The sequence below is a fragment of the Schistocerca cancellata genome, chromosome 2 (assembly GCF_023864275.1).
Source record: "Schistocerca cancellata isolate TAMUIC-IGC-003103 chromosome 2, iqSchCanc2.1, whole genome shotgun sequence".
Taxonomy (NCBI): Eukaryota; Metazoa; Arthropoda; class Insecta; order Orthoptera; family Acrididae; genus Schistocerca; species Schistocerca cancellata.
The window spans coordinates 558,775,803-559,063,677 of record NC_064627.1 but is presented as its reverse complement, the minus strand read 5'-3'; the positions used below and the strand labels follow the sequence as shown (position 1 = coordinate 559,063,677).

The window sequence follows — 287,875 nt, the reverse complement described above, 5'->3', positions numbered from 1 at the left end:
TATCATGTCTTTAAATACGTATGTCAGAGAAAAGGTGTTTGTGACTGAGACTATTTGATAAGTGGTGAGCACCCCACCTGCATGGGGGGGGGGGGGGGGGGTTTAAATCGTATGTGCTGATCCAGAGCTAACGATCCTCCAGTAACTGTACAGAAGTGGATAACAGCCCTCCGCATCGGACACAGACCCTTAACGCATGGTTTTTTACTCCGGCGGGAGGACCCCCCAATCTGCAGTGCTTGTGGCGTCCAGATTACTGTCCGCCACATTTTACTTGACTATCCTTTATTCTCTGACCAGAGGGCGGTGGTTTCCTTGCCACCGGATTTGCCCTCTATTTTGCAAGACGACGCAATGACTGTGGTTAAGGTCTTACGGTTTTGTGTCCTGTCCAATTTGTTGGCTCGGATTTTAGGGAGACGATTTTAATGTGCTGCTGGGTGACTGGCTCACCCAGGTTTTAGGTAAGAGGTCCGCCAGTCACGATTACCTACTTGTTTCACTTGTATTTCTGTTCTCTTTTCCTTGTGTTTTCTTCTCCTCTTGTTTTGCCTCTGTATGTGAGGATTTGGAACTGCGTCAGGTCTGTGTCTTTTAGCTGCTCTCCTTGTTCACTGTCCGTCTTCGTCCCTTTACCGCATGTGTTCCTGTTTCTATGCGTTTGGGTGCTGATGACCATGGTGTTTAGCGCCCGAAAACCTCAAACCACACACACACACACACACACACACACACACACACACACACACAAACAGCCAGATGACTTAACCAGCTGAGGTGGAGATAGGAGTTCCATAGAGCAGGCAGTGCAGAAGAAACAGATTCATGAAATCTAAGAATGCGAAATGTCAAAGATAATAAATAAATGTATTGTAATTGCTAATTTAATTATCAAGTTGAATGTCAGATCTGTTATGTAAGTACAGTGTAACCCCGCTTTTATGTTTCTGTAATCAATTTTTACCCCCCGTTTACGACATTTTTTATTGCTCCTGTAAAATTTCCTGTGTCCACGATATTAATTTGCATCTGGTTTTGCGACAACACATTTATAATTTTCCTGTGATAGCCAAGTTGGAGGAAGAGTGCATACAGATTCAGGGCATACGCTAGCTGGACCCTGATTAATAATTTGTAACAGCAACCAAATATTCAGTAAGCAATTTTCATTGTATATAAGAGTCAGTCTGCTTAGGTGAGTGGCAACGTGTTTGCCTGCCATGCAGTGGGCTTGGATTCGATTCCTGGTGGGGTCGGACATTTTCTCCACTCGTGGACTGGATGCTGTGTTGTCCTCAGCATCATTTCATCATCACTGACGTTCAAGTTGACCAATGTGGCAACATCTGAAATAAGACTTGCAACCTGGTGGCCAAACTTCCCTGGATGGGACCTCCTGGCTAGCAATGCCACATGATCATTTCGTTTCATTTTATATAAGTGGAGTATTAAGATGGCAAATTATTTAAGGATTTGGTGCATGAGGTGAAGTATAACAAACCACCACATAGCCCAAGCTGACCTGAAACACTTTGGTATAGAGGTCTCCTGCTAGGTGGAGTTACTAGAGGTCTTCACAAGACAACTGTGCAGACAGCGTCAGTATGTTTCTCTGACTGTTAGCGTGTTCTGCTTGCAATGTCATTAAGGCAACTTTAAAAGAACAAAGAGTGTGTGTGAAATTTTGTTTCCTGCTTTAAAAATCAGCAATGTAGACTTACCAAATGCTTCAAGGGCTTTCTGATATATTCTGTGAGCCACACACAAGTTTTCGACTAATTTGTGTGTAATAAGATGAGTGTTGAAGACCAATCTTGTCCTTGATGCCCTGCAACCTCACAAAACAAGGAAGGCATTGAAAAAAATCTGCCAAAAAACCAACAATTGTTGTTCGAAACTGACCAAATTTCAGCTGAGACATGCGTGAGTTGGAGCTCATCCCAGAAGATTTTGAGTGAGGGCCAGCACATGTGACATTTTGCCACTAAATTTCTTACACAGGAGCAAAAAACAATGTGTATCAATTTGTGCCAGGACTTGAAAATAGAGATTGAAAGTGATCCAAATCTTCTGAACAAAGTCATTACAGGTGGTGAGAGGTGGTGTTACAAATGTGACCCAGAAACCAAGCAAGCATCATAACTGTGAAGGACTCCCAGAAAAAAAAAAGGGAAGTGAGGTCAAAAGTTAAGATGATGGTCATTGTCTTTTTTTAATGTTCAAGGAACTGTGCATTGGGAATTTGTGCCCTCTGGATAGTCTGTTGACCAGCAGTTTTATGTGGAAGTTTTAAGATGTCTGCAAGAGGACATGTGGAGGAAATGCCTGGCACTTTGGCTATCAGGTGACCGGTACATTCATCATGACAATGTCCCTACACACATGGCCTCGTGAGTGACACAATATTTGCCATTTTATGGATGGTCTGTCAATCTCCAGCCATTGTATTTGCCACATCTTGGCTGCATGCAACTTTTTCCCGTTATCATGAATGAAAAAATGCTAAAACAGAAGAATTATGATGATGTGGAGGCAGTAAAAACAGCTTCGCAAAGGGACTGGATGATATCAAACTTGAAAAGTTCTAGGCATGCTTCAAAGAGTTGGAAAAAAGACTTGACAAGTGCATCGTATTTAATACAGAGTAATTTTAAGGTGACTGAAGGAATTTTGTAAAAAGGTTCACGAATAAATTTTTTTATAATAATAATCACTTTTTTTCTTTGACCCATTCCCCTCATACTATGGTTCTTACAGTCAAATATCTTAGATCGCAGAAAATACCAACCAGCAATATTTTATAATTTAATGCTTGTAAAATTTGATGAGTTAACATGTAAATGGCATTCACCAAATTTTACAAACATTAAATTATAAAATAAAATGAATCAAGTGAGGGAGTGCCATGGTAAGACACTATACTCACATTTGGGAGGAGCAGTGTTCAAACCGCCATCTTGTCATTGAATATATCTGACTCCTATGGGTTCCTTCCTGTTGAGGTGAGCAACAGGCCAGTATGTGCCTTTGATTAAGTTTCAATTGGTTGAATGATTGGTCTCCAGTAAATGGGTTTATCACACTATAAAATCTAGCTAATACACAGTATGCACTGTCTGTGTGGAATCAGTGTGTAGAAAAGATGGTTAATTTGAAGAAGCAACAAAATATTTTTATCCACAACAGCAACAAATGGAGCAAAAAATTGTCAAGGGCTGACAGAAGTTTTATTATGGCACATGAAATGAAAAGATGTTGAGAGCATTTGCAGACAGTGAAGTCGTTAAGAAATGCAGGCTTCTTGTGGCCAAGATCATCTGTCCAGACAACATGTCTACAAGTAGCTAGTAAAATGTTCACTTGCCGCCAAGCATGGAACATTGTACTCAGTTTATTTGAGTAAGAATGTGTAGCATGACTGGTATTCTTACTCACTGGATGAAAGTACAGACATAAATAACACTGATCGGCAGGATATTATTATCTGAAATACAAGCAGGGGTGTAGGACAGGAGATTCCAGCAGTTCCATTAGATGATGTGTGGCAGCACTATTGTGAGAAACTGCCCTTTAAAACAACCCAGGCAGCAGGTACTGGACATCTCCACCACCATTTTCCAGAAAATGCTGGCACAGAGTAACATGAGATGCCAGGCAACATTCCTTATCTTGTCACAAGCTGCTATCTGCAAATGCAGGGGTTGTGCCACTGAAACTCATAGCATCAGTAAGCCAGTCATTCTGTGAAGTTTAGATGCTGCTGACAGTTGGCTGTTGTCTCAGAATATTTTGTGGAAGTGTTTTTAAGAGTCTGAGGTGCATCATGTGAGGAACATGTGCATTTAATGGGTGCGGATCAACCCAGAAAAACACATTGGTGAAATTCTTTTCTTTCCCTGTGAAAGATGAGGAAAGGTTCATTGAAACAAATTCTATTACTTTAGTCCTTATTGCATTAATCATGACTATCTTTCCTGTACTACTTCAACAGGTATCTAACCTAAATTATCTTTATACTTTCTTTCTCACTTTTTTATTCAGTGATGTTCCTCGTATAATTCAAAGGGCAAGCCATGGTATGCATTCACATACTCTGTAGCCTTAGCCTGTTACTATGAGTTTAGGTTCTTATGTGCAAATAGTAGGTCTGTTACCAGTTTCTGTTATATTCATTTGTAATGTATTCACTACGGAGGCTTTGTCTTGTACAGTCACCAAATATATTAGTTCATTTGGTTCAGTCTGCCATGTTATAAAATCACCATTTCTAAATGGGATCAAAGAAGTTGTTTTAAAGGACAAAGACTTTTTCTTGCCAATAATTCAAGCACTAGAGTTGTCAACACCAAAAATTTACTTATAAAAATGGCCCTCTTCACTCAGTTGGTGGATTGATGCCTTCATATCATTGATGAAAGCAATTACACTGATAAGCCAAAACATTATGACTGCTGTCCACCGTGATGATGGATGTCACCTGGTGGTGTTGCCGGAACATGATGTGGTAACAAAAGTACGTAAATGAAGCAGACATGAATGGGGGATCACCCTAACGAAGATATGGGCTGCAAATAAGGGAATCCATTGAGAAAAGCATCTTTGACAGAGGGCAGATTATTATTATGTAGTGCCTGTGAACTAGGACCTCAAAAATGGCAGAGCTGGTAAAATGTTCATGTGCTACTGTCATGAGCATCTTTAGAAAGAGGTAGGGCGTGAAACTACCATTAGGCACTGAACAGTTGGACAGCTATGACTCTTCACAGAAGATGGGGTTTGGATGCTTGTCTGCTCTGTAAAGTGGATTTGTGGCATCTAAGGCAAAAGAGCACAATGCTGGTGCATGCATAAGTGTTTCGGGGCACACCATTCATTGTACACTGTTGAACAAGGGGTTCCGCAGCAGGCCTCGCCTATATGTTCACATGTTAACCAAAGACATCATCAATTACAGTTGGAGTGGGCATGGAACCATCAGGCTTTGCAGTCAATCAATGGAAATGTGTCAGCTCTTTGGGTGAATCACATTTTTGCTTTGCTAGGTCAATGGTCATCTCCACAAAAGCCATCACCGAGGTGACCAGTGGCTCGAAATGTGCAGCACGCCATGAACGCAGACTGGTGGGAACAATATTTTGCTATGGGAGACATTTTCCTGCACTAGCATGGGGCTTGTGGTAGTAACTGACGACACACCGACAACTGACGACTGTGAACAACCTGCATCCCTTCATTCTTGATGTCTGCTCTGACGGCGATGTCATCTTTCAGTGGTGTAATTGTCCGTGTCTCTGAGCTAGAACTGTGCTACAGTGGTTTGAGGAGCATTATAGTGAACTCATGTTGATGTCTTGGTGACCAAATTCATCTGTTGTAAATCATATGGAACCCATCTGGGTCGCTATTGGACACCATCATGTGTTCACAAATCAGTGGCCCATTATTTTTGCAAACTAAATGACCTGCGCATAGACATCTAATGCCACATACTTATACAAACCTACCAACAAACTGTTGGATCCCTGATACACAGAATCCATTATGTATTTCTTTCCAAAGATGAACAAACAAACTATTAAGCAGGTGGTCATAACATTTTGGCTCATGAGTGTATATCATTTTCAGCAGAAAATAATAACAGAGCTGCTGCTATGCACTTAAAATTATCATTATACTCTGTGTATGTCACACTAATGTGCATAACATAAGCTAGTAACATAAGCTAGTTTCCACGATTAAGTGCTCTTTCTATTCCATTTGTGGATAGAATGTGGAAAGAATGGCTGCTTATATGTTTTCTTTAATTAATCCACTTCCATTAGCAGAAAACCTACATGAGCATCAGGATATTTTAATATTGTTAGCTGAAAACCAACTCTTGATAATCTGAACTAAATTTTTGTTAGATAGATGCCCTCTTTCTCCCAGTATCAGCTAATTCTCCAGACATTCATAATTTCTGTAGAGCTCACATGAGAACTAAAAAACTCCATGACCAGCTGCACTGCTTTGTATCTTTTATTTGTTAATTTTGGTAGGAATTTCTTGATGATGTTCATGGAAGATTGCAATCATTGGATCAATATTCTTGTCTGTGAATAAAATTTTCTCAGTACTGTACATGTGTCAAAATTGTACAATTTCTTGAGCTTTAGAGGACAGTTGTCATCCTCATCAGTAGTTCACATTGTGGTTAGTGTGCCAAGGAAATTTTATTCATGGAGGCTGAAGTGAAGTGTAATAGGTCCCTGTTATTCATGCCTTATGTTAACAGCTTAGCAGATAACACCAGTTGCAACCATTGACTTTCCACAGAAAGTAACAGTTTGCCACCTGCCCACAAGCTGGTCCATAGTCGTTGGATATGTCAGTAACTGCAACAGCTTTAATACAAAGAAAGCAAAAGTTGATAAAAAGAATTAATGAGCAAAAGTTACTAATGGCAAAACAGGAGAAGAAACTGTGGATAATCCAAAATCTTGCCAAAAAGAAGTCTGATCTAAAAGCTGTGGTAGAAGATGCTGTGAAACATATGCCTCCAAAATGTGGAAAGTTATTTGGTATGCAGTTTCTACACAAGTAAATAATTGCTCACCAATGATATCAAATGCATTAATGGCTTAGTCTCTCTTACAACCTGAATTAAACTGTTTCCTTTATTGTTTTCAGATCTTACACTCCTTGGACAGAGGCACAGAGATAGCTATGGTAGAGTTAACTTTATAAAAGCCCTGCAGCATATGATCATTTAAGAAGAGAGGTTGGGATGAAGCTGCCTTCAGAAAAACCTATTCGGAAGTGGGTCACTGAAATGAACAGTATAGCTTGCACAGAAACTAATTTATTCAAATATCTTGGTGAAAAAATGAAGATAACGGATGAAAGTTGCAGAGATTGTGCATTGGTGTTCAACAAGATGGGTGTGAGTAAGTGTGCCAGGTACTGCACTAAATATGTCACTGAGGGCTATGAAGATTTCAGTAGCCTTGGATGTTTGTTTAGGGGAGGCAACACAGGCTCTCATGTTTCTTACTCAAAGGCTGTGACAAAAATAAAATATATCTGTTGCCTGTATTACATCTTGTCAACAGACTATGTCTCATGTGACAAAATAGTTGCTCCGTGTTGTATTAGAGAGACTTTATGCTGGTGGTTTAAAGGTTCATTGTATTATTTGTAATCAAAGGTCCAACAATGGCTCATTAGTACTTGATGTCAGTGTTACTGCAGAAAAACCTTTCTTCCGTTATTGTGACAATGTTCTCTACGTTATATATGATGTATGTCATCTTCTTAAAAGTATCCCTAACCATTTGCTGGAGAGAGATGTCCAGATTAATTTGGATGACATTATATCTTGGCAAGACATTGTCAAAGTGCATCAATTAAACAGGGAGGACACCAAAGCAAGAATGTGCTGCTTTCTCAATTATAGACATATAAATCTCAATAACTTTGAAAACATGAATGTTTGATTCACAGCAAAAGTTTTCAGTCAGCTGTTATTCTATCAGCATACTCTACATTGGAGCTGCAGAGCAAACAGTGCTGAACATTGCATCCTTTCTGGTAAGACTGAACAGCCTGTTCAATGCTATGAACAGCAAGACTGTGTATGATCCAAAACCATTCACTTGTGCTCTAAGCAGCCAAACAAGTTGGTTAGAGTATTACCTTCAGGACTCTCTGGTCTGGTTAAAAATGTCGAAGATCATTAACCCTCCACAAAAATCTGTGCACTCCCTCTGGGTTTTATTGGCCTTCAACAGACAGTTTATAATTTGTTAATGCTGTGGAAGGACATGAAAACTGAGGCTCTGAGTTCTTCTTAACATCACAGGTGAACCAGGATCATAAAGAAAACATTTTCAATGAGCCGCCAACAGTCAGGTTTTAACAAGAATCCCAGCTGCCAGGAATTTCGCAGGAATTTACAGCACATTGTGGTAGCATCACTAATGACACCTCTCAGTTTGGCGAACTGTGAGTTCAGTGAGGACTACAATTTTGTGCTGGAGGGCAACGACTTTGTGACATCAATGGCCCTTAGTCTTAGCATGAACATAGACAGTAAAGCACATTTTTCCATAGAATCTACACTTGAAGCACCTGGGCTTATGCACAGTGATGAAGAATTAGAGTTATGGGGAGGACTGTGCAGTGCACTGTTTAGCAGGCTATCTGCCACATAAATGTGTCAAAAAATTTAATTTTGACACGTGCATTTTTGCTCTGCTTAAAGAGAAGAAGACAATTGAGAATGTGGACATATTTGATAACCCAAATGACGTGCCCATGGAGGATGTGAGAGAACTAAGAGGCTCTTCGAAAATCTAACTGCCATAGTTACATCTAATTTAGGACTATTCAGCGACGTTTTCAAAAATTAACATTACAAGTCTGGTGTAAAATCCAGCCTTTTGAATTCAGTGATGAAGTATACTGAACATTGGTACCCTCACTGGCTTCGACATCAGACATGCTCATTGCAACAGAAATACATTTTAGAAATGCTGTGTAAGGTACGGCTGTAGAATGAGCTCCTTGGGATTTTAAATGAAATGTATCCAGCTAAAGACTCAAAAGCTACCAAACTACATGGAGCAAAGAATTGCAGACCCAACTTTGTTACTGCAAGGTCAAACTCTAATTTCACATTACTATGTTTGATATTTTACTTTGTGTATTTTTACTTACAATTTAGTCATTGATAAATCGCTGTGTTGGTTCAACACATCTGTCAAGTTTTTTAATTTACTTCTTTTCATGAGAGTGTTTGTATTCACTATACCTATCGCATGTTCCTGTTTAAGTCTGATGGGTTTCAGGGAAGCACTCCGATGTCTGAAACCAATATCAGTTTCTATGTGATATTATGAAATATATCTTCCTCTTAATTACAAGGTAATGTTTTCCTGATTTGTGCCCATCCTTCTACAAGTAACTTTTGATGGTGACATTTGAGAATGATGGAACTGAGGAATCAACAGTGAGCTGTGTGTCTTGTTTATTAAACCACATGTGGAATCACTGAAGCTAAGACATTGTGACATTTATCACATTATGCCAAATAGCCTCAGATACAATATTATATTAAGCACATCTCACAAAAAGAAACAACATTTGCATTTATTAAATAGACTGTTACCAAATTGGCTACTGTATTTCCAACTAGTTAACATATCTTCCTTATGAAAAGACAGTGAAAGGGTTTTTAGGACAAAGATTTTCATGGATAAAATGTTATTTCAATGATGTACAGGAGGCTCAACATGAAAATGTATTTTTTGAGAGAGGTATCTTAGTATCATTTTTAAAGTTTCATATGTGGTATTACAAGGATACCAGTTATTAAATGCAAATTTTCCTCTCCTTCAAACCACTTAAACATATTCACCATTGGCATAAAACAGAATGATGTTCCCTTATGACACTTGCTCCCTTTATGTCGCACATTACATGCTTTTTATTTTAATTGCTACAGCTGCTTTGTAGACATAGTGAGGCAGTTTTACCAAACCGCCATGGCAGTTTTATCGTACTAGGTAAAGAAGTGCCTGCTATATCTATCTTTAATGGGGAGAAACAAGCAGTTGTTTCAAGCAGAATTATTCTGTAACATTACCATTTGGCCCTCCTATCCCAGATATGGATTTTCCTTGTTATGTATCTGTTCTTTAATATAGGGACTGAATACATTTTGTGAGCCTACAGCACTGTGAGGAAGAAGACACTCATAACTCCACAGAGGCCTTGTAAGCAAATCAAAGCAAGCAAATCAAGCAGTTAATGTACTGGCATATTACTTTTGGTGTTATAATGATATTCCATTCAATAACATTCAGGTTTTCTTGATTGCAGTACACTGGAATTACGTCACCAATGTTTGAACAAGATTGCGTGCTGTCTCTATTAAACCAATATAAAAACAAGCAGTTACCCCACTACAAAACTCAGAAAACAAATTGGTTAAATGTGCTGGGCATTTCACTAAGTCATTAGTAATGAACAACACTATGAGCATAACTAACAAACTGAACATAAAATCTTTCTACCAACCAGCATGAGCTGAATAAAGCAGCGTCTAGTTGCATAATGATATTGACATTACTTATTGATCCCTATCTGACTGCTTGATGTTTTTATTCAGCCCCTGTATGTTTAATAGTCACTGTATATCCAAAGTCCTGTAAACCTTTAACTGCTCTGGACGTGTTAACATGCACGCCTTTGTCCCTGTGTGCTCTGAACGTGTTTATACGTGCCACCAGTCCTTCTACCTGGTACTCTGAACGTGTCTATGCATAGACACAGTCAGAGTACCAGGTAGAAGGACTGGTGGCATGCGTAAACACATTCAGGGCACACAGGGACAGATACAAAGGCGTGCGCGTTAACACGTCCAGAGCAGTTAAAGGGTTAAATATGGATAAAGTACATACTATTATTTGGAATGCATGTAACTGCCTGAAATGCTCATTTACAGCTGTATGCAACAGAATTTCTTTGTGACACTATGTCATAAAATCTGTTACACAGCACCAGTTGTTAGCACAAAGTCTATTTGTGAATATTGGCTCACAACAGCTTGGAGCATGCCATCCCTATTAGTGAACCAACCAGCCACTTCAATTGAAACAGTGAACAGCAATACAATAAGTGAAAGTAAAAAATTTTGATAGGGCACTCCTTTCAACTACTTATGATTATTTTTCAGCACAAGCTGCTTTCAGCAGTCAGTCACTTCATCATACAGTGAATAACTAATCTGTTGTGATATGCTTTGCCTCGCTATCTGCACCGATATGATTAGTGCTCTCCCCTCTGCCTCCCCTCCAGGCTACCCTCTGATGTCAGGAAGGCTTTTGCACAAATGTCTTTACTGTAGTCTACCGCAAGTAAGCAGGCAACCTGCCTGACATCTGCTGTCATCTAATGGGACTAAGAACAGAGCCCAAGACAATGTTGTAGGAAAGGAGTGCTTCCTCTCTGTACATGTTACTCTGTGCTTTGGTACAACCTCAGAACAGCTTTCAGTGGGCCAGCAAAGACACCACAATATGAAAATATTTGCTCAGTCAGGTAGCTCTTTCCCAGATCTTTCTGGCACTTGTCAACTGCTGCTTAGCCATGTTGACATCAATTTGGTCACAACTTTTGTTGAATGGCATAGCAAACAAACTACTTTGATGGTTCAGTGCACCAACTGACAACAGATGTGATCTCTATTGTTACATACTGAGAATAATCTAAATAGCAGCAACTACATCAGACAAGTTTTAGGGTCCTTCTGGGAATTCAACATGTTATGTTGCAGTAGAAATAAAGCCTGGCCATGAGTGACATGGAATGTGAAAGCCTTCAAAGAATGGTGGTTGCCTCTGCTTCATTTTCCTGAACATTCTAATCAGATTGCTGCCATTAACGAAGCCTTGAAGTTTGCACCATTCCTGACTGTTGACAATGGCCTTGCTAGTGTACTTTGATTTCATACTGGATATTATTAGAATGTTAATGTTAGCTCACGTCAGTCTTGTTATTTTAACACCTTTTTTGAATGAGTAAACGATATGAATGGTAGGCAGCTTGTTTATTACAGTTCTCCCACAATCACATGTAGTGCTTTATGGGATTGCTTACAAAACACACAGAGAGACAGAAATATTTTGTAGCCTCTTTTTGGTTCAGTGCCACATGCAGCTTGTGCAGGAGTCACATTTTTGTAAACCCTCGTCGCCAGTTTTGTAAAGACCTTGTCGCTGCTGCTGTGAAGGCCGAGTTGCCGCTGTTGTTACGGTTTTTTTTGTGAGAGTGTGAAACAGCTTCTGGCACAGTACACCACTAACAAAATTTCTCCCTGCCACTATTACACAGCTACACCCCAGGGTAAGGTAACAGGATAGGAGAATGAAGGTTTTACAACACTCCAACACATTAGCAACAAAGTCACACAAATGAGTTAAAAAGGTTTACCTATCTTTGTGACTTGTTGACTGATTAAGTCTGCAACACTGCTCGTAATATAACACAAAAATGGCCCTCAATGGCTAAGTACAAATAATCATAGATAAACTTCACAGTTCATAGCAAATACAATTTGTAACAACTGTATGTTCACTTCTAAGAGTTCTCTAAATGATGTTCCCTCTCTCAGTTAGCCCTGGATGATGATCTATAACCAGGTGGGGGAGAGCTGCTTTTCTAGCTTCCGAGTAGGCTTCTGTCCATTGTCATCCCACCATTGGTGAATTGTACTTGGCTGGCAATTGGCCTAGGCGAAGTCGATATCTTCATCCTCAGTGCCGCCCGTGGTGCTGGTCAAACTCACACAAATAGTGAGCCTCTATGTGCTTTTGCCCTGGGTGTGTCTTGTGCGGATGACACAGCACACATCATTCTGGATTTTCATTACCACAGCTTGTGTACAGTTATATAATACTAAAAGAAAGATGATGAGACTTACCAAACAAAAGTGCTGGCAGGTCGATAGACACACAAACAAACACAAACATACACACAAAATTCTGCTTTCGCAACCAACGGTTGCCTCGTCAGGAAAGAGGGAAGGAGAGGGAAAGACGAAAGGATTTGGGTTTTAAGGGAGCGGGTAAGGAGTCATTCCAATCCCGGGAGCGGAAAGACTTACCTTAGGGGGAAAAAGGACGTGGAATGTTTCCCTCTATTATAGTTATATAATACTAATTATTTATATGTTGGGCTGTAACTATTCAAGTTCATTGGCAGTTAGCAAATCTCTCTCTTGGAGTTGTATATTAGTTTAAATACGGCTGGAATGTTTTTCATCATGAGGAGTGTTTCTGAGAAATTTCCTATAATCAGATTAGTGTAATAGTATGTGCATTGTTCGTTCTCAAATGGAAAGGCTCTTGATGATGTGTGCGAATATCAAATGAAACCATGATAAAATGCAAGAACTCTGTTTAATCAACTTCATTGTTCAAAGGTAGTTCAAGCTCTATTATATCAGTAACAATGACACAGTTCCTTTCCATGTATTTGTGCTAGCAATTAGTGGTTGTGTCCAGCTGAAAAGCAGTGTACACCATGTGTTACAAAAGATACAAGCACATATAGTTCAAATATTTTATGAGGAAAGGGCATTCATTATTCCTTAAGCAATTTCAGAAAAATGTCATAATTTTCATGTAATCAGCTCTATTACAGATCACAATGTTGTGTCCCCATTTGATTAGCAAAAGTTTTCCAGAAATTTTCTCAGACCTCATTTTCCTGGTACAAAATAAGTTATACTTAGGAGCAGCGGGAAGGTCAAGTAACTTCCCCATGGTCTCAGTCCTTCCTAATTCTCTGTCAGAAGAAATGGAAAGTCTTGGGATAAATGGAAATTTTTGTTTTGTATCTGGCAAACCTTTGAAATGAAAGTTTATTGTCAAGCTGTAACAGCCACTGAATCATTGTTTCTGCACTTAGTATGTCAAGCAAATCAGTTATTTCGTTGCCACATAGACCATTTCATTGATTTACATCTGTTTCATAATTGTTATTTCAATTTGAAGCTATTTGAATAGCGTTCACAGAAAAAATGTGAGAAAGACTTCATGGGCAGTTACAGAAGAAGAAAACAAAAGGGTTGAGATGGGAGAACTAATGCTTCCCATGCCGGCTTTACCTTCTCTGCGTGTAGATGTAAAGAGCAAGATTACTTTGTTTAATATTTTTTGTTGTGCAACAATAATTTAATTCCATCTGTGGTGCAGACAATTCTTACAAGGATGTAACACACCAGTGGACGAGTATCAGAAAGGTTTCACTTTTTATTTATTTATTTATTTTATTTTTTTTTATTTTTTTGTCATTGATTACGCTTCTTTTGAGTTATCAGTCTTATAACTGGTTTGATGTGGTCAGTCAGAAATTCCTCTCCTGCACTAACCTCTCCATCTCAGAGTAGCACTTGCACAATATGTCCTCAATTATTTGTTGGATATATTCAAATCTCTGTCTTCCCCTACAGTTTTTACCCTCTACAGTTCCCTCTAGGTCCACAGAACTTATTCCGTGAAGCCATAACACATGTCCTATCATCCTGTCCCTTCTTTTTGTCACTGTTTTTCATGTGTTCCTTCCTTCATCAATTCTGCAGAGAACCACCTCATTCCTTATCAGTCCAACATTTGTAATGAATGTGTTAAAACAGAATACCAAGCAGTATTATATTGTGTGGAATTATTGTACATACAATAACATACTGCTTTGTTTGTTTTTAAGCAGTGATGCCAAGAACAAAAGTTATTGGAACTTAGTGGTTTGGGAAGCCAAAAATTTGTTCCCTCAAATTCAGATTCTCATTGGATATGAAGTGCGAGAACCATAATACATTTTATTTGATGTACAAGTAATCATATAAAAAACAATAAATATAGCAGTCACTGGTTTGTAACAACATGAAAGCCTTTCTCTTTTTCAGCATTTTCATTTTTCAGTTTTAAACTGATTTTGTTAGTCATAAACTGCTAAATTTTAACTATCAAGTTGTGATATTATTGGATTTCAGACATTTTGCATATGAGAAAAGGACAGCCACCAAGCTGTAGTTTGCAGTGTTACTGAGCATGACAACACGAGAGTAAAAAAAAAAACGAAATCTGTTTATAACGTTCGCCTACACCAAGACGCGCGGCCAGCGTTTAAAAGGTACTTTTAAATACTATGACTCGCTGGGCGCAGATGTTTAAAATCATTGCCGCAGCGCTTGATAGCAAGAAGCTGCGAAACAGAAGAAAGAACAATTTATCATTTGTTAGGAAAATTCTAGAGTCTTTATAGTTAGTTGTACTTCTGGTCGCCGATATGTTAACATGTACTTCATTACCTTTGATGTTTGGTTGCCGACTTGTTAAGACGTGTTGTGTAGCACCGCTACAAGTTTAGTGTGAAAAACCACGTTATCATCAAGAAAGAAAACGCTTTTGTAAACCTAGTGACGATAAAAAAAAATACTTACGCGCACGCCAGGACATTTAATTTTTACAAAATATCACACATACAAAAGCAGCGATTGTTGGACTGCTCCATGTATGAGAAAAACATAAAAATGTAAGTTTTGTATTCATTGTAAATTTGGTAATGTTTATAGTTTAACGCCTTTCTTCTTTAAAAATATACTTTTCCTCCACTGTACAGAAAATCAATGCTTATTCTTTTCTTTAAATTAACCACAAATAATGTTTATGTTTAAATGAACTTTGTTACAGGTTCGCTCTTTATCGCGGTGTGTCGATTGTATTTGGGAGACCATTAACGTGTTCAATTTACGATCTGACAACTTTTTTTACAAAATTTCACTGTTTTGCATTCATTTCCAATTTTTTTTATTATTCAAATAGGTCCCTTAGGTAATTTCATTGAAGAGTCTGATTGCGTGAAAGCAATCCGGGTTAAGAGGTCATTTGAGAAACTATTTTCACGCAATCAATCCGTACGTCTCCTAAACACAATCGAGAACCGACGCATCATCGATCATTCATTAATTTTTCTCTTTTTCCAAGTCGTACCAAGAAACGGCCAAGGAGAACTGCCGTGAGTACGCAATCTAGTGTTAAAAGGTTGCATTCTTTTATCTTGTCGGCAAACATTGCCATGAATTATCAACATCAATGTTATATTTGGTTAAATGTGAAAAGCCAAAAAAAAAAAAAAAAAAAAAAACCTATTAACGCTAGATGTGGCGCCCGAACAGGGACCTAACTAAAAAACTAATTTGTTCTTTTTATTTTCATGCTACCATCTGGAGAAAATTGGAAGCCAAAACCAGTGATAAAAAAAGGACGCATATGCAGAAAATCGCAGCAAGAATCCACAACAGCAATAAATAGCAGCGCGCAAGACAACTAATGTGAGTACGATTTTTCATTACGTTTGAAGCTTTGCGTACCGAGCATTCAGTCGGCTCGTGACATTCACTCTCTACGTTTTTTTTCCTTTTCCTCAAGCAATTTAATTTCCAAATTTCTGTTTCCTTTTGCTATTAGATCCGCCTCTATTTCATCATTTCGCTTACAATAGTTAGCAAGAATTTCCATTGTTGTGCATTTAAGTGAATCACAATGGCCGCTATCTGTGCCAGTTTCAGTGCTCTATAAGTGTTTTTCATTTATTTTATCTCTCTCGTTGCCATATTGGCATTTTCGTGTGTCAGAGTTTCAAATGTTTATAACGCGCAAGCAATATCTGTGAAATCAGGACGCGAAATCCTTGGCGCACCTGACAAGTGAAAATCATAATTTAAAAAAAAATTATCTTTTCTAGCTCGTGCAGTGTAACTAATTTAAATTTACGATGGCTGATGAGCAACCAAGGCAACTTAGACCGCGCGCGGGTGTAAACAAACCTGAATCTCGTAGTGAGGGAACAACAGACGACGAAGCGACACGTGAGCTGTCGGCGCCACAGACCGCGTCGCAGTCACATGAATGCTCGCTGTCAGATATACTAAAATTGTTTGCTGATATGAAAATCAGTTTTGAAGCAAACATGGCACAGTTAACAAACCAAAGTGACAATATTGAAAAGCAAATCAGTCAGTTAGCAAATCAAAGTGACAGCAGGTTCAGCAGTTTAGAATCAAGGATAGAGGACATCCAAGCACAAATCAAAAATTCGAATGACACCATGGAGGAAAAAATTAAAGCCATTACCACTGCTTACGCAAGCGAGCTAAACGCAAGCGTACACGCAAAAATTGATAGTGTTCTTTCGATGGTGGAATCCGCCGAGACCAATATTGGTAGCAAGTTCATAGATATGCAGGCCCAAATAGATGTGTGTAAATCAACTGCGAGTGACTCTTTGAAACATTACAGTGATGTTTCAAAGAGAGTAAGCCAATTGACAGAAAGTGTCAACCACGTTGGCGAGCGAGTCGAAGACCTTGCTCAGCAAATATCCGATGTCAATATTGACAAAAAGATCGCAGATGTCAACACCGGTATAAGCAATACACTTAATAGGGAATTTGAAGAGTGGATGCAATCCAAAGAACAGTACATTGTCAGCAAGGTACACGCTGAACTAAAGGGTACGGTTAAATCTGCTACAGCAGAAATCTTAACCGCTCCCGGTACTTCTGGTGACACTTTAACCAGTGAATTAGGTGAAATCAGACGAGCATTTAGCCACGATCTTCCGGAATGGAAACGTCAGCTAAGCAATGATATAGATCAACTAAAACGACAAGTTACGGAATTGCAAGGTGACAATCAAAGTGAGTATTCGCTACCGCCAGAACACGATAATCGTCAATATCCCGAGTGTCAGGTACAACTCTCACCAACAGTAAATAATACGCGTTGCGAAACTTCTACGTCACGTAGTCATGCCGATCAACTAACATTCGTTGAACTAATGCGAGACGAGAGTGTGCTAAAACACAGAGCTTTTCAGCCTTTTATACCTGAAAAACGAAATATACATCCCATAGTATTTCTAAAATCATTCACAGGTGCTTTTCCGGAATCATGGAACGACAGGCAGCGGATACAGTTCATCTTAGGCTATGTACACGGTGAAGGATCAATTTGGGGTACAGAAATAATAGACAAATGTCACACCTATGCAGATTTTGAAAAGCTTTTTTTGAATAAATTCTGGAGTTCAGGTATACAACAAAGACTCCGAAAGGAGGTTTACAACGCCGAACCTTTCAACACCAAAGGAGGAGGTTTGAGACGTTATTTTGAAAAATATCTACGTAAAATTCAGTATTGGGACACGCCCATTTCAACCAAAGATGTAATCATGATCTTAAAGTCAAAACTTCCTGTGTCAATAAGAGAAAAACTAGTTAATGTGAGTGAAGAAGACCTAGAAGCCTTTCTTTCTGTTCTTGACAATTTGGATATGATCTATGAGGATGTGCGTGCGAGCGCGCGGAATAATTATAATAATGGACCGCCCGCTCCGCAGCAGCACATAACAAATTGCGTCAATGGAATGTCATACCAACATAACACGGGACAACCAAACGCTCAGCCTTACGGCAATCATAACAGTTTTAACCGCCGTAATGGAAAACAATATAACAAATATCCGCACCAGAATAGATACAATCCGATTTATCAAAACACACAGCAACAATACGGTAATTCACCGATAAATCATAACGGTAATTACCAGTACCAGAACAACAAGACGAATAATGGAAATCGTCACAAGGGAAAGAAATGGACCAATTATAACAGACCACAACAGTACAGTCAGCCGAGTCATTTCACTCCCTCTCAGCAAATAAATTTTTCCCAGCCGAAAAATGCGATATTTTCTCACCAACCGAACCAACAGTTCAGGAACAATAGTCAGGACAATTCGTCGGATGCTTTTCCTGACACAGCCGGTTATAATAGCCAAGGAAATCCGACTATTTTTTACACACAGGAGAGCCAAGCAGCAAACGCGATGTCAAATAACACGCAATCAAGTGATGCACAGGTCGTATGGGATACGAACGCGAATTTTCGACCTGGCAGGTCGCAAAATACTAGTCAAGTAAAAATAACTGACATTTCAGCTCCACCACAGTCGGAAAACCATTAGCAGCTTCTTTAGGCCTCCACGGGGAAGCTGCGGAACCAATGGGGGGCAACTTCATTAAAAGACATATCAACGTAATTAGATACGAAGACGACAGAGACTTACGGGACGAACTATTAGACGAAAAGAACACCTACGAAAACAACGACTTTTGGGAAAACCAAGTACAAGCGTCAACTCTGATTCACATTTATGATATACCAATCATTGCCATCATCGACACAGGTGCAAATATTAATGCTATGTCTATGTGTGTATATAAGAAGGTATGCTCTGTAACAAAAATTCCTTCACTTCCTGTACAAGGATGTACTGTATCCGGAGCAGTAGGCTCCCTAGTACAGAAGGTTAGCTTGCAAGTACAAGCAACAATACAATTTAAATCCGACTGTATACCGTGCACATTTTTAGTAGTAAAGAACCTGTCAGTGCCATGCTTGTTAGGAATGGACTTTCTACGAAGAAATCGTGCCATCATTGATTTAGCTGAAGGTAAGTGCACGTTAAGACTAGATGATAGGACACTGGTCATTCATCTAATGAGAACCAAAGTCAGGATAACCAACCTGGAACGTAAAGTGAAAATACGTAGACTTTCTGACAGGCAACATTACCACCGTGCGGTTGACGAGTTCAGTGACGTCAACAATGACCCTGACTTATTACCAACTGCCGACGAGTTACGCATAAAAATTGTGGAAACAGACGGACTCGACGACAGACAGAAGTATGAACTACACGACCTATTAGCAACATTTGTGAACATTTTTTCCAGAAAACCAGGTATCATAGCAGACTATGAATTTAACATGAGAGTGAAACCCCATGATACTTTTTGCAAAACAACCTATTCAGTTCCGCAGTCCCGTAAAGAAGCCGTCAAACAAGAAATACGTAAAATGCTTAAGTGGAAAATCATAGAACCGTCCGACTCTCCCTACAGTAGCCCGTTGTTACCTGTTTTCAAAAACGATGGAAGCGTCAGACTTGTCTTGGACGCAAGGAATATTAATAAAATCATCATTCCAGTATGCACAAGACCAGAACCACTGGAGGAACAACTACAAAAATTCCATAGTGTGAGGTTCTTATCCTCAATAGACCTCCGAAGTAGCTATTGGCAGGTGAAACTATCATCATCATCGAGGAAGTACACAGCCTTTATCTTTGCCGGCAGATCCTATCATTTTCGTGTAGTACCTTTCGGTCTCAACATAAGTTCTGGTGTTTTTATTGCAGCACTTGATTATGTGCTAGGACCAGAGTTACTTGACCAAGTCACCGTCTATGTTGATGATTTACTGATCGCAACGACTTCCTGGGAAGAACATTTAACTCTCCTACAAAAGATCTTTCAAAGATTCTCTGATTTTGGTGTTACCGCAAATTTACAAAAATCCAAATTTGCCAAGAAAGAAGTCAAGTTTTTAGGACATATAATTTCTTCGGAAGGAATCTCACCTGATCCCAGCAAGCTAACAGCAATAGAAAATTTCCCTGTGCCTTGCACTAAAAGGCAACTAAAAGGTTTCATTGGGTTAGCTTCATTCTTCCGTCGCTTTATTCCGAATCAATCAATGAACAATCCCGCATTGTTAAATTTGCTCAAGAAAAACGTCCACTGGATGTGGACTTCTGAATGCCAAAAAGCCTTTGACAAGATCAAAGAAGCTCTTCTAAAGAGTAACATTTTAAGTCATCCAAACGTGAGTTTAGATTTCTGCATTTCTTGCGATGCATCGTTTCAAGGATTAGGTGCATGTTTATTTCAAATAGACAAAACTGATGGGCAGGAGGAAGTCAAAATAATCAGCTTTGCCAGTCGGGTCTTAACCGAATGTGAGAGATCATATTCGGTAACCGAATTAGAGGGATTAGCCGTTGTGTGGGCTTTTCGCCGCTTTAATTACTATATTTATGGTCATAAAATCAGAGTATACTCAGATCATCAAGCACTGAGCTTCTTACTCTCTTGCAAACTGTATCATCCTCGGCTTACTCGATGGTGTTTATTTCTACAAGAGTATGATTTTGAAATTATTTACGTAAAGGGCAAGAATAACATCATTGCTGATGTATTGTCACGTATGCCGGAAGGATTGCCGGAGCCTACTGAATTAATAGAACAGATTTCTAATCACAAAATTCTTCTTATGAAAGATCCTCTACATCGGAATTACTTTCTGCGTCTTTGCCGTCAAATGAATACTCTTCAAGACACAGATCGCAATTGGCTAGAAATTAAACAGCTTCTTCAAGACAACCCTGATCACTCGTTGTCAAAATTTTATAAAGTACACAATGGAGTTTTGTTTCACCGAACTTCTCTGTTGACAGGAAGGTGGTGTGTCTGTATTCCTAAAGATTATGTTGAACATCTCATTTGGTACACTCACCTCTCCTGGGATCACTATGGCCCAGAAAAGTGCAAACGCAAGATTTCAACATACTGCTATGTACCTAATCTTCACAAGAAGGTGCACCAATTATTAAGAAATTGTTCCATTTGCCAAAAGGCGAAACCTTTCAACTTGTCAAATGCCTTACCTTTAAACCCGATACGTACAGAAAGACCAAACCAAATCGTCAGTTTGGATTATGCAGGTCCACTTCCTCAGGGAAGAGGAGGTGTGAAGTATCTGGTCGTATTGTTAGATCTTTTTACCAAACACGTGAGACTCTATGCAATGAAGTCATCTAATATACTTCCACTAATTAGACGTATTGAGAAAGACCATTTTCCTCGCTTTGGCAAGCCTGAAGCCATGTTATCTGATAACGCATCAACTTTCGTGGGGAAACGATGGAGAAATTTCCTTGCAACCAACGACATCAGACAAATTTTGATATCCCGGTATCGACCGCAAAGTAATCCCACAGAAAGAGTATTCAAAGAGTTCAATCGTTTCATACGAACGTATATTCCAAACCAGCAGACACGGTGGATTGATTTCGTCACACCCTTTGAAGAGATTGTTAATAATTTACCTCACACATCAACTGGTTTCACACCATCAGAACTAGTCTCTAAACGACTAGAAAGAAATGAATGGGTAGACCCCATCCCAAAATTACAACACCCTGAAGTAACATTAGACAAGTTAAGACAAGCTCTCATATCTTTAACCACTCATGCCAACCTAAGAAAAAAGGCGCATGACAAACACATTAGCAAAGTCTTATCGTATCGTATAAATGAACGAGTGCTATTAAAGACCCACTTCAAACCATCTTTGATTCATCATAAGAATCGCAAGTGGCAGCACTTGTATGAAGGACCATATATTATCTTAAGAAAGCCGCACATTGGTTGCTATCTATTAGCTGACCCTGTATCTGGACGAATAAAAGGATTGTTTCATCACGCAGACTTGAAGAAATACCGAGTCAACCATTGAAATTATCTGTTAAGTTAAGCTGCTAAAATAAAATATACACACACACTATAAGTTGTCATACTATGTGTGAAGTACCAACGTATGTAAGAGTAGTGCACAAGACTAACACCCTGTCGACCTGCCACAACAAGATAAGTAATTTATATGAGCACCTTAAGTAAAACACATTTATTGTAGAAGAGCAAGATTTGCCTTAGATGTAAGTTAGTTTTAAGTTAATTGAGCCATGAACGGCCACAGCCGAAAGAGCTGACAAATAAATATTATAGTAGGGACGTGCTAAGTGCCACCTGCTATCACTAGTTTTAAGTATAGCAAAGCTCTCTCCTCTTGAATGAAATAAATTAAAATGATCATTCAGACCAGAATGATTGCTCGTAGGTTAAAAAAAAAATTATCAAGGTCGCTTACTCTAATGAGGTAAATGTTATGTTATGCATAAGGAGTGTGTGACAACAAATTTTATGAGACCACCTATGAAACGCAGCAGGCAAAAAGCAGCAGCTTAGCATATAAGAATCAAGTAAGTCAATAACGATCCAGGTAGCAGGAAAGAAGTGCGCAACTCAATCATTTTATTATAATACGGAGAAAACCGTATACGCTCATAACAATTTTATGGCACAGTGCAGCTGAAATACAAAGATCATTTATAAATAAATTAGTTTAGTACTAGAAATATCTATTTCAGGTCCTCGAGATACGACGATTTTTTTTTAGAAAACAATTTTACGATACATGGAACAGAAGATAGTTAACAGACACAGTTCACTGCTAATGCATGGTTTAAGTAATTTTAGATATGCCTAGAAAATTGTTTAGAGAGCTGGATCAGACGACACTGAAACTACTGTATCGATTTAATTATACTATTTGTCATGAAAAACTAAGGTGATCATAATTTATGTTAAGCTCATCATATCATACGTCATTAACACTGTGTCTTCAAATCTCTTCACTCCATAAAAGGCTTTTGTGTTTTCCTCTAACCAGTATCCTTACCATCCTACCTTATCCAGTAGAGAAGTGAATTTTACGAGCTGGTTGCATGATTAATACATACAGGCTATACGAATGGATAGTCGTGACACATTGGTTGTCGACGGGCTATGCTTATTCTCCGCAAATTGCGAGTTCAATTAAGATTTGTTATGTGCAATTGCACGACAGGGAACACCAAGCTTCCCAATTACCCTAATGGTAGTTTGAACACGAACTGTTCATCACGTAAACGAAGCCACATTGACTATGTCTTCAAACTAACGACGTAATAGAGAGAAAATAAAAGAGCTGAACTTGCGAAAAGAGTAACTATTGTAAAAAGAAAAGAATAACAAGATTTCGAACAAAGTGTAAACCTAAAGTGCCTTGGAAGCACAAACTACGAACAAGAGCCACGCTTTTCGTCAGGCCTTGTAGCCACAGAGGCTAAATATTTCTTTGTAAATAATTTTTAGACATGATATGTATACTAAATGTTAACTGTACTTTGTAGTAATAATGCAGTCAGTAATAAATGGACACGTATGTGCTGCTGCGTGTGAACCGAGTATAGACAAGTAATTAATGGACACGTATAAAAGTGGTGCGTGTGAACCTTAACATGACGACCAAATAAATGTGAACACGAATTAACAATAACGTGTGAACTGAAAAGGTGATAACTCCAAGGACACGCGTGAAATACCGCGTGTGAAGTAATGTTATAAGTACTTGTACCACGAAACCACGATGTAGAAAGCCGAACAGTGAAAGTGAATAAGTGTTGTACTTACCACAAACGGTACTGTACGCCTTTCCACGGACACATTCTTCGAAACAGCTGCGGGAGTCGCCGCATCTGGCTGCTTCCGTAATCCAGAGTCGATGAAAAACTGTGTAAAAACTCACACCACGGCTAGTAGACACCTAACGCTCTGCTTCTCGCAGAATACTGCTGCTAGCGTTGTGGAACTGTCAAGTTATTTCACGTGATTGTGACCAACGGACGTAACACTGTGTACGCTGAGCGCTCAACAATCAGTTTTTCTTTGCACAACGAGCGCGGATGCAAATGTGTTTGAAATGCATTCAAAATAAAATATGATGAAGCAATGAATTAAGCACCCATGTACCTTGTGAAATTATAAAGACACTAATCGGAAGAGTCTTAAGCTCGATTTTCACAATTGCTACCGAATTCACTGACCAGGCCGAGTAATGACGAAAACGTGTCGAACCAAATAAAACCAGGAAAATAGATAAATATGAGAACTAAGCATTCCTAAGAGAATGAGACCTTATGTACATAAACAATTGTTATCCTTACCTAATCCAATTTTCTTTTAGACTAAGTTATTAGTAAGTAAGCACAATCTAATACAGATTTTTTTTCTGTATTTTTCATGTACGAAAACATAAATGGAAGCACGGACAAGTGTCAAGTGAAATAGTGACCGCCACCATACGGCTCAACATGTTGCAGAACCAGTCTTCCAGTTCCTGACCCACGACGTATTTCCAACGCAACATCACACCCCGACAACTACTCCAACTTCCACAGTGAAAGGGATGCCCTAGTTTTCCTCCACTGTGAAAGTGTAATCAATTTCCCCTCTCAAGTGCAGTCCTATCATTTATACCCGAAGTTCTACCACTCCCAGTGCAACTCATACCTACCCAAGTGTAGTGAAACATTTTTTTTTTTTTTGCAGGTCATAAAAGCCACAAATAAGTAAAGTGCTACGTATTTACTGCAAGAAATCTTCGACGAAACAACGACAAAAATATTCCTGTAGTATGTCACTGTAAAACAAGAATGTCAATTTTTTGTAACATATTTTTTCCACGAGTGCACACAGCACCCAGACTTCCTGCGAAGTCAAGTAATTTATTTCTTTGTTTTTTTTTATATTTATTATGCCATGTATAATGTATCTATGTATGTGTATCTTTATCTTAATTTCATTATCTTTTACCGAGAAATGAACATTTGTTATCCTTGTACAATACATTAGAAAGGGCACAGTTCAATTGTCATGTAGTTACCCTATGGACAAATTACTATCAATTTCAGTCGTACGAATATACTTACCTGATACTCTGTATGTTAATCACTTTGTCTGATGCAGTGTGTAAAATCTATTGTAAAGAATTTTTGCAAGTAATACTAACTTGTTTCACGAAAGCAATAATATCACGACTACGCGTGAGTCTCGATGATCCTGACGGAGTCATCGCTCCTCACGCGGGAAGCAATGTGATATTATTGGATTTCAGACATTTTGCATATGAGAAAAGGACAGCCACCAAGCTGTAGTTTGCAGTGTTACTAAGCATGACAACACGAGAGTAAAAAAAAAACGAAATCTGTTTATAACGTTCGCCTACACCAAGACGCGCGGCCAGCATTTAAAAGGTACTTTTAAATACTATGACTCGCTGGGCGCAGATATTTAAAATCATTGCCGCAGCGCTTGATAGCAAGAAGCTGCGAAACAGAAGAAAGAACAATTTATCATTTGTTAGGAAAATTCTAGAGTCTTTATAGTTAGTTGTACTTCTGGTCGCCGATATGTTAACATGTACTTCATTACCTTTGATGTTTGGTTGCCGACTTGTTAAGACGTGTTGTGTAGCACCGCTACAAGTTTAGTGTGAAAAACCACGTTATCATCAAGAAAGAAAACGCTTTTGTAAACCTAGTGACGATAAAAAAAAAATACTTACGCGCACGCCAGGACATTTAATTTTTACAAAATATCACACATACAAAAGCAGCGATTGTTGGACTGCTCCATGTATGAGAAAAACATAAAAATGTAAGTTTTGTATTCATTGTAAATTTGGTAATGTTTATAGTTTAACGCCTTTCTTCTTTAAAAATATACTTTTCCTCCACTGTACAGAAAATCTATGCTTATTCTTTTCTTTAAATTAACCACAAATAATGTTTATGTTTAAATGAACTTTGTTACAGGTTCGCTCTTTATCGCGGTGTGTCGATTGTATTTGGGAGACCATTAACGTGTTCAATTTACGATCTGACAACTTTTTTTACAAAATTTCACTGTTTTGCATTCATTTCCAATTTTTTTTATTATTCAAATAGGTCCCTTAGGTAATTTCATTGAAGAGTCTGATTGCGTGAAAGCAATCCGGGTTAAGAGGTCATTTGAGAAACTATTTTCACGCAATCAATCCGTACGTCTCCTAAACACAATCGAGAACCGACGCATCATCGATCATTCATTAATTTTTCTCTTTTTCCAAGTCGTACCAAGAAACGGCCAAGGAGAACTGCCGTGAGTACGCAATCTAGTGTTAAAAGGTTGCATTCTTTTATCTTGTCGGCAAACATTGCCATGAATTATCAACATCAATGTTATATTTGGTTAAATGTGAAAAGCCAAAAAAAAAAACCTTTTAACGCTAGAAAGTGAAGCAAGGTCCTTGTTTTTGCCCACAATATGTTGCTATTATGTTTTTGAATTGATTGGTTTATGCAGGAAATTGTTTCTCAAAGCTTGTTGTGATTTATGGGAAGTTAATTGTATGTTTTGTTTCTTAGTTTTGTGTATCTACATTTACTCAGTGTTGGCTTCACGGTTTCGACACTGGCATCTACGTATGGAAGATTCTTCTTATACATACTTTTTCCCATGTTGGTCACGTAAGAGATATAACAGAAATTCTGCTGTTACCAAGTGGCTAAAGATATCCTCTGCGGAATATTAGTAGCAGTAGTGATACTAGTAGTAGTATTAGGGAATAGGAATTGAGAATTTGGAGTTATCAGGAGAATTCTGGCATCCATAGCAACTTGGCTTGATGGAAGACATCAGTGTAACATGGAAACTGACTGCAAGGATTGTAACAGGCACTCTTGTTTCCCCTTTGGAATTCAGTATCAATATGGACCCCACAACTGATATAGAAATCGTTAGTTTATTGACTCACATGGGTAATGCCCATTTTGGCTGCCAAAGCTGCAACATGGGTGTGAAATTGGTGCATAACAACCCGCCTTGTGTGCTTGTAGTCCACGTAGGATGGTACTGAATTGTTACACTAGCTCACAACAATCTTGACATTCTTACACTTTCTTTGAAAGTTCGAGATTCTCTGTTGGCCACTATGCACACTATTTTGTTGTACATGCAAACACACAAAAGGTGGTAATGAAAATTGTACTCTGTCACTGTGTGTGCATTATGGACACATGATTTCTTGACTTGTGGCAGCAGCAGTGAGAGCTGCAACAAGAGTAGCTCCAGAAGCAGTTACTGTACCATCAGAAATGACATATGTCACAGTAAATGAAGAAACGAACAGCATTATTGTAACAATGGTTTAACAAAAGGCTTTAGCATTGTCTCTTCTACAAATACCATTTAGCAGTTTCAACAAGTGTAACTAGACTGAGGTTATAATTTCACGATGGTTCCTTCTTTACTGGAAGTTAATAAGGTTGCTGATACTAGATCTAATAGTGCCCGATTTCTGTCTTCCTGTAATCATTTATACAAAATGATCCACAGTTTACGGAAGGTCAGTCAGTCATTGCCAATGTCCAGTGTCTCAATCACAAATGAAAATTTATTTATAAAGAGTGTAAAGTGTCATATAGGATTTTATTATCAGTGATGTGGTTTGTTTCATTTCTGACTATGAAATTCTGTTCGAGGCTGTCACCTTTCTGAACCCGACTTTCCACAACTTTACCCACATTGCAAAATTGTTTGAAATAGTGTCATCAGCACAGTGAGCATCTGGTAATGATACAGAATAGCAAAATTTACTAGTCAGTATGGGATGCTTCATTCACTGGGTAGCAACACTTTGTCATTCTGTCAAAGAGACATGCATAAGAAGTTGTAAATGGGACTACTTTCTTTCCCATTTGGCACAAGCAGCATCAGTAACAGGCTGACCCTCCTCAATGTTGCTTCCAGTGTCATAATTCTAGTAGTAGAAAACACTCAATAAAGATGTGTAAATTGTGCCCAGAGTGCTACAGTTAAGTGGGGTTGGTGTCACTTTCCCACATCATGATGCAATGTTTTGTGCCCCCTATAGGTTAATTAGTTAGTTACTTGCTTATTCCATGGACCATTATTACAGTCCCTTTTCATGAAGGGTAACGAGTATATTACACAACAGTTTCTCACTGAAAAATTTGGCAACATGCTGGCCATTTACAGGATAGTCAAAAGCTGTCTATTTTCTTTTTTTTCTATGCCTATAAATACAGTGACAATATCGAATCTCTCTTTCTCTTAAAGACCACACACCTACATAAACAACCTCACCATGTCATTACACGTTCATAAATTCTTCTATGGAGGAGAAAGAGTTGTCAAGGAGACATGATTTCAGTTTCTAGTTGTATTTAATTTTATTATCTAGTAAAATCTTGACATCACCAGGTGAGTGGTAAAAGATTTTTATGCTTGAATTCATAACTCCTTTCTGTGCCACAATAAGGCTCATGTAAGCCATTTCTCCTTTTAGTGTTATAAAATTACTTTTAAAGCTGTTTTCAAACTGTGATTGATTGTTGAAAACAAATTTTGTACGTGAGAAAATGTACTGTGAATGTGTTGTCTACAGGAGGTTCTAGAGTTGCCACCACTTCTGTGCAACAAACACTTCTCTCCTCTATTGTGAGTTACCCCAAGATATGAAACCAGTACACATTAGTGAACGGGAATATCCTTTAAACATTTTTGTCTCCAAAATCTGATATTATCCATAACACAAAAGTTGCACGACATCAGAGTAAGGCAGTCACTACTAAATACAAGCAAAGATGAATACAACAACGCCAAAACTCAGTTAGAGATTAACTATGTAGAAGAATCCCACGATGCAGGCAGGGAATCATTTGAAGTTTTGAACTTTGAAGACTTGTGCTTAGATTTAGGGGTAGTGGTGGGCAGGAAATCGCGTATCTGTTAGAAATCACAGTGACTGAGAAGTCACAGATATCACAGTAGCAACTTTACAGAATCTAACTGCGATTTCAGTCACAGTTAGCAGTCGCAAGTAGTATTTCATATTCAAAGACGTGAGCCATCTATTGGTCGAATTTAGCACTGCTTTCTGCGATTTCAGTGACAAGTCGCAACTAAGAGTCGCAAGTAGCAACTAAAAAGCGCGGTTAACAGTGGCATCTGTTGGCCAAAGTTCGTACTACGTCCATCTCTGCGATATGGAATCGGGTCTAACTGCGATTTCCGTGACAAGTCGCAACTAAGAGTCGCAAGTAGCAACTAGAAAGCGCGGTTAACAGTGCCATCTGTTGGCCAAAGTTCGTACTACGTCCATCTCTGCGATACGGTATCGGGTCTAACTGCGATTTCCGTGACAAGTCGCAACTAAGAGTCACAAGTAGCAACTAGAAAGCGCGGTTAACAGTGCCATCTGTTGGCCAAAGTTCGTACTACGTCCATCTCTGCGAAGCGGTATCAGGTCTAACTGCGATTTCCGTGACAAGTCGCAACTAAGAGTCGCAAGTAGCAACTAAAAAGCGCAGTTAGCACTGCCATCTGTTGAGCAAAGTTCATACTACGCTATTCGCTACCGAGTCAAACTGCGATTTCTGTGACAAATCGCAACTAAAAGTCGCAAGTAGCAACTAAAAAGTGCAGTTAACATACTTTTCCTAGTGTCATCTGTTGACCGACGTACGTACTTCGTTATGAGAGCCTTGTGCCTCACGAGCTCAATATGCTGTGTGTGCATATGAAGGGCTTATTTCAATAGTGGTACAAGTCCATTTTTGTTCATTTTGAGATACAGAGTCGTAAAGTTAAATGAGCGCTGACAAATCTGCATTTGAGATACCAGAAATATTCAAGCATATGGCTTCTTGCTAGAGATGAACCTTTATTTATGTTTGTTTGGATCACTAATTTCAGAAGCATTATAGACAGAAAAGTGGAGCTAATGGACTTGTACCACTATTGAAATAAGCCCTTCATATTATACGACGACATGCACATTCAGCATCAGTTATGGTTGGTCAAATACTGCTGTGACTCTGAATGTATTATATTAATAAGAAGCAACATTGCCTTTTTCTTCTGAAAATATCAAGTAACGTAACAAATGTGTTTGATTCTGCTTCCAATATGACAGTTTTGGTTAATACTCCACATGCCTACAGGACTTTGCAATGTTAACACAGCACAACTCAGACATCTGTATAAGTGTAGAGAAATGAAAACAGTCATATGAATGCCTCACTTTTGTTCCGATACAGTTCAAGACTCGGGAGAAAAGTTTTACACCTGGTGTTCTACATGGCAACTTCACACACAAGAACTTTTTGCCGACACTACTACCACCTACATAAGTAAGCTTTTCCTGTGTTACTTTCAAGTAATGCACTTAAGCTATTCCTGATTTAACTGGAAGATCTGTACTTCCCACTTTCATATCAACAGCCTCAAAATGCATATTGTAGACTTCGGGATATGTTACAGGTCAGTGTCACACCAAGATTGTGGAGAAAGGGGGGGGGGCGGCATGTCACTCTCCAACAAGTGTTTACCAATAAGTAAGTGGCGGAAAATTATGGGTATAGGACGGCTTAAACATGTGGAAAATGAGATTTTTATAATTCACTCACTGTATTTGACATTTATTATTCCTTTAAAATTGCACAACAACTTCAGTAAAACACAGTTTAATCATTCACACACTTATTTCACAATTATTTCACTTTTAAACTGCAAATCGTCTAAGAGCTGTCTTGAATCTTCAAGAGTCTCTCTCAAAAACAGCCTTGATGTGGATAGATACGTACAGCAACCAGTAATCAGAGTCAGAACTGTGTCTGCAAAAACACAGGGATTATTAAACAATTTTTGCTGTCATTAATTACTAGCAATATAATTGACAGAGTAGATTGCTAATATTTGCTATAATGAATATCACATTTGCAAGAACGATCTCACTGAAGTAATTAAGTCCATCGAAACGCTTAGAAACTAACCTCTCGTCTGACGAAAACGGTCTAAAGACGCTGTGGCAATTTCTTCAGATCTGTTGACAATGATATTTTGAGTTATCACTTTACTGAGTGACTGAAATGTAGTTCAGGTACCTGTGAACATAACAATATGTTAGAATTCATTTTCTAAATACGAACTATTACTGTACTGTACAGCTACTTACATATTAATTACACTATTAATATAGTGGGAGATGAAGGAACTTGCACAGGATAGAGTAGCATGGAGAGCTGCATCAAACCAGTCTCAGGACTGAAGACCACAACAACATTAATATTTTCACAGTTGTTTCTTTAATACAAAATTAAAGCCAACAGAAGAAAAAACGTAAAACATACTTGCCAATGACAGATTTGTTGAGATGCAATTTTCTGTGTTGACAGATGTAACTTTTTCATATGGTGGTAAGTCGCAGGAATCACAGAAATCGCAGAAGTAGCAGAAGTCACAGAAATCGCAGAAGTAGCAGAAATCGCAGAAGTAGCAGAAGTCACAGAAATCGCAGAAGTAGCAGAAATCGCGGAAGTAGCAGTGGCGGAGAGAAACACGACATATGTTCCTTAACTGCGACTCTTAACTGCGACAAATCACAGTTAAGATAACAGATACTGAAAAGTAGCATTCACAGAAATCACTGATATCGGAAAATCGCAGTTCAGCCCATCACTATTTAGGGGTAATATTCTACGTCATCGTGACGTAAATAACTAAATCGACTAAATGAGTACGTATATCGATCTTTGCAGTTGTACCGATAACGTCAAAGCTAAATGTAAATACATGTGTATTGTGTACAAAGCATGGAGGTAAGAATACCTCCATGGTACAAACGAAGTGGCAGGAGTTGTGTGATATGCTCATCCCAGCCGAATAAATTATTAAATGTAAATAACCTAAATCGACTAAATGAGTACGTATATCGATCTTTGCAGTTGTACCGATAACGTCAAAGCTAAATGTAAATACATGTGTATTGTGTACAAACCATGGAGGTAAGAATACCTCCATGGTACAAACGAAGTGGCAGGAGTTGTGTGATATGCTCATCCCAGTTGAATAAATTGTTAAATGTAATCCCAACAGTTTGCGATGTTATTGTGTATTTTTGAACGTAATTAATGTCTGAGCGAAGGAGCCATAACGAAATAAAAAAAGCTTGTCATTCTTTTTAAATCCGATAAAGCGTGTCGACAGAAAAGTGAAGTAATTAATTATTCATCTGCAATCCAAAGAATGTGGGATGTTATTGTGTGTTTCATGAACGTAACGAATATCAGAATGAAGGAATCATAACCATCACGCTAGGTGAGGAGAGCCCTACGTCATAGTGACGTAGGCACGCGTCATCATGAGTTTCACGAGTTGTCCTATCGACTGTTGTGTGCATTCTGTATATATCGACTGTTGTGTGCGTCTTCAATCTGCATTGTTATTTGCATGGAGGTGTTATTTGCATGGAGGTATAAGGAGGTTATTTGTTTATGTGCTTTCATTGTTTTATTGTCCGGTGTTGCTAGCGTGTACGTCGTTCTGAACATGGGCTCTAACGGAGATGAGAGAACTTTCATGCAGATCCATGAAGATGGTATGAAAGATTTCACTGTCTTTCGTAATTGATTTACAACATGTGCGTTCTGTAACCCAATGCATAAGCTAAGTAGGTGTCCTAAGTTCAAATATAGCGACACTGCTAGCAGAATAGACTTCGTGAACAGACAAAAACTTTGTTTCAGCTGTATGGGCTCGAATCATAGGCAGAAGGCATGCCGTGCTGGCAACTGCCTAATTTGTAACAGGCACCACAACACATTATTGCACAAGGGACAAGCCAGCAATAGTGACAGTAGAAACCAAGAAACGGATATACAACAAGAGCAAACATACAACACAGTGAAAGGAGGCCACCAACGTGAAGAAGTGTTTTTATCTACTGGATTTGTATACATCGCCGACAAAAATAGGAAGATGTACAAACGCAGGGCAATTCTTGACGGTGCCTCACAAATGAACTTTATATCTAGGAGCTTAGCGGATCGGGTGGGACTATAGCTCAGTCGGCATCCTATACCAATGAGTGGCATCAGCGATGTTCAAATAGTAGAATCGTCGCACGTTTGCAGTGTGTACATTTCATCAAAAGTTGCTGACTACGGCACACATACTGTCTGTGCATTATTACAGCATATAACAGGGCCACTCCCAATAGCATCCCTTGAAGCCTCCACCTGGCAGCTTCCTAAGCACGTAAGGTTAGCAGACCCATCATTTAACAAACCTGGTGAGATTGATGATCTGCTTGGAGCATCGATTTTTTTTGACATATTGCAGCCTGGTCAACTGAAAAGAGATAACCACCCAACCTTACAGGAAACATCCTTCGGTTGGGTTGTGTCAGGAAAGATACCTCCGCATTCAGTAACTCCAATGCTCGAGTAGTACTGTCATGCCTTGCACGCAATACCAACCTTAACATTCAGATCGAAAGGTTCTGGGAGCAATAAGAAATTAAGTCTGTTTCTGTGCACACAAAAAAAAGAGCTATTATGTGAGGAGCATTTCGCAAAAACCATTCAGAGGAATGCAAATGGTAAATTCATGGTGAAACTATCAGTGAAAGATAGTCATGTAGCACTGGGAGAGTCCATAAATAATGCTACATGCTGCTTACAACTCTTAGAGAGAAGGCTACAGCGACAGACAGAATTAAGGTCACAGTATGTCAGTTTTATGAGAGAATATGAAGATTTGGGTCGTATGGAACTGATGACCACAGATACAGAGAACTGCATGTATTACAGGCCACATCACACAGTGCTTAAATAATCAAGCAGTACTACTAAACTTCGAGTAGTTTTTAATGCCTTAGCATAGACATCATCGAACATTTCCCTCAATGACATCTTGATGGTTGGACCAACAGTACAAGATGACCTACACACAATTGTCCTGCGTTTCCAAACACGCATATACTTCTGACATTACGAAAATGTATAGAAAGATTGAAGTCGGAAAAATAGATCAAGATCTACAAAGAATTCCATGGCGTGAGTCTTCCAACGAAACAATCAAGACTTATCGTTTAACAACAGTAGCTTATGGTACAGCAGCAGCGCCCTTTTTAGCAACAAAATGTCTATTACAACTAGCAGAAGATAACAACATACTCAAGGCTGCAAACACGTTAGAAAGGGATTATTATCTAGACACTGTTTTGAGAGTTGCTGACACTGTAGAGGAGGCACTCAGTCTGCAGGAAGAGCTTATTAGAGTACTTCACAGTGGAGGGTTTCCTCTTCGTAAATGGTGTGCACACGATTCAGGATTGCTGGGAAACATCCTTCCTGAACATAGTGAAGCACAAATACTGTGGAGTCTGGGCAACGAGCAGCAAGAAACAGTGAAGACTTTGGGTCTGTTGTGGCATCCTCATAGTGATATCTTCCAATTCTTAGTCACTGATGCACAAAACAGTAACGCAAGCTGGATTAAACGGCGTACACTTTCTCAGGTTGCCTGCATATTCGATCCAATGGGTCTTCTGAGGCCAATGGTAGTGACTTGCAAGGTGTTTCTACAACACCTCTGACAAAGCAAACAGAATGGGTTACGCCATTACCAGATGACCTGAAGACACTGTGGGAAGAGGTAAGTAACCCATCTATCTTTACTGAATAGCATTCATATGGAACGAAGAGTGATCAGCAAGGAATAAAGTGGCTGGAAGTACGTGGATTCTCAGATGCCTCAGAGCAAGCATATGGGCCCTGCATTTATCTTAGAATTATCTGTGAAGGAAATAATTTCTCAATCAAGCTTTAAACTTCGAAATCCAGAGTAGCACCAATCAAGCAAATATCACTGCCAAGACTTGAATTTTGCGCAGCTCTACTACTGGCTAGATTAATGGAGATGGTTAAATCTGGACTACAAATGGAGAAGGTTAAATCTGGACTACACTTAAACATCGCCAAAACTTACTTTTGGGCAGTTTCTACTGTTGTCTTAGCGTGGTTGGCGAAATAACCAACGTCATGGTAAAGTTTGTTGGAAATCGTGTCTCTGAAATCCAGCAACTCTCTGCAGTGGAAGACTGGAACCATGTATCCTCTAAGAGTAATCTACTGACATCATTTCGCGAGAAATTGCATCACAACAACTAGGCGACAGTAAGCTGTGGTGGACAGGTCCTTGCTGCCTGCATCATCCACCATCAGCATGGGCTGTTAACGCCATGAAGTATGCAGAAGAATCAGCTGACACACCAGAGAAACATATTCAACATGATTGCTTACTCGCTACTACTTGCATTGTGAATGAGATAGCCCAACATTATTCTTCATGGTCAAAATTGCAAAGAGTTAGGGCGTATGTGCTGAGGTATGTAAACAACCTTAACTGGCAACCCACCAAGAGGTATAGTGGAAACCTAACAGTAGAACTTCATACAGCATCGAAGGCAGTCATTCGTATGGTGTAACAGAAAGATTACTACAAGGCAACTGAAGAACTACAACATGGTCGACCAAACCCTAAGAAAAGCAAACTGAACTCAGTTCATTATGGCAAGGCAAGAACTTCCTTCAGTGCATACAGAGCAAAGCAGACCTTTCCTTAATTGTGGGGTTGACTGTGGAGGGCCACTAAACGTAAGGACTGGAGAAAAGAGGAGCAAAAATAGGACAAAGGTCTACATTGCCTTGTTCGTTTGCATGGCAACAAAGGCAGTACACATCGAGCTTGTCACTGATTTGTCCTCCCAAGCTTTCCTTGCTCCTCTTCGAAGATTCATTTCACAACGAGGCGTTTGCACAATCGTGTACAGTGACAATGGGAAGACGTTTGTGGGTGCAAGGAATGAGCTGAATGAACTGCATAAACTGTTCAGCTGTCAGTTTCACACAACCCAAATACAGACGACCAGAACTATGTATCGCAGAGTGGTATACACTAGCATTTTATCCCACCCCATGCCCTGCATTTTGGTGGTCTGTGGGAAGCAGGCAAAATCCATCAAGACACATTTGAAGAGAGTCGAGGGAAACCAAGTACTGACTTTTAAAGAATTATACACACTTCTAGCACAAACTGAAGCTTATTTGAATTCCCGACCCATTACACAGCTTCCTGACAACCCAGATGAATTCTCATACCTTCCTCCAGGCCATTTTCGTATTCGTGAACACTTAACAACTATCACAGAGCCGGGCTTGCTTTCAGAGCCATCATCCAGGTTGTCAAGATGGCAGCTCATCCAGCACTGCAAGCAGCACATATGGAAACGATGATCAAAGGACTACTTATCACAACTATAACAGAGAACTAAATGGTCATCAACAAAGGACAATCTTCAATCAGGTACCGTGGTTCTCCTGAAGGAAAACAATTTGCCACCCCTTGTGTGGCGGTCTGGGGTTGTTGTTGGTACACACCCTGGTCCTGATGGTATGGTACAAGTTGTTTCAGTGTGCACAGCAACGGGAACTTATAAACGGCCTCTGTCGAAGATCTTGTTCCGCATGAAACATAGACTCTAGTGCACTATTACAACTGAAGTGTTTCTTTTGTTTACAGTGGACAAAGTTAATTCAATCACTTTATTTCCTTGTTTGTTCAATGTAACTTGGGCTGCATGTCATTATTTGTATTTGTGTAATTTATATAAATAGGTGGTAATTTATATAAATTAGTTACATAAATTATATAAATTGGACACTCGTTGCAGATAAGAATTTTTTCTTCCGGCTGTCCACATAAGGCATGGCCAGAACCGGCCGGGACAGGGGAGACGGGCCGTGAGAACCAAGTAGCGCGTATGCATCTGTAACTGTGTCTCACAGTGTAGTGTCTAAATCAGTCCATTTTTACCAATCATGTGCTTTTATTTTCAACCTTCTTTCCTTTGCAACAAGTGTGTGCATTAGTCTGGACTGTGGAAAGAGCAAGGCAGCCAAGAATTACGACGCATTTTGAGGCTGCCTACAGTCCCATTTCATTTGTTGATGCCTCATTCATTACCTCTAATGGTATGGCCAGGCCTTCTGCATTTAAGAGTTGCATGTGTTGTGCTCTATATCAGTGATAGTCCATTACAGAGAACTAGCATCTAACTGTCAAGAAATTTTATTTTTATTTTCAGATGTTGCAGTTTCTCTATTAGGCTTGATTATAATATTTGCGTCATCAGTAGAGAGAACTATTGATGATTCTTCGATATGTGATGGCAGATCATTTACGTACTACAAGAACATGAGTGGTCCCATTACCAAATCATGTGGTACTCCTGTAGCGATTATTTGTCATGTTGAAGGTGCTGCTTCGTTATGTGCAGTCCCTGGATTTCTTAATGTCACAGTCTACATCCTTTTCGTTACATAGGATGAAAATGAGTTACCATCCAGTACTCAGATATTTGAACTTCTCTAGGAGAATTTTGTGAACCATGCAATCATATTATTTTGCTGAGTAACATGAAATAGAAGCTGGCAAGATTTTTTCATTTAAACTGTGTATAATCTGATTTCTGAAAGGAAAATTTAATTTTTTTGTAGAGAACCATATTGAAACTGAAATTCAGACAAAGTATCGTATTTTGAGAGAGATGAGATATGATTCTTGCATACATCAATTTCCACTACCTTCAAGAATGACGTAGGTGGTGATGATTAATATTTGTCTTACTATCTTTCGTTTAAAGGTGTCTGACAAAGGCATATTTCATTCCCTATGATAGTGATGTATCACGTACATGACTGAATACATCGTATATATGTGAAGAATGATATTTTCGTACTGTACTTCCGATATTATCAACTCAATGAGAGTTCTTAATGTTTTTGACTGAGTGTGAAGTAATTGTAATTTGCTTGTATTTATGTGGGAAAATGACTGTCATTTTGTTGTTAGGAAAGGCAAAGGCAACAGAAAGACAGTTGTGACATTGCACTTGATAGTGGAAGTAAAAGTTAAGAAAAATCTAGACATGTTCGCTGGACTGATGCCTAGAAAACATATTCAACAGTGTAAGCTGGAGCAAGATGCTCGAAACTCTGAAAAAACAGAAGTAAGCTTAGGGAAAGATGAGTAATATACAATACTAGTGAATATGGCAATGTTTCTAAGTTGCTAAACATGTATGGGAACTGATACATGTCCTAATTTCCTTCTTTCCCCTCTATCTGTCCATCTCCTCCTTCTTTCCCTCTATGTCTATTTCCTCCCCCCTCTCTGTCCGTATCTTATTAACATCCTAGGTCCCAAGTTCGAACCCCGTCACTGCTTAAATGTTGGAAAAAAATCATGAGCATTGGCAGCTGAAGACTTCTGACATAACTTGTCAGTGAGTGCTGAGAAGCAGACAGAGGTTCAGGTCATTCTCTTGCCCTTGGGGTGGGAAAATGCCCCTGAAGGCGGAAGGATCAGCAATGCTCAATGGCATGAGGCTGCGGAAGGCAAAGGAAACCATTGCATTAAAGACACATAATATGTATCCACAGGACATGTGGCCTGTAATTGAAAAAGTGTCATGATGATCTCTCCATTGGCAAAAGATTCCAGAATAGTTCTCTGTAGGGGACTGCCAAGGGGGTGGTCACCATGAGAAAAAGGCTAATTAACCAGTGGAAGGATAATGTTCTACAAGTCAGTGTGTGCAATTTCAGAAGCGTGATTGTGGTAGGCAAGGTAGAAAATCTGAAAAGGGAACTGCAAAGGTGCTGTCTAGATATAGTGGGGTAAATAAAATTAAATGGAAAGAAGACTAATATTTCTTGTCAAATGACTATAGGGTAATATCAACAATAGCAGAGACACATCTGTGAAGTGTTTACAAAAAAGTGTACGCAAATGTGAAGTGATACGCATGAACAGGGTGGGGAAACCAATGTGTGACGGTGTTAAAAAGTTAAAAACGCTTTTCTTGGATTATGCGGAATATTTCACTTCATTCAAGTGCTGAAATAAATCCCGTATTAAGACTACTTACACCTAATGATGGACCCACATGATCCAAAATGCCTCGTCTATTTAATAAACTATGAAAATTTGTGACTGAAGGCATTTTTTAATTCACACTTCCAGTGTATTGAGCAGAGTCATGTTTGCAGCTGCAAAATATGGATAAAATTAAATTAGAAAGAACGTATTGATTGCACAAAAGTGAGCAGTAAGAGGGATATGTGGTGTTCACCCACAGCCATCACATAGGTACATCTTCAAAGAGCTAGGCATTTTAAGTGTGCCATCACAATACATATATTCGCTAATGAAATTCGTCATAAATAATCCATCACAATTTGAGAAGAGCAGTGTTGTCCATATCTACAACACTAGAGAGAAAAATGACTTCTATCATCCATTGTTAAAGCTGTCAGGGCTCAGAGACAAGTTCGACATCCAGCAAAACTTTTTTATCGTTTGTTCAACAACATAAAATATCTAATAGGTAACGAAGCAAGTTTCAAATTTTAAAATCATTTCTCCTGGACAACTCCTTCTATTCCACTGACAAATTTCTACTTAAAAACTGGCAGCCAGTAAAAATGTGTAATAGCATCAGTAGGACTAAACATAATAATATATTCATTAATCTTAATGCTGATCGTTTATATTTATCCTGTAGACTGTCTACATATCCTGTAGACTGACTTTTTTCACATCATTTCGATAAAAGAATCATTCAAATAATATATGGAACATATAACGAACTAACTATCATGCACTCATCGCTTAAAGAATATAATCATGTTCTAAGCAAAAGCGCTCTTATGAAAACTAGAAAGGCCTATGTAAATACTGGGATCTAAACATATACACCACTGTAATAAGACCTATAATAGTTTATGGTGGAACAAAGTAGGACAGAAGGTGGCTGTTAAGGAACTTGGTAAGGTGCAAGGTTGGTGTGCTTCACCGTAACAGGCAGCGCATCCACCGCTGGGATGGAGATTACGCTGCACATGCCCTCATTACATCTTTTTTTTTCTTAATCATCATCAGTCTTCTGACTGGTTCGATGCGGTCTACCACAAATTCCTCTCCTGTGCCAACCTCTTCATTTCAAATAGCACTTGCAACCTACATCATTAGTTACTTGCTGGATGTATTCCAATCTCTGTCTTCCTATATAGTTTTTACCCTGTTTGGCTCCCTCTAGTACCATGGGAGTTATCCCCTGATGTCTTAACAGACTTTCTATCATCCTGTCCATTGTTCTTGTCAGTTTTTTCACACATATATTTCTTTCCTTTCCGATTCTGCACAGAGCCTCCTCACTCCGTACCTTATCAACCCATCTAACTTCCAACACTCTTCTGTAGCACCACATCTCAAATGCTTCGATTCTCTTTTTTCCGGTTTTCACTACATTATAATTCTATGCCCCAAAACATACGTCTACAAAAATTTCTTCCTCGAATTAAGGCTTGTGTCTGCTACTGGTAGACTTTTCTTGGTAGGGAATGCCATCTTTGCCAGGGCTAGTCTGCTTTCAATGTCCTCCTCATTCCATCTGGCACTGGTTATTTTGTTGCCTAGGCAGCAGAATTCCTTAACTTCATTTACTTCGTGATCATCAGTCCTGACGTTTTCCCACTGTTTTAATTTCTGATACTGCTCATCACTTTCGTCTTTCTTTGATTTACTCTCAATCCATGCTCTGTACTTATTATACTATTCATTCCATTCAGCAGATCCTGTAATTCTTCTTTACTTTCACTGAAGATAGCAATGTCATCAGCGAATATTATCGTTGATATCTTTTCACCTTGAATTTTAATTCCGCTCTTGAACCATTCTTTTATTTGCATCATTGCTTCTTCAATGTGCAGACTGAACAATAGGGGTGAGAGACTATATCCTTTTTAATCCGAGCATATCGCTCTTGGTCTTCCACTCTTATTATTCCCTCTTGGGCCTTATACATGTTGTATATTGCCCATCTCTCCCTATAACCTACCCCTGTTTTCCTCAGTATTTTGAACATCTTGCACCATTTTACATAGCTGAATGTTTTTTTCCAGATCTGCAAATCGTATGAACATGTCTTGATTCTTCTTTAATCTTGTTTCAATTATCAACTGCAACATCAGAACTGCCCCTCTGGTGCCTTTATCTTTCCTACATCCAAACTAATTGTCGTTTAATACCTCCTTAATTTTATTTTCCATTCTTTTGTAAATTATTCCTGTCAACAACTTGGATGCATGAGAGCTGTTGAGCTGATTTGTGTGATAATTCTCATATTTGTCAGCTCTTGTTATGTTTGGAAATGAGTGGATGATATTTTTCTGAAAGGCTGAGGGTATATTACCAGACTCTTACAGTCTACACACCAATGTGAACAGTCGTTTTGTTGCCACTTCCCCCAATGATTTTAGAAGTTATGATGGAATATTACCTATCCCTTCTGCCTCATTTGATCTTAAGTCTTCCAAAGTTCTTTGAAATTCTGATTCTAGTACTGGACCCCCAATCATTTCTAAATTGACTCCTTCTACTACATCAGGCAAATCTTTCCCATCACAGAGGCCCATATGTATTCTTTCCACCTATCCCCTCTCTCCTCTGGATTTATCAGTGGACTATCCATCACACTCTTAATGTTACCACCCTTATTTTAACGTTACTGAAGGGTGTTTTGACTTTTCTGTATGCTGAGTCAGTCCTACTGACAATCATTTCTTTTTTAATTTCGTCACATTTTTCATGTAGCCATTTCATCTTATCTCCACGTCACTTCAAAAAAATGGAAAATCCAGGATGGAATGTAACAGTATTTTGAAAAGGTTGGTTGCTACTAACCATATAGCAGAGATGTTGAGTGACAGATAGGCACAACCAAAAGACTGTGACAAAGTGAGCTTTCAGCCAACACGTTGGAAATAGACAACACACACATTCACACACACTCATGCAAATGCAACACACACACACATACACACACACACACACACACACACACACACACACACACAACCAGGGTTGGCTGCTGAGGCCAGACTGCAACTGATTTCTGACAAAGGCCTTGTTGGCCAAAAGCTCACTTTTTGACAGCCATTTTTTGTGCCTTTCCTGCACTTCCTATTTATTTTGTTCCTAAGTGATTTGTATTTCTGTATTCCTGAATTTCCCTGAACATGTTTGTACTTTCTTCTTTCATTGATCAACTGAAGTATTTCTTCTGTTACCCAAGATTTATTTGGAACTACCTTCTTTGTACATCTGTTTTTCTTTCCATGTTCTGTGACTGCCTTTTTAGAGATGTCCATTCCTCTTCAGATGAACTACATACTGAGTTATTCCTTATGCAGTATCTATAGCCTTAGAGAACTTCAAGCCTATCTCTTCATTCCTTAGTTTTTCCTTAGTCTTTGCATAAGGATTCTTTCTGACTACTCTCTTAAATTTCAGCCTACTCTTCATCAACACTAAAATGTGATCTGAGTCTGTATCATCTGCTCCTGGGTAATCCTTACACTCCAGTATCTTATTTCAGAACCTCTGAAATCTCCCAGTATCTCCTGGCCCTTTCCAAGTGTACCCCCACCTCCTGTGATTGTTGGACAGAGTATTCACTACTACTAACTGTAATTTATTGCAAAACTCAATTAGTCTTTCTCCTCTCTCAGTCCTACCAAGCCCATACTCTTCTGTAATCCTTTCTTTTACCCCTTCCCCTACAACTGCATTCCAGTCCCCTATGACCATTAGACTTTCACCTCTCTACATAGACTGAATTACTCATTCAGTATCTTCATATACTTTCTCTATCTCTTCATCTTCAGCTTGCGACATTGGCATGTCTAATCGAACTATCACTGTAAGAGCTGGTTTGCTATTGACTCTGATGAGAACAAACCTGTCACTGAACTGTTCACAGTGACTCTCTCTTCGCCCCACCTTCTTATTCATAATGAATCCTACTTTTTATACCATTCTCTTTCTAAATGACGAGTTACTCCATAAAATTATGCTGCAAGACATTACTGAGTGGAAATCAGGAAAATGTGTCAGCTGATACGTTTGTTTCCAAGATTAGCAATTAAATGAAGAGTAAAAGTAGCTGAACTTAATTGTTTGAGATGCCCAGTAATATGCTTCCTCCAGTTCAGGTTTTCATTAATATGTAAAACCAAAAATTTGGAGCATTCTACCCTCTTTACTGACTCATGTTTATGTGCTGCAGCAGTTGTTGTTATATGACTGTTTGTTGTACAGAACTGAATATGGTGTGGTTTTTCAAAATTAGGGATAGTCCATTTTCAGAGAACCACATAATAATTCTTGGAAAAATGTCATTTACCAACTCTTCTGTTGCCTTCTCTCAAATGGGATTTTTATAACACTAGTTCATCTGCCAAAAGTAACAATTTTGCTTGTTGAATGTTAAGTGGAAGGTCACTTACATGTACAAGGAACAGGAGTGGCTCCAAAATTGAGCCTTGTGGGACTCCTTTTGTCATTATTCCCCAGTCACTAATATTTTCTGCCTTCCTGACAACATCTGAATTATTCAGCAGAACTTTTTGCATTATGATTTGTTTCCAGGGTTACTGTTAAATGCTTCACTACCTCCTCTACTGGCAGAGTTTTCATTGAGAAGCTTGAGAATGTACACTGGATATGCTTCCTCATAAATGGCACTACAAACGCTTTCATGGGACTGACCCTTAAAACATGTTTTCTGCTCCAGTTTTGCATGATGTTCATTGCACGTTGTGGCATTGTTCTAACAATAATAGTAAAATTACCAAGTATTATGATAACAAAACCGTTATAACAAAAACGTATCCTTGGCAAAAGTAGTGTCTAGTATTTAACTCTTCAATGAGTTCACTCACCGCTACATTCTATAGTAGTGGGGATCAAAGCCCTTTCTTGCGGACACCCTGTGTGGTGGTGATGACCATTTCTCATTCATCGTGGTGGCATCCACCTTTCTTCTACTCAGTATGGTCTTAACCCATCAGCATATGGCGATCTCAGTACCATACTCTTCTGCAGCTCCAACCATGGATTTGAAGGCTGTGTTGCTGAAAGCCCCACCGATATCCTGGAAGATGCAGAGAGGAATTTCCTGAAAGTGTAGAGCTTTTTCCACCTTCCATCAAGTTGGTGAAGTGCTCTTTCATATGACTTGCCTGCTTGATTTGTACATTGTTTTTTTTTATGTGCAGAGAAATCTTAGATAATAGGTTTTCCCTAAAGCACATATTAACAACTTTTACCAGTGTCTTCAGAAGAAAGGAGGACAGACTGAATGCTCTCATATCCTTAACTGTGGTACTATCCCTGTCTTCGGAATTAAACCAGATCTCATTGTCCACCAATCATTAGGAAAGATTCATGCTGTTAGGCTCGCCCTAAACAGCGTACATAGGAATCTAATTAATGCCTCTCCTACTTGTTGCAGTAAAGCTAGAAAGCTTCCGTGGTGTCATGAATTGATACCACCCCATGAGCATAACGTAATAGTAAGTTTCCGTCTGACGCCAATAGCGGCCCTGCATTATATAGCAGATCTAGTGCTGCCATCCACAGAGACATGCCTCCAGCAGCTCCGTACCACAAGCGGCCTCTGCTTCAGCGATACAGGACGGCTGGTGGCAGCCACTCATCCCACTTGCACTTGGAGCCCCATTTCTACGGCACCATCGTTTGTGCTTAGTACAGCGAACCTCATTCTAGTTGTTATTGTATAAGCTGGACCCTGGTTCTTGTTGCATTATTTGTAATGAGTCTTTAAGGCGTGGAAAAAATATAACTTAAGTAAATCTTTGTTCCCTGTCCTTCCTTAATCTGATTGGACCATTGACCTCGCTGTTTGGTCCCCATCGCCGAATCAACCAGTCAACCAACCAACCAACCAACCTATGCTCCCCAGCCTGATGTGCTTCGTTTGTTACACCAGGATCACTGGGGCATCGTTTGCACCAAGCAGTTTGCGTGACATCGTTATGTTTGACATGGTTTGGAAGCACAGAAAGGTCCAAACCTCAAGCACTTTGGCAACGTTTGCACTTGGAATTCGAGGGTCCTTGCTAGAATACATTGACTCATTATCATTGAAGCTTTCAACAAATTTTATTTCCTATGCACTTAACTATGGCTCATTCCACACTCCAGGCATTGTCGTTGATATTTCGTCTCGAAGGATTGCGTGGAGCGATTCTGCCGACAATGGACCTCTCCGAGTTTGAACAGTTTCGCACAGGCGCCGGCATCAACCATATCACGAGTGCACTGCAATCCAACGGCGAGGCGGAAACCATTTTCTAACATTTAAGCAACAGATGGACAAACGTCATGCTTCCCACACACAGGATCAAGTTCTGTTGCTGTTCATGTGTTTCTACCGTACCCAGCCACACGACGGACCTTCGCCAGCGGAGTTTTTACATGGACAGCACCATTATATCTTGATTCAGCTGCTGCATCAGTCCCAGGGTGCGGCTCCCACTTCGCCCAGACAGACAAAGCACCAAACTAACGATTCGGTTTCTTACGGATTGTATCCCAGATGGAGGGACATATTGGATGTTCTATGTTTCTCCTGCAGGGACCGAGAGAATTGCTGAGATGTCACCACAATCAAATTCGTCCTTGTAAATTGCATGATATTGCCGCAGGCTTTGTATTTGCGTATTCTGTGCCAGTGTAGTTGCAGCAACCTTGCTCCATCCAGCTCCTGTAGGCCCCGAGCCATCAGCAGCAGTCTCGTAGCTAATGTAAGTCGACGCCCTTTCGCGGTTTCCGGCGTCTCAGCAGCCACTGTCGCCTGGGGATGGGCAACTGTCGTCTGGGGATGGGCCCCTCTTTCCGGCGGCTGTCCCACATACTGCCTCAGGTCCCTCAGCACTCGTGGAGATGCCTTCGTCTGCGTTTGTTGCTCCAGCTCTGGATGTTGATGCATGCCCTCTGCTGGTTTTAAGACTGCTTTTCCTGGTGGGCTCTGGGCGTAATCCAGGGCGTGGGCGGGAGCTCGGCAACGGCCTCAGTTTGACTCCTGTCTCCTCACTTCCACCTGCCACCAGCACCCCCTTCCCCACCCCTACCCACCCCCCTCGTTCACTCATCTCCGCTACACGACGGCTGTGATGAAGTTTTGGAGCGAGGGGTGTGAATTGTGGCGTCATGTATCGATACCGCCCCATGGGCATCACAGTCAGTAATGGAAGAGCAAGCTTCAGTCTGACGGAGATAGCAACTGCTCAGGATCTTGTGGACTCAATGGCGTGCGTCCACTTATCCACGTCCCCACGTATCATGCTTGCCCTCTACCACTGCATATAACGTGGCTGGCAGCAGCCGCTCATTCCACATACACTTAGAGCCTCACTGCTATGACACTACCGTTCATACGAGTACATAGTACAGCGAGGCTCATCTTAGTTGCTACTTTATGAGCTGGGAATTTTCTCTCTTGCTGCATTATTTGTAATGTGTCTTCACATGCTTGGAGAAATAGAAGTTACGTGAATCAAGTTATGTAATTTTTTTCCTGTGTTAACTTATTCGCTAATTATATCTGCCTGTGTCCAGCTTTCTCACGATGAAAATTTCCGCACTGCTCTATACTTCTCCCTTTACCTTCATGTACGAAGTCGTACACAATATATTCGATATGGGCCTGGTGATCTGAACTATTAAAAGGAGGAGTGTTGTCCTTGTAAGAAAGGTAAGCTGAGGTCAATACAACGACGCTTGTGCTTCCTTCCTCAGGCTGTTTCATCCTGATGGCCACTAAGTCTCTCTATCATCACCTGCAAACTAGTGCCTCTTAGGGACTGTTTCTTCTTTTGTGTTATCTCCGAGAGTGTACTGAGGGAAGTCTCAAGAGGAGCACAGCGTCTCACTCGCTGTCCTTGTATATCCACCATCCTCCTTCCTTAAAGTACCTCCTGGAATAATTAGTGTTCTAGTGGCGATTTTATGAAATCTAGCGCAAGTAGCTGTACATTCCACTTTCTCTCGGAACACCTTCCATGATGATAGTTTCGTTTGCTTGTTTGCAAGTTTGTCCTTTCTTTCTTGCAAAGTTGAAGTGTCTTCTTATCTGCTTCCTTTATAGACCCAGATTGTTGTTGGAACAAGGTACATTTCTGATTGTGTACTTCTTGGTGATCGGGCAGTTTTCTAAGTATGAGATAGTGTTTCTGCTATTTCCTCGAAATCTACTGTATTTCTTATCGAAGCTTTGACTTTAACCTCTATGAGTACCAGCCTGTTTTCCTAGGCTTCCTATAGCCCATGGTCTATTTAATACTCATTTCAACCTCAAACTTAATACAAATGTGGTCAGATAAGAAAGACTCGGACGCCACATGCCGTTGTTTGACATAACTACTCGTTCAAATAGACTCAAAAGTTTCGTCAATTACTTCTGTCCGTCTTCTATTCCTGAAGGTAGGTTCCCTACTCCTATTTAAGATTTTCAAATTACTCTCGAGTAGATATTCAAGTAGGTACTCACGTCTGCTGGCGATGTCGCTGCTTCCTCATACCATGTTGTGGGCATTGTCATCACAACCAACCAACAGTTGTTCAGTTTGCTGTGAGAAGCCATCTACAGATCTCCTCACTACCTAGGAAGGAGGAGTGTTGTCCTTGTAAGAAAGGTAAGCTGAGGTCAATACAACGACGCTTGTGCTTCCTTCCTCAGGCTGTTTCATCCTGATGGTCACTTAAGTCCCTGGAACAAAAGTCCGCTATTGAATGAAATTCCATTCTTGACAGTAATGCATGTTCTGGAATTCTTTAGATTTTTAGCACAAATCAGCTTCACTCCATTTCCTGAAAGGCCTGAAATTCCCACTTTATATAGATAGGATTCCTTGATCGAGGCCATGTCCACGTCTTGTCTTGATAGAAGGCGACTCAGAGAGGCAGTTGCCCCTGGACTGAGTTGCAGGTTTATGTGCAACGTTGCAGTCTCCAGTTTGCCGCCATGGTCGCTTCCACTGTCTGATACTCGAGTATTCTGTGCGGTGCTGTTCGAGCCTCACTGTTTTCCGTTCTTTTTCTTCTTTCGTTCAGTCATTTAAATACGAATTTGATCAAATATATGCTAATCAACACTTACTTAATAATCATTTGAATGAAAAATGCAAGTCTTCTTGTATCCAGTTACATATCACACGCAAAACTCCAGTTTTCATTACAAATATAAATTCTCAACTATCGATATTTATAAAAGATTGTTAATAAAGATGATTTAAATCCACAAAACATTGCATATTAAATTTTTAAAACAAAATTGAAAAATCAGATACTCTTTATCTGGAGTATGACAATTGTTTTATGCTGCAGATCACTCGAGCCAGAATAATAAGTGTCTTAAAAATATGGAAAACAATAATTTTCACGGTATCGAGCACACCATACAAATGCTGCATTATTACAGTTGCTACCACATCCTGCAATCTGATCCGAATGGCACAGATCAGGAGCCAAGTTAAGGAACTTGTCGCAAGAAATAACAAGACGTTTAAGCTGCCAGATGTACGGAAACTAATGCACGACGCTTTGTCACACATCACTGTCGTACGCTGGCGAAATGCAGAACAGCACATCATAAAATGTGGTTTACTGGGTGACTTCATGGATTCTGGTGTTGTCGCGTCGTTATCAATGTAGCAGATAACAGTTTCGGTACTGGAATGTATTCCTCGGAGTCAGATGTTGAAGATGTTCAGAGCTTAGCAGGTGACTGACTGTAATACCTCCTGTGACTCCAATATTTAACTAATGTACATGGTGAAATCTCTGTAATTCACTCTTACGTCATACATGGCTCACACAGGAAAATTATCCTGTTTTTAAGTTACAAACTTTCACCAGTCTTGTTTTTAATTACAATACTATGTTAACTAAGATCAAGACCATGTTCTATTTTGTGCTCAACTCACAGCATAAAACGTGTCCTATCGTACTCGACTGTACTCGAGACAATTTGGCCTCAGCTACGAGGTTTCAGCAAACACGGAAGAATAAGTAGTGTACTGTTTACATCAGATGTATTCTTACGATGAACGCAGTATAATACTGGAACTAGCCGGCCAGGGTGGGCGAGCAGTTCTAGGCGCTACAGTCTGGAACCGCGCGACCGCTACGGTCGCGGGTTCGAATCCTGCATCGGGCATTGATGTGTGTGATGTCCTTAGGTTAGTTAGGTTTAAGTATTTCTAAGTTCTAGGTGACTGATGACCTCAGAAGTTAAGTCCCATAGCGCTCAGAGCCAATACTGGAACTAGCAGTGCTACATGATTGTGTTGCAATGACACCATTTAACATAGAAATTGCTGGGGCCGTCAGTAGGAGCTTTTCACGTTTAAAGCTATCAAGATATGTTTCAGAGGCAATATCTCGCAAGAACGCCTATCTTCTCTTGTCATGCTGTCAGTGGAGCACGACGCGTTTTCAAAATTGAATTTTGAAAACATTATTGATGAATCATCATCATCATCATCATTATCATCATCATTTTAGACTGATTATGCCTTTCAGCGTTCAGTCTGGAGCATAGCCCCCCTTATACAGTTCCTCCATGATCCCCTATTCAGTGCTAACACTGGTGCCTCTTCTGATGTTAAACCTATTACTTCAAAATCATTCTTAACCGAATCCAGGTACCTTCTCCTCGGTCTGCCCGGACTCCTCCTACCCTCTACTGCTGAATCCATGAGTCTCTTGGGTAACCTTGCTTCTCTCATGCGTGTAACATGACCCCACCATCTAAGCCTGTTCGCCCTGACTGCTACATCTATAGAGTTCATTCCCAGTTTTTCTTTGATTTCCTCATTGTGGACACCCTCCTGCCATTGTTCCCATCCACTAGTACCTGCAATCATCCTAGCTACTTTCATATCCGTAACCTCCACCTTGTTGATAAGGTAACCTGAATCCACCCAGCTTTCACTCCCATACAACAAAGTTGGTCGAAAGATTGAACGGTGCACAGATAACTTAGTCTTGGTACTGACTTCCTTCTTGCAGAAGAGAGTAGATCGTAGCTGAGCGCTCACTGCATTAGCTTTGCTACACCTCGCTTCCAGTTCTTTCACTATGTTGCCATCCTGTGAGAATATGCATCCTAAGTACTTGAAACCGTCCACCTGTTCTAACTTTGTTCCTCCTATTTGGCACTCAATCCGTTTATATTTCTTTCCCACTGACATTACTTTCGTTTTGGAGATGCTAATCTTCATACCATAGTCCTTACATTTCTGATCTAGCTCTGAAATATTACTTTGCAAACTTTCAATCGAATCTGCCATCACAACTAAGTCATCCGCATATGCAAGACTGCTTATTTTGTGTTCACATATCTTAATCTCACCCAGCCAGTCTATTGTTTTCAACATATGATCCATAAATAATATGAACAACAGTGGAGACAGGTTGCAGCCTTGTCTTACCCCTGAAACTACTCTGAAGCATGAACTCAATTTACCGTCAACTCTAACTGCTGCCTGACTATCCATGTAAAGACCTTTAATTGCTTGCAAAAGTTTGCCTCCTATTCCATAATCTTGTAGAACAGACAATAACTTCCTCCCAGGAACCCGGTCATATGCCTTTTCTAGATCTATAAAGCATAGATACAATTCCCTGTTCCACTCATAACACTTCTCCATTATTTGCCGTAAGCTAAAGATCTGGTCCTGACAACCTCTAAGAGGCCTAAACCCACACTGATTTTCATCCAATTGGTCCTCAACTAATACTCGCACTTTCCTTTCAACAATACCTGAGAAGATTTTACCCACAACGCTGATTAAAGAGATACCTCTGTAGTTGCTACAATCTTTTCTGTTTCCATGGTGTGATTACTGCTTTTGTCCAGTCTGATGGAACCTGTCCCAACTCCCAGGCCATTTCAATTATCCTGTGTAGCCATTTAAGACCTGACATTCCACTGTATTTGATGAGTTCCGACTTAATTTCATCCACCTCAGCCGCTTTATTGCACTGCAATCTACTGACCATTTTTTCCACTTCCTCAAATGTGATCCTATTTCCATCATCATTCCTATCCCATTCTACCTCGAAATCTGAAACATTACTGATCGCATTTTCACCTACATTGAGCAACTCTTCAAAATATTCCCTCCATCTGCCCAAGGCATCCACAGGATTCACCAGCAGTTTTCCTGACCTGTCCAAAATACTTGTCATTTCCTTCTTACCTCCCTTTCGAAGACTGCTAATTACATTCCAGAATGGTTTTCCAGCAGCTTGACCCATAGTCTCCAACATGTTTCCAAAGTCTTCCCACGATTTCTTCTTGGATGCTGCAATTATCTGTTTGGCTTTGTTTCTTTCTTCAACATAACTTTCTCTATCTACCTGGGTTCTGGTATATAGCCATTTTTGATACGCCTTCTTTTTCCTTTTACAGGCTGCCTTGACTGTATCATTCCACCAAGCTGTTTGCTTCATCCTACTTTTACACACTACTGTTCCAAGACATTCTTTAACCACTTCTAGTACTGTGTCCCTGTACCTTGTCCATTCCTTTTTCAATGACTGTAATTGACTACATTCAACTAACTGGTACCTTTCTGAGATCGCTGTTATGTACTTGTGCCTGATTTCCTTATCCTGAAGTTTCTCCACTCTTGTCCTCCTACATATGGACCTGATCTCCTGCACTTTCGGCCTCACAATCCCAATTTCACTGCAGATTAAATAATGATCAGTGTCATCAAAGAATCCCCTGAATACACGTGTGTCCCTCACAGCCTTCCTTAATTCCTGATCTGTTATTATATAGTCAATGACAGATCTGGTTCCCCTGCCTTCCCAAGTATACCGGTGAATGTTCTTATGTTTAAAAAAGGAGTTTGTGATTACTAAGCCCATACTGTCACAGAAATCCAAGAGTTGTTTCCCGTTCCTGTTGGCCTCCATATCCTCTCCAAATTTACCCATAACCTTTTCATTCCCTTCTGTTCGATTTCCAATCCTGGCGTTAAAATCACCCATGAACAGAACACTGTCCTTGTCCTTTACTCTAACAACTACATCACTGACTGCCTCATAAAAACTATCCATCTTACCTTGATCTGTCCCTTCACAATGCGAATATACTGACACAATCCTAATTTTCTTGCTAGACACTGTCAAATCTATCCACATCAGTCGTTCGTTTACATACCTTATTGCAACTACGCTGGGTTCCATTTCTTTCCTGATGTAAAGCCCTACACCCCATTGTGCTATTCCTGCTTTGACTCCTGACAGGTAGACCTTGTATTCTCCCACTTCCTCTTCTTTCTCACCCCTTACCCGAATGTCACTAACAGCTAAAACGTCCAGCCCCGTCTTACTTGCAGCCTCTGCCAGCTCTACCTTCTTCCCAGAGTAGCCCCCATTGATATTAATAGCTCCCCATCTCATTACCATTTGTTTGCCAAGTCGTATCTTAGGAGTCCCTGGTTTGTCAGTTAGAGGTGGGACTCCGTCACCTCCAAAGGTCCGAGGCATTTTGCTCTGATTATTGCCAGCATCATATTTAAAGTACCAGGGAAGCAGGTTGCTAGCCTTACTTGCCCCGAGTCCCATTGGGTTTTACCCCTAACGGCTGAGGGACTAACCGGTGGATTTGGTAGTCTTTGCCGTATGAGCACAAAGGTGACCATGACTCAGAATATGTCCGAGATGCCCAGCCTTATTCCAAAGTAACTGGTATCCCGACTGTCGGGACCACTTACTTGGCCACTCATACGTTGCCCGTGGTTCATGAACTAGGACATGACTACAGGAACCCACACCATGAACCACATTATTGTTGAATTTGCTCGTCAAAAAGCAAGGAAAAGTTCTATGTAAAGGGCGTAAAGCAGAAAACCGTTAGTGTTTATAACCGACAACTCGTTTAATTTCTTGAGAATGTAGAGCAGTCAAGTGATGAAATCATTTAAATGTATATCCTGAACAACACTTTTGAAACTTACATGATTTAGAATGTCATTAAATTGGAAGGATTCCCACAGCTAAGTTAGTTTCTATTATTAACATTTTAGTAATTACCATACCTATTAATATTCACCCTCTGGTTAATTATTCTCCTATCACAACAGTAGGTATGCTGTAGTAACAGTCTTTTGATATATTGTCAGTATGTCAGTGACGAAACTTAGAATTCTTTTGAACGTGACGAATGTGTAAAACCAGTTTTGGAGGAGGAGTGGGGATGAGTGGGTGGGGGATGCGGGAGAGCCCCACGCGGAAGTTTTGCACATGGTCTTGCGCTAGCTAAGGCCAGCCACGATTGCGCCTGCACGGAGTAAGCAAAACTTCCAATGATGAGATACAAACCCGATGGGACCGAAGGGCCGGCGGAAATATCCGAAAACGCGTCTCGGGCGAAGTATCATGCGAGCGCCGCGCACTCTCTCCCATGAATTGCGTCCAAGGACCGGATTGAAACCAATCGCGGGCCATGAACCGTACATACGACGTGTGATGAAAAAAAAAACCTGAATCTTTGTTTTTCTTAAGGAATCTTTATTTATTCATCAATATCAACTTTGTTCCCCTCAGATATAAAACACCTGTGCTAGCTCTTCTTCTCCAGCGATTCTGTTTTGCCTCGTCCATTGTGGCAAAACGACGTACTTTCGTCGTTCTTTTCAGTCGCGGTAACAAAAAGAATCGCGAGGCGCCATGTCCGGCGAATATGGTGGCCGAGTGAACGTAACGGTTTTGTTTTCAAAAAAGCACGAGAAAGCATTGAGGTGTGAGCGGGTGCATTATCGTGATGCAGTTTCCACGAGTGACTTTGCCACAATTGTGGTCGCTTGCTGCGGTGGCTATTCAGGCAGTTTTAACTGGGACGACTGGGCCTTTGTTTCGACGTCATACCAGTTTACCTACGTTTCGTCACCTGTTATAACCTCCTTCAGAAGTTCTGGATCGACGTAAGTCGTTTTTTGTCGAAATTCGACAAACTTCGCTGCTACAAGTTTCGTGCTCAAAACATCCGAAAAAATCTCTTGGCATGAGACGAATAACATGCTGATATCATCAGCAACTTCAATGATGGTGATCTGGCGATTTTCCAGTTATTTACTTCTTCCACATTGTCATCAGTAACTGAGATGCTACGGCGTCCAGAGCGGTCGTCATCTTCAACGTCTTCTCGACCCTCTTTGAAGCGTTTATACCACTCATAAACTCTTTCCTTACTCATTATAGTTTCGTCAACAGCCACAACCAACATTCGTATGCAGTGCTGCACATTATTACAGTTTTCGAGCAAAATGTAACACAAATTCTTTAATCCATCTTTTTCGACGCTAAAAATTCGCCGATCACTCGAAAACATGTATCACTTTTTCGACTGTCAACAATAAACTAAATTAACAGCTGAGAATGCAGACATACTTCAGCAACATGTGTAGCAACAAGATTAAGAAAATTGAAAATCGGATGTACAAAGCCCACGAAATTGAAAGATTCTCGTTAGTATCTGATCACATCTCGTACGTATCAAGTGCATGGTCAACTATTTTTTTAACCCTAGCCATTATTCTCTTACACGCTCCTCTATGGAGGTAAATGTTTCGAGTTCCTTATTCAGGTAAGACACTGCTGCCCCTTCATCTACTTTGCTGAACATCTAAATCCTTTTTGGCTTAACGTCCATTGTACTCTTGGTAATCATAGGGCTACAACTGTCCCATGGTCAGTGATTCCAATTTCATTGTTGACATCCTCAAAGAGTCAGCTGTATCCGTTGCTATTAGACTCAATATATTTCCATCATGAGTAGTCCGAACAATGTGTGCTGGATAGTTCTCGGACAAGGCATTTAGTAATGTTTTGCCGGACGTCTTGTCACGCCCACCAATTACAATATTGTAATTTTTCCAGTAGACTGCTAGGTGATTAAAGTCTCCTCCAATGATGACCGTATGATTGGGGAACTTACATAGCAGTGAATTTAGGTCTTCTCTAAAGTTTACGTTTACATCTGGATGCGAGGCTGATAGTCGATAGAAGGAATCAATTAAGTACTGGAAACTGGGCTTACATCCCGAAACCTAAGTCTCATGAAAATGAAGTTTTGCGAAGGGAAACAAAAAAGGATTTAAATATTTTGTTCATATGTCGCTTCACAGCCTCCAAGAATTTTGAGGAAGAAAGCATTGCCATAGTACAACGAATAAAGGATAAAATTGTACAGCCTACTATGGTCAGTGTTTTCTTTCACAAAAAAGGATTTCGTTTAGTTTGTCCAATCTTGGTATCCTCACACTTTTTTTCCCAGAATACTCTTGGTTACAGCTCTGTTGCACTCTCGTGTATCATTTGCTATATACAGTGTTTTGGTGTATTTGCGGAGATACGGAAGTCGATATAGACCAAAATAATGCAAGTGGTAAACCTGATTCTAACTGGTGTAAACACAAGGGAATGAGCACCAGGGGGAGAGAATTCTCTCGTATGTAAACGTGGCGATGACAGGGAAACAGTGTTCAGTCGTGTTCGGTTCGCACAGACAGCTGCCCGCTCGTGTTCCGTTGGTTGTCAGTCGTTCTGCGAATCATCAAAAGATGTTCGTGCGATCTCCACTTCAGCTTTCTCCACAGCGAGAATACCACAGAGAGCATTCTCATTCACACTCTGCCATTATTATTATGTTTATTATGTGAGCGAGGGAAGGTACAGAAAATAATGTTGTGATGCTGACATAATAATATTGATGCCTGTACAAACTCAGATGGACAGCACAAAATGTGTAAAGAGAAAACTGAAGCTTGGCAGGGAATCACCAAAGCATTCAACGTAGCATGTTGGGAAATTGGGAGGAAGAAGATAAAGTAATTATTTGCTTCATTCGTGCCGTAATGTAGTGATGAGGGCACAGTCCTTTCCATTTTTTTTATTAAAAAGGAAGAGCACAACAAATTTACTTGAAGGGTAACACATTCGAATATGCTGATCAACATAAAATGAAAGACCTAATAATTCATGTAACTTACATGTAGCTGTATTTACGCATGACGAGAAGGTGTACAAACATTCTGCAGGTCTTGATAAGATTTCAAAGCGGTTCAAAAATTGACAACTTGCTTTAAATGTTCAGAAATGTAGAATTATGAACTTCACACTTTTTTAGTATGAAGCTGGTATCTGTATAGATATCATTAGTGATCTTGCAGCTTTAGAAGAATGAAATCATAATGAAATCTAGACCTTTAGCTGCTTACAGGGGTTGATATTTATCAATGCCTGTAATCAGCCAAAGGTCTACATTTCATTACAATTTAAAAAATTTTAGTATCCTACGCCTATAACATCAACGGGTCAAAATCGAAATTAGTCAGCTCAAACAAATACCTGCGTGTAACAGTTGGCAGGGATATTAAATAGAACTATCATGTAAGTTTAGTTTAGGGTAAAACAGGATTCAGATTTCAGTTTAATTGCGGGATATTGGGAAAATACGATGAGTTTACAAAAAGAGACGGCTTACGAAACATTCTTGCAAACCCAGCTCTGAATCTTGCTCAAATGTGTAGGGCCCGCACCAAATTGGATTACCAGGAGAAATTGGACGTATACAAAGAGTAACAGTACATATGATAGCAGGTTAGTTTGAGAGGTAGACTGTGACGGACGTGGTGAAATACATAAACTGACAGATTCCCGCGAAAACCTACTTACGAGATTTTAAAAAGCGGCATTAAGCGAGAAATCTCCTGTAAGTATGATGAAGACAAGATTAGCCCTATTACGGCGTGCGCAGATGAGTTTACGGTCTGCATTCGCGAGCTGAGCGGGAGAAAGCCTGTTAAGTGTAACAATAGAAAGTACCCTCTGCCGTGCATTTCACATTGGCTTGCAGAATATGGATGTGCATATACCGCTTTCCATTTTAGGGTCTTTTAGTGTAACGCTTGAATAAAGAAAACAGTTTTTCCCTCGATCATTCTGTCTTCACTCCAACAAACTGTAAAGCAGATTTTTAATAAGAAGTTCATAATACGGCAGCCTCTCCTTTAACATGAACTCATTTAAGGCGAATGTTCGGTTAACACGAACAAAATTCCGGTCCTGGCAGCGACTTAGCTGATCATATAGGAAATCCTATCGGTTAATACGAATTTCGGTCAACACGAATTACGAAATGCTTTTTATTACATAGCATCATTATGTTTTTCATTTAACCCGAACGTTCGATGTTTTTAACTTTTTTTTCCTTTTATTGCTCTGCTGGAGCTGCGTGAGCAACACTACTCGACAACGGCGATCAACAATAAAATGAATTGCGACGCCAGCAGCATGAGTAATAAGCTTTTGTTCCAGAAATTTAAGAGATAAAAGTGTGCGTCCTCGGAAGTTTCGCACCATACGAGCAACTGCTTGAGGTCCAGAGAAGCTAACTCGGAGTCATGAGTCAGCACGTTGATAAGATGGCCGAGAAGGTCAGTGTAGTATGTTTTCCTCTTAGAAACAACATCACTGTGTTGGCGTGGAGACATCCACCACTTTTCGTCCTTTCTCGTGAGGTAACGCGGGTAAAGTCAATGCTGCATTTAATCTGCAAATATTACCAATAACAATATTATGTAAAGCGCATATGACAGAGGACACTATTGCTGTTTTTTTAGGGCTGAAAGTGGAGCTCTGTTCTGGTTATTTAGCAAGCTACAAATTCGAAACGAAATGTAAACTGTTGTGTGTTACCTACATTTTCCATCAAACCTTTAATTATCTAGATTTAAATGTAAACAGTCTACGTACGTTAGTAGTATGATAAGCAACAATCGTAACTGTAAAAACGGCCTCTACTGTTATCGAAAGTTGTGGTGGACCTTTACACCCTTCAAATGCTTACAATTCTTAGGAGGATGTGGTTTGTTGACTAACTGGCCTATAAAAACCTAGGCGTGCCAAGTACACGTTTTCTGCCTACGGAGATGCCACACGAATATGTGGACAATAATTATTCCTGTGTTAACCATTATCTCACCACAGTAATCCAGCCCTGAATTAACAAACTTGCCTGACTGCTCAGAAATTGGTGAGGTCGAACGTGAATATTGTGGTTTTTGAGTAAAAACCACCATTTTCTAAGAATAACTCGTCTCTATAAGGACTATTATACTCCGTTCTGACTTTAAACTGAGTCGCAGATCATTATATCAATTCATCCGAAAACCACGAAACTCTCACATACAAATCACGTTCACCACAGGATTACTTCAACGCAAATATGTTGACTCGAAAGATTTACAGTAATGCTCCTCTTAAAACCCACTTTCATCCACTCATGATAATTACAAACAAATCCTTTTAAATTCACAGGAATTTGAAAGATCACTTGCAAGAGATAGAGACATACATAGAGCGCGCGACTGCCATGGCGGGCAGGTATCGATTAGTTATTGCTTTTGTTTACAGCGTTGATAACAGAATATCTTGTAATAATGAATCTTTTCAGCAGCGCTCTACAGATGAATGAACTGGAGCCAGCGCATTGTTGACCTAAACTACTCTTACCTGGCGGGGGTTAATTTCGACGAAGACTCCCTGCCAAACCATCGATTTATTTTCTAACTCTTGCTTTGGCTACTTGCACAGGAACTGACTTCGTAACACCAGCCCCCCCCCCCCCCCATCCTCCTCCGTCTCTCACTCTCGTTCGAGGAATATTGAGGTACTGGTGCTTAAGCTGTCTGCCAGCCCTCGTGACGATCGGCCAGGAGGGAAGGAAAAGGGGGGGGGGGGGGGGTTCGTGGCAGCAGGTGGCAGAATAGTGTGGGTCTTTGGAGTCTCGCGGAGGTTGCAGTGTCACTCAGCGTTATAAGCTCGGCGCAGGTCAGTGGAAAACTGACAATATGGTGCTGTGGAGGTTCCTCCTTGTAGAGGACTGTTTCGTACCCGCCGTTCTGGTCAACCATGAAAGTGTTCTCCTTTTCCGAAAGCACCCCATGTGGACCAGTATACAGCGGGCGTAACGGTGAGTGCACGGTATCTTCTCTGAGCCAGACATATGATGCCTTTAGAAGATCTTTATGGATCCAAATCTTCCACTCTCTGTGCCTGACCGATGGGACAGCAAGCAAACATCTTTTCTGGGAACTGAACTGTCGTGCGAGCTCTGTCACTGTTCCTGAAGCGGTTGGCTGAAGTGGTGCTGGTACAATGAGTTCATCTGACATACGAAACTGCTCGCCGTACACCACCTGGGCTAGCGAACATTACAGATCCTCCTCTACTGATGTGGGAAGGCCTAACAATACCACTGGCAAGGCATACGTCCACATTGATGAGTAACACATCGGTGCCGCCTTTAGCATGCAATGCAGGTCTCCACCATTCCTTTACTAGCAGGATGGTGGCTAGTGGTGCTGCGTAGTCGAATGGGCTCACTAAACAGATGAAACACGAACTGGCGTCCGTCATCCGACGTAATGATTTGAGGAATGCCGCCCCTCGAAAACCGTGTAAACAACAACGCCTCTTGACTGCCTCCACCGGTATATCTGGTGTGGGAGTAGCTTCGAGCCACTGCGTAAAACGATCCATTACAGTAATGTGGTAGCTGTGAGCAGCGTAATAAGTTAATGGCCCTCGATGTCCGTGTGTATGTGTGAAACCTTGCTTTCGGCGTCGGAAAATGCGCAACCGGTGCGAAGATTTGTCAGCTGACTTTGTTGCACTGACAATGGAGACAGGAGCGCACTCAAGCACTGCAATTCCATTGAATTCCTGGCCACACTCCCTTGCTTGCCACTAACTTCACTGTTGCCTGGGTGTCTAGAAGAGCCAGATTATGCAGTGCTTAGAAATGTGTGCCAAAATTCTGCGGGAATTTATGAGCCTTGTTTGTCCTGGGTCATGTCACACCAGATAGTAATTGCACAACTGGTGACAGAATTACATGGCAGTTGCAGGGCTGTATGTTCACTTTGGAGCAAGCCGTGCAGTACTGTGTTCCCTTATTGCTTGGCCACTATCTCACCTCACAGCACTGCCTGTAGGCTAGCGCCATTTCGTGACATCCGATGTGCGGCATGTTATTTCTGCCTGGAAAGTCATACACGTCGGACGCAAAGTGGTCTCTATATACCGCTTGTCTACACTGCCGTTTTGTGTTGGAAGAAGCAAGTTAGTGATTTGTGGTCAGTAAAACTGTAAAATGCCTAACTTTCACAGATGATCGAAAAAGTGTGCAGATCGCCAACAATTCGCGATCTATATAGCACTCCATTTCTTCTGTGGTGGCGTAAGATACTGCAAGCAAAAGGCGATTGGTTCTTATCATCCACACACTGCTTGTTGCAATACTGTGCCAATTGTGTTTTGGCTTGTGCTCACCATGAATTCAATGGGACACTAACACACGGGTGAGCCAGATGTGTTGCTTGTTGCAAACGTTGCTTGACTTTACGAAATGCCGCTTCACTCGCTAGAGTCTGAGGTATCTTCCGACTAGTAGCTGTAAGCTAGCCTGAGAGCAGCAAAGTAAGTGGTTCCTGCTGACTTGCGAGGCCTGTAAAGTGTCGCCGGTAGTAATATATCATTCGCAAAAATCTGTGCAATGCTCTGATGGTTGTCGGTAAAAGCACATCTTGCACAGCTGACACGTGTCCAGAAAGTGGTGGCAGACCGGTTGATGAGACTACATACCCGAAAAATTACACCTCTCACTTGCCGATAACACTCTCTGTATTATTGATGACTATGCTATACTCCTGTAGGCACTGAAGAAGCTGCCACTGTTGGGTCACATGCTCCTCAACTGACGGTGAACATATGAGAATAGGAATGGCAATGCGCACAACACTTCTTGAACAAAGTGCTGCCATGCCTGTGCAGCGTTTCTCGATCCAAAAGGCATGAATCCTTACTGGAAACGCTCAAAAGGCGTTATTACACCAGTTTTTATACGGCCTAAGGTGCCACAAGAATTTTCAAAAATGCCTTTGCACAGTCGACCACTCCAAACACTTGATCACGAGCGATGGCCCTGTTAAAGCCTGTCACGTTAGCCACAGGGTAATGTTCGAGAACTGTGTGAACATTGAGTGGCCTGTAATCTACGAATAATAGTCAGGAGCCGTCTTTTTTGCGCACCGTGTGTAGTAGAGGTGTCCAAGAACCATCTGACCTAGTCGCAATACTTGCTCTGAACAGCCCCTCAAAATCTGCTTGTGGTGGAAGGTGCTTGTCTCGTGGAAGATTCTTCACACTAGCTGCAACGAGCTGGCCAGTGATGCAGGGATCTAGTTCACTTTCGAATGGTGAAACTTCCTCTTGGCGGCGACCTACAGGTGAGCGCTGGAAATTCTTGCAGTATGTGGCCGAAAGGTATCTACATCTACATCTACATACATACTCCGCAATCCACCATACGGTGCGTGGCGGAGGGTACCTCGTACCACAACTAGCATCTTCTCTCCCTGTTCCACTCCCAAACAGAAAGAGGGAAAAATGACTGCCTATATGCCTCTGTACGAGCCCTAATCCCTTCTATCTTATCTTTGTGGTCTTTCCGCGAAATATAAGTTAGCGGCAGTAAAATTGTACTGCAGGCAGCCTCAAATGCTGGTTCTCTAAATTTCCTCAATAGCGATTCACGAAAAGAACGCCTCCTTTCCTCCAAAGATTCCCACCCGAGTTCCTGAAGCATTTCCGTAACACTCGCGTGATGATCAAACCTACCAGTAACAAATCTAGCAGCCCGCCTCTGAATTGCTTCTATGTCCTCCCTCAATTCGACCTGATAGGGATCCCAAACGCTCGAGCAGAACTCAAGAATAGGTCGTATTAATGTTTTATAAGCGGTCTCCTTTACAGATGAACTGCATCTTCCCAAAATTCTACCAATGAACCGAAGACGACTATCCGCCTTCCCCACAACTACCATTGCATGCTTGTCCCACTTCATATCGCTCTGCAATGTTACGCCCAAATATTTAATCGACGTGACTGTGTTAAGCGCTACACTACTAATGGAGTATTCAGACATTACGGGATTCTTTTTCCTATTCATCCGCATTAATTTACATTTATCTATATTTAGAGTTATTTACCATTCTTTACACCAATCACAAATCCTGTCCAAGTCATCTTGTATCCTCCTACAGTCACTCATCGACGACACCTTCCCGTACACCACAGCATCATCAGCAAACAGCCGCACATTCCTATCCACCCTAGCCAAAAGATCATTTATGTAGATAGAAAACAACAGCGGACCTACCACACTTCCCTGGGGCACTCCAAATGATACCCTCACCTCCGGTGAACACTCACCATCGAGGACAACGTACCAGGTTCTGTTACTTAAGAAGTCTTCGAGCCACTCAAATATTTGGGAACCAATCCCATATGCTCGTACCTTAGTTAGGAGTCTGCAGTGGGGCACCGAGTCAAATGCTTTCCGGAAGTCAAGGAATATGGCATCCGTCTCACACCCTTCATCCATGGTTCCCAAGATATCATGTGAAAAAAGGGCGAGTTGCGTTTCGCAGGAGCGATGCTTTCTAAAGCCGTGCTGATGCATGGACAACAACTTCTCTGTCTCAAGGAAATTCATTATATTCGAACTGAGAATATGTTCGAGAATCCTGCAACAAACCGATGTTGAAACGTCGCCTTGAAAAAATTTATACAGGACTGTGCTTAAACTGACACACAATATTTTTAGCGCAACGAAATCTGACTTTTAATAATCCCTACAAAAGAGTGGCCCTGACTAACAATAACCCATATCTTTCACAAATCACTTATCTCACAATAATCTTCGTTACTCGAACTACTGCAATACAGCGAGCGCCACTTCTGCCAGCTAAATAAAAGATTCAAACTACTGAAGGCACTAACTACTGATAGGCATACTTAGCAAATGAAAGATTTTGATAGAGAATAAACAATGTATTTACCTTAATAGTGTTCAAAAGTCATAATATCTATATCAGTTCATGACATCCAGTCTTACAAATTTCAAAACTCCGCCATTTCTCTCCCCACATCCACCACTGCTGGCGGCTCACCTCCAACTGTACAACGCTACGCGCTGTTAACATCCAGCTGCCCAACACTACAATAGCCAACAACGATGCAAACCAGCCACAGACTGTACACAGCAAAGCCAGTGATTTTCATACAGAGCGCTACGTGGCGTTACCAATAAAAAAACCTAAACAGCCTACTTACATAGCCCCCATGCTCCCCACAGAAAATTTTACAAATTGTTTTGGGCAGTGGCCAATAATGATTTGATAAAATTTTTCATAATTACAATAACAAAGATGTCAAATGCACACACTTATTGATACAATGTTGTTCAAAAGCTAAAATTTTCTCACAGTCCATAAAGACAGTCCTGATCATTCATCACAGTAAAACTGCAGTGTTTTTTTTTCTAAGTCTGAGCAGTAAAAGAGAATGCACAAGGAAGTAGTGGATTTCCATACAGTCTTGACGAAGTAGTGTTGTCCTTCCAATGGAAAAACAGTGCTGACTCTTGACATGCAGACAGGTACTGGGCCACAACAGAGCAAACTCACAGCAGAGTCAGTCGAAGTTTTAAAGAATATTGGTAGGTAGGTCATCACAGAGCAGACCCACTATAGTCTTGGTAGAGAGTATGGTATTGGTGGGCCACTAGAGGTGCAGACCCACTGCAGTCCTTGTAGAGATAATGGTATTGGTGGGCCATCAAAGATGCAGACCCACTATAGTCCTTGTAGAGAAGGCCAGCAGCCATCTGTTGCGACTGTGCAGGTGCACAATCACCATCGAAGAGTCTTGTGGACAATGTAGCAAGTCCATAAACTACCACTTGTGCACTCACAAAGTTTTTGGAATTGTCCTTAGAACCAGCAATGCTGTTAACCAGTCCCTTGCTGAATTATCAACACACAGTCCTCTTTTTTTCACATATTGTGCATACTCTATGACCAACAGAAACGTGTGCAGTGAAATGTAACTTACAAGTTACTTAATTTGATGAACTGGTGTCAATTACAATTTTATAACATAAGAATACAATAACAAAGGTACAAAACACATCATTAAAAATATAATAATACAGATAACATTTGTAGTAATACAGGCTTTACAAAACAATAGAAATAAACATATACATCAGTGTTACAGGAATTATGACATAAGTAAATACATAAAAGATCAGAATAACTTTTGAAAATCAACTTCACACATGAGCATTAAAATAAAACAGAATAAATAATGTCTAAACATCGGAAAAATTCTACAACGTAAATCTTATTAGCTAAACACATAAAGACAGGAAAAACACAAATACACAAGAGTACACAAACACATAGCAGAATAACACCGGAGGAAAGGGCAGGGTTTGTTTTCAGTGAAACATTTGGTGCTGCAGTCCAATCCAAAACTTCATTCCATAGATCTTTCGTCTTATTTCAACATTTGTTTCTACCAAAAAAATCCTATCCAAGCATGCTTTCTGTATTTATATGTTCACATATTTCTTACCTCATTATTTATTTTCCATTATCTTACCTCATCATTTATTTCCAAGAAAATCCTACCTAAACCTGTTGTCCCTAAACCCTACTTTTTTGTTCATATCCTCTTTCAAAACACTTTTTTGGCCAAACCATTTTCTTATAGCTTGTCAATGCATTTCTTCCAATTCATCACAACTCGTTCTCTCATATAGCCTACCCCATCTTAAGCTAACTTAAATCTACTGAGCTCAGATCCTAAACTAAGGGACGAGGCAATGCAGCAGCACAAAACAATTAACACAAACAGCAATGACAAAAAAATGGAAATTGGCAAAGCAAGCAGAAGTATATATAAATTAGCAAAGCAATTGCAATTTTACAACTAAAATAAGGCAATGTGCAGCAACAAGAAAAATAAATCAGTAGTAAAACTGGCTTAACAGAGTAATACAAAGTGAAATTCAGTACCACTATGCCTGGCAAACAACAGCAGCAAATGCAATAACTTATATCTAAACATGACAAAGCTCAAGCAGAAAAAATAGTACACTAAAGACAATAATGCAGATAAGGGAAATGTATATTCACATCTTAATGTCTATGTAATTAAAGTGGTGCACCATAACCTATTCTACAAAATAAATTACCAAGTACTTGAAAAGAAAATTCTGTATGCAATTCCTGTGAAGGGAAATGTCTTTTTGTGCTCCTCTGTTTTTTTAAGTACATCATAAAGTTATTATTTACTGGATCTGTAGGCATAAAATATTTATATTAGTACATCTATAAAATTTTATTTTAACCAATGGTGCAGTGCAGCTAGAAACTAGATATTAAACAAAGTAAGCAAACTCTCAACTAGAAAGACAATAGATATAAAATGTTTCTCATCATTTCATTAGGCATTTTAGTAAATATCATAAATTACAAGCTCCACAGTGTAATCATATGTTTTCAAGTTTGAGCGTGTCGTATTTGCGATGCTTTCTGTAAAGGAATGTCAATAGCGAGGTTAATGGTCTCCTTTTTTCTACATCTAGTGGCTTTCTTTTGTCAGACAACTATCTCTCAGCTGGGCACGCCCAAAACACATTACGTCAAGGTCACCTTTCTTACTGAAATATTTACGACAGCAGTTTCCGCTACAGTGACAGTCTCATATAAAAAATTTCACAGGTCGAGAATTTGCGTTACAAATGTGTAGAAACAAAATCCTATTAATAAAACAGTGTCCAAAAAATTTTCAGTGGCATTGTGATACATTCACGCATTTACACACATTTCATAACTCTTAAAGTACGATTCTTGGTTTCCAACATCCTTTTTCACAAGCCAGAGTCCCTAACTTCTATTCATTATTCATATACATATAAACACCTAATCACATTCCTCATATATGGTAGCATCATCTTATTGACATAAACATACCTCAACAGCATAATACACATTGTCGTCATAATAATAACATCATAACACCTCACTCAAATCTCAAAATCGTCGTAGCTTCCTCCAATAATTTCAAAACCTAAAAAGAATTATCTGCTCATTTAAATAGTGTCATCTACCTCAAACATACTTTAAAAATCGTGATCCCATACCAAATATATCATTCAGAGCTCTCATAGTATCACAAAGGTTCCGAAAAAGTATGAACAGTTCAAAAAGTACAGACAAAATACAATTTTATAAGTGTGAAGTTATCCAACTGTGTAATTGCGTAAACATCTGTCACTGACGTAGTAAAAAAAGTGGCGGGCCGCGGTGGTCTAGCGGTTCTGGCGCTGCAGTCCGGAGCCGCAGGACTGCTACGGTCGCAGGTTCGAATCCTGCCTCGGGCATGGGTGTGTGTGATGTCCTTAGGTTAGTTAGGTTTAAGTAGTTCTAAGTTCTAGGGGACTTATGACCTAAGATGTTGAGTCCCATAGTGCTCAGAGCCATTTGAGCCATTTAAAAAAAGTGTTTGTTTCTCTGTTAAATAATCAGATAGCTGTGTAATTCTGTGTTCGAGGAATATGGTACCGATGTGTAAAGTTGTATAAGCAAATACCATATTAGCTAGGGCTCCTTGTGCTTGCCAAACACATGGTACACAAAGTAGGCGTGTACCCCCCTGAGGATTAATATAATTATACCCTCAGGTGTTACAGATTCCAGCAATGGAATGAAATGTATCACGGAAAACCTTTATATCATTGTACTTCAAATATCTTTAAAAATAAATGCTTTAAGTACAAAATTAATCACTCAAATACGTGTACTGTAGCACTAAACTGTGCGTCTTGTTGTAAGATAATCTCTGTGGAAGTGTCGTAGTTATCGTCCTCCGAAAGCTAAGTTCTGCAGAAGTCAATGTACTTACCTCATGATAAACAAAAGTGAAATATTTTGCGTATAGATATCTTAGTTATTACACTTATTGCCGTGATGAAGAAAGTGCTGTAACGTATTGTTGTGTTACGGAAAAGGCTGTCTCATTGTAGCTATACCACAAAAGTTACTACTAAAACATATTTTACTTTCCAGAATAATTCAGAAAAACTGTGCAGATATAAAACAAAAACACCACAAAGCAACATTGTAAATTGTCACTCATTAGTAGCGTCATGATAAAATCTTGTAGCTGTCACATAAACTAACCACTGTGTCATCTGGTATCTCACAGAAAGTACTTTAAATCCAGAATGTATTTTTAAGTAAACCAAAATGTTGCATTAAAATCTCATTAGCAGTAGTGGTAAATGTTCTAAGTATGTGAGCCTTATAGTCGTTACGTAATCATGCAACTAACAAGCAAGAATGTACACACACAATAACACTGCGTCGTCTGTTCACTATAACAATGCATTCGTAATTTCTGTTTAAATAAATTCTCTTGGTTCTTGACTGGATATTTAACTTCATACATTGTTGCATGTTAACAGATTCTCAGTGTGACAAATTTTACTAGTAGTATGAAGTGAAAAATTTTATGGCAAAGACTAAGTTAAATAGCAGATTACCTCTCAATAAACGGTTTTACATGTGAAATATGGTGTAAACCTTTACTTTTCCTATTATGCAGAGCTCCAGCTTCAGTGGAATTATCATGTGGTATATGGTACATCAGTAAAGAATGCTAAAATTTTTTCTCAAGGTTAGCGTCTATGTTATTTTTCTCTGAGCCAGCCAGCGCACGTGGCTGCCTGCGGTGTGAGTCATTGTCTGTCTCTTTGTTGGCGCACGTCGTTATTCGGATTTGGAGGTCTAACTTCTACAAATTCACCTTGTCGAGAGGGCCCTGCCCTGTTTGAATCTCGCCAGTTCTGACGAAATTCAGGTCTGTCGTTACGATTATATCGTCTGTCGTCATGTCGGTAGATTCCATAGTTTCTTTCTTGCCGGTCACGTGGTGGGGAATTTCTTCCTGAATCGTAACTGTGCGCTAAACTGTTGCGTCTGAAGTTATTCTGTCTCCCTTGATAATAATTGTTTTTGTTCCCATATTGTCTGTTTCTATGGTTATCTCTGTCATATTCATTACCACGGAAATGCGATCTTTCTCTGTAACCATTATTACTCTGCCAGTGGTTGTCATATGGGTGGTGTCTGTTTTGGTCACGATTTGCATTGTAAGAATAGACTTGTCGTGTCCAGTTATTGTTTCTGTCATCACGGAATTGTGACGGATGTTACCTGTAGTGATTGTTTTCCTGTTTTCGCATTCCATGACTGCCTGTGTCAATTTCTAATTCTTGTAAGAGTCCCTGAAAAGCTTCAATGTCGTCTTTGCAACGTCCTACCAAAATAATATGTCATAAATGTTCAGGTAATTTGATTAAGCAAATGCGGATGAGTTCTGAGGGGCTGTACGGGTTTGACAGGTACTGATTCTTGTGCAACATGTCTTCAAAATATTTCACAAGACTGGAAAATTCAGATTGTTCGAAATGTTTCATCATTATGATGCTATGTTTTACTCGGTCTTGTGTAGCTTGAGACCAATATGCTGAGAGGAAGGCATGATAAAATTCTCCTTTCAGCTGGTTCATTCTCTAAGTAGCCACACATAAATTCTAATTTGTGCTCTAATGACCAGTTGGGAGGAAAACAATGAGAGAATTGATGGAGCCACGCTTGTGGATGAATGTCGTTGCTAGAATTCTTAAATGTTTTGAATTTACGTGTAGTAATGAACAGCTTATAGTCAAAATCATCGTGTCGGCGAGTAGCATATCGTTCATTGTTACGTCGTGTCAGCGGTTCCATCTCAAAATTCGGTACACCTTGCCAATTTCTTTCATAATTTCCGAAATGCCCTGTGTTATTATTTTGTGGCTTTTCTGTATTTTTAAGTCCCTCTTCCCGTGTTGGAGCGCGAGTGTCCTCTGAAATATGTAATTTTTGTATTACATGTGCCAACTGATCTTGTACTTCCCGGATTTCTCTTTTAAGTTGCGTATTAATTTGAGTCTGATTTTGTTTGAATTTCTTAATTTGTTCACACTCTTCTATGTCTTGTGTCATTCAGATCATCATCTACCTTTGCAGATACGTTAGTGAACTGATCCGAAAGTTCGGCTACTTTCTCTGATACTGTACTTATTTCCTCAGTGTGTTTTTCCGAACCAAGTTTCAGAGTGTCCATTTGTGTTGAAATCGTATCTACTGTGTCCTTTAAGTTTTCCTGAGTTTTGCAAGTAGCGTAACCGAATCGGTAGATGCAACTGAGTCAATTTTAGCCCACAAGGTCTCATGATTTTCGTGAACAATGGTTTGCAGTTCTTTTATGGCTGCTTCGTGATTCTGTAATGCATTTTCATGCCGCGAAAAAATAGGTTGAAAATGCTCACAAATTTGTATTTTTACGTCATTACAGACTTTTTGACATTTCGATTCAATGTTATGTAATTCAGTAGTTAAATCTTCACGTGTTTGTTCAAGTGTGGTGGCTAACTTTTGAAGCTTTTGCTGTGTTTGTCTCTGATTTTGTTCCATTGTGTATAACTGTTGCTGTGTTTGTCTCTGGTATTGTTCCATTGTGTCTAACTATTTTGTTCCATTGTGTCTGACTTTTGAAGATTTTGTTCCATTGTGTCTAACTTTTGAAGCTTTTGTCCCATTATTTGCATTAATTGTAATAACAATGCACTGGTGCCTGAAACATGTTCCTCAGTGCTATTCGGCAGCGCATTTGAACCGGCAATATTCGCATTTTGAAAAGCAGAAAATGTGTCTTGACTTATTTGAGAAAACGGCGAGGATGCAAAACCTGAATCTACAGTATTTGCAAGATTGTGTCCTGTCATTTCGAATTCCTGAGAAAAGCTATTGCCGACCGATCGATCGATAATGCTTCCCTGTTCACTAATTGTTTCACTGTCTACACCATTATTTGCAGCCCGCTCCATTTCCCTGTGCACAATTACCAAATTACTACTTTGAACATTAGTTAATTCATTACACGGTGGCGCTAACACACTGCTTTCGTCTTCACTGTCATTTCTCAGTTTACTTTGGAGCCTAGTATTACGTTTTTCACACGCCATTACTGTCACAATATTTCTCACGACAACACAGAAAACCACAATTTGAAGAGCAAAAGAAGAAGATTCAGTAACACAGCATTGAAAATAATATCTCGTTAATTGCAAGCACAGCTGCGAAATACTTGGTGCAAATCTACATGCATGCCACAACTGTTTTACTGTACAAGAATGAAAAACTACAACTACAAAGGAAATTCTCTCTACAATTACGCGCTAGCAATAAACAAAGGCTGCACTAATTGCACAAACTACAAGAAAAAATCAGAAGGTTCCAGTGAGGTATCCTGACAAGGTCGCCATATAAAACGTCCCCTTAGAAAAGTTTATACATGACTGTGCTTAAAGTGACACAAATATTTTTAGCGCAACGCAGTCTGACTTTTAATAATCCATACAAAAGAGTGGCCCTGACTAACAATAACCTATACCTTTCACAAATCACTTACCTCACAAAAATCTTTGTTACTCGAACTACTGCAATACAGCGAGCACCACTACTGCCAGCTAAATAAAAGATTCAAACTACTGAAGGCACTAACTACTGATAGGCATACTTAGCAAATGAAAGATTTTGATAGAGAACAAACAATGTATTTACCTTAATAGTGTTCAAAAGTCATAATATCTATATCAGTTCATGACATCCAGTCTTACAAATTTCAAAACTCCGCCATTTCTCTCCCCACATCCACCACTGCTGGCGTCTCACCTCCAACTGCGCAACGCTACGCGCTGTTAACATCCAGCTGCCCAACACTACAATAGCCAACAACAATGCAAACCAGCCACAGACTGCACACAGCACAGCCAGTGATTTTCATACAGAGCGCTACGTGGCGTTACCAATAAAAAAAACCTAAACAGCGTACTTACAATGTTAAGGATATTGGTCTGTAATTTTGAGGATCCGTCCTTCTACCCTTCCTATATACGGGTGTCACCTGCGCTTTTTTCCAGTCGGTAGGAACTTTACGTTGGGCAAGAGATTCGCGATAAACGCAAGCTAAGTAAGGAGCCAATGCAGTAGACCGAATTGGAATCCCATCAGGACCTGGCGATTTATTTATTTTCAACCCATTCAGCTGCTTCACAACCTTTCTTTTGTCTGATAAATGAAAACATTTAAGAAAAATTCACTGTCTGTGAGCCGTCATCTGCGGGAGTAATGATTTCCATCGACCAAAAACCGTTCAGGTCTGTGGACAACATCTTGTATAACACACCCGCGTGGTTTCCATGCTGTTGTGCAGGCACAATAGAATCGTCGTTTACCAGTACAGATGACACTGTTGACGGATCGGCACTGTCTTTCAATGCAATTGAACGATAGTGCACAAAATCCGGCAACAGATGACAAATGAGACAAAAAAACCTCACCGGCGACATTGGCAATAATAAATGTCCAAATACGCTTGTAACGTTCTTCAAAAATTCTTTGGAGTACATTGAATGAATGCCTGAACTGTGCTTACACTGTGTTATTGTTAGCAAAAACTTACACGAACTGACTGGGCAATGCAACTCCCAACACCAATAAAGAAATACAGCCACTGCAAAATAAGTTCAGCCCTTTAGGTACTGAATCCTCTGGCTCTGTTCAAAATGGATAACTTTGGTCCCTGTGCACATAACAAATAAATAATACCTCTAAAGCATCAACGGTGGATCGCTATATATTCTAGTATCTCAAGAAGAAGAAAATAATCTAGCTACAGGCTCAGCAGTGTGCAATGCTGACCATAATACTTTGAGATGTACATGAAATTCTTTTGTCTGATAAATCGAAACATTTAAGAAAAATTCACTGTCTTTGAAAAACATATAACCTGGACAGGTAGGCGGTAGTGATTTGAGTAATTTACTAACACTGACTTTTGCAACAGTGAAATTGTATTCGAAGTTAAGTTTGGCTTTCCAAAACATTTGACAATTGAAATTACATTACCCAGAAAAATTATATCCGTTTTATTAATTGAGTCACAAACAATGAGATTTAACCTCACTAAAAAAGCATACAGACAAATCATCAAATTGTGCAACAATTTTCAGGCAAGGCATTGCCTACTCCGTCGAGTGTTGCCTCTTTCACTGCTGCCTGCAGGCTGTCTTCTCGTTCCCGCTTTCTCTGCAGATAGCGCGCCAAAAACCCAAGCCAAGCTTCCCACGGTAACTTCTGTACACACCCTCTTTTACATAACACACTTCCTACTCATTGCCCGTAAGTGTTTACCACTTTATACAAATGACAAGTTGCACAAATATATAAAATTAAATACACGATCATTTTCATTTCATTACTCCATGACAAAATCTTATTTAGTGAATTATAAATATCACATATCTTTTTACATACGTTACAAACATACATTATCAAAGCATTGTAACATCACATGTATCAAATTTTCCACATTGTCTTTGCATATCACAGTTATATTGTGACAAACTTTAAAGGTAAGAAACGTTTGTAAATTAGATGACTGATGGAATAATTGTGTTAAAACCTGCCATATCGCCTAACAACTTATTTTTGTTCCTGTATGTCAAACACAACGTGCATGGACAACATAAAGAAGCTATCGAATCCTTTCACAACCGTATTCTTAAGGTACTATATCAACATCAGAAGCGGAAAAAAATGTTTTCAGAATTGATATGTATGCACGCAAAGGTGTGCACATTTTAAAGGCGAATATTCTCCTTTTTCTTCCTCATTCATAGATTAGGAGAGTTCACATGTTCCGGCCAACAAGTTCCTATCATCTTTTCGTTGTGCTACTCTTCTGTCTTATTCTTCTAGGTTTACTGACTGCGCGGCCCCTCCCGCCGGAGGTTCGAGTCCTCCCTTGGGCATGGGTGTATGTTGTTATTCTTAGCATAAATTAGTTTAAGTAGTGTGTAAGTCCAGGGACCGATGACCTCAGCAGTTTGGTCCCTTAAGAACTCACACACATTTTGAACTTCTAGGTTTGTAGTCAAGAATTTGTTTTGGAAGTCAGTTTTCATTCATATTATCTACATTTTGCCACCATCTGTTCAGATTTGTGTTTTTGTGCAGGGAATCAATAAGTAAATCCTTTCTAATGTCTTAGTTTCTGAAGCGGTTTTCTCTGTTGCATTCTTTAGCGTTACACACAGAAATCTCATTTCCGCAACCTGGGTCCTGCTCATATTCTTTTTGCAGTGGGAATCTAGGTTTCAGATCCTTAGAGCATAGCAGATACTGCCATGACTTTGTAAAACGTGATCTTTGTCTCTTTCGTGGATTTTTTGTGGCGTCTATTTTGAGAAACTATAATTTATACCAAAAATGTTTTTCTTGCATTGTTTTTATAAATTACCCCTCGTACAAAGTACAAATATCATTTTTGGCGACACTACGTTTTCATACGAACTCGGTGTTTCGTGAGACTGAGTGTACGGTTTTTGATTCAACCGTCGTAGAAAAGCTTCTTCACTTGCCCTGTCAGTCATTGTAATCTACATTACGTAAACATCGTCTACAAAAGTCTTTGCCACTGCTACCCTTACAGCAGAGGTCACCAAACAACAGCCTGAGGGCCGTACTTGAATTTACTTTATAAAACGCAAGGAACATGAGAAGTTGTGACGCAATTTAAATTTAAATATTATGTTTAGAATATTAAGAGATTTTCACACGTGCAGAGACCTCCTGGTTGTCATGTGCCTCGAATTTACTGCGTTCAATTTTAAATCGTTGTATCTAGATGTTTCTGTTTGTTGCAATCTTTCCTTGATTCGCTCCATCCCAAAATTTTAATTATGTTTATAATTCCATGTCTTTTTGATTTTCAGAGCCTGTTTACTTCATCCTTCATTACGGCTACTATGGAAAGTAAAGTGGATGGCGGGTGTCATATTTTCAATGGAGAGTGATGAGTAAAGTACTTCTTTGCACAAAGGAAGAACAAGAAAACTACTTGTTTAATATGCAGAATAAAGTGTTGTCGTCTTGGAAGAGTACGATCTTCAACGTTACTATGAAACAAAACATTTCTTTCAACATATTCAAGATTTTCTGGAAAGTTACGTTCTGAGAAAAATGAGAGCATGAAACATAATTTAGAAACCCAAAGAAATCCTCTTCACGAGGAAGTTTGCTGGAAATGAATTTGTCACTCGTGCAAATTACAAAATCGTGCACAAGATGGCAGAACGAGGGAAACCGTTACCGTGGAAACTTCATCCAAGAGTTTATGGTGAAAGCAGTAAATGACTTGTGTTCTAAGGAAGTCGATTTGTTTGTAAGTGTCCATATGTTTAGCTGGGTGGTAACGTGCTCGCCTCCCACGCAAGCGGGCACGGGTTCGGTTTCTGCCCGGGTTGGAGATTTTCTCCGCTCGGTGACTGTTTTCCTCATCATCATTTCATCCTCACCACCGGTGCAAGTCGCCCAATGTGGCGTCGACTGAAATAAGACTTGCACTTGGCGGCCAACTTCCCCGGATGGCGCCTCCCGGCCAGCGATGCCACGCGCTCAAAAATAAATAAATAAATAAAAAATAAAAAAAGTTCAAATGGCTCTGAGCACTATGGGACTTAACTTCTAAGGTCATCAGTCTCCTAGAAGTTAGAACTACTTAAACCTAATTAACCTAAGGACATCACACACAGCCATGCCCGAGGCAGGATTCGAACCTGCGACCGCAGCGGTCGCGAGGTTCCAGACTGTAGCGCCTACAACCGTTCGGCCACTCCGGCGGCGCCACACACTCATTTTCATTTTTTTATTTGCAAGTATCAGCTTTTCGGCAAGTTCAGTTGTGTAAAAACTGGAGAGAACATAGTCCTACAAGTACTAGAGAAAACTAAGAATCTCCTGTGGAATTCTCTGGCACTGGATGAATCCGCTGATCTGTCGATTACGTTACAGAATCTCGTGTTCATTCGTGGGGTCAATATAGACTTCCAGATAACGAAAGAGTTGGTATCCGTTTGCACCACGTATGGAACAACAATAGGGAAAAGACAATTTCATGGAAGTGTAAAAAATTTCGAAACACTGTAACCTTTGTCACATTTGATAGAGGAAAAAACATGGCTGGAGTGTGAAAGGGTGTGATAGGGCAGATGAGAACTCAGTTGGAAGATTCGCAAATTTTGGGCATTCTGCGTCATCCATAAGCAAGCACTCTACAGGGAGGACTTCGATATTTCTTGTGTACTGAAAACAATCGTTTCTGCTGTGAACTTCAATCGGGGACACACACTCCTTTCCAGGCTTTCTGAATTTTTTGACTTGACATCACACAGCAGTGACGTGACTGAGCTGCAGTTAAATCCTTTTTCGTTTTTACAAGTTCCGAAAGGAAACATATATTTGTCTCACTGAAAACCTCACCTATCGTTTTGCTAACGTCGCCTTCTTCGACAACTTTTTTGGTAAATAACTATGTTGGTTGACCTTGGTTTTTGTGCATTGCATGCCACGAAAAACACGGAATGCTGAACTTATTTTTTCATCCTTTTCCAGAGCTTTTGTTCTGGCTTGCGAGTACCGTACAAAATGATGATGTGTGCCAGCGATCCGGCCCGGTGTTAAAAAAATTGGTGACCTCTGTCTACAGCATCGGAAATGAGTGTACTGTTCGAAGTAAAAATTTCTACGCGCACTGGCACGCTTCGTATGGACCACGAGCAGTGTAAACAAATTATTTGGTTGTCAGTTTGTTAGAAATATCCAGACGTAGCTCGAACAATCCACGGGTATACTGCCGGTTCATAGTGTCCAACGGGCACAATATTTCGGCGATCAGACATGTCGCTATCGTCAGGTGCGCTGACGATCTGAGCTCCTCGCGTGGATCTTCACGGAGATAACTTGCCCTCCGATGCGTGATGGAGTTCGCAGCAGTTATTGCTTTGCCTCCCATGCATGCTGATGTAATGCGTCCTCACGTGTTGATGGTCTTCAGGGGTGTTTCCTCAGAACAGTTCTGCAGTGCTAGCTAGGCATCGAGCAGGTGTGGCTATCTGGTGGTGACGCGGCGCGGTAGTTTGCGGCCCAGCGTCCGGATTTGGGCGTTGTTTGACCGGCCAGCACGTTCGTAAAAGGTGCGGGCGGTCGTCTTGAAGAGGTCACGGAGCAGAGGTACTTCCGCGAAGTCGTGAAAGTGAGCGCTGGGGAACTCGTAAGGCAGGTGTAAGGCCAGCCGAAGTATGTGGTTCAGCAGTGTCTCCAGCTTCTTCAGGTTGGTGTCGGCGGCGTTTCCCCAGACGACGGCGGCGTATTGGAGTACAGGGCGGAGCAGCGCCTTATACAGAATGACGCCCAGCCGTGGTGGTAGTTGGGAACCGGGGTTCAGCACCGGGTAGAGTGTGCGGAGCCTGTTCTACACTTTGTTCTTCACTTCGCGGATGTGCGAACCCCACGTGAGTCGGCGGTCGATGGACGCCACGGGACAGGGCTTCCACCGACGCTGAGCGGTTGCAGACCGGCAGGAACGAGTCGCCTGGTGACGATCAGGAACTGCGTCTTGGCCCCATTGGATTGTAGACGCCACTTGACTGCCCAGGCTGCCAGGGTGTCAACGGCGAGCTGCAGACGTCGCCGCATGACGGCGGCATTGAGGCTCCTCGTATATAGAGCCGTGTCATCCAAGTACAGGGCGAGCCGCACACGGTCGATCTTCGGTGCATCAGAAGTATACAGCGAGTACAGGAGTGGCCCCAAGACCGAGCCCTGCGGCACACCGGCGTTGATGCGTCGGACGGTGGACAATCCATGCGCGGCCCGCACATGGAAGGTCCGATCTTCAAGACAGGAACGGATGAGACGGACGTGCGACGCCGGTACCCCAAGTTCAAAAAGTTTGAATAAGAGGCCACGGTGCCACACACTGTCGAAAGCACGCGACACGTCCAGGAACACCATGCCGAAGAACTCGCGCTGCTCGAGGACGAGGCCTTTATTCCGTACACTATCGTGGAAAAGCGGCCGTATATTAAAGAAACACCGAGTTAAAAGTTAAAACCGTCTTCTGCCCGCCCAATAAAACCTCGGTTTGAAGAAGGCCGGCATGTATCAAATTCCCTGTGAGTGTGGGAAGACATATCGGACAAACAGTACGCACTATCGAAGATCGTTGCCAGGAACATCAAAGGCACACTCGACTGAAATATCCAAATAAGTCGGCGGTAGCAGAGCACTTTTTGTCCGAGAAACACGAGATGGATTATGAGCGTACCAAGAACCTGGCTCAGACCTCTAAATATTGGGACAGCATTATAAGGGAGGCTATCGAAATTCGCACCAGGGAAGATCTTGTCAACCGGGTTTGCGGTTACAATCTCAGTTAGGCTTGGGACCCGGCATTGAATGTAATTAAGAAGACTCTCAGCAAGAAGTACGAACTGGCGACCAGGGCGGACGTAGCAAGCACATCGACGCTACGACAGATTCCGACGCCCACGACTTCGCGACCGCCGGCGCTCGGGCGCGGACGGCGAAGAGAGCGGCCCGCGGGGGGAGGGGATTTAAATCGGCCGCCCGCCCTCAGGAGCTCAGATCGTCAGCGCACCTGACGACGGCGACATGTCTGATCACCGAAATATTGTGCCTGTTGGACACTATGAACCGGCAGTACAGGGCTATTACAAATGATTGAAGCGATTTTATAAATTCACTGTAGCTCCATTCATTGACATATCGTCACGACACACTACAGATACGTAGAAAAACTCATAAAGTTTTGTTCGGCTGAAGCCGCACTTCAGGTTTCTGCCGTCAGAGCGCTCGAGAGCGCAGTGAGACAAAATGGAGACAGGAGCCGAGAAAGCGTATGTCGTGCTTGAAATGCACTCACATCAGTCAGTCATAACAGTGCAACGACACTTCAGGACGAAGTTCAACAAAGATCCACCAACTGCTACCTCCATTCGGCGATGGTATGCGCAGTTTAAAGCTTCTGGATGCCTCTGTAAGGGGAAATCAACGGGTCTGCCTGCAGTGAGCGAAGAAATGGTAAACGCGTGCGGGCAAGTTTCACGCGTAGCCCGCGGAAAATTGGCTCATGCCACTACTGGAGACCGACAGCGCCGACTTCATCTTTCAACAGGATGGTGCTCCACCGCACTTCCATCATGATGTTCGGCATTTCTTAAACATGAGATTGGAAAACCGATGGATCGGTCGTGGTGGAGATCATGATCAGCAATTCATGTCATGGCCTCCACGCTCTCCCGTCTTAACCCCATGCGATTTCTTTCTGTGGGGTTATGTGAAAGATTCAGTGTTTAAACCTCCTATACCAAGAGACGTGCCAGAACTGCAAGCTCGCATCAACGATCCTTACGAACTCATTGATGGGGACATGCTGCGCCGAGTGTGGGAGGAACTTGATTATCGGCTTGATGTCTGCCGAATCACTAAAGGGGCACATATCGAACATTTGTGAATGCCTAAAAACCTTTTTGAGTTTTTGTATGCGTGTGCAAAGCATTGTGAAAATATCTCAAATAATAAAGTTATTGTAGAGCTGTGAAATCGCTTCAATCATTTGTAATAACCCTGTATACCCGTGGACTGTTCGAGCAACAAATACGCCGGGAGAAACTGAAGAATCATATCCAGACGTAGTTTACGTAATATCTCAACATTGACACCATGAGTGATAGCGTGTCCTCCACATAAAATCCGTCAGTAATGCTTCCTTCACTGTTGAAAAATAAAAAGTGATAGGTCTTTGTGTGTTTGTGTGTGTGTGTGTGTGTGTGTGTGTGTGTGTGTGTGTGTGTGTCGTCATTCAATTGATACTTATCTACTTTCAGGCGCATGCCAGGTTACTCAAGATTCATCGTCCTTCACGGTGCAGTACACAAAATCGTCTCCTTCTTCCGGCACGACATGAAGTTTGCCCTTGGCGAAATTTGGCATCGACACGGCCACACAATTACTAACCACAGCTACGCCGCAACGGCTTCCATATCTGCATCTGTACTTCGCAAGCCACTGTGAAGTGCACGGCTGGGGTAGTTCCCGCTGTAGAACGCAAAAGGATTTCTTGGCGTTACACTGGTGTGTTGAGCCCGGGTGATGGGACTGTTTAAGCTCCCTTTACATCGGATCGAATGGAAACGAACACATGCGAATGCGTATCCCCAGGCAATTCGCCGGTGTTCACTACTACTCGCTTCAATAGTTTACGTAGGGTACGGTACGCGGCTTCTCCGTGTCCTCATAGTAATCATTCAATATGTGACGCTGTTCACGCCCTTTATATACCCTTCCACGCAGGAATGAATAGATTTTCAAAAATGTCGGTATAAATCACTTTGATACTTATAAATCATCGATATTATTGAGATAAAAATATCGATATTTCGGAATGTAGATATTTTTGGAGCATCCCTACGCGAGAGAAGTCTCGAGAGTGAAACACTTGTGATATGTGTTCTGCGCATGAAATGTTCTACTTAACATAAATGTGTCAGACAGCAAGAGACCATTTTCCATCAAATACCAGTGCAGTAATGTGTGTGACTTTTGAGTCGAGTCTACCTTACTTTTACAGTGCGTCTGTCTTTTCTTGATCCCGCACGCGGAGCGTAAGGAGGGCGCATATTCTGCTTCATAGTTCGAAACAGAGTGGTGATTTCCAACATTCTCATAAAGTGCTGTCACCAAACACGTTCGTTTTGCACCTCATACCTGTCATTTGAAATGGTTATAACACTTTCGTCCGCTACTGTTATACTATAACCTTAAAGCTGGTGGCAGTTCGTATAATGAAATTATTTTTATTCAAGCTATTATGGTATAAAGAAGCAGAGCAGTGTTACCCTCTGAAAGGAATTTTGTTATATTAACCGTGTTGTACCTAACGGAGGTGGCTTATCGGAAGTGAAAGTCAAGATTACGTAAATATTTAAACAGTAACAAACAATATTTTACCTATCTACACTGTTCAAAGAATAAAGAAAACGGTCGCCACCCTATTTAGGGAAGAGAATGATTGACATTCTAGTTCAAAAAAATAAGTATGAGTAACTTTAACGGACAAACACAACCTATACTTTGCCACACGAGAGTGCAATGAACTCTGGCACCTGCATATGTTCACGTTAAAGAAAATGCTAACAGTTATAAGAAAAGATGGCTATTTGCATAATGGTAACAGAAAATGACTTATACTTTTGCCTTCAAGACTTGGTCAGACAGAATAGTCTCAATAATATTACTATCAATATTCACTGTAGAATCATAAAACAGGCATAGGTTCAATATTACTTTTCAAACGTTTTCCTATGTGACAAAAAATTGTAAATGTAGTTCACTGCAAAATTATGAACTGGTCATAGGTTAAGTCTCTCTCAGCTAAATAAACTCCTGGAAATGGAAAAAAGAACACATTGACACCGGTGTGTCAGACCCACCATACTTGCTCCGGACACTGCGAGAGGGCTGTACAAGCAATGATCACACGCACGGCACAGCGGACACACCAGGAACCGCGGTGTTGGCCGTCGAATGGCGCTAGCTGCGCAGCATTTGTGCACCGCCGCCGTCAGTGTCAGCCAGTTTGCCGTGGCATACGGAGCTCCATCGCAGTCTTTAACACTGGTAGCATGCCGCGACAGCGTGGACGTGAACCGTATGTGCAGTTGACGGACTTTGAGCGAGGGCGTATAGTGGGCATGCGGGAGGCCGGGTGGACGTACCGCCGAATTGCTCAACACGTGGGGCGTGAGGTCTCCACAGTACACCGATGTTGTCGCCAGTGGTCGGGGGAAGGTGCACATGCCCGTCGACCTGGGACCGGACCGCAGCGACGCACGGATGCACGCCAAGACCGTAGGATCCTACGCAGTGCCGTAGGGGACCGCACCGCCACTTCCCAGCAAATTAGGGACACTGTTGCTCCTGGGGTATCGGCGAGGACCATTCGCAACCGTCTCCATGAAGCTGGGCTACGGTCCTGCACACCGTTAGGCCGCCTTTGATCACGCCCCAACATCGTGCAGCCCGCCTCCAGTGGTGTCGCGACAGGCGTGAATGGAGGGACGAATGGAGACGTGTCGTCTTCAGCGATGAGAGTCGCTTCTGCCTTGGTGCCAATGATGGTCGTATGCGTGTTTGGCGCCGTGCAGGTGAGCGCCACAATCAGGACTGCATACGACCGAGGCACACAGGGCCAACACCCGGCATCATGGTGTGGGGAGCGATCTCCTACACAGGCCGTACACCACTGGTGATCGTCGAGGGGACACTGAATAGTGCACGGTACATCCAAACCGTCATCGAACCCATCGTTCTACCATTCCTAGACCGGCAAGGGAACTTGCTGTTCCAACAGGACAATGCACGTCTGCATGTATCCCGTGCCACCCAACGTGCTCTAGAAGGTGTAAGTCAACTACCCTGGCCAGCAAGATCTCCGGATCTGTCCCCCATCGAGCATGTTTGGGACTGGATGAAGCGTCGTCTCACGCGGTCTGCACGTCCAGCACGAACGCTGGTCCAACTGAGGCGCCAGGTGGAAATGGCATGGCAAGCTGTTCCACAGGACTACATCCAGCATCTCTACGATCGTCTCCATGGGAGAATAGCAGCCTGCATTGCTGCGAAAGGTGGATATACACTGTACTAGTGCCGACATTGTGCATGCTCTGTTGCCTGTGTCTATGTGCCTGTGGTTCTGTCAGTGTGATCATGTGATGTATCTGACCCCAGGAATGTGTCAATAAAGTTTCCCCTTCCTGGGACAATGAATTCACGGTGTTCTTATTTCAATTTCCAGGAGTGTACTTTTCTATTTAGAATGAAAGTTAAATGTATTTCACTAAAAAACAATTTCTCACTGAATTTTGAATAAAAGAAGTTACTGTTTTCATAGATAGTGGTCTTTCTATTAATTGTTATTTATCATGAGCATAAAGGATAAACCGTGGATCCTATCACATTATCAATACACAAGAGCAACCCAATATTGCACAGAATTTGACTTGAATAGCAAGAGTAATTAAAACTTTCTACAATTAAGTAACTTTGTGCATTTGAACTACTTTCCATGGAGGGGCGCCCTTAATCTTGACCACTGTAGCAGAGCAAACTAAACACACTTTCAATACACTAAAGAAACAAACCCTTAACAAACACGAACATGTTACTTTCAACAGTAATAGTTCTAAACTTTTACCGCAGTAGAACACAACATAATGTGGTTATAAGACAATAGCTCACCTTTGGGTGATTTTCAACAGACTGCACTGTGATCATTTAAATTGCAAAACTCTGTTAGCCACAGTTTTGAGAACATTCACTTTAGAAGTTGGCAACAAAATGTTAACGAGCAGTTTTAATAGAAAAATTATTTTCAGCAAGCATCATTTACTATATTACTCAGTTCTGATAAAACACTGAGCTTTAATGTTCTTTCAGTAAGGACACTCGGTAATCACTTTAACATGGGAGAGACCCTAAGTGGATATGTGACTGCGGAGTTCAGTCAAATTTTACCTTATATTTGGGTACATTATAACATCCTATGAGCTGATCCTTCACTGTACATTACTGTAGTGTTCCATTACAGCGATTGCATGTTGGTAGGTGGATTTGCAGGTAGAATTGCTGGACTCTTGTCATTTCTTGGTGGCGATGATAGATACCAATTTCAGAATAGTTCCAGCTCTTTATCCATCCATCCAAGGCACTGGAAAGCGTCAGGGAAGGCCACTCACGAAACCAGCACAATACACAACTTTCACATGAGTAGTTGATAGTTTGGTAGTTCGTCCCCGGTTGACTGCTAATTCCACCTTTTGTACCTAAGCCAACCACAACACCTTTTACATGGTCAGCAGTTTACATAACAGCAACCAAACATATTAAATAAAACAGAACATTTGCTCATATGGACATTTCTACAAAAAATTATTTAAACAAAATTATTCAACCTGAAAGATAACCAAAGAGATTATGTGAGAAAGACAAAACATATCATTTGCTCGTATTGTGCATATTACAGAGATTACACTTGATTACAGTATCGAATTAATCATGCACTAATTACAGAAATTCAGCGATGGGATGTTGAATAAAACAGAAAGCTAAATGAATCAACAAAGCGAATGTAGTGTGTAAGTTATGGTATTACACGGTAGAAATGACGCACGGAAGCAATAAACTTTCATGAACATGCAGTACAGATACCCGTAAATTCACGTTCAAATCTGGGGCTCATTTGTAGTACTGAAAATGAAGTGAAATCAAGTCCATTGTAAGGTATTTACTGTTAGACTGCAAAGAATGATAATAGCCGAAATCGGCAAGAAATCTGCCCATGTGAACTATAGTGCCTATGAGTCAAGAAAACATCACTTCCGATACTCAATATTTAATATCGATTAATCGATATACCGATAATTTTATGTCACGATAATTGAGGATGTCATTATGACAAAACGATATTTAGAGATATCGATATTTTCTGTCCATCCCTAAGTGCCATGTCTCGAAACAGCATTAAATACAAATGACAATAATGCACTCTGCTGGCCATCCCACCTGTCACAGGGAATTGAAATTCTAACCATTTGCATACCTGACGATGACGTGTACATGTACGAAGTTATATTGACATCCAACTATGTCATGTGAGCGCTTCACTTTTTTTTGTCAGGCTTTGTATATTGTTGGTTACGTCGGTGTACGCAACTTCTTTGACGTGTGAGTTTTGCTAGCTATGTATGGCGGTGGATTCCGACAGTGGCTGAATGGATAAGCGGTTTTGCTTTGCCATTTGCTGATTGAGTTCACATTGCTTCACACATAGAGCAGGCGAAGACCCAGGTTTCTGTTCTGCGGTGGGGGTCACAGTGTTTTACTGTCTTCATCACCCTCCCCACTCCCCAAGTCCAACTTAACGTGCCAGAAATGTCTAGGATTTAAATAATAATAAAATTTACACAAAATTTTAGTATAACAATTTGAACTGTTAAATCAGTGTAACCGGGGGGGGGGGGGGGGGGGAGGGGTTACCTGCACCCAAAATGTTCAGATGATTTAAGTCATTCCTGGTAGAGATTAATTGAAATATTCCACGTAGTTCTTAGTTCACTCCCGAGAGCAGCACTCAGCTGACTCTGGCATACTTCACGAATTTCCTCTAGTCGCTGCTGGATTTTAGTGGAGATTATATTAATGGTACAACACATCTACTGTTTCTTTGTCTTACAGCTTCTTTGTCCGACATGCGAAGAATCTACACTTTGCATGCCGTAAGTTCACAGTTTTATTCGTTAAACAGCAGTTTACGTAATTTCTATGTAAATTTTTAACTATGAATCGCCTCTAACATATTATTCATCACAGTGTATGCTGGTGCACCGATAACCAAATGCATGAGCTATTTGGACAGCTTGAGTCCAAGTAACCCTTAGATATGTATATTCTTAATTTACATAAACACAAAACACCAGTTACAGATTGTGTCAAGTTATTTGCAATACGTACCTTGTCGGGCGGCGGGTAAAAAAGTGTTTAAAGTTTAGCTGTTTACAAGAGCATGAAAACTACTTTTGCAGTCAGACGGAAAGTGATAAGGAACATATTGACCGTAATTTTCAGTCTGCAAGCCCACATTACTCTTCGTACTCACGGAAAGAAAATGTTCATACTTGCTATTTACTCAGCCGGATAAGGAACTATGACTGTAAATAATGGTTTTGAGTGTAAATGATTACTGTATTTAGTAGAAGTCCACACACAGGACATAATAATATTCCTGATAATAGTAATAATGTCCCTATTGGATTCAGCACTATTAGCAATTCAGGGGCGACCTCTACAGTAAATTCCAAGTAAAATAGTCTATCACCCTGACTTTTAATCATCAAAGCTAATTGCTCGCCTTAAAAGTGGAAAATAATTTCGCCACTTGCCATTTGTCTTTGTCAAAATTACAGGCGACACAACCGTGAAAACCAAGCGATCCAGGACGGTGTACAGACCTCGCGAATTCACTTCTTACTTTTACCGAAAACACGTTTGGTTGCCGCCTGGCTGTGACATCATCCGAGGCATAGCGTACGCAGGCGTTTGGCTGACGCGGACAGGTTGGTATCTCGGTGCGAAGTGTCTCTTCCTACCGCCTTTCTGGCGGTATTTGTGTATAGGCGCAGCTGACTGCCAAACGGAACATCTACTATCAACCGCTCTAGGCAGTGTAGCAGAATGTTAAGTGGTCCCTTTCTCGGATTTGCATTAGTTAATATCTCTGTCATTTAACAATTTACAATCTCCTTAACTTTTATATGCATGGAGTTAAGTTGGCTTTAGTTAATGAAACAGTTTTAGCTTCACTGCATTTAAACTTTGTTGGCTAGAATTTTTACAACGGAACTGACAGTAGAACATGACCTCTGAATTGCCTCTTTAGGATTCCTTGTTGTTGTTGTTGTTGTTGTCTTCAGTCCTGAGACTGGTTTGTTGCAGCTCTCCATGCTACTCTATCCTGTGCAAGCTTCTTCATCTCCCAGTACCTACTGCAACCTACATCCTTCTGAATCTGCTTAGTGTATTCATCTCTTGGTCTCTCCCTGCGATTTTTACCCTCCACGCTGCCTTCCAATACTAAATGGGTGATCCCTTGATGCCTCAGAACATGTCCTACCAACCGATCCCTTCTTCTGGTCAAGTTGTGCCACAAACTTCTCTTCTCCCCAATCCTATTCAATACTTCCTCATTAGCTATGTGATCTACCCATCTAATCGTCAGCATTCTTCTGTAGCACCACATTTCGAAAGCTTCTATTCTCTTCTTGTCCAAACTATTTACCGTCCATGTTTCACTTCCATACATGGCTACACTCCATACAAATACTTTCAGAAATGACTTCCTGACACTTAAATCTATACTCGATGTTAACAAATTTCTCTTCTTCAGAAACGCTTTCCTTGCCATTGCCAGTCTACATTTTATATCCTCTCTACTTCGACCATCATCAGTTATTTTGCTCCCCAAATAGCAAAACTCCTTTACTACTTTAAGTGTCTCATTTCCTAATCTAATACCCTCAGCATCACCCGACTTGATTCGACTACATTCCATTATCCTCGTTTTGCTTTTGTTGATGTTCATCTTATATCCTCCCTTCAAGACACCATCCATTCCGTTCAACTGCTCTTCCAAGTCCTTTGCTGTCTCTGACAGAATTACAATGTCATCGGCGAACCTCAAAGTTTTTATTTCTTCTCCATGGATTTTAATACCTACTCCAAATTTTTCTTTTGTTTCCTTTACTGCTTGCTCAATATACAGATTGAATAACATTGGGGAGAGGCTACAACCCTGTCTCACTCCCTTCCCAACCGCTGCTTCCCTCTCATGCCCCTCGACTCTTATAACTGTCATCTGGTTTCTGTACAAATTGTAAATAGCCTTTCGCTCCCTGTATTTTACCCCTGCCACCTTTAGAATTTGAAAGAGAGTATTCCAGTCAACATTGTCAAAAGCTTTCTCTAAGTCTACAAATGCTAGAAACGTAGGTTTGCCTTTCCTTAATCTTTCTTCTAAGATAAGTCGTAAGGTCAGTATTGCCTCACGTGTTCCAGTATTTCTACGGAATCCAAACTGATCTTCCCCGAGGTCGGCTTCTACTAGTTTTTCCATTCGTCTTTAAAGAATTCGTGTTAGTATTTTGCAGCTGTGGCTTATTAAACTGATTGTTCGGTAATTTTCACATCTGTCAACACCTGCTTTTTTTGGGATTGGAGGATTCCTTGTAACGATTGTTATTTACAATAAAGTCTTCAAACATGGTACTTCTGCATTATTTAATGAATGTAATCAAGTACTGAAATTATAACTTTATCTTAACAAATACAAATGATACTTAATCCAATACGAATAGGGAAGTTTTCATTCCAAATTTAGATTTTAGTGAATAACTTGAAAACTAGTAGAGGTAGCTTAATGGAGCCACACAGTGAATGTTTGTATATGAAACCGATGCTACATACGAATTTTCATCTTTCTGACTCTAATATTTAGCACCCTCAATTTTTCGATAAAACGCCGATTTTGACCAAAATATTGCTCCGATTAAGTTGAGATTGTGATATAGATTTGCAAATTGTGTGCAGTTTTTACCTTTCTATGTTCATTATATTATTTTTTCTTAAAATAATATATTTAGCGAAATATATTCATTAGATCATTCTGAGACTTCACAGTGTTAACATTAATATACTGAAGCATATAATGACAAAGTTTGGAAAAGTTGCTTTAATTTTTAATTTCACTTTAGATTATGGTGCAATCCTTTGTCTGTTAAGCACAGGCACATTATGATGACACGGCTCTAGCAGTAGTGAACTGGGATAAGTCCCGGCACACTCATTCGCCTCTGTACCTCTCACAATGATGCAGCGCCTGTTTCGCCACTCTGTACCTCTCACAATGATATAGCGCCTGTTTCGCCACAACCTGACACAAAATATGTTTGATACTATTTAGTGTTTTTCCGTACAGGTTTAAGGTTCAATATGATGTCTAAATACAGAAGATTGCCAGGGAGCCGCAAGTACAATGGTTTTGCAGATGAGCAACTGGAAAAATGCTTAAATGCTAGGGTAAAACGTTAAAAAACCAAAACAACCTCAGAAAAAGGGATGAAGAATACCAAGAAAACCAAGGAAACACCACAACAAATCGACTTTATATCAGCATCAGAAGATGGAGATAGTTTCAGTCTCCAATCATCAGGAGAAAGTTATTTTAGTTTAACGATGAGGATGAGGCATGTGACCTGAGAGACCTTGATTTGCCATCTACCAGTAGGTTTATAGACGAACAAGTGTAAATACGACAGTGGTTCAAAACAAGGTAGTCGTAAACAGCCACTGGCAGACTATATTATGGGATACTACTGAATTTTCAGGTACTGTATGAAGCGTAGACGACAACAGAGCTGTAGTAGAGTGTATGCAGGAAACAAAACAACTCTAGAAGTGGAAACCGCCTCCGAACACTGCAGAAAACGCTACCACCAGCGGGCAACGGAGGTTGGGGAGAAGTATAGCTGGAGATCGAGCGTTGGGGAAACACCGTCTGTGGGAAGGCCATCCACAGCTGACGACGAGGCAAGTTGCAAAAATGTGGGTGGCGCAACTCCACATGATGTTGACGGCGCGGTGCTGATGTCTTCGTCTGCAGCATCTGCTCAGCATTAGTGGGTCGCTTACACCAGCCTTTTTCCTTCAGGCTGCAACTGTATCATCTGGGTAGGGGCCCGCATTAACGGCCTTCCAGCCTAGGCCAACTCTAGTCGAGGCCGGGAAGTCGAGAAGAGCTGCAACGAAGGGTGTAACGCCGTCGAGACCACCAACCACGTTATCAAGAGCTGCAGCAGGACCTATGTCTCCAGCATAAAACGGCACGACACCGTCGTAAAGTACGAGTACATTGCGCGGGGCGCAGCGCAGAAGGGGCTCAGCGCCTCCGTTGAGCCCCACCTCCGGACACCCAGAGGACTACAGAAGCCGGACATTGTGGCAGTGAAAGATGCCGTTGCCCACATCGTCGACGCCCAAGTTATCGGCGACCACTTGCACCTCGGCAGGTCTCACAGGGAGAAGACCACCAAGGACGACGACGAGGACGTCCTTCGAGCTGTCCGCGGTATGCACCGAGATATTCAAAAAGTGGGAACAACTTCGGCGATCCTGCGCTGCAGAGGGACATGGGCATTAAAATCTGCCAAGAGCCTCCTTAGCCTGGGACTGTCCACACGAGATCTCAGTTTTGTGTGTACTTGTGTGTTAATTGGTGCGAACTTCTCATTCCCTAGTTACCAGATCATGACTACTAACAGTATGAACAACAGGATAGGCCTTGGGCGTCTTCTAAGGCTTAGTACCATCTTTTTCACATTTCTTCCCATTTTGATTTATTATTAATATTTATTATATAAATTTGGGAATTTTGCTATCAAGCACCTTTGTAACTTACAACAAATTTGCAAGCCACTTTCGATGTAATATTCACTGAAACTACTTTCTTTTGAACTACTTTTTTTTTTTTTTTTTTTTTTTTTTTTTTTTTTTTTTTTTTTTGCTCTCGCTTTTTACATTGCTCATCTTAGCTTGTTCATCCATAATCCTATTTAAAGCCGTCTTTATTTACTTTCAGTGAATGTTGTTGGTGTGAACAACAACATTCACTGAAAGTAAATAAAGACGGCTTTAAATAGGATTATGGATGAACAAGCTAAGATGAGCAATGTAAAAAGCGAGAGCAAAAAAAAAAAAAAAAGTAGTTCAAAAGAAAGTAGTTTCTAACACACACTGTATCAACGTCTTATGGGAGAGTATTGAGATTCATGGCACTATGAAGTGTGGACGACAATAGAGCTGAAGTCGAGTGTACGCAGCAAATACAAACATTCTAGAAGTGGTTTGAACAAAATACATTCTAGTTTATAAATTATACTATATTAAGGAGAGGATAACCCTGCAAAACTTGTCAAAAGGGGCTTACAGTCGGTCAAAATACATTCTAGATTATAAATTACGCTTCACACATCAAAAGAAGTTCTGCATCACATTGGTTCCGAGAGTTCCGGAACCTGTACAGAAAATTGGAATAGAGATCAAAATAAACATAATTTCCGCCATTTCTACGCTTGTGAAAACCACACATTGCATGTTGTACCACCATACAGCGAAAACTTCAGAGGTGGTGGCCTAGATTGCTGTACATACCGGTACCTCTAATTCCCAGTAGCACGTCCTCTTGTATTGATGCATGCCTGTATTCGTCGCGACATACCATCCACAAGTTTATCAAGGCTCTGTTGGTCCCGATTGCGCGCGGGATAAGCCGAGCGGTCTCAGACGCTGCAGTCATGGACTGTGCGGCTGGTCCCAATGGAGGTTCGAGTCCTCCCTCGGGCGTGGGTGTGTGTGTGTGTGTGTTTATCCTTAGGATAATTTAGGTTAAATAGTGTGTAAGCTTAGGGACTGATGACCTTAAAGTTAAGTCCCATAAGATTTGACACATATTTGAACATTTGGTTCCGATTGTCCCACTCCTCAACGGGGATTCGACGTAGGTCCCTCAGAGTAATTGGTGGGTTACGTGTTCCATAAACAGCCCTTTTAAATCAATCCCAGGCGTTAATGTCTGGAGAACATGCTGACCACTTTAGTCGAGCGATGTCGTTATCGCCGGCCCGAGTGGCCGAGCGGTTCTAGGCGCTACATTCTGGAGCCGCGCTACCGCTACGCTCGCAGGTTCGAATCCTGCCTCAGGCATGGATGTGTGTGATGTCCTTAGGTTAGTTAGGTTTAAGTAGTTTTAAGTTCTAGAGGACTGATGACCACGGATGTTAAGACCCATAGTGCTCAGAGCCATTTGAATCCTTTTGAACCAATCCTGATCGGTGCATTCGGCATGTTGTTGGGCCCATATGTAACGCGCTGCATGATGTCGTGGTCGCTAAGATGAACCTTGCCATGGAGTGAAGTTGCGCATCTTGCAGCCTATTGCGCACAGTCTGAGTCGTAACACGACGTCCTGTGTCTGCACGAAAAGCATTATTCAACATGATGGCGTTGCTGTCACGTAGGTATCAGTCATCAACTACGGTAATAGCCCTTGGGCGGCTGAGCGAGGCATGTCATCGACAGTTTCTGTCTCTATGTATCTCCTCCATGTCCGAACAACATCGCTTTGGTTCAATCCTAGACGCTTGGACACGTCCCTTGTTGAGAGCCCTTCCTGTCACAAAGTAACAATGCGGACTCGTTCGAACTGCGGTATAGAACCGTCTAGGCATGGTTGAACTACAGACAACATGAACCGTGTACCTCCTTCCTGGTGGAATGACTGGAACTGATGAGCTCAAAACCTTGAGTACCTCTATCGGTTTTCCCTTCTATTCCAGTCTCGTATTGTTCGTGGAAAGAAAGATTGTCGGTATGCCTCTGTGTGTGCTCTAATCTCTCTGATTTTATCCTCATGGTCTCTTCGCGAGATATACGTAGGAGGGAGCAATATACTGCTCTACTCCTCGGTGAAGGTACGTTCTCGAAAATTCAACAAAATCCCGTACCGAGCTACTGAACGTCTCTCTTGCAGAGTCTTCCACTGGAGTTTATCTATCTACTCCGTAATGCTTTCGCGATTACTAAATGCTCCTGTAACGAAGCGTGCTGCTCTCCGTTGGATCTTCTCTATCTCTTCTATCAACCCTATCTGGTACGGATCCCACACTGCTGAGCAGCATTCACGCAGTGGGCGAACAAGTGTACTGTAACCTACTTCCTTTGTTTTCGGATTGCATTTCCTTAGGATTCTTCCAATGAATCTCAGTCTGGCATCTGCTTTACCGGCGATCAACTTTATATGGTCATTCCAGTTTAAATCACTCCTAATGCGTACTCCCAGATAATTTATGGAATTAACTGCTTCCAGTTGGTGACCTGCTATTTTGTAGCTAAATGATAAAGGATCTATCTTTCTGTGTATTCGCAGCACATTACACTTGTCTACATTGAGATTCAATTGCCATTCCCTGCAGCATTCGTCAATTCGCTGCAGATCCTCCAGCATTTCAGTACAATTTTCCATTGTTACATCCTCTCGATATACCACGGCATCAACCGCAAAAAGCCTCAGTGAACTTCCGATGTCATCCACAAGGTCATTTATGTATATTGTGAATAGCTCCCCTGCGGCACACCTGAAATCACTCTTACTTCGGAAGATTTCTCTCCATTGAGAATGACTTGCTGCGTTCTGTTATCTAGGAACTCTTCAATCCAATCACACAATTGGTCTGATAGTCCATATGCTCTTACTTTGTTCATTAAATGACTGTGGGGAACTGTATCGAACGCCTTGCGGAAGTCAAGAAACACGGCATCTACCTGGGAACCCGTGTCTATGGCCCTCTGAGTCTCGTGGACGAATAGCGCGGGCTGGGTTTCACACGATCGTCTTTTTCGAAACCCATGCTGATTCCTACAGAGTAGATTTCTAGTCTCCAGAAAAGTCATTATACTCTAACATAATACGTGTTCCAAAATACTACAACTGATCGACGTTAGAGATATAGGTCTATAGTTCTGCACATCTGTTCGACGTCCCTTCTTGGAAACGGGGATGACCTGTGCCCTTTTCCAATCCTTTGGAACGCTACGCTCTTGTAGAGACCTACGGTACACCGCAAGTTCATTCGCGTACTCTGTGTAAAATTGAACTGGTATCCCATCAGGTCCAGAGGCCTTTCCTCTTTTAAGCGATTTTAATTGTTTCTCTATCCCTCTGTCGTCTATTTCGATATCTACCATTTTGTCATCTGTGCGACAACCTAGAGAAGGAACTACAGTGCAGTCTTCCTCTGTGAAACAGCTTTGGAGAAAGACATTTAGTATTTCGGCCTTTAGTCTGTCATCCTCTGTTTCAGTACCATTTTGGTCACGGAGTGTCTGGACATTTTGTTTTGATCCACCTACCGCTTTGACATAAGACCAAAATTTCTTAGGATTTTCTGCCAAGTCAGTACGTAGAACTTTACTTTCGAGTTCGTTGAACGCCTCTCACATAGCCCTCCTCACACTACATTTCGCTTCGTATAATTTTTGTTTATCTGCAAGGCTTTGGCTGTATTTATGTTTGCTGTGAAGTTGCCACGAGCAGCAAGATTTCGGCTTCGAGCCCCTTTCTGGCACACTGTTGTAATCTGAACGTGGAGTGGGCTAGAGAAGCGAACAGGTCCCCGCTGGAGAAGAGTCGGCAGTCCTCTGCATGAATGGCAGGGAGGACTTGCAGGGACTTGCGTGAGCCTCTAGCTGCTATCGCGGGTGGCCTGTGGACCCTGCAGCGCCGATATCAGAGGAGGCGCAGCGCCGTCACGGCGTAGTTCTCTGCGCGCCTCTCGAGCAGACACAAGACATGCTCGGAATCGCCGGGACCCTCTGGGTGAGTAGGCTGTGGAGTCTCGACATCTGTTTCTCCGCTCTGCACCATCTGCTGTTCCTGGGTCAAATGGCTCTGAGCACTATGGGACTTAACATCTGAGGTCATCAGTCCCCTAGAACTTAGAACTACTTAAACCTAACTAACCTAAGGACATCACACACATCCATGCCCGAGGCAGGATTCGAACCTGCGACCGTAGCGGTCGCGCGGTTCCAGACTGACGCGCCTAGAACCGCTCGGCCACACCGGCCGGCTTTTCTTCACAAAACGCGTCTTCAGTGTTGTTGTGTTCTCGGTAATCTCGTAAGCCACTAGACTTGATGCAGGTGTCAAACCACCGAGAAAGTCTTCCAAACATGTGTTAGTAGATGGTGCATGGTATTGGTGTGAAGCTATGCTTCCCTATGCAGTGGCAAACTTTAAAAGATATGAGAACTGGTTTTTGTTGACTACAGTTCTACTAGTTAAAAGCCTGTACTATATTTCTGTACTTGCATTATCATAGAAAAAACGTAATGCATGAGTATTAATGGCATTTGGAACGAAAACTTTCTTCCTGCTATTATTATTATTAACTAACGAGGAGGTATTGAATAGAATTGGGGAGAAGAGGAATTTGTGGCACAACTTGACTAGAAGAAGGGATCGGTTGGTAGGACATGTTCTGAGGCATCAAGGGATCACCAATTTAGTACTGGAGGGCAGCATGGAGGGTAAAAATCGTAGAGGGAGACCAAGAGATGAGTACACTAAGCAGATTCAGAAGGATGTAGGCTGCAGTAGGTACTGGGAGATGAAGAAGCTTGCACAGGATAGAGTAGCATGGAGGGATGCATCAAACCAGTCTCAGGACTCAGGACCGCTACAACAACATTATTATCTTCTTTCCTTTCTCAGACCTTAGGGCTGGTTAAAAATGGAAAGTGACGCGCACCTTGATCATGCGTGACTTCCTTTTAACTGTACGGTATATGTTACATTGCATTTAGGAACTTTCGGGTAATTGAACATGTATCAATAATTACAGATTTCTGTAGTTGTATATATAAGTTTGGATGTAGCTGTATTGCGTTGATGTACTGGTGGCTATTGTGTGGTATGACTCCTGTAGTTGATAGTATAATTGGTATAATGTCAACTTTATCCTGATGCCACATGTCTTTGACTTCCTCAGCCAGTTGGAAGTATTTTTCAATTTTTTCTCCTGTTTTCTTCTGTATATTTGTTGTATTGGTTATGGATAGTTCGATTAGTTGTGTTGATTTCTTCTTTTTATTGGTGAGTATGATGTCAGGTTTGTTATGTGGTGTTGTTTTATCTGTTATAATGGTTCTGTTCCATTATTATTATTATTATTATTTGAGATCGTGACCCTGTACAGAATACAAGTTGATTCTTTCAAAGATTAAAACAGCAATCAACAACTGGTTATAATACATTTATTTATCGTAATAGCACTGTTATCGATGTCGAGCCGGTAGGTTCATCTTCAGGAGGCTGTTCACGTTTAGATTAATTGTTGAAAAAAACACACAACAACTAATGTTACCAACAACAGTTGTTACATAAATGCGAACATCCGTCTGAAGATAAACCTGTCGTTTCGAAACTGGTAGTGGTGATAAGTAAACAAGTAGCATTGCTAACAGTGGCCGGCTGCTGTTCTCTTCTTTGCAAGAATCAACTTGCAGCCGGCCGCTGTGGCCGAGCGGTTATAGGCGCTTCAGTCCAGGACCGTGCGACTGCTACGGTCGCAGGTTCGACTCCTGCCTCGGGCATGAATGTGTGTGATGTCCTTAGGTTAGTCAGGTTTAAGTAGTTATAAGTTCTAGGGGACTGATGATCTCAGATGTTAAGTCCCATAGAGCTCAGAGCCATCAACCTGCAAAGTCTTTCTTATTGGCAGTTAGATCCAGTTTCCTGAGATGGGATTTAGAGAGTTCTCAATAACGTATTTATTTACTAATTTGTCTCATTATTCCTTGTGGTAATGCAGTGAGCAGCATAGTTCTGTGTCATCAGAATAGCTTCTCAGCTTTTTTGGTGCAAATCAATTACGTTTTTTTTTCAAAAAAATAGTTCAAATGGCTCTGAGCACTATGGGACTTAAAATCTGAGGTCATCAGTCCCCTAGAACTTAGAACTAATTAAACCTAACTAACCTAAGGACATCACACACATCCATGCCCGAGGCAGGATTCGAACCTGCAACCGTAGCGCTCGCGCGGTTCCAGACTGTAGCGCCTAGAACCGCTCGGCCACCTAGGCCGGCCATTGTTTTTTCATTCTCCTGGCAAATATCAGCTCTGGCACTTACGAAACAATATCCGTTCTCACTCTAGAATTTTTTTCCCGCATTTCCAATAACTATGCGCATGCCAGTGTTGTTCGGCCTGCTGCTTGTACTGGTGAATACAGTGTTCGTAAAATTAAGCTACAAACCGCATGTAGCTGTCGCATAGTTGACAGTTATTTGAGCAGTAACTGTTTTCTGAGACGAACCGTTTCCGTGGTTCAGGAAGGGACACAAGGCACAGAAATGAGACTAGATTATACTAGATGAAAGAAAGATAGCCGTTTTACTGTGACTCTTGTAAATGTTACTTCTACAAACAACTGTTTAACGAGGCAATAGTTCTCAGTGCTAAGGTAGACACGAAACATACAGTACTCATCTACATCTATCTATATTCAGCAAGTTACCTTTACGATGTGTGATGCAGGGTACTTTGTATACCACTATTCTCCTCCTCTTTTCCTGTCCCAGTCGCGAATGGTGGGTAGGAAGACCTCAGAATGGCTTGAATTGGTGTCACTTCCTAGAGAGGAAGAACTCTTCGGTTTCTTTTACTATTGAGTCTGCTCCTATTTGGAAGATACGTAAGTCGCTGTTGATCTTTTCATTACTTTCGTTTAAGCCTTGTTCGTCTTCAAGGCATTTTCTGTGTGAATTATCCGGACCATCGATTCAGCAAGAAATCTACGTCCGCCCTACTTTCTACCACAATAGCTAGACCGTTTAGAATCCTAAGCATTGGTATCTCTTCCTCATGCACTTTTACTTCTCTTATCAAATTCACTATCATTTTCTTCATTACCATATCAATTTACGAACTGAAGAATAGATGTGATAAGTTCCTGTCCCTCCTTTCATCTTTTTTTAACAGATCCTTGTCTTTCTCCATCTTGCTCTTTTATTAATGTCGCGGCGTTTGGAGGAGCGTAATCCCGGCTCCATTACACTTTCCCTCTTTCCCTGAACCATTAGCGAATACTGTGTACGAGAACGACTGTCGATAAGCCTGTTCACAACCACGAATTTATATAATTTATATGTTTTTTTCTCGTCCTGGGACTATCACAGTAACGTACCTTGAAGGGAGTAATGTTTCTTAACTTCTTGGAACGTACGATAAGGGGATTTTCACTGTAAAATACATCTCTCCATGATGTACTACACTTTCTTGTAGCCACTAGAAGTTGATGGTGTGTCAGTAACGCTCTAGCGCCTTCTAACTCAGCCACCCTGACGAAACGCTTTGCTCTTCCTTAGATTTTCTCTATTTCCTCGATGAAACATATGTGGTAAAAATCCCACATTTCAGAGCAATGCTCAAGAGTCGATCGAGTTTTCCAAGCTAATTTCTTCGTGGGTGAATTTCATATCTTTCCGATTCTTTCACTGAAGCTCACTCTGGAAATTGCTTCCCTACAACTATTTTTATGCTTCGGATCCATAAGCATACATATCAAACGACGTCGACTGTTTCCACTTCTTGATTGCCCATCTTATCTCTTCACGCAATCTTCTTTCACTAATGCTCCACCTACTGTTGCACTACTGCTACAGAGGATAATATTGGCAACAAATGTAATAAACACCACAATCACAGTAAATTACCATCGGTCTTTCACTCGGCAGATGCAAGACAGGGAAAAACTTTGTATCACTTAATAGTTCATGTGGTGCGCGATCGGTGCTTTTTAGAATACAGATCTTTTATCAAAATATTTTCCCGGCGATCTTTGCACGTCTCTGTATTTTGTGAGAGGAACTGGGAAACATTCTACACAGCCTTTAACATTTTGATGTTCGGATAATAAGTTGCCGTCTCTTTAATCTAAGAATAGATGATCAATGCAGCTAGCCGCTATCTCTGTGTAATGTCTTGTCTGTATAGACGTGTATCTGTTGTCTTTAAGATCCCTTCACCTTCACACATAAGTCTATTACAAGAAAATCAGATCAGATAACTTTTCCAAAGTGAATGAATGTGGATGGTTTGACTGAAAGTAATTAATTGGTGCATGTTAGAGGGTATTTGCTGTGGGGACATTACAAGCCCTGCGGAATACATCGTTGTGGATACCCGAAAATGTTTCATGAACAGTAGGAGTCAGCGATAAAAGGTTTTCGCCATATGAAAAAATGGTTCAAATGGCTCTGAGCACTATGGGACTCAACTTCTGAGGTCATAAGTCCCCTAGAACTTAGAACTACTTAAACCTAACTAACGTAAGGACATCACACACATCCATGCCCGAGGCAGGATTCGAACCTGCGACCGTAGCAGTCTCGCGGTTCCAGACTGCAGCGCATAGAACCGCACGGCCACTCCGGCCGGCTCGCCATATGATAAACCACAAATGAGCGAGTATTATTCTTCATGCTTAGTACTCCCAGTTTCATTTATCGTGATACTGAAGCAACTATGACCTGCTTTATTTTTAATGGAATGACGCAGTTTTTTGATCACCACTCAGTTTCACGTTGAAATAGGAATACGGCAATGTACAACTGCACCTGCATTTCACTCCACATGTCACCCTATAGTGTTTGGTGGAGAGTACTTGGGTAATGCTGTCAGTCTCCCCATGACTACCCGCCTCCCATAACCCCCCTCCACTCCTCTAACTTGTTCCATTTGCGATTGGTGGACGGGAGGGCCGACTGTCGGTGCACCCCGTAAACTCAAAATTCTGTGATTTTCCTGTCGTGGTCATTTTGCGAGTTCTGTGTCGAATGAAGTAATACACTACCTGATCAAAAGTATCCGGAGACCTGGCTGAAAGTGACTTGTGACTTACAAGTTCGTGGCGCCCTCCATCGGTAATGCTGGAATTCAGTATGGTGTTGGTCCACCCTTAGCCTCGAAGACAGCTTCACTCACGCAGGCATACGTTCAATAAGGTGCTGGAAGGTTTCTTGGGAAATGGCAGCCCATTCTTCACGGAGTGCTGCACTGACGAGAGGTATCGATTTCGGTCGCTGAGGCCTGGCACAAAGTCGGCGTTCCAAAACATCCCAAAGGTGTTCTGTAGGGTTCGGGTCAGGACTCTGTGCAGGTCAGTCCATTACAGCGATGTTATTGTCGTGTAACCACTGCGCCACAGGCCGTGCATTATGCAATCGCCATTCCCAAATTGCTCTTCAACAGTGGGAAGCAAGAAGGTGCTTAAAGCAGCAATGTAGGCCTGTGCTGTGACAGTGCCGCGCAAAACAACAAGGTATGCGAGCCCCCTCCATTAAAAAACACGATCACACCATAATACCACTGCCTCCGAATTTTAGGGTCGGCAATACACACGCTGGCAGACGACGTTCACCGCATTCGCCATACCCACACTCTGCCATGGGATCGCCACATTGTGTACCGTGATTCCTTACTCCACACAACGTTTTTCCACTGTTCAATCGTCCAGTGTTTACGCTCCTTACACCAAGCGAGGCGTCGTATGGCATTTACCAGCGTGATGTGTGGTTTATGAGCCGCCGCTCGACCAAGTTTTCTCATCTCCCGCCTAACTGTCACAGTACTTGCAGTGGATCCTGATGCAGTTCGGAATTCCTGTGTGATGGCCTGGATAGATTTCTGCCTATTGCACATTACAACCCTCTTCAACTGTCGACAGTCTCTAACAGCCAACAGACGAGCTTGGCCTGTACGCTTTGGTGCTGTGCGTGTCCCTTCACGTCTCCACTTCACTATCACATCGGAAGCAGTGGGCCTAGGGATGTTTAAGAGTGTGGAAATCTCGCGTACGAACGTGTGATACAAGTGACAACCAATCACCTGACCACGTTTGAAGTCCGTGAGTTCCGCGGAGTGTCCTATTCTGCTCTCTCACGATGTCTAATAACTACTGAGGTCGCTGATATGGAGTACCTGGCAGTAGGTGTCAGCACAATGCACCTAATATGAAAAACGTATGTCTTTGGAGGGTCCGGATACTTTTGATCACATAGTGTATGTTGCTTGACTCTTCTTGAAAAACAATATTTGTTGGTGTAAGCGTAGGCTTCCGCGGCCGTTGTCATCTTCAATAAAATTCTTCGGGGTATCAGACCGCATCGTCATAATTTAAAATGCGCCAACGTTTCGGCCAGCGTTGCAGCTAGCCTTCATCAGGGCCTTACGTTAAAGGCCCTGATGAAGGCTAGCTGCAACGCTGGCCGAAACGTTGGCGCATTTTAAATTATGACGATGCGGTCTGATACCCTGAAGAATTTTATTGAAGAATATTTGTTGGTATTCGCTGTCAAATTTTCCCAAATACAGCCAGGAAATGTTCTAAATGTGAGGCTAAATATTTAGATGCTGTACCTGTATAGGTCCAGCTGTTTAAACCTCCATTTCGGCAGTATCGATCTCAATTTAGCACAATTGCCGACCATAACCGCGAGAAGCTCTACAGTGAACACTGACGCGTTATATCAAGTTCCTTGAGTATCTGTCTAGATCAAAAGGTACCAGTGTTAAACGTACAATGCAAGAGTTAGTGACGAATTTACCTACCAAATCTCATTTTTATACTGTGGACCATCATCAGGTCTCGGATAAGCCACGTATAAATGAAGGAATTACAAAAAAGTAAACCATGGCATAAAATTTTCCTATTTGAATTTAGCATAAACCCGCCTTCGATACCATTAGCCATGGATGAACTGAACCGGCATCTGCCTGGAGAGATTTAGGAACACTGGGGCATACTTCCGTACATGCGGCTGCTCACGACCTCTAGCCATTACTTTTGCTGCGGCATCTTTGTCAATACTTCAACATGAAACAAACAGATGAAAGCAGTGTCTACAAAGAGGAATGACGCACTATCAAGTATTTTGACACAGATGCTAGTGAGAAACTCGTTTACTCGTTTATAATTCGTTTTTATGATACACGGTATGGGGAATGGACTAAAGTTTCGTTAACAGTTATATGTAAACGAATACAGTGCCCCTGACGATGTTATTCTTTGCATCAGTAACATGAAGGGGGTCACAGTTTTGATCTTATTTGGCTACACACTTACGGTACTCTGAAACTAACTAGGTCGAGCACAATGTACACTGACAGAAGCTCTTAAATTCTGAAATATTTTACGCACCTGTAATACTGAAAAGGCATCACGATCATGATCTCGCTGATTCCGAAAGGGTCCTTCCAGTTATCTTCATGTTACACGGTCACCTCCTTGTTGTCTTACCAGTTTAACGATATCGTCTACTGGGTGTTGTGTGATGTCGTTAGGTTTAAGTAGTTCTAAGTTCTAGTGGGACTGATGACCATAGATGTTAAGTCCCATAGAGCTCAGAGCCATTTTTTGATATCGTCTACCCATACTTATTTAACATATTGTCAGACACCATCGTATCACATGGAATCCAGAAAAAGATCCTGTATTACAATTTCGGCAGGTATGTCTAATTACATACCGTACACGTCCCCATTTCAGGCTATTTATTACAAAGCGTAAATATTACCGAACATTTATTTTAGTAAGTCATGGTTGCAAAAAACTAACATGAATTATTTATGGGAGAACGGACGATTTCCTTGCAAGTATCACGTTCAAGATCTTGTGCAGAAGCTAGGTATTGGCGTCTTCACTACGAAAAGCTTATGTTCTCCACTGCGTCTGACAATGAAATCGTAGGTTTGTTTGCTTTGCTTAATTTCGCTATATCGTCTCCTATGATTTCATACTTCGTATCAACTCTCTGCGTTCGTCAATCAGAGCGATGCGCGGTTCCAGTCAGCGGGTTTCACGCACGTCGTTGTTCAGATGTGTCGGAATTCTGACGAGGCCGATCTGTACGGGAATGCAGATTCTCTCGGGGAATTTCTTTCATTAAATCTTCTCGGGTTATCAGCCGAGTCGTGGTGTCACAACGTTTCGACGAATTTCCTACACGTCCAGTAGGAAATTCGTCGAAACTTTACGGCAACACGACTGACTCGACTGATAACCCGAGAAGATTTAATCTGCCATTCTTGTACATATGTTTCATTGCGGGATTTGTTGTTGACAACATTGACTCCTTGAGTAAATAATGACACATTCGTTCAGTGGATACTAGACGGAAAAAATAGTTGCACCCGGATAACGTTCTTTAAGTTGAGATGCTTCCTTGTGGCGCACTGCTTCTAGTTTGTACAGGAGCTCACAATAGTTGAGAACTTCTCTCTATAATGTGCTGTTTACTCGTAAATTCTCTCAGAAATGTTGTTTGCATTTATTACAATGGGCGATCAAAAAGTTTCTGTTTGAGGGCGGTGCTGAAGGGTATACGTAACACAGTGCGATTCCGACAGGTATACATGCATTGATATGCAGGCATGTGGTTAGTGTGATCTTCGAACGGAAACTTTTTAATCACCACTTATATTTCTTTAGCTTACGAATTTTCTATACGGCGTTGTTCAAACTATGTACTGATCAGTGTCACGTTCAAAGAGCTTTGGTTCGCAATGATTCTACGTGTGTATATGTGTGTGTTTGTTCCATATCTCCTCCTAAACCAATGGATGGCTTCCAGTCAAACTTGGAATAGAAATCCTTTGCTGACAGGCAACATCGCTGTGGGGTAAGAAACATCTAGTTGTAGTTCAGGAAATATGACGTCATAAACACTGAGATGCGTGAAAAAAACAATGAAGCATCATACAGGAAGTTTAGAGTTATTCTTCACTACTAAGACATTCATACACTTGAGCCAACTTAAGGAAATCCCTGACAGCCTGCAGCGCTTTAGATATCTTTCAACTGTGAAGCGCAAACGGTTGTAGGCGAAAACAATCGCCAATAAAGCCATGAAGAGGCGTTGCCTTAGAGAGATTTACGAAACGCCGTTGTAGACACGCGAAGCAGCTGCGCCCAGTGTACAGAAACTGTACGGGATATTACACTAGAAACATACTTATTTTTTGTTTTCGCTTCTAATAGAAAATTGGCAAAAGGAATATCTGGATAATGCCGAGTTTGTCAGCTAATTAGCTAATAAAGCCGACCTCGGGGAAGATCGGTTCCGGAGAAATGTAAAATACGAGAGAGAATATTGGCCATAAGAATTATCTTTGAAACTAGGCCGAAGAAAGACAAGCCTACATTTACAGCATTTGTAGATTTATAGGGAGCAGTTAGAGCGACTGGCGCATCCACAACGGGTCAAACGCCATCACCGTCATCCAGATGGTGCAAACTCTGATGATGGCCCGTAATTAAAAGGCCGAAACCTGTCAGAAGTTAACACCGGCTGCGATCAAAACTGCTTTTAAATAATTTTTGACGATCTTGACTGGAATATACTTTTCGACATTCTGAAGGAAGCACGGGAAAATACAGGTTACGAATGGTTATTTACAACAGGCTGCACTTGTGAAAGTGAAAGGCCATGAAACGGAAGCAGGAGTTGTGGGGAGGTGTAACAGGGTTGTAGCCTATTCGCCTATGTCATTCAACCTATCCTCCACAGAAATGAATATTCTATGCTGACTGCTCAGTTGGCTTCGAATGTACGACTCTGTCGTACTTGGCAAGGTGCCAGGGCGTTTTAAAATCACTCATCCAATTTCTCAGATTATTACTTCTAAATGAATTACGATATAAACTTGGAGTAAAATTCAACTTTAACGAAGAACTAGGAATGATTTATTTTCAAAAGAACTATTGGACCTTACACGGGTATATCTTTTACAGGCAGGCACATATAGCCTTTTTAATATTTTATGCAGCTACGTTTAGGATCAAAGTTTTCATTTACCTTTCTCCAAATGTCTGACATACCCATGTTTAACCGAACGCATGGCAAAATTCAAATTATAATCAAACACTTTCCACACTTTTGCGATTAGGTTGCAACGTGTGTGTTTCGTCGCCTACAAAAGAACTGGTTAAAGCACGGAAGCTACAGACCAATGAAAGTCAGTATCGTCTGGCAGTGTATCTGTTCAGTAATGGAGACATAAATGAGAGGCAGAAGTTTCCTAACTTATCACTCACAATAAAGCAGCCCCTAGACGAGCAAAAGACTTGCTGTAGGGCACGTCAAAAGAACAAACGTTCACACAAATAATAATGTCTTCAGCATAAAGACCACTTCCTAAATGAATTAACACGAATCACTATAACAAAGAAGCTAAGCATGGGTTAAGAATGCAGTCGCAGCAACAGGGGTGAGACAATAGAGCTTACCACACTACACGTCGTTCTGCAGCGCCGATATCTCGTGGTGCAAATATAAGGACGGCACAGACGCAACCATCGTAGTTGCAGCGTTTTTCGTAATTATAAACATCGGAATAACCAGTGACTGGTTACCACAAAAGACTGATCCCAGGGTAATGGAAGGCAACACTTGCCATAAAATGGCAGTAACTGGTGCGCGATGAACCTCGCGATGTTGACGCCTTTAGTAACTGCAACGGAATGGGGCGGAGAGCTACTCTCCGGACTATATAAAGACCCGGTCGACGAACTACAGTGCATATCCACGGTATACGAAAAGGTCGTTGTAGCCAACCTAACAGAATTTGGAGGTTTAACCGTTTCCGCTGTTCTGGCCGACAGGAGCGGCCGAGTTCTTGCCTTCAAGTTGGACACCCCGAACTGCCACATTCAGAACGCGAGAGACATGCCTCCACCACCGCGTGGCCTCAACAACGATTCGAAAGGCCAGAGAAATAAGCTGGGTTCGTCACGTTGAGCATTACTATACTAAATAAACGAGGAATGTTAAAAATTATCCTGTCACCTCCAACGTATGAAAGTCTATGTAGACAATATCTCGGTAGTGTCTGCGGACTTGGGAAAATTGGTTTATTAGTATTAACTGAGTAATTAAGATTGACGACTTCTTAATTAATTGACGGACCTGTCTCTGTTTGATATCAGTTTACTCGGATTTTTATTGGCAGTTCGAATCTATGATAAGAATTTAAGGGTAAATTTTATTACTCTCTGTTCCTTTGTGGTAGGTACTGGACTGGATAGGCGCTGTGGCCTCTTCATGTGACAAAGTCACTGCGTTACAATGTTTTGCGCATTATTCTTGTTACGTGGCGTCGCAGTACAGTCTAAATTGCTGGGAGACATAATAATAGAGTATTTCACAAACGTATGCGAAACAAAATCACATGTCTTGAGATCAAGCGGCTTGGAGGCAAGTGCGTAGCGCGGGATCCGTCCTCTGTCCTCACATGGGACGAGAAAGCGTTCCTGGATGAGTAACACGCCGAGTTTTGTAACACCACAACGTGCAGTTTCACATCCGACAGCCTTTGACGAGCGGATGAAAAAGACAAGTCATATTATAGCTTCGTGGAGAGGAACCTGGTCAATGAGACATAAGATATACTCGTAGTTCTACGTCAAAGCATAACTTGGGAGATGCCATACCATATTTCATCGTTTTCAGATGAAGCCCGTATTTGGTAGGTTTAAGTTATGTGGTTAAAGAATATTCGTATTTAGTTATTCTGGCATCACTGTTTGCGTGTTATGAAAGTATGATGTCTCAAGGTAACGACACGTTGAAGATTTCTCAAAAAAGGTTTTTTGTGATTAAATGTCAATAAAATATTGACAATTAAACCTTACAGAGATTGTTATATAAAAGAATTGTTCATATGTTACATAAGTGCAGTGCAGTGTAGAGCATAAATGCGCGGAATTTGACGTCATGTGTGGCTGGTTCGTGTTCTGCTTTACCCAGTTTTTTTTTTCATTCACCTTCACGTTTTCCAGAAGTTTCTGGGAGTTTCTTATTGATTTAATGTAAGTATGTTCTGTAATACTGGTTGTTATGTAAATATAAAAGCGCTCTCTCTCAGGAGTAGAACACTCACGCTAATGACGCCATTGGCACAGGATGATAGGGTGCCGGCCGGAGTGGCCGAGCGGTTCTAGGCGCTACAGTCTGGGACCTCGCTACCGCTACGGTCGCAGTTACGAATCCTGCCTCGGGCATGGATGTGTGTGATGTCCTTAGGTTAGTTAGGTTTAAGTAGTTCTAAGTTCTAGGGGACTGATGACCTCAGAAGTTAAGTCCCATAGTGCCCAGAGCCATTTGATAATACGGTGACCGATCGGTACAGAATGGCTCGACAGCGCCAGTAGACGGAGCTTTAACTTTCTCCCTCAGGAGTTCGTTCGGTGTTGTGAACATGTAAGGGAAAATGGACCGATGAATTTCAAAACTGCTTTGTAGATCACTGCATGATTCTATCATAGTTTAGTATTTATTTAGTCATTCAAAAACTGTTTTAGATTTTAGGATAGGTAATTCGTTTATAAATATTGTGCCCAATCTTTCTCTCTGTCTCTGTCTCTGTTTTTCTCGCACGTTCAACTGAATTACAGAAAATGTAACAGTAATATTACAGCAAATAAATGATTTTGCTGGCTTTATCTAGAAGAGGGCGCGCACCAGTTGCAATAGGATATTTTGCACTTTATTGTTTCAACTATTGTATTTCACATGATGTAAAAATTGTACTACTGAATTGAAGTAGTGATCAAGTAAGAATGACCTTACGAGTTTTACTAAAAAGTAAGAAGGATCAACTAATTTTTATGTGGAAGACTATCTAAAATATGAATCGCACTATTTGTAATGGAGCGTTTATGATCTTGCGTCCTTACTGACTGGATATGGAACTTTCTTTTTGCATTATAACATATTCATAGATATTGAAGTTTTTATTCATACATACTGCGGACACAACAAGATGAACAGCAGATGGACAAGCGATGAAATGTGCCTTTTAGTAGAACAAACGCAGAAACGCCGGAGAACGCCGCGGTTACAAATCACGATGGGGAGCAAGTTCCGTGTGATGCACTAGCTCGTTTCTGAGCGTGCGCCGATCTCTATGTAAACCTCGTCTGGCGTGCTTAACGATGAGATACACGTCCCGTGTGATCCATCGCTGGGGCAGTGAGGAGGTTCTGTGACGTACTCTCGACGAAAATCACGCTGCTCTATTGTTACTGAACTGAACCTGTTGAAACCAAGAATGCAGAATGCATTTTTCTGCTGTGTTATTGCCATCTCGACTCGGCACATACTGGGTAATAAATGAGCAGCTGAACTTGCTGTACGAGGAAGGCCCCTACCGTGAATCACATGAACTGGCAACTTAAAACTGACGCCAATGTAAATTTTTATTTTCGATGCGTGAGCTAAATTTTACCGAAAGATTCTGTCTCCATTTATGTATACGATTCATTCATGCGAGATCAGACGAATCTTTTTGAAAGAACTTGAACATCTCTGTTCCTTTCTCAACTTCTCGTTCGACACCAATGGTCACCACCACTACAATAGCCTTGTGGTTGCTGACTGCGATCTCCACGTTGACTAAATCGAAAAATTCGAGTGTGTTCACTGCCACCAGATCCAATACGTTTCCTTCGCGGATTGGCTGTCTCTCTATGCTCTAAATAATTTTAGGAAGATACACAGGCATGCAGAACTTAAGTACACAAGACTTCTTCCTGCCAAGTAACATAGCTCTATGAAACTTGGACCATATATAGGAAGAGTATAGTACACAAGGTTACTGAAACACAAACGTAATGAGACGAACAGAAATGATACTGTCATTCAAAGACAATAATTACACTGAAGTCACTGCAGTTAATGATGGTCCCCTGAACATTACATAAGGCGGAACACGGTTATTAATAGGGTGTGTGATCACCACGGATGGCAATGCATGCTCTGCAATGTACTCCCATGCTGGTCACAAGGTAGGTACGGAGTTACTGTGTTGGGTGTTCGATTTGTCCATCAGTATGGTTGACAACTGCTGAGTGGTCGTGGGTCGTGTGAATTTCCTGCAGTTCGTCTCCCCAATGCATCCCACACGTTCTCCATAACATTTCAGCCGGTGGAACTGACAGGCCAGTCCAATAGCCGAATATCCTCTAATTACGGCAACTCCTCCACTAGCACTGTTCAGTGCGGTTGCGTATTCTCAGCCTTAGAACCGAAGCCTGGGCCGAGTTCACCCCTAACCAGACGCATAAACGAAATGAGTACTAAAAAAGACTCCGCCCGAGAAGGTAACGAAGGCTCAACGGCACCGCCGCGTCATCCTCAGTCCATAGGTGTCACTGGATGCGGATATGGAGAGGCATGTGGTGAGCACATCGCTCTTCCGGCCGAATGTCAGTTTACAAGACCGAAGCCGCTACTTCTCAATCAAGTAGCTCCTTAGTTTGCCTCACAGGGGCTGAGTGCACCCCGCTTGCCATCAGCGCTTGGCAGACCAGATCGTTCACACATCCAAGTGCTAGCCCAGCCCGACAGCTCTTAACTTCGGTGATCTGAAGGGAACTGGTGTTCCCACTGCGGCAAAGCCGTTACTGGAAAAGGAGTATGGTGTCACAATAATGCTGACCGATGAGTGAACAGTGTTCAAAGGTTAGATTAGTACATCTGTGCAACATAGTGCCACCTGACACCATAACACCGGGACCATCAAAACTATTATGTTCGAGAACGTTGGAAGTACCCTCCTACAACGAGAGGTGGGTACATCTAAAGCATCCAAAAAATGTCAAGCAAGATCGTTTTGGTCGTCCAGGTGTTACAGTATAGGAAGGCATAATTCTTCATTTGCACACTGACCTTCAAATCTTGAACAGATACGTTCACAACCCATTGTTGCCACTATTGTATATCATCTGGTTCCTTACATCGACTGCAAACTGAATGAATGGAAAAGGTTTATACACAGCAAATACTGTCGACATTTGCACCATTGTGTACTATTTTCAGAGCAGTACAGATAAAAAGCTAACTGGGACTCACAAAGTAATTATCTGAATGGGACGGAAATCGGTAGATGTGATGTACATATAGAGACAGACAAATAATCTAAATTTCAGAAAGTCTGGTTGATTTATTCAAGAGGAAGAACTTCACAAGTTGGGCAAGTCATTAATGTGTTGGTCCACATCTGGCATTATGCAAGCAGTTATCAGTTTGACACACAGTTGTTGGATGTCCTCGTGAGGGATACTGGGCCAAATGCTGTCCAACTGGTGCGTTAGGTCGTCAAAATCCCGAGATGGTTAGAACCCTGCCCACTGTCAAAGGCTTTCTCCATTCAAGGTGCAAGGTACCCTCTGCCATGCACCGTATAGTGGCAGCGGAGAACGTATGTAGGTAATACAATGTAAGCTTTCACGGCTGCCATTCCTCTCCGACTGTGTGAAACATTTTCAACCTTCCTCTTTTCTGTTAAAATTATTACGTTATTTGTAAATCTCAATAGCCTCTCTATGCGTGACCGCAGATAATGCGATGATTTTGGCATGACACTCGTCTCAGAGAATTTTATGAGGTTCAGTCAAATGAATCCTGGTCAGCGCGTTTACCTTTCACCAACTTTTTGCCACATGGAGTAACCAGTGGTTCCCGAAAATCAATCCTTTCCAGATCCAGGCAATCATTGTAGGTCGTACCACTCGCTCCTTCCGGCTCCTTGATTTCTCCCTTACCATCTGCACCCGTCCTATCCGCCTCTCACTCACCCTCACCTACCTTGGCCTCACCATTGACCATCACCTCACCTGTATCCCTCATCTCCGTACTATCCAATCCAAAGCCCACTCCTCTCTGGTCGGACATGGGGGTTGAACCCGTCTACCATCCTCCACACCTACAAATCCTTAATCCGCCCCATCCTCTGTTATGCCAGTCCCGCCTGGATATCCGCCCCCCCCCCAAATTCTATAAGTCCCTCTAGATCCTCGAGTGCCATACACTCCGCCTTGTCTTCCGTATCTTCCGTCCCCCGCGCGGATCCTCTATGACCTGACTCCTTTCCCCCATATGCTCCTGTTCCTCGAACATATTCGCATACTCTACACCTCCTGGCACCTTGATCCCCCTCATCCCCTGGTTGCTCCTCACCTCTCCAACATCCGCCCTCTTCCGCACCTTCTCTACACCCTTCATCTTCTTTCCCAAGTTGGCTTCTGTCAACTCTCCCTCCCAGATGATGCCCTCTCTCCCTCCATTTATCCCTCCTATCAACTCTGATCCTCACCTCCCCCTCCTTTTCTCTGTCCTTTCCCTGGGCTCCCTCTCCCCCCCTTCCATCCTGTTTTTTCCCCACCTACCATCTCTCTGCCTCTCTTCTTCCCCCCCCCCCCCACCTCCGAGTCCTTTCGCATTCCCCTCCTCTGCCTGCTTTAATTATTTATTATCTTCATTTTTAAAAAAAAAACAAATTCTGATGGCTCAAGAGCGGCGTACTAAGCTGCTGGCAGACTGCCCCCTTCGGGGGGAATCGAATCTTAATAAAGGGAAAAAAATGCATCTAACTTTGCCTTTCATGTAAGGTGGCACCATGTAACTGCGGGTGTCATGGCGCCATCTATTGGTAGAGAGACTGACGCGTGCGCACCGTTTAATGTTGCATAGCGCCGGTGTGGTTTCACGCCGAAGAGTAGGTGGCTACAAAAGTTATCGTCCACTATCGAACATGCAGGAGAGTAAGCAGGAACAACGAGCAGTGATTCGATTCATAACATGTAAGCTTTCACGGCCGGCGTCTTCATTAATTAAAACTTCCCGGAAGTTTTAATTAATGAGTGATTCGATTTTTGTCGGCGGAGGGAGTTGGAGGCCGTGCAGTGTATCGACGGACGAGCTTCACAAAATCTTAGACGAGCCATGAAGTCGAAACGCCGAGGCAGGTTGTCCAATGGCGTGATCATCCTGCATGATAATGGCCACCCATACACGGCCAATGCCGTGAAGACGACATTGCAGCAGTTTCGGTGGGAAACGTTGGAAGATCCATTGTAGAGTCCCGACCTTTCACCGTGTGACTTTCATGTGTTTGGACCTCTAAAGCAAACTATTCGCCGACATCGATTCGCAATGGACGACGAAGTGTGTGACTGGGTCCAGGCCTGGATCAGACAGCAGCCTACTAGCTTCTTCAAGGATGGAATCGACCGGCTAGCACTGGGTGCACCCGACTGCAAATTGTTGCTCATGTCGGCACCAATGACTCATGCCGTCTGGGTTCAGAGGTCATCCTCAGTTCGTACAGGCGGTTGGCGGAATTGGTGAAGGCGGAAAGCCTCGCTCGCGGAGTGGAATCAGAGCTAACTATTTGTAGTATCGTTCCCAGAACCGATCGCGGTCCTCTGGTTTGGAGCCGAGTGGAAGGCTTAAACCAGAGGCTCAGACGATTCTGTGGAGATCTGGGGTGCAAATTTCTCGACCTCCGCTATCGGGTGGAGAAATGTAGGGTCCCCCTGAATAGGTCAGGCGTGCACTACACGCCGGAAGCGGCTACAAGGGTAGCGGAGTACGTGTGGAGTGCACATGGGGGTTTTTTAGGTTAGAGAAACCCCTCCTTAGGCCCGACAAGACGCCTCCTGAGACGCGGCAAGGTAGGAGTAGGCAAAATGCAACAGGGAATAACAATATTAATGTGCTAATAGTAAACTGCAGGAGCGTCTATAGAAAGGTCCCAGAACTGCTCTCATTAATAAACGATCACAACGCCCATATAGTATTAGGGACAGAAAGTTGGCTGAAACCAGACGTAAACAGTAACGAAATCCTAAACTCAGATTGGAATGTATACCGCAGAGACAGGCTGAACAGTGAAGGAGGAGGCGTGTTTATAGCGATAAGAAGTGCAATAGTATCGAAGGAAATTGACGGAGATCCGAAATGTGAAATGATTTGGGTGAAGGTCGCTGTTAAAGCAGGCTCAGACATGGTAATTGGATGTCTCTATAGGCCCCCTGGCTCAGCAGCTGTTGTGGCTGAGCACCTGAAGGACAATTTGGAAAATATTTCGAGTAGATTTCCCCACCATGTTATAGTTCTGGGTGGATATTTTAATTTGCCGGATATAGACTGGGAGACACAAACGTTCATAACGGGTGGCAGGGACAAAGAATCCAGTGAAATTTTTTTAAGTGCTTTATCTGAAAACTACCTTGAGCAGTTAAACAGAGAACCGACTCGTGGCGATAACATATTAGACCTTCTGGTGACAAACAGACCCGAACTATTTGAAAAAGTTAACGCAGAACAGGGAACAGCGATCATAAAGCGGTTACGGCATCGATGATTTCAGCCGTAAATAGGAATATTAAAAAGGGTAGGAAGATTTTTCTGTTTAGAAAAAGTGACAAAAAGCAGATTTCAGAGTACCTCTTGGCTCAACACAAAAGTTTTGTCTCAAGTACAGATAGTGTTGAGGATCAGTGGACAAAGTTCAAAACCGTCGTACATTATGCGTTAGATGAGTATGTGCCAAGCAAGATAGTAAGAGATGGAAAAGAGCCACCGTGGTACAACAACCGAGTTAGAAAACTGCTGCGGAAGCGAAGGGAACTTCACAGCAAACATAAACATAGCCAAAGCCTTGCAGACAAACAAAAATTACGCGAAGCGAAATGTAGTGTGAGGAGGGCTATGCGTGAGGCGTTCAATGAATTCGAAAGTAAAGTTCTATGTACTGACTTGGCAGAAAATCCTAAGAAATTTTGGTCTTATGTCAAAGCGGTAGGTGGAGCAAAACAAAATGTCCAGACACTCTGTGACCAAAATGGTACTGAAACAGAGGATGACAGACTAAAGGCCGAAATACTAAATGTCTTTTTCCAAAGTTGTTTCACAGAGGAAGATTGCACTGTAGTTCCTTCTCTAGATTGTCGCACAAATGACAAAATGGTAGATATCGAAATAGACGACAGAGGGATAGAGAAACAATTAAAATCGCTCAAAAGAGGAAAGGCCTCTGGACCTGATGGGATACCAGTTCAATTTTACACAGAGTACGCGAAGGAACTTGCCCCCCTTCTTGCAGCGGTGTACCGTAGGTCTCTAGAAGAGCGTAGCGTTCCCAAAGATTGGAAAAGGGCACAGGTCATCCCCGTTTTCAAGAAGGGACGTCGAACAGATGTGCAGAACTATAGACCTATATCTCTAACGTCGATCAGTTGTAGAATTTTGGAACACGTATTGTGTTCAAGTATAATGACTTTTCTGGAGACGAAAAATCTACTCTGTAGGAATCAGCATGGGTTTCGAAAAAGACGGTCATGTGAAACCCAGCTCGCGCTATTCGTCCACGAGACTCAGAGGGCCATAGACACGGGTTCACAGGTAGATGCCGTGTTTCTTGACTTCCGCAAGGCGTTCGATACAGTTCCCCACAGTCGTTTAATGAACAAAGTAAGAGCATATGGACTATCAGACCAATTGTGTGATTGGATTGAAGAGTTCCTAGATAACAGGACGCAGCATGTTATTCTCAATGGAGAGAAGTCTTCCGAAGTAAGAGTGATTTCAGGTGTGCCGCAGGGGAGTGTCATAGGACCGTTGCTATTCACAATATACATAAATGACCTGGTGGATGACATCGGAAGTTCACTGAGGCTTTTTGCAGATGATGCTGTGGTGTATCGAGAGGTTGTAACAATGGAAAATTGTACTGAAATGCAGGAGGATCAGCAGCGAATTGACGCATGGTGCAGGGAATGGCAATTGAATCTCAATGTAGACAAGTGTAATGTGCTGCGAATACACAGAAAGAAAGATCCTTTATCATATAGCTACAAAATAGCAGGTCAGCAACTGGAAGCAGTTAATACCATAAATTATCTGGGAGTACGCATTAGGAGTGATTTAAAATGGAATGATCATATAATGTTGATTGTCGGTAAAGCAGATGCCAGACTGAGATTCGTTGGAAGAATCCTAAGGAAATGCAATCCGAAAACAAAGGAAGTAGGTTACAGTACGCTTGTTCGCCCACTGCTTGAATACTGCTCAGCAGTGTGGGATCCGTACCAGATAGGGTTGATACAAGACATAGAGAAGATCCAACGGAGAGCAGCGCGCTTCGTTGCAGGATCATTTAGTAATCGCGAAAGCGTTACGGAGATGATAGATAAACTCCAGTGGAAGACTCTGCAGGAGAGACGCTCAGTAGCTCGGTACGGGCTTTTGTCAAAGTTTCGAGAACATACCTTCACCGAAGAGTCAAGCAGTATATTGCTCCCTCCTACGTATATCTCGCGAAGAGACCATGAGTATAAAATCAGAGAGATTAGAGCCCACACAGAGGCATACCGACAATCCTTCTTTCCACGAACAATACGAGACTGGAATAGAAGGGAGAACCGATAGAGGTACTGAAGGTACCCTCCGCCACACACCGTCAGGTGGCTTGCGGAGTATGGATGTAGATGTAGATGTAGATGTAGTGTCGCAATGGGATAAATGTGCCAACAATTTTGGCGACTATTTTTGAGTTTGTGTACTGTCTGTAACTACATTTTTGAATTAATAAAATCACTACCGTTACTTTACACTAGTGACCGGGTTTCATTTGAATACCCCTTATATTTCATAATCACCCTGTTGGTAAAGATGTTTCGCTGCGGCCGATTTAACAATATGTCCCAGGCGGCAATTCTTCTTGTGTTAGCTAGGCGGCTGTTAACACTTCTTTTTGTGATACCAATACAAATCAGCCAGCAACTACAAGGAATTTTATATACAACCCGTATATGGTGTAGAAACTACCTTCAGACCCACCAGGAAGACAAAGGAATGTTTAATATCGGTAAAAGATACATGACATCCTTTGGTTACACCTTTCAATCGAGAATGTTGGCGTTACCAGAGATAATCTCGTAGCCGACGTCACTTGATGGACTGTGGTGCCCTCTACACTGCCCATGTATTCGAGGCTCTCTCGAGTCCTGATTGCAGTTCGCCACTTTACCTCTGAAGATATCTCTCGCAGTCGGAAAGTTTTAAGTGATGTACTTTTGTAGATGCAGGCGTACATGTTCGTTATTTCTGTAAAAATATACGTCTGCTTTATTCTTCTGTTTCGTATTATGTTTTATAGACATACCCATGTTCATCATCTAGTTATCTGTAAAATTCATTAGAGTAGGATTAAAAAGCGGAAACCTCCCACTTCAAGAGGTTATTGGGTGATCCTTTGCGTTAACTGAGGTAACGTGAGCTCTTGGCTCAGGTTAAGGACATCGTACGATAGTTCGTAGCCCGAGGGGTGGTGACCCTAGAGCTGGAGGTATGGACTATTTTTAATATTTTGGAAGACAAATGGCGACATGTAAGAATCTATAAAAAAGATCCAGTGCCGACCCTAGTTACAACCTGCTTAACATCAACTTTTAAATCATTATCCATATACAGTATATTTTTTCCTTTCCCTGTGAGCTAGGGGGGAGGAAGGGAGGGGGCGCCCTTGCCTCCGGGTATGGGGGCCCCTGTCGCCACTGTCTCCTCTGCCCGAGAAGTGTCCCGTGGCAGATGCGTCAGGCGCTAAAGCTCAGCCACCGTGGCAGTTGCGATAACCCCACCCTTGCTGACTGAAGCTCCAGGGCTCGGTCGCCGTCTGCCTCCGTCTCAGAAACATTTGATCGGTCCAACTGCTTAGGCTACGAGGCACGAAGTCCATCAAGTGTTTGCTTCGAAACAGTTTTCAGTAAACAAGCAACGAAGGTTGTCTTTTCGGACGTACTCATAGGGAGTGTTACGCAGATGAATCCAAACATTATGATCACTGTCCACCGGCAGATATAACGGTGCCTCGTGCGATTGCGGGCACATGACACGATAAAGAAAGCACACAAGTGGAACAGTGATGAACGGGGAAACATTCTAGCGACAAAACGATCGGCAAACAGGGAAACTGATATCAGTGACTTTGACAGATGGCAAAGTGCCACGGTCCGGACTACAGGAACGAGTGTTTCAACAACGGCGAAGCGAGTCGACTGTTCGCGTGCTCCTCTGCTGCGCATCTTTGAAACGTATTTGAAGGTCGGAATCCACGCCTGAGTACCGAATGTGCATGTCCGAGGCTTGCCTGCTGTGTAAAGCAGAATAGGTGGCCATCTGTGGCAGGTCGCCGGTACACTACAGTGCTGGTGCAGGCACTAGGGTTTCAGAGCACGCCTTTCAGCGAACGCTGCTGAATATGGGACACCGCAGCAGGCGACCCTTAACTGTTCCCATGCTGAACTGACAACATCGTCGGTTACGATTGCAGTGGTCACGGGGTCATCGAAATTGGGCCAGAAAAACGACTTCCCTTGTTGTGCCAGGTCAATGGTCGTGTCCGACTACGCCCTCATCTAGACGGACAGGGACGCAGGCCAGTGGGGGTAGTACGATGCTATGGGGAACATTCACCTGGCTTTTCCCGACGGACTGGCCTCTTTCAGCAGGATAACTGCCCTTGTCACGAGGCGAGAATCGTTCTACAGTTGCTTGAGAAGCGTGCTAGTGAAATGACGCTGATGTCTTGATCACCAAATTCGGCTGATCTTTACCTGACTGATAACGTCTGGGACACCATCGGGCACCAGCTTCGCGCCCACAAACCATCGGCCACATACCTGTAGAAACCTACCAGGAACTTCTCGAATACAAGCTTGCAGATTCAGACTGTTGAGCAGGTGCTCATAATGTTTTGACTCATCGCTATATAGGGTCATTAGTGTGAATAACGTCGCAAGCACCATGAAGCTGTTCTCAGATGATGCCGTTGTATACAGGGTCAACGCGAGTCAATGGCAGAACTTCTTTGGTTTTTCTGGCATGTTTTCTGTGTATTTTCGTACAAGCGACCCTAGTCTCGGATGGCTTGTTGCAGATTAATAATATTTTCATGATTTATATGCTTAGATACTGAAGTTTGCTTCTGTGAAAGTACCTCCACAACAGTTAAAAGTCTGTAATGATACGTAATCATCAAAACGTACACCGCGAAACACGGAGTATTCCAACAATCTCAGGCGCATAAGTAGTATCATGTGGTTGTCGTCACTGTTGTAAGAGCTCACCATCGCAACTTTGTGCAGCTTTTCTATTGCATTCAGTGAACCCTTACACGAGGTGCACATCGGCCAGTTCTTCACTTTAATACGGCCGAAAAAATAAACCCGAAACAACACCTAACAGTACTAAGTGGACATTTGCGCTTTTCTGTTGTTTGACAACAAATACCGTCAGTTAATGGAACAATTTTGTTTCCAAAAAAGACACACAGCGCATACCGTCGAAATTTTCGCTGTTGTGCGGATATTTACAGTTAAATACGCATACAAAGATAAACGGGAGAAAGCAATCAAACGAAGTGCAATTCTCTTTAACGAGCTTCCAGAGTCCAAGGGTCTCTCACACAAAATGATCAGAAAATATCCCTGAACAGCTTACGAAGTTTTGTACATTGAGTTCTGGTTCACCCTACAAAAGAACCCAAAGCTAGAAAATTGTAGCAGGAGCATATGCAGAGAATCTACGCTTGCTGCAGGGATTGGCAGCTGACCCTCTGCATGAAAGAATCTACATCTACATACACGAACTTCCAAGCCACCGTACGGTGCGTGGCGGAGGGTGTATTGTATTGTGTATTGAACTGGGGACCTAGAAACGACGGAGAGGCATCGTCCCGCCGTAGCCCTCAGTGGTTCACAACCCCACAACAGGCCACAGCAGTCCACCCACCCCACCGCCTCCCTATACTGAACCTAGGTTTATTGTGCGGTTCGGCCCCCAGTGGACACACCCAGTGATGGTGTGTACGCGTACGTGGAGACTGTGCAGCAATTGCCGACATAGCGTAACTGAGGCGGAATAAGGGGAACCAGCTCGAATTCACCGAGGCAGATGGAAAACGGCCTAAAACCCATCCACAGGCTGGCCGGCACACCGGACCTCGACACTGATCCGCCGGGCGGATTCGTGCCGGGGACCGGCATGCCTCCCCGCTCGGGAAGCAGCGCGTTAAGCCCGTCTCACACGGAGCAAGGTTCGCCGCAAGTGTGCGAGATGGCGTGCAAGCTTGCTGGCTTGCAGGGAAAGGAGCCGGCTATCTTCCATGCCGAGGCTCTCCCACGGTGCAAGATCGGCCGCTAGTTGTGTTGTGATCGGCTGCATGTTGTATCGAACGAAGATGGCTGCTTCAGGTACAGATGTTCAGAGCAAACTGGAGTTATTAGCTGTTTTGGTGCTAAACGATGCAGAAATGCATGCTAATGAGAGAAGAAGAAAAAAAAAAGAATGGACGAAAAACTGGATTAAGAAGAGAAACGCTGGAAAAGGTGTGCTCTCAATGCTTCATAAAGAGTTGAGGTTAGTTCGAATAACACCTACTTTTGTTTGAAAAGTGTCACCATTTCATTGCTGTTTGACTTTATAAATATACCAATAATGACTGTTGGTGGTGGTGGTGGTTAGTGTTTAACGTCCCGTCGACAACGAGGTCATTAGAGACGGAGCGCAAGCTCGGGTTAGGGAAGGATTGGGAAGGAAATCGGCCGTGCCCTTTCAAAGGAACCATCCCGGCATTTGCCTGAAACGATTTAGGGAAATCACGGAAAACCTAAATCAGGATGACCGGAGACGGGATTGAACCGTCGTCCTCCCGAACGCGAGTCCAGTGTGCTAACCACTGCGCCACCTCGCTCGGTCATAATGACTGTTATATACGACTTTATTTTATAGGATAGAAGGTCGTACATCCTTTGCAACTCTTTCGAGTGCTTCTGCACGCAAGTGTTTATTATCATAGTTTGCGCTTTTCACGACGTACAGACACTGTTCTTCCCTGCAAGGACATATCAATACTTCAGTCGCTTCCTTGGACCACTGCGGTGCCATTATTTAATAATTATAAGAACTTCCTACCGCACCTCACAACAGCACAAAAGCGACTATCAACAAAGGCTTCCCGCCCAAGCTTTCCACGTCTGACGTCACAAACGAAACGTCTCATGACTGTCCAACGCAGGTAGCACGCAGGGAACCTTACAAGAAAAATAGCACCGGACCTATCCTGGAAATCTTGCATGGTTCCCAGCAAGGTAGCCCGCTAGTAGACGACGGTGCCCGCAAGGCAGCCGTCGTGTGAGCCAGCAAGGAAACTTACAGCGAATCTTGCTTCGTGTGAGACGGGCTTTAGACCGTGCGGCTAGCCGGGCGGGCTATGTGGCAGAGGGTACCATGTGCCACTACCAGTCGTTTCCTTTCCTGTTCCACTCATAAACAGGGCGAGGAAAAAGCGACTGTCTGTATGCCTCCGTATGAACTCTAATTTCTCTAATATTCGTGCTCTCCGCGCGAAATGACGTTGGTGGTTGTAGAATCCGCGGCCCCTCCCGCCGGAGGTTCGAGTCCTCCCTCGGGCATGCGCGTGTGTGTTTGTCCTTAGGATAATTTAGGTAAAGTAGTGTGTAAGTCTAGGGACCGATGACCTCTGCAGTTTGCTCCCTTAGGATTTCACACACATTTGAACATTTCAGCTGTAGAATCGTTCTGCGATCAGCTCGAAATGCCGATTCTCTAAATTTTCTCAATAGTGTTCCCCGTAAAGAGCGTCGCATTCCCTCCAGGGATTCCCACTTGAGTTTCCGAGCATGTCCGTGATACTTGCGTGTTGTTAGAACCTACCGGTAACAAATGTAGCAGCCTGTCTCTGAATATGCTCGTTCCATTTCATATCGCTTCGCAACGTTACGCCCAGATATTTATACTACTTGACTGTGTAAAGCAGGTTACTACTAAGACTGTATCACAACTTAACGGGTTTTTTATCCTACACATCCGCGTTAGTTTACATTTTTCTACATTTAGAGTTAGCTGACACTCATCACACCGACTAGAAATTTTGTTTAAGTCATCCTGCATGCTCCGAAACTCATTTAACGACAATATCTTACCGTACACCACAGCATCATCAGCAAACGCCCGCAAGTTGCTGCTCACCCTCTCCGCCAGGTCGTTAATATACGAGGGTTGGAACTTTAATAGTGACCACTATTTATTTAAAGCACCTACAAAATACAATCCTGGAAATGGAAAAAAGAACACATTGACACCGGTGTGTCAGACCCACCATACTTGCTCCGGACACTGCGAGAGGGCTGTACAAGCAATGATCACACGCACGGCACAGCGGACACACCAGGAACCGCGGTGTTGGCCGTCGAATGGCGCTAGTTGCGCAGCATTTGTGCACCGCCGCCGTCAGTGTCAGCCAGTTTGCCGTGGCATACGGAGCTCCATCGCAGTCTTTAACACTGGTAGCATGCCGCGACAGCGTGGACGTGAACCGTATGTGCAGTTGACGGACTTTGAGCGAGGGCGTATAGTGGGCATGCGGGAGGCCGGGTGGACGTACCGCCGAATTGCTCAACACGTGGGGCGTGAGGTCTCCACAGTACATCGATGTTGTCGCCAGTGGTCGGCGGAAGGTGCACGTGCCCGTCGACCTGGGACCGGACCGCAGCGACGCACGGATGCACGCCAAGACCGTAGGATCCTACGCAGTGCCGTAGGGGACCGCACCGCCACTTCCCAGCAAATTAGGGACACTGTTGCTCCTGGGGTATCGGCGAGGACCATTCGCAACCGTCTCCATGAAGCTGGGCTACGGTCCCGCACACCGTTAGGCCGTCTTCCGCTCACGCCCCAACATCGTGCAGCCCGCCTCCAGTGGTGTCGCGACAGGCGTGAATGGAGGGACGAATGGAGACGTGTCGTCTTCAGCGATGAGAGTCGCTTCTGCCTTGGTGCCAATGATGGTCGTATGCGTGTTTGGCGCCGTGCAGGTGAGCGCCACAATCAGGACTGCATACGACCGAGGCACACAGGGCCAACACCCGGCATCATGGTGTGGGGAGAGATCTCCTACACTGGCCGTACACCACTGGTGATCGTCGAGGGGACATTGAATAGTGCACGGTACATCCAAACCGTCATCGAACCCATCGTTCTACCATTCCTAGACCGGCAAGGGAACTTGCTGTTCCAACAGGACAATGCACGTCCGCATGTATCCCGTGCCACCCAACGTGCTCTAGAAGGTGTAAGTCAACTACCCTGGCCAGCAAGATCTCCGGATCTGTCCCCCATTGAGCATGTTTGGGACTGGATGAAGCGTCGTCTCACGCGGTCTGCACGTCCAGCACGAACGCTGGTCCAACTGAGGCGCCAGGTGGAAATGGCATGGCAAGCCGTTCCACAGGACTACATCCAGCATCTCTACGATCGTCTCCATGGGAGAATAGCAGCCTGCATTGCTGCGAAAGGTGGATATACACTGTACTAGTGCCGACATTGTGCATGCTCTGTTGCCTGTGTCTATGTGCCTGTGGTTCTGTCAGTGTGATCATGTGATGTATCTGACCCCAGGAATGTGTCAATAAAGTTTCCCCTTCCTGGGACAATGAATTCACGGTGTTCTTATTTCAATTTCCAGGAGTGTAGATGCGTGTTTCGTAGTTTTACTGACCTTCAAAGTAGTCAGCATCATTGTGTATAACCCGTTGCCAGCGATGTGGAAGTCGTAGGATACTCTTAGCAGTGTCAGTTGTGTTGACAGTTCGAGCGGCGCGGTCTGTTGCTCGACGAATTTGCAGCAGTTCTGAAGCGACTGCCGTGAAGTGTTTCCTTCAGTTTAGAAATCGAGTTGAACTTACGAGGGCTTAAGTCAGGGGAGTGCAGTAGGTGGTACAGCACTTAGCAGCCCCAGCAGTCAAACAAATCAGTAACAGCTTGCACTGTACGTGTTTGATCATTGTCCTGCAAAATGATGGTCAGGTCCTGCAGAAAGTGACATCACTTCTGTCTCTAAGCTGGTCGTAGGTTGTGTTCCAAAAATGGAGAGACCTACATGAGTAGACCTACATGAATTTTCTCCTTGACACCCGATCCTGTTCCGGTGTGCAATCCTAGAGGTAACATGTAAGCGTAGGCTTCCGCGGCCGTCGTCACTGTCAATAAAATTCTTCTGGCACTGCGATTGCTCGAGAAAGGCGGGAAGTTCGAGTCTAGTACAAATTTTCACTTGTGACTTCAACTCTTATTTTATGTATGAACAGTGTCTCTTTTTCGCCTGTTGTGTTAAATAAAACTCTGCTGGACTGTTGACCGCACATTCAATATATAAAACTGTTCGACGTTTCGGCCACTATTGCAAGTAGCCTTCCTCAGGGCTTTGTGCTGAGCTGACTTGGTCAGCGCAAGGCCCTGAAGAGGACCACTTGCAATAGTAGCGGAAACGCCGAACAAATTTACATATTGATAATGTGGTCAACAGTCCAGAAGAGCTTCATTGAACACAACAGGCGAAAAAAAAGACACTGTTCATACATAAAATGGATTTGAAGTGACAAGTGAAAATTTGTACTAGACTCGAACATCCCACCTTTCTCGAGCAATCGCACTGCCATTACAGATATCAACGAGGCTACTGCTTCATACACTATTAAGACAAAATGTTGCTATGTACAAAGAGTCAACAACTGTTTTTATTTTTTCCTCCAGAACTTAAAATTTATCAAATAAAGTAGTTAATCATTTTATTTGAGAATAAAAACGATCTTGGTTGCAAAGCTTCTTAATGTTAATAAAGTGTTTTACCTTTTTAGGGCATCAGATTGTGTAAAACCAGATGGATGTGTTACCCGTCCGTCATAAAGCCATATAAACTGGAAAATGGGCGCTAAAGTAACTGGATGTGTAATCTGTCCGTCATATTCAGTTACTTTTGCATCAATTTTCTATTTCATACGGCTTTATGATGGATGGGTTACATATCCAGCTAGTTTTACACACTATGGTGATGCCCCAAAAGGATGAAACGCGTTATTGATATCAAATAACGTCGCGTCTAAGACCGATTTTATTCTGAAATAATTCGAAACCGGTTGCTGAAGCATCCTGCCACAATGGAATGGAAACATTTTTAATCACTTAGCTAGATAATACAGGATCTCAACATCTGGATACGTGATGCTCCAACAGACATATCACATCTTACACAAAGTCACGACACCAACCGAGATGGCACAGTGGTAAAACACTAGACATCTGTTCTGAATCCTTCAATTGCTTGCCGGCCGAAGTGGCCGTGCGGTTAAAGGCGCTGCAGTTTGGAACCGCAAGATCGCTACGGTCGCAGGTTCGAATCCTGCCTCGGGCATGGATGTTTGTGATGTCCTTAGGTTAGTTAGGTTTAACTAGTTCTAAGTTCTAGGGGACTAATGACCTCAGCAGCTGAGTCCCATAGTGCTCAGAGCCATTTGAACCATTTTTTTTTTCAATTGCTTGTGTGCGTGTGTGTGTGTGTGTGTGTATGTGTGTGGAGAGAGGGCTGGAGTAGTGCAGGTCATCAGTTATCTGACTAGTTTGACTCTCCTGTGCTAACCTCTTCATCTCAGAGGTGCACTAATACCCGATGTTCTCCCCTACAGTTGTTACCCTTCTATAGTTCATTCAATTACCATACAAATCATTCCTTAATATTTCAATACATGTCTTATCATCTTTCTCCTTGTCATTGTTTCTTACGTGTTCCTCTCTCACCGATTCTGATGAGAACCTCCTCTTCACATGTGTTAACAGTTCACCTAATTTTCATCATCTGTCTACTGTACCACATCTCAAACGATTCGATTCTCTTCTTTTCGGGTTTTCCCATAGTCTGTGATTCACTTCCAGACAATGCCGTGCTCCAAACGTACCTTCTCAGAAATTTATTCCTCAAATTAAGGCTGATGTTTGATACTACCAGACTTATTTCTAACAGGAGTGCCCCCTTTTTGCTGTGCTAGTCTGCGTTTCATGTCCTCTTTATTTCCTCCGGCACGTTTTATTTTGCTTCGAAGGCAGAAGAATTCCTTCACTTGGTCTATCTCATGGCCCCCAGTTTGGACGACTTTATCGCTGATATCGTTTCTTTTCTTTTACTCCCCATTACCTTCGTCTTTCTTTCGTATACACTCAATCCATATTCTGTACTCGTTAGACTGTTCCTTCCATTTAAAAGGTCCTGCAGTTCTTTTTCACTTTCACTGAAGACAGCTACGTCATCGACGGCTCTCATCCTTGGTATCACTTCATCCCACTCTTGAACCTTTCTTTTATTTCCGTCATTACTTCTTCGATCTTTCCCTGTCAATCCTTAATCAGAGCTTGCGTTCTGACCGTAATGACTTCGTGGTAGACGAGATGTAAAACAAGAATCTTCCCTCCCGCCTTCAAATTCCTGACTTGTATAAGACAGCACTGAAAAGGTACGGAAAAAGCTCTTCTCGCTGTAGGACAATCGTGTAAGAACTATCGAGTCCCACTTTGCCGGAAGTGACTGAGTGAACTGGATCGTGTTACTTTAAATTTCAGCAGCGAACAGATAGAGCGGCCGATATACAGGGTGATTCGGTGATGATGTACAAACTTTCGGGGTTGCTGGAGAAGGGTAAATTTGTATGTGAAAATAGTTCTGATACCTCTTGACATTGGAATGCATTTACCGGTACTGTTGTTGTTAAGATTGTAGGATAGGCAACTTTCAGAAGTGATGAGACCAAAACAAGAAAACAGTGTCTATTAAATACGGACTCTAAACTGCATACTTTAAGAGGCATGAGAACTTGTTCATTTTAGATACTACGAAGCACATATTTTCACCTGCAAGCTTTTTGGTTTACCCAATTTTTGTAGAAGGTAGCATGGACCAAAAGAAGAATAAATGTCTAGTAAATATGGGTTCTAAAACGCATACCTTAAGAGCTATGGACACTTGTTCAGTAGATGTGTTTCACAGTAGCGAAGATGAACAAGTGTTCTTAGTCTTAAGGTATGCGATTTAGACTTTTTTGCTACATGCTACCACTTCTGAAAGTTGCCTACCCTACAGTTTTAGCAACAACGGTACCGGTGTATGTATTACACTGTCGGAGACATCAGAAAGATTTTCGCTTACATCTTTCGGCTCGATCAGTTACCCTTCTCCATCATCGTCCCTGAAAGTTTGTACCACCACCATGGGATCATCCTGTAGCCTACTACAATATGTGTTAATTTGAGCAGTTGTTTCATCTCATTCTATCTGGCTCATGTACACAAACGAGAATAATCAAAAGTTCTCTTCACATTTCTCGATTGCCATTTCTTGACGAAGTAACACAGAAAAAAAAATTTTGTGGTTGCGGCTTAACTCATCACAGAAACCCACACGCCGTTACAAAAATGGCTCTGAGCACTATGCGACTTAACTTCTGAGGTCATCAGTCGCCTAGAACTTAGAACTAATTAAACCTAACTAACCTAAGGACATCACACACATCCATGCCCGAGGCAGAATTCGAACCTGCGACAGTAGCGGTCGCTCGGTTCCAGTCTGTAGCGCCTAGACCGCACGGCCACTCCGGCCGGCACGCCGTTACAACAAGGAGCAGTAATGAGCGTAATAAATTATGGAACACTTCGATCGGCATGCCACCTGATGAGAATGAAACAGGATCAAGTGGTTTCAAGAATATTCACGAGGAAAGGGAGACTCAGGAGCACATGGTTAAAAGAAATTAATACAAATACATGATGGGTATAAAAAGTTGGCGGGAAGTACCACAAGATAGAAGGCTTTGAAGTCAGCACGTGGGATTGTCACAGCAGCTTAGAGTTCATTAGAAACAAGAAGAAGATGTATCTTAAAGTGTCAGACTATGCACCTTATAGGCCGGCCGCGGTGGTCTAGCGGTTCTAGGCGCGCAGTCGGGAACCGCGTGACTGCTACGGTCGCAGGTTCGAATCCTGCCTCGGGCATGGATGTGTGTGATGTCCTTAGGTTAGTTAGGTTTAAGTAGTTCTAAGTTCTAGGGGACTGATGACCGTAGATGTTAAGTCCCATAGTGCTCAGAGCCATTTGAACCAAGCACTGTAAATGACCATCTTGATATTTTCAACAAACAGGAATTATCTACAGAAAAATTCTTTTATTCTGTAGAACATCGGTATGCGCTGATTATACAGGACAAGCTGAAACTGCATAACGGGTTGTGATTCGAACACAGACCCTAAGAGTTTCTTCTGTTTCACTGTGGATGTGAAGATCTCTGCTTCTAAAAATAGCTCAATGATCGAGACTATACGTCATTTCACTCTACACTTCAATCTTGAACCTAATCTGCACGTTGCCCGAACATCACATGTACGCCGAAAAACACATATTTTCCGAAATCTGACTTTGTTGAAGAACGTGTTGTTTGACAGCATAACATTGAGTATGCCACAGTGCTTCAACAATCCACATGCATTGTTGTATGCAATGGCTGCTCTGTTGGTAGCAGCTTCTTCTAAATATGCACGTCAACGTCTACATGTATACCCATACTCCGTAAACACTGCGAAGCGCGTGGCGTAGGTTACTTGCCAACGTACCATGCATTAGGTATCTTCCCGTTCATTTGTGTCTGGAGCGCGCCAAGAATGCCGCTGTGTAATTACCTCTGTGTGCATTGTAATTAGTCTCCGTGCTCCCAACCGAAACCATGAGGGTATACAGTGAATAAAATTCTTCTGGGTTTTTTAGGGCGCATTGTCATCTGTAAAATTCCGACGTTTCGGCGACTGTTACAAGGCGCCTTTTCGTATCAACAACAAAAATAAAAAACATTCTGTGTTCGACGAAAGATACAATTGACAATTTTCATGCTGCCGGAGTTATGAGATCGGGTGCGAATGTGGACGTGTATGTAGGTGAGACTGGGCGTCCAATAAGCACAAGGTAAACTGAACACGAGAGATATATCCGCCTCAAACAATGCAACAAATCAGCGGTGGCAGAACATCAGGAACAGTATAGGATGAAGATCAAATTTCGAGAAGCCCGCGCACTGGCGAAACAGCCGTTTAGTTCGAGGAGGAAGATTAGAGAGGCTATAGAAATAGCCAAGCGACCCGACAATATGAATAGAGAAGATGGGTACCGACTTCCAGCGTCTTGGCTGCCAGCTGTGACAGCTTTGCGGAAGGACAGCTCTCGCAAAGCAACGGGCGCGCGGTTGGCCACAGCGGTGGAGGGTACACAGAGGGCTGACGCGCCCTAGCCGATACTAGGCAGTTAGTAAACAACGCTACGCTGCAGTCGCCGCTCAGTCTTATTCGCCGATTTCCACCAATAGCAAGCTATAAAGGAAACTCCAATGGAAAATGCCCATTTCCGCTGAACTCCTAATACCCTTCCTCCTCACCCTCACATCCAATGACAGCACTCCTCCATAGCATATAAATACTCAAACTAGTGCTCATTCAGAAGTTAGCTATACACCCTGATGAAGGCGCCTTGCAACAGTCGCCGAAACGTCGGAAATTTATAGATGACAATGCGGGGTCAAACCCAGAAGAATTTTACTGACTGTGACAACGATCGCGGAAGCCTACGTTTACACTGCCGGTCTAGTCCTAGATTCCCTAAGTACTACTGTTTCGGAAAAATTTGTACGTTGGCTCTCTGGGGATATCTGTCAATCTTCGAAGGTCCACCATTTCAGGTTTTTGAGTATTTCCGTACAGCTTTCCCGTAGCTCAAACAAACCTGTGAACTTTCGTGTTGCCCTTCGTAGTTTACGTTCAGTATCTTCTGTTATCCTATTTGGTACGCATCGCACACATTTGACATTTGACACATTTGACATAAGACATCAGCGTGAGTACACTATCGTGCTCTTCAAACCAATATAACAGGGTTCTGGCCTTATAACAGTTACAATTATCCTGCTGAAAAATGCCACTGCCATCGGAGAAGACGACAGGTGGTCAACAATAATGTTTACGTAATCCTCAGCTGGCGTGGTGCCACCGATTACCACCACAGGTCTCATGCAGCCCCAGATAGATGTCTCCAGTACTACCCTCACCAGCCTGAGTCCGTGGCATTGAGTTTTTCGAGCAGCTGTTTGCATGACAACAACCACGACCTGGTGCAACATGAAATGTGATGTATCCGACCAAGCGACTCGTTTACATTGATCTACAGCCCAATTGGTCCCATGCCCGATGCAGTCGCAGTTGACGAACTCGCTGAGTCAGCGTGGTAAGACGAAGGGCTCGTTTGCTGTGGGGCCCTATATTCAACAATGCAGGCTGAACGATGTGCTCTAAAACACTTGTAAGCCTATGTCGTCACACCTGCCACAGACCGCCGCGTATCCTGTTTTACAGAGTGGACAAGCGTCCGATCTCCACACTTTGTGGTGAGGTGCGGACGTCCAACACGTTGTCGCCTGCTCGTGGTGTCACCATCCTTCAAGCACTGCAGGGTTACGACAGTAGCACGTAAACAGCAGATCAGACTGAAAGTTTCAGATATGTTTGTACCCAGACCCTACAACACAGCAGTCTGCTCTCTGACAGAGTCGATTGTGTTCCGCCTGACGAAGTGGCCGTGCGGTTCTAGGCGCTGCAGTCTGGATCCGCGAGACCTCTACGGTCGCAGGTTCGAATCCTGCCTCAGGCATAGATGTGTGTGATGTCCTTAGGTTAGTTAGGTTTAACTAGTTCTAAGTTCTAGGGGACTAATGACTTCAGAAGTTGAGTCCCATAGTGCTCAGAGCCATTTGAACCAATTTGATTGTGGTCCGGCGTAACGACAAGCGCCGGCACGACGATCAAGAACGGAAGAGCAGAGAGGGCTGTGAGACGATATCAGCCAATAGTACGCTGACGAACCCCTCTCTAGGACGACATCAAGACAGGAGCGACATCAACACGAAGAGAATACAAGTGCCGCGCCGCCTAGCCGCAGCGGAGTGGAAGACGAACCGTCATACAAACGCTACAGCAGTGACTTATGAACTGTATTGCTTTGCTTGCATTGAAATTGTATATACCGAAGGACACTGATTATTTGCATGTCGCCATTTGCTAGCGATCCACCTTTGTGAGTAAGCAAAGTTAAGTATTGTCAATTTAACTTACTGTAATAAACTCTATTACTACGATTTGCTTGAGTAGTTGTCTAGCGATCCGAGAAAACAGCTTCCTAAGCACCCTACATTAGACGAGTGGGCAGAACTCAATAGATTGTGTCAGTCGAATACGCTATTTGCGACCCATATCGCCGCTGGCTTGATTCACCGTTCATCTCTGCTCCACTTGCATGTTTTCCTTACCGCGTCACGTGCCCGCAACTCCACGAGGCGGCATTCAGTCCCACGATGGGCAGTAGTCATAAAGTTTTAGCACGTCAGTGTGCCTCTGCATATGAGTGGATTTCTAGAAGTATGTTTCACATGTCGTCCCACGCTATGAACAATGCGCAACAGCGAATTGTCAGAAGAGAGTACATGTTCTGAGTTTCCTGGAGGTACACTCGAGTTGCGGTAAGATTAAGGGCCTGGCCAGGAGAAGTCTACTAGTATCAGTCATATGTAATTTGAGAAAGAAATTTCTGAGAATCTACGTTTGCAGTACAACACTGTACGGTAGTGAAACATAAACTTTGGGAAAACCGGAACAGAAGAGAGTCGAAGCATTTGAGATGTGGTGCCACAGAAGAATGTCGAATGGTAGGTGTACTAATAAGGTACCGGTAAGGAATGAGGAGGTTCTCCGCCGGACCGAGGGGGAAAGGAATATATGGAAAACACTGACAAGAAGAAGGGACAGGATGGTATGACGTCTGTTTAAGGTATCAGGGGATAACTTCCATGGTACTAGAGGAACTTGTAGAGGTTGAAAACTGTAGAGGAAGACAGAGATTGGAATACGTCCAGCAAATAATTGAGGATGTAGATTTCAAGTGCTACTGAGATGAAAAGGTTGGCACAGGAGAGAAATTCGTGACGGGCCACATGACTCAAACAAAACAAAAAAATTAACAAGTGCATCACAGTGTGAGAATGAAATGATGCGGTACTTAGAAAAGTACTCCAAAGTTGAAGTATCCGAAGGAGTAGGATTATGATAGGCAAATAGTCTAAGCTGTGCGCTGTTTCGTCGTGAAAATCTGTTGATATATGGAGCAAATGCAGTGTCCCTTCCAACCAAACTAAACTCTGTCGGAACAGACCTTGCAAGGCTCAACGGTACCGACCGGCCGCCGTGTCATCCTCAGTCCACAGGCGTCACTGGATGCAGATATTGAGGGGCATGTGGTCAGCACACCGCTCTCCCGGCCGTATGTCAGTTTACGAGACGGGAGCCCCTACTTCTCAATCAAGTAGCTCCTTAACTTGCCTCACAATGATTGAGTGCACCGTGCTTGCCATCAGCGCTCAGCAGACCGGATGGTCACCCATCCAAGGGGCCGCCCTGCCCGACAACGCTTAAATTCGGTAATCTGATGGGAACTGGTGTTACCACTTCGGCAAGGCCATAATGTCCCGTCCAGCCGTAGTGAAATGGTTTCAACAATTCGACCAAGGTCACACAGACATGGGTCATGCTCATAAGGAAGGAAGGCCATCGGCATCGACCAACGACGGCAATATCAAGGGGATCGAGGAAGTGATTCGGACTTTCCGACATGACGACGTTCACACGTCGGTTCTTGAATGGCTCCTCCGACCAAGGAGCGAATTTCGGTCGTCCAGGCACTGTCGTTCACTTAGGTGTGACAGGTACTTGGCCCAACCACCCTCAATCCGATAGCAACCCAACCGACAGACCGTCAGCAGACCAATGCTCAAGGTGATTTCCGCTCCACACTTGCACCAAGGTTCCGCTCCGCACTTGCACCAAAATTCCAACGATGGTTACAGCAGAGACTGAGGGACCAAACAAGAACGGATCCCAGACAACCCATAAGGCGTGGACGACCCGAAAACCCACGTCGTGTAATAAAACGACCGACTAACTGAGAAGCAGTACGCCGACAACACTTAAATAAACTTGTTCGTGAAAATCACATAAACTACACACAGACCCACGAACATCTGCACGAGGACTAGACGATGCTCACGGCAATGACTGTGCAATAACGGGGACAAACCACGAGTCGGCGCACACAGCCAACCCTGAAGCAATCGCCGGCCAAATACACGTCGTCTAACAAGACGACCGACCGACGGTGAACCATGATTAGTAATGTGGAATACATTTCGGTGGGATAATTTTTACTGTGCAGGCTGCAGGTACATGGTTGTCTTTCACCTACTAAGATATGATTGTAAAGTGTCTGATCAGTCTGCCTTCCCCACGACTCAACAACGTAAAGAATTTTTTTCTTTCCCTGTGTACGGGAAAATGATATATTTTAAAAACTCTTCTTGCAGCACTGTAATGAACTTCTCTAATTTCGCCCAGGTCTCTTTAATTTATGAGTCAAGTCGTCAAATCTTTTTTGAATAATCCAGCCAAATTAGTCGTATGGTTATTGCATCCATATGAAAAAGTAAGGAAACATCTTTCCTCAAACTGTTATAATACAGTGTGCTGTGAAGGAATATCAATCTTGTTCGAATCAGTTTTCACTTCTTGTTCCTTAGGGGATTTATTATACATTGATTGGTATTGGCAATCGGTTAGATAGGTATTAATTACATAATCGAGGTTAAAATTAGAGATGAGTACTTTTGTGTGTGTCTGTTATCCTTCCATAGGTGCTAATATTTCGTCCATCGTCGAATTTCTGAGCTGTCCAAATATTTCTGGTTTCAACTACGAACCTCAAACAGAATACATATTTGGAGAAAGTGTGCTGTATCGACTTTTCTGTTAATGAAATTGTTACGACGAAAATATCTTTCCACTCCCTTAAGTATCTGAATAATTACTTTTATCTCATCATACATTTCTTCAATATCTTCGTCATCTGCAGAGCTAGTTGGCACATAAACTTATACTACTTTGGTGGGCGGGGGCTTCGTGTCTGTCTTGGCTACGATGATGCGTCTAGTGTGCTGTTCATAGTAGCTTACCAGCATTTCTATTTTCTAATTCATTATTAAGCCTACTCCTGCAATACCCCTTTTTGATTTTGTGTTTATAGTCTGTATTCACCTGACCAGGAGTCCTATTCCTCCTGCCATGGAACTTCAGTAAGTCCCCCTATATCTGATTTCAACCTGTACATTTCTCTTTTTGAATTTTATAACCTAGCTGCCCGATAAAGGGAAGCCACATTCCGCGCTCCGATCCGTAGAACCGCAGTTTTGTTTCTCCTGACACCGACATCCTCCTGAGTAGTCCCCGCCCGGAGACGCGAATAGGGGACTGTTTCACCTTCCGAATATTTTACCGAAGAGGAAGCCATTAACATTTAACCATATAGTAGAGCTGCATGCCCTCAGGAAAAATTACGTCTGTTGTTTCCCCGTGCTTTCAGCCGTTCGCAGTACCAATACAGCAAGGCCCTTTGCGTAGGTGCTGCAGGGCCAGATCAGTCAATGACCCAGACTGTTACCGCTGCAACTACTGAAAAGGCTCCTGCCTATTTTCAGGAACCATACGTTTGACTGACCTCTTCACAGACATTCCGCCGTTGTGTTTGCACCTACGGTACGGTTATCTGTATCGCTGAGGCACGCAAACCTTCTCACCATCGGCAAAGTCCATGGTTCATATTTAATGATATTCACTACGATGAAATGAAAAAAAGGTAAACAGGTATTAGTTGAATCCGTTCTGCCAGCTTGGTAGCCGAGATCCTTAGCCTCCACATTACACTAGCTCGATCTGAACGTATTTACCGTTATACTTACAGGAGGTACACGTAAAACTTCAACGTCGATTTTCTCGGAAACTGGGGGCTGTCTCAGGAACACCCGCTAGCGAGCACTCGGGACAGGTCCCTCTCCAACATATCTAAGACTCGTCATAATCCGTGATAAACTGGTCTGATAATCCCCTTGCGAGCCCCACACATTCTTAGTTACATTGGCGACTTTCTGCTCTATTCCATTCGGGTGCTGAGGGGGTTTCTCGAGAATACCATCGCTAGTGTTCCAAAGTTTCTCGTTTAAGATTCCTTAATATCTCTGTTACAATTCCGTAACGTTTTACGATCCTCGTAGTGCATCTCTGAATTCGTTCCATGTCTGACGTCATCCTTACTTGATAGAGGCTACGAACGCTGAGACAGTAAAAGCAGGAAGAGACAAATGTGGGACGCCAAGGGCAACTACGCAGTCATGTGAACTTTTATCTCGGAATAGAACGACGACGAGCGTCGGGTCGGGAGCTGTGTCCGCGCTCCGATTACGCTACAAGTTTGAGTTCGCTGACGTCCGCCAACTGCGGCCTTCCGGCCATCTGTCTGCGTGTGCCATGATAGCGCCTTATAGAAACAGAGACACTGCGTGTGAGACTGCAGTATGTGTAGCGAGGAGGAAGAGATTGAAGGAGAATCAAGTTTACCGAACGAAGAATGAAGAACTGAAACTGCCGTGGGGTTGTCAAAGTTATCTTCCATTCAGATGTCACACTACGTATAATTTACCACGAAAATCCCCCATCATACTTTCCTGGAGTATGCAAGCACGCTTAGACGTCTATTTACACTAGACCTCACGGAAAGGAATGTTACGTTAAAACATGTCACAATGAATTTGAAAGCCGGCTGGTGTGGCCGAGCGGTTCTAGGCGCTTCAGTCAGGAACCGCGCTGCTGCTACGGCCGCAGGTTCGGGTCCTGCCTCGAGCATGGATGTGTGTGATGTCCTTAGGTTAGTTAGGTTTAAGTAGTTCTAAGTCTAGGGGACTGATGGCGGATGTTAAGTCCCATAGTGCTTAGAGGCATTTGAACCATTTGAATTTGAAATGGCTGCATGCACACAGACCATGAACGGAACGGGAAGGAAGAGCGCTGAACTTTAACATAAAAGAATCTCGGGAAGAAAGTTTTCACGCTGAGTTCGGTTGGGGTGAAAATACAGGGCTATTACAAATGATTGAAGCGATTTCATAAATTCACTGTAGCTCCATTCATTGACATATGGTCACGACACACTACAGATACGTAGAAAAACTCATAAAGTTTTGTTCGGCTGAAGCCGCACTTCAGGTTTCTGCCGCCAGAGCGCTCGAGAGCGCAGTGAGACAAAATGGCGACAGGAGCCGAGAAAGCGTATGTCGTGCTTGAAATGCACTCACATCAGTCAGTCATAACAGTGCAACGACACTTCAGGAGGAAGTTCAACAAAGATCCACCAACTGCTAACTCCATTCGGCGATGGTGTGCGCAGTTTAAAGCTTCTGGATGCCTCTGTAAGGGGGAATCAACGGGTCGGCCTGCAGTGAGCAAAGAAACGGTTGAACGCGTGCGGGCAAGTTTCACGCGTAGCCCGCGGAAGTCGACGAATAAAGCAAGCAGGGAGCTAACCGTACCACAGCCGACGGTTTGGAAAATCTTACGGAAAAGGCTAAAGCAGAAGCCTTACCGTTTACAACTGCTACAAACCGATGGATCGGTCGTGGTGGAGATCATGATCAGCAATTCATGTCATGGCCTCCACGCTCTCCCGACTTAACCCCATGCGATTTCTTTCTGTGGGGTTATGTGAAAGATTCAGTGTTTAAACCTCCTCTACCAAGGAACGTGCCAGAACTGAGAGCTCGCATCAAAGATGCTTTCGAACTCATTGATGGGGACATGCTGCGCCGAGTGTGGGAGGAACTTGATTATCGGCTTGATGTCTGCCGAATCACTAAAGGGGCACATATCGAACACTTGTGAATGCCTAAAAAAACTTTTTGAGTTTTTCTATGGGTGTGCAAAGCATTGTGAAAATATCTCAAATAATAAAGTTATAGTAGAGCTGTGAAATCGCTTCAATCATTTGTAATAACCCTGTAACATCCGCTAACAGAGCAAGTTAAGCTTTTTTCGCTACACTCACTTACGTCGTACTAGTGGATTTTCTGCTTTTGTATCTCCCTAATCTCTATTTTATTGTTGGCTTTGTTTTCGTGTCACTTTGTGCGAAGGTTCCGCGAGAGTTTTGTAAATCTTTGCCGTTAGAGTTATTCCTCAAAAGACCGAGCGAGGTGTCGCTCACTGGATTCACAATCGGGAGGACGACAATTCAAAGCCATGTCTGGACATCGAGATTAATATTTTCCGTGATTTCCCTAAATCGCACCAGGCAAATGTCAGGATGGTTCCTTTGAAAGGGCACGGCCGATTTCCTTCTCCGTTCTTGAAACATTCAGAGCTTGTGCTGGGTCTCTAATGACACCGATGTCGGCGGGACGTTAAACCACAATTTCCCTTTCTTCTTCCTTAAAAGAAGCTAAATTTCTGAAAGCTAAAAGCTATTTAGATTTTACAGTACCTGGACAAAGAGAAAATCCAAATAGTGCAGAAATAAGAACATAAATTAATGAAACAATTTTCTTTAAAAACGTTTTTAACAATGTAAAATCACTCTACTGATGGAGAAAAACGTAGTTGTTTGTGGCTTTAATACTCAGAATAAACACAATGGACAGAGTAAAAAGAGTGCATGTAATGCCTTTTAAATATTAAATTATGTAGGGGAAGGCGGGGCAAGATGGGGAAGCTAACTTTAAACCCTTACAAAAGGGTCAAAAATGAACAAATTCAAGTAGGTTTGATTATCATTTGTTTACTTAATCATTGAATTACAATAGCATGCAAAGAAACCTGCAAACTTGTTACATTTAGTTAGAAATATCTCTATTTGAAACATAAACTACCAATTCCCCGTCTTGCACTATATGCGGGGTAAGATGGGGAACTAACATGAATTCATCTCTAAAGCTTAAATAAGGACTGGAATAACGATATCATGTGATGATAAGGTTTCGAAACATGGTTCTGCTAATTGTAGAATCAGGTATTACGTTTTATTGAGGCCTCTTACTTCCACATAGTACACAAATGTGGACAGCCTCGTCATCATCACTTTCTATCCCTGCACAGGTGTCGTGGGCCCAGCGTCCGCAGCTAATACATCGTATCCAGCCTCCTTCAGAGAAGTCATAGCAGTATAAACATTCTTCACTCTCTTCCTCGTTGTTACTCGAGCTCAGTTTATTATCCCTTGAGCATGAAGGGGTGGTTAAGACGTCAGTAACGTTCGTCACTTTTTCGTTGTCATTATGTCCTTTTGGTGGTATTCCAGGTTTATTAAACATCTTTGAGAAGAGTTTTCGTTTACATGGAGCACATTTGGGGACTCCTTTTCGTATAATTTCTTCAGATAGTTCACTCCTATAGGGAGATTCGGTTAAAACAATGGGTTTTCCACGCCTGTTAGATGGTTTCCTTTAGGTTTTTTTATCCACCTTTGGAATAGCTAACACCATTTCAGGGCTGGTAACCTGAAAGTTAGAGGCTTGATCGTCAGTTGTTAATTGTTCAGGTGTTTTACGTCTTGACAACATATCTGGTATTTGGTCTTTCGTTTCTGTAACTTCAGAAGTGTGAGCTTGTTGAATGTCTGTAGTTGAACAGGGAAGGTAATCACTTTCCTGAAACACATTTCTGTTTACGGGCGAAATGCCTGTTTTCCGAAACCCGTTCACTGCTGTGGACATTGTGGCTGAATGAATGAAGGCTTTGCCGAATAAACTTCAACGTATAATTTACGTGTTCAAAACCCGCAGCGAGGTAAACACATGAGACGATAAGAACGTAATGGCTCGACAAATAGTAGAGCCACACACATTCTATCCCTGCACAAGTGTCGTGGGCCCAGCGTCCACAGCTAATACACCGTATCCAGCCTCCTTCAGAGAAGTCATAGCAGTATAAACATTCTTCACTCTCTTCCTCGTTGTTACTCGAGCTCAGTACACATTTCGAGGTTACTACGAACTGCGACCTTCCTGTCAGGAAATCACGAATCCAGTCGCACAACTGAGACCATATCCCATAGGCCCGCAGCTTGATTAGAAGTCGCTTGTGAGGAACGGTGTCAAAAGCTTTCCGGAAATCTAGAAATACAGAATCAACTTAAGATCCCCTGTCGATAGCGGCCATTACTTCGTGCGAATAAAGAGCTAGCTGCGTTGCACAAGAATGATGTTTTCTGAAACCATGCTGATCACGTATCAATAGATCGTTCCATTCGAGGTGATTCATAAGAATACAGTATATGCTCCAAAACCCTACTGCAAACCTACGTCAATGATAGAGGTCTGTAGTTCGATGGATTACTCCTACTACCCTTCTTAAACACTGGTGCGACCTGGGCAGTTTTACAATCTGTAGGTACAGATCTATCGGTGAGCGAGCGGTTGTATACGATTGCTAAGTAGGGAGCTATTGTATCAGCGTACTCTGAAAGGCATCTAATCGGTATACAATCTGGACCTGAAGACTTGCCCGTATCAAGCGATTTGAGTTGCTTCGCAACCCCTAAAGTATCTACTTCTAAGAAACTCATGCTAGCAGCTGTTCGTGTTTCGAATTCTGGAGTATTCCATTCGTCATCCCTGGTGAAGGAATTTCGGAAAACTGCGTTCAATAACTCCGCTTAAGCGGCACAGTCGTCGGTAACAATACCATCGGCACTGCGCTGCGATGGTATTGACTGCGTCTTGCCGCTTGTGTACTTTACATATGACCAGAATTTCTTCGGATTTTCTACCAAATTTCGAGACAATGTTTCGTTGTGGAATCTATTAAAGGCATCTCGCATTGAAGTCCGTGCCAAATTTCGCGCGTCTGTAAATTTTAGCCAGTCTTCGGGATTTCGCGTTCTTCTGAACTTCGCATGCTTTTTCCGTTGCCTCTGCAACAGCGTTCGGACCTGTTTTGTGTACCATGGGGGATCAGTTCCATCTCTTACCACTTTATGAGGTATGAATCTCTCAATTGCTGTTGCTACTATATCTTTGAATTTGAGCCACATCTCGTCTACATTTGCATAGTCAGTTCGGAAGGAATGGAGATTGTCTCTTAGGAAGGCTTCTAGTGACACTTTATCCGCTTTTTTAAATAAAATTAGTTTACGTTTGTTTCTGGTGGATTTCGAAGAAACGGTATTGAGCCTAGCTACAACGACCTTGTGATCACTAAGCCCTGTATCAGTCATGATGCTCTCTATCAGCTCTGGATTGTTTGTGGCTAAAATGTCAAGTGTGTTTTCGCAACCATTTACAATTCGCGTGGGTTCGTGGACTAACTGCTCGAAATAATTTTCGGAGAAAGCATTTAGGACAATCTCCGAAGATGTTTTCTGCCTACCATCGGTTTTGAACAAGTATTTTTGCAAACATATCGAGGGAAGGTTGAAGTCCTCACCAACTATAACCGTATGAGTGGGGTATTTATTTGTTACGAGACTCAAATTTTCTCTGAACTGTTCAGCAACTATATCATCGGAGTCTGGGGGTCGGTAGAAGGAGCCGATTATTAACTTAGTTCGGCTGTTAAGTATAACCTCCACCCATACCAATTCGCATGGAGTATCTACTTCGACTTCACTACAGGATAAACCACTACTGGCAGACACAAACACTCCACCACCAATTCTGCCTAATCTATCTTTCCTGAACACCGTCTGAGACTTCGTAAAAATTTCTGCAGAACTTATTTCGGGCTTTAGCCAGCTTTCTGTACCTATAACGACTTCAACTTCTGTGCTTTCTATTAGCGCTTGAAGCTCAGGGACTTTACCAGCACAGCTACAACAATTTACAACCACAATTCCGACTGTTCCTTGATCCAAGCACGTCCTGTATTTGTCATTCACCCTTTGAGATTGCAATCCACCCCGTACTTTCCCGAGGCCTTCTAACCTAAAAAACTGCCCAGTCCACGCCACACAGCCTCCGCTACCCGTGTAGCCGCCAGCTGAGTGTAGTGTACTTCTGACCTATTGAGCGGAACCCGAAACCCCACCACCCTATGCCGCAAGTCAAGGAATCTGCAGCCAACACGGTCGCAAAACCGTCTGAGCCTCTGATTCAGACCCTCCACCCGGCTCTGCACCAAAGGTCCGCAGTCGGTTCTGTCAACGATGCTGCAGATGGTGAGCTCTGCCTTCATCTCGTAAGCAAGACCGGCAGCCTTCACCAAATCGGATAGCCGCTGGAATCCAGAGAGAATTTCTTCAGATCCAAAGCGACACACGTCATTAGTGCCGACATGTGCCACCACCTGCAGCTGACTGCACCCTGTGCTCTTCATGGCATCCGGAAGGACCCTTTCCACATCAGGAATGACTCCACCCGGAATGCACACGGAGTGCACACTGGATTTCTTCCCCTCCTTAGCCGCCATATCCCTAAGGGGCCCCATTACGCGCCTAACATTGGAGCTCCCAACTACCAATAATCCCACCCTCTGTGATTGCCCGGACCTTGAAGGCTGAGAATCATCCTCTGAAACAGGGCAGGCAGCTGCATGTGGCTCAGCCAGACAGTGCCTGAAACCTGTTTGTGAGACGCACCGGGGAGGCTTTCTGATCAGCCTCCGGGGACGTCTTTCGCTGACTGCCACGCCTTGGAACGACCTCCCAATCAACCACAGGCGAGGGCTCAGCCCCACTACGGGCAGCAACCGGGGCAACCACAGCGGCAGACCGATCTGGGGACAGATGGGACGAGGTTGACATCCCCGTGATACCCAAGTCCGGCTCCCCACAGTGGTGCCCATTGGCAAAAGCCTCAACCTGCGCGACCGAAGTCAGCGCCGCTTTCAGCTGTGAGCGAAGGGATGCCAACTCAGCCTTCATCCGAACACAGCAATCACAGTCCCTGTCCATTCTAATCGATGTTGAACAACGGTTACTGAAACACGAGTCCGTGCCTAGATAATGCAAGGGAAACACGCAAAGAATGTATTAACTAACCGGTACAAATGCCTAAGTGCAGCACTCTCTAAAGAATGGGCTGCCATTCCCCAGGAAACCTTCCAGTACCTGATTGAATGTATGCCTGCGAGAGTGGAAGCTGTCATTAAGGATACGGGTGGGCCAACACCATATCGAATTCCAGCATTACCGATGGAGAGCGCCACGAACTTGTAAGTCATTTTCAGCCAGGTGTCGGGATACTTTTGATCACATAAGGAGGAAACTGAAAATTTAACAATCCATTCATAATTTACAATAAAAATGGAGTAGCTGATATGTTGCCTTAGTCTACATAATATCCCTTTATTTGCTTGTAGCTTTTGAAACGGACAAATTAGCATGAAAGGTAGAGTTCTTCAATCTGTTTTCACCCTTTAGGAGTGACTGTTCGCAATGACACAATAGTGGTACAATCCTTGATTACAACTTGTTTTTTGAACAGAATTTCAGAAAATTAGTTACAGTAGGAGAGTACTGGTGTTTTTTGTGGTATTCAACTGCTTATGACTTTTCTAGAAAATCTGCTAACGGTGGATGGACTAAGTTTTCTGTTAATTACTCCCCTTTTAGGAGAGCGATTGGACTTGAATTCACGATTTTATTTTTGATGTTTTCCCTCTTCCTCCTCCAGAAACTCTTCATCCTCTCAGAATGTTCTCTCTTCTGTTCGTCTGTCCACTTTTTACCATGTTGTTCCGTTGTTCTTTGCTCGAACTCCACATTCATCATTTAACTCCTGCACTCGTTGCTGTTTTCGAGATTTTCTATGTTGATCTGTTGCGTGCCCCTCTGGGTCTGGACCTCTTTTAGCCAATCCGTGCTGCTTTTACTCTTTGTTATGCTGTCGTGTAGTTTCTTCGCTCTCCTGGCGTTCTGCATCCGGTAGAAGTGTGTGTAGAACTTTATTCGGCGTTTCCTCATTTCTTCGGTTATTGTGTTGGTCTTTAGATACAGTTCGTACCGAGGTCTTTCATCCAAATGCCGTTTTTGTTGATTGCTCCGCAAATTTTTCTAAAAATTTTTCGTTCCTGTTTTTCCATTTTCCCTAATTTTGCAGTGACTGCCAATTACCATTGTTTCAGCTGCGTATGTTGCTTCTGGAAGAATCACAGTTTTGTAATGTCTCTATTCTGCGTCTGTCGAAATGTATTGCTTGTTCTAGTAACCCCATGTTAATTTATATGCCTTTCGCAGCTTGCTGATCCTTTGTTCAATGGCGATTCTGTTTAGTCCTCATGATCGTATAGTTTCGCCAAGGTATTTAAAGTGGCTGACTTGCACCGTGTTTCGTGATTATCGGGGTTTTCTCATACGAAATTTGCAATCCAGTTTTCTGTGAAATTTCGTGTAGTTTTTCAACTGCGTGAATCGCTTCTGTCCAGTTGTTTATGATAATCACAGTATCGTCCGCGAAGACCAGGCATTGTATTTTAGTACTGCTTTTTATAGGTTTCATTACCCGTTTCCTATTATTTGCCTATTTAATTTAATATTTCAATTGCCTTTAAACTGAGGGATCAAACTTTTTCAGTCTTTGTCCGATTTCTACGATTATTATAGGAAATAAATTGCTTTTATTACCCGTTTCCTATTATTTGCTTATTTAATTTAATATTTCGATTCTATGTCTTTAAACTGAGGGAGTCAAACTTTTTCAGTCTTTGTCCGATTTCTACGTTTATTACAGGAAATAACAGCAATAAAAATCCGAAAATCGGTCATTTCCGAAACTGGTTATTTCGAGTGCTTTTAGCACTCAGATTAAACTGGCGTTGAAAAAAAAAAAATGGAAAACTAATTGTTTCAGCCATAACCGCCATCCCTAAGAGGATCATCTTGCATTCGCGGCATATGATGTGGAGTTTATCTTTTCTTTTCCGAACAGAACCACGAGCTTCCATACAGCTCTCTGCCACGCCTACCGCTTTAAGCTTGAGCGTCCGCATGCGCTTTGGACATTGTTGTACGATAGCAAGAAGTGTTGTTGTGGCAACTTGTTTGGCTATGGAGATCCCACTTCTAAATTGCCTGCTAAAGTGTGTAATGAATCATGCTGTGGAACAACCTGGTTCAACATCGATTTTTTTTTTTTTTTTTACCATGAGGAAAATTTCAAAATTGTGTTTGTTCGGCATGCAGAAGCAACAAACAATTAACCAGCTTCGAGAAAATAAGACGTCACAGAAGCCAATGTGGGAGGTGGCGAAAGGACAAAGGACGTCTGACAAATGGGAAGTCGACTAGAAAGCTTTCCGTGGTCCACTGGACATTTCGAAAATACTGAAAAGGAAGTAGTAGCAATTGTGCGCGAGAAACGTAAAGAAGGAATAGCAGTTTTCCGCGATGCCATACGAAATAAACCACGTGATTTGGCACAGGAACGCGGTGCCTATCTAAAGCCAGTTCTGCTTGGTGTACAAGGATGATGCAACGCAATGGACTAGTGCTGCCATGTCGAACGTCCCTTGCTTAGAGTCTTCCGGCATCGTCCACATACGAGGTCGTTGGTCGAGTATAAACGACACGTGTATAAACTACACGTGTATAAACGGCATGTTATAAGACTGAGAAAAGAGCGTGCTTACCTTAAGAGGCATTCGGAAACGCCGACGAGACTCCTGTTTACTGACTCCTGTGATCCTACATCATCGTCAATAGTAAAATTATACCAAAGGAAAAGCTGCCACCTGGTATCGATTTCGTTGCAACGGAAAAGGATGGCCATCCAATGAGTTGGTTATAGATTGGCTCCTTATAGTCTGGAGGAGGGGGCCAGGTGCTCGTCTTAAGAATGGTGCGATGTTGATCCCTGATGCTCTCAATAGGCGTCTGACAACCGGCATTGAAGGCAGAAATTCTGAAATTAAACACAAATCTTGTCGTCATTTCGGGAAGCATGGCTTCGCAACTACAAGGGGGTTGAGGGTTGTTTGGAGGAGGAGACCAGACAGCGAGGTCATCGGTCTCATCGGATTAGGGAAGGATGGGGAAGGAAGTCGGCCGTGCCCTTTCAAAGGAACCATCCCGGCATTTGCCTGGAGGGATTTAGGGAAATCATGGAAAACCTAGATCAGGATGTCCGGACGCGGGATTGAACCGCCGTCCTTCCGAATCCGAGTCCAGTGACTACTAGGGTTAGATATGGTGGTGAATAAGCGAATTAAAGGCCATCTGAAGCAGCTGTACGGCAATTCGTTACTTCATTGCCATCAAACCTTGACCCCTGGCGGAAAGCTGATGAAGGCTTCGGTATCTCTAATTGCGGAATGGATCAACACTGCTTGGACACACATATACAGTGCATCAGTTGTGAACAGCTTAAAGAGGTACTGTTTACAAAATGAGTTAGATGGGAGCGAAGACGCTCTGCCGGCCGGGGTGGCCGAGTGGTTCTAGGCGCTACAATCTGGAACCGCGCGACCGCTACGGTCGCCGGTTCGAATCCTTAAGTTAGTTAGGTTTAAGTAGTTCTAAGTTATAGGGGACTGATGACCTCAGCAGTTAAGTCTCATAGTGCTCAGAGCCATTTGAACCATCTAAAGACGATCTACTATGGGAAGAAACGATAGATAAGTGTGACAGAGGCAGTGATATTGCAGTTTCTGTGGACCATTCTCGTGAGGAGGACTAAGTGGCATCTGTATCTTTATCTGATTTTATTTTATGCGTACTGGTACTTTTATGGTCTCCGTCAGGTACCTGCAATGTGGTTACCATCTTTATATTTTCAAAATAAACCTAGTATATGTATACATGTATTTCTGTAATCCATTGTTGAACAGTGGAAGGGGTGGAGTGGGGGTTCGTCTTGTATTCGGAGTCATCTTAGATTCAGAGGTATACGGTACTTGACTTACCGCGTCACATGGCCGTAACGCCACTAGGCTTCATACAGTATAGAGGTGAGTAGCTGTCATAAAGTGGTTTAAGTGGTTTATGTTTCATAGTACATGTAGTTCCTACATAAAGTGTTTTGCGCGAATCCTGAAACACAATTAATATCGCAATAAATTTTTGGAGACTCGCTCTGGACTAGTTAACTTCAGCATCAGCTGGTGGCACTAAGGCAGGTATCGCACCCTGGTGACAGATAGGTAAGGACCATATCTGGGTGGCACAGGAATTCCAGGCAATAAAACAGTTTTGGCGATTTGTCCATAGGAAAGGAGATCTCTACTTCCGTGCCTCGCGCTGGTTGTTAGTGAGGACATCCACAGCGCTGTGTGAATCTGACCGACATGTGGGAGCCTATCAGCTGCCTACTCGACCTCACTAGCCTTAAGACGCAGTAATTATCTTTGACAGGGCATGAAATTTTTCGCAGAGGCTATGAAATACGACGAGCCATATCGCAGCTAGCGGATAACTGTGGCGGTAGCCGCTAGCCACATGACTTGAAGGCCGCCCAAATGATAAGCAAAAGGCCGCTTCGTAAACATCTCCAATGTTTGTGCTTGTTATTCGTCTCTGTGTCAACGTGACGAAAATATTTATCACTTTAATTTCCCCGAATTTTCAGTGAACACTGTTCAGATACACTATGTGATCAAAAGTATCCGGACACCTGGCTGAAAATGATTTACAAGTTCGTGGCGCACTCCATCGGTAAGATGTTGACTCACCCGTAGCCTTGATGACAACTTCCACTCTCACAGGCAAACATTCAATCAGGTGCTGGAAGGTTTCTTGGGGAATGACAGCCCATTCTTTACGGAGTGCTGCACTGAGGAGAGGTACCGATGTCCGTCGGTGAGGTCTGGCACAAAGTCGGCGTTACAAATCATCCCAAAGGTGTTATGTAGGAATCAGGTCAGGACTTTGTGCAGGCCAGTCCATTACAGGGATGTTATTGTCGCGTAACCAGTCCGCCACAGGCCGTGCATTATGAACAAGTAATCGATCGTGTTGAAAGATCCAATCGCCATCCCCAAATTGCTCTTCAACAGTGGGAAGAAAGATAGTGCTTAAGACAGCAAGTAGGCCTGTGCTGTGATAGTACCAAGCAAAACAAGAAGGGGTGCAAACCCCCTCCATCAAAAACACGACCACACCATAACACCACCGCCTCCAAATTTTATTGTTGGCACTACACACGCTGGCAGATGACGTTCAACGGGCATTCGCCATACCCACACTCTGCCATCGGATCGCCACACTGTGTACCGTGATTCGTCACTACACACAACGTTTTTCCACTGTTGAATCGCCCAATGTTTACGCTTCTTACACTAAGCGAGGCGTCGTTTGGCATTTACCGACGTGATGAGTGGATTATGAGCAGCCGCTTGACCATAAAATCCAAGTTTTCTCATCTTCCGCCTAACTGTCGTAGTACTTGCAGTGGATTCTGATGCAGTTCGGAATTCCTGTGTGATCGTCTGGATAGAAGTCCACCTATTACACATTACAACCCTGTTCAACTGCCAGCGGTCTCTGTCAGTCATCAGACGAGTTGGAACTGTACGCTATTGTGCTGTACGTGTCCCTATTCTTCTCTCTCACGATATCTAATGATGACTGTTGTTTCTGATATGGAGTACCTGGTGGTAGGCGGCAGCACAATGCACCTAATATGAAAAACGTATGTTTTGGGGGGTGTCCGGTTACTTTAGATCACACAATGTACTTAGATTGATCCAAAGGTTCTGCTTCACTGCTTCACAGATTTCTCATCAATCACAGTGATGCGATCAACATTGAATTAAACGAGCATTACTTGTGTGCACGATGTTAGAAATTCCAGATACTTTTTCGTCGTTGGAGATGCCTCGCTAATTACGAAGCAATAGAGACGAAATTCCGGTATTTATCAAAATAAACTCACCAAACAACAGTATGTTTTCAGAAGCTGTTCTTTTATTTACACGGCTAGTTTTGGCATCTCATTAATGCCATCTTTAGGCCCCTATGCGCTCCATGTATAGAGAATCGGATACATCAATGCATCCATAACCAGAGCCATCAGTACCTCGATTCCGTGAATTTTTTGTGGAGTGTGTACTTCGAAGTTGTTGTCGAGTATACACTCCACAAAAAACTGACAGAATCCAGGTATTGATGGCTCCAGCTATGCATGCATCATGCAACGATGGCTTTATGATATGTATGTATCTTTACTTGGTAACCTAGTAAATTATTACTAAATTTTTGAAATCACCGTAATACAGCTAAAAGTTCTTTTTCTGAAATGGAGTAGTTTCTCCCCATGTTTTTTAAATGTCCTACTTGTGAAGGCAACTGAATGGTGCACTTTAACCCCATCTATTTCTTTTTCTTATAATACGTGGACTCCCAATCCAAAATCACTGCTATCAGTTGTAGGAAAAAAGGGGTGGATGTGTCAGATCCGTGCAATTTGTCACTGTTAACTGTGTTTTGATGTCATCAAATGCGGAACGACATTCGTCGTTCCATTTCCAGACACCATTCTTTTTAAGTAATCTATTGAGACATAGTGCATTTAATGCTTAATTCTTTAGCCTTCTCTGCTTTGCTCTTAACTAGTTCACATTAAGAGTATCTACCAAAAGGATCAGCATAGCACTCTTTCTCTTCCTCATAATAACCTGAAGCACAAGCTTCTTCCATCCCCTAGATCTGGTTACTGGTAGCATTACTTAACATTAACATTTCTAGAGCAATTGCCCGTGAAAGGCAAAGGTCCCGAGTTCCAGTCTCGGTCTGTCACACAGTTTTAATCTGCCAGGAAGTTTCATTAACATTTCTGTTTCCCCTGAAATTCCAGTTTTTGGGTCAGTAAATATAATCCTTTACTATCCCATTTAAATTGAACCTTAGCTTTTGTTATCCAGTTTCTTTCTTTCTTTCTTTTTCGGGCCTTTGTCCCGCTCCAAAGCAGGGTCGGCTTTGTTATGACTGATTTGGCAGTGTTAATTGCAGAGGGTGGCCGGATGCCTTTCCTGCCGCCGCCCCGAACCCCCCACGACAGAAGTAGCGTACTCCAGCTGTCTGCATCTAGTGTAAGTCATGAAATAGTGCAAACGTTTTCAAATGTCTGTGAGTCATGTAACTGAGGCGGAACTGGGGGACCAGCCCGGTATTCACCTAGCAGGATGTGGAAAACCGCCTAAAAATCACATCCAGGCTGGCCGGCATACCGGCCGTTGTCTTTAATCCGCCGACGGATTCAATCCGGGGCCGGTGCGCCTACCCGAGTCCAGGAAGCAACGCGTTAGTGCTCTCGGCTACCCTGGTGGGTTAGCTTTTGTTATCCAGTCTATACCTAATATTAGATATTCATTCAGGTCTTGCAACAATAGGCACCCTTGTGTGAACTCTATCCCATTAATTATTTTAAATCATAGAAGAACCTGTTTGGTAATTATAGTTTACTGTTTCTCCCTGTCGCACCCTTTGGCTTAACCCCAGTTACAGGGAATTCAGTAAAATTGACAATCTCTTTTATTTTATCTCTCAGTTTCCTAGAGATTCCAAAGGTTGGACTCCCAATATCTGTCAGGCAGTTTCGTTTAAAGTTATGCAATTGGACATGTATATATGGGCTCCCTTGAATTTCATTGTTATGTATATTTTACCTTTTATATAATAAGACCTCCTCAATCTCCCTGAAACACATATCTTCCTCATTTTCAATGGGGGCACTACTTTCAATACAGTTTCAACTCTGATATTGCAGTTGGATTCAAAATATGCTTTACAATTATCTTTACTTTCTGGTCTAAACTCCTGATGAATTACACCCACTATCCCTTCTTCCTCAATATGTTTTACAGATTTATCAAAATACTCTGTAGTAAGCTTCTCTGATCTGTCCTTAAGCAATTCCTCTCTTTTGACTTTATCTGAACACTTGGACACTATCTCACTAATTTCAACTGGAATGATTGGATTATTATGTACATTCCTATCTGTACCTACATCATCATCATCACCATCATTATCAAGATCAATAACGGCACTCCCATTATCATACATATCACTAACTTTTATTTCCAATCAAATCATTCCATCTAATTTTTCATATAGCAAATCAACGTCATCACTAACAGCTTCAAAAACATCACCGTCTTTATACACATCACGAGTGTCACTAAACATATAATTAATATCATAAATTTTATGCTAATTAAGTACATGACGTACTTTTTCATCACAATTTATGTCTGCTAACAAAGGTTCACAAAAATTCTTAAAATTTACATCATTAAATAAATTCTTAAGACTATATTCATAACATTGAGTACTTTCAGAGCTATCATTATTCAAAACACTTTTTCTGTTGCTTTCATCATGGTGGCTGCTTAGCCACTGCATTATGATTGCGCCTGGGTTCCCTATACTCTTATCACCTGCCTATCCATTCGTTTCCCAGGCCGTATCCTGTTTGTCAACACAACTAAGAAATTGCTCTGTTGAATCGCCTGGCTCATAAACTAGACCCCATTGAACTTTATGTGCTAAATGTCTTTTTAAAGCGTCAATATGTATTAATTCATCTAGAGGTTTGTCCAGATGTACCACTGTTCTAATGGCTCTTCATATAAGTTTTTCTCAGTATCATTGCCTTCCCTAAAACATGAACCATCTAAAAACACTTAATTCTTGCCTGTTTTGTGTCAGATTAGAATTTGCTTAAGAAAACTTTTTCAAAAGTCATATCTGTTTGGACGTGTTGATTTGTCCAGGAAAGTGCTCTACCATCCAGAAATTTTTTGACGTGACATTGTCAATCCACAGCATGGATCGTGTTATCACTAGGGAAAGTTTTTATATTGGTGTTGCCACAGCCACTATTGTTATTGGAACTATAAACTTTGATAACCACACTTTCCTCAATTTAATCAACTTTCTTTTGGACATGACTAACTTTAGTTTCACATATATCAATAGTGCATTTTATAGTTAAAATCTCAGAATTCTAATGTTTTTCAGGCTATACGTATTTAAATTTTAAAATGTTTGTCTCCTTTTTAATTTACCATGCAACATTTTATTATTTTTATCTTGCCTGTTAACTTCAGCTAAGAGGTCGTTATTTACTTTCTCTACATTTTTGTTAATCAAATTTAATCTAGTGTCAAACTTCTAGTTTTCGATACTAAAATTCTTTTTAAATCCAATGAATTCTTTTTCTACATTTTCAATAAATCTGGTGGTATTAGTAATATCTATTTTGACTGTATTTAACTCCTGCCGAACATCTTTATGGTCCTCATTTTGTTTTTCTATAATTTGCTCTAATCTGTCAAGCTTCCTCTCCTTTTGATCAAGCTTTTGAGCAACCTTTAGACCCTGTTGATCAATATTTTGATACTGTTTGGTGGCTGACTCATTAAATTTGGTTATTATTTCAGTTTCTCGTTAGTGAACCGATATCCAGTTGCATAACACTGCTTCTATTCACACCTTGCATCCCCGCTTTCTGATCGATTTTCAGTTAAATTAACTACATTTTATGGATTATCTTCGCCTCCCTCCCTATTTCGGTTTCCACTATTTAATTCGTCACATACGGTAGTTTTGTATATCACAAAATAAACAAATATAAATTAGATTTGCTATTCATCTTTTTTCACACCTCTTACTTTATTAAGTTTGCGCTGCTGCTGGCATTAAAGAAATGTGTTTCCAAATATCTTCTGGCTTCTGACATGTGGAAACCATGGCGTGCGTATCAGGTTATGGGTCGGCTGTGGTAACAAGGTTACGTATAGTCAGCTGTTGGCGGCTCCCACACAGATGTTGTCGTCAATTTCTCATAGAGATTACATTCCTTGTCTTATTGTGAGCAACCATCGTCCATTGGAACTTGAAATTAGTGTCAACTCTGCAGTCTGGCTCATTACGAATCCCAGCTCCTCCGCCACTTTGTAACGTTACACCATTTAAAAATCTGCTGAAGTGTGAAGGAATTTGTCGCAGTTCGTGACAACAGCGAATATTGCGAATAGTTCATCAGATGGGGGTGTAAATTAAGCGAAGTATTTATCTTCTTCTTTTCTTCTTTGCTGCGACTGCTGATTCTCGTAGATAATCTGGTATTCTTCCGATCTGACAGACTTTACGTTTGATATGTATAATAATAAAGTTTACAGACGCACCATTTTAAATAATAGTGTTTATTATCACATTCTTAGGACCGACGGCAAACATCGATTTCGCCTCATAATCTGACGGAAGATTGGACTGCTGGCTACAAAAATCTTCCAGTATTTATAGAAAACATTGCAATGGGTTTATTGTTATAAGCAGACTGTGATGTACAACTGAAAATTTTACACTGCGTTGACAATTCGGATCGCAAAATACTTCCAACTTACAAGTATATATCTTTAAATGCAAAGGTCACAACAATTTTTTGTTTTCGTAGTGAAATACGAGATGTTCAATTTAAAAACAATTCAATTACTTCTTACTTTACTTACAGCCAAACTAGTTAATAAAAAGGGTCTCTACCATATACTGAGAGATGAAATCAAGTATACAATTTCGTGATGGAAAAACATACGTATATGGTTTGGCTATGAGAAAGTTCGATTTGTTTCCATTTTCTAATAAGACCCTCACGATGAATTGTATAGTTTTAAGATCTTAACTTTTTTCTGTAGCTGTCAACATGTAAAAAGTTTAAGAACATTTAATAGAAACGCATTTGGGTAAATATTGCATTAAGTATACTGCAGTAATGTTTTAGATCACTTTTACTCACGTTTGGATGTTTTTTATTATTATTTTTGGTATTGTTTGTATCTATGGGTGCATGCATTTGCTAGTAAATTATGTATATGTGTGTATGTATCAGAACTGGACATCAGTATCTAGTAAATGAATATTCTATATGTGACTTCAGATACAGTCGAAATCAACCCCAGCTAAAACATGCAGTGATGGTTGGCCATTGTGCTTAATGCCTGCCATCACCATAACGCCTAGGCCATACCGATGACGTTCATGAACATTCTGTCACGCATAGCGTGTTCCCTCTCTCTCCACACCAACTGGTGGCCAGACTCGCTTGCTACTTGAAAGAGGAATTCGTCAGAGAACATCACTCTGCACAACTGTTGCTGATCACAACCAGCATTCACCTTACATAGGAGTGTCATCCATCAGGATTTACCGGGATCAACACCGTTATGGACCTTCTTGTCCGACTTTCTCACAAGATCCAATTTTATCCTGATTTTGCAAAATACTGTTTCGAGCTTGGTTCAAGTACTGATGTAACGCCATCTGTTAGCGCAACATGTAAATGCAGCCTCTGTTAGTTTTATTTGTGTCAACAAGTTTGGGTTGACAAGGTCGTCTCACAGATGACGTCGCACGTCCTGTATCGACTATCTAGAGCCATAATTCGAGAAAATACCAGACTTCTCCTGTAGTACGGGGCTGGAACTATTTAAGCAGGGCCACGCAGAAGAATCAGGCACTTTGCATTTGAATAGTAATCTGATAAAACGATTCTCTCCAAACGTAATACGAACAGCAAGTGGAATTTAGTATTGTTGGAAGTGTTAACTGCGGATATATAGGGCGTGAAGTGTATAGTGACGTGTGCTTCGGTGACTAAAGTGTTATTGTCGACTGCTCACCGTCTAATACAATTATCGTATCATAGCTTACGAAAATGCCTAAGCATGGAAAGAGAAGTGTCACTTTTTGGATGATTACACAAAAGAGGGATCTTTTGTTAAGAAAGGACGTACGGATCAGGAAGCGCTGTATGAGATTTGTCGCTGTTTCATCTCAGTAACTCACTGAAATAAGGCAGATGTGACGCATCACATTTCTACGAAGAATCATAGAAATAGATCCGCGGTAGCATCGACATCAAAGCCTATTTCTACATTCGTGATTAAGATACCCAGGAAGAATTGCTCGTTGCTGCTACAGAACTAGCAACAGGTTTTAAAGTTGTCAGGCATCATCAGTCCTTCAGTTCTTTTGACTGTACCGTCAAACTGAATGCTGCAATGTATCCCGACTCCAAAGTCGCCGCAAAGCAGTGTACAGTCAGTATCAAAGCTACAACTATTCTTAAAAATATTCTCGCACTACACTCCATGTCCGAATGCATAAAACAATTGCAAGAAGTTTCATTTTACGACATAGGCACTGACACATCGAACCAAGACTGAAAATATGTTTTCTTTAGTTTTTCAATAAGTTATAAAACTGACGGAATGCTACAGAATCTGTTGAAGTCTGATTCACTGATTAACGAAACATCGGAGACAGTTCCAAAGTTCTGTAAAGACACTGCAGATTCCATTAGATAAATTAATCGCTTTTTGTGGAGACAATACCAATACCAACTTCTGAGGGCTTAATCGACGCGCCCAGCGGAATGTGTTTCACCAAATTAAAGAAGAACTAGGAAGAAATGTAGAAGGAACTTGATGTCTTACCCATATTCTGCAGAACACTCTATCAAGCGGTACTGGAGTCTTAACTGTCAACACTAAAATAAACGTCGTGAAAATATTTAAAAGGGCTCTCTTTATACGTTGATGTCAATAATCAGACATTTCTATCTCGCTCAGAAACATGATAGCTGTCGTTAACGCCCGTAGCTGAGAGAATTGTTAAGCTTTGGTTTCCATTAAAACAATTTTTTGACGCCGAAGACAGGACACCTAAAATAATGTTAGATTTTTTTCGGTAATCCGGACAGTTAAATTTACATGTTTCTGCAGTCAGACTTGACTGTGTTTGAAAAAAATGTAAAAAGCTTGGAGAAGAATAAAGTGTCTATAATTGAAACAAAAAAATATTAATCGACACTCAAAGATGTGTGAATGGAAGCAAGACTGCCAATTCTATTGGCATGCAAACCAAGATGACTTTGAACAAATTACGGCTGGTCCCGGCGGAGGTTCGAGTCCTCTCTCGGGCATGGGTGTGTGTGTTTGTCCTTAGGATAATTTAGGTTAAGTAGTGTGCAAGCTTAGGGACTGATGACCTTAGCAGCTAAGTCCCATAAGATTTCACACACATTTGAACATTTTTTGAACAAATTAAAGTATGAGAACTCTAACCAAAAAATAATTAATTTAATTCCGAAATTTGAGGAAGAGATAATGGCTTTCTATACCATAGCATTCGATCACTTAGAGGAATGTTTCTTTTGATAAATATCAAGCATTTGATTGGATGACTTATCGGAAACCCCATACTGAGTGACGATTCAAAACACTATTATATAACTGGTTAACAAATGGTGTAAAAATATAAGACGACAATTGTTTTCAGGAATATATGTATCTGAAGAAACTTTTTAGAAACTAAAGATGACTCGCAAGAATGGAAGTCTAAACACTGTGGAAGAAAGGTGGATTTAGTGTTTTAAGGAAACCGAAAATCCTGAACACAAATGCCAACTACTAAAATTATGCGAGTATTTGTTTTCTGTTACCGCACTCAAAGCTACTGTGGAAAGAGTATTTTCGCTGATTTCGGTCCAGTGGTCTGATGAAAGAAAACGGTTGCTGACAGGGACTGTGGAATAAAGCTTACATTACCAGTTGAACTACAGGCTGATTTGCATGGAGTTTTATAAACATGTGAAAGGGAAAAAAGACTTGATGAAAGACGTGGAAACTTCCGAAAAATGTAGTGTACTAACTACTTCTGTCGCAACAAAATAAAAACTAATTTCATTAAATAAATTTTTTACTTCATTGCTACACCCCCCGCGGTCCCGGCTAGATATGGCAACAACGAACTCCTTCTCGACAATGACTTGGCTGAAGAGCGGTGCTTTTAACAGGTTTCCGAGCATACAAACCAGCCTAATTCAGACATCGCAAAACGGTTCTGTCAGTGACGCATGTACCTGTAGCAATTGCAAGAGCTCTGTCCTTTTCGCCACTAGAGCTACATTTCGATCCTCTTGCAGTCTGGTGCTCGGCCTACGACTACCTCGATGCTTTCACATTGCATCTCCACCTTCAGCGGCCTTTTGTAACAGCGCGATGACACTTTTGGACACACCCATTACTGCGGCCACAGTAGTGACAATTTTTCCGGTTTCGAGCCGTCCTGCTGCTCCTCCTTGATCGCAAGCACTCTTATATTGTCTTTCAGACGTGCTGCCGTCCCACACAGAATGCTGCACTAATTTGTTCCACAATAGCCTTCGTCAAACACCGTAATACATGATGAATGCATACAGAGCGTTCGAGGACAGGCTTTGCTGCGGTTAACGCGTCCCGCTCTCTACATGTCATTTTACTATCTTCGGTTGGGTGTTCCGTAGCAATTTCGGTTGTTCTGTAGCAGCTGGCAGCTGTTCCTTAGCAAGCGTCAGTTGTTCCTTAGCAGTTGTCGATCAGCGTCTTTTACAAGTAGACGTTTTGTCCCAGTCATTCAAACGAAATTAGATCTACTACTTAATTTTTAAACTTGGGAAAACATGCTTCCCCCTCCCTCCCCCCTTCACCCCCCCCCCACCTGCTTCATCCTTCTCAGAAGGAAGCTGGATAAATTAGGAGTTAACGTCCTGGTTATGACGAGGTCATTAGAGACTGAGCACAAGCTGGAACTGGGGAAGAAAATTGATTGTTCCCATTCAAAGGAGACATCCCGGCATTAGCTTTAAGCAGTTCATGGTAAATTAATTATGGATACTGGATACTAAGGTGGCATATTTGTAAAACTACTGTACACTGCGGTGAACTATCGTAAGTAAGTGGTAGTTTTCCTAATAGTACTGGTCATTTGAGGTAGTAACCACATTACTTGTACGTTAGGTGTGTTGCATACCTATCGCGCGTTACCTCAATTCGATCGCTTTGTTTGTATATTCGATCAAGGTCTTACTAGGTTCGACTGGAAATTGGAAGCAGTGAACCGTCTAGAAAACTGAGTTAGGACTGTATAAAGAACCAAGTAACCTACCAAATATTTTTGTTCGAGTTTGTTGGCCCCCACCCTGTTACTTACAAGGGAACCTCCCTCTCAGATCTAGTTATAAGTTGGCACAGTTGATAGGCCTTGAAAAACTGAACACAGATCAATCGAGGAAACAAGAAGAAGTTGTGTAGAACTATGAAAAAAATAAACAAAATATACAAAGTGAGCAGTCCATGATCAACATAGGCAACAATCTAGGAACCTGCGTTCTAAGGAGCGCCGTGGTTCCGTGGTTAGCGTGAGCAGCTGCGGAACGAGAGGTCCTTGGTTCAAGTATTCCCTCGAGACAAAATTTTACTTTCTTTATTTTTGCAAAGTTACAATCTGTCCGTTCGTTCATTGACGTCTCTGTTCACTGTAATAAGTTTAATGTCCGTGTTTTGCGACCGCACCGCAAAACCGTGCGATTAGTAGCCGAAAGGACGTGCCTCTTTAATGGGAACCGAAAACATTTGATCGCAAGATCATAGTTCAACCGATTCCTCCACAGGAAATCACGTCTGATATATTCTATACGACACTGGTGACGGCATATGCGTCACATGACAGGAATATGTTGTCGACCCACCTAACTTGTACTCTTGGCGAATGGGTAAAAAGATTCTTTTACCTTGCCCGATTTAGGTTTTCTTGTGGATGGGATAATCACTCCCAAAAAATGATGAAAACACAAGAATTTGTCACATAAACTGCAGCAAACGAATGCAACAGTTTCACAGTCGCACAGTGCTCTGTCAAAACATAAGTTTTTAACTTTTTCAAATTTTTCCGTGTGTAGACCGTCAAATCCTGCATATGTCCAAGCAAATCTGAACATGTCCTGGAATTTTGGAGAGCGAAGTTGATTATGCGTGAGTGCCTGAATTTTGATAATTGTCTGAAAATCAAAAATCAAACTTTTTACCCGAGGGAAGACTTGAACCAACGACCTCTCGTTCCACAGCTGCAAACGCTAACCACGGGACCACGGCGCTCTTCGGTTTATAATCACCTTGATGTTGCTTACGTTCCACATGGACTACTCGGTTTGTATGTTTTGCTTATTTTTTCATAGTTCCACACAACTTCTTCCTTTTTTCTCGATTGATCTGTGTTCAGCTTTTCAAGGCCTATCCACTGTACCAACTTATAACTAAATCTGAGGGGGGTGCGATGGGGAGGTTCCCTTGTTAGAAATAAATTGTTTGTAGCACAATTGAAACTGTCGATGTTTAATTCAGGTTTTATCCGAAAATTGTTGATATCTACATCCACATCTAAACTCTGCAAAGTATTGGGAAGTGCATGACAGAGAAGATGTCCCATTGCACCAGTTATTACGGTTTCTTCCCACTCCATTCACGTTTGAAACAAAGGGATGTTGTAGTAAAGATATTAAAACAGTATTGATTTATCGTATAGCGCTAGAAAACGTAATCTCCTTAATAAAAAAGGTAAAATTAAAAAAAGCAAAACAATAAATTTCAAAAATCGCTTCAATACTTCGTCGAGCTTATATGAAACAAGTTTCTATTATTCATAAACAACTTTCGCACTTCTCAGTAATAACAGCAAACTCATGCCTTTGGAACGTTCTGTTCAGAATAAATAACAATAATTATACAGATATTTTTATGTGTTTGTAAACTGTACTTACATAAAAAGCAATTTCTTTGGTTACATTACTAATAAAACGCAATTTATATTTTGTAAGGATATAAAATACACAATGAACTGACACTGAACAACGTGCACTTCTCTTTACGTGCAAAACCAAAAAACAAAGAGAAGTCGTCGGAATCCAGTTTCTCTCCCACACATTCATTTATGTTTTTTTTCCCCTACCAATGCTACAAGTACTACCGGTAATCGTCCCATTTACTACGTCGTTTTGTACTGTACTAAACGCATCGTAGTTCTAGTAGAGCGAAACTCTATTGGTGGGGAGGGGGGATTTGAACCGCCCCTCTCCAGAAGTTAAGCAGATTCTTTCTATATTAGCCCAGCTGTAATGACGAAGAGTGATAAAATGATAGAATTTTTGAAATATAACCACGTTCTCTCGTTTTCAACTCGTTAAGAGCGCATAGTGTCACGTGGATGGCAACGTCAGCACCAATGCTCGCAGTTCGTCGGGTCCCAGCTTGCAGTCAACACGTGGTCCAAGCAGGGCCTTGCTGATAAGAGCACGCCAGTGAAGGCGGAGTTCTAAAATTCCATGGCACTGGCCATGATCAGTCGGAAGGTCCTCCACTTCACGGCCAGCTGCGCACAAGAGATACGTTAGCATTTGCTTACAGGCAGACCTCGTAATTTCTTCTTGTTTGTAAACAGACACCAGTTGTTGGCTACCACCCATATATCTTGTAGCAGCTGATTGTGACTCTGGATGAAGGTGAATGACTTTCAGTGCTCTACGTTTGCTATTTGTCATCTCCAAACACTCAAAAATTTTAACACTGTATAAAAAACAATGTTCGTTCCGTTTGATTACCTAGAATTGGCAGCTTTAACTAGAAGGAAACAATATCGACTTACACTTTAAGGTATGTTGTCTATGGAGTGCAGGCTGCAATCGTTGTTATAAGTAACGAAGAAAAATTGCATCATGGCGGCACTGCGAGTGGCAGTACAACAGGGAAACACCTCCTGACTTGTTATTCGATCTATCCATCTAATCTTCATCATTCTTTCATAGCGAAACATTTCAAAAAGATCTTTTCTCTTGCTTGAACAGCTTATCGTCCACGTTTCACATCCACACAAGGCTACGCTAATGACAAATACTTTGAGAAAAGAATTCCTAACGTTTAAATTGTTATTAGATTTTAACAAGTTTCTTTTGTTCAGAAATACTTTTCTTGCTGTTGCCAATCTCCATCTTATATCCACTATACTTTGGGCGTCATTGCCCAAATATCAAAACACATCAACTACTTTTAGTGCCTCTGATTCTCTCAGAATCGCCTGATTTAATTCTACTGCACACCGTTAGCCTTGTTTTACATTTGTTGATGTTCATCTCATAGAATTTTTTCAAGACATTGTCCATACAAGTACGCACCTTATGTAATTCCTGTTCAGTGGAGAACATTTTAATTGAAGTACGCTGCCTGGTATCAACGCATAAATAGGATACTGCAATGCCTGTGTTGTTAAGAAGAACAACGTACATGTATGAATGTTCGAAGGAAGGGGCACTGCGGTGACTACAGCCGTTATGAAATAAATGAAATGTATGCATACATGTCTCAAGGAACAATGCATCGTTCTTCTTAACAACACAGGAGCTATAGTATCGTATTTTCCTCGTCGATTCCAGGCAGCGACTTACAATTTAAATGTCCACCCCTGTACCTGAATTACATAACCTTCGTACGAGTACAGCTTGTGACCCGGGAATGACGATGTATGGAAGTTACAGTGTGGTCTTGTATCGCGCACAGGAAGTCAAAATGGTTAAGGCGGCGACTTGTGTAAAGTTGGAGTCCCAGATTTTCATTGTGGCCATTTCCTTATACAGCTGATAGTTGTTCGTATTCGTTAATGCAAGTACATTTCAGTTATTACATTTTTTTCTTCTCTCTGAACTTTAATTCCCTTTCCAAATTTCAACCACGTATCTTTCACAGCTTGCTCAGTGTATAGATTGAATAACGTCGGGGTAGCCTGCAACCCTACTTCCAGTTTCTTCTAAACTGCAGTTTCTCTTTCGTGTCCTTAGACTGCTATAACTGCAGTCTGGTGTCTGTAATAGTCACAAATAATCTTCTACTTCTTGAATTAAACCCTGACTGCATTCAAAATCTTAATGAGTGTAGTCTAATCAACATCGCCAAAAGCTTTCTTCAAATGCTATAGACGTAGGTTTATTTTTCTTCAACCTGTCTTGAGGGTAGGTCGTAGAGACAGTGTTACCTGGCGTGTTCTTATATTTCTTGGGAACTCAAGCTAAACTACCTCGAGGCCAGCTTCTACCAGTTTTTTTTTTTTTTTGTTCTGCTGTAAATAATTCGTGTCCATATTTTCCAGCCAAGTCTTATTAAAGTTATGGTTCAGTTGTATTCATACCTGTCAACAGCTGCCTTATTGGAACTGGAATTATTACATTATTCCTGATGTATGTTACACACCAGGTGGAATAATTTTATCATGGTTGGCTGTCCCAAGGATCTCAATAACACTGAAGGAATGTCGTCTTCCGTCCAGGGGCCTTTTTCAGCTTGGGACTCTCAGCGCTCTATCAAATTTTTCTCACAACATCATATCTCAAATCTCATCTTAACCTATTTGCTCTTCTCTTTGTACAATATTGTTCCTCATGGTTGTTCCCCTTATACTGACCCTCCATATATTTTCTTTCCACCATTCAACTTTCCCTTGTTTGATTTGTATTGACTTGCCACCTGAGCTCTTGATATTTATACTGCTGCTTCTCTTTCCACCAAAGCTCTACTTAATTTTCCTGTAGGCAGCATCTATCTTTCTTTTAGTTATATATGCTTCTGCAGCGTTGCATTTGCCCTCTAGCTTTTCCTGGTTACCCATTTTGCACTTTCAGTCAACCTCATGTTTTAGACGTCTGATTTCCTTTCGTCTGCTTCATATGCTGCACTTTTCATTTTCTTCTTTCGTCTATTACATTCAGTATCTTCTGTGTTATCCAAGAATTTCTAGTAGGCCTTATCTTTTCCCTATTTGAACCTCTGGTGCCATTCCCATTTCATCTCTCAAAGCTAACCATTCGTCTTCCGTTGAATGCTTTTCCCTGTTATAGTCCAATTTTGATTAATGCTCCTTCTGAAACTCGTAACAACCTCTGGTTCCTTCAGTTTATACAGATCCCATCTCCTTAAATTCCTACCTTGCTGCAATTTCTTCCCTTAATATGCAGTTTTTGACCAATCCTTCATGGTTAGACCCATGTCTGACCATGGAATCGTTTTGTAGTTCAAGATCTGGTTCCGAAATCTCTACCTTACCACTATTTAATCAATTTGGAGACTTCTAGAGTCTCCAGGACTCTTATACGTATACAACCTTCTTTCATGAGTCTTAAACCAAGTGTTAGAGATGATTAAATTGTGCTCTGAGCAAAACTCTATCAGGTGGCTTCCTCATTCGTTCCTTTCTCCAGCCTCTGTTCACCTATTGTTTTTTCCTTCTCTTCGTTCTGCAACTAAGGAATCCCAGTCGCGCATAAAAATTACATTTTGGTCTCCCTTTGCTGACTAAATAATTTCTTTTACCTCATCATACAGTTTTCTAATGTTTTCATCATCTATATAGCTGTTTGGTATATAAACTCGTACTTCTGTGGTGAGTGTCGGCCTCATGTCTATCGTGGGCACAATATACCACTCGCAATGCTGTTACAGTAGCTTACCTACATCTTGTTTTCTTAATCATTATTAAGTCTAATCTTCCATCACTTCTATTTCATTCTGTGTTGACAACTCAATATTGACCTTACTAGGAGTCCTGTTCTTCCTGCATTGCATTTCACGATTTACCACTGTATCTAACTTTAACCTATCCATTTCTCTTGTTAAATTTCTAACATACCCCCTGATTGAGAAATCAGAATTCTGTGCTCGATCCATGTACTTAAACTCTTCAAACAACTGGCTGGAAAAAATAACTTACCACTGCTCCCATGAGCTAGAAACTCCAACTAAATGCAAAACATGCCTACTTCTTACAAACAACTTCACACGACTCGTCTTCTACCACTGTTCTTCAAATCAAGTGTGAAAGAGGTGAGAATGATTATATTTTTAGCCAAAGAATCTAATTAAATAAATACTTCGATTAACTGAAACAAATTATTTACATAAAAATAAAAAAATGAGTGAAAATAAAGTTTATATTGTTTCATGCCAAATAATATCAAAATTATTCTAATCACATACAACGTAAGCAGTGAAGCACGAAATAGGACGTTTATGTACAAACAGTTTTGTATGAACTTAATATCTTATAAATGAAATTATCGATACCCACCAGAATATGCGAATCCATACTGTACATTACGCTTGATTACGTCACGCTCTATTAACAAAATGTTAACACCTATCAGATGGAATCTTGCTAGATGTCTGGATGTCTTAAACACGTAACTGTTTCGAAACAAATGAAACAGTGCAATGTAATGTTTAGATACGCTGTTTCGAAACAGTGAAACAGTTTGTGTTTTGTAATCTAATAAACACATTTTATCATCTTGAATGCCTGCTGTATAAGTATGTCCATATAAACACAAATGAGGTGCGAGAGCGCTAATCATGTCGCAGAAAGTATGAAACTATCACTTAGGCGTCTTGGCAGTTTCGTATTTCCTGCAGCAAATGCGCTGCTTTCCTGCCGTGTGACTTTCATACTTTTCAATTGGCTGGGGACAGCCATAGCTGAAGACAGAAGAACCACCACGAACGGAACTGGGGGTGGGAGCAAACTGCAGAACCAACGGATATGCTACAGGGATTCCCACATTCCGTTAGTATGGGTAATATACCCATCCTGCTAATTTCCATGCACACAAAGGGAATCATTGTGGATAATACGCACAGTGAATATAGACTCACAAATAACGCCAAATAATTCGAATATATAACAAAATATAACAGAAAAAAAATTTGTCTTTCAAGGTGTTTCGAATCGTTACTATAAATTCACCATGCTTCCCCGCCCTTCCCGTTTACCATTACACTGTCAGTGATATGTCAAACAGATTGCTTGCAATTATAACTACATCAAATTTATGTATATGTCTAATAACGATCACTCTACGCCTTTTTTTTATTCAAAATGTTGTGGGCTTACTTGCGTTTCTTAATATGATTACTGTACATGAACAGGGAAGCGTATTTTATAAAAAAAAGTGTAATTTAACTGAATGATATTCACATATTTATTATTTTGAATGTGAATAGTATGCGTTGTTTTATTGTTTGGTTAGTGTTTATAAAGCAGATGTTACGCCATTTCGGAGTAGGACAGTCAGCTAGAAACGAAGCTTTATTTTCAGATATCTTAAGCTTCATTCTGCTGCTTGTCAAAAAGATTTCGACACTCTTGAATGTGTTTCTTGAAGTGGTATGTTGTGTTGCAGTACCTGTGCCGAGCCCGAATCTCGTCGGACACAGAGCGGAATGAAACATCACTGTTTCGATACAATTAGTCCGTTCCAAGCACAGGTGGACTGAAACAGCCTTATTTTGAAACAACGATACAGTTTCTGTGTCTGGCTCGAGATCGAATCTGGTCCGGTTATCCGAGACAGGGGAGGGATGAAACATCACTGTTTCGAAACAGTGAACCACAGCCGTTCCGAAACGCTGAAACAGTTCCACGTATCGATACACTGTATCGAAACATAGAAACAGTGACCAAGTCTACTGTGCACTCACCTACCGCCACTTCGCCCGCCCCGCCCGCGTCCCCTCGCGACTAGCCTCAAGGCCTGAATGTGACACGCTCCATTAACATAATAAGCCTATCTTCCCTTTTTAAGAAGACACCTTACTGTTTGTAGAACGTCATTAGTCTGATTGTGTCACGCATATAGACATAAAATGTGGTAACACTGTTTGTATGAAAGTCGCCAATAAACAGTGCTACCACTCGTGTGTTCAAACTTTTTTTCAGGCGGCGGTGGCGCTGCTGGTGACCCCTGGTGACTGCTCGTGGTACTACCGCGACTGCCCATGTAGCCGCGGGCTGTTGACAGCCAACTGCTCGGGCCGCGGACTTTTCAGAATCCCTGACTGCGTAAGTCAGCACATCACGGAGCTGGACTTCAGTGGAAACAAGCTCAAGTCTGTCGGCCCCAACACCTTCAGTCAGGTCAGTGTTTTATTTTCTTGTTCACTTTTTGTTATTGGGTGGACGGGGGGGACATTCAAACGATATTTATTTTTACATTAGTTTAGCTGAACAAAGCAAATTGAAAAAGTGGTTTTTACACTGTTCCTAAAATTCATGGAGTTACCTGTATAAGACTATGTCTTCACTGATCAACAATAATAGTAATACAAATAAAAATTTAATGTTTGAGATCAATACGTACTGATTTTAGGCTTCCAGGATCTGCACGTTGCAGCGTTTATGAGATATTGTTTTACTTTGGCCTTGCATTAGATCAGTGGTTCCCAATAGGGTTCCCATTAGTGTTTCAGAGGACTAGGTAGCCAAAATGGAAATGTCTTACTTGAATGCCTAATGATACTGTTTTCACTTGAACAACACTTTTCAAATTTAACGTTTTTTGTTTAATGAAAGTCACAAGAAAATTGCAGAACGTCAATGAGACAGTTGAAACGGGTTTTCTATAAGCAGCTATTGAATATTTGGTTTCAAACCACTTAAAGCACATTGAGTGCCACTCTCTACGTTCAGGCAACTGTGATATTTGGTTTTCATGATGGCTAGTGTCGAGAATCCTGTCTCATATAGGTATGTAGATGGGAACTGTACGAGAACTTTTAAGGTTTCCTTTGCCACAGGAACAGGAAGTGAATTGGCACAAAATTCTTCCAACCTCATTTGTTGAATCTGTTGTCTGGTACATGAATCACATTTCAATTGCAGCCTCTTTTATTTCATCAGGAGGTGGACGCATATCAGTTGTGAAGGGCGATCTTGCTAGATTTTCACTGCCAGTCAGTAAGCGTGATCCCATACTTAATATATTCTCGATTATACAACCTTCGTTTAGCAGAAATGTTCACTCATTGTACAAAACCGATAAAAATGCTAGTTACTTATACAGAGCACAGCAGGCGTACTACTAAGTTAAGAATGGACAGACTGAAGAATGCGTTGTCACCAGTAACCTGGTGACTTGCCAGGCAGTGCCGATGATGCAAACTCTACAAAAAATGCATTCGCTACTGTTATAAGAATATAAAGTTTTTGAACTGCCTGACGGAATGTTTCTGTTTTGTTCAGAGTTCTTTGGGCCCCCCTCCCTTCTCCCTTCCTATAAATCGAATCGCTCAGCCGCCCCCCCTCCCCCCCCCCGTCCTTCCACACCCAGGTCGGCGCGCTCCACAGATTGGTAACCATTGTTACAAGTGATATTGCTAAAACCTGATAATATTTCGACGGAGAACTTATGCGCCATATTAGGGTGATACTGTTGATTGTTACTGAATGACTACAGCAGGGAGCTAATTCTCACAGGAGATAAACGTAGTGCGTCGGTTCGGGCCCCACATCCATATTTATTCAGACGTCACCTAATGTAATCATACATCGACAGATGCAGCATATATTTGGGCTTGTTGACACTGCAACTTGGCGTTGGGGACCTGTCACGTTTTCCCCTCCTGTGCCAACCTCTTCCCTCAGAGTAACACTTAACTCCCATTTTCTTCGATCATTTCTTGAATATATTCCAATCTCTGTCTAACACATGTCCTACCATCCGGCCCCTTCTTCTTATCAGTCTTTCCCGCAAATTTCTTTCCTCGTCGATTCTGTAGGGAACTGCTGGATTGTTGTCTCACCAGTCAACTTAATCTTCAGTAATATCACATTTCAAACGCTTGGATTCTCTTCTTTTCTGGTTATTCTGCAGTTCCCGATTCGCTTTCGTACTTTGCTCTACTCCAGACGTATGAACTCAATTTTTTAATCTCAGATTAGGATGAGTGATACTCATTCATTTTCATTTAGCGAGGAAAACTCACTTTACCATTATTAGTCCACTTATTATAACCACCTTGTTTCAATCATCATCCGTTAAGAAGATACAGTAAATATTCCAGATCTCGAATCAAGAGCAGCTGCTGAAAGCAAATACCTCTGGCGTGTCCAAGCATATTAAATCATTAAGGGATAATCTTCCGGTCCAGATTATATGTCAGTTGGGTTCCATTCAGAGAATGCTGATGATATATACAGACAGAAAGAAATGCATCCGCCTCAGCTACTCTGTTCAGTGGTACCAGGGTGTAAGATGTGCATACTGATGGCTTGTAGAGTTGGTGGTGCATTTATCACGGTCATCGGCGATCGGATGGCGTTTTGGAAGCCTAGTGCGCACCTTGTGTTTTTATTCTATAGGCAGTTACTGTGTTGATTTCAGAGCTGAACAGTCGTTGTAGCATTCATTCTAGGAAATAGTCACGCCCACCGACAGGTACGACCTGCTGTTTAAAAATGGTTCAAATGGCTCTGAGCACTATGCGACTTAACTTCTGAGGTCATCAGTCGCCTAGAACTTAGAACTAATTAAACCTAACTAACCTAAGGACATCACACACATCCATGCCCGAGGCAGGATTCGAACCTGCGACCGGAGCGGTCACGCGGTTCCAGACTGAAGCGCCTTTAACCGCACGGCCACACCGGCCGGCCCTGCTGTTGAACAGATTCAACCATTTGAAGGGAGTCGCGTTGTGGGCCTATAGGAAGCTGGATGGACTTACCGACGGATTGGTGCATTTGTTGAGCAGTATATCATTTGCGTGTCGCTGCTTTCAACAGTGGCCTTTGGAACATTTCCACACATGTGGGCGAAGTTGTCGACGTCCGCATAGTACAGACGCGCCTCAAGTTCGACATATTGTGAGAGAAGCGGTGACCGACCGAACATCATCCACGAATGAAATCCAGACATATGTTGCTGCAGCTGTGTCGTTAGTGACCATTGGGAACCGTCTGCTTGCAGTGGGATTAAGGTCACATGTGCCTTTGACCAGGCTAACATTGACTCCATGACACTAGTTGTGAAAGAACTGACTGTAAAGTGGAAGGGCGGTCTGAGAATGGAACACGAGTCCTTCCGCACCGAAGGTAGCAACGCTTACCATTCAACTACAGATGTTGTCTTACAAGAATTCTTAAATTCTGTTAACCATGTGTAGTGGAAATGCTTAAGTGGTTCTGTGGCATAAGCTCCCGACTCACTGGATCTCTACCTAGCGACTTTTTCTTGTGAGGACACATCAACTGTTTTGGTTACGCAACATCAGAGAACAGTGTGGAGTATAAATGAGATCTGGCATCGCATACTTTGGTCAGAATTCGTGATTTCCCCCTGAAATTCTTTTCAAGATTATGGTAGTAAGTGCTTCACTATTGCGGATCTATCCTTGGAATAGATGGAATGCCTTTGAACTATACACCTCAAAATGCTTGCAGAAGTAGTATAAGAATTGCATTTGTTGTATATTTTAAGTGCGATAAAGTTAAAACTGTTTTGCTCCATATGTTAATAAGAGTTTTCCTCAGCAACACCATCCCGAGATTTGTCAATAATATACACTACGGCCATTAAAATTGTTACAACAAGAAGAAACGCAGATGATAAACGGGTATTCATTGGACAAATATATTATACTAGAACTGACATGTGATTACATTTTCACGCAACTTGGGTGCATAGATCCTGAGAAATCAGTACCCAGAACAACCACCTCTGACCGTAATAACGGCCTTCATAGCCTGAGCATTGAGTCAAACAGACCTTGGATGGCGTGTACAGGTACAGCTGCCCATGCAGCTTCAACACGATACCACAGTTCATCAAGAGTAGTGACTGGCGTATTGTGACGAGCCATGCTCGGCCACCATTGACCAGACGTTTTCATTTGGTGAGAGATCTGGAGAATGTGCTGGCCAGGGCAGCAGTCGAACATTGTCTGCGTCCAGAAAGGCCCCTACAGAATCTGCAACATGCGGTCGTGCATTATCCTGCTGAAATGTAGGGTTTCGCAGGAATCGAATGAAGGGTAGAGCCAAGGGTTGTAACACATCTGTAATGTAACGTCCACTGTTCAAAGTGACGTCAATGCGAACAAGAGGTGACCGAGACGTGTAACCAATGGCACCCCATACCGTCACGCCGGCTGATTCGCCAGTATGGCGATGACGAATACACGCTTCCAATGTGCGTTCACCGCGATGTCGCCAAACACGAATGCGATTTATCATGATGCTGTAAAGAGAACCTGGATTCATCCGAAAAAATGACGTTTTGCCATTCGTGCACCCTGGTTCGTCGTTGAATACACCATCGCAGGCGCTCCTGTCTGTGATGCAGCGTCAAGAGTAACCGCAGCCATGGTCTCCGAGCTGATAGTCCATGCTGCTGCAAACGTCGTCAAACTGTTTGTGAAGGTGGTTGTTGTCTTGCAAACGTCCCCATCTGTTGACTCAGGGATCGAGACGTGGCTGCACGATCCGTTACAGCCATGCGGATAAGATGCCTGTCATCTCGTCTGCTAGCGATACGAGGCCGTTGGGATCCAGTACGGCGTTGCGTATTACCCTCCTGAATCCACCGATTCCATATTCTGCTAACAGTCATTGGATGCCGACCAACGCCAGCAGCAACGCCGCGATACGATAAACCGCAATCGCGATAGGTTACAATCCGACCTTTATCAAAGTCGAAAACGTGATGGTACGCAATTCTCCTCCTTACACGAGGCATCACAACAACGTTTCACCAGGCAACGCCGGTCAACTGCTGTTTGTGTATGAGAAATCGTTTGGTAACTTCCCTCATGTTAGCACGTTGTAGGTGTCGCCACCGGCGCCAATCTTGTGAGAATGCTCTGAAATGCTAATCATTTGCATATCACAACATCTTCTTCCTGTGGGTTAAATTTCGCGTCTGTAGCACGTCATCTTCGTGGTGCAGCAATTTTAATGGCCAGTGGTGTATGTGACATCCTGAGTGAGAGTAAGTGCTGACATGTCACAGAGTATCAGCTGATGTTAGCTGTGCTATAGAAAGCGCTAAAGATAAATAAATGAAAGTAGGATCTAAGGTAAGAGATTAACGCCCTGGCTAAGACCAGATAATTAGAGATGGGGCTCAAGTCCGAAATCGACAAGAAGGGGGAAGGAAATCGGTCTTAAGAGATTTAGGTACATCACGCAAAACTTAAATTTAGGTGATTAGACGGTGATTTGAATCTCGCTCCTTTAGAAGGCGATTCCAATGCCTAGCTACTGCTCCACCACGCTCGGTTAGGGTTATGAAATAGAACCCACAATAGGTGCAAATATTTTATGTCTTCCATCGTATCTACAGGATGAGTGTTTCTAAACTGAATGTAAAAATTGATAAGGCTGGTAGAATGGATTATAACAAGCAACGTATGTCCGCATCCCTTATCATTCGACTGTAGGCCTCACTTAACAGCGTCGCGCCCCGCCGGAAAGGTAGGCATACAGCCCGCCGTGCGAGTTGAAATGGTAGCAGGCGGGCCAACACCGTGGCATTTGCTGGGACGCGAACGCGTTGTGTTTTGCAGTTCAGACGCCTGGTTCAAATGATGTCGCACAAAGGGCGGCATCTGTGCATATTGCACAGTCTGGTTCACCCTCCGTTAGTGTATCAACAAATGGGGACACTCTTGTGTCTGGTACTGCGCGGAGCGGACGGGAAATGGAGAGCTTTTCTTGCAGTGAAAGAGTAGACATGCATTGTGGTTACGAGCGTTGGACGGAAATGCTCACGCTGCTCAGCACTTGAACGTTCAGCAGTTTCCGAACTGTCGAGTGTCATATCCACTCCCGTTCACCGCCATCCACAGGTCCCTAAGAGAGACAAGTGCACTTGAGGCGAGTTGCCCACTAACAAGGCATCAAATGGTTCAAATGGCACTATGCGACTTAACTTCTGAGATCATCAGTCGCCTAGAACTTAGAACTAATTAAACCTAACTAACCTAAGGACATCACACACGTCCATGCCCGAGACAGGATTCGAACCTGCGACCGTAGCGGTCGCTCGGCTCCAGACTGTAGCGCCTAGAACCGCACGGCCACTCTGGCCGGCAACAAGGCATCATTATGGCGCATGTGCATTTAGGGCCTACATCGAAACGTGATGCAGTCATTTTGTGATACAGGTGCGAAGGCACTCACAGTGCGTACACCAGAATTTGAAGAGGAGGCGTTAGCACTGCTGCAAAACACGCTCTCAACAAGCTTGCGGAGTGCTGCTCGAGAAATGAATGTAAACCATTTCACGCTCTGGCGTGTGTGGAATGAAAATGATTTGCACCCTCACCGCCTTCAGAAAGGTCAAGCGATTAATCCAGAACATTTTCTATGTCACATCGACTTCTGTCAGTGGGTTTGGAAGAAGTGTGTTATTCAACCTGACTTTCCACACGTTGTACTTTTTACGGATGAGACATCCCTTACAAAGAAAGGTATGCCCAAAAGCCACAATCAACACGTGTGGGCACGGGAAAATCCCCACGTCGTTTTTGTTTGTGGCCACCAAGAGCGTTTCGCCATCAACTTTTTGGGCTGGTCTGATAGGCAATAATCTGTGTGGTCCATACATAGTCTCCTGACGACTGAAGCCAAACTGTTACTTAATCTTCTTAACCCTCCATTACTCGCGCATTAATTCCTGACATGGTTACTCGCACGGGTGACAAGTGTCATCCAGAACATCAGCGGTGCATCTGGACTCTCTGAACGGTGTATATGAATGATTTTAGATGTATTTTATTTAAATACGATACATTTAATACTAAAACGTAATGCGGTAAACACGAGGTGATAAATATTTTGGCAAGTTTTCGTAAGCAGTTCCAGTGCCTCTAGATGGCAGCCAATTTGTCATTCTTTCTGCCAACACCTCTATCAAGAATACTATCAAACCTGGGATATCTCAAGTAAAATCTGAATCGGGTTTTACTCATGCATAAGTAGCATGATTCATGTCCGTTGCCTTTGAGATATCCCACAGCTTTGGTAAATCTTTCTAGAACATTCCCGAGATCCACGCAGAAGTTGCAAACCAATAAAAGCTCTGATCTCTATAACATCTTTTTTATCATCCATTCTAGATACGATACACGAACTTTATTAATTTAAATATTAGTACATGTTGCAATAACGGATGTTATATTTTCATTCAAGAATAACTTCGTAATATCTATTTCCTTCTTTGTTGTAAGAGTTTCATTTTTGGATACAGGTAAATGTGTAATAATATTATAAGATCTTATTCTAACATTGGTAGCACGTTTACTTTCCTCCATTTAGCTATTCGATTTGTTCCTAAAAGAAATACATCCACTTGAATTACTTCTTCCTGTGATTCCAATTCATCGTTTTCCGACACTTCTTGTCCTGTTCCTGAAACGTAACCGCTGTCATGTACACAGTCCTCGTTGTCTGAGTCACGATATTCATAACTCAGCTCATGCAGCTATTTCAACCATACGTCAGGTTCTCGGATAAATTCTCACCTAGGTACTGCACAAACTAAATGTATAGCGAATATTTGCTTTATTCACAGGTAAGTATTCTAGTAAAAAGCAAATAATCTGTTATTGGTTTACATATGTCTAAAATTACGCACATGAAAGTTGTACTGAAGCTAGGAAAGCAATAAAGTAATGTACACTACTTTGTTTCAGATAGTAGCACTAGTGCTCGTCCGGATGACGATATAATAATGCTTCATAACCAGTGCAATTTGCGTAACTGAAAGCCAATGATGGCTGAAACTAACGGATAGAGAGATAACGGAAAGGTACTGAAAATGGCGCGAAGTCAATCCGCCCACTCTGACAAAATAAAGCGGGAAAATCATGTGCATGTCGAGTGTCGCGAGCAATGGAGGGTTAATGGAAACGCTCCCAGAGCTATTGGAACATGCCCCGTTCACCGCATGTAGTACCAACATGATGCTGCATCTTTGCACGTCGCTCAGTCGGTGCGAAATCTATGAAACGTCCCCTTTGAACAATTATACAAGACTGTGCTTAACCTGACACACAATATTATTTAGCGCAACACAATCTGACTTTCAGAACTCCCTACAAAAGAATGGCCCTGACTAACATTAACCTATGCGTTTCACAAATCGCTTACCTCACAAAAATCTTGGTTACTCGAACTACTGCAATACAGCGAGCGCCACTACTGCCAGCTAAATAAAAGATTCAAACTACAGAAGGCACTAACTACTGATAGGCATAGTTAGCAATTGAAAGATGTTAATAGAGAACAAACAATGTATTTACCTTAACATCATAATATATATAGTAGTTCATGACATCCAGTTTTACAAATTTCAAAACTCCGCCATCTCTCTCCCCGCATCCACCACTGCTGGCGGCTCACCTCCAACTGCGCAACACTACGCGCTGTTCACATCCAGCTGCCGCTGCCCAACACTATAATGGCAGACAACAATGCAAACTAGCCACAGACTGCACACAGCACAGCCAGCGATTTTCATACAGAACGCTATGTAATGTTGCCAATAAGAAAGCATAAACAGTCTACTTACAAATCGTTTGGATGAGACCTTTGGTGAGAACTTCGAGTAGATAGGGTGCATTGGGCCGGTGGCGTGGCCTGGACATTGCCCCGTTTTGACACCATTGGGGACATTTGAAAACTGTTTATTACCAAACACGTATCGAGACGGATGAAGAGCTGATAGCGCGAATTATGGTAGCCCTTGACGCAATCCCCCCTTTGCCAGAGGTGTTTGAAAGTGTGCGACAGTCACTCAGATACCGTTGCACGACGTGCATTCAAGCGGGAGGACGTAATCTGGAGCAGTTTTTGTTACTGTTTCCAAATAACGGCCATGAAATTCCTACCCCACCTCCCTTTTACCTAGATGCCACAAAGAAATTGAAAACGTTGCCCAGCAGACCTGCTTCCATGTTGACTCGGATGGCAGGCTGTATGCCTATCTACTCGGCGGCGCGAGACGCTGTTGAATGACACCTAGCACTGAAAGCCAAGGGATGCGGACATGAGTTGCTATGTGGAAGTTGCTTGTTAGGACTCACTGTACCAGCCCTCTCATTTTTTACGTTCATTTGAGAAATAATCTGTATGAGTGTAATTTACGGCTACACGTTGAGTATTTAGTCTAAAACATTCTCGGATTTCTTGCCGCGTCAATTCAGAGTAAGACTTCGAGCTTTCGACGATTTCCACCATCGACGTCGTCAGAAGCAACGACTGTCAGAACGGCTGCTGAGATGGCTTGTAGAGCTCAAAGACGGCTTCTAATTGGTCGGTAGTTACGTCATGATGTAGCAGATGGTGTCAATATCTGCGCTGGTGGCGCCACCAATCCCGCCGTAGCTTGAAAATTGCAATAAATATCTATGACTCTTTTCTGCATCCAGAGCTCGCTTCCATGCACCACCACAGTTATATCCACCGTCAAGGTTGAAGGTTTCCTCACACATTCTTATTTCCACAACCGTTTTAATTGTAAGAGTCCCTGGAACAAACATCTGTTTTGTCAAACAGTAATTTATGTCTGTTTGTGTGGCTGTGCTAGGGAGCTGCAGCTTTCTCCAGTTCTCGATTTTTAATATGCCGTTGATGTTCTGCACAGTGATCGGAAACTGTGCAAATTGACTGACCATTGTAACTTCTTCCGCACTCACATGGGATGTTGCAAATCCCAAGAATCCTGAGGCCGAAACTGTCCTTAACAGGGGGTAGCATCTGCTTTTCCAATATCCCACATGAGTGTGGAAGCAGTTACATCAGTCAGTCCATCCGTACCGTTTCCGATCACTGTGCAGAACATCACCAGCATATTAAAAATCGAGAACTGGAAAAATTTGCAGTTGCTGAGCACAGCCTCACAAACAAACAAAAAATACTGTTTGACGCAACGAAAATTTTGTTCCGGGTTATCACATAATGGGACTCGTGTAATTAAAGAAATTGCAGAAATAAGAATGTGTGAGAAAACTTTCAACCATGACGGTGGATATAATCGTAGCTGTGCATGGAAGCGAGCTCTGGATGCAGAGAAGAGCCACTGATATTCGTCGCAATTTTTACTCTACGATGGGAACGGTGGTTCCATCAGCTCTGACGTTGACACCATCCGCGACAGCATGACGAAGTACCGACGAATCAGAAGCTGTCTTTGGACTATATAAGGCTACCACAGCACCAGCTCTTACAGTCAGTTGCTCCTGGCGATGGTGATGGTGGAAATCGTCGAAAGCTCGAAGTTCTGTCGCGATAGACTTCGTTCTCACCTTCATTATTTGTTCACAGTCCACGCTTTCGTTTTGCAACCATTTGTGTTCCTTTAAATGCGAACATTTTAGGTTAGGCTTTACCGTGACTGTTACTGACATTAAATGAAACAACAAGTTTACTGGCCGGCCGCGGTGGTCTAGCGGTTCTGGCGCTGCAGTCCGGAACCGCGGGACTGCTACGGTCGCAGGTTCGAATCCTGCCTCGGGCCTGGGTGTGTGTGATGTCCTTAGGTTAGTTAGGTTTAAGTAGTTCTAAGTTCTAGGGGACTTATGACCTAAGATGTTGAGTTCCATAGTGCTCAGAGTCATTTGAAGCCAACAAGTTTACTGTTAACAGTTACTGTTTATTTATCTCCACGATGCGTTTCAAAGATTTAAACCTCCAACATCAGGTGGATTTAAATTTGTTAATATGGAATTTGTGTGTGTGTTGTGTTAAGAATTTTTTTTGGGCGGGGGGGGGGGGGGGGGGGACTTGTGGCACTGTCTAGTGGACAAAACAGAACACTATTTCAGAACACGGTTTTGGATTTCTTTGGGCAAAAAATTAAACGTATATCTAACGGTAAACATAAAATAAGTAAAATAGAGTGCCTCCAGTGGTCACAGGTTCCTTTCGCTGTCGTAACACATCAAATAGTTCAAATGGCTCTGAGCACTATGGGACTTAACATCTGAGGTCATCAGTCCCCTAGAACTTAGAACTACTTAAACATAACTAACCTAATGACGTCACACACATCCATGCCCGAGGCAGGATTCGAACCAGCGACCGTAGCGGTCTCGCGGTTCCAGACTGAAGCGCCTAGAACCGCTCGTCCACACAGGCCGGCGTAACACATCACATGTATACTGTCATACTTAGTAAACAAATATGGTGCCTGGAAACTATTGGGTGCAAGGATCGTATAGCAGAAGGGAAAACACTATCGCAAAGTACAAAGAATATTCATCGTAACAACATTATTACAGAATTTTCTTTAGGGATTTGGAGGTGTTTGTTTTGGGGTGTCGAATACATGTGTTGGAATAAATACTTCAGGTGGTATATAAACCCGATTTCGACAAGTTAAAATAGCTTTTTAAACTTCACACGCATTTATACAATCAGGTGAAATGTTACAAACTTTAAGTACAGTAATCATATTGGCTACAGCGGTAAAATTATACATAAATTACAGTTTTGATTGGGATTAATAGATAGATGTGAAAGGCTGGAGGCAGAGGGAGAGAAAGAGAAAGTGAGAGGGAGAGAGAGGGTGGCAAGATTGATTGTATGAGGGCAAACTTTACTTGGCAACGGTTCTTAAGATTAAATCTGTTACATGTAATAACTGCCTAAAGGCTGATTAATGCTTTAAAATATGCAGATGAATGTACAATTTGTGCCAGTAGTTGTACATAAAGGTTCAAGCTGATAAGGGGTACAAGCTGTTGTTGTGATGATATATATGTGAATGAGGTCAATATCTTGTACTCTTGGCAGCTATCATGGTGACATAACGAAATATTTATGGTAAATACCAAGGGTGTGTGTGTGGGGGGGGGGGGCGCAATTTTAATGATTTAGGCAGTTGCTTAAAACAGAGATGATACTCTTGTAAATATAGTCATTTTTGTCGTTTAACATGGATTCAGGTTGTTTTGTTTGGTGTTTGTCTATTTGGAGTGTTTCAAGGATGTCTAGTTTTCTGCCTTTTGGTTGGATGTGTAGGATGCTGATACTTGTGTTGTTAACATGGTGTTTTGTTTCATGCAGGTGGGTAGCTACTACTGATGTGTGGTATTTTTTTGTTTTGTTTTTAGTGCTACCATGTGTTCTTTGAACCTAATCTGAAATGATCTGCCTGTCTGGCCTATGTAGAAGCAGTCACAGTCCAAATATTCAATTTTGTACACACCTGTGTGATGAAGTGTGTTTCATGTGCTGACGTTGTGGGGTAGCTTCTGTCCAAACTTGTTGTCTCTGGTAAAGGATATGCTTATGCCTTTTCATTTGAAGACATTATCAGTCTGATATGAAATGTTAGCTAGAAAGGGGATTGTATGGAAGATGATATTTTCTTTTTTTTTTTTTTTTTTTTTGGTGTTGTGATTGCTTTGCCATTATTGAGTGTTTTAGGGTGTCTACCATGGAGCTGTTATAACCATTTTCAACAGCTGTTTGTTTTATTATTTCAATTTCTTGATCACATTTGTCTTCAGAGAGTGGTAGTCGGATAGCTCTGTTGATCATGTACCGGAATGCTGTCATTTTGTTTGCTGTGGGGTGACAAGAGGAGTTGTGGATTGTCGTGTGTGTTGTGGTAGGCTTCCGATAAATTTCAAACTGACGTCTGTTATTCTTTATTTTAATGGTAAAGTTCAAGAAATTTATGCTGTCATCTGTTTGGTGTTCACCTGTGAATTTTATGTTTTCATGAGAGTTGTTGAATAACTGATTCAACTCACTGATGCCATCTTTAGTGCCTTTGATTAAAATGATGGTATCATCTACATATCTGTAGTAGTAGATGATATTTTTGAGAAGGTGGTGATTGAAATTCAGGATTTTGTCGTCTAGGTTACTTATAAATATTTCTGCTAGAAATCCAGAAAGATTGAAGCCCATTGCCAGACCATCTGTTTGTTTGTAGATTTTATTGTTAAATTTAAAATAGTTTTGTGAAAGTGTGAATTCAAGCAGGTCCATTAGTTCATTTTGCAGGTTGTCACTGATTATCTGTAGTGTGTGATCTATTGGCACAGAGGAATAAAGGTTTTATATGTCAAATGAGGCAAGTGTGGCTCCATTAGGTACGTCTATGTTTTTGACGTGTTGTGTAAATTCTGTTGTGTTTTTAAGTGTTCTCTCATTATTGAATATGTGTGCTTCTTTGAGAATTCTGAAGAGCATTTTGTTGAGTTTGAATGTTGGGCTGTTCCTACAGTTCACTATAGGCATCATGGGGTCCCATATTTTGTGTATCTTTGGTTGTGATCTAAGGCAAGATGCTTGTGGGCTCATTGTTACAATCTTTCTTGCTTCTTGGATGGTGACTAGAAAGTTAATGTTTCTGGAATGAAATTTTCACTCTACAGCGGAGTGTGCGCTGATATGAAACTTCCTGGCAGATTAAAACTGTGTGCCGGACTGAGACTCGAAATCGGGACCTTTGCCTTTCGCGGGCAAGTGCTCTATCAACTGAGCTACCCAAGTACGACTCACGCCCCGTCCTCACAGCTTTAATTCCGGCATGCAGAACTAGCTCTCCTGGAAGACAGGATATTGCGGAGACATGGCTTAGCCACAGATTCGCAGGAGAGCTTCTGTGAAGTTTGGAGGGTAGGAGACGAGGTACTGGCGGAATGAAAGCTGTGAGGACGGGGCGTGAGTCGTGCTTGGGTAGCTCAGTTGTCGTTTAATATGGATTCAGGTTGTTTTTTTGTGTTTGTATATTTGGAGTTTCAAGGATGTCTAGTTTTCTACCTTTTGGTTGGATGTGTAGGATGCTGATACTTGTGTTGTTAACATGTTTTGTTTCATTCAGGTGAGTGGCTATTGCTGATGTATGATATTTTTTGTTTGGTAGAACACATGCCCGCGAAAGGCAAAGGTCCCGAGTTCGAGTCTCGGTCGGGCACACAGTTTTAATCCGCCAGGAAGTTTCGGAAAGTTGATGTTGTTTGAAATGTGTTTAATCTCTTTTTGTATTCTGGCTGTTTGATGTTTATGTATTTCTACTATGTCGCTTGTGTTCCACTGTAATCGACAACTATGTCTGTATTGCCCAACAGATGAATGAACTGGAGACCCTGCTGCTGAAGAACAACGAGATCTCGATTGTGGAGGCCCACGCCTTCCACCGGCTGCCCAAGCTGGAGAGGCTGTACCTGACGGCCAACCGGCTGACGCAAGCGTCCGACCTCATGCTGAGCGACGTGCCCGAGCTGCGGGTGCTGTGCATCGCCAACAACTCCCTGCAGTCGCTGCCGACGGACCTGCTCCAACACTGCCGCCACCTGAACGCGCTCAGCATCGGCTTCAACCCGCTCAAGTGGCTCGACCCGCAGATATTCCTGTTCACTCCCGAGCTGCGCTCGCTCTTCCTGCCCGGTCTCAGACTGGGCAAGCTGCGCTCTGATCTCTTCCAACACCTCCAGAACCTCGAGACGCTCAACATGCCCCACAATGACATCCCGTTTCTGGATGGAACCATGTTTACCAGCACACCCAACCTCAAAGTGCTCTACGTCGACAACAATATCATAGAAACTGTGGCAGTAGATACTTTCCAGCCGCTACTGCAACTGAATTTTCTCGACCTGGGGCGCAATAAGCTGGCTACTCTGAGCGAGCGCCTCCTCGAGGCTAACAAGAACCTGCTGAAGGTCAACTTTAGCCACAACCCTCTGCGCCAGCTCCCGTCCGAACTGTTTGCCAACAATTCGCTCCTCGAGGAAGTCTACCTGACCAACTGTTCACTGAAGAGCGTACACCACTACACTTTCCGCTACAACCATCATCTTAAAGTCGTCACACTCAGTGATAATTCTCTCACGTACCTGCACGAGGAAACCTTCCGATTCAACCCCTACCTAGAGAGTGTGTATCTGTACAACAACCAGCTGACATATTTGGACGAGAGACTTTTCCTGCACAAGGACAAATTGGCCGTTGTGGCACTGTTCAACAACCGTCTTGAGTTCATCCCAGAGAAGACATTCTCGGACGTGCCCAACCTACACTACTTGTTCCTCGCTAACAACAAGCTACAGACATTGGAACTGCCAACGGATATTTCGGATCTTATCACAGTGGAGTTGTACGGGAATCCGTGGACGTGTGACTGCCGTCTCTTGTCACTCTCGAAGTTGCTGTCCATGGGTGTTGTCACTCTAGGAAGCGAGCGGCCACGCTGCCACGAACCGGCTCGCTATTCGGGGATCGACCTCTATGCTGTCACCAGAAGCCTCCACTGTTCAGCAGATGGCACCGAGGTCGACCCTTATGGTAAGAAGAACCTTCCCCTTATCTTTACACTGAATGTCCGTATAGCTCATAAAGAAATACCCTTATTGGCACTGCATTGTTTATTGCCTTATGAGGTTCGTTCCTTGTGGGTTGTTACTTGCCCGTCCGAAAGTGCGGCGGCTGTTACATCATAGTCCTTACCTCTTCCAAGAGATCTACAGTCTTGAGTCTTCTCTTATATTAAGCGTCTTCAAAGTTTATTTTCATACAGAAAAGTTAAGGCACTGTTTTGTAGAACTTTATTCATATTTATTTTCCTCTTTTTTTCCCATGTCCGACAAAAATTTGTTTTTGTCGTAGTAGAGATCACTGTTGACATTTAAATTGCGTCCAAGATAATTTAATTCTGCTAGTTGCTAGAGGTTATGATCTTGGAGCTGTCTTTTGGAACTGGGAATGTGTTCAATTTGTGTAGCATTTAACTTATTTCAAGTGTATACTTATAAACCACCTTTTGTGTTTAGTTTTTGCTTGCAAAGACGAATACATTTCTTGATCATCCACCACGCGAAAAGACAGAGTACAGTTGTCTGTGGGTAAAACACGGTTATTTTAAATTTACTCCGCAACATTAGAATGTTTGCCTTGTGCTTTACCGATGGACATACTGTACGCTAATCTCACCTAAAATTGGAGATTTTTAAACCTGTGACTTTCCGGTTCTGTGCTGTTGCTTAGAAGTATTTCTGGGGGGGACCTTGCCGGGAACATTCAGCAAATTTAGGACTCCTGTTGGGAAGTTCCCTTCTTGGTTCATTATTGTACCAATCAAATTAAATATTTTTTCTTCCTCTAGTATGATATTCCGTATTCACTGATTTGTTTGTCGAACTACATCACTTTTTGTTGCTAAAATTGTCCACACAGCCATTCTTTGTTTACGTAGATTCTCCCTATAAGACGATACACTTTTGCGATGGGTTGAGTTGTTCTTCTGTCTGTACTACGATGCATGACTCATCTGTTAAGACGATTTTGCCGGAGTGCAGATAAAGCGATATGTGCCGTTCCCAGATTGTATTCTGGAATATTCTAGAACATTCAAAAACGTTCTTTAACACTACCACTTTCAAAAACATTCGTTCATAATGTTTACAGATTGAGTCTAGTCTTTGTATTGCTCATAGCAAATCTTTTTCATTTCTTATAAAATAACCATGGCTAATGGCAGTAAAGCATGTATTCAGTATTAAATCAGATTTAAAATTAATTATTTTTGCGGCTGTCGGACTCGAGTATTGGAGCCACACAGAAAGAACACGCTTTCTTAGTGAAACAACATGAGCAAGTGCGTAGTACGAACACGCGTTTTTCATGCTTTCCAAATGTTAAAGTCTCTACATCAAAAGATGGAAAATATAACTTTAAAATTGTAACAGTACAGATTAATATCACTTTGTTTTATTAGCGTTTTGCCATGTAACACACTTCCTAACAATTGTATTTATAGTTAACCTCATTATTCATGCTAAAGTATCCATTGCTACGTTGCGTTTCTATATTAATCAAACAGGTAATCACTGTCCACGGAAGCCTTTTCATATGTTTTCAAACCGCAATACGTTCCAGTAATGACATTACTAACCAACAACCACGATGCTGTTTCGACCGCAATTCTCATAGATAAATCCGCTCGCCTTTCCGCGAATAAACCCAATCACTGAAATACTTTTACTCTACGAATCCAACGTAATACTTTCAAACTTATAATCGTACCTTCTAGCAGGCACTTTCGACCATTTATACGTGACGCTGCGCGTAAGTACCCACAGCAGCGACTCCCTTCTACGCGATCGACTTTATCATCCCAACTGACAACCAACATCACATTTGCAGCACATTGTTCTCGGGGTTCCTTTGCAGTTTTCCGCCGCACAGCGTTTTTTTTTTCTGTGGCACCATGGCTACCAGATGATTTGTTTCATCATATCATGCAGCACTCTGCCTTGGTTTGAATTACCCGCAGGGCGTCCAGGACCTCTTGGTACTGCAGCATTGGAAGTCAGGTAACATTTCACAATGTAGCGCCGGAAGTGCAGCTGAGGCATATTTATACCAGTCTTTCTATGAAGAAGCCACCCATTATGTATAGAGATATCTAGAAGCCTCCCATATTTTTGTGGTATTCTCCAATTACATTAGGTCCAGGTACAAGTTTTCTTTTCTTCTCTTGTCTAGAGTATCAGCCAACGGTGCTGACTGCACTGATACCATGGCTTCTGGAAGCAATTGTTACTGTAGAATTATCTAGCCATCTGGCAACGTTTATTCCACTTTCCTTGCTGCTCTTGTAATCAAAATCTCCTCCCTTATTCCTTTTGGACATAGTGTTAGAAGGTATGAGATGACACTCCTTAGGCACACAATTTTCACGAATAGTCCCAGTTGCACCAAAACCTCGTTGCTTCACGTAGATCAACTATGTTTGTGATGTAAATAAGTTGTCAAAATAAAACCTGTAGGGAAGGTGTTTGTTCTTTTCAGGAAGAAAATCGATCATTTGAATCAAAGGAGCAGCTCATTTTCCAAATGCTTTCTCATATTTTTCATTGCTCTGAGTATCAGCTCCTTGGTATATTTGAAATTCCACTATATAACCCATGGTTGTGTTTAGACACCATACTTTGTACCCAGATCTAATGGGCTTACCTTCCAGAAACTGTTTACATCCACGTCTGCCAAATACTTCATCATGCTCTCATCGTAAGACAAATCTTGCTCAGGCTGAAAGTGAAGAGCAAACTTTTTTCTTAGCATATTTATTAATAGACGAAGTTTCCACATTCTATCATTAGCATCTATTTTTGTGTTGTCACACAGACAAGTTTCTGTATTTACTATAATCGCTCTCAGGAAATACAGAACTAACACTACACAGCTCTTTTTTTCCAATCTCTGGTTATAGTTTTTAAGATCTGTGACTTTTCCTGTTCATCTGGTTTATCATCAGGAGAGAAATTAATCTCATGTTCACTACCTAACCTGTTTTTACTTGATAAAACCACTTCTGCACCAGTCTGGAGTTGCCTTGGTCCAAGATTATCGACGTTTCCTCTCCCATCTTCTTCCTCAGAATCTTCATCCGAATCCACATTAGCTACAGGAGGTTCAATTAATATATCTGTTGCAGCTTCTTCCTCCCCTTGAAGAATAGCCAGGAGCTCATGGAGAGATAGAACTCTAAAGAGAACGAATCGTTATTTTCACTGTTTTGTCTAGTGTGACGTATACGCAACACAAAATTAAATCTGTATTTGGAGCCACAAAAATAAGAATTGCATTTTGTAGATAATCATTAACGTAAATTTCAGTACTTTTAGCATTATAATCAACCATAATTTAAACAAACTGTATTATAATTTGCGATAAAAAATGATACTTACTTCTTATTCCAAGACATAATCTCACTCAGAAAAGTCTTCTGTACTTGAAGCACCAGTCACTGAGCACTTAATGCTTGCAACTGACTGAAACCTACCAAACATGAACAACAAAGCCTCCTTATCTGAAAGCCATATAACAATAGCCACTCCAAAGCAGGCATTGTTGCCAACAAGAGAAAACAATGACAGGTTGTTACGCTAGGCAGAAATGGGTTAACGGTGAAAGTGGAGTTATGAGGGACTATCCTTTTTACAAAAAATGGAAGTATAGTTACAAAATGTAGGAACAAGCAATGATAATAGAGTTTATTAATGACCAGAGTAGAATTCATAGAGGATGTTCTTATCAAACTTCGTGTGCCAAATTCCTTACAATCCTGAGAACTGAAAAAATTGCGATAGTGTCATCTAGACTTTACAGAACGTATACGTTTATTTGCACGAGAAAATATATACTTGAAAACACACCTAACAATATCTGGAATGCAGTAAATAACGCCTCTTTGTCCTTTATCCTTTGCATCTTGTTTTTTTGCTAAGTGTCAAATACATCAAAATTATTTTTCTCGTCAAATAATTCTGTCCTTTTCACTGCTGAAATGATTTTTCATTGAAACATTACTTTCTTATTCATGCATAGTGTAGGGGTTTTTCTCTGTAACACCTAGATACCACTTGCGTTCTAGATATTTCGTCTCACTTGTAGGAGAAGACTATTAGGAAAAATAGCAGGACCTTGTGTAACTTTTCATTGTGTCACGAAAACAAAGCAAACAATACAATAAAGATTAAGAAGACAGGTAAGCACAAAAGCCGTTTCTGTAACAGGTGTGAGCTCGGCCAGTACAGGTTAACATCCGATCTTAGCAGACGTCGCCACAGTCACTTGTTTCTACGCATGTGCAGTGTATGGTTTACTCGAAAATTTACAACTCCACACTTAGCGCTATCTATAGATCACTGACATCATAGACACACACGCGTCATGCTTGGTTGCTGATTTACATGCAAGCACGGAAAGTGCACGAGCCTCAAGTAGTCGATTTTGACCAAAAATTCGTTCATGTGAAAATGTCCTAAAACTACGCGTGACCAGTTGCTATTGGACATTGTTGACGTTATATAGCAAGACAATACCACCGTCAGAGAAAAAGTGAGCTCATCTTCGAAAATTTCAGAACCCAGCGATTAGTAAGGAGTAAGACACCACTAAGTCATAACACCACAAATAGCATTACTCGTTACACACCCTATACCATGACGTCAGATGCTGAGCCAGTATGACGATGACGAATGCGGCATGGCAACGAGCGTTTTCCTCGGAGCCTCCGCAGGCGGATACGTCCATCGTAATTCCATACCCAGAACCAGGACTCGTCTGGAAAGGAGACATGGTGCCTCTCCTATGTCCATTGCTGTCGCTGGGCGCACTATTGTTGTCGCGCCTGTAACACGTCCGTATTTTATGTATCCCGCTCGATCGGGATCTGAATAGCAGCCCAAATAAATTATTAATTAATGTGACCGTGTACCTAATGGGGCTGGCAATCAGAATGGACTGCTACGGAGTTGTTACATTCCATTTTGTCCTTCTCAAATGCTGTAATAATGAAATGTCTGGTAACAAGAAGAACAACAACACAGCTTCGCTAATCAAGAACCTATATTCGTCTCAAGAACACAAGAAAAAGGAGACAGCCACTGCCTTCGTCATACACTTTTAATAACGGCTAACCTCAGCACAGGCTTCTTCGTTATGCATATTCGTCACACGCTGATACAATCACTGCAATCCAACACTGCAAATCCAAAATAATGCCGGTGTGGTAGACGCGAAATCAAAAGAACGGCACAGAAATATCACTGATCACTCTCGTAATTATACTTTATCACTTTCCCGTATTAGTCTAACACAAAGGGGTTAAACCGTGGCGATGGCCACTCCCTTTGTCGGTAAACCTTGCATTACCACAACTGCTGGCTTCCGCACAGCTCGGCCCGTCACACGGGACCCTACTCAACTCTCCACTCGCTCTCGCCACTCGACACACTATCGATAGTTTGCCCTGTCGACCTGTGCCGAGTGCAAACCTACAGTAAGGGCCTACGGACCCCTTACATCCCCGCCCTCGAAAACGTCTTTGGAGCCTCCGGCGTAAAAGAATCGGCAAGGGAATTTGACATTACTACATCTGAACTAAACACACAGTGTAAATAACTAATGAAATTACAATTCACCAAATAATCCCTCGACTCCTGTAGTGGGCTGCCTCCACAATAATTTCTACAAAAGGTTATTACATCTCATAAACATGGCATTGTCCAAATTACAATTTTTATATCAAACAGCAATAGTCCTCTATAGTCCAATATTGAATGAAACACACAACCTACAATCAAAAATTATTACTTGAACATATGACATATGAACTATTATACTACAAATTAGTTGTTACAGGTTTTACACTCATTCTCAGGTAATCGTTGATATGAAATATGCAATTCTAATTATAATACATCAGAAAACACAATGTAAATAAACATTTTCCTTTTCCAAATGTCTGTTCAACAACTAAATGTCCTAAACATATCTTAGTAGGTTTGTTCGGGTCCTGTAGCTCTCACTCTTGACCGGACCTCACCTGGAGTGTCATTCGGTTTTCCGGTCCCTCCACCTCGTCTTCTATAATCAGACGAATGATTAAAATGATTCCTTGGGTCATTACTTCCCTCTCGGTTTTGATCATTAGCTTGATTGTGTTCCTGTGATCGAACAGATTCGAAATGTTCCAGTATCTCCATTAAGGCCTCCTTATCTTTAATTAGGCTCCCAGATATAGTTTCTTGCATTTTCCGGCTCAATCTTCTTTTTATCGCTGATATCATTACGTCATCACTCAGAGGTTGTTCCAAGGTCTCGTTCAATTCCCACAAATGTTCGGCAGACTCTCTCAACGTTCCTCTCCATGTATTAATTGACGAGCGGTGTAATGGGTCCTCAAGTGCTGCACACTGATGACCTTTGGACCAGTATTCCTTCAAGAATTCTCCTTCAAGCTGACCATAACTAGTAGTCCCTTCCTTCTTCCTTACTCCCCAAGTGAAGGCCTCACCTTCCATTGCAACCCTCTGGTCATACTCTTCTCGTTGCACGGCTATAGCATTTCTCAGATTGACAGGCAATTGGTTCTGCCTATCTCCTATCCCCTTAACCGCATTGTTGCATTGTTTCTGCATCTGCGTCACCTCGGTGATCCTTTCTCCCAATTCGGCTTTAGTTTCTTCAACATCGTCTTCTATCTTTTTCGTTAACTTTCCTTCCGTCTTCTCCACCTCTCCCTGGACTTGGTCTATATTCTTCTGTAGCTTACTCTCTCTCTCATCGATGTTCATCTTCAGTCGTTCTGGGAACTCCTGCATTTCCTTCTTCAGATTACATTCCATCTTCGTGCACGGTGTTTTGATCTCTTGTACACCTTTCTCCAACGATTCTCTAGTTTTTTGGAACTCTTCCTTTAATGATTCTCTGAACTCTCGTAAATCTTCCTGTATTGATTTGTGGAATATTTCTCTCCTTTCTTGAAAATATTTCTTTAATGATGTGTTAGTCTCCTTTATCAAGTCTACCAACATCGACCACTTATCTGCATCCTCTGAAACTGACTTATTTCTCGTCGTTTGTCCCGGTGTCTCAGGATAACTAGTTGAATGTGCTAATGGGCTATCTAATGACAATCCACAACCACTGATTCCCGAATCATCTCTGTCTTGCTGTCCTATCCCTTTCCTTTCAACTACTGCCGCACAAACCTGCTTATCTTCAGTAGACATGTTTGGTTTATTTTTAATACACAGGCAAGGAATATAAAATAACCTCTAGCAACCCAAAACACTCCTAATTACCACGAAACTAATCAAACAGTACCTGCAATATTCCCAGTTAATCTCAAACTGATACAATATGCATGAGTACCAAACATAACAACCCTCAAACCTAATAACTTCAACTATCAATTTTCACATACATAGTTTATGCAAAATGTTTTAAATAAGATAAATCACACCATTCAATGAATCTATAAATGTTAAATCCCCAAAAACAATGAGCACATCTGTATAATCACCATTTAGACTGCGCAGCATGCAACAATAACTATGCTATATTTCAGAGTATGTTTCGCAAACTTTTCGGAAATTACTATAATTGAGCACTTTCCCTAATGTAAAAACCAGTTAAAAATTGTTTATTTACCGCGAAGACTGCACGCTGCAACTTAATGTTATGCCAACCAGTCGTCTTCACTCACCCACTGACGTTACCACGAGTCACGATGTTTTGACGTTTGAAGTGGGCGTGGCGCTGTACTGCCGCTTGAGCCGCGCTGAAGATCCGCGGCGAGTCGTCGTAGTTCTCAGCCGGCCGCTTCGTGGCGCTGCAGGCGGGCGTAGTTTGTAGTACGGCCGCTAGATGCCGGCTCGGCGCTCGATGTTTCAAAGTCGCGCAGAAGATCCGTCGGTGTGGTGCGTCTGTGCCTGACCTCCTCCTTGCACAGGTAGTTGGGATGACGTGTGAAATCACCTCGCGGAACGAAGCTCTTTGGCGCCGCTGCTAAACGTGTCTGCGTGACGTCACTCAACAATTGCGTCGCCACAATATATTGTCGTCTGCATAATAGTTTATAGGTCCACATGAAGCTGTCCGATTTTCACTATTCAAAAAGAAAATTCAGTCATAATGTCACTATTAAACACTTCTGTAAAAGCTTTCGTGACGAATTCTTAGTTCGTTTGCTTGTACAATGTTCACACGTGTCTTTCTTTGGTGTTCACTTTTCACAGTTTTTCGCGCGGATTTACGCATTTGCACATTATAACACAGTTTATTGACACTATTATTCTTATCTAATATGGCAACCGAGCTAGGTGGCGCAGTGGTTAGACACTGGACTCGCATTTGGGAGGACGACGGTTCAATCCCGCGTCCGGCCATCCTGATTTAGGTTTTCCGTGATTTCCCTAAATCACTCCAGGCAAATGCCGGGATGGTTCCTCTGAAAGGGCACGGCCGACTTCCTTCCCAATCCGATGAGACCGATGACCACGCTGTCTGGTCTCCTTCCCCAAACAACCAACCAACCAACCAACCTAATATGGCAAGAAAAAAGTTTATTCACAATCATAAGATGCTATTACTTCGTATTGTTCAAAATGCACTGTTTCTTGTCGCGATTTTAAAGTTTATGCTCTGTCTCGATCTGAAATTGAAAAAATATTTTCTCGCGTTAAGCAAGATAAAATTACCTATTGTTCTTACTATTCGCCCGAAAATTGCACTTGTCCTTTCACGGTAAGCCAAGGGTGTAACACGTCCGTATTTTATGTATCCCGCTCGATCGGGATCTGAATAGCAGCCCAAATAAATTATTAATTAATGTGACCGTGTACCTAATGGGGCTGGCAATCGGAATGGACTGCTACGGAGTTGTTACATTCCATTTTGTCCTTCTCAAATGCTGTAATAATGAAATGTCTGGTAACAAGAAGAACAACAACACAGCTTCACTAATCAAGAACCTATATTCGTCTCAAGAACACAAGAAAAAGGAGACAGCCACTGCCTTCGTCATACACTTTTAATAACGGCTAACCTCAGCACAGGCTTCTTCGTTATGCATATTCGTCACACGCTGATACAATCACTGCAATCCAACACTGCAATCCAACACTGCAAATCCAAAATAATGCCGGTGCGGTAGACGCGAAATCAAAAGAACGGCACAGAAATATCACTGATCACTCTCGTAATTATACTTTATCACTTTCCCGTATTAGTCTAACACAAAGGGGTTAAACCGTGGCGATGGCCACTCCCTTTGTCGGTAAACCTTGCATTACCACAACTGCTGGCTTCCGCACAGCTCGGCCCGCCACACGGGACCCTACTCAACTCTCCACTCGCTCTCGCCACTTGACACACTATCGATAGTTTGCCCTGTCGACCTGTGCCGAGTGCAAACCTACAGTAAGAGCCTACGGACCCCTTACACGCCTCACTGCTGCCTGGTTATGGAAAGCCGCAACAATGATGGCAGTACTGACAGTTGGTCTTACTTCAGACGCCGTTGCACACACTGTGTAGATACTTACTTGTCTTGATGCACGCAAACAAGTGCCAGCTGGGTATAGTTTAACTGACCGTGTTCGGTGTCATGCAGTGCAGGCTGCATACATCGCAGGACGTTGAAACATCGTAGGTATGTTCGTTAATCAGTATGCTCAGACAGTAGGCTGAAAAAATAATAGTTGCATTTTCTGCTACCAGTGGACAATATGGCGCTGTAAGCAGCCAGAATGTGGTGCACATACAGGAAAAGGAGAGGAACAATCACACGAGAACAGTGGTTCTGGCACGTGTACCAGGATATGGTCACATGTTACAATACGTGTCCAATGTGGTCTCCCAGTTCAGTAACATGCTGAAACTGTGACACGGCATGGTCGACAGTTTCTCGCAGAATATCCGTTGTAATCTGTATGTCATTGTATGGTATCCTTCAGATCAGGAATAGTCTGGATAAGTCCGTGACAGACACAATCTTTCGGATATTCCCACAACCAAAAGTTACATGGATTTAGGTCAGGGGAGCCAGACATCTTGAAGTTGCCTCGAGATGATGCAGTCGAAATTGCTTAGAGATGACGCAGTCTTTATCGAAGACTTCTCGAAGCAAATCCTTCACCTGGAACGCGACATGTGGTGTCGCAGGATCGTGCATGAAAATAGTGTAGCGGACACAGTTACGTTCTTGCAAAGCTGGAATCACGTGTTGCACAAGGTATGCCTCATAAGGTGCAGATGTCACTGGATACCTAACAGGACTGTGAGATGTCATCTCTTTTGAGAAAAACGAACCGGGAATGAAGGAGCTTGTGAAACCACTCTACAATTACATAAGCAGAGTGCAGTGGACGCCCCTCCACATGTGGTGAACTAGAACGCCGTATATGAGAGTTCTGTGCATTCACGGCACCGTGCAGACTAAAATGTGCCTAGACCGCCCAAACAATATTCCCCAGCCGCATTTCACCAATTTCCATGCGTGCCAAAGTCTTAGGGCTTCATTTGATACACTTTCTAAATCTTGTAGGGATACTACTGTAAAATGCACCACGAAATGTTTTTAATTGATGGCCAGGTGACAGCCAGTTCCCGTGATACAGCTTGAACACTGGCTGTAAGGTAAGCTACAGCTACAGTCATGAGAATGGGCTGCCTCCCTCTTCCTGGCTGCACAACCTACTTCATTTGTTTTTCAGATTTCTTGATCATATTCTTTGGCCCATTAATCGAGATGGGGTCTCTTCGAATTGTTTATGTCGGTGATGTTTCCGCAATGCCCGCAATTGCTGCTGTTCTGATGAAACAACTTTACCAGAAGTGTACGCTCCTTCTCTCAATAGCCATTGTGTTTCATACAGGAAACTTCAACCTCCTTCACCCTTTACACCAACAGTCACTTAACAAATGAAATCAACACACGTCCCCAAGCGCAAACAGCATAGTGCCTTCAAAGCAGGAAACACTTCACTTTCTGACTCCTACCGTGCTGCATGTATACAGCCCGCATCGCAGCACTCGGAACACCGTCAGTTTAATTATAACCAGCCAATACCTTTCCTGATTCGAGTTCAGGCCTAGTGAACCAAATACCTGTTCTCTAGAGTGCTGGTGGACGAGGTAGTGGGATCTTGCGTGGATTCTATATTCGCATGACTGTCGTGAGACCCCAAAAACAAAGAACGATAAACGGCAGTCTCTATAGGTTGCGCTCCTGTTACTGTAAGATTTCTGTCAAATGCTGGTAGACGCTTCTGCTTCTTACACTGTGCATTAACACAACCTCCTCACAAACAACTAATATTTAAGGGATCCAGGCATTCTGGGCGTACTTCGCTGAGGAAATCTTCTCCAGTCATTAGCCGAGGCGTGCCGTCGCGCAGTCGCAACGTTTCGACGAGTTTTCTAGTCGCCATCTTCGGGCGAAGGTCGTCGAGGTGTTGCGTCAACAAGATGCCCCGACTCGGCTGATAACCCGAAAAAAAATTCATCAACTAATATTCAGATGAGATTACGGAATGTGAAAAAACCCCCGCTTAATCTTTCCTTATTTGTACATCACCTTCATTGTGCTGCAGAATTAACGCCTTCATTGTGTTGCAGGTTTAATGACCAGTGTGGTATTAAAAATTATTTTACTCTCTCGGGGTACTGAATTGTAATAGGCCAAACGGCAAAAGAATGGTGGATATTCAACCAACAACTTACAGTTCATCTATTTTTGCTGCAGCCTCAAGACTCCTTTCGTAATAATCTTACACTAGACGTCAAGCCGCTGTCCAGCTGGTGGCAGCAGTGTGAGAATGAAGATAAGGCCTGCATCTCGATAACCTGAATATAGGCCGCTGATACAAGGTGCACTTGCACATGACAGCAGTATATTCAAATTAGGGCTTCAAGCGTAATAGTCGCACGTCTGACGTGAAAAGTTCATATAGAGTGTTTGGATCTGTTTTTCTTGTGCAGAGTATAGGAATCCGTTTATTACACATGAAAACCACACATCGACGCTATTTTCTCTGCGATTCCTAACCTTTATGTGCCTCAGCAGCTGTCGGACTCGAGTATTGGAACTCAAGGAAACACCTTTTGCGACTTGTGGTTCGATGCGTCGTTGTCTATACAGTAAAATGAAACTTCATACAATTGTCTTATGCATTCGTACACGGAGTGTGCCGCGAGAATATATTTAAGAATCCCTGTAGCTTTGGTCCTTTCTGTAGACTGCTTTGCGGTGACTTTGGAGCCAGGATACATTGCGGCAATGAGTTTGACTGTATAGTCAAAAGAAGTGAAGGATTGATGATGCTTGACAACATTATGACCTGTTGCTAGATCTGTAGCAGCAACGACCAGTTCTTCCTGGGTATCTTCTTTAATTATGAATGTAGGAAAAAGCCTTGATATCGATGCAGCTGCGAATCTGTTTGTATGATTCTTCGTGGAAATGTGATGCCGCATATCTGCCTTAACCTCAGCGAGTTACTGAGACGGAACAGCGACAAATCTCACACAACGCTTCCTGATACGTAAGTCCCTTCTTGGCAAAAAAAAAACACTGTTTTGTGTAATCATACCAAAAGTGACACTTTCTGTTTCCATCATTCTGCATTTTCGTAAATTACGATAAGTTTATTAGGCGGTAAACAGTCGACAATTACACTTCAATCATCGAAGTACCGCCCTATATATCCGCAGTAAACACTAGAACATTACTAACTTGCACTCGTTCGTATTACGTTTAGAAAGGATCGTATTATTAGATCGCCATTCAAATGAGAACTGCCAGATTCTTCCGCGAGGTGCTGCTTAAATTGTTCCTGCCCCATACCACTGGAGAAGTCTGGTATTTTTCCGAATGATAGCGCTCCTGCTCGATCGTCGAAACTGGATACGCAACAGACAACGCCATCTGTTGACAAAATAACACTAACTGAGGCTGCATTTACAAATTGTGCTAACCCGCTAACTGTTGGCGTTACTGCAGTACTTGAGCCCAAGGTCTATAGAGAACGGGTCTGGTCATGCTACCATGATTCTTTGCGATCGCGGCCATGTTGGGTCTAGCCTATGACGCGACTGTAGCAGATTGTTTTTGAACTGGGTGTAGTATTTGTCGCTAGAAAGTGTGTTTATTTAGAAAAGGGTTACTGCGCTGCACGGAATTGTAGTCCAAGTTGCGTGAGGTAAGTAAATTAACGGTTGCAAGAATTACAGCTGAAATATCGTATGGATTTTTTTTTAAGTTTCACTTTGAGGATTCACTGTTCAAGTAAGGAGAGCTGATGAAGGAAGACAGCTAAAATGGAATGCCATTCCAACGAAATTTGACGTCCGCCCGCATCTCGTGGTCGTGCGGTAGCGTTCTCGCTTCCCACGCACGGGTTCCCGGTTTCGATTCCCGGCGGGGTCAGGGATTTTCTCTGCCTCGTGATGGCTGAGTGTTGTGTGCTGTCCTTAGTTTAGTTAGGTTTAAGTAGTTCTAAGTTCTAGGGGACTGATGACCATAGATGTTTAGTCCCATAGGGCTCAGAGCCATTTGACGTCCCAAATCCACCCAAACTATAACAAAAATCTTCTAAACATCCAAAGGCAGGTACAAACATTTATGAAAGCATACCGTTTTACTCAAACGAAATGAGCAATATTGATCTTACACATAGTCAGCATTTAATTTTTAAACTTAAATATATAATTTCCGACACAAAAGATAGGCAAACTGTTTTCGGAACGGTAATTATTTCTGGAAGCAACCGCTCTGTTCTCGAGCGACATAACACTGTGTCGTCTGCTCTAGCCATAATATGGCGGCTCCGTAAGGAACATTGGTGTCCAGACCTTCCCTATAGAGACCTTGTTGAGCCAAGCTCGTAACAGTATTTTGCAAAACGGGGACAAAATTGGGTGTTACCGAGGTGTCGGAACAAGAAGGCCCATAATGATGACGATACCGATATATCGGTGCGGATGGCAAGCCTAAGGAAGGCTTGACAGCAGCCCCCACCCCACACCCACCCCCTCCCTCCAGATGCGGAGTACTGAGTTTTTATTCATCACATAATTCTCATAAGCTTGCAGAAGTGGTTTCCGTGACTCTGCAAAACTTCTCTTTTAGCCAGGTGTAGCACAGTGTAGCTGACTGTAGTGAGACAATGCGATGGTAGTTAACCATCTTCTCTTCAGATAATGTAACGCCAGACATTCGATTATGAAGCACTCACTAACTGGCTTCATTTGCTAATGAGTCGCTCTGCTTTCCGTAACAGTAAGCACGCTGGTGCTCTACCAATCAAATGGGGGCGGTAGAAAAGCTGCTCTTGTGTAACATCTCGACTTTCTTTATTCTTCGAGTGTTGTGTGAGGGTGGCTAAGAAGCGTTTCCGAACAGTAGAGGAATCAAATTCCCCGTCACAGTCGTCTTAACGTGAGCAACAACAGATAAGCACAACGCTTCCTAGAGCATTGTTTGTTTCCGCAGAATGCCATTTTCGGTACCGTGTACACTCTCCGAAGCATTAAAATTTGTTATCTACATTATTACTTCCGAGGAAGATTAGTCAAAGGCTCCTTATGACTGGTTATTTTTGTTTATAACCAACAGTGTTCTCAGTTCTGATTTCCTACTTCAGACTTGTGAGATTCAGTACTAAATGATGTTAGCATATGAATAAAAATATCTTTTCTAAATATTTTGCAAGTGTATTACCTAGCTTATTAATCATTTTCTTCGAAACATGTCAAATACAGTCGTAAATTAACATAATTAACATTATAATCAGTCATCGTAGTAATTGCTTTCAAGGTCTTTGACCTTCTACTCATTGATTTGCATTAAACTGAATTAGCGAAGTTCACACTCGTTACTACAAATAAGCAACACATTGGAAAGCAAACATCACTATAATATGCCAATCATTTTCATGCTGGCGCAGTGGCAAACTATAATCACTCCGAGATTCAATACACGTATAGCATTTTCAAACTCCAGAGACAGTTAACGTGTACTTGATTTTCATATTCATAATGTGAAACGTGCTTGTTTCTACATTCGTCTTGCAAAGTTGACTGAAAAACGATTACTTCCGTAGACGAAAATATTAATCTTACGCTTTTAAGACTACTGATACCATACCATCTCGATATAAGGTGAGACCAGACAGCAGTGATTTTGCGTATGCAAAGGTACTAAAAACGATCAAGACGCTTCCAAAACCTTATCCATACAGTTTCCATACTACTACAACATTCTGTGGCACTAAATTTAAACTGGTGCCGGTGTAATCGGACTCTTATGCATACTAAGCCGTCTAATCAAATATGGGGGTATAGCTCAGTGGTAGAGCATTCGACTGCAGATCGAGAGGTCCCCGGTTCAAACCCGGGTGCCCCCTTCATTTTTTTTACCTTCTTCGTTCTGTCATATACAATGTATTATGTACAACTTCAAAGACTGATCACAAAAAAAAAAAAAAAAAAAAAATTAGTTCCGCTTGGGACGCGACAGCGATCGGACGTGTCGGTACCTCCGCGTAGTCGTAGCGCCGCAAGCCGTGTATACTACCGTCGTACACAAGCTTCTTAATTCACTCACAGCGGTCCCGACCGCTCATATAGTGCATTTTTGGCTCCCAGTGTACCTCGTAAGAATACCCTGTGTTTTGCATTTGAGAAATCCAGGAATGTGCAACCGAGTTCTCTAGAAATCCATGACTGGATAGTAGATATTATTGGCATCACATCCGATCAGGTCCACACAGCATATTATGACATGGCGGAATACTGTTTCTTTGTGAAGTTTTTAGACCAGATACAACTGGAGAAAATTTTGGTGAATACTGGTGGGAAAGCAGAGTTCCGACATCGTGATCAGTCGGTGAGTACAGTTTCAATAACTAACGCTGACATTGAGTATAAACAAGTGCGAGTGTTCAATTTGCCACTTGAGGTTGAGAATTGTTTTCTTAGAGATGTCCTCGCCAAATACGGTGACATCCGACAGATTAGAAACGAAAAATGGTCGAGCCGTCACAAACTCCAATGTTATAGTGGGGTTCGCCCAGTTGACATGGCCGTTAAAGTCAATATCCCATCCTACATAATGGTTTGTGGTTATAAGGCTCATGTCATTTACGAGGGGCAAGTAGGCACTTGTTTTATCTGTAACACGAGTGGCCATCTACGAGAGGATTGCCCATGGCGAGTTGTCGTACTTCGAAACAATCTGCAACAACGACAGAGATTAACATTGGCTGATGTCCTAACTCAAAATCAGACGCCTTCTGTGACTGACTCCCAACCGAGTGCATCTGTGTCAGAGGACAACGATCTCGGTAACAGCACCTTCCCACCCTTGCCTCAAAAACCCGTGGCCAGTCACCCCTTAGCCACCGGTGTTGCATTATCTGTCGGTAACAAACAACGATATACTAGTGACGGTAGTGGTTCCGCCAAACCGATGACGCGGAGCCACGGGCCTCCACACAGGACACGCTTGTGTCGGATGGCTCAGTTACGACCCGCCAAATTCCCATTCGACCGCCCGACGCAGAAACTGTCAATACGAGTGCAACCGAGTGTTTACAGCAATCCGTTCCGATGCCGCTTGCCGACTCGCCGCAGGTGTCCAACACACAAGAGGCGGCAGTCAGTCAACTGCAACTCGTGAACACAGCGGATGAAGCACGTGGTGTAGAGCATAACATAAACAGCCGCCACCTCGAAACTGCTTCCAAACAACACGAGGACCCGGACAGCTGTATACAAACAGCCAGTGCGACTCCAAACAAACACAGTGAGCCTACTGAAGCCGCGTCTTCGGACTTGCCGTCACCCGTTCCGAAGCAAGGACTTTCGCAAACTGCTTACAGCCATGACTCGCCGACTCCGCCGTCTTCAATGACACTTCGGACAACTTTGCGACTTAAACCAAAGGACTCCGTGGCTGGAAGTAACTCAAAAAGTAAAGTCAGCGCAAAAACTGGTACAAAACCTGCGGATGTAGGTTCGACGTCCGACGGTTAGATGGACTGGGCTTCCTACGCTTCCCCTCACCCACAAGTCTCGGACGATCATGAGTCAAGCTTATAAGTTTTTGTTCCTGAACATTAATAGAGTTAGGACAGATTTAAAATTAGCAATGCTACGGCAGTTTATCTATGAGTCCGAAGCTGATATAGTTCTGTTACAGGAAGTGTCTATCTTAAGTTTTCATGTATCAGGATTTGCAACAATCGTAAACACCGTGGCGGACGGGGGTACAGGTACGGCCATTCCATCACGAGACGGAATCCCAGTGAGCAATATCGAAATGTTGGACTCCGGTAGAGGCATAGCTTGCCAAATTTTTGACGTCATCCTCGTCAATATCTATGCTCCATCTGGAACGACCTTAAAATCAGAAAGAGCTAACTTCTTTAAACAAGACATCATATACTTGCTACGCCGCAACCCAACCCAGTTGATAATTAGTGGTGATTTCAACTGTGTGATCGACAGGAAAGACCAGTCGCCAAACTTTAATTACTGTAGGGAACTACATGATCTGGTGCGTCACCTGCAGCTGAAGGATGCGTGGGAACTAAAATTTCCTACCCTGGTAAAGTACACGTACCTGACCACCACCGCATGTAGCCGTCTAGACCGTTTGTACATCTCTGAGAACATTTGCCAACATGTTCTGGACGCCGATGTCATTCCGGCCAGCTTCTCCGACCACTGCGCCCTCTGTGTCACAATAAATCTGGCCAAACAGCATACTAAATGGCATAGGATTCTGTGGAGCCTAAATGTTTCTATTCTCGCCGATGCCTTGCTACAAGATGTCATCTCCACGACATGGGCGGATTGTCTCAAGCAATGCTGCAGATATCCGAGCATGACAGCCTGGTGGAATGCTGTGGTCAAACGGAAACTGCGATTATCCTTAAGAAACTACAGTTGGCAACGGGCGCAAGATGTCAAACGCACGATTGATTTTTACCAGACAGTTCTGCGAGAGTTGCATGCGACTACGACACCAACCAACACACAGCTGACGACCATCAAACAAATAAAGGCGAAGCTCATAGGCATAAAGCGAACGCAGCTTGAAGGACTGAAGATCAGATCTAAAGCAAAATCGCTTCAAGAGGATGAACTTGCATCGCTGTATCACCTCATAAAACATCGTGCCCATTGCAAGCGAGCTTTTATCGGGGAGCTGGACACTGATGATGGACTCCGTTTGACCCGACAGAGTGATATTCTTACTGCAGTATATCGCTACTTCACGGATCTGTACTCGCAATGTGATACATATGGTGATGACGGCGGCGATATCGTGAGTGCTCTGCCCACCGTAGTCACACCTGCGGACAACTCGGCGGTCGTACACGATTTTGCTCCAGACGAAGTTCTTGAACTGATTTCTGGCCCGCCATCGAATAAATCCCCTGGCCCTGATGGTTTGCCACGGGAATTTTATGTGCGCTTCTGGCCCATAATCGGACAAGCATTTACAGATGTTCTCAATGAAGTGATGCGAGGGAGTGACGTGCCGGCCGAAATGAAGGAAGGCCGAATTGTATTGATATCAAAAAGCGAACACCGAAAAACCTTAGATCACTTCCGACCTATTACTTTACTCAATTTTGATTACAAAACCTTCGCCAGAGTACTCAACAGCAGATTGTCTCTGTTAATGAAGCAAGTGATTCGCAACCATCAATCATGCATCCCTGGTCGCACTATTATGACGCCCCTTTCGGAATATAGAGATGTAATAGCCATAGCGTCAGTCACTAACGTGAATCTCGCATTGCTGTTCATCGACTTTTGCAAGGCTTTTGATCGCGTCTGCCACGAGTACCTCCTACAGCTACTGCAGCGGTGTGGTTTTGAGCAACGGGTTATAAATGTCGTGCAACATTTCGTCACGGGCATTACAACCAGAATCAGCGTAAATGGACAGCTTACTCAACCCATCGAGGTCCAAAGAGGAGTGCCGCAGGGGAGCCCTCTCTCCATGATGTTACTTGTTTTATCGCTTGAGCCGCTCTTACGCTCTATTCATGACAAACTTGCAGGCCTTTCCATCGCCGGGACGTCCTTCGTGGTTCGTCCTTACGCCGACGACGTCGGAGTGTTATTGCGCAACGACGGAGACGTATCAACCCTCAAGACCGCGGTAGACGAGTACTATCGTGCTTCCGGTGCTAAAATCAACGCCGGTAAATGCACCTTTGTCAACATTCGAGGATTCGACGCAGTTATTATACCTTGGGCGAAGCGTGTCGAAACCCACACCACTCTGGGGATGATTATCGACAAGTACCCGCTAAAAATGAATGCGAAAAATTGGAAGCAGGTCACCAATAAAATGCAAGGTGCCATCTATGAAAACAATTGGCGGTCCATTAACATTCTCCAACGCATACGACTCCTCAGCAGTTATAGATTCAGTAAAGCGTACTATATGGCCCAACTATTTCCAGTCCCCAAGATGCAGGCCAAACACGTTATGAAACTTTCTAATAGATTTATCTGGCAAGGGCATCTGTTCAAAGTGAAATACACCACGCTGACGTCTTCCAGACAGGCCGGCGGACTAAACATGCCTGGCATTAACCGAAAGTGTACTGCGTTATATATTAAACGAATCACCCATTTGTTGGACAAGGAACCTCTCAACGTAACCAGTTGGCTCTTCCGAACCTTACAACCCACCGATATGCATCCACCCATTGATGTAGGTAAAATACATTACAAACTACGACATGTCAAGCAGTTTTTTCTTGAAGTAAGCTATATTGATGGACATTATTTCACGCAGGATTTACCGACGCGCACCTGTTATTAAAAAGATGGACATCTCCAATAGTCCGGAATCCCATTGAACTTAAATACCCGAGTGTTCATTGGAAGGCAGTTTGGAACAACATAAGTTTAACTGTCCACACTGCTGAAGTGGCGTCCACATGGTATAAAGTGGTAAACGATGTTATACCCACAAATGAAAGGTTGCATAGAATCGGTTTAAGTGACAGTGATAAACGCGTCCGCTGTGGTCTGGTTGACACCTTACGCCTTCGCTTCACTTGTGGCGGCCATCTCATTAACTGGAAATGAGTGCAACAGAGGCTGGGCCTGATCACCCGCAGCAGCCCAGCCAGCCACTGCACTGATATCCTGCTCTGGCCGGACACGAAACATTTTCCCGCTACCAAGAACAACACCGTGATGTGGATGTTAGGACAGTTTGTGACATATATCACCATCCACAATAGTGAAGATAATCTCATTAGTTTCGAGGCTTACATGAGAACGGCACGCTGGAAGATGAAACGTTACCCAAATTTCAGGAAGATGTTTGCTAACATGTTAGACATAATTTTTGAAAAACAAGGCGTAGGGTAATTCTCGATGCCGGTAAGGACACAAATCACATGCAAGACTATGTAGCGAACAAAATACACAACGAATAAGGGGTTATACCAGTTCCAAGGACTACTCCCGACTTCTCAATGGTGTCATTAACTGCATTATGACGTTTTCATTAATTTATGTTCCTGTGCATCTCTTGTTATCCGTTCGTGTGCTCCAAATGACTTTGAGTTTGGACGGTTATGAATCAAATGACAGAACTGTCATTCCAGTTAAGACAATCAAATATACATATGTTTGCGTTTCGGTTCTATGTCTCTGTCTGGTCTGAAGAGGCTATTGTAAGTTTACTATTTATGTTTATTTTGTAAGCTTACAAATGGCACTATATTGAAATGTGTTCTTCAGTGTATTGTAGGATACAATTCGTGTTGAATCAGAAAAAAAGGAAAAAAACTGGTAGAGCATTCGACTGCAGATCGACGAGAGGTCCCCAGTTCAAACCCGGTCCCCCTTCATTTTTTTTACCTTCTTCGTTCTGTCATACACAATGTATTATGTACAACTTCAAAAACTGATCACAAAATTACTCATTATACTTTATTAGTGTAGTCGCAGTGCTACGATGACTTTTCTACGCTTTTTTGAAGTTCCGTTTTAATTATTACAAGCTTGTAATTACTAATTTTGTACGCTGTTTCTTAAGTTGGCTTTCAGTAATTACATGCTTGTAATTACTACAAAAGAAAATACTCCGTTGGTCAATGCTCATTTTTCCTGTAACACTGGCGAATTCACTTTGTAATACGACACGAATGAACGCTTAAAAGAAGTAGCAGCTGGATTTTACGAGATTTTTCTGTCAGTTTTCGAAGTTTGTCATTTATTTCTTCGTTCTGCGTGCGTTTATTGCAATGAAAAATAATTCGGATGCAAGGACTAGGAGGCACAGTGCGCAGTCACTGGCTACCAATGTACATAGTTCTACACAGTTAGCGTCATCAGCTTTACATAGCGACGTACATGCCATCTTTTTAAAAAACACGAAAATTCCAATAAAATTAATAATTGCACTAACATTGTTATTTGTATTGGGATTGTTTATAGTAGGAATCGTATATTTCCGTCCCTTTGATCTCTATTCCACTTTTGCAGGACAAATAATTACTAAAAATTTATTAACTGGACATATAAGAATAAAATCGAAGACAGTATTAATGTCATAATATAATCATGCATTCCACCGATTAGAAAATTTTTATTTCGTGTTGTCTTGAAATTTGGAGAGTAGCTGTAAGTTTTGATTAATGCTACGACTGAATCATTATTTATCTGTTCGTCGTAAAAAAAACTAACAGACAACACTACGATCCAAAACAGCCGCCTCATACGTATACTATAAAGAGATACGCTTTAGGAATCTGCGTGAAAAAAAAATTTTCGAATTATGCGACTGAACAAACCCTCGAACTTTCTACGTCTATAATCCAATAAAGTATACGCTGCTCTCTCTGCAAATGTGACATTCTTCCAGCAAAGGGCATTGCTTATGTCTACGAAATTAGTCCGTTAACATTAAATCAACCGTTGCAAAACCTATACTATTCCTTAAGGACTAATCCCGTCCGTGGTTCATAGTTCATAGTCCCAGTTTCCGGTTGCCTATCTGACACCTTCCAGGGGTAACAAAAATTTTACTTTCACTATTTCATTTAATTACTGACGGAATTTGAAAATTTAATATACTGCCATAATATACTCATCAAGAGTAAAGTTAAACACATTTTTTTTCTGAAACAGGGGTTGTTTTATTCAGCATTGAAATACACCAGGTTATTCCCCAATCTTTTAGCTACACAACACTATTTTTCAACGTAATCTCCATTCAATGCTACGGCCTTACGCCACTTTGAAATGAGGGCCTGTATGCCTGCACGGTACCATTCCACTGGTCGATGTCGGAGCCAACGTCGTACTGCATCAATAACTTCTTCATCATCCGCGTAGTGCCTCCCACGGATTGCGTCCTTCATTGGGCCAAACATATGGAAATCCGACGGTGCGAGATCGGGGCTGTAGGGTGCATGAGGAAGAACAGTCCACTGAAGTTTTGTGAGCTCCTCTCGGGTGCGAAGACTTGTGTGAGGTCTTGCGTTGTCATGAAGAAGGAGAAGTTCGTTCAGATTTTTGTGCCAACGAACACGCTGAAGTCGTTTCTTCAATTTCTGAAGAGTAGCACAATACACTTCAGAGTTGATCGTTTGACCATGGGGAAGTACATCGAACAGAATAACCCCTTCAGCGTCCCAGAAGACTGTAACCCTGACTTTACCGGCTGAGGGTATGGCTTTAAACTTTTCTTGGTAGGGGAGTGGGTGTGGCGCCACTCCGTTGATTGCCGTTTTGTTTCAGGTTCGAAGTGATGAACCCATGTTTCATCGCCTGTAACAATCTTTGACAAGAAATTGTCACCCTCAGCCACATGACGAGCAAGCAATTCCGCACAGATGGCTCTCCTTTGCTCTTTATGGTGTTCGGTTAGACAACGAGGGACCCAGCGGGAACAAACCTTTGAATATCCCAACTGGTGAACAATTGTGACAGCACTACCAACAGAGATGTCAAGTTGAGCACTGAATTGTTTGATGGTGATCCGTCGATCATCTCGAACGAGTGTGTTCGCACGCTCCGCCATTGCAGGAGTCACAGCTGTGCACGCCGGCCCGCACGCGGGAGATCAGACAGTCTTGCTTGACCTTGCGGCGATGATGACACACGCTTTGCCCAACGACACACCGTGCTTTTGTCCACTGCCAGATCACCGTAGACATTCTGCAAGCGCCTATGAATATCTGAGATGCCCTGGTTTTCCGCCAAAAGAAACTCGATCACTGCCCGTTGTTTGCAACGCACATCCGTTACATACGCCATTTTAACAGCTCCGTACATCGCTGCCACCTGTCGGAAGTCAATGAAACTATACGAGACGAAGCGGGAATGTTTGAAAATATTCCACAAGAAATTTCCGGTTTTTTCAACCAAAATTGGCCGAGAAAAAAAATGTGTTGCATTACTTATTGAACTGCCCTCGTAATTATTACTGTTAGAAACAGTGTACATCTCTTGAAGCGGCTTAGCTCACGACGCGCAAGATATCCAGTATATATTTATCCAGTATTTGAAAGCGAGAGCACGAAAAAACTTTACATATAATTTCAAATAGTTCCGAAACGTTTTATCGCTAACACCCCTCACAGAATGATGAAAGGAAAAATGTTTACCGCTTACTCCATTTTTTCTGTAAGATTTCAGAATCAGGCATGATGTTTTAATTTATTACTTCTTCACTAATAATTACTTACGCAACGCATCTGGCAGGCAGTATCCACATATATCACCGAATGTCCCTCCAAAATTGTATCATTGTACCACACACAGTTCAGGAGAAATTATGTCATAAACACTAAGATGTGCGAAAACAACAGCGCATATTAGCCAGATTATAATCTTCCGGTGCTTCATAATGACAGCATTTAGTGACTTCCAAACAATTTTAAACTTCATTTCCAACCTTTTCTGAACTTTTTCTCGGTTGTCTGCTTAACATCAAATATTTAACACATTAGCTCATTTGTAAAGATATCTGACGTTTGAAGCCGTTTTATACGCGGGACTCCGATTCTTTAAAGAAACGGTGTGGGGATTACAGGTAATACACTAGAGAGAAGTTCCAACAATGAAAAGGACCATCATCGTATCGAAAGCATATAACCAGCCGTAGAGCTAAAGAAACACGTAGAGATGCCTGCAAAATTCTATACGATCATAAGCGTCGGCAAGTAAGGACTAGAGGGTGATCCCCCCTCCTTCTTCCGCCCCCCCCCCCCCTCCTGAAATCTGAGTACAGAGTTTTTTTATCACATTTTATCAGACAACAAATATTGTGGGGATAAACATCAGTTCCATGGATATTCCATGAACTCTTATGGATCTGGATAAATCATTTATATCAGAAATAGCCGTTTCGTAGTTTCACCTCCCGCTGGATAAATTTCTGCGGACGCACTTGCATATGTCAAAAAGAAGGGGAACTAATAAACGTCTTCTTCTAAACCATAACACTCGTTGACTGAGATAAGCAACTGAAAATTTGTATGTGCAGTAAGATGTATGTTATGCTTTTTAGGAGACTTAAAAATTAAAGTACCGGTTTATAGATTCCGCTACGGAAGACGTAGCTTCGTCGTAAGCAGGACTCAAGTTATAAAATGAAGAACAGCTACACTTTAGCAATAAATCGTAACGTATTCGATCCTGCCACAAAAGAAGCAAGCGACAAAAGACAATGAAACGAACTCTGCGGCAATGTAGGATGACTGGAACAGTTTTATAAAAATATTTTGCATACAGTTAATGAAAAATCTGGCGTTGGAATCGAGTCCGCTTCATCAGTTTATTCAGACTCAGAGAAACGTGGGCGAGGTGTTACAGATATTTCAGGGAGATGTACGGTGTAATAATGCATGTAGGTATCACAAATTATTCTTGGAAAGGGGTGTCATAAACATGCACATTAATCATACTTTATACACAAGACGTCCCAGGTGGAATGAGAGATGTGTTAGTGTATAACATTACTGGCGATGCGACTTAAAGTTACTCGTGTTATCTACTCTAGGGTTATACCGAACGACTGTCGTAGTTTAACTGTTTTAACGTAAACTTTGCCAAACTGATATTGAGCTCTTATTCGAATACAAACGAAGAAGATTTTACAATTTCTTGTTTCACTTCAGATTACGTGACCGAGCAAATTCCGTCAATTCTAAAAATGACTGGCACAGTTAATTTAAAATAGCCGCTTCTTTATCTAACCTACGTTGTAGTCAATCGTCGCTAAAGACCTTGATGTTAAGGGGACGTTCAGCTGTAAGTCCCCTTCTTTCCGTAAACTGATTTCAGAAGTTTAGCTTTCCTGGCACAAGAACTGAATGCTGGTGACCAGTTTCGAGGTAACTGCTCTAGATACATCAAACACACTTGCATCTGCATTACATCCTTAGCTATACTCCGCGAATCGCTGGGAAATGCATGGTCGAGGGTGCATTTCTACTCCTCCCATTCGCGCATGGAGCAAGGCAAGAATGCACATAGACACTGTACGAACTGGTTTTTGGCTAATTTTATCTGGGCGAGCTCTGTGATGACCACGTAGGGGACTGTGGAGTATTCGTGTTTCTTGCCCTGAAAGACGGTTTTCGTTTTCTAAGCAGTTTCTAATGCGGAGTGTACGGTGTCTTTCTTATTGTCACCGGTGTTCCTGTTAAGGCCCCCGTAGAGATGAAGCAATTAGACAAACTTTTCGTGTTTTTCAAATAATTTGGCAGTGTGCTATGTTGTTTGTCAACGAATGACTTTGTTTGACATGTTTCAGAGAAATTTTAGTTGGTGACTGATTTGACAAATTAGTTTGACCGTGTACGATTGCGTTTGTCAAAAGAAAAGTCAGTTGTCTGCCTGACTTTGAGACCGTACGAATGTTCTGTCTCGCCGCGAATTTTGATTTAAATCAAATTTTTGTTGCAGTTTATCCCTTTGTAAAGTTAGTTTCCACGATTGTGGAAACTAAAACGATTATAAGGACAAATACAAGAAAGTCGCTGACCAGTACCGAAATGGTAGAGGTGTCCCATCTAAATATTACACAGGAAGACGTAAAAAGAAAAAAAAAATCAAAAGTCTACCCACGATATACAAGCGGAAGTGTAACAAACTCGTGTCTCTTAATACTTAATTTATTGCTTCACATGTTTCCATAATATTGTTACTCAGTGTTCTAAATCTGTTCCAGTTGCCAAATATCTGAAAGTTATTCGTTAGGGTACTCCAGTAATTACCTTTACATCTGTCGGCTACTAGAAGAACGGAGAAACCGACCTCGGGAATGAAGTTTGGGTTCCAGAGAAATGTATGTACACGTGAGGCAATATTGACCCTAGACGTTTCTTAGAAGATAGGTTGAAGAAAGGCAAACCTATATTTGTAGCATTTGCAGACTTAGACAAACTTTTGACAATGTAGACTGGAATACACTCTTTGAAATTCTGAATGTATCGGGGGTAAAATACAGGGAGAGAAAGGTTATTTACAACTTACACGGAAACTAGGTGGCAGTTACAAGAGTCGAAAGGGCGTGAAAGGGAAGCATTGGCTGAGAAGTGAGTGAGACGGGGTTGTAGCCTATCTCCAATGTTATTCAGTCTGTCTATCCATTGAGCGAGCTGGCTGTAAAGAAAACGAAAGAAAGAACTGGACAGGGAATTAGTGTGTAGTGAACTTTGAGGTTTTGTGATGGCATCGTAATTCTGTCAGAGACAGCAATGGGCGTCGAAGAGCAATTGAAAGGAATGGACTGTATCTTGAAAGGGGAAAATAACATGAACAACAACAAAAGCAAAACAAGGATAATGGAATATAGTCGAATTAAATTAAGTGATTTTGAGGGTTTGGATTCGGGGAAGTACAGAAAGCGCTTCAGGCTGAGGGGTACAGGATAAACACAGGACAAGGGTAGACATAGCAATATTCTGTACTGTAAACTGTAGCTATGTTAGGAAAGACCAGAGCGCCAGGCAGTAAAAGAAAGCACTGACGTTCAAACCGTTATAGGTACCGAAGACTGGCTGAAGCCGGAGGTAAGTTCAGCGGGAAATTTTACAAAGGCTGGTGGCCGTTTGTTTGTTGTTGTCAGAAGTATTTTAGCATGTAGCGAAATTGAAGTATATAGTTCATCTGAATTAGTATGAGTAGAGGTTATACTTGACAACCGGAATAGATCAATATTTCGCTCATTTTACCGCCCTCTCCCCCCCCCCCCCCCCCAAGACTAAGATGATTCAGTGTCTGAACAGTTGAAAGAAAATTTAAGTCTCATTTCAAATAGATACCCCACCCATACAATTACAGTAGTTGGTGGTGACTTCAGTTTACCTTCGATATGTTGCTGAAAATACATGCTCAAAGACAGTGGTAGGTATAAAACATCGTCAGACGTTGTACTAAATGCTTCCTTCGAAAATTATTTTGAGCAATTAGTTCATAAGCACATTCGGAGTATAAACGGTTGCGAAACATGCTTGACCTCTGAGCGAAAAATCATCCTTAGCAAGTAGGGAGCATCATGACGGATGTAGGGATTAGTGAGCACACGGTCGTTGTAACAAGAATGACCACTGAAAAATCCAAATCCGCCAAACATAACCGCAAAATATATGTGTTTAGCAAAGCAGATAAAAATTCGGTTGATGGCTTTGTAAGAGAAAATCTTTACTCCTTCCAGACCACGTAGGTGTAGACCAGATATGGGTTAAATTCAAAGAAATACCATCGAGGGCGACTATGATATTTATACCGAATAAATTAACAAAGGATTGCACTCATCCCCACGATACAGAAAATAGTGCAAAAACAACAAGAAAGCACGGCAAATTTAAACGAACGCAAAAACCGCAAAATTGGCGACGTGTTACTGAACCTCGAAACTTAGTCTGGACTTCAATGTGAGATGATATTAGTAGATTCCACAACGATGCCATGGCTCTAAATCTGGTAGAAAATCCAAAGAGACTCTGGTCATATACACTCCTGGAAATGGAAAAAAGAACACATTGACACCGGTGTGTCAGACCCACCATACTTGCTCCGGACACTGCGAGAGGGCTGTACAAGCAATGATCACACGCACGGCACAGCGGACACACCAGGAACCGCGGTGTTGGCCGTCGAATGGCGCTAGCTGCGCAGCATTTGTGTACCGCCGCCGTCAGTGTCAGCCAGTTTGCCGTGGCATACGGAGCTCCATCGCAGTCTTTAACACTGGTAGCATGCCGCGACAGCGTGGACGTGAACCGTATGTGCAGTTGACGGACTTTGAGCGAGGGCGTATAGTGGGCATGCGGGAGGCCGGGTGGACGTACCACCGAATTGCTCAACACGTGGGGCGTGAGGTCTCCACAGTACATCGATGTTGTCGCCAGTGGTCGGCGGAAGGTGCACGTGCCCGTCGACCTGAGACCGGACCGCAGCGACGCACGGATGCACGCCAAGACCGTAGGATCCTACGCAGTGCCGTAGGGGACCGCACCGCCACTTCCCAGCAAATTAGGGACACTGTTGCTCCTGGGGTATCGGCGAGGACCATTCGCAACCGTCTCCATGAAGCTGGGCTACGGTCCCGCACACCGTTAGGCCGTCTTCCGCTCACGCCCCAACATCGTGCAGCCCGCCTCCAGTGGTGTCGCGACAGGCGTGAATGGAGGGACGAATGGAGACGTGTCGTCTTCAGCGATGAGAGTCGCTTCTGCCTTGGTGCCAATGATGGTCGTATGCGTGTTTGGCGCCGTGCAGATGAGCGCCACAATCAGGACTGCATACGACCGAGGCACACAGGGCCAACACCCGGCATGATGGTGTGGGGAGCGATCTCCTACACTGGCCGTACACCACTGGTGATCGTCGAGGGGACACTGAATAGTGCACGGTACATCCAAACCGTCATCGAACCCATCGTTCTACCATTCCTAGACCGGCAAGGGAACTTGCTGTTCCAACAGGACAATGCACGTCCGCATGTATCCCGTGCCACCCAACGTGCTCTAGAAGGTGTAAGTCAACTACCCTGGCCAGCAAGATCTCCGGATCTGTCCCCCATTGAGCATGTTTGGGACTGGATGAAGCGTTGTCTCACGCGGTCTGCACGTCCAGCACGAACGCTGGTCCAACTGAGGCGCCAGGTGGAAATGGCATGGCAAGCCGTTCCACAGGACTACATCCAGCATCTCTACGATCGTCTCCATGGGAGAATAGCAGCCTGCATTGCTGCGAAAGGTGGATATACACTGTACTATTGCCGACATTGTGCATGCTCTGTTGCCTGTGTCTATGTGCCTGTGGTTCTGTCAGTGTGATCATGTGATGTATCTGACCCCAGGAATGTGTCAATAAAGTTTCCCCTTCCTGGGACAATGAATTCACGGTGTTCTTATTTCAATTTCCAGGAGTGTATAAAGCGCACCAGCGGCAAGACACAACCAACACCTTCACTGTGCAGTAGTAACGGTAATGTTACCGATGAAGCGTTACTTAAGCAGAGTCACTAAATACAGTTTTCTGGAATTCTTTCACCAAGGAAGACGAGGTAAATATTCCAGGATTCGAATCAAGAACAACATCCAATATGAGTGATTTAGAAGTACACTCCTGGAAATTGAAATAAGAACACCGTGAATTCATTGTCCCAGGAAGGGGAAACTTTATTGACACATTCCTGGGGTCAGATACATCACATGATCACACTGACAGAACCACAGGCACATAGACACAGGCAACAGAGCATGCACAATGTCGGCACTAGTACAGTGTATATCCACCTTTCGCAGCAATGCAGGCTGCTATTCTCCCATGGAGACGATCGTAGAGATGCTGGATGTAGTCCTGTGGAACGGCTTGCCATGCCATTTCCACCTGGCGCCTCAGTTGGACCAGCGTTCGTGCTGGACGTGCAGACCGCGTGAGACGACGCTTCATCCAGTCCCAAACATGCTCAATGGGGGACAGATCCGGAGATCTTGCTGGCCAGGGTAGTTGACTTACACCTTCTAGAGCACGTTGGGTGGCACGGGATACATGCGGACGTGCATTGTCCTGTTGGAACAGCAAGTTCCCTTGCCGGTCTAGGAATGGTAGAACGATGGGTTCGATGACGGTTTGGATGTACCGTGCACTATTCAGTGTCCCCTCGACGATCACCAGTGGTGTACGGCCAGTGTAGGAGATCGCTCCCCACACCATGATGCCGGGTGTTGGCCCTGTGTGCCTCGGTCGTATGCAGTCCTGATTGTGGCGCTCACCTGCACGGCGCCAAACACGCATACGACCATCATTGGCACCAAGGCAGAAGCGACTCTCATCGCTGAAGACGACACGTCTCCATTCGTCCCTCCATTCACGCCTGTCGCGACACCACTGGAGGCGGGCTGCACGATGTTGGGGCGTGAGCGGAAGACGGCCTAACGGTGTGCGGGACCGTAGCCCAGCTTCATGGAGACGGTTGCGAATGGTCCTCGCCGATACCCCAGGAGCAACAGTGTCCCTAATTTGCTGGGAAGTGGCGGTGCGGTCCCCTACGGCACTGCGTAGGATCACTCCAAGGCAGGCATTGTCTTGGCGTGCATCCGTGCGTCGCTGCGGTCCGGTCCCAGGTCGACGGGCACGTGCACCTTCCGCCGACCACTGGCGACAACATCGATGTACTGTGGAGACCTCACGCCCCACGTGTTGAGCAATTCGGCGGTACGTCCACCCGGCCTCCCGCATGACCACTATACGCCCTCGCTCAAAGTCCGTCAACTGCACATACGGTTCACGTCCACGCTGTCGCGGCATGCTACCAGTGTTAAAGACTGCGATGGAGCTCCGTATGCCACAGCAAACTGGCTGACACTGACGGCGGCGGTGCACAAATGCTGCGCAGCTAGCGCCATTCGACGGCCAACACCGCGGTTCCTGGTGTGTCCGCTGTGCCGTGCGTGTGATCATTGCTTGTACAGCCCTCTCGCAGTGTCCGGAGCAAGTATGGTGGGTCTGACACACCGGTGTCAATGTGTTCTTTTTTCCATTTCCAGAAGTGTAGATGTCTTCGGTGTAGTGAAGCTGCTTAAACCACAGGCAAGTCTTCCGGTCCAGATAGCATACCAGTCAGGTTCTTTTCAGAATATTCTGATACAATAGCCCCATACTTAGCAATCCTATACAACCAGTGCCACATCGGAAGATCTGTAAGTAAAGACTGGAAAGTTCTACAGGCCACACCAATACTCCAGAATGGAAATAGGAATTTCAGACCCATATCACTGACGTCGATTTATAGACTAATTTTGTAACGTATACTGTAGTCGATCATTGTGAATTACCTCGAAGAAAATGGTCTATTGACACATAGCACGGATTCAGAAAATATCGTTGTTGTGAAACACAACTAGCTCCTTATATGCGCGAAGTAATGAGTGCTATCGGCAGCGATCACTATTTGATTCCATATTTCTGTTTCCCTGAGATTTTTGACACCGCTCCCCACAAGAGACTTCTAATCAAAGTCATCGAGTAAAACAGAAGTGATATCTGGCGTTCCCCAAGAAAGTGTTATAGAACCTCTGCCGTTCCTAATCTACATAAACGATTTAGGACACAATCTGAGCAGCCCTCTTAGATTTTTTTGCAGATTCTGCTACCATTTACCGCGTAGTAGAGCCTTTAGAATACCGAAACTAAATGCAAAATGACTTAGACACTATATCTGTATGGTGCGAAAAGTGGTAATCGACTGTGGATAAGGTAAAGCGTGAGGTCATCCATATGAGTGCTTAAGGAAATACGTTAAATTTCGGCTACACGGTATATCACACAAATTTAAAGGCTGTCAGTTCAACGAAATATCTAGGAATTACAATCCAACTTAAGTTGGAACGATCACATGAATAATGAATGTTGTTGGGAAGGCAAACTAAAGACTGCGTTTTATTGGCAGAACACAAGTTGCAACAGGTCTTCTAAAGAGACTGCCTTCACTGCGCTTCTCCGTCCTCTGCTGTGCGGTATGGGATCCTTACCAGATAGATTTGATGGAGGAGGTCAAAAAAATTCCAAGAAAGACAGCTCGTTTTGTATCATCACGAAATAGGGGAGATAGTGTCAGAGATTTGGTAAGGTAGCTGAGGAGGCTATCATTGAAACAAGGTTGTTTTTGGTAGCGATAAGATTTTTTCATAAAATTTCGACCGCCAGCTTTGTCCTCTGAATGTGAAAATATTTTATTGTCGCCAATCTACAGGAGAAAGCATCGACGTAGTAAAATAAGAGGAGTCAGAACTCGTAAGGAGTGATTTAAGTGCACACTTTTCCCACCCTGCTAGAGTGTGGAACGGTAGAGAAATGTTCTGAACATGGTTCGGAGGACCTTCTGCCCGGCATTTTAAGGGTGAATCACAGATAAGTCACGTAGATATAGACTAGGAAATGAAACACTAAAGGTATCAGATGAGTTTTGTTTTGGGTAGCAAAATAAATTATCAAGACTGCTGTAGAGAGGATATAAATTGTCGTTTGGCTGGGGCAAGCAAAACGTTTCTGAAAAAGAGAAATTTGTTAACATCGAATATTAATTTAAGTGTTAGGAAGTCTTTCCTGAAAGTATTTGTCTGGAGTGTCATTTTGTGTGGAAATGATGATAAGCATTTCAGACTAGAAAAGAGCAGAAGCTGTGTTGAATTTTATGGGGAAATTTTCGTTCTCCGAAACATTTGTGAGAATACGACAGAGGACTATAATTGTACCTATCTAACCACCTTTCTTTGAAACGGGAATGATTTACACTTTTCTTCCAATCACTTGGCAACTTTCGAGGCCCCAGCGATTTACGATGATCTTCTGTTTTGACATAATCTCTGTAGAATCTCATCGATATTTTGTGGGTCCAGATGTCTTTCCATTGTTGAATCAATTTAATTGTATTTATATTCCAGGATCACTTAGGTCAATATTTGCCACAATGCCATCAGTACGTCTATCCTGCTAACAATAGACGCACATGAACGGGTAGATACCGTGCTCCTTCTTTCTTTTAAGGTCTTCAATCTTTGGAACTGTTCGATGCGGCTCGCCCCGAATTGCTCTCTTGTCTCAGCCTCTTCACTCAGATAAGCACTTGCCTCCTACCTCCTCAACTGTTGGTTGGATGTATTCGAGTCTGTCTTTCCCTGCTGTTTTTACCCTTTACAGCTCCCTCTAGTACCATGGAAGTTATTCCCTGATGTCTCAACAGATGTCCTGTCACCCTGTCCCTTCTTCTTGTCAGTTTTTTTCACGTGTTCCTTTCTTCGTTAATTATACAGAGAACCATCTCATGCCGTATCTTATCAGTCCGTCTAATTTTTAACATCCTTCTGTAGCACAACATTTGAAACGCTTCGATTCTCTTCTTTCCTGTTTTTGCCACAGTCCATTTTTCTCTACTATAGAATGCTGTGCTCCGAACGTACATTCTCAGAAATTTCTTCCTCATATTAAGGCCTATGTTTGGTACTAGCAGACTACGCTTGAGAAGGAATGCCTTTTTTCCAGTGTTAGTCTGCCTTTTATGTCCTCCTTGCTTCAGCCAACATAAGCTTTTTGCTCCACGTGTAGCAGAATTCCTTTACTTCGTCTACTTCATGGTTCTCGATTTTGATTTTAAGTTTGCAGCTAATATCATTTCTGCTGTTCTTCATTAATTTATTTTCTCTATTTTATTCTCAGTTCACATTCTATACTCGTTAGCCTGTTCATTCTACATCAGCTCCTTTAATTCTTTTCTACTTTCACTGAGGGTAGCATTGGCATCAGCGAATTTTATCATATGTATCGTTCATACTGAATTGTAATCCCACTCGTGAAATTTTCTTTATTTTTGTCATTGCTTCTTCATTGTAAAGATTGAACTGTAGGGACGAAATACATCCCTGTGTTACACTCGGTTTAATCCGAGCAATTATTTCTTGGTTTGCCATTACTATTGTTGGTTCTTGTAGATATCGTATATTATCCGTCTTTCCCTATAACTTACTCCTATTTTTCTCAGAATTTCCCACTTCTTGCACCATTTTATATTGTCGAACGACTTTTTTTAAGTAGACAAAACTCTACGAATGCGTCTTCATTGTTCTTAAGTCTTGCTTTCGCTATCAATCACGTCAGACCTCTCTGATGCCCTTACCTTTTTCTAAAGCCAAACTGATCGTCATCTAACAGATCACCAATTTTCTTTTCTAATCTTCTGTGTATTACTCTTGTCAGCAAATTGGATGGGTGAGCTATTAAGATGACTGCGCGATTGTTCTCGCACTATCTGCACTTGCTACATTCGAGATTGTGCGGATGATATTTTTCGAAAGTCTGATGGTATGCCTGAAGTCTCATAGATTGTAAACACCAGTTTGCATAGTCGCGTGCTTACAACGTCACCGAATGATTTTAATAATTCCGAAGAAGTGTTGTCTATACGTTATCCCTTATTTTATTGAGTCTACCAAAGCTATATTAAACTCTAAGTATAAAACAGGATCACCAACATCTTTCATATCGAATCCCATTTGTTGTTCAGTCACGTTATGAGACAAGTCCTCATGCTCGTAGAGGCCTTCAGTATATTATTTCCACCTGTTCGCTCTGTCTTCTGCAGTTGATAGTGAATTTTCCATTGCGCTCTTAACCCACGCAATACTAAGGAAGGGATACTTTATGCCCACCTTTTGAAAATAGTGAAATCTACTCAGATACTTTATTTTTTTAAATTTTGCAAATAATATTTATTGTTTTTAATGAAGTCTTCTTCCGGATTCTGTGATTGTTGTTTTACATTTTTCGTTTATGCTTAGTCGCAAAATTTAAGTTTAATGGAGTTGGTCATTAAGTCTCTCCCCCTCCCTGCGCCCTTGTTAGGACTTCCCAAAACGGCCGTCTTACTCCACAAATATAGCATTACGTGACCTTAGAAAGCATGGACATAGTATTTCTCTCGGTTGACAGCAACAATGGTCTCAACAATGATTCATTGCCCTCTGGTTCTTTATTGTTTCCTGTTCAGTGGTACTTAGTCCACTGTTAGATACAACTGTAATTGAAAATGTATCGACAGTCACTTGCTGAAGGAGAAATATCGCAGATTTTGGAATAATCTACAGATTCTCAAATTGAATATGATGAAACTGACTATGAAGTGAACGAGCCTTAAGAGGAATGTGTTGTGCACGAGGGTATGGACCAGGGACGGATCCAGGATCTCGGTCAGGTGGGGGCAAATTTTTTGGTATCTGCCTTCCAAAAAATTAATTCCAAATAAAATCATTAACACTCTGTATGCGCGTACACACACACACACACACACACACACACACACACACACACACACACAAGCGCGCGCGCGCGCGCGCGCGCATTATATATATATATATATATATATATATATATATATATATATATATATATGTTGTTGTTGTGGTCTTCAGTCCTGAGACTGGTTTGATGCAGCTCTCCATGCTACTCTATTCTGTGCAAGCTTCTTCATCTCCCAGTACCTACTGCAACCTACATCCTTCTGAATTTGCGTAGTGTATTCATCTCTTGGTCTCCCTCTACGATTTTTACCCTCCACACTGCCCTCCAATACTATATTGGAGATCCCTTGATGCCTCAACACATGTCCTACCAACCGATCCCTTCTTCTAGTTAAGTTGTGCCACAAACTTCTCTCCTCCCCAATCCTATTCAATACTTCCTCATTAGTTATGTGATCTACACATCTAATCTTCAGCATTCTTCTGTAACACCACATTTCGAAAGCTTCTATTCTCTTCTTGTCCATATATATACCTCAAAGTTTTTATTTCTTCTCCATGGATTTTAATGCCTACTCCAAATTTTTCTTTGTTTCCTTCACTGCTTGCTCAATATACAGATTGAATAACATTGGGGAGAGGCTACAACCCTGCCTCACTCCCTTCCCAACCTCTGCTTCCCTCTCATGTCCCTCGACTCTTATAACGGCCATCTGGTTCCTGTACAAATTGAAAATAGCCTTTCACTCCCTGTATTTTACTCCTACCACCTGCAGAATTTGAAAGAGAGTATTCCAGTCAACATTGTAAAAAGCTTTCTCTAAGTCTACAAATGCTAGAAACGTAGGTTTGCCTTTCCTTAATCTAGCTCCTAAGATAAGTCGTAGGGTCAGTATTGCCTCACATGTTCCAACATTTCTACGGAATCCAAACTGATCTTCCCCGAGTTCGGCTTCTACTAGTTTTTTCCATTCGTCTGTAAAGAATTCGCGTTAGTATTTTGCAGCCGTGACTTATTAAACTGATAGTTCGGTAATTTTCACATCTGTCAACACCTGCTTTCTTTGGGATTGGAATTACTATATTTTTCTTGAAGTCTGAGGGTATTTCGCCTGTCTCATACGTCTTGCTCACCAGATGGTAGAGTTTTGTCAGGACTGGCTCCTCTTCTTCTACTGTATTTCTTTCTCCCATTCCTGTCAATTGTTCCCTTATGCTCTCCCTGAAACTCTGTACAACCTCTGGTTTAGTCAGTTTATCCAGGTCCCATCTCCTTAAATTCCCACCTTTTTGCAGTTTCTTCAGTTTTAAGCTACAGTTCATAACCAATAGATTGTGGTCAGAGTCCACATCTGCCCCTGGAAATGTCTTACAATTTAAAACCTGGTTCCTAAATCTCTGTCTTACCATTATATAATCTATCTGAATCCTGTCAGTATCTCCAGGCTTCTTCCATGTGTACAACTTCCTTTTATGATTCTTGAACCAAGTGTTAGCTATGATTAAGTTGTGCTCTGTGCAAAATTCTACCAGGCGGCTTCCTCTTTCATTTCTTACCCCCAATCCATATTCACCTACTAGATACTAGGTCTATAGTTTTGTGCATCTGCTCGACGACCCTTCTTGAAGACTGGGACTACCTGTACTCTTTTCCAATCATTTGGAACCTTCCGTTCCTCTAGAGACTTGCGGTACACGGCTGTTAGAAGAGGGGCAAGTTCTTTCGCGTAGTCTGTGTAGAATCGAATTGGTATCCCGTCAGGTCCAGTGGACTTTCCTCTGTTGAGTGATTCCAGTTGCTTTTCTATTCCTTGGACACTTATTTCGAAGTTAGCCATTTTTTCGTTTGTGCGAGGATTTAGAGAAGGAACTGCAGTGCGGTCTTCCTCTGTGAAACAGCTTTGGAAAAAGGTGTTTAGTATTTCCGCTTTACGTGTGTCATCCTCTGTTTCAATGCCATCATCATCCCGGAGTGTTTGGATATGCTGTTTCGAGCTACTTACTGATTTAACTTAAGACCAGAACTTCCTAGGATTTTCTGTCAAGTCGGTACATAGAATTTTACTTTCGAATTCACTGAACGCTTCACGCATAGCCCTCCTTACGCTAACTTTGACATCGTTTAGCTTCTGTTTGTCTGAGAGGTTTCGGCTGCGTTTAAACTTGCAGTGAAGCTCTCTTTGCTTTCGCAGTAGTTTCTTAACTTTGATGTTGAACCACGGTGGGGTTTTCCCGTCCCTCACAGTTTTACTCGGCACGTACCTGTCTAAAACGCATTTTCCGATTGCCTTGAACTTTCCCCATAAACACTCGACATTGTCAGTGTCGGAATAGAAATTTTCGTTTTAATCTGTTAGGTAGTCTGAAATCTGCCTTCTACACTCCTGGAAATGGAAAAAAGAACACATTGACACCGGTGTGTCAGACCCACCATACTTGCTCCGGACACTGCGAGAGGGCTGTACAAGCAATGATCACACGCACGGCACAGCGGACACACCAGGAACCGCGGTGTTGGCCGTCGAATGGCGCTAGCTGCGCAGCATTTGTGCACCGCCGCCGTCAGTGTCAGCCAGTTTGCCGTGGCATACGGAGCTCCATCGCAGTCTTTAACACTGGTAGCATGCCGCGACAGCGTGGACGTGAACCGTATGTGCAGTTGACGGACTTTGAGCGAGGGCGTATAGTGGGCATGCGGGAGGCCGGGTGGACGTACCGCCGAATTGCTCAACACGTGGGGCGTGAGGTCTCCACAGTACATCGATGTTCTCGCCAGTGGTCGGCGGAAGGTGCACGTGCCCGTCGACCTGGGACCGGACCGCAGCGACGCACGGATGCACGCCAAGACCGTAGGATCCTACGCAGTGCCGTAGGGGACCGCACCGCCACTTCCCAGCAAATTAGGGACACTGTTGCTCCTGGGGCATCGGCGAAGACCATTCGCAACCGTCTCCATGAAGCTGGGCTACGGTCCCGCACACCGTTAGGCCGTCTTCCGCTCACGCCCCAACATCGTGCAGCCCGCCTCCAGTGGTGTCGCGACAGGCGTGAATGGAGGGACGAATGGAGACGTGTCGTCTTCAGCGATGAGAGTCGCTTCTGCCTTGGTGCCAATGATGGTCGTATGCGTGTTTGGCGCCGTGCAGATGAGCGCCACAATCAGGACTGCATACGACCGAGGCACACAGGGCCAACACCCGGCATGATGGTGTGGGGAGCGATCTCCTACACTGGCCGTACACCACTGGTGATCGTCGAGGGGACACTGAATAGTGCACGGTACATCCAAACCGTCATCGAACCCATCGTTCTACCATTCCTAGACCGGCAAGGGAACTTGGTGTTCCAACAGGACAATGCACGTGCGCATGTATCCCGTGCCACCCAACGTGCTCTAGAAGGTGTAAGTCAACTACCCTGGCCAGCAAGATCTCCGGATCTGTCCCCCATTGAGCATGTTTGGGACTGGATGAAGCGTCGTCTCACGCGGTCTGCACGTCCAGCACGAACGCTGGTCCAACTGAGGCGCCAGGTGGAAATGGCATGGCAAGCCGTTCCACAGGACTACATCCAGCATCTCTACGATCGTCTCCATGGGAGAATAGCAGCCTGCATTGCTGCGAAAGGTGGATATACACTGTACTAGTGCCGACATTGTGCATGCTCTGTTGCCTGTGTCTATGTGCCTGTGGTTCTGTCAGTGTGATCATGTGATGTATCTGACCCCAGGAATGTGTCAATAAAGTTTCCCCTTCCTGGGACAATAAATTCACGGTGTTCTTATTTCAATTTCCAGGAGTGTAATTATAATAATAGATTTGAATCATTTCAAAAATTTCGTTCATTAAATTGAACACAACTTATCACGATTTTAAATATCTTCGGAACATATATTTTAGTATCTTTGTACCTAAGTACAATAATTTTCTATAATATATTTAATGGCCGGCCGTTGTGACCGAGCGGTTGTAGGCGCTTCAGTCCGGAACCGCGCTGCTGCTACGGTCGCAGGTTCGAATCCTGCCTCGGGCTTGGTTGTGCGTGATGTCCTTAGGTTAGTTACGTTTAAGTAGTTCTAAGTCTAGAGGACTGATGACCTCAGAAGTTAAGTCCCATAGTGCTCAGAGCCATTTGAAGAAGTTTGTCGTGAAAATAGTGTCATTGATTCGTTTCATTACATCTTGTATCCCAGACTTGTTCTGTAGTATGGCATATCACTAACAACAGTTGCATTGGGAGACATCTTGTGGTACTAGGAGGTTGTAATTAAAGTGCAGCTATCCATGGAGGTCCAGCATGGGTTGTAATTATCATGTGGCAGCGAAACTTGATAGATACACTAATGCTTTAATGTGGAACCGATTTACGCTGGAAAAAAATAGTTACAATTTTGGCCACCGGGTGCAAATCTGGCGCTGCGCAGCATCTCGTCGACGTCTCCGGTGCTCATATTCAACAAACTGTCTAAGTGACAGTTAGTAATAAAATAAACATTACGCCTTTCTCACTTGTTCGACTTTTCTGCTCACATCCCTTTCCTAATTCATTATGTATGTTAACATTTCCATATGTCCTTTTTGCATTCGCAGCGCCAGATTTGCACCTGCCGGTCAAAATTAGAACTAATTTTTCACAACATAAATCGGTTCCGCATTAACGTGTTAGAATATGTACCACGTTTCCCTGCCATAGTTAATAACGGCCCACACTGGACGTCTGTCAGTAGCTGCGCTTTAATTGTAACCCCCGCTACGTTTTTGACAGGCTGTCTTTTGCGTGGAATGGAATACGGGACATACTGAATGAACGCCTCGTCCTCTGCCTCAGGGTCTGCACAGAAGACGGCGGCGGCACTACTGGAGGCGCGCGTGTCTGAGCAGTGCCACGGCTACTACGCGTGGGCGGTGGCGCTGGCGGTGCTGCTGTCTCTGGCCGTGGCGGCGCTCGCCGCACTCGTCTGGCTGCAGAGGGCGCCGCGGCGCTGCTGGCCCGGGGGCGGCGCCGTCGCCGGCGACGCGTCCATCGTGCGCATCAGCAACGGGCCGCGCCGGGCCGCCGGCGGCGGCAGCGACGGGGACCACATCGCCATTCTCAATGAGGAGTGACGGGCGCCTTGCTGGCTCACCTCTGTTCAGTCTCCTGCCGTCCAGATGGCAGCACGAGCGCGGCGCTCTGCACTCAGGCACCAAAGACAGTCTGTTCAGTAGCTCCTAGTGAAAATATGTGTGACGTGAGCGATCTGCTACGTGCAGCTGAACATTATTGTGAAATGCGCACTGGACGTCAAAACCACTCTGGTGGAGCATATACAAATTATCTGACAATTTCAAAACAAATGCATGAGTGAACAGCTTAGCCAAGCAAAGTGTGTATGTGGTTAAGATGTGCAACACTACGCTGTACTGTGCTACTGTGAGTGGGAGAGGAGCTGATGATACATTCCGCACAAACAGAAACTGATAATTGAACAGTCACCATTACTATTTTCCACAAAGAAAGAATACATGTGTATGAGGAATGAAGTTGTCCCAGGAATAGTGAAAATAATTTATTGATGAAATTGGCAAAAAATAAATATGCTATAATACAAATTGTTGTTAATAATTGTCATTGTTTTGTACTCTTTTTTGTTCCTCTGACTGTACGTGGCATACGGGATCAGCAGCATGACATGCCTTTAACCAACCCCACTTTCGTTTCATGCATGTGATGACAATGACGCAAGCCTTCAAGCTCACGGAAAGGTACTAGATACCAGGCATATACTAAGTTTAAATACTATGAAGGCTATCCAGAAACCACAGCGGGACTCGAAATTGTTTTATTTGCAACAGTTAGCTACAATTACCATCAACTTCTCTGCATAGTAGTTGCTCTGTCATAGACATCCGTCATAGCATCGTACCAACTTTCCGCTACTCACATCATAGAAGATAGCTTCCCATGCTTTCCAACAATTTTCTGTGAGCCAAGTCCGGGCTATATGGAGGGTGATGAAACACTTCCCATCGGAAATGATGCAGGAGCGTCCTCATTACCAGTAAGTGTCATGAAGCAGGAATTGCATGACATTTACATTATGTGGGGTTGCATGAAATCAGGTTGCAACAAATTAGTGAGCTTCAAATGAAACAATAAACCAAGCACTCACCCCACAGTAAGGAAATAAGTTTCAAGGGGGGGGGAGAGAGGAGCACTAAGAACATACAATAATCATTAATACATAACCTAAGATACATGTATACATATAATTCATCATAAATATGGATTCAGTCTGCAGAAATTAACTTTTCAAGGGACACGGATATAATGCTACACAACAACACTAGCTGGTCATAAAAAAAGAACAATCTAACCAAACATCGTACAGACAATATATATGATCGACATGTACTGACAGAAAAAGTTAATATACATCAAAATAACTGGACCACACTATAGTCTCAGCATCGTATTTCCCTTCAGGCGCCCATACATGGTGGGGGACTGTGCATCTCAGAACTCGGAGGAGTGACATGACGCCATCTATGAACATACTAGAGACACTGCCCAACGCAGCTGCGCAAAGTTTCATCGGATTTTCACTGTGGTTTCCATTTTGCGGCCGATAGTTCCTTACTTTTCGAATAGCCCTCGTAGGTAGATGTGCAGTACAGTGTGTTTCACACAGGACGCCAAATGCTGTCCCCAAAGAGAAGTGGTAACCACTGTTGCCGCAGACTGGGTGCAATCACAACATACAGGAGCTCGTATCATCAAAATCAGCTAGTAATACAGTCACTGACGCATCAGCAGTGCGTCCTATTATATTGTGCTGCAAGAGGCAACTGTAGGTGTTTTCTTTAGTTTTTAGTTCCCTGAAAAAAGGTTAGCTATGTTAATCACATCGCTGACAGATATCTTGATTTGTGAAAAAATATAGAGGTAATACCTTGGGTTGTATCACTTAAAGTATGCCGTGTAGCATTAACACGCTTTTACTTTGCACCTGAAAAGTTTACAAAATACGCAAGTATATTGGGTGTCTCTCCTACAAGGCGTCAGACGCATTTGTTCTGGTGTTTGAGCAGATATCTGCGTTTCGTTCTTGGAGTATGTAGTTGGAATCAGCTCAAATAAATACTGCTGATTAAGTCTGTCATGCGACGGAAAGTCTCAGTTTCGACAGAAAGTGTCGGTTTCTTTCCTGTTACATACAAAATGATTTTTAAATCAGCATTTCACGTTCCCACTCGACAGAGCGGTCCCAAGTTAGTCTAGTGTGATATTCGTTTTTCTCGACATTTATTAACTGGGACAATAAAACACGAAGGATAATCTAGAACTCCAGCAGCGATGGAACAACGCTGTTACATGGCGGTAGCATGCACCGCGTGCCAGGTCCATCCTGCTGGAGTATGGGTTGTTCTTCGTGTTTCTGTTCCTGGTAATACATGTCGATAAAACGAGTATGGCACTTCACTAATATGAGACCGCTCCGTCGAACTAGTACGTAAAATTCCGATTTAAAAATAATTTTCTTTATAATGGTAAACAAACCGACGCTTTCCGTCGATGCTGGGTGTCGCATGAGTGGCATGACTATCAGTCTTCGTTTGGACTAACTCCAGTTGCACTTCGCTAACACGAAACTGCAGATATCTGCTGAAATAACATAGAAAATGCGCCTGACAGCTCTTAGGCGAGACACCTTGTATATGAAATGAGGCATGTACAAGCAAGAGGTATGGTAATTTCATTACAAAGGAAAGTGCAGATCCACACACACACACACACACACACACACACACACACACACATATATATATATATATATATATATATATATATATATATATACAGACACCCCCCCCCGCCACACACACACACACACACACACACACACACACACACACACACACACACACACACAAACATAAAACCAAAAAATTACACTGGCAAATGAATACAAAAACGTGCTGCGTAATGAAAAAATCTAATGTCACACAATTATCAGTAAACAGTGATAAAAACTTTATTCTAATGTATTCCACTACTGCCACATCACTCCAGCTTTCGTATAATACGGAATATCGTAATGTAACGTAGACTTTCAGAAATCCAACGACGATTGTTATGGGAATTATCCACCAAGCAGAGATGGAGGTCAACTATATATTTCGGCTCTGAGGCGTGACATTACAGGTCTTAGGAGTTCCAGCAACAGTCTCCAGGAGGGATTGAGTTATTATGTCAGACGAGTTTAATAATTTAATAATAATACATGTAAGCTGTCTATAACACATGACGAAGCTAACACCCTTAGTGAGTAGGTTTTCATTGACATGCTTATTTCCATGGGCTCCGGACAGACTTGACTGTTCGTGATTTATGTCAGGCAAGGCAACTAGTGTGACATCACCAGTATTTTTCGTTGGCCCCGCCAGGCACAGAATGAAATCTTTTCGATTTTAAACCCAGTTCATTTCCAATAAAATCTTCGAGCTTTCGATAGCTGTTACCACTATCGTCTAGGTTGCGCAAACTCTCGAAAGCTCGAGGATTTTATTCAAAATGACGTGGGTGGAAATGAGAAGATTTTAGTCAGGCAAGCCACTGTGAAATGTAAGGGGACGCTGCAGTATAGTCACTGTTGCCAGTCATTTTTACGTATGACATTTGTACACCATCTGCTTTGTGGGCAGGATTTCGGTGGGAGTGGTATCCTGCTGCGTGTTGTGTAAGCATGAGCTTCTGACCATGTACTTCGTTTTATGATCAACAATTTAAATTCCAAAGCGTATAAATAAATAAACGTGGCAAACACTTTTGCTTGGTCTTCAAATTAGTGAGCTTCAAATGATACAATAAACCAAGCACTCACCTCACAATAAGAAAATAAGTTTCAAGGGAGGGGGGGGGGGAGGGACACTAAGAACATACAGTAATCATTAATATATAACCTAAGATACATGTATACATATCATTCATAATAAATATGGACTCAGTCTGCAGAAATTGACTTTGCAAGGGACACAGATATAAAACTACTCAACAACACTTGCTGGTCATAATATGAAAGAACACTCTAACCACACATCGTACAGACAATATATATGATCGGCATGTAGTGACAGAACAAGTTAACATACAATAAAACAACTAGACCACACTATAGTCTCAGCATTGTGTTTCACCTCAGTCATAATTATATACAATCAGAGCACACCGTGGCCTTTCTGTGGCTTTTTCAATTGAATCACGTCTTTGTAAACACTGCTCTACCAATACAGGCACAACATGGCCCCACTATGTTCTGACAATTTATTTCCTTGTTGCATACTAATGCCAGCACACATGCAGTTGAGGACCCACTCAGTGGCAATTGTCATAACAGAAGCCCTCTTCTACAATTTCCTCTAGGTTTCAGCTGCAGTATCTTCAGGAGATAAGGAGGAAATACCATGAGCCAAACGATATCCAGTTGACAGCCGGCCACACCCTGTCCTGACCATTGCAGTCCCACTGCTGTGCTGCCTCCACTGGTCTCTTTGACTCCATTGCACTGTACTGCTTCTACAGGGTCTGTCTTATTTCGCCAGCATAAACTCACTGCTCTTCCACTGTAGCACCCTCAGCTGATGATTGCAGGTCCACCCCTTGGCCAGCCACACCAATAGCAAAGACAAACACGGCCGAGGCGCCATGCCAGGCCCACTGACGACTTGTCCATCACTGCCCACAGCAGCTGCTTGCACTGGCTAAGTTGATGTCACTCCTTCTGTAGTATGCTGAAACCTGCAAGTCCAGCCGCTACTGACTGCTATCAGCCAACATCCTCCTGCCTGCTCAGGCTCCATTGTCCCGCAGCTAACTTTCAGAGCCAGTGACTCTGAGAAGTGAACATGACCCTGTGGTATGCCCTGCATGGTCTGGTACCTCAGACAAGGTCTTGTATGCCGTTGCTGCCCAAGGCACCCGGAGCTGGTTTCAAGATGTCGCTGCTTTGACGTCGAAGCACCAGACTGTCAATCAATGTGTCACATGGCCACCACAGGGCTCGGCGTGGTGATGCCTCGACCAAAATAGACAGATGCCAGCGCCCACTGGCGAGGCTAGCGCGTCTAACCCACAGTGGCGCGATCAGCTGGCAAAAAGGAATACAAAGATGCTGCGAAATTTCTATTTCAGTTTCGCAGTTTGTAACAGTGTGTTCTTCCTATTCAGTAATCGTTTTGACTCGAACGTATTTTACAGGAGACTACAGGCAGCAGGAATGTTATCAACTGAAATCTTACCAACTGTTTGCAGACCTAAATCATGTGTAGTAGTCAAAGTATAATGTCTTATTAGAAAACTATTATTTACAAGTAATACTTTCTAGTATCACATAGTCACTTCTGTCCAGATACATTTTCTTCTGTAGGAACACTGATTTTGACAGGTTCACTGTTAGCATCAACATCGTGATTTACTGGTGACTATGTCTTTAACTCATTCTGATATATTTGTGTTCAGTTGCCAGTTGCGATCCCAAACTCTTTGATGACAAATCTAATGGCTGGAACATTAGAGCACTTCTTGGTTAATTGATTGCTGCTGCTGCAGGATCCTCTGACCCTCTTCAGAATGGTAGCAGATAATAACAACAATAAAAGTAATAGCTAAATCGATCAATTTCCCTAATAAGAAAGAAGTGGTACAATCTCTAGACACACTCTTCATTATATTACAATAATCATATTCCGTGGCTGCCATGAGAGTGGTTTCAGGGCTGTGGAAAGAAGATAAAGATGTACAATTAGTTTAAGTGGAAAGCAATGGATTGACATTACATTATACATTACAGTGCTACAGAATCCAGTCAAATTAATGTGACCAGCGCTTATATTCTACGTTAAAGTGCAATAACCACTCAGAGACGGCAAGTGGCTGCACTAGCAGCGAAAGGCATATAAAGCGTGTTGGGCAGAGGCAGAAAACAGTTCAGCTGTTGTCACTGTGCAGCAGTGGTGCAATTCATCTCACATCAGAAAGGGCATGATCATTGGCTTTCAGACCAAGGATGGAAGCATTTCCGAAACGGCTAAGTCTGTAAACTGTCTGCTTCTCACCATGGTTAAAGTGTAGTGTGCATGGCAAAATGGCACAATCCAAAACCATTGCCTAGGCAACGGTGGTGCACTACAGGTCATAGAAGACAGTCGTGAATGACAGCTGTGGGGATGCATCTGAGCGAATAGACATGCAACTGCTGAGCATGTAACTGGCTAGATGAACCAAAGGGCTACCAGCATTCACCTCAACAACCATTCAGTGCTAGTTCCCTTGTATGGGCCTCTGCAGCACAGACCTGGTTCATGCACCCACAGTAACTGCTGTTCATCGGTGATGAAGACTAGGATCTACACACCAATACTGCAACCGGGCGTCCATTGAGTGCTGTCAGGTGGCCTTTTCAGATTAAACATATTTTATGCTCCATTGGACTGTAACATTCGACAGAAGAATCCGGGCCAGAGGAGCATTGGGGTTTTCAGGGAATTCTCGGGGTGGTCTCGTCATTTTGAAGATGAATGGATCAACACAACACACATCTATCCTTGGGGACAATGTCCACCCTTACATACAGTTTGTTTTTTCTTGGCACAACGATATGCACCAAAAGGACAACACAACATGTCATACAGCTTGCAGAGCATCTGTGTGGTTCAGTGAGCACCAGTTTGAGTTTAATGTACTCCCATATCACCAGAATCACCGGATCTAAACCCAGTCAAGAATATGTGGGACCATTTCGATCTGGCTGCCATGGATCCTCAACTGAGAAACCTAGTGCAACTAGTCATGGCACTGGAATCACCATGGCTTCAAATCAGTGCCTTACAGAGCATCGTTAACTCTCTTTCTGCATATCTGAAACATCAGAAGGCTGTTTTTCAGACTATTGATGGATTGTTACATTAATTTGACTGGACTCTAGTTCTAATGCCAAACCGATAATGACTGTGACTCTCACCAAACTACTGAAAACTGTAAGTTAAGAATGGTGGAAGTCTGAAAATCTTTAAACAGACTCCATTTGCTTTAAAGGAATACAAAATCGTATCGAGTCATTGCATGCAATATCTTTTTCTTTCACACTACATTTCTTACAGGTGTGTGTGTGTGTGTGTTGGGGTTTATGGGCGCTCAACATCGAGGTCATCAGCGCCCTTTCTTACAGGACAGTATCACGTTACTTTGCTTTCATTCCCAAACAAGTAAACAAACACACAAAGCCTGTGTCAAGTGCGAAGAAGGAACTGTACAACAATTTCAATGTAACTTTGCTGTCAAATATGTCCTCTGAGAAAACACACAATCACTAGTTATAAAATAAATTTTTATTGCCTATCTTGATAGCTGTAATTTTTTTAAATGGGCAGTATCTGTTTAAAAAATTAAAGCAATCAAGACGAAAAAACTTGCTATAATATACTGGATACTTAGGATTTGCAAATGCGCCTTAATGATTCTTTGCTAACTCTACCATTTCATCACAGTCTCTTCGATGTTTTTTTGAGATAACTGCAATGGCAAGAAACAGTTGTAATCTGCAACTGTGAGGAATAAAAATATCAGTTGTATGAGCCAAATTATTCGGCGCTTCTGCAGCCACAGCATGGTGTATCATGAAAATCATCCTGTGGCATTGATAATGGGTAACTACACTGAACAGGTGTGCCTTTCAAGACTTAAAAGTGACATCAATACAGAGAATTTATTTCTATATGTGCTAAGAACATGCTGTTATTTATCATATGGCAAAAAATACATGGTGCAAAGTTAAAATCATACTACTTAGTATATTTTTGTACAGTAAGGTTATTCAATTATGTGATTATATACATACATTTGATTGTGTATTGACAAATGTGGCTCCTAATATACAATTCGTGTAACATATCTGTTTATAGAAGAGATTTGTTAAATGAAGCAAAATTTTATTTCACTGATGCTGTAGCGTTTTTTGTCTTCAAAATGGTAAGAAAAGTACATGCATGAGTAAAACTTTAATTTACAATAGTGAACAACTTGTTCACTATTGTTCACTATTGTTCACATAAAGATCTTAAAGGGTAGAAATCTGTGGGAATAAAATCGAGAGAATAACGTATACATGAAAATAGAACCTCCTAAATATTTTCGAAATCTTGGCAAACAGCCACTACTAATCACTTATGATCTAGAAAATACTGTCATATTGTCTAGGATGAAGGCTATGGTTGATCCAGCCTTTTAACAGTTTTATTGCATGACACATAGATCAAAACTAGTCAAGGTTGAACGAATGAAAGTAATTTAATTGAGAAATAAAATTATTAAAACTCCCAATATTGCCTAAGAGCAGTTCACAGAGATGGAAATTATTTTAGGAAGTGATGTCACACCAGACAACTAACTTGGGTTCTATAAATGGTTGTAAGCTTTGGCACTGGGAGTTGTTCTTCCTAACTGTCATGACAGAACTATCAACTGTGTGGATTTGCTAAAATTTTCAATTCCTTTCACTGACTGTGTAACTGGAATCTTAAAATATCACTTCACATAAAATATCCTGGTGCATGAACAACAACATTTCTTTACATTCAGGTCAGTTGACACCAAATCTAGAAATGCTTGGTAGTTTTTTAACCTTGATGTTCCAGATCTCTCATTTTTGTTATTTGAGAGTACTTTGTAGTTAACAAATATTGCAGGTTATAACACCTTTTGACCATTCCAGTTATTTTGTTTTATAAATAATCCACCTTTCCAAAAATATTGAAGTTCTAGAGTTTTCTCTGGTGTCATTTTAAAGCTCTTTACTTGATCTTTGGTTTGATATGCAACATCACAATGTTGAGAGATTAACTCAATTTTGCAAAACCTTAAAAATCTACAAAAGACCCCTTTTATTTTTATTTCAGAAGCAATGTATAACGATTTATTTAAATTTTTTAGGAGGGCATAGAACTGTGTATTTAGTTCCATTCTGATAACATAAACTTACATCTTACTTTTTGCATATACTCATATTACACTTAACTAGCAATCACAGTTTATAAAATAAATAATTCAGAACAACTTGATTGTTTGTCCTCTAAATGCATAAAACCAGGAAGAAAATAAGAATTTTAATTAGAGAAGATTAAAATATAATCCATTTTCTATTTCCCAGATGAAAACCGAAATATTAGGAAATGCCTAACATTTTCATCTTCTAATAACACTTGAAATACGTAATTTGTTATACAAATTAACATATGAAAAAGTTATTACAGTAAGACAAAAAACACATAAAGATTATGTGAGAGGGATACATTGAAAGAACCTCATCTTGTACTGCGTCGTTGCCCATATCTGTCCTGGAGCACTGAACGATATTTTCATAAAATCTGTCTGTGGAAATCCTACAGTGTATAGTTAGACATTTATTTCCATCCTACAACCTTTCATTATTCACTGGAACAGCCCCTGCAGGGTAACATATGAACCAGGGAAGTCTGATGTGTTGAGGTTACCATAGCTTTGTGAGCCAGACCAAGTGATACAGTAAATCTATTAATAAACAGGTTCGCAGTCTTGTCTTAACCGTATTGAAATTCTGTGTAGAAGTACATACTAATCATAAACACCCTTTGCTGCTTTGGATCACATTGAAACATTTAGAATGGTTTTGAATGGTCTCTAAAGGTTTCTCTGTGTACACTACAGCAAAAATTGCAGTTGTACGACCGTCCAAAAGGGAGTAGTCATGTTCAGTGTGGTTGCAGGCCTATGATATCCTTGGAAGATGGTTGATTCATCCAGGGGTGTCAACAGTGTCGAATATGAACTATCGGTTTCAACTGAGAAGTGTGTGGCAATCAGTGCACTAAAGGAAGGGGTGGTTTCATTGAAGCCATTTTCCGTAATTGTCACCTTACTGACATATATATTGGATTTTGTCAAGCTCGTATTTTGTTTATTTTATATTATAACTTGTGTGCTAAAAATACGCTGTTCTGAATCGCTAACACAAGCAACATCTCTAGAAATGTACGTTTTGTTGCAGTTAAATGTCAAGCAACGAGTTACCAGTATTTAAACACTGCAGGTGCCGTATGATATGGGAAAAGGTCACAATTTGTACACGATCACTGTGGTGTAGTGGATGCAGATGTGGCGTAGCGAATTAATAAACTCTCATTCACATTCTGCCTTCTGCAAAAATTTTATTTTTCCCCTTCATATTTCTGAAAGATTCTAGGACTTTTCTTATTAATTAAATAGAAGTATGTTCTGTAGTATTTGATGTTATGTACATATAAGAGTACTCTCTCAGGAGTAAGCTGTCATTGTCAATAATTTACAAATCAAGCATGAAACATGGAATTGTGGGTAAATATTCAGAACATGTTGATTATCTGGTAAAACAAACTACCACTCAAACAAAAAGAACATAGAAAAGACTGTAACATGAAAAACGAAAGGTGGCATAGTCTCAACCATTTATGAAGAATAAAAGAAAATTTACAAGCTAGTTATTTTAGGAGACTCCAAACAATAAAGTCTTCAAATAAAGTAAATATACAGACAAAATATATTCTGATACTGGAACAAGAATGTCCCTGCTGGTGTTTTCTCACTTTGTTTCAGTTACTATCAAGTGCACAGGAAAAAGTTCCCTTTTCTGGTAGTGAACTGTAATTTTTTGCACAAATTAGAACATATTTATCATAACCAGCAGATTTATTTAGCGTTGGGGAAGCTTCTTCTTAAGTACTTTTACACCCTGATATGTAAATAATCAGTATGAAGTTGACAGATTCTCACTTCTGGGATGTATTAGACTTCCTTGGTAGTATCGAGTTCTAAGAAGAAGGAGAAGCAATAATGGATTTCATCAGTTTAGTTGAAGCTCATGTTTGATGGTCTTTAAATACAATGTGTTTCGCATGAATATATGTTGCTCCAAATATTAAGGCTGTCTCGAAAACATATAGCTACTGGTATGATATGTTATAATTCAATATAAGGTAAAGGCATATCAACTATTAAAGTCTTGAGGAGGTATAAGTGAAAAATAATTGAAAAACCGAGTCACAAATTGTATGCATTCATGATGGTGTACTGTGTATGGATTTTGGGTAACAAAGTGTATTGTAGCAAGTTCATGTCCTGCTACTTCTAATTTTTTACCTTCATTTTTCTAAAAGTTGCTGGAGACTTATTTTTGGTTTAATAAACGTCTTTTCTGTAACATTACATGTTAAACAAATACAAGAGCACTCCCTCCCAGGAGTGAATTGTCATTGTCAATTATTTAAATCTTAAGGATGAAATACGGAAATGCCAGTCAATATTTAAAACACGGTTATCATCTGGTAACACGAACTCGGTACCACTCAGAACAAGAAGCACAGAAAAGATTGATACATTTGAAAAACAATTTAAAAAGTAACTTACTGTCAGCTGTCTATAAAGTACAAAAGAAAATTTGCAAACTACAGAGTTATCTTAATAATTTCTTTTCCAGAAAAGAACGTCTTCAATTAAAGTATGTGCGCAGATGAAATGTAGTTCACTGCAATGAACCTAACGTCTCCTGCATATTAATACCTTGAGAACAAAGACATCTAGCAATGCCTTCGAGAAAGCAAAATTATATCTTTGAAAGGAGAGGAGCAACAGTATCTCTCAGAACTTATGTTACTGGTGGAGGAACGTTTCTGTTGTTGTTTCTTCTCACTGTTTCCATTACTTTCAACTGTAGAGGGAGAAGTTTCACTTAACCAGTACATTTTTACCACTGGGGAGCATATTGTCAATTACTTATCGTAACACATATGTAAATAACGAGCATGAAGTTGGCAGGTTTTCATTTTTAAGGAAAGGAAAGACAGTAATAGTTTTCAAAATTGCAGTGAGTGTACCAAGCGAATATATGAGTTGGTGCTTTAGTTTGGGTGCAAGAATGGCTACCACAATCAAATAATACTTCATATTTATAATCTTTTTATGTTTTCAGAAGAGTGTTAAAGTAACACTGCATTTATTACTCTGGTGTACAAAGTACATATAGTGTTTTATACATAACTAGATGACACTATATCATGTTATAGTCTTCAAATGAATAAACAAATAAATTAAAATGAAGTCAACAAACATTTCCAATCGAATAAGCTGACGCCAGATATGGCTTACCCAGTGGTGTGTAATATTTTACTAATAGGGCACACACAGTGATTGTGCGTTTGAGGGCTGCAGTTCTGAAATAAATGTAATTTGGTTAGCCACACATTACTTTCATTCCTCGAAATAATTATGGATTGAAAACAGTAATCAGTCACATTATTTCTTGGAGTCATTAAGCCATGGCAGCAAGTATACCAGATGTGAGCTATATGCCATGGGAGATTCATCGCACTCAGACTCAATATGGCCACGAAGCTCAACAGCCACCAAAAATGGTCAAAACTGGAGTCAAATAAGTCGTAATGATGTCACTGAGAGGTATCACTGCAGTGAACCTAACGTCTCCTGCATGATAATATCTTGAGAACAAAGATGTCTATCACTGTCATCGCGAAAGCCAAAGTATATCTTTGAAAGGAGAGAAGCCACAGTACCTCTCATAACATATGTTGTTGTTGTTGTGATCTTCTGTCCAAAGACTGGTTTGATGTAGCTCTCCACACTACTCTACCCTGCACAAGTCTCTTCATCTTCAAGTAACTACTGTAGCCTACATCCTTCTGAATCTGCTTAGAGTATTCATCTCTTGATCTCCCTCTGCAGTTTGTACCCTCCACGTTTCTCTTCAATACTAAATTGGTGATCCCCTGATGCCTCAGAACTTGTCCTACCGACCAATACCTTTTTTCTGGTCACACTGGCCACAAATTCCTCTTCTCCCCAAATCCATTCAGTATCTCCTCTTTAGTTACATGATGTACCCGTCCAGTTTTCAGTATTCTTCTGTAGCACAACATTTCAAAAGCTTCTATTCTCTTCTGCCACTTCCATTAATGGCTACACTCTTTACAAATACTTTCAGAAAGAACTTCTCGACATGTACACTTACTCGACGTTAACAAATTTCTCTTATTCAGAAACACTTTCCTTCCCATCGCCGGTCTACACTTTGTATGCTCTCTATTACGACCATCGTCAGTCATTTTGCTGCCGAAATAGCAAAACTCGTCTACTCCTTTAAGTGTCTCATTTCCTAATCTATTTCCCTCCCCATCACCTGATTTAATTCGACTACATTCCATTATCCTCCTTTTGCTTTTTTTCATGTTCATCTTACATCCTCCTTTCAAGACATTGTCCATTCCATTCAGCTGTTCTTCCAAGTCCTCTGCTGTCTCTGACAGAATTACAATGTCATTGGCAAACCTCAAGGTTTTTATTTCTTCTCCTTGGATTTTAATTCCTGCTCCAAATTATTCTTTTGTTTCCTTTACTGTTTGCTCAACGTACATATTGAATAACATCAGGGACAAACTACACCCTATCTCATTCCCTTCTCAACAAGTGCTTCCCTATTGTACCCCTCAATTCTTATAACTGCCATATGGTTTCTGTACAAACTGTAAACAGCCTGAGTTTGTGTCAGTATTTTACAACCATGACTTATTAAACTGATAGTGCAGTAATTTTCACACCTGTCAGCACCTGCTTTCTTTAGAAATAGAATTATTATATTCTTCTTGAAGTACTTCTCCTGTCTCATAGATCTTGCTCACTAGATGGAAGAGTCTTGCATGGCTAGCTCTCCCAAGGCTATCAGTAAGTAGTTCTAATGGAATGTTTTCTGCTCCTGGGGCTTTGTTTCGACTTAGGTCTTTCAGTGCTCTGTTAAATTCTGCATACAGTATCAAATCTCCCGTTTCATCTGCATTATATATATTATCCACACATACATCGCTCTTGTATAGATCTTCTATATACTCCGTCCACCTTCCTGCTTTCCCTTCTTTGCTTAGAACTGGTTTCCTAACCGAGCTCTTGATACTCATACAGGTAGTTCTTTTTTCTCAAACACTGCTTCCCTATTGTACCCCTCGACTCTTATAACTGTCATCTGGTTTCCGTACAAATATCTCAAAAATGAGACTGACAAGAACTGTAAAATGGCTAAGTGAGAATGGCTAGAGGACAAATCTAACGATGTAGAAGCATGTAACCCTAGGAGTTCTCTCAACCATGAATTTCTACTAGCTCTCGTCTTTTTACATACTTCATCCTCTGCTACCTTCACTATTTCATATCTCAAAGTTACTTATTCTCCTTCTACTGGCTTCCTTTCTCCTGTTCTGGTCAATCGGTCCCTAATGCTCCCTCTGGAACTCTATACAGCATCTAGTCCCTTCATGTTTATCCAGGTCCCATCTCCTTAAATTCCTATCTTTTTGCAGTTTTGAAAGAGAGTATTTGATTACTCTCAGTGATACGTGCTTCTACATCGTTAGATTTGTCCTCTAGCCATTCCTGCTTATCCATTTTGCAGTTCCCATCAGTCTCATTTTTGAGATATTTGTATTCCTTTTTGCCTGCTTCATTTGCTGGATTTTTATATTTTCTCCTTTCGTCAATTAAATTCAAAATACACTCCTGGAAATTGAAATAAGAACACCGTGAATTCATTGTCCCAGGAAGGGGAAACTTTATTCACACATTCCTGGGGTCAGATACATCACATGATCACACTGACAGAACCACAGGCACATAGACACAGGCAACAGAGCATGCACAATGTCGGCACTAGTACAGTGTATATCCACCTTTCGCAGCAATGCAGGCTGCTATTCTCCCATGGAGACGATCGTAGAGATGCTGGATGTAGTCCTGTGGAACGGCTTGCCATGCAATTTCCACCTGGCGCCTCAGTTGGACCAGCGTTCGTGCTGGACGTGCAGACCGCGTGAGACGACGCTTCATCCAGTCCCAAACATTCTCAATGGGGGACACATCCGGAGATCTTGCTGGCCAGGGTAGTTGACTTACACCTTCTAGAGCACGTTGGGTGGCACGGGATACATGCGGACGTGCATTGTCCTGTTGGAACAGCAAGTTCCCTTGCCGGTCTAGGAATGGTAGAACGATGGGTTCGATGACGGTTTGGATGTACCGTGCACTATTCAGTGTCCCCTCGACGATCACCAGTGGTGTACGGCCAGTGTAGGAGATCGCTCCCCACACCATGATGCCGGGTGTTGGCCCTGTGTGCCTCGGTCGTATGCAGTCCTGATTGTGGCGCTCACCTGCACGGCGCCAAACACGCATACGACCATCATTGGCACCAAGGTAGAAGCGACTCTCATCGCTGAAGACGACACGTCTCCATTCGTCCCTCCATTCACGCCTGTCGCGACACCACTGGAGGCGGGCTGCACGATGTTGGGGCGTGAGCGGAAGACGGCCTAACGGTGTGCGGGACCGTAGCCCAGCTTCATGGAGACGGTTGCGAATGGTCCTCGCCGATAGCCCAGGAGCAACAGTGTCCCTAATTTGCTGGGAAGTGGCGGTGTGGTCCCCTACAGCACTGCGTAGGATCCTACGGTCTTGGCGTGCATCCGTGCGTCGCTGCGGTCCGGTCCCAGGTCGACGGGCATGTGCACCTTCCACCGACCACTGGCGACAACATTGATGTACTGTGGAGACCTCACGCCCCACGTGTTGAGCAATTCGGCGGTACGTCCACCCGGCCTCCCGCATGCCCACTATACGCCCTCGCTCAAAGTCCGTCAACTGCACATACGGTTCACGTCCACGCTGTCGCGGCATGCTACCAGTGTTAAATACTGCGATGGAGCTCCGTATGCCACGGCAAACTGGCTGACACTGACGGCGGCGGTGCACAAATGCTGCGCAGCTAGCGCCATTCGACGGCCAACACCGCGGTTCCTGGTGTGTCCGCTGTGCCGTGCGTGTGATCATTGCTTGTACAGCCCTCTCGCAGTGTCTGGAGCAAGTATGGTGGGTCTGACACACCGGTGTCAATGTGTTCTTTTTTCCATTTCCAGGAGTGTATCTTGTGTTGCCCATGGACTTCTACTAGCCCTCGTCTTCTTATGTAGTTCATTCTCTGCTGCTTTCACTATTTCATCTCTCCAAGCTATTCATTCTCCTTCCACTATATTCCTTTCTCCTGTTCTGGTCAATCATTCCCTAGTACTTCCTCTGAATCACAACCTCTGGTCTTTTCAGTTTATCCAGGTACCATCTTCTTAAATTCCTACCTTTTTGCAGTTTCTTCAGTTTTAATCTACAGTTCATAAGCAATAAATTGTGGTCAGAGTCCACATCTGCCCCTGGAAATGTCTTACAGTTTAAAATCTAGTTCCTAAATCTCTGTCTTACCATTATGTAACCAATCTGAAACTTTCTGATGTCTCCAGGTCTTTTCCACATATACAACCTTCTTTTATGATTCTTAAGCCAAGTGTTAGCGATGACTGAGCTATGCTCTGTGTTAAATTTTACCATGTGGGTTCCTCTTACATTCCTTAACTGGAGTCCATATTCACCTACTACTTTTCCTTCTTTTCCTACTATTGAATTCCAGTCTACCATGATTATTACATTTTCGTCTCCCTTAACTGTCTGAACAATTTATTTTATCTCATCATACATTTCTTCAATCTCTTTATCATCTGTGGAGCTAGTTGGCATATAAACTTCTACTACTGTGGTAGGTGGGGCTTCGTGTCTATCTTGGCTACCATAATGCATTCCCTTGCTGTTTGTAGTAGCTTATCTATGCTCTTATTTTTTATTCATTATTACAGCTACTCCTGCAGTACCCCTATTTGATTTTGCATTTATAACCCTGTTTCACCTGACCAGAAGTCCTGTTCGTCCTGCCACCCAACTGCACTAATTCCCACTATATCTAACTTTAGCCTATCACTTTCCATTTTTAAATTTTCTAACCTACCTCCCGTATTAAGGGATCTGACGTTCCACATTCTGATCCATAGAACGCCAGTTTTGTTTCTCCTGATAACAACATCCTCCTGAATAGTCCCCATCCGGAAATCTAAATGGGGGCTATTTTATCTCTTGAATATTTTACCTAAGAGGTCGCCATCATCATTTAGCCATTCAGTAAAGCTGCATGCCTGGAGGAAAAATTACCACTGTAATTTCCCGTTGCTTTCACCCATTCGCAGTACCAACACAGCAGTGCTGTTTAGGTTCATGTTACAAAGCCAGCTCAATCAATCATCCAGACGGTTGCCCCTGGAAGTTTTGCAAAAGTTGCTGCCCCTCTTCAGGAACCACATGTTTGTATGGCCTCTCAACAGATACCTAGCCATTGTAGCTGAATCTATGGTATGGCTATCTGTATCACTGAGGCCCCCCTGTACCATGGATATACATATTACATACAAATAAAGGCATATGAGTCGTTTTATATATGAATTAAAATGTAGTTAATGAATGTTTTATCTATTGAGGAATGAGATGTCATTAAATTTTGCTTTTTCGAATACCAGAAAATTGAGGCCAATTCACACTGACTGTCACAGCACAGAACCATCATGTCAAGGTGTATTCACACTCTCAGTCACATCAAGTCATTTTACTTAGACAGTACCGAATGGTGAAAATGAGATTATTAGTTACCAACTGTGATGCATAAACTCAGAATCTATTATTGGAATTGAGGAACTAACAATGATAAATTTTCTTAATGGCCAAAGCAAACTTCACAAGGTGTGTTCTTGGTCAATTTTGTTTTGTAATTTGCTAAGAAATGAAACAACATTTCAAAACATTGACATTTATTTGTTAGCGAAAATACATACAAGCAAAAACATCAAACAATGTCTATAAGGGAGTAAATAGAGCCTGTTTACTTTATCCATTATGCTTTTTCTTTACATAATTAATAACACCATAAACAACTGTACTTTTCTCCTTCATTAGAAGTGATTTTTCACTTAAAATGTTATTTAATAAAAATTACTTCACCAACATATGTTCTTACCTGTAAACAGCGGGGGGATCGGCTCAGTTATTATCGTAAAACTTATATATTTTTTGCTATCAGGTGTCTGATATCAGTTGTGGAAGAATACGTCATGGAACATTTGAAATTTGCCACAAAAACAGAGCACAGTAATAAAGATTAGAAAGAAACAAAGGCACGAACTCTACTACAATAATATGAATTGGTGCGGTGAAAGTAGGTTAACTTACGATGTTAGCAGAGGACGACACTGTCAAAACTTCTTTCCTAGAAACCTTGAGGTCAAGTGATGTGACATGGCAGTTTGTTGACAGCCAGTGGAATACCGCCTTTTGAAATGCGCTGTAGGATGTTTTGATGTGATGTGATGGCCAGTGTGTATTGGCCTTAGCCCACCTTTGGACATTATTTATATTTAAAAGGTACCCAACGGCATTTGTCATAAAAATTGACAGATAAGTTGATTAATTTAATGCAATTTAGGTTTACATACATACTCCGCAAACCACTATGACATGCGTGGCAGTGGGTACTTAGAATCGTACACTGTATTAGACTTCTTGCCATACCGATAGCATATGGAGTGTGAGGAAAATGACTGTTTAAACGCCTCTCTATATGATGTAATTAGTCTTAGGTTTGTCTGCATGGTACCACATGGGAGTGCTGTGTACAATATCATGAGCGGTTCAAACTAAAGAAATATAACATGTGTATATATTTGCATATTCAAGTTTTCAATGTCTAAAGCCAGATTTACACATGCAACAAAAGTGACACCTCAGTAAGTAAGATGACCCTTACACGTCAGTGGTGCTGTGTGCTGCTGTTTCCATGCTCCTGTCAAAATCGTTGTGGCACTTGTTTCAGTATGGTGTCAGCTGGGATTATTCATATGGACATTCAGGTTCTGGTAATAGAACTGAGCCAAGAATCCAGGAGAAATAAGAGAAAGTATCAATATTGGTTCTGAATGTGGAATTTATGCACAAATCACACAGAGGTATCAAACAAAGCACTCGTAAATGAAGACTCAAATGTGAAACACCTTCAGTCAACGAAAGCACATTTTGAGTACTTGTAGGGGTGTGATTCGAGATCTATAACAAAACTCGATACTCGTATTAAGAATGAAGTTCTGTCTCAAGTAAAATTAAATGTGACGTTTCGACATTTGACATCTCATGATTACATCTTTCTAGTACTTTGGGCCATACCACATTCTTAAAGTTTTGAGTGATATGTTCGATGCAATTGATGATGCTCTAAAGACTAGTTCAAAAGCTAATATTTTCAATCTTACACCACACATCAGTTAAATTCTACGAAATATTAAATTTATTGTACACTGAGTTTTGCTGCTATTCTTTGTGCAAGTGCATTAAAAGACACTGTAATAATATAGTTCCTTTCCTTTATTAAAAGGAACAAAATTCGGAACAATATGTTTTGGAGAGATTCTTAATGCAGCATGACCTTTGAAACTACTTATTTTCATAATACACACACACACACACACACACACACACACACACACACACACAGATATATATATATATATATATATATATATATATATATATATATATATACTCAATTTTGGCATGTTAGCTTATAACAGTGCAACTGGATTTACATAGCTTATCTAATTAGATGCCAAGTTTGGTTTATTACGTACCATGCCTCAACAGAAGAAATAGTCCTGTCATGGAAAAGCCACGTATAACACTACTGTCCGCTACTGCTATACCATAACCTCAAAGTTGGAAACAGGTCATGAAATAAAACTATCTTGTTAAAATAATTATGGTATAAAGCAACAAAGTAGTGTTACCCTCTGAGAGGAATTTTGTTATATTGACCATGTTGTAGCTAATGGAGGTGGCTTATTGGAAGTGAAAGTCAGAATTACGTAAATATTGAAACAGTAACAAATAATATTTTTGTCTATCTACACTATTTAAAGAATAAAGAAAACGGTCGCCAGCCTAATTAGGCAAGAGGATGATTGACATTCTTGTTCAAGAAATTAAGTATGAGTAACCTTAAAGGACAACATATATTTTGCCACATGCGAGTGCAACGAACTCTGACAACTGCATATGTTCATGGTTAAGATTGGAAGCTAACAGAGCAGAACAAACTATTTGCATAAATATAACAGATAACGAAACACACTATTACTTTCAGGGCTTATTCAAACTAAATGGTCTTTATAACATTACTGTTAATATTCACTGCAGAATCATTAATTGGACATAGGTTCAGTATTATTGTTCAAATATTTTCCTAGCTGACATAAAATTATAAATGCAGTTCACTGCAAAATTATGAACTGGTTACAGGTTAAATATCTCTCAACTAAATACTATTCTATTTAGAGTGAAAGTTAAATGGAATTCACTAACAGGTTACTTCTCACTGTCTTTTCAATACAGAAATTATTGTTTTCATAAACAGTGGTAAAGGATAACCTGTGAATCTTATTACACTATTAATATGCACTTTCAATGCCCAAAAGAAACAAGTACTTAGCAAGCATCCAACTTTTCACAACTGCAATTCACGACTTTTACTGCAGTGAGACACAGTGTTGACAAATTTACAAGAAACTGACTCACCTTTTAAAATTTACTACAGGCAGCACTATGATCATTAAGTAAGCAAAACTTTATAAGCCTCAGTTTTAAGAATTTCAATTTTTAAAAGAAACAGCAAATTGTCTTTATTGCCACAGTCTTCTACTTTCAAGTACATGATTAAATAGGTGACTTTGAAACTCTAAAACTGAATCTGTTTCCATCACTGGGACGCTTTCACAAGACTATATTCACTACCCCCCACAATTTCACTAAATCCACAGTAAATCTGAATACTCTCTTCTTACCAAAGATCCAACAACATTATTTGATTAAATATTTGGCTTTGAAGCTTTAATTTTTTCCACAAACTAGGACACTTGGTAATCATAGTTCAAATGGAGAGGAACCTGAGAGGTGTTGTGATAGGGAAAAAATCAAGGTAGGTACATGAATTCAGTTGTAAGTTACCTTATATTTGTGCACACTAAAACATCCAATGAGCTGATCCTTCACTGTACATTACTATAGTGTTCCATTATAATGATTGCACAATGTGGTGGCACCTGCATGTTGGTAGGTGAATTTGTAGACAGAATTGCTGGACTCCGCCCCTTTTTGGTGGTGATGATAGATACCAATTAAAGAATAGTTTAAGCTATTTATCCATCCATCCAAGGCATTGGTAAGCGGCAGGAAAAGCCTCTCTCGGAACCAGCACAATATACAACTTTTACATCAGCAGTCCCTACTGACTCTTGTTACACCTTTTCTACCTAGGCCAACCACAATTTGTGCGCATTGCACAGTTCCGTTCCCAAGGGGAACCAAAACTACTTTTACATATGATATAAATAAGAACCCTAAGTAAAGGTCAGCAGTTTACATAACAACAAACAAACATTTTAAATAAAACAGAACCTTTGCACACATTAACATTTCTATAAAAAATTATTTAAACAAAATTATTCCATCTCAAAGATAATCAAAGACATTAAGTGAGAAAGATAAACATATCATTTGCTCATATCGTACATATTACATAAGTCAAACTTCCCACATTATAAAAGACATCAAGTTTATAATAGAGAAAAGAATAAACATTCTCATGGTATCTATTCAATCAAACACATTTACATAAGCTCAACGATGTAACATTAAATAAAACAACAGGCAAAATAAATCAGTAGAGCATTAGAGCTATGGTGTTACAAGCTTCAAAGACGACATCACTGAAGTTGCACTCGAGTGATGCCACTTTTATCCATTCCTTAGAAATTAAAGTCGCTTTAAAGACCGCTGTAACCATTCAAACAATTTGTCATACCATAGCATAAACAAAAACAGAAACAATAGTGTTGCTGCCCAGGCTTTGGAGATGACGGATCTTGCTTGTGATGTTTTCCAGATATTCTGAGTGAGAAAGAGTTCGTTTTACAACTTACTTCGCTTTATCGAGAGTTCCCACAGTTGTAAAAACTATGATCAATTGATTAGATACACAAAAAATGAGAATTGTGGCACTTTACAAAATGATAGAGGTGTTACAGCTTTCACAGCCAAACATCACACAGGCAGTAGTGAAGAAGAAAACAAATATCCTACAGATGAATACAGTGGGAGAGCAATAAAACAAGAAAATCCACAGACAATGTGTAGGTGTAGGTCTATACCATGATATTAATATCAACTTTCATTTTTAGAGGACCAAGTGAAAGAGGACGTTGGTAGTAGCACAAACGAAAATCAGGTAATTAGTATTTTATATATATCTTTATTTTATTAAATCTTGTCACATGTTCCATAATTTCACAATTCATGTAGTAGTATCTGTAGCACAGTCTACATTGTCTACTTCTCCATGTTGAATATATTGATGTTTTGTAATTCATGAGTTGTGCAGATGGCAACAGGTCAATATGACAATTTTTGCTTTCTCTAGTGATACATTGATTTTTTTTTAAATTTTTGAATTTCTCTAAAGATAACAACTAACAAATACTTTAAATATTCTTGAATTAACTTAACTGCTTGACTTCGATGAATGGTGCCAGCACAGTGAACCAGCAACCGTGATGCGATGCGTAACGATGTAATGTAGGCAGCAGCAGCAGCTGTGGCAGTGAGGATGGCTGCAGGTATCGCCTACTGCAGTAACTCCAGGACGTGGGCTAGGCATGGTGAGAGCTCACAGCACCTAGCAGATGTCTCGCAGGCCCACACAGCTCTGTGATAATGCACCTTCTACTTTTGACCTCAGTGCCTGTGGCAGCTGTGATCTAGTGTCGTCTTCTTCTCTCCTTCTGTCACGATCCAGATTACTGTGGCTCACATCCACTGTTTATTCACCAGACTCGCGAGTAAATCATAGCGTTGTTCTTGCACTGGTCTCTGCCTATTTCACTTCAGTATCCTGTTAGTGCCTACGAGTTCGTTGTTTACTACCAATACTTTCACTATTCAATTTCCTTTCCCAGCTGATACACACCATGTGTGGAGTGGCAGGTTTAATTTGACAGTTATTGTCTTGTTGAGTTGTATGGTGTCTTTCTCACGTGAGCCTGGCAACTGTTTCTGCAGTCTGCCAGAAACGATGGAGAACATACTGACCATAGTTTGCAGTATGCACAGCCACATTCTGGTCCGGCCCACTGAAAGAAATGTTTCTCTTCTCTTTCTTCTTAGTGCGACCAGGACTATGATTATAGATGAAAGTATAAAGTTCTAGCTCATATATATATTTAGTAAAGTATCTGTGGTGCAACACTTGAACGTCACTATGTTCAACTGACAGTAAATTTATGTATTCTAAACATTACAAGTAGCAGTTCAGAGGTGACCTCTGATGTGTTGGCAGAAGAGCCAACACCGTGTTGCTAGAGGAGGCCGAAATGCACGCGTTAAAGCTCACGCAGGCTGGCGTGAGGTCTGGAAATCGGTCTGACGGTACAGGCACGACAAGATGAATAGCAATTGAATATGGCGCCTTGCTAGGTCGTAGCAAATGACGTAGCTGAAGGCTATACTAACTATCGTCTCGGCAAATGAGAGCGTAATTTGTCAGTGTAGCATCGCTAGCAAAGTCGGATGTACAACTGGGGCGAGTGCTAGGACGTCTCTCTAGACCTGCCGTGTGGCGGCGCTCGGTCTGCAATCACTGACAGTGGTGACACGCAGGTCCGACGTATACTAACGGACCGCGGCCGATTTAAAGGCTACCACCTAGCAAGTGTGGTGTCTGGCGGTGACACCACAACCTCTTGGTACTTTCTAACCAAATTGTCTTTCCCGCTGACTACTAGTACTCAAATAAATGTTCGAAATAAATGCTCGCCACAAAAGTGGAAATAATAGTCACCACTTGCCACACCGATTTGTAATTATCAAGGACGTCACACTAACAGTTATTTAAACGAAATCTAATCGATCCAGGATGGGGTACAGTCCTCGTGAGTTCACTATCAGTTATTACAGAAAATACGCGTTTTGTCACAGCCCATCTCTGACGTCATCTGAGTCAGAGCACAATCCAACGTTTAACAGATGTGAATCATACTGTGACTGAGTGCGAAGTGAACCTTTTTCCTACCTCTCAGGCCGCAGCGGACGGCCAAGGGAACATCAGCTGTTATCTGCCTTATGCACACTGCAGCAGCTTCTGAACAACCACTTTCTCGGACACATAATCTTTAATAACAAAGTTATGAATTAATTAGAATCTTCTTATTTTTTTACATACATTCTGGTAGGTTGCTTGAAATCACAGAAAAAGTTTCAGCTCACTTGAATAAAAACTTTGCCTTCTAGAATTTTTATAGTGGTACTAATGGTAGATCATTACCTCTGAACTATAACTTTAATATATCTTGTATTGTTTGTTACTAATACTATGATTCTAAAATTTGTTATAGCTCTATTATTTAGTAGGTTTTATCATATGTAGTAACCAAAATTTTTCTATCATTAAAATTAGAGGCACTTAATCTACTACAAATGGGTATATTTTAGCTACAAATTTGGTTTTCATTAAATTACTCAAAAACTGTGAGAGGTAGCTTAACGTGGTCTCTTAGTCATTATTTTTAGGTTGACCTGAAGCATCATAGAAATTTTTACGTTTCTAAGTGTAATATTTAGCACCTTCAATTTTTCTTAAAAATATGGATTCTGAAAGTAATTTTTATTCTGTTAGTTTGAAACTTGCACCACTTATTTATGACTTTCTAGCTTTATTATGTAGCGCCACTTATTTTTCGTTAAAACTGTATTTTATTGAAAACTATTGATTTACTTACTTTAAGACTTGACATTTAAGATATTATTACATTAAAGTATATGTTGACAAAGTATGAATATAAAATCATGACTTTAAATTTTGTACTTAATTATAGTGTAATACTTGTGCACTACACTCAGATATGTTAAGGTACCATGGCGCTACTAGCAGGATCTGGGGTAAGTTCCAGCACACTCGCTCGCCTCTGTATTTCACATGATACGGCTCTTCTTCTGCTTCAACTTCCTAACACTTAAATCTGTATTCACTATTTACAAATTTCTCTTCTTCAGAAACTCTTTTGTTAGCACTGCCAGTCTATATTTTGCATCCTCTGTACTTTGGCTACCAGTTATTTTACTGCACAACTAGCTAAACTCATCTACTACTTTAAGTTTCTCGTTTTCTAATCTAAATCCCTCAACGTCACCTGATCAATTGGACTACATTCCATTATTCTTGTCTTGTTTTCGTCTATGTTCATCTTATATCCTCCTTTTAAGACACTGTCCCTTCCACTTAATCGCTCTTCCAAGTACTTTTCTGTCTATGGCAGAATTGCAAAGTCATCAGCAAAGCTCAAAGTTTTTATTTCTTCTCCCTGAACTTTAATTCCTTCTCCATTGATTTCTTTTATTTCCCTTTCTGCTTGCTCAATGTACAGACTGAAACTCTGTCTCACTCCCTTCTCAATCACTGCTTCCTTTTCATGCCCCTTAACTCCTATAACCACTGTCTGTTTTCTGTATGAGTCGTAGTCTTTTTTTCCTATATACATCTGTAAATAAATTATAATATAGAGGAATATATTAGATAAATAGATATTCAGCTATTACAGGCCCTGGAGACCATGTGCTGCTTCCACAAACTGCCTCCATTTCTTCCTGTTTTGTGCCCAGTTCTTCCAGGTGACTTCAGTTCCCAGGGCTGCTAGGTCCTTCGCCAGATGTGGATCAGCGGTGCCTTGGTCGTCCAGTGGGGCGTTTGGTTTCCCCACTAGTGCCATCTTCGCCTGTCTTCCATCTAGCAAACGAGTTACATGGCCCACACATTGTATTCTTTTACTCTTTATCTTCTGTAGGATAGTTGGTTGTCGCATCAGAAGGTAATTTCCTCGTTTTTCTCCTCCTCCATTCTCTGCTGTCTAAAACTGGTCCCCATATCTTCTTCATTACTCTTATTTCAAATATTGATAGCTTTTCCCTTTCTCACGTAGTCATGCTCCATGTTTCTCAACCATACATTACTGCTGGGCATATCTCTGTGTTGTAGATTTTCATCTTAGTGTTCTCTGAGATCGATTTAAAGGCGAGCGTCTCTGTGAGGGAATGCGTGCATTTCATTCTCACTGCTATTCTTTCCTTGATGTCCATTTTTACGTTTTGTATTTGGTAAACCAAGATCCCAAGTATTTGAAGTTGTGTACTATCTTGAACCTCTTGCCATCTATCTCAAGATGTTCTTTCTGCTCTTGTCTTCTTCCTAATTGCATGAACTCTGTTTTGTCTCGATTCATTTTGAAGCCTACCTTCTGTGAATAGTTGTCCATTTTCTGCTACATTTCTTTCAACTTGTGCTTTGATTCACTTATTAGTACTATGTCATCTGCATATGTGAGACAATTGAAGTTACTGTCCACCTCTGCTCCAGCCCACTCCTGTTGCCTACACTCTATTATTACTTTCTCTAAGATGATACTGAACAGAACACATGACAGAGCATCCCCTTGTCTGAGGCATGTCTCATTCTTGAATGTTTGCGATGTGGCTCCTCGGAAATGTACTGTTACCTTTCACCCTTCCATACAAGTTTGCACCATTCTCACTATATTCTCAGAGATTCTGAAATAACGCATTGCATTGTATATGCTATTCCTGTGGATGCTGTCATATGCATGTTGAAAATCGTCAAACAGGCCGTAGATATCTTTTTCATATTCCCAGTGTTTTTCAAACAATTGTCTAAGTGTGAAAATGTGATCTATTGTCGATCGGTTTGGTTGAAAGCCAGCTTGGTACTCCTGTATATTGTTCTCTATGAATGGTTGCAATTTTCTGAGGATAATTATGGACACCACCTTATATGTTACATTCAAAAGCTGGTTCCTCTGTAGTTAATGGATTCTATTTTGCTTCCCTTCTTGTATCTTGGGCATATTATAGCCTGTTTCCATTCTTCTGGCAGTCTCCTTCTCCCATATCAACCGGGTCAGTTTATATATGACTAAGTGTAAGCTCTCACCTCCTTCCTTGATTAATTGTGATGTTATTCTGTCCTCCCCGGGGGCTTTGTTGTTTCTGAGTCCTTTGATTGCGATCTTCACATCTTCTTCACAAACTTCCCATTGTTTTCCATCTTTCCTTTCCTCCGTAGTGTTTGTGGGTAATATCTCATCTTGGTCTGGGCGATTCAACAGTTTTGAGAGGTATTCTTTCCATCTTTCTACAATTCTTTCCTTGTCATTTATAAAGTTTCCACCCTTATCTGTGATGCAAAAAGTTGGCCTCTGAAATCGACATTTCAGATTTTTTATGTATTGGAAGAATTGCCTTGAGTTCTTGTTTTGGCTCTCTGCTTCAACTTGTTCTAGCAAACTGGTTAGATATATTCTCTTCTCTGCTCTTGGGATTCGCTTTGTCTCCCTTCTGATGTTAATAAAATGTTCCATTTGCTGTCATTCTCCCTGTCAGCTAGCCACTTCTCCCTCATCTTCCTTCTCTTTTCTGTAGCCTTCTCGCATGTCTCATTGAACTATTTCCTCCTCTTAATTATCTTCTTTCTTCCCAATATATCCTCCTTTCCTCCACATTCACTCTTGGTTCCAGTGTCTCTAAGACCACAAAATGGTTTTTGATTTCTCATAGTTTCTCAACATTCAAAGCAGGTTCTAGTGTCCTCTTCTTCTTATGCATGTAGGTGAATATGAATTTAAGCCTGCACACAATGAGGAAGTGGTCTGATGCACAGTCGGCTCCTCTATACGACCTGACGTCCATGACTCTATGGCTATAGCGCTGGTCCAACAAGATGTGATTTATCTGGTTGGTGGTTCTTCCATCTGGTGAACACCATGTTCCCTTATGTATTCTCTTGTGTTGGAAGTAAGTTGGTCTTACTCTCAGGTTCTTTGAGATAGCTTAGTTGATCATCCTCTGACCATTCTCATTGGTCTCATCATGCAAACTGTGCCTTCCTATGGTTGGTATGTAGAATTTTTCTTTTCCTACTTTTCCATTAAAATCTCTCAGCATTATCTTGATATTTCTAGTTGGTGTGCTCTCAACTGTTTGTTCTAGTTGGTCATAGAACTCTTCCTTTTCCTTATCTGTTTTATCCTCAGTTGGGGCATGAACACTGATGAATGTGATGTCTGACACTGGGTTTCCAAGTACTGTGGAGGATATTCTCTTGTTAACAGCTTTGAATTCCTTAACTGAATTTGCTGCTTCGTTGTGTATTACAAAACCAGTGCCAATTCGTGTTTATCTACATATCCTCTGTAGAATAGTGTGTATACATCCTCTTTGTGAGTTCCTTCTCCTAGCCATCTTGTCTCTTGTACCGCCACCAGGTCTAGTTGGTTAATTTCTGAGACCATAGTCTGGATGGTTCCTGGTCTATACAGGCTCTGAACATTCCAAGATCCAAAATTAACATTTCTAAATCGTATGCCATTATTCCTTTGCAGTTTCCGTATTCCATTGTAACTATCCACATCTGAGGCAAGTTTGTATTTTGTAACAAAGAGATTTTTACAGGACTGGGTTGTTAGCCCAATGCCCAACCCTCCTCCTTTATCCGGGCTTGGGACTTGCAGTGTCTGTTGCAAGGCAACTGACCCCAGGCGGAGTTACAGGAATATACTGCACATTTATTTATTTATTTACTGTTGCAGGAATCCCAACACACTCATCAACATCCACACAATTGCCATCAGCTGCACCACTGCACAGGAAGAGCAGGAAATCAGAAACACTTTAAGAACATCTACATCTACATCCATACTCCGCAAGCCACCTGACGGTGTGTGGCGGAGGGTACCTTGAGTACCTCTATCAGTTCTCCCTTCTATTCCAGTCTCGTATTGTTCGTGGAAAGAAGGATTGTCGGTATGCCTCTGTGTGGGCTCTAATCTCTCTGATTTTATCCTCATGGTCTCTTCACGAGATATACGTAGGAGGGAGCAATATACTGCTTGACTCTTCGGTGAAGGTATGTTCTCGAAACTTTGACAAAAGCCCGTACCGAGCTACTGAGCGTCTCTCCTGCAGAGTCTTCAACTGGAGTTTATCTATCATCTCCGTAACGCTTTCGCGATTACTAAATGATCCTGTAACGAAGCGCGCTGCTCTCCGTTGGATCTTCTCTATATCTTCTATCAACCCTATCTGGTATGGATCCCATACTGCTGAGCAGTATTCAACCAGTGGGCGAACAAGTGTACTGTAACCTACTTCCTTTGTTTTCGGATTGCATTTCCTTAGGATTCTTCCAAGGAATCTCAGTCTGGCATCTGCTTTACCGACGATCAACATTATATGATCATTCCATTTTAAATCACTCCTAATGCATACTCCCATATAATTTATGGTATTAACTGCTTCCAGTTGCCGACCTGCTATTTTGTAGCTAAATGATAAGGGATCTATCTTTCTGTGTATTCGCAGCACATTACACTTGTCTACATTGAGATTCAATTGCCATTCCCTACATCATGCGTCAATTCGCTGCAGATCCTCCTGCATTTCAGTACAATTTTCCATTGTTACAACCTCTCGATACACCACAGCATCATCTGCAAAAAGCCTCAGTGAACTTCCGATGTCATCCACCAGGTCATTTATGTATATTGTGAATAGCAACAGTCCTATGACACTCCCCTGCGGCACACCTGAAATCACTCTTACTTCGGAAGACATCTCTCCATTGAGAATGACATGCTGTGTCCTGTTATCTAGTAACTCCTCAATCCAATCACACAATTGGTCTGATAGTCCATATGCTCTTACTTTGTTCATTAAACGACTTTGGGGAACTGTATCGAACGCCTTGCGGAAGTCAAGAAACATGGCATCTACCTGGGAACCCGTGTCTATGGCCCTCTGAGTCTCGTGGACGAATAGCGCGAGCTGAGTTTCACATGACCGTCTTTTTCGAAACCCATGCTGATACCTACAGAGTAGATTTCTAGTCTCCAGAAAAGTCATTATACTCGAACACAATACGTGTTCCAAAATTCTACAACTGATCGACGTTAGAGATATAGGTCTATAGTTCTGCACATCTGTTCGACGTCCCTTCTTGAAAACGGGGATGACCTGTGCCCTTTTCTAATCCTTTGGAACGCTACGCTCTTCTAGAGACCTACGGTACACCGCTGCAAGAAGGGGGGCAAGTTCCTTCGCGTACTCTGTGTAAAATTGAACTGGTATCCCATCAGGTCCAGAGGCCTTTCCTCTTTTGAGCGATTTTAATTGTTTCTCTATCCCTCTGTTGTCTATTTCGATATCTACCATTTTGTCATATGTGAGACAATCTAGAGAAGGAACTACAGTGCAATCTTCCTCTGTGAAACAACTTTGGAAAAAGACATTTAGTATTTCGGCCTTTAGTCTGTCATCCTCTGTTTCAGTACCATTTTGGTCACAGAGTGTTTGGACATTTTGTTTTGATCCACCTACCGCTTTGACATAAGACCAAAATTTCTTAGGATTTTCTGCCAAGTCAGTACATAGAACTTTACTTTCGAATTCATTGAACGCCTCTCGCATAGCCCTCCTCACACTACATTTCGCTTCGCCTAATTTTTGTTTGTCTGCAAGGCTTTGGCTATGTTTATGTTTGCTGTGAAGTTCCCTCTGCTTCTGCAGCAGTTTTCTAACTCGGTTGTTGTACCACGGTGGCTCTTTTCCATCTCTTACGATCTCGCTTGGCACATACTCATCTAACGCATTATGTACGACGGTTTTGAACTTTGTCCACTGATCCTCAACACTATCTGTACTTGAGACAAAACTTTTGTGTTGAGCCAACAGGTACTCTGAAATCTGCTTTTTGTCACTTTTTCTAAACAGAAAAATCTTCCTACCCTTTTTAATATTCCTATTTACGGCTGAAATCATCGATGCCGTAACCGCTTTATGATCGCTGATTCCCTGTTCTGCGTTAACTTCTTCAAATAGTTCGGGTCTGTTTGTCATCAGAAGGTCTAATATGTTATCGCCACGAGTCGGTTCTCTGTTTAACTGCTCAAGGTAGTTTTCAGATAAAGCACTTAAAAAAATTTCACTGGATTCTTTGTCCCTGCCACCCGTTATGAACGTTTGAGTCTCCCAGTCTATATCCGGCAAATTAAAATCTCCACCCAGAACTATAACATGGTGGGGAAATCTACTCGAAATATTTTCCAAATTATCCTTCAGGTGCTCAGCCACAACAGCTGCTGAGCCAGGGGGCCTATAGAGACATCCAATTACCATGTCTGAGCCTGCTTTAACCGTGACCTTCACCCAAATCATTTCACATTTCAGATCTCCGTCAATTTCCTTCGATACTATTGCACTTCTTATCGCTATAAACACGCCTCCCCCTTCACTGTCCAGTCTGTCTCTGCGGTATACATTCCAATCTGAGTTTAGGATTTCATTACTGTTTACGTCTGGTTTCAGCCAACTTTCTGTCCCTAGTACTATATGGGCGTTGTGACCGTTTGTTAATGAGAGCAGTTCTGGGACCTTTCTATAGACGCTCCTGCAGTTTACTATTAGCACATTAATATTGTTATTCCCTGTTGCATTTTGGCTACTCCTACCTTGCCGCATCTTAGGAGGCGTCTTGTCGGGCCTAGGGAGGGGATTCTCTAACCTAAAAAACCCCCATGTGCACTCCACACGTACTCCGCTACCCTTGTAGCCGCTTCCGGCGTGTAGTGCACGCCTGACCTATTCAGGGGGACCTTACATTTCTCTACCCAATAGCGGAGGTCGAGAAATTTGCACCCCAGATCTCCGCAGAATCGTCTGAGCCTCTGGTTTAAGCCTTCCACTCGGCTCCAAACCAGAGGACCGCGATCGGTTCTGGGAACGATACTACAAATAGTTAGCTCTGATTCTACCCCGCGAGCGAGGCTTTCCGCCTTCACCAATTCCGCCAACCGCCTGTACGAACTGAGGATAACCTCTGAACCCAGACCGCAGGAGTCATTGGTGCCGACATGAGCAACAATTTGCAGTCGGGTGCACCCAGTGCTCTCTATCGCCGCCGGCAGGGCTTCCTCCACATCTCGGATGAGACCCCCTGGCAAGCGGACAGAGTGAACACTGGCCTTCTTCCCCGACCTTCCCGCTATTTCCCTAAGGGGCTCCATCACCCGCCTAACGTTGGAGCTCCCAATAACTAATAAACCCCTCCCCCCATGTGCCTGCTCGGACCTTGCTGAAGGAGCAGCCACATGTCCACTCACAGGCAGAGCGGGCGATGCCACACGGCCAGCCTCCACATTGACCCTCCGCCTCGTGCGCCGCGAACGCTGCTGAACCCGCCACTCCCCTTGGGGAGAGGGTGGCCCAACCGCGCCCGGTACCCGCGAAGATGTCTCGACAGCAGGGAGAGTGGGTGAAGCATGTAACACCTGGGGTGTACCTTGCGACGCACCAGACTCCCCAGTGCCGCTACACTCCGAGGCAGCAGTCTGAAGACGGCTGACCGCGGCCATCAACACGCTCAGCTGTTCGCGAACAGTGGCCAGCTCCTCCTGTGTCTGTACACAGCAGTCACACATCCTATCCATCCTAAGGAATCAATTTACTGAAGAGAGTTAATCAACCTTTAACTAGACTGCTAATTCACTAAAGGCGGCTGTTTATTCACTAAACTGTGGTTGCTAGCCACTTCTTGTAGAAAACAATGAAAATAGCGCTACCTGTCTCTGGACTGTATTGAAAACAAAAACACTAGCACTACTGGCACTATGGTTGACTAAAGGGACTCTGACTGTATTCAAAACAAACACGAAATCTATGGAACACTATTAATAGCACCCGACAATTAAAGCTTCCTAAAAGCAAATACACACGGAAGAAGAAGTGACAAGTAAGAAAAATACAGTTAATACTTAAATTAAGGTAGCTCGCTGCACAGCAGACGTGAAGCAGACGGCAGTTACGACGAAGTCAGACGGCAGTTACGACGAAGTCAGAAACTGAAAGTGATTTGATGGTAAAAGCTTGGACCATGAAGCTAGATGGCATGGACAGTGGCCAAAGACGATTGGGTGATAAATTTCTAAGATATATCAGTTTTGAAGGAGAAAGTAGGAATATCCACTGCAGTTCCATAATGATAAATGTTGGCAGTCCAGTATCAACCTGGACATCCATCAGCCAAGTATACGAAAACATTGATAGTGAGACATGAAGCACTAAAAATTATTCAAATTTTTCATGACGGACAGTAAAGGTTTTTATAGCTGACAGTTCATGTCGACCTGAAGCTGAGATGTATGTGCTGGTTGAAAATTATTCAGATTGTACAGGTATAAAACGAGGTGGAAAACGTGTTTGTACTTGTTTTGTGTTTCTAGTTTTGGAATCAAAAAATGTAAAACTGCTGTAATAAACTAATAAGAACACTTACTGGAATATTGACTTTTAATATTTCATTTACTGCTTCATATATTATTTTGATAGTAACTCAATGCTGCATACAAACTTCAGATCTGCGAAATCTGCTCCAGTTACCAAGTAGATGTAGACATAGATCTCAGACTTATTGATAATCGTTGAGAAACACAAGCAGATTTTCGCATAATTGTGTCTGCTTTCTCAGTGTGATGGCAGATTAACTTCAATAAGTTATTAGGAGTTTCATTGTGGAGCCAAAGAAAGTTGAAGTAATCATCAGCTTCTGGGAACAATATTTCCAATATCAGATTTTCACATGTAAATTTTTCTCTCATTTTAAGTCATTCCTCAGATCAGGATCTTACCTTCTTTTTCTTCTTTAAACACTGTGGCAAAGTGAATACAAGATGTGCTTTGTCTACGTTTGTGGTCATTCTAACTACTATCGAAATACTCGCAAACATAAAGAGTGTCTGCATCAAAGGTGAGGTTAAACTGACAAACTTTGTTTGTAGATGTTCAGGCTTGTTTGATAAATCAGCAGCAAGGTAAGGGCAAATCTGACAAACACGTTTGCTCGTTAATGAGGGTCTTCCACTTTGCTCCCTCCACCACCAATTAGCGTCTTTCGACTGCTGTCTCACGGTTGAATTTCGAAGCGTCATGGCAATTTCATCATGTGTGTGTTTCACAGTGGCTGAAAAGTCAAAAAATGGTTGTTAGCAAAAATTTACAGTTTATTGAACTGTACAAGGAGTGAACTTGTTTATGGAAACACAAAAACAAGTGCTGCAAAGGCAAATATCTAGATTTGATCGAAATTGTGAATTGCATGTACGAAAACACCCTTGGCTGTAATTTACATGTTGTAGAATCTAAAACAGGAAGAGTTCACAAAGTCTATATCAACGAACACAACAAACTGTTAAAGTTTTATGAGACTGGAGGATCTGCAGGTCCAACTGGCACCCAAAAAGGTTAATTTGTAAAAATTTGTAGCAGCTTTATAGTTGTAAATATAATATAGTGTACTTCCAAAAAAGCTTATTGCTTTCTTTTGTTTTTATTTAGAAAAAGTTGCTGCTTTTCCTTAACATGCAAGTGAGACAGCTGTGAAAGTTTGATACAAATGTTGCCATTACTTTACCTAAGCCAATATAAAAAATTGATAATTTCATGCTATATGATAAATGCACAGCTATAATGACAAAGTAGTGTGTAATATGATTGTGTTATATGAGGTGAGTACTGAGCAACCGATATCATGACATGTGCCATGAATAATGGCAATATAATATTTTAAGAAATTAAGCCATATTAATTTTCTTCATTCAAGTTGATGCTAGTTAAAAAGGTTTGGCATTGCTGCTATGAGAACATGATGGTTCATTTATGTGGTGAGAGTACACAGCAACTTCAATGATCTTACGTAATTGCCCAGTTGATTTGAGAAAGGAAGTAGTGAAGTTTCTGCTCGCAGTTTAATTTCACCTTCCGTACAGCTTTTAATAAAGGAAATCGTCAACTGTATTACAGTGTCAGCGCACTTGCACAAAGCATAAATCCGAAATTCTGTGCAGAATAACTTCGGTATTTCATCTTATTTAACTGATGTGAGGTGTAAGAGTGAAAATATTACCTTTTAGATGAGTCTTTAGGTCATCATAAATAGCATCCAACACTTCACATGAGGAGTCTGAAATTGTACTTTAAGAACGTAGTATAAACATTAGAAAGACGACAGGTAATAGCCAAATTCCAAGTATAGAAATCGCGCTTCAGGTTTCACTCAAACCAGGATTGTACTTCTGATGTGAGTCTGGAATTTTTTAACAGAGCACGATATCACAGATCTACAAGTACTCGAAATTGATTATTGTTATTCTTAATTAATTCAAAAAATTGTTTGTTTACGAATGCTACGTCCTTTATAAGATTGTTTGACTCCACTGCGCTATTTATGTTTAAAATCCTCTTCTAAATCTAGCATTTATGCTTTCTCTTCTTCTTGTTGGATTTTTGGCTCAGATCTAATGCCATAATCTGAATGACAACACCAATGTCGCCCTAGTGCCATAATCTGAATGACGACACCAATTTTCATACAAATAATCCCAGCTGACGTCATACTGAAAATCTGTCGCCCTAAATTTTGACCTAACTTGTGGAAACACCACAACTGCCGTGTCAGCCGTCATGCCACTTGTCGTGGCGTGTGGGAAAGAGGTTTTGGAGGATGTGCAAGTTTTCAATGTCTGTGGATACTCGTTGTTTCTTTACGGAGTGTTTGTGAAGAAAAGCTTTGAATCGACTTGTCGGGGATGAAGTTATTTTAACCAAATTGTCATTGAATGAGTGAAATATGTCCAATAATGAAATAGGTAGTAAATACTAAATAGGACGAGGGGCTGCAGTTGAAGTACTGTATGTGAGAACATGTTTATACAGAAAACTTTCTGTTTCCGTACACTGATGAATTTGGCGGTAGAAAATTTACAGCTCACATTAGCTATAATTAAACCACACGTAATCAAAGTTCCTTATGCCTTACAGGTCAGTTAATTTTGCTGGCGCAACAAGTATTGCGGCGAATATTTAGGGCTGGTCATATTGTGTGTACCTCGATAGTATGAAATTAGCAGCAGAAACATAGCAATATAATTTAGCTACTGTAAAGATGCTATTACAGAGGATTGCAATAAAACTTCGCACATATTAGGTGTCGCCGAACGCCAGTCTTTACATTCGTCTGTAAAAATGTCAGGGTTTGCCGTATGACAGCTACCCGCTACAGTGAATGAATGGGGTGTTGTGGTACTCAGGTGAATTGATAGCATTAACAAAGTGGAATCCTACCCCTTTTTATACTCCAGTGGAACCACCGTATCGGGGAAAGACATCAGTGCCAGAACCCAACAAGTTATGTTTGGACTTAGTGATTCCTTAACGTTAAACGTAATTATTGTATAGTGTAACAAAATCGTATATACGCCAAAGGCACGTGATGCTCATAATGCAAAGAAAAAAGGACCCAATTTGTCTATTCTAAAAGAAGAGAAGATCTTGCAAAACGTATACCTTTTCCTCAGTTACTAATTGATTGATATAGTTCCGCTTGTGGCTTATTATGTAATTCAGTCATTGAGTTCCAATGTGTTCAATGGAATTTTCAAATAAGCATAGAAGTGACAGGAACTGTCATTTAATGATATGGTCAGTTGCATTTGAAAACTACAACTACATGGTTCCTTGGCTGACAAATGGTGAACGTATTATGCCAAAACTATTAAATTACAGGAAACCATTCAAGCTACAGATTACCTGTAACACTCACTAGTAAAAATACATGCACTTTCTGTGGCACTAACATAATGCAAAAGCGAAATAAAATACATCTGTATCAAGGACTATGCATATGTGTTTGTATGTATTCTGCATCATTCATACTTGTTTTTCCTCCCATGCATCCTTAACCACATTGAATTAAAAAATAAGTTATTCATTATCCAACTGCACAGGGAATGATGAACCAAATGTTAAAACTTACAGGCCTAATCTGAGTTAACATTGCATTTATAAATCAAATGCAAGTATTTCTGTGTTATCCATATTGCAGTTACAGAAACATTGAAAACAGTGTTTTTATTATTTACATTTTGTATGGTACAGATAACATAGTTATTCTAGTGAATTTCCAAGCTACAACACACAAATGACATCTCTACTTTTTTCTGTCGAAATTAATCAGTTTTTCCTTGAAAGCCGGACTGTTGAAACTACTGGAAAGCCAGAGAGCAGATACAGAGAAAGAAAGTAGATATGGTTTGCACATTTCTTAAAGAAACTGTGTACTGGCTGGTGGTTATGACGCAAAAAGCTAAGACTAACAGTTGTTGGTCTGTACAGATAACACAATATATCAGATAATGAAACGTTTAGAGACTGAACTGGGTGAGAAAGTGTCTGAAAGTAGTAGTTAATTTTCTTGTAGATGAAGAATTCAAAGAAAGTATGAACTGAGAGAGTTTAAGTCCATGTGTCCAACCTTTCTCTGTTTTATACTTGTGCTATGTCTGTATGCACACAAAAATATGGGAAACCACTGTTATCTGTGGGCTTTGCTTAGCTATTCTGTTTTGACGTGTGTGAAGGTGGGGGGGGGGGGGGGGGTAGAGAGGAGGGCACATCGATGATCACTCTCTAACACATATCTTTCCATAAATCCTACAGTGAAGGGGAGAGTCAGGGATGTGGAATTCAATTCAGTTCAGTATTATTTGACAACAGTGGCCACTACAACCAGTTTCATTAAAGCATATTAACAAGTCACATATGTTATCAGAAGTCCGTGTAGATGTAGACGAGCAGGTATTTTGGAAAAAAAAAAGCAATGCTGCTTTTACACTAGTCAGCTGCTATTTTTATCTATCACTTCATACTATGTATTATTATAACTGTTGATTTCAGAGAGTTCCAGTTTTCTTTCTGGTTTCTGGCAATTTTTCCAAGATTTTTGCATTACAATATAGAACTCCATTGGCAGAGATGCTTAATCATTACAGAAATATTTGTACTTTTACTGTATGGTTCTGAATATCATGATTCATATTAATTTTACCTGTTTTACTAACCAGAAATACTCTAAGGGGTAAATTTATTAGCATGTGAGTATAAGAGTATCAAGCTCCCTGAAAGATATTAGATTATCGACTTTACAAATATTGTAACAGCATACTTTTGGAGAATGACTACTTTTTTGAGCACAGCTGCTTTTCTCTCATAGGAGAGTGTTTGGTGAAAATATGTGAAGCAGGAAGAGCTGAGCTTTCTGGATAACTTATCCACATGCTGGCGGCATGTCAGTTTGTTGCCCATCTGGATTCCTAGGAATTGCATATATCCATTTTACGTATGTCTATTGAGTTCTGCTTATCATGCCTTAAACAAAGTTTTATCTGCCTGGACTGGCATACTATGAGTTTCTGTAAGATTAAATAAGAGTTAAGCTATTTGCTGTGAGCCACTTATAAGGGTTGTCCATTACTCTATTGACTATGTCTGGTACAGATGTGTTTGCACCCTTTATCAGTGAACATCACTGGTTTTATTGGGCCCTCAAATATCTGGCAAATCATTTATGTAAGCCAAGTGATTTTGCAAAAACAGACATAATGTCTTATGGGATAACAGCAATCAGTGATTTTATAAAGTTACTTAAAATCCGTCTTGATTGTAAATTTTTTTTTAAATTCATATGACCGGCTTTGGTTCATTCAGAACCATCTTCAGATCTGATAGTTGACTTACAAGAGTAACCCGTCCAAATCCAGCAACTTTCACATGCATGTGACGTAGCATGTGAAAGTTGCTGGATTTGGACGGGTTACTCCTGTAACTGAACTATCAGATCTGAAGATGGTTCTGAATGAACCGAAACCGGTCATCATATGAATAAAAAAAAAATTTGCAATCAAGACGGATTTTAAGTGACACCAGATAGATGGGGTACACAGATTCTGTCTGCAGGGGCGGGGGGGGGGGGGGGGGGGGGGAGGTAAATAAGAGACTGATGACCTTAGGTGTTCAGTCCCTTCAGAGCTTTAACCAACAGTATCAGCGTGTTGGCCAAGAGCCAGAAGCAGCCCACTTGTTGACTCTTATGGAACCCTATAATTGATGTTTCTCCACTTTGGATTCAGTTTTGTTCCTCTTCTAACATTTGTTAATGCGGCACTGTGTTTTATGCTATGGAGACATGAATTTGTCCATGGAAGGGTGATATATTTAATACCAAAGCTTTTTAAATAAAATTGCTTTTGCTATGTGACTTGTTTTATTTCCTTCTGGATACAATTTTGTTTCCTTCTGGATACAATTTTGCAATTTTGGCTTTGTAGAATTTTCAAATAAATCATTGTCCTTTTCAAGATTTGTTACATTGTATGTAATAGTAAATGTCAACAACACCATATTCATCATTTTACCATACATGAATTGTCTTGTGAACCTCACTGATTCAGTAGGCCCTATATCGGAATATGAAGTGAAAGAATGTAATTTGTCAATAGGATTACACAAGAACAATTTATGTAATACTTGATATATCACATAAGTAATATTAACATGACAGTCCGTCTACGATTAAATAATGGATATGGTGTTCTTTACATGAGGCTGGACAAAAATATGGAAACACCACAAGAAAGGCTTGCTTGAACATAAATGCGGGTGGTAGACAAGCCTTCAGGTGGTGATGTTATAACAACATGAACAGCACCTGTGCAATGCCCTCAATACTTTGGAAATTTCAGGGATGGTCAGAACAGTGTTCTTGTACTTGTGAGTGTATTATGTTGGAGTGACTTCATAGGAGGCAAAGTTGTTGGTGCTCACTGGGTGCTTCCTTAACCAAGGTTGTCGAAGTGTTTGGTTTTTCTAGAGGCACAATATCAAAGATTAACATCACATACATGTTAAGCAGAAAAACACCAACCACTAAGTCACAACGCAGATGAAAATGTGTGTTGAGTTAAAGTGACATTGAGAGGATTTGATGAAAAACGAGAGAACAATAGCTGCAAAGGTCACTATAAAATTAAATATCACACTCACAAACTCTCTCGGCACCAAAACAACATGAAGTGAGCTCCATAAGTTGGGGATTGAGGGGTGAACTGGAATTCCAACCCCACAGATCAATGATCCAAATGCCCTTAACAGAAAAATTTGGTATCAAAGCTGTAAAACCTGGACAATCGAGCACAGGAAGAAAGTCATTTGGTCAGATCAGTCTTGTTTCACACTGTTTGCAACTTGTGACCAAGTTTGTATCTGGCATACGCCTTCCAAAGCCTACTGTGCAGACTGCTTGAAACATGTTGGGGTTTGGTGATGGTTTGGGCAGCCATATTGTGTTGCAAAGACCCCATGGTTACTCTATTGGTTGTATTACTACAATGGATTGTGTGACCATATTGGCTAATAAAGTCAACCCCCATGGTAGAATATTTGTTCTCAGTGGTGATGCTGTGTTCAAGGAAGACAGGGCCTACATTCACACAGCTTGTGTCATCCTGAACTGATTTTGTGAACGCGATGACAGTCACCAAAGCTCAGTATTATTGAGCCTTTGTGACCTTCTTTGGAGAGAAGGTTGTATTATCACTTCCATTTCATTGTCAACACCTGAACTCGCACTATTTTGCAGGAAGAATAGTATAAGATGCTCTTGAAAATCATATAGGGCCTGTATTTATCCATTTTGAGATGATTGGAAGTTGTTTTGAATGCCAATAGTTTTCATACACCTTATTAGGGATGATAAAGTGCTATGTTTTTGGTCTTTCCATATTTTGCACACCCCCTGGACTTCAGCATCAGTCTAACTAAATAACTTGAAAGTGACTGCAAAGCTGAAATTATAATATTTTATACAGAAGGAAATAAATTAGCCATCAAATGAAGAAATCATTATCACGTACACAATTCTCCATGGCTGTGACTCCTGATAATAAGAAAATCACCAAACCTTTTTAGCTTTGCTTGTAGAATTTTTTTAATATAGATATTTGAAGGCCTTAAATCAGGATAATGTTTAGCTTAGAGTATGACTCTAACCATCAGTGGCATACTTTTGAAACAGGTTACAATCTTGCCAATAATGTGAGAAAGTACTGATATGGCAGTCTTCTCAACTGGGGCAGCAGCACATTAGGAACGCATATACCACTGGGTGGTTTTCTTACAGCTATTGTGCTGGCTGTGGTCTGTAGTGATGACATCCTGTGCAGCATATGCACATGTTTCATTGTGGATGGACATCTGATAGACGACAATACCCCTACTGACCTAATGACAAGTATCTGTAATAAGAGGAAATTGTGTGCTTAGATTAGCCAGATCATTCCCTATACAATGGCATTGACTGTGGGTCATGTGCATTTGGCACATAGTATTTGAATTGTAGGAAAGTGGGATGGCACTGCAAACACATTTCAATTGAAGCATCACACCCACAATCCTGCCACCACAGGTCATTGGTAACCTCTAGCAAGGAAAGCATTGGTGCAAGTCATGCTGGATGCCTTGATCCTCATGCTATATTGCTATATGAGAATATCACAACCTGAAATGATATTGTCTATGCCACTTTGTGGACAGACTCAACACATGGCAAGTGTCACCCACAGGTTGTGGCTGCTTTCCTGATAAATTATGTATTTGTGTCATAGATTGATTGATTGATTGTTTATTGTTGTAGAGACCTCAGAGATCATCTGAGGCATTACAAAAGTCAATATTACATAGTATAAATGTTACACAAATAATTACAAAACAATAAAAATATTACACAAATAATTATGGTACCTTCACACAAAAGCAAAACAGAGAAACTTCTGGTGCAAATTGATATTGCATAGTAAATTTAGCCAATTACAGACTTACTCATATATAGAAGCATATAAAAACTGATCACAAAGTGTAGTCATACCATATTCTTTGCTCCCTTAAAAATTCATCAGTTTCATACATGCTGAGCTCAAGAAGAAATTCTTTTACTTTTTTTTTGAATTGTTGAATTGGAAGATCCCTGATATGTTGGGGTATGGCATTAAAAATTTTTATGGACTTGTATAAGAAGCACTTTTGTGTTTTTTTATAGTTACATTGGAAAGAAACTAGGTCCTGCTTGTCTCTTGTGTTATAATTATGTCGCATGTCATACTGTTGATAACTCGGATAGTTTTCCTTAATATGCATTACACACTGTAGTATAAATATTGACGGCAGGTTCATAATCTGTAATTTTTTAAAGCTTGGCCTACAGTGAGCTCTGGGTGCCAAGCTACATATCAGGCTTATTGCCTTCTTTTGTAGTTTGAAGACATTAGCAGCCTTGCTTTGATGTCCCCACAGTATGACATAATGTCAGGACAACTTTTAGTACACACATTAGTCTCATATTGCTATGAAGTTTTGGAGGATGGATTCCTTGCATAAACATTTCTTGGTTCATTTGCCACATCAGATTCAGACAAAATTCTAAGTTGTTAATGATATCGAGTGATACCAGTCAGTTTTAGTCTCTGATGAAGATGATGAAGGATATCATCGAAAGTTTGGAATTTTATGTGGCAAGGGAACTGAGAAATTTTTATGCAGGGTCTCATGTTATTTTTTAACTTTTGAATGTGGATAATCAAATCATGTATGCCTGCAAATTTGTTGTTATAACAAATATATTGCCAACACTGAAGTAAGTATTAACTGGCCCAACCCTTTGAGAAAGTAAAGCTGTCATCAACCTGAAAGTGGGTATGAACACCACAGTGCTTTACAACGTATGGTCCTATTGAGGGCAGTATACTGTTGCATTTCTACATCCTTTGGACATACTTACTCAGCCATTTATAGTGGGACCTACATTTTAACATAGACTTTAAACTGATTTAGCTAATGAAAATGGTTACTGAAAACTCTCACCATGAAGGAGAAGTTTCCAAGATAATACTTGTTCCATAGGTTATAATGCAACACTTCGCAATGATGTGGAACATGTCAGTTTAACAGAGGGTTTCTTTACCTGCCATAATTCAACTTTTTTCCTTGCGAGATTACTAATTTATAATTCATCTACTGAGAAGAAGGAGCTGTCATTCAGAATTTTATGTTTTAAATTTGTTTTGAATGTTGGACAGCTCTCTGTCAGACATTAGATGGTATTTGATAAGTGACCAATGACTTTTGTGGACACATAGTTCACCCCTTTATGTGCCAAAGTTAGATTTGACCCAAAGCAGTGAAGATCAGCCTTTCTCCTAGTGTTGTAAATGTGCACATTGCCATTGCTTTTGAACTGGGATGTGTTACTAATAACAAATTTCATAAGTGAATTCCTTAAATGCAAGATGATCTTGGCTGGGCTCCAGCTATTGTTCTGATTACACACTTTTGTCCAATTAATACTTTTTTCTTTAATGATCAGTTACCCCAAAATATGCTATATGAAAGCAGGGAATGAAAATAGGTATAGTAAGCTAATTTACTTATACGTTTATCACCAAAGTTTGCAATGATCCTAATAGCAGCAGTAGCTGAGATCAAATGTTCCAGCAGATCATCAGTGTGTTTCTCCCAGTTGAGTCTCTTTAAGATGAAGTACTGAGTGATAGACTCATATCAAGTAATAACAGCTGACTGTTTCGACTTCGGGCACTTCTGTGGAGCTGAAGTTCGTACCTAAATACATGCAGCCACTTTTGATGTTGTTATGTAATTGACATGGCTGGTTATGTAGTATGGGAAAGAGCAAGAAGAGTTGTGAAAAAAAGGAGGGGTGGCAGAGCAAGTATGAAGCTAGGTCCAAAGCTCTACATCTACATACACACTCCGCAATCCACCATATGGTATGTGGTAGAGGGTACCTCATACCACAACTAGCATCTTCTCTCCCTGTTCCACTCCCAAACAGAATGAGGGGAAAATGACTGCCTATATCCCTCTGCACGAGCCCTAATCTCTCTTATCTTATCTTTGTGGTCTTTCCGCGAAATGTAAGTTGGCGGCAGTAAAATTGTACTGCAGTCAACCTCAAATGCTGGTTCTCTAAATTTCCTCAGTAGTGATTCATGAAAAGAATGGCTCTTTTCCTCTAGAGACTCCCACCAGAGTTCCTGAAGCATTTCTGTAACACTCGCATGATGACCAAACCTACCAGTAACAAATCTGGCAGCCCGCCTCTGAATTGCTTCTATGTCCTCCCTCAATCCGACCTGATAGGGATCCCAAATGCTCAAACAGTACTCGAGAATAGGTCGTATTAGTGTTTTATAAGCGGTCTCCCCCCCATGAACCATGGACCTTGCCGTTGGTGGGGAGGCTTGCGTGCCTCAGCGATACAGATGGCCGTACCGTAGGTGCAACCACAACGGAGGGGTATCTGTTGAGAGGCCAGACAAACATGTGGTTCCTGAAGAGGGGCAGCAGCCTTTTCAGTAGTGGCAGGGGCAACAGTCTGGATGATTGACTGATCTGGCCTTGTAACATTAACCAAAACGGCCTTGCTGTGCTGGTACTGCGAACGGCTGAAAGCAAGGGGAAACTACGGCCGTAATTTTTCCCGAGGACATGCAGCTCTACTGTATGATTAAATGATGATGGCGTCCTCTTGGGTAAAATATTCCGGAGGTAAAATAGTCCCCCATTCGGATCTCCGGGCGGGGACTACTCAGGAGGACGTCGTTATCAGGAGAAAGAAAACTGGCGTTCTACGGATCGGAGCTTGGAACGTCAGATCCCTTAATCGGGCAGGTAGGTTAGAAAATTTAAAAAGGGAAATGGATAGGTTAAAGGTAGATATAGTGGGAATTAGTGAAGTTCGGTGGCAGGAGGAACAAGACTTTTGGTCAGGTGATTACAGGGTTATAAATACAAAATCAAATAGGGGTAATGCAGGAGTAGGTTTAATAATGAATAAAAAAATAGGAGTGCGGGTTAGCTACTACAAACAGCATAGTGAACGCATTATTGTGGCCAAGATAGACACAAAGCCCATGCCTACTACAGTAGTACAAGTTTATATGCCAACTACCTCTGCAGATGATGAAGAAATAGATGAAATGTATGACGAGATAAAAGAAATTATTCAGGTAGTGAAGGGAGATGAAAATTTAATAGTCATGGGTGACTGGAATTCGTCAGTAGGAAAAGGGAGAGAAGGAAACATAGTAGGTGAATATGGATTGGGGGGAAGGAATGAAAGAGGAAGCCGCCTTGTAGAATTTTGCACAGAGCATAACTTAATCATAGCCAACACTTGGTTCAAGAATCATAAAAGAAGGTTGTATACCTGGAAGAATCCTGGAGATACTAAAAGGTATCAGATAGATTATATAATGGTAAGACAGAGATTTAGGAACCAGGTTTTAAATTGTAAGACATTTCCAGGGGCAGATGTGGATTCTGACCACAATCTATTGGTTATGAACTGCAGATTGAAACTGAAGAAACTGCAAAAAGGTGGGAATTTAAGGAGATGGGACCTGGATAAACTGAAAGAACCAGAGGTTGTAGAGAGTTTCAGGGAGAGCATAAGGGAACAATTGACAGGAATGTGGGAAAGAAATACAGTAGAAGAAGAATGGGTAGCTCTGAGGGATGAAGTAGTGAAGGCAGCAGAGGATCAAGTAGGTAAAAAGACGAGGGCTAATAGAAATCCTTGGGTAACAGAAGAAATACTGAATTTAATTGATGAAAGGAGAAAATATAAAAATGCAGTAAATGAAGCAGGCAAAAAGGAATACAAACGTCTCAAAAACGAGATCGACAGGAAGTGCAAAATGGCTAAGCAGGGATGGCTAGAGGACAAATGTAAGGATGTAGAGGCGTATCTCACTAGGGGTAAGATAGATACTGCCTACAGGAAAATTAAAGAGACCTTTGGAGAGAAGAGAACCACTTGTATGAATATCAAGAGCTCAGATGGCAACCCAGTTCTAAGCAAAGAAGGGAAGGCAGAAAGGTGAAAGGAGTATATAGAGGGTTTATACAAGGGCGATGTACTTGAGGACAATATTATGGAAATGGAAGAGGATGTAGATGAAGACGAAATGGGAGATAAGATACTGTGTGAAGAGTTTGACAGAGCTCTGAAAGACCTGAGTCGAAACAAGGCCCCGGGAGTAGACAACATTCCATTTGAACTACTGATGGCCTCGGGAGAGCCAGTCATGACAAAACTCTACCATCTGCTGAGCACGATGTATGAGACAGGCGAAATACCCTCTGACTTCAAGAAGAATATAATAATTCCAATCCCAAAGAAAGCAGGTGTTGACAGATGTGAAAATTACCGAACTATCAGTTTAATAAGTCACAGCTGCAAAATACTAACGCGAATTCTTTACAGACGAATGGAAAAACTGGTAGAAGCCGACCTCGGGGAAGATCAGTTTGGATTCCGTAGAAATATTGGAACACGTGAGGCAATACTGACCTTACGACTTATCTTAGAAGAAAGATTAAGAAAAGGCAAACCTACGTTTCTAGCATTTGTAGACTTAGAGAAAGCTTTTGACAATGTTAACTGGAATACTCTCTTTCAAATTCTGAAGGTGGCAGGGGTGAAATACAGGGAGCGAAAGGCTATTTACAGTTTGTACAGAAACCAGATGGCAGTTATAAGAGTCGAGGGACATGAAAGGGAAGCAGTGGTTGGGAAAGGAGTAAGACAGGGTTGTAGCCTCTCCCCGATGTTATTCAATCTGTATATTGAGCAAGCAGTAAAGGAAACAAAAGAAAAATTCGGAGTAGGTATTAAAATTCATGGAGAAGAAGTAAAAACTTTGAGGTTCGCCGATGACATTGTAATTCTGTCAGAGACAGCAAAGGACTTGGAAGAGCAGTTGAACGGAATGGACAGTGTCTTGAAAGGAGGATATAAGATGAACATCAACAAAAGCAAAACGAGGATAATGGAATGTAGTCAAATTAAGTCGGGTGATGCTGAGGGAATTAGATTAGGAAATGAGACACTTAAAGTAGTAAAGGAGTTTTGCTATTTAGGGAGTAAAATAACCGATGATGGTCGAAGTAGAGAGGATATAAAATGTAGACTGGCAATGGCAAGGAAAGCGTTTCTCAAGAAGAGGAATTTGTTAACATCGAGTATAGATTTAAGTGTCAGGAAGTCGTTTCTGAAAGTATTTGTATGGAGTGTAGCCATGTATGGAAGTGAAACATGGACGATAACTAGTTTGGACAAGAAGAGAATAGAAGCTTTCGAAATGTGGTGCTACAGAAGAATGCTGAAGATAAGGTAGGTAGATCACGTAACTAATGAGGAGGTATTGAATAGGATTGGGGAGAAGAGAAGTTTGTGGCACAACTTGACTAAAAGAAGGGATCGGTTGGTAGGACATGTTTTGAGGCATCAAGGGATCATAAATTTAGCATTGGAGGGCAGTGTGGAGGGTAAAAATCGTAGAGGGAGACCAAGAGATGAATACACTAAGCAGATTCAGAAGGATGTAGGTTGCAGTAGATACTGGGAGATGAAGAAGCTTGCACAGGATAGAGTAGCATGGAGAGCTGCATCAAACCAGTCTCAGGACTGAAGACCACAACAACAACAAGCGGTCTCCTTTACAGATGAACCACATCTTCCCAAAATTCTACCAGTGAACCGAAGACGACTATCCACCTTCCCCACAACTGCCATTACATGCCTGTCCCACTTCATATCGCTCTGCAATGTTACACCCAAATATTTAATCGACATGACTGTGTCAAGCGCTACACTACTAATGGAGTATTCAAACATTACAGGATTCTTTTTCCTATTCATCTGCATTAATTTCTCTCTATAAGAGAGAAGATGCATAAAAAGCAAGTGAACAAGAAAAGTTAATAGTAGATAAATGGTTGTTGTGACAGTATCTGTGTATATTGGCCATCAGTGTGTTGGAAAAGAGTGGAGAAGGAAAATGTTAATAGATTTTTCCATAATGCCGAAGATCAATAGGCACGTGATTGCCTATCTGGCAGTATTATTATTCATTTTACTAAAGTTGTAGTTACTTCATGAGTTTTATTTTGTTCTTTTCTTTTAGTATTAGATTACTCACACTATGATGTTTCAACAACTTTGAATGGTTTCAGGATATTCGAGATAAAATATTGGCCAAAGGATTTTATGTTGTGAGGAATAAACGAGTTCATCTAAGTGAAGCACAAGTGGAAGAATTCTATGCAGAACATAAAGAAAAATTCTTTTATCATCGCCTTATTACATTCATGCAAAGGTTAGTTATTGTATTCATAATCATTTTATTACAGGATTATAACAGGAAGCTCTCAACATATATATTTTTTAAATGTGGTAGGTGTAATATATGCAACTGTTGCTTTGTTCCAGTGGTCCCTGTGATGTGTATGTTTTAGCGAGAAAGAATGCCATTCAGGAATGGAGGAAGTTAATGGGACCTACAAAAGTTTATCAAGCACAGTACACTCATCCTGACAGTATTAGGGGATGTTATGGTTTATCAGATACTCGAAATGCTTCTCATGGATCAGGTTGTAGCTTTTTCATAAACTTCAGTACATGCCCTGAAACACATTTGCATACATATGGCATTAAGTATTGTTTCTAATATTCTTATTGTGAATGCAGATATTGTATTTATTTATCCGTTCAGAGTATACACATTGTCCACTTCTAGTCATATTTTTGCTGAGTTTCTGTGTTTATAAAAGTATTAAAATATGCAGTTCATGATCTGTTAGGTCATATGGGCAGCCACACATGTGGAATTTGTGAAAGTGGCCAGTATTCCTAAAATTCAATTCTCAAAATGAAATATAGAAAGGAATCCAAATAATTTTTAAAACAAAAGAGGTGTTTTCACTTCCCAGGTGTCAAAGCGAAGTTGAAAATATGAAGGCAACTATTACATAAACTGAAGCTTGACACACTTGTTTGGCCCTACAACATTGATGACATTTTACTCCATAGTAAGGCGGGTGTACACCCACATACTACAGTTCTATTACAGACAAGAAATCAACTGATTTACTGAAAGTTTTACTTAACATTTTATATTGGTGTTACTATCTCCCAGCATCTGCGTACGCTAGGAAATTCTGTTATCCTGTGACTACTGATGCTATTCACGGTAACAGCAGCAACTTGAATACCTGTTCTACCACATTAGTCATGTGGTCCTCATTCCCGAAATTAGTGTTTTGACTTTCTAAAATGTACTTCACTATTATTACTCACCTTGTCTTAATTTATGCTAGTCTTCGAGGTTTCTCTTTCATAAATTTACTTGTTCTCACATTCAGCACTGAAATTTTCTCTTTGACACTAAGTACTCAGGACAAAAATTTATCCACACCAGAAGATGCCATGCTAATGTCATGTAACACTGCCTTTAGCCTTGATAATCGCCTGTTTGGTGAGGAACCAAGTCTGCAGATTTGTTCAAGTGTGCCATATCCACTGAAGTGGCTCATTGATTATTGGATCCTGTATGAAACTGCAGGTGTCTTGTCTGCTACATTTCATCTACTTTTCCAAATAGCCCCAGACTTTTACAGTGTAGTAGGATCAGGTGATTTAGTGTGCTGCTTGAGGTGCAATAGGATACTTCAGTGTTTGACAAATCAACCACATATAATCCTTTTTCTTTTTTCTGTCATTCCTTAGTTGCTTCAGAATTCATGGAGGTACATTCCCTCTTTGCAGCTAGATGGAAAGGCAGTTTGCTTTTCACTATATGTCTTTTGCTTCTTTTATTTATGAATCATCTTCAGTGGCCTGTAATACATGTTGTTATACAGGGTATTTGGAACTTCCCATTACATACTTCTAGGACTTGTAGAGGGAAGTGAGTACAGAATATTTTGAATAGCATCCCTTGTCCTGAAAAGTACCATTTCTGTTCTACAATGGTTTCAGTTCAGATGTGTAATGCAGCCACGTCTGCTGAGGGAAAGATAAAAGTCACATTGTTGCTTTTCCTGGTATGCAATAGGATAATTTTTTAATTTAATTGGCTGGCTAGGTCCCCCCGTCGGGCAGACCATTTGCCGGGTGCCGGTCTTTCAATTTGACACCACTTCAGCAACCTACAGTCGATGAAAATGATAGGATGAGGATGAAGACAGTACAACACCCGGTCCCTGGGTGGAGAAAATTCCCCGACTCAGCCGGGAATCGAACCTGGGCCCAGAGGATTGACAATCCGTCACTCTGACCATTCAGCTACCGGGGGCGAACAGCAAGAGGATAGACAGGATGACATGCACTACTTCAGACCATCACCTAATGCCACTTAATGTCTACCTTGCTGCAAGACCTATTCAATGCCTGTATGTCTCCGATACAGTAAACATGGTTCGGTACTTTGTTTTCAGAATACGCAGACATGCTGCTTGTGTATGGTGAAGCTCGAGGTAATGGAAGAGCTGATAGTTGGCTGCATCATGAATGTTTTCCGCAACATATCATGCCATCCCACAAACTTTTTACCTAAGCTGAGCAGTGACTTGGAGAAACAGCTACCTTCAACATGAGGAGGCAGTACTGTAATGTTCCACAGCCATGCTGCATGCCCAAATTTGAAAATGATGTACTGCATTGCATTCAGGAGAACCCATCAACAAGTACTCAAACAATTTTGTGTGTAATGAGTGTTAGTCACAGTATCATCTGGGAAGTTCTGCATGAGCAACAATTACATCTGTACCCAGAGTGAGATTTTCACTCTGCAGCGGAGTGTGCGGTGATATGAAACTTCCTGGTAGATTAAAACTGTGTGCCAGACCGGGACTCAAACTTGGGACTTTTGCCTTTCGTGGGCAAGGGCTCTACCATCTGATCTACCCAACCACGACTCACGCCCCGTCCTCACAGCTTTACTTCCGCCAATACCTCTTCTCCTACTTTCCAAACTTCACAGAAGCTCTCCTGCAAACCTTGCAGAACTAGCACTTCTGGAAGAAAGGATATTGCAGAGAAATGGCTTAGCCACAGCCTGGGGGATGTTTCCAGAATGAGATTTTCACTCTGCAGCAGAGTGTGCGCTGATATGAGACTTCCTGGCAGATTAAAACAGTTTGCTGGACCGAGACTCGAACTCGGGACCTTTGCCTTTCGCGGGCAAGTGCTCTACCAACGAGACGAGGTACGGGCAGAAGTAAAGCTGTGAGGACTTGGTGTGAGTCATGCTTGGTTAGCTAAGATGGTAGAGCACTTGCCCACGAAAGACAGAGGTCCCAACTTCAAGTCTTGGTCTGGCACACAGTTTTAATCTGCCATGAAGTTGCATATAAGCGCACACTCCACTGCAGAGTGAAAATATCATTCTGGAAACATTCCCCAGGCTGTGGCTAAGCCATGTCTCTGCAATATCCTTTCTTCCAGGAGTGCTAGTTCTGCAAGGTTCACAGGAGAGCTTCTGTGAAGTTTGGAAAGTAGGAGAAGAGGTACTGGCGGAAGTAAAGCTGTGAGCATGGTAGCTCAGATAGTAGAGCACTTGCCTGCAAAAGGCAAAGGTCCCGAGTTGAGTCTCAGTCCGGCACACAGTTTTAATCTTTAAAAGACATCATAGTCGCCATCGACTGTATAAAATATTTATTATTATTATTGCAATTTCGGCCTTGTGCCCATTTTCAAGTAACACTGCAAAAGTTACATTCTGTCAGAATATAAATCTATCTGACATGAGTACATGTCGTCATCAAAATGCAGCCTTTTGACGACAACATGTACTGATGTCAGATAGTTTTATATTCTGACAGAATGTAATTTTTGCAGTGTTACTTGAAAATGACCATAAGGCCAAAATTGCAATGGTAACAACAAATATTTTATACAGTCAACGGCGACTATGATGTCTTTTTAAGAAATATTATATTACTGTGAATCCCAACCATGAGAAGTTAATCAGTTTTAATCTGCCAGGAACTTTCACATCTGTACCACTTACAAAGGGTACACATTATGGGCCCAGCCGATTTTCCGCAACACTTTGCACACTGCATGTTGTTCTTGCAGCACTGCATTATCACATCCATGTTTCCATGTCAAGTTTTGTTCACAGTTGAATGTAAATTCACTAGGAACTATGTTCTGAATTTGCAAAACAGCCATGTCTAGGCAGATGGAAACCTTCATGCCATGAATGTTTAGGGATTTCAGCACCAGTATGGTGTTAACATGTGGACAGATATTTTGGACAGTTATGTGATTGGGCCATATCTCCTTCCGCTCAGGTTAACTGGTCCTGCATACTTGATCTTCCTACAAAGCTTATTGGACCCATTCTTGGAAGCTGTGCCACTGAATGTCCATCAGGAAATGTGGTTTCAGCATGATGGTACACCACCTCATTTCTCATGTGTGGTTCAGAGACATCTCAAAAGACAATATGATGAAAGTTGAATTGGCCAAGGTGGTTCAATTGCGTGGCCACAGCGATCGCTGGATTTAACTCCTATGGACTACTTCTTGTGCGATCGTATGCAAAGTTTAATTTACAAGAATCCTGTAGAGACTAAGGAATATCTGCTGGCATGAGTTCTGACCGTTGTAGTAAAAACTGAAGAGGTTCCAGGTGGGATGGGGGTGAAAACCAGAACATGGTTTGTAGGTACAATGTCAGTAACAATGTTGCTGGTCGCCACATCAATATGCTGTTGTAACAAATCAGTACTGCTCTAAATGTATGATGTGCTGGACTCTTGTTTTTTTTTTATTTGGCAACAATGTAAATAGGTAATGTTTAAGTTATAAATTAAAACAATCAATTATTGATAAAATTATTGAATTGGAGAGATAAAAAATCTACTCCACAAGTGGTGGCAGAGCACACACATAGAAGACTGTTGTGATTGGCAAGCTTCCCAAGCCAACAGCTTCTTCTTCAAACAGAAGGGTTGAAGGGGAAGGAAGAAGGGTGAAGGAAAATTACTGGAGAGGTCTAGAAAAAGGGAAAGATTTTGGGAAAGTCACCCAGATTCTCAAAATCTACCCCTTTTCCATCTGAACTGAAACTGTCGTAGAATGGAAACTGTGTGTTTCCAGACATGGGTTCCTCTTCAAAATATTATGTACTCACTACCCTCTACAAGTCCTAGAAGTTTGTAAAGAGAATTTGTGAATAATCTCTATAGTAAATGCATTATGTAGACAAATATGTTACTATGTTATGTTTTCTCGTTTTTTTTTCCCCAGATTAGAAACAACTTTTGCAGCACAAGTTTTGTAAGACTAAATTATCAAACACCAAACAATAATTTATCCTCACAAAATTTGTGCTGCTAAAGTTGTTTCTAATCTGAAAAAAACCATGAGAAAACATAACATAGTAACATACTTTTCTACTTGTGAGATTAAATTATCAAACACCAAACAATAATTTATCCTCACAAAACTTGTGCTGCAGAAGTTGTTTCTGAAAATGTAACCTCGCAAAACTTGTGCTGCGAAAGTTGGTTCTAATCTGAGAAACAAGAGAAAAATATGAGAAAATGTAATTAAAAAAAACCTTCAAAACATTGCAAAACCATCTGCAGCCTACTCTACACCCTCCACACACACCAGGTTAATTGCCTCATAGGGCTGTTGGTGCCTCATCATCTGTAAAGAGACAAAATCGCAACTCATTAGATTACACTGCATTTCTCTAATAAGATACTCTTCCATTTCTGTGTTTGGCCCATTGAAGCTGTTCAGCTTTGTGTGCAATTGTGAGTAATGACATGTTGTGAGATACTCAACACAAGATGGCCATTTCATGCAGTCCCCGTCACAATGTTCACATAGAAACATTTAAGATGGATCTATATTCACTGACAGCAACAGTTCCTGTTGGGTTGGAAATCAATGGACATTTGCAAGGCTTGACACTCATCTCTGATCCATGTTGGTTAGTATTTTTTTATGATCACTATTATTATGCCGTGTTGAGGGCCCCACATAATAATTTGTAAGGGAAGGGGGGGCTAGATTTTGCGGTGTGGTGTACTTTTAATATTTTTGAAGATGAATGGTGACTTTTAAGTAGCCATATAAAAGTTCCAGTTCTGTCGCAGTTAAAAACCTGCATAATACCGATTTTTAAATCTTTTTTTTTTTAAGGAAAAGCACATGACTGCACTATATTTTTTCCATTCCCTGAAAAGCTGGGGATAGATTGATGGTAACTCCCCCCCCCCCTCTCTCCCCCCTCCAGTCCTGGGTATGGGTGCCCTTGTGCTGTGTTACATGTCTGTGAGTAGTTGAGTAGTACACCATTTTGCACAGTCATTATTCATAAACCAACAAATCAGGCTGCTTCATTCACAGTGTGGTCGTGGACATATCCAAATATAATAGCTCCTTTCTACCAATCTGTTACATTTCCCACATTCACCCATCTTACTGTGCTGTACCAGACAGCCGACTAGCACGTACACAACACTTCACTGAGTCACCAACGGAGGGTCACATGATCAACTGGTACCAGTCATACACCATCTGCAGTGCTCCAAAGTGACCAGTTTGTCCTTTTAAGGGGATGACTGATGTTTTGTCTGGTGAACTTATATACTGTACTTGTTGTTTAATATTACTTAATTTTGTAACCCCTTACTCCTTTTCCTTTCTTCGTGCACTTCATTATTTTTTTCGTAATTATTATTTTTTTTTAATTTTAGATATGTTAGCATTATTGGTTCCCAACAGTTCATTTCTAAAAATACTCTAGGTTTTATTATAAGGTGTTGGTTCATTGTTACTTTCATAATCATAACATTATGATACAGAATGGCTAGTCAGTACTTAGTTCTGTTGATAGATACATATAAATGCACAAGAAGCTACCACAACTTTCACAACTGTTAGTTACATCCTCAGGGAGGAAGAGGACTAGGTAGGTCTAGGTTTGGAAAGGCAGGTCATCTGCCTTCCAATCCCAAAATGCAGGGGGCCCATCTGTTGTGAAGACTGGGAGAATTTAAGTTACGGCAAGCCATTCTGGCTCACAATTTTATAGTTTTCTCAAGTGACTCAGAGCCATTTGACTTTTCTCAAGTGAATGTTCCCTTAAGTACAGTTGATTTATAGTCATTCAGCTTTTGAAGTCACGTTTCCTTTCCTTCAAAAACTGTGCCAATATCATTTATTTTTCTTGTTCTGCGTCCTTATCCTGAAGCAGAAAAGCTAGAAACTACTGAAACCCAAAAGTATTTTTAAATTTTTGTATCTATCTGCCGTGTTCCAGTTGCTCCTATTTTTATGGCTGGTAGAAAGACTGAAATCTTTTATTATAGTCTGTATTAACAAAAATATCTGATGAGCCAGAAAAATTATAGCCACCTGCTTAATAGCTTGTTGATCCGTGATTCTGCATGGCATGGATTCAACAAGTCCTTGGTAGGTTTCTGGAAGTATGTGCCACCAGATGTCTATGCACAGGTCACACAATTCCTGTAAATTGCAGACCAATGTATGCAGGAGCTGGTATTTAGTGTTATCCCAGATGTGTTTCTTGAGTTCAGGTCAGGTGGATATGGTGGCCAAGGCATCAACATGAGTTCACTTTTATGCTCCTGAAAATACAGCAGCACAGTTCTGGATATGTGAGATGGATAGTTATCCTGCTGGAAGATGTTGGAAAGCACCAAGTAATAAGGCATGATGGTCGCCTGCAATGTTGCTTACGTAGTTCAGTCAGGTGAATGGCTGTCATACCATAATATTGCCCCCATTGGTTCATGTCTATGGCACAATGCATGTTTTGAGCAGCCATTTGCCTTGATGACAGTGTATCCAGGCATTACCATTAACCAGGTGAAGTAAGTAACCATGATTCCTTCAATCAGGTGACATATTTCCATTGATCAATGGATCAATCTTGATAAACCCATGTCCTCTTCAATCATAATTGATGTCATTGTGTCAAAATAGGATTGAGTAGATATCATCTGCTGTAGAATTACATGTTAAACAATGTGCACTGAACAGTGTGCTCTGAAACGCTTTTGCCAGCACCAGAATTATACAGTGTCATCAGATATATCACAGATTGCCACCAATCCTGCTTTACAGAACGAGCACACCTCTGTCCTGCATCTTGCAACACCTGGTTGCCTACTGGTGGTTCTTGAGCCAATTTCCATAGATGGCCACAATAGTAGCATGTGAACAGTTAATGAGCTTCATAGTTCCTGAGATGCTCATTCCCAGGCACCAGGCCATAACAATCTGCCATTTGTCAAAGTCTCTTATGTCAGTGGATTTCCTCATTTTCAGTCCATATCATCACTAGAAAAAAAATCCCTATTCATCTCTGCTCCACTTATATATATATATTTTTTTTACTGTGTCACATGCCTGCATTGCTGCCATGTGCTATTCAGTTTCATGGTGGGCAGTAGTCTTAATGTCTGGCTCATCATTGTATATCTATACTTAACATACCAGCTTCAAAACCTCTAACCTGCAAAATTTATTTAACAGTGTCACTTCTTGTCACTATGTTTAACAGTTTGTAGTGCAGTGTATAGGCATGGCAGAGGTCTGTGGAAAATATGTGGACATGGTTTTGGAAGCCTTGTTAATATTTATGACTCAGGGAAAGTTAAGAGGACTAAAAAGCTAGCTACACTACTAAAAAACTAAACTTCTTCTGAACAGTCCTTGGAAGGCCCAACAGTACCGACTGGCCGCTGTGTCATCCTCAGCTCACAGGCATCACTGGATGCAGATATTGATGGGCATGTGGTCAGCACACTGCTCTCCTGGCTGTATGTCAGTTTACGAGACTGGAGCCACCACTTCTCAATCAAGTAGCTCTTCAGTCTGCCTCACAAGGGCTGAGTGCACCCCACTTTCCATCAGCACTCAGCAGACTGGATGGTCACCCATCCAAGTGCTAGCCCAGCTCGACAGTGCTTAACTTCGGTGATCTGATGGGAACCGGTGTTACCACCGCGGCAAGGCCATTGGCAGATACACTACAGTTTATGAAAATTACAAAATGCAGCACTGTTATCCAAAATGAAACTTTCTCCACATATTGTATGTAACACATAAAGAAATTGTTAAAAGTACACATCACTAGATCTAGAACAGTATTATATGCCAAAAATCAGTACTAGATGAAGATCACATAACAACATCATATGCATAAAATATTATGTAAGAGTGTGCCATACTATGTATATTATTTATGTTTGGAAGACATGCTTAAAAAACATTAAAAACCTCTAATTGTATTGCTGAAACATTTATCAGGAGTGTGTTTAATATATATCTTTTCTTGGTTTGTAGACTCACCAGAAGCAGCCCTCAAGGAAATCAGTTTCTTTTTCATGGATATTGATATAGGAAAATGGTTTGCAGAAGATGAACCACTGTACAAAGCTGGATCTGTTGCATTTAACACAGAGGAATTTATACATACAATAAAAAATGAAAAACCATCCTGTAATAATAGCTACTGCCTCACATCTTACTTACCACCAATGCAGGAATAGGACTAATGATAATATGTCTGTAACTTCTGTACAAATCAGTCTCTTATTTACAGTATGTAAAATTTTATGAAAGGATATAGGGATTCTTTGTGATTCTATAGAGATTTTACATATAGCATTTTTAATGCTATGTAAAAAAGTGCATTTGCGGATACATGTACTTGTTAATATATTTAGACAGAGTTTATACTAGTGTGTGTGTGTGTGTGTGTGTGTGTGTGTGTGTGTGTGTGATGATAAATAATTTTTTAGAGTGCCAAAGAAAAATACTGATAATATATAGGGAATAAATATATTAAATGAAGAGAAGTACCAATGGCAATCTCCCTTAATATAAAAACAATACATAGTATTGTCTTGGAAGCTTCTAACTGCTTTAACTGTGATAGTTTAAAAAGTGCATTTCACTTAGGAACAATGTATCAGTACATGAGTAGACGTGATCAGTAACTGATAAAATTACAACATCTGGGGCAACAAAAGTCAGAAAACTGGTTTTATGGAATCAGAGGTTCTAGGTGCTACTTCAGACTTGGTGTTTGTCTTACAACTCAAGGTCCCAAATGAATTATTTTCTGCATTGCATATTTTCTTTCTTGTGTACATTTTTCTTGTCTGATTCTCAATAGAAGAATTCTTCTTTATGCTATCCTCAGATGTTATAATTTCAGAAGATGGTAACTAAATACTTTTTATGCCTATGAACTTAGTCTGTAGCTATAAATGATTTTAGTCTTCATGTAATGTAATCAAAAAATATTTGTTATTTCATTGATAAAATATTATATTTGTTACATTTTTATGTTTAAAAATTATAATGACACATGTGAAATGCTATCTTTTCTTATTTTGTACTTGAGACCTAAAAATGATGCTTTGGCTTCCATATACAAGGGTTATTCAGAAAGTAAGGAACGATCAGTCGCGAAGTGGAAAATACAGTGAAAATCAGATGAAGCTTTGTACATATGCATTGGGCACTGTGTCTAGTATGCCCGGCGATAGCATCATGTCCCTCTTTTCAGTTCTGAGCTCACAGTGAGAAAGTAAAGATGGCTAGAATTTAGCATCTCCTGCCTAGTATGAGGACCTGGTGAAAGATTTCGCCTGAAGCTATACAATCCACATAACATAACTGTCATGTGGTTCATTCTTCACAATAATTCTTGGCCACACTCTGCAGGGGCAATGAAGATGCTCCTGCAGCATTTTCCATAGGAAGTGTTTGATCACCCACAATACAGCCTTAATGGGCTACCCCTGAGGTTCATCTCTGCTCAAATGAACTGCTGGTTATGAAGACAATATTTTGACACAGACAACGAGCTGCAGTCCAGAATAGAAAATTGTCGAAAACCAATGGCAGCTGTCTTCTATAACAATGGAATTGAAAAGTTGGTATAATGCTACGACAGATGTCTAAGTCTGAGCAGCGACTGTGTAGAGAAGTAGCTAACCATTGCAAATAAAACAATTTTGATTTCCACTGTGGTTTCCATTTCGTGACCTATTGTTCCTTACTTTCCGAATAGCCCTCATATGAAGGAAAATACATTCTTGATAAATGCTGAGCAAATGATTAAAATGTACATAGTTGAGAGATATTCTCAATGAATAACTTGTAAGTAGTTGTGTTGTACTTTAATACCCAAACACTTGTGTGGGATCAACATTACATTTAAAAATTTGCAGTATTTCAGTGCTCCGTGAGATAATGAATTAAAATGCATATTTTTATCCTTAATATATTTTATTTATATTTTATCATTAGGTCTAACACTCTTATCCTTGCGTAAGATACTTTCCCAGAAGTTAACCAGCACTTACTTATCCTTACTTCTGCTCGATTTTAATTGACACCAAGACATCATGTACTGTAGAAAGAATAAAATCTTCCATCTGTATTTTCCTTATTAATCCATTTCCAATGTTCTTCCCATAGTTTCTCTCAGAGTGCTGTGAACTAGTCATTGTTTATGATAATGTTGTTGTTGTTGATGTTGTTGTCTCTAAAAACAAATTGTCTATTGGTGTCACAGTATGTCCTGCAATCAGTCTAGGGAAATTTATTGTGGCAAATAATCTAAAGTTGTGCAACAACACCTATACGTGTCATCTTTTGGTGCTGTTTGACAGAAAAACAATAGTAAAGTATCCACAAACAGTGATTCTCATTACATTTGCATAACTTTATTAAAACTGTCCCTAACTCTTTTTAATGAAATTTAAGATATATTCTGCTGGTGGTCTGAAAACTGCCAGTGGTACTTGCTTGTGTATTTCCTGATCCACTATTGTGGCACACTTTCAAACTGTTGTTCAACACAATATTTATTAACCAGAAGAGCTTGGCACTTTACTTCATTTTCTGCACAAACAACCACTCCATTCCTCTTACTGGTCCTCAAGTTGTATTCTATTGGCTTATGTCCATCAAGATGAGTCTGTTCAATTTCAGTGATTTCCATGTGATGTTCTGATATGCACAACACACATCTACTGACTTCAGGCTTTTTCTTAAGGCCTGTTCATTCATAAACATTTCCCTCTTTAAACATCTTGGGTATGAGAAATGACACACTGAGTTTTGACCAAAAGATTTGACACCATTGTTATGGCTTTTGTAGAATCAAACACAGTTGAAGTTACAGCTCTTCGCTGACTGAGTAAAAGTAGTGGGAAATAGTTGGTTTGTCTTTTCTAATGTACAAACCAGTGTCAACCTTTTTGTCAATAAAATATTAGCAAATGAAATACTGTTGTAAAAGGTGTTAGTACCTGCTACATGGTTAACAAAATTTTTTTCCCTTACTTTATATAAAAGAAAGATTTACTGCATAAATTTCAAAGTTTCTAATATAAAATGTTGGATAGCCTACCAAATCAAAGACCTTAATGTCACCTTTATTTGTTTTTTTCTACATTTCATTGGGTAGGACAGTCATCTCAAAATTAAATTCTTGTCAATTGCCACATGCATTCCAGGGATGTATGAACAAATACTTACATTTCAACTGTACAGAAAGTTCCTGTGTATGAATGGACACCAAAATAAAACATTAACCCCCATGTGGTCTATATCTCATATATTATACAAACTGTACATGGGCTTCTGTTATGTTCATAATAATGCCAGCCATTAATTTATTGCTAAAATAAAATAATAGTAGTGGTAGTAGTATTAGTAGTAGTGGTGGTGGTAAGTAACTAAAGCTGTTCTTAGCCTGGTGGTTGATATGAATGCTGCAGTGGCAGATTTACTTACAACTGATACAGATAAAACAATTCAAAGGTGGTTGTATGTATAAGCTCACAATAGGCTATTTCATTAAAATACAGAGCAAGATCAGGGAGAGCATTCGGTCACTTCCTTGAATGTAGAGCAACACTAGTACTTGTGTTGGGTCAAAACATGGAAGATAGGGAAACAATGATAGCAACAAGAATGAAAGAAAAAAGTGCATTTGGCCTTTATTGACCCAACGATAACAGTTAAGGATCAGCACAGCAATCCAGCATCTGCAAGGTAGCCAAAAAAATAAGTACTTAAACAGGTTTTGCTGAATTTCTCACAATGGAGGATTTTCCAGTGGATATTAAGGGGCTGTGTGATCTTCCCATGTTGTGCCTCTAGAAATTTTTACCTCTTGGTATTTGTAGGAAATAATTGATTTTGTTTGTGACTCATTGATATTTTAGTCATAGGATGCTACTTTTACGTATTTGGGAAAGTGCAAAATTTTACATTTCTTAACATCTAAGGCGCCACTTTAATACTTTGTTGAGGTCTGACTGAATATTTGTGCAGCTTTTATTTTAGACAGTACCTCCAGACTGTTGCTTGCATCCTGTGTGATAGTTGCATTTTGGTCCCAGATACTGGAGTTGGCAGTCATGTATGCATGAGGTGTGCTTGCACGTATGTGTGGTGTGTGTCTCTTTTCTACCGATTCCCAGCGGGGTCAGGGATTTTCACCCGCCTTGAGATGACTGGGTGTTTGTGTTGTCCTCATCATTTCGTCATCATTCATGAAAGTGGCAAGACTGGAGTGAGCAAAGGTTGGGAATATGTAAGGGCGCTGATAACTGCACAGTTGAGCGCCCACAAACCAAACATCATCATCATTATCATCATCATCATCGTCATCTTCTACTGATGAAGGTTGTGGCTGAAAGCTTTATATAAGTGTCTTTTAATTGTGCCTGTCTGCCACTTAACATGTCTTCTGTATGGTAAGGAGCAATCTGTCTTGTTCAAAAACAATAATTCCCAAATTTCTTTGTGTATTTATGGGAAAAAAGGTATATTTTTTGAGAATATTTGGATACTTATGAGTGCATGCTTTATACAGTTTTAGCAGTAGTATACTCGCAAAAAAAAGTTCACCTCAAATTTCAGTGTATATCTACATGAATTAATGTATACTTTTGAGAATTTCAGAAGTTACAAATTTTGTGTGTAACATATTTCATAGTAAATTGGCATTTGTGATTTACAGTACTGTAGCATACAGTCTAACAAATTTATTGTGTTAGAGTTAGTTTTCTCTTTGAAAAGGAATGTATATTTTCTGCATTTATTGTAAATTAATATCACTTTCAAATTAGTTGGTGACCATAAGCTCAAAAATGTATCAGGGATCAGTAACTTTAATCCCAGTTTTTTTCTGTTCTCATAACACAAATCTCTTTTTCAGTGTTAATCACATCTGTTCTCTAAGGTAACAGGAACTACTAGTAGCATAACACACCCAGAGATCAAAAGGGAATCAGTAAGCTTTTTTGTAAGCAGCTGGAAATTGCACTGACAACTGTCAAGCAAATTGGAAGCTGCTTTGAATGGGTGTGTTAGGATGGTTGCCAATACTCATGTACCAGAGATAATACATACTTCAGGTACTGTCCTGCCTGTGGATACTGTCTCCTCTGCAAGAAGCACAGGATCTATTGTTACAGGGAGGGACAAGACAAAGGAGAACTAATAATGTTACATCCATCCTCCTAACCAAGTATGAGGTGCAGTTTTCTGCCAAAACTGAGTCACTGAGACTCACTTCACCTACTGGGAAACATGAAGTGTCTACTGTCAAGGAGAGCAAACACAAAAGGTTAGGGGATATTAATCATTGTCAGTTCAAACATCTGATAAATAATGTTACCTCTTAGGAAAATGGCAGCAAAGGATGGGAAGGAACACCTTGTGTACTCACTATGTATGCTTGGAGGATCATTCGACACACTGAAGAGTCTGTTCTGCCAGCCACTGAAGGAACAATGTGCATGCAAATGCAGATTGTGATGCATGTTGCAACAACAATGCCTGTTGTCTGGGCTCTTCAGTCGTACTTGGATCATTCCAGTGACTGGCAGAACATGTCGCTCACAGAATTTCAGTGAAGGTCATAACCTGCAGCATTGCCCCAGATCTGATTGTGAGTCAAGTGAATGGCAGGAACCAGAGACTTTAAGAGGTTTTGTGACAAGTTAGGCTGTGACTTCCTAGACCTGGTCATTGGGTTGGGAACTATAGGGTCCCCTTAAATGTTTCATGTGTGCACTACACAACAGAGGCTGCTACCCAAGTTGCTGACTGTTTATGTAGATGATTCTGCATCACGTTCACATGACAGCTATAGGAGACACACAAGTTTTAATATAAGATCAAAAGAAATGACCTTAGCAGGCAAGAGTATTAAAATCCACACTGAGGCATTCCCAACAAACTGCCAGAGTTTGAAGTGCTGAGAAAAGTAGTGCAGCTCACACATAGTAGTTACAGAAAGCTGTTTAAAATTTGGCATTGATAACAGTGAGATTTTTGGAGAAAATGTAAGCATATATTGAAAGGATAGGCTAAAGGGTAATAGAGGTGGTATATTTGTCACTAGACAAGAAACTCAAAATCATAAAGATTGCATGGGCAAGATTCAGGATCAACTGGGGGCATAAATTTATAATTGGATCTTTCTATCAACCACCAAATGGAATGGAAAACAATAGAGAAAACCCTAATCATTCTAACATCATCAGAAGTGACTTTAATCATCCAACAAACAACTGGGATAATTACAGTTTTGTAATCAGTGGATTTGATAAGGCATCCCATGAAACATTACTAAATAGCTTCTCTTAAAACTACCTAGATAGCTCAGAATATACTGGATCTAATGCTACCCATATGCAGATCCGAGCATGTAAGCACACTGCTTCCGGGATTCAGGTGGGCATGTTGGCCTCCTGCCAAATCCTTCCTGTGGGTTAATGATGAGGGCTGGTATGCTGGTCAGCCTGGGTGTGGTTCCTAGACAGTTTCACACATCTGACTAGGTGAATGCTGGACTGGTACCTATGTCACACCCCACTTGTTCAATTTGCAAACATTTTGAAAATGTTCACCCACTCTTGCCTGGTTAACACTAGACACAATCAGTGGTACATAAATTCCATCACAAGGGTAAAGGGGTGGCAAAAGGAAGGCCATCCAGCCACAATGCCAAATCTGATAAAACCACTCTATGAAGATATGGGATATAGGAAAAAGAAAAAGAAGATATTGGACCTAATAGCAACAAATATACCTTACCTCTTTGAAGATGATTTATTAGTTTCTCTGCTGCTCTGCAGTTGTATACTGAATTAATGAACATTCACTCCACTTGCTAAAAGGTTCCTTATTTTACTCCATGGCTGATTTCACTTTTTATATTGAAGCCATTTTCTGGTGGAATCCAAAAATGGCTTTAATCTAAAATCTGAAACCAGTTGTGGAGTAAAATAAAGAACTGTCCAGCAACTGGATTAGATATTCATTAATTAATAAATTTTTGAAGATGTACACATTGAAATTGGTATCACTGATGATGATACAGTTGTAATAACAATGATTATTAAGTAAAAATGGCAGTTAAAACAAACAGCAAACTACAGAAAGAGGCAGTAGTGTTATATCTCAATAATGAACATGAATGTTTTAGCTCTGTAGAGCAGCATGTATAAGAACTGTGGTTAAAGTTTAAAAGCATAGCTGAATGTGCACTTGATAGATTCTAGATAGTAAAACACTTTATGATGGTAAGGACCCTCCAAAATACAAATTGCTCTGTAAAGAAACAGTGACTACTGTGTAATAGGTGTAAAACAAAGTATATGGCTGTAGATAAAGAGATAAATACATTTGGCAGTCAAGAGGGGAATGCATGAAGCCTTCAATGACTACCATAGCAGAATATTGCCCAAGATCTTTCACAAAACCTAAAGTTCTGTTAGTGGCACCAAAGTTAAGCGTCCAGTCACTCATGGATGAAACAAGAATGGAAATTGAGGGTAGCAAAGGGAAAGCAGAAATGTTGAACTCTCTTTTCAAATGTTCATTTACAATGTAAAATCCATGGGTACTGCCTCAGTCTAATTCACGCACCACTGCAAAGATAAGTGAAATAGATATTAGTGCCAGTGGCATTGAGAAACAGCTGAAATTAAGATTGAATAAAGCTCCATTATCCAGTGGAATATGTATCAGATTATGTACTGAATTTTCTGCTGCATTAGCCCCTAGTTTGACCATAATATACTGCGAATCTCTCTAAAGAAACCCACGCTCAGTAGTTAGAAGAAAGTAATGGTCACACCTGTCTACAAAAAGGGTAGCAGAAGTGATTACAAAACTAACTTCCAGTGTCCATGACATTCATTTGTAGCAGAATCTTAGAACATATTCTGGGCTCAAATGGAATGGGGTATCTTGAGCAGAATGACCCCTTCCATGTCAGTCAGCATAGATCCTGAAAACATTGATCATCTGAAAACCAACTCACACTCTTCTCATTACATCCTGGAAGCCAGGCATGCAGCATTTTTTTATTTCCAAAAGCATTTGATTCCGTATTACACTTACGCTTATTATCAAAAATATGGTTGTACAGAGAGGACAGAGCGTGTTTTCTAATATCAACAGATGTAGAGGTAACTCCAGATATGCCCCTTGCTGTTTATGCTGTATATTACTCAGACTTTTCACAGATGATGCTGTGATCTGTAATTTTTTTGAGTTATCAGTCTCCTGACTCGTTTGATGTGGCCTGCCACGAATGCACCTGCAGGGGTAACCTCTTCATCCCAGAGTAGAACTTGCACCCTAAATCCTCAGTTCTTTGTTGGATGTATTCAGATGTCCGTTTTCTCCTACATTCCCTCTAATACTATGCAGGTTATCCCCTGATGCCTTAACATACGAGGGGGGACCCAAAAGAAATCGGACTCCGAGGGTGCTGCCACTCGTAGACGTACTGCAGGGTTCTCACGCTAGATGGTGTTAGTAGAGACTTTCAGGAAACAGCTGTGCAGACGGCGTCAGTATAGAGCTGAACGTGCAAGTGTGGTATTGTGTTTCTCTGACTGTTGGCGGGTTACCTCTGCGAAGTCGTTATGGCAACTTTAAAAGAACAAAGAGTGTGTGTGAAATTATGTTTCCTACTAAAAAAACTGCAATGGAGACACACCAAATGCTTCAGGAAGCTTTCCAGGAGGACGCTATGAGCCGCACACAGGTTTCGAGTGGTTTGGGTGCTTTAAACATGGTGAGATGTGTGTTGAAGACCAAGCTCGTTCTGGATGCCCTTCAACATCGCGAAATGAGGAGAACATTGAAAAGGTCCGCCAAAAGATCAAAGAGGATCATCGTCAAACGATCGACCAAATTTCAGCAGAGACAGGAATCAGTTGGAGCTCGTGCCAGCGGATTTTGAGTGAGGATTTGCACATGAGACGTGTTGCTGCTAAATTTGTTCCATGCCTTCTCACACAGGAGCAAAAAACCATCCGCATGAATGTGTGTCAGGACTAAACAGATATTGCACATGATCCAAACTTCTTGAACAAAGTCATTACAGGGGATGAGAGTTGGTGTTATGGATATGACCCAGAAACCAAGCAAGCGTCAAGCCAGTGGAGGACTCCCAACTCTCCCAGACCAAAAAAAGCAAGGCAAGTGAGGTCAAATGTGAAGACAATGATCATTGTCTTTTTTTATGTTCGTGGAATTGTGATTGGGAATTCATACCCCCTGGCCAGACTGTTAACCAGTACTTTTGCTTGGATGTTTTAAAGCGTCTGCGAGATGATGCGAGGAGGAAACGCCTGGAACTTTGGCGATCAGGTGACTGGTTTCTGCATCACGACAACGCTCCAGCACACACAGCCTTACGAGTGATCCACTATTTGGCATCTCAGAGGTGGTCTGTCATTCCCCAAGCTCCGTATTCACCGGACCTAGCCCCGTGCGACTTTTTCCTATTTCCTCGAATGAAAAAAAAAGCGGAGGTGGTAAAAACAGCTTCGAAAAGGGCACTGGACAATATAAAACTTTAAGAGTTCCAAACATGCTTCTAGCGTGGAGAGTATTTTGAAGGTGACTTAAGTAATTTTGTAAAAAGGTTCATCAACAAATTTTTTATGACAACAATCCGGTTTCTTTTGGGTCCCCCCTCGTATGTCCTATCACTCCACTTTTCTTCTTGTCAGTGTTTTCCATGTATTCCTTCCTTCACCGATTATGTGGAGAACCTCCTCATTTCTTATTTTATCAGTCCATCTGATTTTAACATTCTTCTGTAGCACCACATGTCAAACACTAATGAACTACTGCCTGAAAAAAAACTGCACAAATATTCAGTGCACAAATATTCAGCCAGGTCTTGATGATAAGATTTTCAAATGGCACAAAAATTCAAAACTTTCTTTAAATGTTCAGAAATGTAAAATTTCGCACATTACAAAAAAAAAAAAAAAAAAAAAAAAAATTGTTCAAACCTATCCACCCACTATTGCCATCAGTTTTGAAAAATTTCTCAAAATATCTTATGTTTGTATATTCTGGAATAACAATGTTTGTAATAATAGCTGCACTCTCTGTCCGGGAATTCAGTCCTGTCCTGGCTGTATGCTGGTGTTCATAATAAAAATGCTTTCAGTGTTAAGTGTCATACTTCATGACAACCATGCTTTTGGATTTGGACTCAGTTCTGTTTACGACTTGACAGTGAGTCACAAAAAAATTGGAATCAGTCAACTCATACAAATACTTGGGGGTAACAATTTGTAGCAATATGAAATGAAACAATCACTGAGACCCAGTTGCAAGTAAAGCAGGTGGCAGACTTCAGTTCATTGGTGGAATACTAGGGAAATACAATCAGTCTACAAAGGAGACTGCTTACAAAACACTTGTGCCACCCGTCCTAGAATACTGTTCAAGTGTGTGGGACCTGTACCAAATAGGACTACAGGAGACATTGAATGTATACACTTTCTGATCAAAAATATCTGGACACCCCTATGTAATGCAGAATTGACAATTAGATGACATGAGAGGTGGATCCACCAGTATAAAAGGAGACAAGAGTACTTTGTTGTCAATACAGAAGCAGTGATAGAAGAAAGGAATGGTCTGAAGAGCTCATTGACTTCAAAACGTAGATTAGTCATAGGATGTCACCAGTTCAACCCTTCTAAAGCTGCCCAAGTCAATTGTTGGTGATTGTGAAGTGGAAATACGGAGGAACATAAACAGCTAAATGAAGACCAGGCAGACCTCATTTACTGACCAATAGAGTCTGTCGAGCATTGTGGAGGGTGCTTGTAAAACATTACATGGAATCATTGGAAGGAACTGTTTGTGAGCTCTAAAATGCTACCAGCAGTCAAGCTAGCGTAGTCATTGTAAGTAGGAGTGTCTTGACAATGAATGACGGAAACATCTCATTTGGAGTGATGAAACACACTATATCTTGTGGCAATATGATTGAGGAGTTTGGGTTTGGTGAATGCCTGGTGAACTTTGCTTGAAATGATATGTAGTACCAACAGTGAATTATGGAGGGGATGGTGTTATGGTATGGAAGTGTTTTTGTGGTTAACGTGGTCCCCTATTTGTGCTTAAGAACATGCTAAATGCAGAATGATATGAACAAATTGTGCGTGTGTTCTGCATGCAGTACAGGAACATTGTGGAGACTATGATTGTCTGTATCAGCATGACAATGCACTCTGTCATAAAGCAGCATCTGTGAGGTATGGTTTGTGGAGAATAACATTCCTGAAATGAGTTGGCCTGCCCAGAGTCCCAACCTGAACCCAGTGGGACACTATTGGGAAGAGTTAGAACATCAACTTTGCTTCAGACCCATGTCCAACCTCGTGCGGCTTCGACTCTTGAGGAAGAATGGGCTGCCAGTCATTCATTGACGTTGAGGTACCTCATTGGAAGTGTCCCCAGCAAGTTCAAGCCATCGTAAAGGTGAAGGATGGACATACTCCACATTAAAGTCCACTAATAGGTGTCCAGATACTTTCCTCAGATAGTGTACCTGTGTGAGCAATAGTTGATGTATGTAGCATGTATGATGTATGCTCAAAGTATTTTCATTAGGGGGAATGCAGTGGGGAAGCCAGTGGGCATTCTAGTGAGATCCTCTCCTGCGAATGCAGAAACTGTAGTAGAAATAAGTTGACAGAGGAGCAGGAGCGTAAGATCTATGCCCTTCAGGTGCAGTTACAATACACAAAGAACGGACTAGATAGCTTGAGGAGGGTGAAGGGTGCTGGGGAATGGGAAAAGGCAGTTGGCAAGAAGGCAGCTAGGAGGAGGAAGTATTCAGACAGTTGTACTTTTGCATATATGCAATAGATTTGACCAACTGTCATTGTTGAGTGGAGAGGAGCCTCTTGTAGCTGTAGACATAGGAAACATGCAGCAGTTCTCAGCAGTTAGGAAGCCTAAGTTAGTTGAAAAGTCTAACAGAAAGAAGAAGGCTCTGCTGCTAGGTAGTTTGCATGGTAGAGGTGTGGGCCAGCAGTTGCAGGAAGTGTTGGGGAGTGAGTACCAAGTCACCATCATTGTGAAGTCTAGTGCAGGGTTGGCTCAGGTAACTGATAGCATAGGGGAGTTATGTAAGAATTTTACAAAAAGAGGATCAGGTAGTGATTGTGGGTGGAGCAGCAAATAGTCTAGATAGGGACGGGGAATGTGATGTAGGTGGTGACCTAGTTAAGATAGCTACTCAAACTGGTGGCACTAATGTGCACTTTATGCAACTGTTTCAGCATTATGATTGGCCTCATCTTAATGTTGCTGTAGGTGTGTTGACATGGGGCAGGAGAAGGCACTGACGGCAGAGGGCATGGGTCACATTGCAGTGGTGCCAGTTGAGTCTGTCAAGAGATTGGGTTTCACTAGGCATGACTACATCTCAATAGGTGTGGGAAGGGGAAGCTGGCTAAGCTTGTAGGTGACAGTTTAGTGGATGATGTCGGGATTACTCATGGAAAAATTCCTATAGTAGTTGGTGTTAGAGCTGCACCTTTTTTAGATTGAAGTCAGCTGCCTAAAGGAAGTCCCTGTAACAAAGGAATCACCTTCAGAGGAGGTCAGGTATCCAAGCAGAGAAGGAATTAGCATATTTCATCAGAATATAAGAGGTATCAGAGATAAAGTTAGTGAACTGCTTCTACATATTGACTCTGGCATTATTGCTATATCGGCACACCACTTAAATAATTTGACAATTCAGAGGCTTACTTTACCAGGATACAGATTAGCTGGCTGTTTTTCAAGGAGTTCCTTGCACAATGTGGGAGTGGTCATGTACGTAAAAAACAGTATTCCATTTGAGTGTGTAGACATATCACGGCACTATACTGAACAGATATTTGAATGTTGTGCAGGGGTAGTTGAATTTAGTGAAACTAAACTTCTAATTGTTGTTGTTTGCAGGTCCCTTAACTCTGGCTTCAGACCATTTCTGCTCAAGCTAGAGAGGATTCATGGTTCACTTTATAGGAAATACCAAAAATTGGTTATATGTGGTGACTTCAACATTAATTTTGTATATGACTGTGCAAGAAAAAGGATGTTGGTAGATTTCTTAAACTCATATGATATGATGCAGACTGGTTTTTCCAACCAGGGTGCAGGGGAGTAGTAGCACAGCCATAGATAATATTTTTATTGATAATATTCTTCTCGGGTATGCAGCCGGATCATAACATCTTCATGATCCGGCTGCATACCCGAGAAGAATATTATCAATTATTACGCCGGGAAAGCCTTCGTAGTCACAATATTTTTATTCATTCTTCATTACTAAATGGCATTCAGGAACTAAAAAATTATGAGGCATGCGGTGAAGACCACATATTTGCAGAAATCTGGAAGAATGCTGGAAAACCTGCAGTCATAAATCTCCACCAACATCTAATTGAAATATGAATGAGAGAAAATTCCAGAGCACTGGACCTCCATTATTTAAAAAAGGAGATAGAACCCACCCAGATAATTACAGAGGAATAACCCTTCTGGACTGCACATACAAAATTTTCTCTCGCATAATTTACAATAGGATCAAAAACATTCTGGAACCACAACTTGGAGAACATCAAGGAGGATTTCGACCATACAG

The 287,875-nt window shown here is 41.6% G+C and overlaps 2 protein-coding genes, 1 long non-coding RNA gene and 1 other non-coding gene across 5 annotated transcripts; 3 read left to right on the top strand and 1 right to left on the bottom strand.

Annotated features, from left to right (window-relative positions):
• Window positions 1-30,639: 30,639 nt before the first annotated feature.
• LOC126146804 (uncharacterized) lies at window positions 30,640-31,402 on the bottom strand. Its single transcript, XR_007529774.1, has 3 exons — window positions 31,306-31,402; window positions 30,949-31,059; window positions 30,640-30,789 (listed from the first exon to the last, which is right to left on the bottom strand). It is a non-coding gene; the product is annotated as an uncharacterized LOC126146804 (long non-coding RNA).
• A 61,414-nt stretch (window positions 31,403-92,816) lies between these two features.
• LOC126162151 (platelet glycoprotein V-like) lies at window positions 92,817-217,553 on the top strand. Its single transcript, XM_049918451.1, has 4 exons — window positions 92,817-92,890; window positions 161,278-161,475; window positions 175,425-176,640; window positions 216,777-217,553. The coding sequence occupies exons 1-4, from the start codon at window positions 92,864-92,866 to the stop codon at window positions 217,052-217,054; spliced, it is 1,719 nt and encodes a 572-aa protein (XP_049774408.1). The 5' UTR covers window positions 92,817-92,863; the 3' UTR covers window positions 217,055-217,553.
• Trnac-gca (transfer RNA cysteine (anticodon GCA)) lies at window positions 191,982-192,053 on the top strand. Its single transcript has one exon. It is a non-coding gene; the product is annotated as a tRNA-Cys (tRNA).
• Window positions 217,554-252,655: 35,102 nt separating the features above from the next.
• LOC126162150 (nucleoside diphosphate kinase 6) lies at window positions 252,656-277,167 on the top strand. 2 transcript variants are annotated; one of them, XM_049918448.1, is made up of 4 exons: window positions 252,656-252,947; window positions 265,053-265,195; window positions 265,309-265,469; window positions 274,216-277,165. In XM_049918448.1, the coding sequence occupies exons 1-4, from the start codon at window positions 252,831-252,833 to the stop codon at window positions 274,419-274,421; spliced, it is 627 nt and encodes a 208-aa protein (XP_049774405.1). In that variant the 5' UTR covers window positions 252,656-252,830; the 3' UTR covers window positions 274,422-277,165. The 2 variants fall into 2 exon arrangements, with proteins under 2 accessions (XP_049774405.1, XP_049774407.1); XM_049918450.1 differs by lacking the exon at window positions 252,656-252,947 and adding an exon at window positions 252,962-253,216 and having other exon boundaries at window positions 274,216-277,167.
• Window positions 277,168-287,875: the final 10,708 nt, after the last annotated feature.

Bases quoted from the DNA above. Each gene is read 5' to 3' on its own strand.
- LOC126162150 (XM_049918448.1), top strand. From the start codon at position 252,831: ATGTTTATACAGAAAACTTTCTGTTTCCGTACACTGATGAATTTGGCG. The intron at 252,948-265,052 runs GTCAGTTAATTT...GAATGGTTTCAG, and splicing joins AAGTTCCTTATGCCTTACAG to GATATTCGAGATAAAATATT. The intron at 265,196-265,308 runs GTTAGTTATTGT...GCTTTGTTCCAG, and splicing joins CTTATTACATTCATGCAAAG to TGGTCCCTGTGATGTGTATG.
- LOC126162151 (XM_049918451.1), top strand. From the start codon at position 92,864: ATGCTCGGAATCGCCGGGACCCTCTGG. The intron at 92,891-161,277 runs GTGAGTAGGCTG...ACTTTTTTTCAG, and splicing joins GAATCGCCGGGACCCTCTGG to GCGGCGGTGGCGCTGCTGGT. The intron at 161,476-175,424 runs GTCAGTGTTTTA...ATTGCCCAACAG, and splicing joins GCCCCAACACCTTCAGTCAG to ATGAATGAACTGGAGACCCT.